Source organism: Aythya marila (genome assembly GCF_965140915.1).
Source record: "Aythya marila genome assembly, chromosome: 1".
Lineage (NCBI taxonomy): Eukaryota > Metazoa > Chordata > Aves > Anseriformes > Anatidae > Aythya > Aythya marila.
Window position 1 is genome coordinate 109,591,487 of NC_139042.1, and position 251,547 is coordinate 109,843,033.

Consider the following 251,547-nt stretch of genomic DNA (forward strand, 5'->3'; position numbering starts at 1 on the left):
CTAAAGATTTTGCCTTTAAGTTATGATTCCAGGCATGGCTAACCTGTTTTCATTTTACTTGAGTTACATACAGCCAGCACCATTTATCTGTTTGCCTAGCTATAGAAGAGAGATGGCTCAGCTTGCTAGGCAGAAAATAATGATCATTTCAGATGATTACTTGATGAATTTAATGAAGATCACAATTAACACAGCATAAAATGAACATGAAAACATGCAACTTCTTTGATATCAGCTTTTCCTAGAAGGCAGGAACCTAGCAGGTAGCTATTGTAACAGTTTCAAATCTTAATCTATGGACCATAATTATGTATCATGAAATAGAGTATTCACATATAGAGAAAAGATTTTTCTGGACTATATTACCCTTTGGAATTAGACTGAGCTCTAAATGGTGTGAATTTTGACAACTCAGTAGGAGGACAATCTCCTTTTTCTTTAAGAAGCACAAAAGCTGATATAAATTGAAGAGGACCTCCTCAGTAATTAGGTGTGAAAAGAAGAGGGGGAAAAAGGCTTAATCTTTGCAGAAAACAGGAGCTGATGAATCAGCAAGTGATAGCTTTCCTATGGAACCAGGTAAGGGCTGCTGTGGTGAGGAAAGGGTAAGGCAAAAAGACAACCACTGAGTACTAGGCAGAACAAGAGGCAACAGGGTTCAGAACATGTCTTCTTCCCTCATCCAAAGAAAAAAAGATGTACATGAGAAAAAAGGAAAAGGACAATTAATTATAAAGCTGATTTTAAAAGTAGGATCATTATTATTTGGAATTCATTCCTATAGTCAGTGCAACAAAAATAAATAATTTAATACTTATAATTGTCTTAATACAAATGCTCTCTGCAACCTTACAGAATGCTATTATGTCCTGCACTTGCCTCTGCAAAGGGCTTAATACCGAAAGATGATTCCCTGTGGCTTAAACTGCTCATATAATGCAACAGCTGTGAAGTGACAAGATAGCTCCATATAACAAAAGAGCTCAAGCCAACAATAAGGATCCCGTGGGCTATTAATGCATGACCACTCACTGACTGCAAACTACATCACACTAATTTCTTCTGAAGTCTGAAAGAAATTAAGGCAGAATTTGCAACATCAGCTTCAACACCTGAAAAAGAAACCTTCAGTGGAGAACTGAATGACCAAATGACAGCTTCTGGACTCACTTTGTGGCCACTCACTTTTGAAAGACCTTTTCACTTCTCAGGGTACCCATTTCAGTGATAGAGACACTGCTTGTTATACCCTAAGTCTTTATTACATACTTAGTGTTGTAAACATAGTGACTCTATGTCCCATCTAGATGACACTTTCAATCTGCACCTTACCTGTCAGGAAGGTACAGGAAAATATACTGGAAGCATTGAAATATCCATCTAGGCGATTTACTCAGTAAAATGATAAATCACTCCTGGTTAAAGTGGGTAATCTGTTTCCTTCGGCTCCCTTCAATAAAAGAAAAGTCTTGTTCTGTAGCAAAAGTTTTCCAAGAACATGTGATCCTAACCCACAAGCACTGTATGTATCAACAGCTGTTTGTATGTATTCACATACAAACTTCAGCATACAGCTGGATGTATTCACCAAGCTGGAAATATTGCAATCACCACTGAAGGGTTCTAGATTTTGTTTCTGGAAGCAAGCCCTGTTATAGCCTACAACAATAATCTCCCTATATCACCATTCAGACATTGCTACATGATAACAGCCAGCGTAACAGTAAAAATTGCACCACATGTGCTATGGTATCTGAAGAATCACCATTTTAGCAGTAAGAACATTTCATCTTAAAGAACAATCAGCATGTTCCTTGCTTCATGCTCACCCTCCCTTTTATGACCATCTCTTTTTATGTGACATCCATCTTATCATTACACTGGCAAACCACTATTTTGCTATTTTCTGTTGAAAAGTAGAACTAGCTTAGATGGACATCTACACCTAAAAGCTTCAATCACTGAACGATTTAGATACTTCTTATATGACTCAGTCCTAATGCTTCGAGCAGGATTTAATTTATGTTCAAAGATATTTTTAACTTGAAAGCTCATTTATCTGACCAGCATTTGTCTTTAAGGTGCAAAGAAATAAATAAAAAAAAAGAAAAAAAAGAAAAAAAAAAAAAAAAGGCTTCTTTCTTCCAGAGTTCCCTCTCACATGGACTAATTCATCTCTTTCTCTTCTTGTTTAATTTCAAATAATGAAGCTGCAAATGCTATATAGGAAAAGTGACTAATGTCATAGCAGTTAACAGGCAGTATTGCTCCCCCAGTCCCTTCTTTTTTTTTCCTTAAACATTAAAAAAAAAAAAAGCATACTTTTTAAAAAGTATTGAAAACTATTGGTTTCAGTGTTACAAAGATTAATAAAATAATAATACAGAACAATTTGCAAAAAAATCAAGTGTATTTAAGCTTTCTCTAGAGGCTAGTCCAGAAGTTCAGGCAAATAGATAGTAGGGACATACTCTGGGAAGGGCAATGAAGCAACTATGATATGTTGTTCCCACAACACTTGAAACTGAAGCAAATCAGTTATCAAATATCGATACCATGTCCAAGATTTCTAGCATAGCCTGCAGTCACTGGAAGACATTTCTCCTTTTTCCTGATCCTTTGTAGAAATTTTCCACCTCTTGCAACATGCAGGTAAGATGGGGCCCCATGTTATCACCCTTGGATTGCAGTGCAAAGAGTGATGGTGAGTTGAGGCACTTACAGTATCTTTGGGTTAGAGGTTAAAAAACACCATACTTTTAGCTAAGGAACATCTTGTTATTTTCCTGTTAATTTAATTCATACAACAATTTATAAATCAAAAAAAAGGCTCCAAGTTTATGAGACAGTTTTTCTTCCAGCCAAGATGTTTTCCTCCCAGCAGTAGTAGCCAGAAAACATACACAAAGCCTGAAGTCCTTTCTTAATGAAGTATATTAGTTATTGTAGCCAATCTTCCTTTCCAATCTCCCCCTCTCCCTTTTTCTTTTCATGGAGTTAAGGAGTGGGTAGTACAGAGAAAGCTATTTATCCCTTCCTTAAGAAGACAACCTGACCAACCTTCTGAGTAGAATAAAGGTAATTTGTAGATACAAAGATACTGAAAATGAACTTAATTCAATTATTTCATGGTAAAATGAGAATTCAGAAAGTGTTGCTAGGTTCAAGTACTTTTATAATAGTCCTTCTCTGCCTAGCAAGCCAAAAATTATCTAAATTTCACAGATGTATGTCTTTAAGAAATTCAGTAATTGCATTTCAATCTACTGGAATTTCTGCAAAAGCACAAATCAAAACACCAGCAATCCTGCAGGTTCTTATGTATCTATCAAATACAAATTGGAAGAAGGATGTCTTTAAATTAACTGCCTGACAAAACACTAAGAAATTCAGCAATAATGGAAAGATTGATATTTAGGTTGTTATGCTAATGAAATAAGTTAAATGAAGCTGTTGACCTTATGACAAATTCGGACTTTTAAAAAATATTTTACACCAATATTTTCAGGATGCCATTATTTTTAAGTTTAGCTATATTAATCCTTACAATCTTTTCAAATGCAGATTAAAAACACATCTTCCAAGCAGTTTGCACTATGTCTGATGACTGCAGATGTTCATAACAAGATTACTGCTGAAATATAATGGTATTGCCATCAGCTGAGTTTAAAAAAAAAAAAAGTCAAAGTCTTATTTGTAGTTTTCACTTTCTATAATGACAGCTATAGTTTTAAGATTTTACAAAGACCTAGCAATATAGCAGTAAACCAAGCAACTCAAAAACGATCACATAACAAGTGACAGCATGGTATCTGTGCATGACAACATAAACAAGCACAACAGCTACCAAAATTGATGAATACTAAAAACAGAAGATGAACTCATGGACCAGATTTTCCTTATGCAGATTGCCTAAATTGTGAAAATCATGTTTTGTTATTAAACAAAGAGCAAAACTTTCTACTTTCTTCAAAATGAAAATGGATGGAGCTCATAAAGCTATGATAAAAAAAAAAAAAAAAAAAAAATCAAGATCATTGTATTTTAGCAGTTGTCCCACCTTATCAAATCTTTCTGACAGTGGTAGCTCTTCAAGAGCTTTGTAATGTCATAAATTTAGGAGTTTTGTGGAGAGCAAAATAAAAGAAAGCTAAAAAAGATCTAAGGGGAGAAAAAAAAAAAAAAAAAAAAAAACAGCATACTAACAGAAAATTTACAGTTCAGGATAGAGCATGTTTCTAGTCCAGGCCAAAAGTATTTTGTTTCATACGGTTCACTGCCCATAGTACTCTCAGAACTGCTGAGGTTAGACTCTTTCATTTTCATCATCCTCCTTGCACGGGGTCATCTCTTTACCCTTCTTCCCTGCCACCTTGCAGCTTTGAGGTTACCAGAGCATCAGAATAGCTGCCACATTGTACATTACAGGAGATTCAATTATACTGCAGCCCAGTCATTAGGCTGCTGCGTTTTGGTCAAAATACTGCATTCTGTTTTTAAACAGAAGCATTTGGAACCTTTGTTTTTCAGTTAGGAGTTGACTACATCAAATAGTCAATAAAATATGACCTAGTACTTAGAAGAGCGACACATGAGCTCACTTTGTTATAGGCAAGATTTATACAGACAGTCTTGGGATGCAAATGCATTGCATGTTGATGTGGGGTGAGAACCACCAACAGCCGCATAGAGAATCAGAAAAACTCCTGCTCCTACTTATACAGTCACTCTGTGGAATACAGCACAGACTTCTGCTGGCAACTTCAGGCCTTTCTTCGTAAGACAGCATACTTATCAAGCTGTGCTCTGTCATTATGACCTGGATCAATAAACTCCACTTCTGCCCTTGTTCTCTGAATGTAGATTCTCCACCAGCCTTACTGAAATTTCTTCTTCCCTCAGTAAGTTATGTTCCAGAGCACATCGGCTTGCTGCAAAGTAGACCCTGCAGCAAAGAGTTGTTTCGGAATTTAGGGCAAGACAGAAAGCTTGTTTTACAGCTTAAATATATTAACCATAGATTTACTTACAGGATTAGTAAATCCCTGAAGGGGGGGGATGTTAAGATATGAAAACTAGTAACTAGTATCTCCTACATTCTCAACTAAAATATTGTTAACTCATTTTTCCCCCTATGTCTTTAACTACTACCAGGAGGCAAGATATACTTTCATAAAGTCTGCTAATTGATAATAAAAACACTCCAACATACTAGATACTTTACTCAGAAGAGACATTATTCTATGTGACAAAGCAGAAGAGAAGCCTGAGACACATTGCATAAGCCTCAGACTTAGGAGATGCAAACACAAATTTCCTTCAAGTCAACACAGATTTTGAAACCACTTGTAAACAAATTGCCTGCCAAGGCAAGGCAGAAGTCAGGCAGAGTCTCAAGGCAGTCTCTGAGCAAGGGCTGTAAGACAGGACTTTGCCAACATGTCCCCCGCTCTTTATTGAAGCAAGACAGGGCTTTCTCCCCCTGTCACATGCCATCTCACTTCTCACAGGACAAAATGAATAATCATTTAGAGGATGACTTCTCACCTTTTCATTGAGCAGCACTATGAAAAGTTCAGAATAACATAGAGTCAAACCAATATAACTAGAAAGCTGGGCAACATGTAGCATAGTAAACCCCAGAACAAACAACCAGCTAACCTGCCTTGGGTGCTGTGTGAGATGACAGGCTTGCTGACAGCAAGCAGTTCTCAGAGACAGCTTCTTCTCCCTCTGAGGGAGAGAGAAAAGGAGCAAGCATAGTCTCTCTGTACACCAGAATGTCTATGCTAAGAAGCAGGAGCCATTTTCCTTCAGCAAGAGCCTGCTCGGCAGCTTCTGTACGAAGCCACTGGGGACAGCCCTAACCTTGCTTACAGCCGCAGCGGTAGTGACAAAAGCACAGAAAGAAGCAGCAGTAAGAGCAGAAAGGAATGTTGATTGAGTACTCAATGAGCATCACTCTTCAGTGATGTTTCCCCAGATGGGTTTCAAACCAACCCTTTCATCAGCTGGAGAATGACCAGAGCATATACTGCTATTAAACTATGTTGCTTATGCTGGCAGAATTACCTAGGAGGAGCAGATCATGGTTTAACACGAACTATGACCAGAGACTTGTTTTCACACCTCAGCAGATTACACATCAGGGTGGAAGCTGCCCCCAAAACCAAGTTTTTCTCCACTGACCTGAATAAATGAAGGTCCTTGTTTCATCTGGGACACAGTTAATTTTTTTTCTTAGTAGCTGCTACGGCACAGTGTTTTGGATTTAGGATAAGATTGCTGATAAGCCACCCATGTTTCAGTTGGGGCAGAGCAGTGCTCACGCAGAGCCAAGTATGCTCCAGCTTCTGGTGCTGCCCTGACAGTGAGGAGGCTGGGGGTGCACCTTGACATGGGAGGAGACACAGCCAGGACAGCTGGCCCAGGCTGCCAAAGGGATGTCCCATGCCATATAGTGTTCTGCTCAACCCTAAAACTGCGGGATTTGGCCAAGAGGGGTTGCCACGTCTTGGGGACTGGCTGCACACCAGCTCAGTTGGCTGGTGTTGAACAATTGGTTTAGTTTCTTCTGTTGTTGTGTCAACACACACACCTTCCTTATTAAACTGTTACCTTAACCCATGAATTACTTAACCGTTCTTTCCAATTTTCTTCCCCACCCCACTTTGGGCATGCAGGGGGAAGGAATGAGTGAACAGCTGTGTAGCATTTAGCTGCCTGTCAGATTAAGCCACAGTAGACAGCCACCAAAAACATGACTTCAGCTACCAGAACCAGTTTACAGATAATGTTGCAAATAGACATGCCCCACACACATAAAGCATCTAGCGTTGCCCCATTAAAGAGATCAGATGTTGTCCCATAATGTATCTTTTGTGACTGATGTTAACCAGGTCAGGACAACTGCTGCAAAATTGCAGTAGCTTACCCCTCCACCACAAAAACTTTCACAACTTTGACTGTTGATGCAAGTGAGTCACCACACTTTTCCTGTATTGGGTGTCAGACTAGCACAGTAGATTTGCTTAGTGAAATCCTAGCTTTAGTCATGACATGGATCTGAAAGAGAAGTACAGACTCGCACGAAAAGAGCACCAGTAAATCTGATGCAATTCACAGGGTGCTCTATGAGAGCAATCACACATTGCAGCTCGTTTTCCTTGGTCTCTTAATGCAGAGATATCCCAGAGAGAAATACCAATTCTAGTGTTTTTTATTTTACTTTTTTTTGTTTGTTTGTTTGCCTGGGCATGCAGATGGAATCCACACACCAGCTCATCTGCTTTTTTCCCCAGAAGAGTCATCTGTATTTTGCATAGCAAACCAGCAGCAAAGTACCCCTCCAACTAAAAAAAGCTACTGTTAGAGGCCTGTTATACCACCACATTAATCAGCAAAGCCCAAATGACCAGATACGTTCAGTGGTATTAAAATATAAGATTTAAGAAATGTCTAAGAAGTTTTTTAGGACAAAGAGAACTCCCTTCAACTAAAAGCTAACAGCCTGCAATCGTTTCCAACTCCCCATTTCTGAGCTAAGATAATATGGGATGTGCCACTCCTATAGGCTCTACAATCTCTCTATATTGTCACATTATTTACTGATTGATTCCTTGATAGTCCTGTGACAGTTAGCAAGCTGCTTGAGGAGTCCCTCCCTCCAGGAACATGGATGGATACCTGGTCATGTTAACACCAGAGTGATCCTCACCTCTCTATTTTTCTGAAACAGTGTATAGGTTGGAGGCTCTGCAATTATTTGGCGTAGAACAGGGAGCAAAGGTGACAATGTCATCCAAATGTTGTCTCACTATGATCATAGTGAGAATGATCACAGTGAAGACAGCTTCTTTCAGAACTGTCCTAATTTATACTTGCATTACACATCTGGAATCCCCAGAGCTTTGACATCCCTTAGTTAGCAAGTGAAAGGCATAATAATTATCATGACTATCCATTCTAGTTGTCCATGCTTTTTAAGACTTTTTGGCTGATTATTTCAAAGTGATTTAAAATAAATTTTTAAAAAGTAATCCTCTTCTACAAAAGTTACTGTGGTTTGTTAAGCAAGAGGGAAGATGATATCATCTCCTCTAGCAACAGTTGTGTCAGAGCAACAGCTTGCAACAGCAAACAGCACATTTTTGTTATTACACAGAATTCCTGACCAGTACCATTCTTGTTGCTTTTGGTTTCCCCCTCCCCCACTGGAAACACAAGTACATGCAGAGAACGTATCATTGGTGGTAGGGGCAAGGAAAGTCTATTCAGTTCCACATCTCTTCTAGTGAACTGGTAGTCAACAAGTACCTAACAACTGTTCACATATACATGCTTGCTCATTTCGATACAAATAGACACTTGATTTGTGTTATTGCTGCGGATAAGTCACATCTACCTCTTCTCATTCTTTGACTAACACAGAAACTTCACATATTTGAAATATAGAAAAAGTTTTCTATGCTTAATAACTTTTGTTTGCATCCCAAAGCCTTTTGATGATGTACAGGGTAACATGCATGATTTGTCACACAGCACTATCAATTTTCTTAGAAGTCTATTTAGCAGTGCCAATTGGACTTTTCCCCTGAACTCATTTAATAACATCAATCCTCCTGAAAACCTTTCAGGAAAAATGTCTAAATTATTTATCCAACTAGAATCTAAGCATTACAGAGAATGCTACTTCAATTTAACTGTACAGATTACTTTATTTAAGAGAAAGAGACTTTAAACCTTCTACTTCAAATGGAGAGAAGGCTCTGCTTTTTCATCTCTTCACATTTCATATAAGTTTACCTCACTCATCAAGTGTCTCCTCTCCATGTTATCCAATAGTTCTTTCGGATCTTTCAATAACTTAATTACAGAACAGTGTAACCTACCAGTATAATATGATTTTTAAGGTTGAAGAACAGTTTATTCAACTTTCATAAACAACATTGCAAGAAGTAAAGAGAGCTATTTTTTCTGTGCTTGTAAGGGTTTACATTTTTATTACTCCTTACCAGTATTAATAATGTATTCAGAGGAACTAATCTTTTCAACCCTTTTGGAAAGGATTTTCTTGTCAACTCCAACTGAGCATTTCCCCCACACACTTTGAAACCCCGTAGACATCTGGGGGAGGAATGTTAGGGATCTCACAATTTCTCTACAGGCAGAAAAAGAACACTTGCATTGTTTTGAGAAAGCCCAGAAAAACATTTGAAGCAACACTGAAGATCTCCTGAGCTTGAGCCATACACTCATCTAACAATAAAACACTTCAAATCACAGAATCACAGATTCTGTGCACTGCATCCAAAACTTAGGGAATGCTCCACTCATGATTTAGAGGTGCCATGCATCTAAAAGAGATATCAGCCAAGACCTTACAGACCTGAAACCTAATGATTGAATACATCAAAACAAAACTAAACAAAACCAGAAAGTCTCATTTTGATTTCTATGTTGTGATACTTCAAGCCCATTTCAATAGTTAGGTACATTCATATTTTCCCCAATTAATCTTTTTCTCTTTTGTAATCCTACATGGACTTTTAGAAGTATCTGTGGCTGAGATTAATGTCACATGCATCAGACAAGCACCACAGTTCACAGCACAGGCTGTTCCCTGGGCAGTAAGCAAGGTGCTTCTTGTCACATGTAATTCACAAAGCAAATTAAATATGCCAGAGTCAGTGAACATGGTGAAAGCTCAAAGGAGAAAAGGACTCAGAGCACAATCAACAGATAGGAAACAACAAGGTAAATAATGGGTTCACCAATTACTTTCAGGCTGAGCTTTAAAGAATTTTGATGATCTCAAAGCTGTAGTTAATACACTAAGGAAAGTCTTAAAAATACTTGGAGACTACTGCAAGAACATGGGACTTTGGCAAGACATCTCATCTGCAGAAAAAAATCTCCCCATTCAAGAGAAGTCAGACAAGTTATAACTGGAGTACTTTAGTAATAAACTAGAATAGAACAATGTCCAATGTTTCTTATTGATGCAGAAGTGTTTTCTAACAGACACTATTGCAACATTGATGAGCATATTCTGTGCCAAACACGAACAAATTTAGAAGATGCTAATTCAATGTTTTAAAAATGCATTTTGAAGGTTTATGCTTATTCAAGATGAAAACTCTAACATAGCTTTCTCTTATTCTATAGTGTTGCTATTGATCCTTCACCATTACTTAAATTCATTTGTGCCAGTCCCAGAGATGGCTTAGAGAGAAAACAGACCACTTTGTTGCCAATGCCAAGTAGAAATGGGTAACCACTTATATCTCGCCATGATTATAAGGTGGATTTTGGTCTTTCTCATGAATGAGAAAAGGCTTATGCCAACAGATTTGCTGATTAGGCAAACAGATTTTTATTTTTTATTTTTTAATAAATCACAATTCCTGGTAAATTGAAAATCATTCATAATAAATCACATGGTCTTTTCATTACTGTAATTGCAATTCTTTCTCTCACCACTTACTAAAGGGCTGTGTGTTCTCATCTGAGCACTAGATAGTAAAAGGGAAGAAAGAATGAAACGGGAAACCAAAACGGGGGGGGAGGAGCTGTTATGAGAAGGCAAGCTAAACAAGACTATTCAGCCATTCAACCTTAGGATGAGAATTACCTTGTGCTCAAGATCAGAGCTTTTTGTTCATTATTTCAGGAAGACTTTTAAAAAGCAAGAATATTCCTTAAATGTAAAAAAAGTTAGAATTAAGACATTATTTCATCACATACCACTATCCAAGCAAACTCACGAAGGTTCATGATAAAATGTACAAAAAACACCTAAGATATACATACACATTAATCTTTTATTAAAACTTTGTTTAGGAGAAACTCTTAGTAAAATGCTTAATCTATGGTCTCAAACTTGATTCTAGAAAGTAAAATTTTTTTCTTCCATTCTCTTGCTAGTTTTCTGATCCATCAATAGGGTCTACTTGCACTGATCAAGACCTGTAAATAATTTTCATGGTTTAAGAAAAAAAAAAAAAAAAAAAAAAAACCAACAACTTTTAACTAGTTGTTGGTCACGAACAGTAGTTCAACACTGTATGCAATGCAACATATACCCATGTAAAATACTGCTCATCATAGTTCAAGGGACTCAAACAAGTTCTACCTTCATTAACTTTGTCTCAGGCCATCAACAGAACACTGCAAGTTCACTCCTGTTTTTTCTTCTAAGAACACGATGGAAGAATTCAACAACATTTGCTGACAATTAATTCATTGCATCAAGAACCATGTGAAAAGGTCCCCTAACACAACTAATAACAGTATGACTTTATAATGGCCTTAAGATCTAAATGGGAGACACCTCCATTGAAAAATAAATAAAATATATATATACTAATGTTAATGAGATCTTCCTCATCTTTGTAGCTCACAAGCAGATGAGGAGGAAAAAAAATATATATATATAGTTTATTTCAATTTCCATTAGGCTTCAGTGGCAGAATATGTTATTACCATTACTGGAAGAGAACATCAGTTACATCAGCAAGTACCAGAAAAGATGACTTTCTAAACAAGAAGGAAAAATACAATGTAAATAAATCTATGTGCTCATGTGTACATCCATACAATGCAAGAGCCTCAGCCACCCAGGGGATTTGAAAATCTAAGTTCTGTTACAGTAAAGAAAAAATAAGTATCCAGATCTCCACGGCAACTCTGAGTTTTTGCTCAGGGCCAATACTCCAGCTCATTGCACTTGCACACACAGCTGAAAACATTTTTATTCATGTAAATTAAGCTGCAGTCACCAAACGTCAGAAGACTAGCTCTAGTCATTATTATATGATGTTGGTAGATTCTCACCGTGAGAACTCATCAGTGTCATGGATCCTCCCTCATCCCTCCCAACTCCATACCTGGGGATACCGGGGAGAAAAATGCTTTAAGAGGCAATCAAAAACAGCCTTAACAGAGGCAGAAAATAACAAAAAATTTTTTAGAGTTTCAATTGTGGTATAGATTTAGCAGTTTCAGTAAAAGATCACCAAAGCTGACGAGGCATTACATTTCACATTTAGAATATTGCAGTATCAGGAAAAAATATATACTGTTGTAAAGGTCTGGCTTCATTTAGTCACATAAGTGATACTAGAGCACGTGATATTTCCTACAACAACATTAGTGTTCTACGGGCATCTTGTTTTTCTTTCCACCAAAATCACCTCAGCCTGAAATCCATTATAACTACCGCATTGCACAGAGAAATTGATGAACAGCAAAATTTAGAGCTAACCTAGAAGTCCATCCATAGGAAAACATGCTTGTTTTTATTCATCAGATGGTTGGTGGATTATAAAAGGTTATAAAGCAATGTACTTTCTCAGCTAACTATAAACACTTTAACCTAATTCAAATTACAACAAACATAAGTCTGACTACACTGAGATTTCACAGCAGTTTCTTGCTGTAAATGACACTCAAAATACTGATCTAAGATAACTAACTAACACTTGTAAAATTGCTGTTCAGTCTCTCTCACAAAAAGTGAGAAATAGTGTGATTTTATGTCAAAAACAGATATTAATGTGATCCCTGCTGTTCAGTGGCTTAAACCACAATGTGACCTTTAAGGTAAAAGAGTTCAAGATTTCAGGTCAGGAAGAAATAGTTCTTCAGTAGAAATAAGCCAAACTGAAAAAAAAAAAAAAAAAGGCAACTCAGAAGTAAGGCAACTCAGAAGTGGGTGTTAACCTTGAACTACATTGGCTTCCAAAACCTTGATTTAATTTTCAGTCAACAGCTCCAAGCACAGATAAGTTCCATCTTCATCCATTTTATACAGCTATTTATCTTCCTACCTGTACTTCCATGCTTACAAATTTGTATTTCACTGAAATAAAATATGAAGTTCAGAAGAACTTTTCACTAATTTTTTGCTCCTAAATACTCGCACCCAAAGGAAAAGCAGAATACAGCAGTTCAAACTGGTGGTACAAAATAGCAAGACATACCAGCAAGACAATCAGCTAATATTACTCAATCACTCAGCCTAAACACCAGTGTTTCATAACACAGTTTCATATGTATAGTTTTCCTCATCTCCAGTATGGGCACTACCTTCAAACAACGGAACTAGTTCTTTCTAAACTTAGAAGAAAAATTGGTAGTGGTTAACACTCATGAAGTTGTATGACCCTTTGACATTCTAAGGAGAAAAACCCAAAAGCTCTTGCAGACATTTTCATTTATTTCATTATATAATTAGTGATGCAAGCCCATTACACAGCCAATATGTGAAAAAGCAGCAGCTGTTATTTCATTCACTGTGGCTGCAACATGGTGACCTTGCCATTATTTGAAAAATGTATTGCAGTTTTCGCCGCTATTGTAGTGTGATTTTATGAAAGTAAAGTGATTTAATTCCTGTTTTAGAAGTGGATATCATGCTACATCTCTGCATGATAGATTTCAGACATGAACAACCAAGACATGGGCATATTAGTTTTTCCTCTTAGCTAAATGAACAGCTTATTAAATCTATAGATGCATATGCACACATTGCAAGGAATTTAGGAAGTTTACACAAAACATGCTCCTGTGTGCAGAGCCTACTCCAAGGGGAAACACAAGATGAAAGCCTCCTGTGGTATCTTGAAGGTACCACAGATACTTCATAAATAGGGTGGTACTCCAGATGTGCTTAGCAACATGCAAATAGAGAATACTCAGAACAATTAGCTAGTGACAACATCCACTGAGAAGGTTTAGCAAGAAAACTTACATGGTGAGTTCAGCCACTTCATGAAAAAAGTTTAGAAGACTTTTATGGTTGTCAAGAATATCCAAAAGTTGCAAAGAAGCATTCTCTATTCTGACGCATTTTGGGCTTGTTTGAGGAATTGGAAAATTTTTATCTCCTTTCTTTTTCATTGTGCATTATCTTGGCCATTGCACTCATTTTTCTATGAATGAATGGACCTTTCTCCATTCTGTTTCTTTACAGCACACCTGCAAAGGTGGCTGTTCTTCATTCATTTCCTCATTTTCTTGCAAATGGACAAAAGCATTGTAGCATAACCCATCACAGCATGTAGTGCAGCCTCTGCTACAGTGTTAAGAAAAGGCTGGTGTGTTCAAAAACAGCATGCTTTGAATTTTCAGTGACTGACTAGTAATTAGTGATCTCAAAATAGTAACTGCAGGCTTGTAGCTTCTTAACAGCGCAAGGCTGATCAAACTGCTCCATGCAGTCAATCTTCTGCATCATTCTGAAGTTGTAGCTTTCAATACATGAATACAAAATATTCAGGCATTGTTTACACACAAGTATATTTGTGTTATATACCTATAAGTATTAATGAACATTTTTTAATAAGCATATTTAATTTGGATCACGTATCTGAAAATAAATATTTGAAAGCCTGAAGCTTCCAAGACCACCTCCTCCTTGTCTCTCTCACCAGAGAATACCTCAACCGAATTTGGGTCTTTCAAAAGAACGTATAAATGCACTGTTAGGAGATTTTTACAAGGACTAATTCTTATAGAAACATCCATTAAAACACAGTGATCCAAAGCAACCGATATTCAAAGCTTTTCCATAGGTCACGAAGAAACCAGGTTCAACACCCCCCCCCCCCAACTCCCCATGTTCTTCTGATTGCACCAAATATTTCAATCTGACACTCCCAGGGGGAGTAGATGCAGGTCTGAGATGAAGGATGGAGAAAAGAGGGCACAGAGCAACTGCACAGCTGCTCCTGCATCTGAGCATACACAGTTTGCCAATACACACTAAGAGAATGTGAGACAGCTTTAACTGACCCCTAGCAAAACCCCACCACAACAGGGACGGGGTATTTATTATTGCAGGTGGTTCTCTCTTCCAAATTATGACTACAAACTTAATCTAGGACCAAAGAGATTTTTGTTAATTAACTTCTATCTGAACTGGCAAAGAGAGAGAGATTTCCATTACTAGTTTGCTGTCACCACGGTTTTGAAAAATCTTCACCTAACCAACAGATCCATCCAGGCCCCTAGAACAAGAAGAATGTGGAGCTGCTACAGCAGGTCCAAAGAAGGGCTACAAAGATGGTCAAGGGGCTGGAGCACCTCTCCTACAAGACAGGCTGAACAGCCCCAGCTCTTTAAGCCTACAGAAGAGAAGGCTCCAGGATGGCCTCATAGTAGCCTTTCAATATTCAGATAGGTCTTATAAAAAGGGTGGAGGACTCTTTACTTGGGTAGAAATGATAGGACAAGGGGAAATGGTCTTAAACTAAAAGAGGGGAGATTTAGATTAGAGGTTAGGAGGAAATTCTTCACTCAGAGGGTGCTAAGGCACTGGAACAAGTTGCCCAGAGAGGCTGTGGATGCCCCACCCTGGAGATGTTCAAGACCAGGTTGGATGGGGGCCTGGACAACCTGATCTAGTGGGTGGCATCGTTGCCTATAGCAGGGAACTTGGAACTAGGTGATCTTTAAGGTGTCTCCCTTCCAACACAATCCATTCTATGATTCCATGATTTTATGATCTCAGTAAAACAAAGGGGGACATTGTAATAATAATACTGCTTACTAAACTTTTGTAATGGGTGGAGTACCAAGCCATCATTTCCCTAAGTGATATTTTCCATACATTAAGAATTATATATGAAGCATCTTTTGTAACACAAAAAATCCTCTGTAAAATATTCCTTGGAATTTTAAAACACAGATCCACATCCATTAATTATTTTTTTTTCACTCCATTTTCTCTCCCCCCGGTGGTCAGTTAAGCCAGGTTTCACAGCATTGTTCCTTTTAAGTCTGTTTTATAAGTGACTAAATGAGAAAAAAATGCTGCCTGCAGTATTTATGCTTTATTTGCCACAGCTTGAAATAAGGCTGGGACACCGGAAGCATTACTGAGGTCGTGCAAATCCTTTGCTTTATTTGCAATCTGTTGATGCATATACAGGAGCACACAGTAAAATACCATTAAAGTGATAAATGTTTTTAACTACCATGAGCTTCCCTATCTCATGTTCTTTGATACCTCTTCAACTGTTGTTTTTCTTCTGCTAAGCAAAATTAAATACCTTTTAAAAAATACAAGCAGATTGAGAGCTCATGATTCCAATACCTGTGATAATTTTACCAATGGTGCAGTGACACTGGGTGGAGAGACTATTTCACTAAAAGAGGAACGATGCGGAATGAAGAGTGACAAATACTTGTTGTAAATGGGTACAGCAAACTGGAAACTAAAATGCATTTCATTGTGGCCAATTAAATTTGAATATACAAGTGGCAAATCTCTAAACTATAAACATTCATGGCAGAAAAGTCTGCTTCCTCAACACTGGCCTCTATAGCATTTGCACAGCAACACTGCTGTTATTTGAGTTTATAGTCTAAATTCTTCCCTTTTAAGGCTCCAAGTCTCCATTCTACAAACATTTATATTATTTTTCAGCTCTCTAAAGGTTTGTCTTTTACCTCATAAAACTTTTTAAATTAAAAGCAAGATAAGAATGCAGTTAAGTTCTCGCCATTGTTTCCTTTCCCTTATTGTAGGCAGCATTTTGTTTTTGCTAGAAACATGAATATTCTAAAATAGAGGAAAAAAAATCAAATTTCCCTGGAACAGTGTTTCTTTGCTTTATGACAAACATCTGTATACTAAATGGCATCTGTCTCACTGAAGAAAGGAATTTTCCCCTCATGCTGAGGCAGTCAGATATGTAATGTACAGTAAGCCATATACTGTGATTATTACTTAAAAAAAAAAAAAAAAATCAACACTGTATGTATTCCTTTTCCACAAGTGATAATCAAATTACAGGCAACTGCAACTCAGACACTGGTTACAAAGCAGAAGTGCTTATTCAGCAAGCAAGACAGTTCACAAGTAAAAGGGATGGTGTGCTTTTTTAAAGTGAGGATTTCAACTGCAGTAGAGGTTGTCTGCAGTTTTAGTGATGTGCTGATACCCCCCTTGATGTTACAGGATTTTACACAGCTCTAGAAGAAACACAGTGAAGGAGCAAACTTTCACTTTATTACTAAAAAACTGCAAGGACTGACATATACACACAAGAATATAATACGTCTCCAATTAAAGTTTAAAAAAAAAAAACAGCCAAAACCTTTTTTTTTTTTTTTTTTTTGCCAAACCCCAGCTTCCTACCTAGTGCCCTGAAATAGAACCCCTGTGCTTCACTTCTCTCTTCTCCTTCATACAGCCCCCACACCACACAAGAAATATTGCAATCTCATGATCTAAGCCAAGCTTCACAATCCAGTGGAAAGAAGAAGAAATGGGGGGTGGAAGAAGTGAAGAATTCTTCACCATCTCAGTGTTTGTTTACTTAAAAAAAAAAAAAAAAAAAAAAAAAAAAAAAAAAAAAAACAGCAACACCACAGTGTCACGTTGATAATCCATTTACCTCATTGCTGCCCAGACTCCTAGACAGATCTCAGCACTGCAGTCTCCAGAAAAATTGTTTTTCCAGTACAGTTTTCCCCCTCACTGAGCTAAGTATTTAGAGGCTAGAATTATCAGATCTCAAACAATTTGTTGCTCAGGATTTAACAAGGAATTTTACCAGGGATTTTTCTTCTGTAGGACATTTCCCTTACCTGTGATCTTCTGAAGATGATTTGTCTTATTTATACTCTTGTGGAAAGGATGTTTATGATCTGGGATGATAGTTAATTCTATTTTAGATTTTTTTTACGGTTGTTACATATTCAACCTACAAAATTACATTCCTTGTTTATTAATATCTAATTTTTACCAGAAGAAAAAAAAAAATGAACCAATAACTTCCACTTATACTACTGCCATTAGAAAATGAAAATTTTACATGCAGCAGCTATCAATGTGGTTTAATGGTTTTGTTGTTGTCACTTGAAAACTCTTTCAAGTACAAAATCAGAAGTTGAGAAATAGTTCCCAAAAGATTATCTAAGGATAAAAGAAACAAAACCTGGATCTTAATTATGGCTACTCACTATCAAGTTACAGCAAAGCCATAATTATGTATGTCTTACAGCATTACAACTTGGACCATTACAGGGCACATGTATGCTATCACAGAGGTCAGTAAGATGAAAGCAAAGGACAGTAGGCAGCACAAATGAGACGTGTTATATAAAGGGAAGAGATGTCTCCTGTCTGTGGAGAGAAGTCCAATTTTTTTTGAAAGTTATTTCATTTTGGTTACATTCTCCCATTAATATTTGGTAGTTTTTTTTGTTTGTTTTGTTTTTCAAAACAGATATTAGCTTTGGTTTATACAGCATTAACTGCTGAACGTTTCAAAGAGTTACTAAGATGACAACCATACATAAACATGTGTTTCTACTGTAAGTAAAAATCATTTTGCAATTTCAAAAACTTTCTGTAGTCCTTTAAAATTATGATAACATTTGCTCAATTTGCACTACGCTTAGTGCTTTAGCTATCTTTCCTTAAAGATGCCTGTAAATACCTTCAGATACAACAAGGATACTGAACTAGAATTATACATAACCTGGAGGAAAATAAATGCAGTATTTAACTGATGGTATTTTTCTGCACAAGAACAGGAGAACAGTGTTGTAAAGATCAGTTTTATAAACCATAACTGCCATCCCTGCTCAAAACGTCATCATCTCCAGAGCCATGAGGCTTTCTGGAGTAAAAATGCTTTCCGAATCAGACAAGTTCAACAGTTTATTTTACATTTACTCTAGGCTAAAGAATTACAATTACACTGTGAATTCCTCCAGCTGAACAGCTAGTTGGGGTTGTGGGGCACCTCCCCAGAAATCAAGTTCTTCCCAACTTTTCTGCAGGATAAAACAAAAATCAGGGTAGTTGTTTTTCTTCCAAGCATTTGTATTCAGTGAGTGGTCTTTGGCTACTATAGTATTCCTCCTGTAAGAGGGGAACAGCAGCTCTGAAAAACTGAACTGTTTTTCTGAAGTGTAAGCACTCATGCCACTAGGCACCAATCCTAATAAGATCCCCCTTAACTGTTCAGGATCAGGGCTTCTGGCTGTAGCGTGTTTTGTGGACAGAAGGAAAAAGTAGTTGAAATACTTATCACTCCTGTCAGAAGGCAGAGACTTACAGAAGAAATACTTCAAGATGTCACCATGTGGTGCCAAGGTCTCGAACACAGGCAATGATGTTGTACAGGACCAGGCATCCAGAGAGGCTCCCCAGGGAAGTCCCATGCACTGCAGTTATCAGTCCTGTCAGTTTGACCTCAGTGCCAGGGAAGCTCATGGAGCAGATCCTCCTGAGAGTCATCACGCAGCACTTGCAGGGCAAGCAGGCGATCAGGCCCAGTCAGCATGGGTTTATGAAAGGCAGGTCCTGCTTGACGAACCTGATCTCCTTCTCTGACAAAGTGACACGCTGGGTGGACGAGGGAAAGGCTGTGGATGTGGTCTACCTTGACTTCTGCAAGGCTTTTGACACCGTCTCCCACAGCATTCTCCTCAAGAAACTGGCAGCTCTTGGCTTGGACTGGCGCACGCTTCGTTGGGTTAGAAACTGGCTGGAGAGCCGGGCCCAAAGAGTCGTGGTGAATGGAGCCAAGTCCAGTTGGAGGCCAGTCACCAGTGGCGTCCCCCAGGGCTCGGTGCTGGGGCCGGTCCTCTTTAATATCTTCATCGATGATCTGGACGAGGGCATCGAGTGCACCCTCAGTAAGTTCGCAGATGACACCAAGTTAGGTGTGTGTGTCGATCTGCTTGAGGGTAGGAAGGCTCTGCAGGAGGATCTGGATAGGCTGCACCGATGGGCTGAAGTCAACTGCATGAAGTTCAATAAGGCCAAGTGCCGGGTCCTGCACCTGGGGCGCAATAACCCCAAGCAGAGCTACATGCTGGGAGAGGAATGGTTGGAGAGCTGCCAAGCAGAGAAGGACCTGGGAGTGATGGTGGATAGTCAGCTGAATATGAGCCAGCAGTGTGCTCAGGTGGCCAAGAAGGCCAACAGCATCCTGGCTTGTATCAGGAACAGTGTGACCAGCAGGGCTAGGGAGGTGATCGTCCCCCTGTACTCAGCTCTGGTGAGGCTGCACCTCGAGTACTGTGTTCAGTTTTGGGCCCCTCGCTACAAGAAGGACATGGAGGTGCTTGAGCGGGTGCAGAGAAGGGCGACGAAGCTGGTGAGGGGCCTGGAGAACAAGTCCTACGAGGAGCGGCTGAGGGAGCTGGGCTTGTTCAGCCTGGAGAAAAGGAGGCTCAGGGGCGACCTTATCGCTCTCTATAGGTACCTCAAGGGAGGCTGTAGCAAGGTGGGGGTTGGTCTGTTCTCCCATGTGCCTGGTGACAGGACGAGGGGGAATGGGCTTAAGTTGAGCCAGGGGAGTTTTAGGTTAGATGTTAGGAAGAACTTCTTCACTGAAAGGGTTGTTAGGCATTGGAACAGGCTGCCCAGGGAAGTGGTGGAGTCACCTTCCCTGGAAGTCTTCAAAAGACGTTTAGATGTAGAGCTTAGGGATATGGTTTAGTGGGGACTGTTAACGTTAGGTCAGAGGTTGGACTCTATGATCTTGAGGTCTCTTCCAACCTAGAAATTCTGTGATTCTGTGATTCTGTCCCCTCACCTTCCACCTCAGTTTCTGAGGCCACAGCAACTCCAACACGCTCCCTGCACTGCTTCCAGCTCCACTCCCAGCCTGAGCTTGGTAGAAAGATACAATAGAATTGTCATAGAATATACAAGCGAGAAGGGACCCAAAGGATCATCGAGTCCAACTATAATATTGCTGGATTTATAGCAAAAATACGTTGACTCTTACTTGTATCACAGAAAGAATTATTGACCATTTCATATACAGCAAGATGTCAGCACAAAGGCATACAATAACAGTACAGTGAATGTTGCACATGGGAAAAATGGATGAAGACATGATACACTGAGATTTGCAGATATTAGAAAAATAAACTGAGACCATCTCTAAACATTTAGAAAAGCTTTGCAAATATCTTAGTCTTCTAAGATCCCTTTGCAGTGCTGTAGCCTTGAACAAAAGACTAATAGCATTGTTTGATTTTTACTCTTGCAAATTCAAGATTTGTAGCAGATTCTGCTACATACCTTTAATATTAAAAGACATTTTAACATATTGACTACATCCTGTTTAAAAAAAAAAAAAAAAAAGACCCTGATATTCATGTGAGCTACTGTTCTGAAGAAGAAAAAAATCAGGTTACATAGAATTTGAAATTTAGAAGACAAACTGTTCTCCAAAGCCAAAGAATTACTTAGTAATACACAATAAAACAAATAACTTACATTCTCCAATTTCCCAGTTAATATTTATTAAGCCTTTGTTAGAAAAATGTTGTTAGCAGAGAACGGTCTTGGACAAGTGTTTAAAGCAAGCATTGCAATTTTTATCTAATAATTTGTTCAGTGAAAGGTATTTACAAAGAATTGTTTTTTCACTCTTTTGAACAGAAAATGTAGGAGTCATTCACAACAATGCAAGCAGGACAAATTTTGGAAAATAAGCATTGTATTTTATTGGGTTATAAAAATAAGCCATTTCCAAAGCAGTTTTACAGCAGTACAGTTTCTATGTTCAGCATTGCATTGTACTCATTGTACGGAAGAAATCACTCTTCTATTTTTAGTTTGTTGTGGGTTTTGGGTGCCTTTTTTTTTTTTTTGGGGGGGGGGGGGGGCACTCAACATTCTGTAGTGCATCAGAAATAGATATTGAATTATAACAAATTAATTTCTAGTAGAATTCCACTAATCTGCAGCTGTTTTGAAATTAAGATACTCTTAAATATTTAAACAGTAATATTTCAGCTAGAATTCTCTAGCATCCTCCAAAGCATAGTTTTTGTCCTGAATGAGTCAGGGGCAGGGGAAAATTACCAAGTAGCCATAATAGCTATAAACTCATTAAGTAGTTGACTCACTTAAATTTACTCTGGAAAAAGTACTCTATTCTCACCACTTTTCTACTCATCTTTCATGAGAATGGGTTTTGAAAACAATAACACAACAGTAATAAGCTTGTTAATAAGCATATTTACAGTCATCTATGGTCACTTCCTTCTGACCTTTCTATTAAAAAACAGCAGACTTATCCCTCCATTTTTTTTTTTCTAATTGTAGTTTAAGGCACAATATTTTGATCCATACTGCAATCATATTTAGATACAATTGTTAGGGTCTAAGAGACTAATTATAAAGTAGGTACTCAACATACTCAACATCCACTACAGAAACTTGCAAAGTCAAAGGCACAAATCCCAATGATATTTTGTATACCCCTACATATACTCTCAGCAAGTAGTAATTTTCAATATCCAGCATACACATGTATACACCTTTACAAAGAAAACAGGAGTCCAGCAGTTTTGCATTTAACGAACTTCAGATCAACTGAAAACATAGCATTTCTTGTTCTATTTCTTGTGTAACATGCAGCATTTCATCTTAATATTCAACATAAACAAAGGTTCTTCTTTATTGGAATACATGATGGATCACAGTCCTTAAACAGCCCATCTTAAAGATCAGCACATTCATATTTCTCAAGAAAGCCAAAAAGAAAATCAACTTGAAATAACGTGAGAGTAGAAAGAACTAGATGAGTACTAAAAAGATTATTTTATAGTGAAAAAGTATCTCAGGTACAATCTCTCAATAATATTTGAAGTGCTGTTTTGAGAAATTTTGGGGTGTTTTTTGAACCTTGTATTGGAAAAAGTTACTATAACAGAAGAGCTTTGCTTATGAAAAATAAGTGTGGAAATATGCTAATGCTGGAATTTTTGCCTCTTTATTAAAAGCTTACCAAGCCTTTCTGTAGGCTTTCATTAATCACAAGTAGCTACACAGAAAAGGAACAAAGAGCTCCTGTCCAATCTCTATCAAAGATCATGGTGAGACAAGATAAAGTATATTGCTAATTTAAAAAAAAAAAAAAACAACAACAACAACAACAAAAAACCACACATACACACAAGTAATTATCAAAAAAAAAAAAAAATCAACACCCACACCTTGATGATATTCTAACCTGTTCATATTTTTCCCCACCATGGGCTTTGATTGAGATTAACATGTATATACACACATATTCCTCTTTAAAAAATAGCAAAAAAGCATATATAATAAATGTTAATATAAGGATAAATCTTCCCAGAGCATCAAAGCACTTGCATACTTTAATTCTAATCATTTGTCTTAAGGTTAACAGTAAAATATAATTTCACATATTCAAAATCTCTCAGAGAAAGCTTCAACACGCAGAACAGTAGACTCATCTCTCCTACATTATCATCATGAATATTTTTATTAAAGACCGTGCTACCTACTAGTAACAACATCATAACGTCAGATGCTTCCCCACCACTAAATAAAGCATTCATAACATGCATCAAAACCATCATCACTTTATTGCTTAAAACAGCCTTGAGAGCCAGACAGTAGCAATATGACCCTGACAAAAAAAGCCAAGCCACCAGACCACCTTGAGTTCACAGAAAACATCCCTACGGTAGCCCTGCAAGACAGCACCTAGAGATATAGCAACCTCACCTACACATAACTTTAGTGAGATGGACAAGTATAAGTTTTAAATCATTTTACCTTGATTTAGCTGCAACAGATGAAAGGAGAAAGGTGCTGTGAAAGCAGATGTACTTCCTGTTTCACCAAATATCTGACAGATAAAAACTTTTGTCTACAGCCTGAATGCTACCATTTCAGGTACCAGTGGTAAACTCCCTGCTTCACATCTTCTCAATCTTCAATCTTCAGTTGCTGAGAACCAAAACAAATTAACAGCTTGCCCAGAAGAACTAGAGTTGCAGCTTACATTTTGTTTTTCATGAGAGGCCGTACTGCTAAAGCACGGAGACCAGCCACCCACCTGACCAAGGTAGGCTGCACACACTTCAACCCTCCACTTCCTTCCAGCTACCAAACCCACCTGACGTTTTTCTATCCCTTTATAAAAATCACCTGGCTATTTCCCAGTTGGATCTGATATCAGAGAAAACCAGCTGGCTCCCTAGCCTCAAGCTCCTTCTAGCCCAAAAAGCAGATCAAGCTTTAAATTTATAAATTCAAAAAATACATTCAAAAAACGTATTTATAGGTTTGAACGTGTTTTATTGTTAACTGCAAATATTTTCCCTCATTGAAAAAAAACATCTTCCAACACATTGGTGAAGGAAGATTTCACGTTCAGGAAACCAGCCTGCAAGTACTTTTGGTAGAGAGCAAAAATACCCTTAGGAAGAATCTTGGTTTTCACCTAAGACTTTCTTTTTTTTCTCTGCAAAGATTGTTTCATAAAAAATAAGAGCAAACAGACAATGGTTAGAGTTTGAAGAAAACTATAGCTGAACTTCACACAGATTATGCTAGGAATGAACTACTGAGCCTCAGATCACTCTTATATCAAATAAATCTGAAGACCATGGATGTGACAGAACACCTAATCATATTTTACAATTCCTACTAAATATTCTAAGACATAATGAGAGTAGAATGCAAGAGACACACTTAAGGCTATGAAAATAATTTTGAAAGATTGTCTCTACTAAACGTTAAGAGCAAAGGTTTTGTTAGAGGTAGGGTAGTAGAATGGAGACTGAGAAAGTAAAAAGCACTCACAGCATAGGAATTACAGAGAAGAACATGCTTTAAAAGGCACCTTTCTCTATGAGGGAGCAGGTGGATGTCTAATGGCTTTGGATGCATGTAGGAGTTTGCAAGTTAGAAAGTTAGAAAAGACAAAAAACTGCAAATGAAAATGGAGAGAAAAAAAATGCAGAAAAGTGGATGTTTCTGGGAAATGCATGGAAGAAAAACATTCAAAGTTCCACAGTGACAGAGGGAGCTCACTACCTATTACAAAAAAAGAAGTCACAAGGGTGAATAAAGCAAGACCAAAAAAAATTAAGAGATGGTTACCTATAGGGAAATGCATGAATGTACAGCAAAAGGTTTTAAGAGTACAAACAGAACTAACTGTAACTTCCCCAATCTAGATGACTTTGGAGAAAGGTAACTGCCACTAGCAGGTTTTCCCCCCTTGTGAATAACTGAAAGTCTGACTGTAGTGAACTACCATGAATTTTACCAGCCGTAGGTCTTGGAGATCTCATGTAAGAGTTGGTTGTTCAACAGATACCTATTTGATTTTTATTTTTTAAGAAAACACACTAACAGTACTTCTGCATTATAAGCAACACTGCTGCTTACAAAGTTATGTTGAAACACCTACTAAAAAAAAAAAAAAAAAAAGACAATCTAGTGATTTACATAGAAAATAACACAAAAGTGCCTTTTCTTATATCCTTTCAGAAGAGCATTTTACAGTCTCCAATTCATCTGAGTTTTGAAAGAGCAAGCATAGAGTAAAACATAAAGATAGATTGGTGGTGGTCCTAAAATATGATTTACATTTTTGCAAGTTCGAAAACTGAAGAAACTGGTAATGTTACACATCTCCAGAAATGTGGCTTGGTGACAAAGCTGCTTTTCAGAAAGCAGGGACATTTAAAATCTCAAATATATTCATTCCATAGTCTGTATTCAAAGCAAATCCAAGTTCTTGCACAAAAGGAGGTGAACAATCAGCCAGCTATACACTACTCATTAATGATGCAAGAAGCTATTTCAGCAACTAGGATCTTTAAAAGCAAATGCTGTCATGGAAAGATGCATTTATTTCGAAGTCATTAGAATATTTGTCTCAGGTATTCTTCCATATCCTCACCTGAGCTCACTCTATTTAAGAACAATGCAATCAGTCTAGTTGTTTAATAATGGAATATTTAAAACCTTTGCAATAAATATGTCCCTGGGCTTTTTTTTTTTTTTCTTTCCCCCAATGGAATTTTCTAAATTTGAATCAAAGCAGAAGAAAACAGGAAAAAAGGAAGACTCAGAGAAGTTTGAACAAACCCTGATATATATTTTAACTTAAATTAAATATCATCTGGTGCATTGTATTTATTTTTTAGTCAATCAGAACCACACACAAAGATCTCCCTAAGAGAACTGTGATTTAGTGCCAGGCTGTTTTGGAAATTCATCAGTATCTTTCTGGCCTAAGAAGGATAAGGAAAGGGGATGAAGATTTTTTTGGTATGTCCTGCAGTGTTAGTTGAAGTCGGCACTTGGTGGCACCACAATGGCAAAAACTGATCCATACATGAGCAAGGCATTCTTGGTCTTATTCCACTAAAATCAGAATAAATGTCCAAATGTGTGTAAAAACTGTGTCCCATGGACTTTAGCAGAACGTTTTCAACTGATCTGAATCAGAACAAAATCAGCCTGCTTATTGAGACAACTGCTGTGGGCAAAGATCAAAGTTGTTATCAAAATAATTCTGGTAGCCTATTAGCATGGAATGAAACTGTGGGCTTTTTGGATGAGATTCTGACTGAATAAAATGCTCTTAAGAAATCCAAAGTGAAAGACTGTTGTAGCATCAAAAGTTAATATGGTACATACTTTACCTCTTTCAGTTAATGTTGCTTACATATGCTCCTTCCCAAGGACTTTGAAATGTTTGCATGTGAATTTGATTGAGTAAGGGTAGTATCATAGCTACCTTTCATATCATACCTTTCATACCTATCATAGCTTTATAGCACTGATAATACAGATGTCCTTCCTCATTTTAGGTAGGTGGGAGTTTTCTCTATTATCCACAGCACTTATCCTCATCTGATACAGTACATCATACACTTTTGAACTCTATTATTATGCTTTGAACCTTCCTTTTATAAAAATTAACCATATTCTTTACATAAATATGAGTGAGCTTCAAGAGGTGAGAAAGGCTAAGAAGTTACCTCATGTTACAGTGTATTTGTTCTCTTTTATCCCACTTTGCTATTTTATCTAATACAATTGGAAGAGATTGTCACCTACCAATAACATCTGTAGTTCTTGCACAATGGACTCTTTGTCTTCAGTTGAGGCTTCCAAGGTAAACTTTAATAGAAGTAATTGTGGGAAAAAAAAAAAAATAAATAGGGAAAAATATAGGGAAAAATAAGAAAGAAGGATGCACTAAAAGGACAGAATCAAAGAAATGATACAACATAGCAGGAAATTAAAATACACCTTATAAACAGAAGATGAATAGATTAGAGAAAAGGCAATGTCTGCAGAAAGCACGGTAAAGTGGAACATAGCACTTTATGGACTAGCATAGACTAGTCTATATTCTTTTCTTCAACTAAAATTGCTTCAGATTCTGTTGAAGTAGAATGAAATATATTTTGTCTCAAATGAATGCTGCCTCTTCAGGCCTGAATTCTGTCACTGGCACTGTGGCACATGTTCAAATAGACACTATGCTTTTCTTTTGCCATTTTCAGAAGTTATTACACAGCCACTGTTTGTTTTTGTTTGTTTGTTTTTTAAACATCAATACATCTCTACAAGCACTACTGACATCAATGGTTCCCATGATCAGTATTTGTGCAAGGCATTTCTCTTTGGGGAAAAGGAAATACTCTTCTTTTTTTACTATTACTGCTGAGCTGAGGACTGAAGTTGTTATTTATATTAGTTTCATACCCTACAGCAGACCTTTTAGTTTGAGATATCAGATACATTTTAACAATGTTCTAAGTAATGACATTATTACCTATGTAGCAGTAAGCATGATGTGTAATATTTTGCCCTACAACTAACATTTTCTCCTTTTTCTTATGAATTGCATAGGTTTCCAGTTGCATACTGCTCAGATACAAGTGTGTATGCATATGCAAGCATGATCACAGCAGCTCACAGAACAGCAGTACCCAGCCAAGCAGAAAATACAACTTCCGGGAGATAAAAACATGCGTTTCTAGAGACAACAATCTGCCCAAAGAAGTAGTCTGATAAATGTAGTTACCTAGTAAATTAGCAGTGAAAATGATCAAGATTTCTCTAGTGGCTCTCATCTAAAGGGTTCCTCAGACCCTTATGTTTTTTGTTTCAATAAACAATAGATTTGGTATTTACGAAAGACTGACTTATCTGCCTAAACTCCTAGGCTGCTATCATTTTAGATAAAGAATTGTATTGCACAGTTTCTTTAGAAAAGAAACTTCAGAGAAGAGACTTTAGAAAAAAAAAAAAAAAAAAAAAAAGTGAAATGTGGAGGACATCCTCACTTTTGGAAGAAGGAGGAAAGCTGTCTTTTTTGCTGGCTTCTCTTTCTCTGTACATGAATATCCACACTGATATATGTTGGCTTGAAGAAATCCTCTAAAAACCCAGTGGACAACTGGAATGGAAGTTACTAAATCTAAGAAAGAAAGATTGAACTTCTCCCTGACATAATCTAGTTGTAAATCTGGGTATCAGCATCCAGAGAGCCTTGTCCTCCCTTTCATCTGTGTGTCATATTGAGTTTTCACACTCAGGAAACTCTGTAATGAACTTTTCTGTTAACAGTACATTTTATGTATTCTTTCTGCATGACTTGCCATTTCATTCCTCTTTTCATGTACCTCATGAGATAACAAACATGTTTTTTCAAGTCCCAGTCCCTTTCCTATTCCTCAGTTACACACTACTATATATCTTCTTTTTCCCTCTCTTTTCAAGGAAGTTGCAGAATCTCCCTTTTCCAAGATGAAGTCTTGGCCTCTCTGTTTTTCCCTGGATATCAGTAACCCACCAAGACTTGTCCTATATACCATGCTAAATTTGCTGTGGGGCATGCTTGAGCTTTATCCAATGGCTTCTATGATGAGAGCAGGTTTGAATACATTGATTGTAAGTATTATTTATAGAGGGTAAACATTTTCCCCTGTCTAGATACACAACAATGAGATACATGCATTTCATTAAGCAACAATAATCAGCTGTTTTCCTAAGTAGCAATCTTCATTCTCACTTAATAGTCAGACTTTAAGGGAGCTGAGCATGTTTTAATTAAAGGATGCAAACAAATGGCCTGATTTTGAGAGATGCTGAGTACCTGGTATTGCATACCACAGATGGTCTGTCAATGCCTGCGCTGACCTGCTCTACTGACCCTCATTAAGGGCACACCAAAGCACAGCACAGTGATGGCTATGCAAGGCAGAGTCAACGAGGCTAAGTTCCTTGCTCTTTAAACATGGTGATATAAATACTAACATCATAACCCCTGTCATTTAACTGAAGTTATTCAGGCATCCTCATGTCATATTTTATCCCAAACAAAATACCCAAAGGTATTTACAGCAAAGCAGAAAAGGCAAGGACTGTGAGGCATCAGTCCTGTGGTCATCCTGGGACTCAGCAACAGCTCCCAAAGATGACAGATGCCAAGCACTGGCAGCCGTACTGCAGGTTCATCAAGCAACTTCTCACCTCTCCTGTCCACCAAGCCAGTCATGGAGCCCCTGCGGACTGCTCTGAGGGGTTTTGTCCTTGAGCTGAGCCTGCTCTGCATCTCACTGTCACACTGACTCAAGTGTGACATACCATGTAAGATAGTTAGGATATGCACAACAGTTAGATATGCTGAGAAAGGGCAGAAAAAGATGGCAGGGATTTTTAAAGAGATAAGATAGTCAACTAGAACTCTCAAATGCCTGTGATGCTGGGCTGCTGCCCTGATAAATCCCTACCACAGAAGACTTTCCAAGGCTGTGTGGTCTTACATCCTGAGCATCAACCTTTCATAAGCTCTGTAAAAAGCTCACTAGCGCTCTTCTGTATTACCCTGGCTTAATACTGACAGGCCGTAGTGGGATGGCACAGCAGAGGTAAGGTAACAAGGAGGTACCAGGAGAAGCAGAAAATACCCAGTTATAGCACATAGCAGCTTGTTATGACAGACAGACAGTTTCCATAGTGGAGTTTGGCCTGGGATCTCCTCTGAACTCGTCTGACTGCTAGTTAGCACAGGCTGCCATCACACCCATGAGCATGATAAAACTTAAACTACAATGGTAATTTCATCTCCATGCTCAGGTCTTGCTTTGATTATTGGAAAAACAGCCCTGTAAATTTATACAGGCATACCCTGAACTGAGGGGGGAAAAGGGAGTACTAGCCATCCATTAACTTCCTAATCCATCTGCAGCACCAAACTGAGAGCTTTGCCAGCACGCTACATGCTCTTCCAGAGCAAAAGTCTGGTATTGCCTTTCTTTTTTCAAACCCATGCCTGGCAAGAAGGGTGTGTGAGGAAAAAAAAAAAAAAAAATGCCCACAGCATCTCTATATCATTAATCTCCAGGCCTGTGGATACAATCCAGGAAGAGAAAAAGGAAGGCAGGCAGCAAATCCCAGCCACCCGTTTGACACTAGTGAGTGAGAAACAATGAAACAGCAAGGAACAACTAAGGCAAGCAGCAAGGAGCAGCTGATGTCCCTAAGAAATAAACACCTCAGAAAAAAAAACTGATTTATTGCACAAGGGTGATTTAAACATGATGAAAAAGCCCCAGACTTTCAGATTTACCAAGTCTCTTGCTTTAAGAGGTAGGAGAGCTTACATAGGATGGTAGCTAACAACCTACCTTCAAACCCCCCCCTTTTTTTTTTCCCCCCTCCATATTGATGTGGGACACTGTTTACAGAGATAGAAAGAGAAAAACAACCTGGACTTCACGGCTGGGTACTGGAACTTCAAACACTGGGATAAATGGGGATTCCCTGTCCCAACCTCTCCAACACCAGATTCACAGTCCAGCTCATCACCCACCACATTGGTCCTGGGGAAGCAGAGCTCAGGTGCAGAAAAGTAGCTGGCATGCACAGGAAATAAGTAATTCCATAACTCACATCTCTTCCCCAGGCTCTGCATGAACTCAGGTGAGAAAGATGCAAGAGGGGAGAAAGGCTGTCTTCTGAAGTGGCAAGCAACCCTCACTCATGCCAATCTTCCACAGCCTTACCGATGTCTTTAGACCCATAATTTCCAATTTAATGTAGTCTGTGGACAGAATGGACAGAAATCCCCCTTGGACCATAGACACACTTGGAGAATTGTCTCAGAACAAGTTTCTGAGATGCTGGTGACTAACCCTGACTGTTCAAGGAAGAAGTTGGGACTTCCATCTTATTGCTGCAGATGAACACTCTTTGGAAACAAAACAGGGTACAATTTTGAATTTGAGGAATCTATTTTTTATATTATTTTTCATCTAATAAAGATGTTTTACTGCATAAAGTTGCCTAGAAAGGGACTGATATGCATGCAGTTATGTTACAGAACTCATCAGTGTTCTGCATTCACAGCCCAGCCACCATGCCAATGTTTTAATTGCTTATTACTAATCATTCAAACAATCCATTATTATGATTATCTGTGCTGTCACAGTGTATTGCAGCCCAAGCCCACGATCAAGAGTTTAATGAGACAGGCACTATGGAAATTCAGAACAAAAAGACTGGCTCAAAAAAACTGAGATCTAAGTATATAAGCGTGGGCCTTCTTCCCCTAGGAAATGCAAGGGCCCTATATGCAGTCATTACCAGTTCATTGGCCTACAATTATTTATTTATTTATTTTCAGATGGGATTAAATAGTTTTATCTAATCTAATGAAAATATCACTTAAACTAAGTAAAAAAAAAAAATTCCATGGCTGTTTGTCTTTGTGTGACACTCAGGAACAGAAACAAACAAACAAACAAACAAACAAACAAAAAAAAAAGCACATAATTTTAAAACAAACAAGAAGGGCTTTTTTTTTTTTTTTTTTTTTTTTTTATAAGTCCAGTAGCTAGATCTGCTGTGGTACAGCTTGCTGGAAGGACAATGTGGATACCAAAAGTATAAATGTGTTCAAAAAATGTCTAGTGTATAAGCTTCAGCAAGATGAGAGGGTGTACCAGGACAAGGCATTCTGTGTTTGCCCCAGTCTTATGCCCTTTTCCTGCATACTGACTGCCAGCTCTCCTCAGAGAGGAGATAATGGACTTTGAAGGACTTTGTGCCTGACCCAGTGTGACTTCTCCTATGTAAAAGAACACAACAAGAAATATACTCTCAAAAATAAGCTTTAGATTGCTACCTATTATAATCAAAACAGAACAGCCCCTTCTTGTTACCATCAAAGCTATTGCCTTGAGACACACAAGCTGGTCAAGGTGCTGCTGCACTGGATAGGGAGCATCTTTGCTCAAATGTGCAATCTCAGGCTGGGCCATGTTTTGAAGTCAAAAGAACACACAAAGCACAAAGGAGCAATGAGCAATTCCCACCTGTGTCACAAGCATCATACCACAGGAAGCAAGAGGTCCTAAGGAGGTATTTGAAGGAGGAACCGGAGACATTACTTGCTCACACTGTGACAACCAGTGCCCTTGCACGCTGTTTTGAGAATCACTACAGAATTTCTGCCACCGTCAATGTCACTTGAGCAGTTTTCCCTAGGAGAAAATCTTTGCAAAAGGTTTATAGGTGCTGCAGTAAATTATATACTAAATTGTTGGTTCTAGAGAGGCACTTTCACATCCCCCACTAGACTGACTGTAATGGCATTGATCTGAGGCCAGACGCAGACAATAGTGTGAACACAGGCTAATCATACACAGTCAGCTCTTACTCATCAGCAGCAATGGACAAAGGACCATTTTGCTTAACCTCTGCTATTTCTAAGTCACTTGTGGTATGATTAAAACTTTGTTCATTAAATCAAACAACAGCAGGAGATACACTCAACTGGTAGCTGGGGGAGCAGAAGACTTTATTCAGTAGTGTCATAATCTGCAAAAGAAAAGAAGGTGTTCAGTTCATATAAAACTGTAACTTTAAAAGCCTACAGAATACCAGCCCTAAGCAGCCTCCTCAGATCCTAGCAGACATCAAACGATCCAGGGAGACCACTTCTAAAGAGACCAATGGAGCTATGATATGGCTGTGTGATGCAGGTAGGTGTTAGAGCTGCTATCTACTTCGGTTTTCTTTTGCCTCTTTGAATAGCTAAAGGCGTAAAAGAACCTCTAGCACTTTCACCTTTTTACAGTAATTGTTGGATCAAAATTTGCAATGGTACGTAGGGGCTGGTTTACCGAAACACATTTCTGGTTTCCTTCCAAAACAAAGACTTGTATAAACAGAGGTCCAAGCAAACAACAAACCCTGTGAGATGAAAAAGGGGGCATATATGGTTTACTAACTAGAACATAGGATCACTCAGTACCAAGGTAAATATCCATGAGGAAAGAAAATTGCACACAGCATTTGAAAAAGAAGCAGAAAGCACTGCTTGCAATTAGGTCATCCGTGACCTCTCAGCTTTTTGGGATGATGGACTAGAAGCATCCACAGGGACGTGTCAAGCTGGGAGACCCAGTGCTGCATGCCAAGGAGAGAGAGCAAAGGCACGGAATAGGTGTGCAGCTGACAGCAGGTCGATTACGTCTCAAGCACATCTGAGCAGCAGCAAGGTGCTCACTTCAAAAATCTCCCCGTCCAGACACGCTGCTCTGACAGATGGTCTTTTGCCTTTGCAGAAGCGCTGAGCACATCCTTGTCCACCCCTGTGCCACATCACGCACAGCCTGGCAACTCTTCCTCGCAGCCTGGCCATAACATTTCGGAGGAGGAGAACAGCCTCACCCAAGAGCGTGCACTTTGGAGGAACCCAAATCCCACGAAAGATGGGCGGCTGATGCAGACTTTTCCCTCCCACCTCCCTCCCCGGCACAAGGCGCAGACCGAGAAGACGGCGACCCCGCAGCAGCCCGTCCATCCCACCTCGGACATCCCGGGGCCCACAGGGGCCGCCCGGCGGGTGCGGGAAGCCCAGGATCCGCGGGTGGAGCCGCGCCGAAGCCCACAGCCCACAGCCCGTTGCCCTCCCCTGGAGGCGGCGCCGGCTCCGCTCGGCTCCGCTCGGCTCCGCTCCTCCCCGCGGCTCTCCGCGGAGCCGCCTCCCGCAGCGCTCTGGGGCCGGGCAGCGGGAGAGGAGCTGTCGGGGCGGCGCCCAAGCACAGCCGGTAGAGTTTGCCCGACCGCCGGCTGCCTCCTCCCCTTCCCTCCCCTCCCCTCTTCGTGGTTTTGAATTTTTTTTTTTTTTTTTTTTTCTTCGCCTTTTTGGCGAGGGGGGAACTGACGCTGCTGCTTCGCGCTCCGCGGCGCCGGAGTGGATGCGCATGGACCGGTCCTCTGGAAACGGCTCCCAGCGTTTCCCTCCCCCAAAAAAATCCCAGCCACACCAACCCACCCAGTTGGATGTTTGAAACGGTAAATCTGGCTAACTTTTCATTATCTCGCTTGCTGTGTTCTTATACATGTAGATATTTATGGCTTATCTGGCTTCTTTTTGTTGTCCTTTGGTATTCAGTAATTAGCTTCTCTTGTACTGTTGGAGAACTTGAAACGTTGGGGTTTCTAACAGAGCAGGACTCAGTTTCTGCTTTATCATAAAGTTGGACTGAGGATGGAAACCTTCCCAGTTCATACCAGCCTTGCACATACATTTACTTGTTTTATTAACCTGAACGTAGATGAGATTTCATGTGACAGCATTCTTTTGACTTTGCTTTTCCTTAGCTTAATTTTTACTGATGCTAAGACAATATAGATATGTGTATGCTATACACATGCAGTCCTGTATGCAGATTGATTTTGTTTGCTGGCATTCACGTCCAAGTAGGCTATGAATCTTTTTAGTTTATAATGTCAACATGTGAACTCTCATCTGTTTTCATCTTAATTTAACTTGTAGATCCTGCCAAGACAAGGTCACCCAAAGCAAATCAAGTGGTACTTCTCCCTATAATTATTTAAGTGATCAAAACATGCTATGAGTTGTACAGTTAGTATGATTTGTATAGCTTCTTAATCCAGTAGGCTTTTGTTTGAGAGAGAATTAATTTTATATATGTTAATTACATACATTAATAAAGTTGGATGCTTTATGACACCGGGCAACCCCAGGTTTTCTGCACATTATAAAATACAACTTTCGGAGATTATATGTCGTTGCTTTGTGAGATATAATAATTTCATGTATATTTATGCTTTCTACTATTAGATATTCTTGTTCTTGGAGCAGTAATCCAGCAGACGTTTACATGAGGAAAATAGAAATGAGAGGTTATTAAAAAAAAATGTTACTATATACATGGAAAAGAGACTCTCTTATTCTCATAAAATAGGGAAAAATAAGAGTAACAGTTTCATAGCTGATAAATATGACTGACCTGAACTTATCTCTACAATATGAGCTAAACTTCCATGTTTAAACTCAGAAAAAAAGCTCAGTTTAGCATAGACTCTGTAGCTCTTCATCGATCTTGTTTCTTTGCTTCCTGAGAAGTCATTTATGTATTGATCTACGTACCTGTGTATACAGGTACATACGCTACTGTACAAGCACATGTACCAATCTGATAGCAGTCAAGCACAAGATTTTGTTATTCCAGTTTTTTGAGCCACAGAAGTCTACAACCAATGGTAAGGAAAGGCAGAAGGAGAGATTTACAACACTTAATCTTGGGCACTTATTTTAGGGACCTTAGCTTGAGGACAAGTCTCAGTAGTCAAAGAAGAGAAAGAGGATCCCACGCACCCTTCAACATGCATAGCATTTGTTTCTGCTCTAAACCGTTGCTTGCTGTCATTACAATTATATTTGAATTAATCTTCCAAAAACTTATGTCCATCTATCATTTATCTTGTTATTGCTGAAAACAGGATAGAATGTAAGTTAGTTGTTTATCTCCAGATTGCTAAATATTAAGAGCTGTTGACCCAAGAAACAAATCTTCTGCAAAGTTTGTATTTTTTCCCAAACCTGTGTGCTGCTACGTGCTGACACCAGACACTAACTTCCTGCCGTGTTGCATTAAGGAGGAATTGGAAAGCAGGGAACACAGTTTCTTATGCACATAGGAGATGAATGTTTAAGTGACTGGCCAACAATGCTGTTCAGAGCATTAGTAACTCCAGAGAATGTTACTGTCTGAATACTGCAAAGAGTACAGCATTGACCTTTACATCAGGTTGCTTTAAGGTACTGTAAGCACACTGTTCTTCGTACCCCAGCCTATGCCTCTTCACAATTATCAACCACTCATGGGCAAGACAGCACCTTCTATCTTTGGCATGTCATAAATATCTGAAAGTTTCCTCATTTTCATCATGGAGAGTGAAGCATTTGTAGAGTCAACGAAGGGAAAAAAAGTAATGAACCACAAACCATTGTGAAATTTTAATACAACAAAAATAGATTCTTAGGTAAGTCTGAAGTTCTGCTTTCTTGAGGAAAAAATATTTAAGTTTCTGTTGCTTTAATTTTTCCACACAGGTTTTTGCTTCTGTCTCTCACTGGCTTCAGTGAAACCTGCAAATATTCAAGTCCAGGCTTCCTCCTCCTTCCTTCCTTCCCTTCTGCAAGCTCCAAATTACCTGTGTTGTGTTGCACTTTTTTTCATCCAGACAGCAAATGAAAGGGCTAACCAAACACACACGGGCAGGAGGCACTCATTGCTTGCAGTTTGACTTCCCAATACTGAGATTCCTCTTGAGCTGGGGTTACAGACACACACAAGAAGGCTCATACTGCACATGACATCTCTCAGATGCTAAGTGCTTTTTGTGCCAGTTCCGTATCTGAGAATGACATACCACTATTTTAGTGTTTAAGAAATAAGTCATTAAAATTTAGATCCCTTTTGTAACCTACTGTGCTAGGTGCACAGCTGCTAGAAGTATAACTGAGGGTATTGGATCTGGAAGAGTAGATTTTTTTTTGCCCCAAGTTATTCATTGGAAAAACGGGTATGACCTGCCAGATTCAGTGGCTTGCCCCTATTACTAGCCCTTCTCACAGAAACAGTGGAAAAAAATTTTGTAGCTTCAGAATGAAAGAAACACTGACTTTAGTCAGCTTTAGTATTTTAAACAATTTTTTATGCCTTTGTATTTTATATGACCAAACTCTATGTGTGAGTGTCCATTTAACCTGTGAGATAACTACAGAAATTGTTGGAGACAACTTGTACTATAGCATCCTAAGTGATTAATGTTAGGTACACAATATAATATTTTCACTATTTGATGGGTTGTATCTGTCGGCTTTTAATGTTGGTGGTTTTGTGGTTTTATTTTTTGTTTTGTTTTGTTTTAATTAGTGTTGCATTTATTTTGCCTGCAGGATTTCTCTGTAGTTTCTGATCACAAACAAAGGTTACAGACTCTCTAATTCAAGCTTGAACTATTATAGCGTTTTTATACGAATGTTCATTTACTTTGTCATGGCGTTTAGCAAGAAGGATCTATCAATGTGATTCATTATTCTGCATCTATTGTGTGAAGTTATTCTATCAAAAACTTGTCCCTTGGTTATATTTTTTTGCAAACTAATTATACGTTAAACATAATATTGCCCTCTACTTCTACATTATGTTTCTGATTGCAATAAAGTTTCCAACTGTATGAGTTTCAATACAAGAACAAAACATTTTTTTCAGTTGACATTTGATGTCCACGGTGGGAAAGGTTGTACAAGGCAGCTGCTCCTGGCAGAAAAGCAAGTTCTTCAGTATGTATACTTTACATTTTAATTAAAACCAGGACATACTTCAGAAAATATTGGGAATGTGTCTCATACGTCTTTAATTTCAAGCATTACTTTCATGATGGTCCTTCTTACAAATTAGTGATGGAGTACAAGAATAGAATTGTTTGTCATTTCCTTCACACTTTCTTCATGTCATCAGTTTTCCTTCAGTTCATGGAGGAAGAAAATACAAAAGAGTACAGAAAACTACACAGACCAAGATGCTCTAAGAACTAATTACTTTTGAGTTCCCCTTGCCTATAGAAGAAGGGTATGATATCATAATCTGGAAGGCTTACCCAGAAGTGGAAGAGATATAAACCTAGGTTTGACTCTTACAGATGTGCATCTCTGTGTGCATTTGCAGTTTCTCTGCCAGGGAAGAGGCAGGGAGCCTGAGACTGGGTAGTTAGCTTTATATATCAAATATGGCTTGTTCACATGTACTGGCTTCATCAACAAATGAGAGGATTTCTATAAAGCACGAGCTGTGATTTTGTCTATTAGAAGAAAAAAAAATATCTACATCAGCATTCAAACAAGTAGCCTTCTTGAATATATTCTTGAATACATAAGTAGTGCTTTTTAATGACAAAATGCAAGCTGGACTTTGAAAGTTTGTTGTTTTTGTTGTTGTTGTTGTTTTTGTTGTTTGTTTTGTTGTTTGTTTGGTTTTTTTTTGAGGGTTCATCACAACAAAGAAGCAGCCATCCCAATTAAAGTTTTGGATTATCACTCCCTAGAAACAGTCTGCTGAGAGTAATTCACTGCATTTTGGTAAAACCATAACTTCATTATGTTTAGTAAGTGTGCAAGTGTTTCAGGCTTTGACTGAACTGGTTTTTAGTTGGTAATGGAAAATACAAAGGTTTGTTGACAAAACATACAAGCATGAATTAGCAAGTCAGCTGGCCCACTAGCAAACACAGCCATTATGCCTTTGGAGCTAAACAAGTGAAAAATCAGTCTCCACCACAAGGAATATTTCATTGCATACAGAGCTTAATCTCTCAGGACTGTTGCTATGAGGTACGAAGGTGATCCAGCTACCTGCTTGTGTATATGTATGTTATATATATGCATACTGATACAAACACACACACCAACTTCATAGAGGCCAAGTACAAAACCCATAAAAATGAGTAACATTTGTGATGAATTATGAAGGAACATTAGGAGCATGATCAGTTGGAAAGAGAGGAGAACAGAAAGGAGAACTAAGAGAACCACAGAAAGGTCAGTCGCATTATGTAAATTTTAGACAGATTAGGTGAGAAGGACTGAACTGGCTTACTTAACCTAGAAAAGTTATTTATTGTGCAACAATGAAGTGATTACAATTTGATGGATGTTTTATGATAAAGCAAAACCAGGAATTCCTCCAAAGGATACTTTGTGCCTATCGAAGTGTGGCTGCATTGCATTTGGCAGCTTCCCTTGGCTTGAGTAGAACATCCTATCTCTGCAGCTATAAATCACAATCAAAACTATAATAAATTTTAGAGACTTTTGACCTTCAAAATAGAATTTATGAGTCTTTAACTACTGTACGTGTAACTACATAGTCACATCTGCAATAACAATTCTGGACAAATAGACAACAGTCAAATACCCTTTCTCTCTGTTTTTTTTTTTTCCCCTCACAGTAATGGAATCAAAAGTTAATTTTAACCAGATTTCATTCCTTTTGCCCACAGTAACACTTGCTTCCTAGAGCTGTCTGTAGTTAGCTCCTATAGCAGCATAATGATGAGAGCAGAATGGTTGGCTTGGGCCTTTTCATGGACAGAAATTCTGAATGTTCTCTGATTATTACTTCCTTTCTCTGATGGAGAACAGAGGAGCTCAGTGAATCACTCTTAGGGTCAGCACAATAGTGTGATTTCAGCATCACATTGCATTTTCTCTCTTCCCTCCTCCTCCCAGCCTCACCATCTTTCTTACCTGACAGCAGCTAGATTTCAGGCAGACCATACTCTCCTTGTCCTCAGCTATCTGTTTCCTGGTCTTTTGAATTCCTGGACTGCTTCTGATTGCACTTGCATGAAATGCTCTGACACTGCCCTGACTGAAAAACGTTCACTGTGGGCAGCAGTAGTTATTGTGGCTGTTGTTTTTCCCCTAGTTGGGAAATCAGTGTGCATAATACTTGTAGTAGTATATGTAGTATGCTGTAATATATGAGAAACAAACATTTTCCAGATGAATAGAAGGTGCAGATGATTTCTTTATATCATAACCACATTCATTAGTCTCTAGATACAGAGTTGGGCCATAATTTGGTCTTTTGCTGAAGAATAGTTGATCTTCCATATGGAAGAAAAGGAAAGCATTACCTTTTTTTTTTTTTACCTGGCATAAACCCTCTTGATTAGGTAGTATTAAATCTATTCAGCTCATTCATACTAAGAATAACACTATCTATTAAGTTTAATGTGGGAAAAAAAGAAAAAAAACAAACAAAGTAACTACCAGTATTCAGCCTCTTATCCTTAGTGTTGTGCTAGATTATAAAAGATCAGCATGGCTTGGCCAAGCCAGTCTATTAGTGATGGAGCCCACAGAATTTCCTAGCTCACTACTGGTCACTGAGCAAGAAGAGAAGGGAGAGCTCTGAAACCAAAACAGAGAACTCAAATGGAGACATCTATTATTAACACATGATGTTTGGAAGATATTTCAGGCTGTGGTTTGTTGGCCTCTCAACAACCACCAGAGAACCTAGGCAAATTTGGACCACATCCAGTATTGTTTAGAGACACAGCCCAGCCAGTTATCATAATATATGCCTCCAGCTGTTGTTATATTAAATCCTAGTAATTATGGAACAAACTTCTAACTTGCCACAGACACAAAGCAATACATATGGCTTGGGTGAAAATATTAGAAGGGGTGTGTACCACTGGCTGGAAAACTTTACTTAGAAAATAGGTCTTAATAATTCATTATTACAACTACTGTCAAATTGCAAGGCATGTACCACTTGTGGTTGACCAGAAGACTCTCCTGGGTGCCATGTAATGTTTTAATTAAAAATTTAATAATACTTAGCATTTAATTATTCATTAACATTTTAGCAGAGGGAATAACTTGTACACTTGGTAAGTGTGCAGGTGATATCAGGTTGAGGAGGAATGCAAATAAGTTGAACAATGGAATTGGAATTTAAAGTTTTTATAAGAAATGTAGCTCAAAAGAATGCATATCAAAGATGTTCTTGGACATGAACAACCAAGAGGGTGAACGGAAGATCAGAAATAACTGACCAGTCAGAGACATTCGTGCCAACATACATCAACAACATCACAGGGCTGACTTATGTCCAGATGATATAATCAGCAGATAGTTTTTGAAAAATTGCTACACGGCCATCCACATCCAGAATTTAGGCATGTGAGGAACAGTGAGAGGAGGGCTTATCTGCAATGGGAGTGTGCAGGGAGCCAAGGTGACCCCTGCACAGGTGCTGCCTCAACCAAGGAGACACAGGCCCATGGGGTCTAGGCAGAGAGAACCAGGGAATGATAACAGGGTCCAGTGACAGTCCAGATGTCGTGAGGGGATGAACCAAGGCCAGGGACCATGCACCCAGGGAGGACAGCCAGGAGCAGACAATGATACTGACATTTTTCAGTGACATTGAAAAAATCCAAACACACCAGATAAAACATACAAATAATACAATTATCTGCTCAAGAAAATAGCGAAGTCAAACTTTAGGAGTCTAATATCATTTAGGTCTCTGTAAAAGCTGCATTTAAGGCAGCTGATATCTTTCTTAGGGAAATGACTTACATTCTGTCCTCTCTAACACTTGTATCTACATAAACAATCTTCTATATTGGGCTTGCCCAACATAATGGCATCATTACCATCTCCTCTGTACAAAGAATTTTTACATTAGGGTTATAAAATAAACTCATTCTCACTCTGCCTTTCACTGAAGGCTTTTGATTTTTTTTTTTTTCTTCCAGCTAACCCTCACTCTTCTCAAGGACTGTATTGCAGGACTTATTATGAAATTACCTGAAGACTGACAGTTGCCAGTGGCAAAAAAGGCCCCTGCTGTTTTGGGAAAGATGAAATGTATGCTTCCTTTCATCTAGACTAAAAGCCTAGGGTGGCTGTTTTTTGCTGGTTTTGTTTCTGTTGTTGCTGTTGCTGTGTGTTTTTTTATTTTTGTTTTTTAGTTAATATTTTAGGATGCTTATGTTTAGAATAAAGAACTTTCTATTACTAATGAGGACCTGTGGGTATGTCTACACTGTCACTTCGCTGATTTGTTCTTAAGTCCCTATTTTCTAATCATCCAAACTGCATCAATGTTAATTTCTTCCTGAAATGTTTTGGAGCAAACCACCAGTTCCATCTAAGACAAAAGGCAGGTAGGAATCTGGAACTTACTTGCTGAGGAGACCATTTCAAATAAGCACAACAGCTGAGACCATACCAGATTTGGATCTTTCTGTCCCACATAATTTTCTCCAGTGCATTTCCAGCAGACCTACCCTCAATGGCTCACAAACCCTGTTGCTGTATCTACAAACATGCAAACTATCTCCCCCTTAGTATTATGCTATTATTTAATCTCATTGAGTCACAGAGACCTTTGTTAGGTGCCTTGAAGTGTGAGCACAGCTGCTCCCACTGCACTAAATGGGGATTAACATGTATTGTGGGCACAAGGTACACTGTGACTCTTGGGCTAGGGAGCAGGGAACTCCCAGCAGTACAGACATTTGTTTCTGGTTTAGATATTCTTGGTAGAGGCTTTTTTTTTTTTTTTTTTTGCATTTCAATTTTCTACAATGGCCTAGTGACACCAAGTTTTCTCCTGGGGGAAAGTAGACAAAGCTCTCTTCACTAGGGCCAGCCAGTTACTGAGAGACTGATGACAAAATGAAGAAGTAAGATGAGCAGTCTAAGATGCCTCCATTAGATTTTGGCATAAAAGTCAATGGCAATTTGAACCATCTGTAAAGGTAGATTTGAACTAGAAAATAGACCTATTTTTGTATGTAGCTACTAAGGAAAGACAAGGAAAGAGAGACGGAGCACAGAATCTGCTACTGGCAGCAGGTATCATTATGTGGTAGACTTTCCAAATCCCATAGTAAGAGCAAAGAATGGGAGCTTTACGAAAGCTGACACTTTTCTAGAAAATGAGTTGCACTCTGGTGAAGCAATTGCACTGTCCTTAGTGAACAAGTCTGAGCTCTGTGTACATGATACTGTGACAGGAATTTATATATTTGTTGTTAAATTCTTAATCCACCGTAACCATCTAAAAAAAAAAAAAAAAAAGGTCATCTACTTATTTATGTGATATTTCATCAGTGGCTCTGTGTGTATATCTTGTTTAAGATGACCCGTTAAGCTGTCATCCATAGCTGTTGGATATGTAATAGATAACACCATCAGGAAAAGCAAGTGTTAAAATGGAAACTAGCTTTACTTGCTTTCATAAATATTTGTCTGCCTTTCCGGTACCTTGCAGGTTGGCCAACACAAACTCGCATAGAGTGAAGGTTTACCTTGATGGCATTCCTTAATTATCTCTCTTTAGTGCACTTGTGTGTCATTTCCCTACTCTCAGGTAACAAGTAAAGTTTGCTGTTCATTAGCCTCATCCTTGATCTTGCAGTGAAACCATTTACTGGCTCTCCTGGCAGTTTTTTAGGCTAGTGACACACATCTTTTGTTATATGTAGCTTCATCTAAGAAATAAGCAGACCACATTTAATCATTTTAGTCACTTCAAACTACTAAATCTCTCTAATAAAGGGGGGGGGGGAAGGAAGGAAGGATGCATAATAGCTGGACTGAATCTTCACCTGCTTTTAATATAAAAGTACCAGAAAAGTGTGTAAAATATGAATGAAGAAAACCAGATGTTAAACATAGTAAGATTTGCTGTGTATTTTATTATTTTTTTTTTTTTAAGATATCATCCTTCATAATCAGCTACTGTCTCAATGGTGCACATCACTGGTTACATTAAAGATTTCTGTCTAAAGCACGATGTTTAATCTCAGAAAAACAGTCATTAATTTCTAATTTTGAAAGTTAGGGGAAAAGTTAGAAAAAGCATATCAATCATTAATGACAACTAGCAAAATTCTGAATGTAACAACTGAGTCTTTAAAAAGAAAAGACAAAAACACAGCTTGCACATTTTCAGGGCTATATAATACAGCATCCTGCTGTGAGCTGTACTTCTGAATATTTAAACACAGTTTCTTCCTTGGGTACTGGTGGGAAAAGGGGAGAAAGCATAAGAAAAAGGCTAGGTTATAAAACCAAAGAGGGTGAGAAGAAAGAAGAGTGGGAGGAGCTGTCACTCATGAGAGCAGCCCTCAAACTCCATTGACTAGGTAAGAGTATTTTGTTGAGGTACAAAATGTGAAATGTGCATTGGCAAAAATAGAAAAATTAAAATGTTAACTGAGGGACACTAAACCAAAGACTTAAACTATGCAGTTTTGAAAACACCCTTCCCTTCCACATCTAATCATTTCTTGTCTGATTGTGATTTTTTCTGTTTGTTTCTTGCTTTATCACTGGTTGGTAGTGTGCTCCTGCACCCAGCCAGAGACAAAGACCACTTGTATGTCTGGCAGAGTGGAGGGGTGGAAATGGCTGCAGCAACCCATGTACCAACATTTCAAGGGGATTTGACTATCTCTACACATAAGATAAGGGCAAAATATCTGTAGGATCTCTCTATCTATCTAAGGAAGAGATGCCATTCAAAGAGTCCTGGACAGGCTGGAGAAGTGAGTACTGCGTCCAGGCCTGGGGCTCCAGTGGAAGAAAGAGTTAGAGCGAGTCCAGAGGAGGGCCACAGAGGTCTGGAGCACCTCTTCTATGAAGAAAGGCTGAGAGAGCTAGGGATGTGCAGCCTGGAGAAGTCTCCAGGAAGACCTCATTGCAACCTTTCAATACTTAAAGGGGTCTTATAAAAAAAGATGGATAAGGACTCCTTACTCAGGTAGATTATGATAGGACAAGGGGGAATGATCTTAAACTAAAAGAGCATAGATTTAAACTAGACATTAGGAGGAAAGTCTTCACTGTAAGGGTTGTAAGGCACTGGAAGAGGCTGCCAAGAGAAGCTGTGGATGCCCCATCCCTGGAGGTGTTCAAGGCCAGGCTGGATGGGGTCTTGGCCAGCTTGATCTAGTTGGTGGCATCCCTGCCCATGGCAGGGGGTTGGAGTTAAACGATCTTTAATGTCCTTTCCAACCCAAGCCATTCTATGATTCTACGAACTCCACTGTTAAACTAGAGCATGTCCCAGCCCATGGCAGTGAGGAACTGTAGGGCTAGATGGTGAAACAAGGACAACATTACTTATTTTTTCTTTAATGATATATAAATACTTTTTTTTTTTTTTTTAGTCTCTGCTTTGCCAAGAATTCAAAGACTAGCCTTGTGGTTAAAACTATTAGGTCTGTGTGTTTGTGAGGGAAACTTAAAGAGAGATCACATGAAACATAGAAGACTCAAAAGAGAAGTAAAACCACTGAAGCTGCCTGGATTTGCTCATAGGCTTTAACCACAGGCAGGAGAGAACGATGCTAGGGCAGCAGACTGCAATGGACAAGGATCTTCTTTGCTTACAATGATGTTCTGTTAAATCAGAGTTGCTGCAAGGAGCCAGAGCACACACAATCAAGGTAAGCAGCTGCTGGAAAGAGAAGACATCTCCAGGAACTGCAAATCCAACACATTAGGGCTCTGCCTGAATCATCCTCTTTGTCCGAGCCATTTCCACAGTGAGAGCAACCTAGACTGTCACCCCTGTGGCAGCAGAATTCATTTCTGCCTTCTTTGCTTAGAAGATTTGACCTGGCTGAGTGTATTCTTTTCAGTTTCTCCCACTTTTTCAGCACAAGTAATAAGGTGATTACATGTAGCATGGTAATAGCAAGTAACTATATGGCAGCACTACTCTGTGAATGCAGCTCCATGGTGTGTCAAGTCTTAAGCTTTACAAGGAAAAAATGTTTACTTTTACTTCTTCAGTAAAATAGCTGGGCCATTTTGTAGTGCACTGTACTAGGATTTTGACAGGGTAGAGAAAGAGCTTAGCTTTTGATTTAATCATCTTACCTCAAGCTTGGAGACTTTTTTTCAAAAAAGGCAGGCTTCCGTTTTTCAGAAATAAATCATGTAGCCTCAGCTGAGCCTCCCAAGGGAAGAACATGTCTCAGCCCAAGCAGCCTCTCTGGTTTCAGTGTCCATGCAGCAGTACCAGGAGCCCATTCTGTTATGGAGAAAATAACAGAATTTTGGGTGTGTACATATACTTCTTAGACATAAGGATATTTCTTTTTACAGAACCATATTATTTCTGATAAATAACACATTATACTGAATGTTTCAGTAAAGGTATTTGTAAGGGTCTTTTTTTTTTTTTTTTAAAGCTTTTAAAATGTTTTTGCTCAGCATTAATACATCTGCTCTTTTGCATTGCCTACTCTGTTGCTAGTGCATCCCACTGTCACCCTTCCCACGGGAGGTCTTTTCAGCTCTTGGACCATCATATCTGCTTACATTAAGGTTGATAATTGGAGCAAAAACTTGTGGAAGTCTGGGCATCATTATGAAAATTATGCCCTGTAATGCTGTGATTTCATATACTGAAGGGAGCTTAAGTTATTTAAGAATCTCCAGGCTTATTTACCGATATTTGTATTTTAAAGAAATATTTATGGTAGGTGAAAAGGTGAAGTTCTGCTAAATTAAGCAAAAAGTCAAAGCAAAACAAACAAAACAACCACAAACCATTTTTAAATGGCTATACATTAAACTACGGACTACAAATGTTGGTTGTTGTTGAGTGTTTTTTTTGTTTTGTTTTATTTGTTTGTTTTTTTGTTTTTCTGCTGATAGCATGAGCAAAAATAGACCAAATTCAGGTATTCTGAAAATCAAAGAAATAGCTCTATGGAAGACTTACCTCTTAAATGCTTTGTTATAGAATGCTAAAAAAAAAAATAGAGAAAATACATAAAATACAGTTAAACTAAGAATGGAAAGGAAATGATGCCAAGGGGGAAGGGAATTTGTCGCCTTTTTCTCTTTTTGGAGAATGGGTGCAAACTTGCAATGAAGTCAAGATTCATGCAGGAAACATGAGCCCTCTCACAACTCTACTGTATTTTCTTCATGGCAGTTCTGAATTTATCTCTGACATTTAAAGGTATATTGTACTGTTGTGGAGAGCTTTTCAGAGCTTTTTTTTTTTTTTTTTTTTTAAGAAGGAAAGTTGGTTTTGATTACCTTGTGTTTGTCATGGATGTATCACAAACTTTCCAGCATCTTTCTACTCTGACACTAAGATTTATATTCTCCATTGAACAGTTTAAATAATATATAAACTTGTAGCATAAAAAAAGTCCAGCATGATACATTAAGGGAGAGCACTCTTGTTCCCCGTACTGTTTTCAGTGACTTAATATCTGTATTGCTCTGTGAACACAGAAGATCCCCCCTCCCAAAAAAAAAAAAAAAAAAAAAAAGTTTACCCAGAGGTACCTGCATTCATGTTCTGAAGAACTAACATTGAAGAACAACTGTAACCGATGAAGCTGAGGAAATGATATTTGTGGTGAACCCTGTATTTGCTGAAACACTACAATTTAAATTGGTAAAATTGTTTCTGAATACATCCAAGTAGTTTTGCCAGGAGGAAAAAAAAAAAAAAAAAAAAAAAAAAAACACTTTGGGAAAAACAAACAAACATTTTTGAGCATGGAGACTTTTTTTTAAAAAAAAACTTTTTTTTTTTCTAACAGTTTTGATACAGCAAATAAGATAGTTACAAAAGGATGGCAGTGTTTCTGTTTTCCTAATAATTCAGCAATTGGAGAGCACATTTCAGGTGCAGCTTCTTGCTCTTTGGGGGATTATCTTCTCGCAGCCTCCAGTAGAAGGCTCTATCCTCACATACAGCAGAGGAGGACACTGCACCTTGGCTCTCCTGTTCTTGCTGTTCTCAGACAGACTGGGAGCCATGCAACAGCATCAGAAATGGCTCTCTAGGCATCTTTCTATGGCACTCTTTAAGGTTTCTGTGTTCTGGTTCAAAGGACATTTTTCCCCATGTAAGAAGGAGGACTGAAATGGGCTTTGGCTGTCAGTGGAAAGGTAGAAGAAACCAGCACTGTGTGTTAGGTGAGCAGACACCCAAGCTTGGAGCTGCTTTACCTTTCCCCAGCACAGGCAGAGCTGACCTCTGCTGGAGTAAAAGTGAATGATAAAAGAAAATCAAGACATGCAACATCCAACATTAATGGATTTATGTCCAAATGAAGATAAAAACATATTTTTGGCAATTTAGAAAAAAAAAAAAATCTAATACTCATTCTGCAGAAAATCCCATTCAATTAATCTTTCTCAGAGCCTATTTATGAAGACTATCTGATGCAACACATGAAAACCAGGGAAAAAACAATACACTGCAATCTCAGTTTCTGTGCTGCAACCTTGTAAATCACTTGCAAGAATGGCCTGTATCTGCTGTATTTGGACATATCCTGAGACATGGATGGAGAAAGAGGAGAATCAGTCCTGATTCTCTTTAGCAAGTGCTTTCTGTTATGAATTCACACTGAGGTGATGCTCTTCCATAAAGGACTGCTCTCACCCAGTTTTCACTGGTTGTATCACCACAGTTGTAAGATGGAAGAATGGCCGTTCATTTTTTATTTATTTATTTTTAATTCAGAGAGAGTGGTAGACTGCTGACTATGGTCAAAGCCAGGGATGATATGGTAGATCAGGGAGCTCATCTTTCTAAGTGATATGGCAATGACAGTGACTTCTCAGGAATGTGTCGAGTCTAAACTGGTGACCTCGACACTAACAGTTACCAAATGCACTGCAACATTAATGTCAGCTTGCAACAACCAAAGGGGACTTCATCTGGTGGTTTAGAAATTGTTCATCTCTGTCTCAGTCAGAAAATTCATAAAAACAAGCTTTATTTCTCCAATACTGGAGAAATATTGGAAGAAAAAAAAAAAAAAAAAAAGATTTAAATGGAATTAAAAAGCAGAAAGATGAGACAGTATATAACATTTTTCTGACCTGGATGCAGTTATCTGCCAAAATCTAACTTCCAGCGCCTGTAAAAGAGGTTTGTAAGCACAAAAGAGAATGAGGGAAAAAGTACATTTATATTTTCTTCTTTTTTTTTTCTTTTTCTTTTTCTTTAATAAAACTGTAAGGCACCATGCTCGAAGTGGCACAGGAATCTAGATAGTTCCATGCTGTTGCACTGAATTTCAAAGTTAAAGGCAGACTGGCAGAGAGATTTGTTGAAAGTACGTGTAGGCTGAAACACCATCTACGCAGGAAGGAACACTGTAAGCATCAGCAGCTGATTTATTTCATCAGAACTGAGTTCACTTATAAATGTGATTCTGACTTTTTCTGCCAATTCTTTTCATAAAAGCAATACGTATTCTAGGTGTCACAAACTCTTGTGTATCCTTTTCCAAGCGAATTACTTTTGCAATGTCATTGTTTTGTGATGTCTTTTCTGCTAATCTGATGTGTAGCACACCTGTGACTAACTGATTTTTACTTTCATTTTTTATTGAGACAATACTGTGCAGACTTTTTTTTGACAGTAACCTGACATAAAGCTTTGTCTGCTGAACCCAAGCAAATTTACCTGCTGGAAATTCATGCATTTAACCTAGAAAGTCATGGATCATTTGATGAATGATAAAATTACATGGTCAACCTGAAAAGTAAACCATTTATATTGAAAAATAAATAAATAAATAAATAAATAAAAGTTTGCTCTTGTACAGCTCTAACTATGACTCACTGACCCAAGAACTCAAAGCATTACAGGGATATTAAGAACATAAAAACAAATATTTTAATAAACTGAAGTAATTAAAGAAGACAGGAAATACAGACTTGTTTGTCCATCTGAAACAGAAAGCCTTTCTGTGCTAATGAGAACAGATCATACCCCTCTCATTCCATTACAAATTTCTTGGACCAACACCTGTCAAGAAAACGTTATCACTGCATGCATTTCCTTTTAAAGAGTTGCAGGAATCAATGAATGTAAGGATCAAGAAGTACTGCTCTTGCCTTCCGTAAGAAAAACATTTGGTGCCCTGTCTCCTTTCTTCAGACTCTCTTCTTTCTGCCTTCAACAGTCACCAACTCTGAAAGAGGGCACAGATACCTCCCTCCCAGGGCATAAAAAGTCCTCTGTATTGAGGGTGAAGAAGGGGGAGGAAAGGGGCAAAAATACACCATTCTTCATACCTTCGACTCCTTCCAAACCTACCCTGAAAGTGAGGATCAGTGTTCCTCTGTAGGGAAGGGAACCACATGCATCTGTCCTCACCACTCTCATTTGATGCCTCTAAGAGCAAGCAGTGTCACATCTAGCTTTCAGACCAGAGCATCTGCAGGAGAGCATCTCATTTGTTGCAGTAAACTGGCTTAGATTCAATCCAATTTAGATTGAAGTGATGATAATGTGCTGTAGGAAGGAACTAAGAAGGTAATTCAGAAGGTGTTTCTGCCTGTTGGAAGGTTATCCAGATAGTTACTCTTACTATTTTTTTGCAATTTAAATTCCCAGTTACTTCTAAGCAGTCAGTGAGCAGACCAGTTCGAATCTTTTTATGCATGTGTGCACATGTGCTTTTTTTTTTTTTTTTAAATGCCATTTTACATATATGACTGGAGGAATCAATGGAAAGTAGAAGTGTTCCTATCAGAACCAGGTAAACACACAAACGAATCAATTGAAAAGATAAAAATATTCCCAGTGCAGTCTCTGCTTTTCAAGTTCTTCAGCATGATAACAAGGAGGCTGTAGCACAGACTGTGGCACTGGGCTCTACGTGGGAAGTGATGGTAAAAGCAAAACCTTATCTGAACAGGCTGTCCAACTGTTAACTTCCCAACTCACAGGCACATGCACACAAGCCAGCACCACCATTTTATGCTCACTGCTGACTACAGTGCTACTTGTGAGGAAGTTCTAAGGCAGGAGTCTTGTCTAAGATAACACTTGCATCAGACTGCCTGAGAAGATGCCTCCTTCCTTGCACCATGCTGAGGAAGCCAAGCTAATAGAGGTACAAAAGCTGCTTCTGCATCCTGCAAGAGGACAGCACAAGGGCTGTGAGGGGTCTGCTGATTCTGAAGTTTCCTCCCGTGCCTGGTAATGCTAAATGTTGTACAGCCCCCTTGCCTTGGAGAACATGTTACATACCATCTGTGAGTGGGCTTTAGGCTAGTTCTTCCTCAGCAAGATGGCAGGAGCTGGGCTGTATTGTGGGGCAGTGCCTGGTGGCTGCTCATCTGGAGTGGGGAAACAGAAATAACATTTTTGAGACAGTGGAAATGTTAACAAATTGCAGAAGTTCAGCAAATCACAAAACACAGTGTCAGTTCAGCCTTTACAGAGCATTATCTGGGGACAAAGTACCTGGCTAAAAATCTCACAGAGACTATAACAGAAAAAATCAAGTGACATAAGTCATTAAGAAACAATATCTTCTGGGCAATCAGAACTGAAATCTAGGCTGTTAGCAACTAATTCAGAGCATTTCTGGACATGGTTTATGATTGCTGAAAGAGAGGGTAGCAAGCCACTTTTGTAGCCAAGTTTGTAATACAGTGTCTTGCACTGGGATATGCAGAAAATTATTTCAAGCACATTGGTGTAATGGTCAGTTCTGGAATATCTGATATGCTGAAGTGCAATCAAAAAGCATAAACAGGAATTACAACTTCTCTGAGGAGGGAGGAAGGACAGAGACCATATGAAAGAGCTTTATATCCTGTGGAGAGCCTGAGGCTCCCCCTTCCCACAGCACAGCACAGTCACCTCTGGTCTGTGGCACAGAGGGTTCCAATTTCTTTTAATCCTCTGTTGAAGCATGCATCTTTGGTCTCATTTATTCCCAGTGTCTCACTTCCCCCACCCATAAGGGGAAGTGAGGCACATTCCCAGGGCAGTGGGAAGAAAAATACATAGAACAGTAAAAGGTCCTTGCACTCTGCAATGGGGGGCTACGTGTATACCGCGTAGACTGACAGATCTTCCTGCAATAAACTTCTCTGTGGCTTCTAGCTCAAGGTTACTCAGTCTGCAATCTTGGTACAAGAACAAGCAAACTCACTCAAGTAAGCTGTAAACAAGACATGCAGTTTTGGAGACCTCCACATTAGAGATGTGTCCCTGACTTCACCTGTAGCCAGACATAAGTATAAAGGATAAGAACTGGGGAAAAACAATTCAGTTCTGCAGCTATTCCATCTTGGTAAGGGGACACAAGACATTCACAGTTGATTCTGAAGACCCTTCCAAGGTTTCTATCTTCCCGATATGCAGCAATGCCAACTGACTGCTGACTTTGAATACAGCTTTTCATCACAGAAATGTTGACAGTTTAATTATAGGAGGCCCTGCACAGGTTAGAAGAGCATACAGAGCTTAGTATCGCAACTCCCAACAAGTTCTTTGAGCAGCGAACCTTTTGAAGCTTGCTTTTCTGTTGCTTTTGTTCCTACAACAATTTGCAGTCTTTCTGTTTGCTCATACAGATTCTCTGATGTCTAATAATAGGTTGAATTCATGCTGTGGCCTTTCCATTAACAGGGGCTTGCCTTGTATCTATTTGGCAGCATGTTTTCATGAAGCATATAGGAACTCTTGATCTCTCTGCAAATGTAGTTAAAACCAGGCAATGACTTCTAAGGAACACATGGGGACTGGCAGACAGCATGATCTTGTAAGGACCATTTCCCTAGGAAACTGGATTAAAAGACTGGTGGCTGGTTATGCAGCAGGCTAATTCAACCCTTCTTTTTCTGTCACCAAAGAACAGTGAGATTATTTTTTCTTTAACCCAAGTTAATTAGCAGAATTTAAGTCAGGGAAAGATAACTCCCCAGATTTTTTTGCATTAATAGGGTCTAGAAGAATGACAGCTTTATGTTCTTGTATAACTAGAAAAAAAAAAATGGTTTTAAGTGTCCTTTCTTATTTATTACTGGTGATTTGCTTTATCAGGGATTTCCATGTCATGGTGTCTCCTTTGAAATAATTTCAAAATCATTATTTCTCTAAGGCTGTTTCAAGCAACATCACAGAAACCTCCCATAACCTGTTTTCCCACTGGAACTTTTATCTTTCTTGATTATCAGCTGTGTTCCCATGACAATTCTTGCACTCACACATCCCAGAATTAGCTCCTAACACGTTCCAGCCTGATGGTACATCAAGCCCACTCAGTGCTTTGGAAGCTACATGTACACAGTAGGCTCTGAATATATGGGGGAAAGAAAGGTCTCTAATGTGGGTATTAAGACTTACATTTATGATTGAAAGATGGCAGAAAGGGTGGACAGAAGGGAGTGGAAGTAGTAAAAGACACTCAGGTTTACCTCCAAAAAAAAGTTGGGGGATAGGAAAACATCTATGTAATAAGCATATAGCTTTGGTGAAATGGAACACATGCTTAAAAATGGCTTGTCAACTTCACTTCAGTCAGATGGTAAAGCAAAAAATGAATACATCTGTATTTTGAATTAATTTTCCTGCAGCTTTCCATCATTGAACTCTCAGTTTTCCTGTGAGCTTACTATTTCTGTCAGGTGGCCAGGTGTCATTTCCACTTTAAATGCTGCTGCATAGCTGGATGCATTCCAGTTGCAGATCTACATACCTTTTTCAAGACTGCAACAGTCATCTTAGCCAAAACCTCAGCAAACGCTAGAAGAGCGTACCTTAAAAAAAAAAAAAAAAATTGCTACTTGCCATACATAATGCTATATATATCATCCAGCAGTCCAGCAGGACCAGTAACCAAGAAGGCAGCATCTCGATGTTCTACTACTGCAAGCTAAGTCAAGGACCACTGACAGAAAAACTCAAGGCAGGCTCTGGTTTGGCTCCACCAGTGCTGTTGGTTTGCTGGGAAAGCCACCATTGCTCTCCCACATCTTGTGGCCAGCTCTAATGTTTCTCAGCCAAGGCATGATGAATTCCAGCCAGCATTCCTGGCAGATCTTTATGCCAGAAGTTCTGGCAAACCAAAACTGCCAGCAGAACTTGTTCAGCTTTAATATAGCTACTCAAAGAGCTGCTGACTAACTTTTTCTGCCAGTAGCTGGAGTTCACAGATGAAAGCTGCTCTGCAGCTTCCTAAGTGTGTTTGCTCCCAGCTTGCTCTCAAGAAGCTCTCCAGACTAGAGAAGTAAAGCTCTTCAACTTGTCTCCATCTGAGAACAGCCTACCATCTCACCATCTGTCACAACAGCATTTTCTAACATTTTCTTCTCCCTTTTGGTGCTTCTTACACCTTTCCAAAGTTTGCCCTCTGGCATTATCTGAATGGCACAGCAGTGTCAAGCCATAAGAAACACACCTGGGAACACTTGCATTTATGGAATATCAGAAAGTCTGTTTACTCCCAAGTAATCACCTTATCTCACTCAGTAAGGTGGTACCTCAATGGTTAAAAAAAAAAAAAAAAAAAAAAAAAAAAAAAAAAAGCTTGTAATGCAAGCATAGTTACTAAGATAGCAGGCAATTGCATTTTCTCCTATGAGATAGTACTCTGCTTCACTGTTTGACAATGCTCTGAGCTTTCAGCTGCCTTCAGCTTTTATAAGATATATTATCCAAAGAAAGTAATTTAAAGATGCACAGAAATTTTAAGGTATTCAGTTTGCTTTAATCACAGCCTCAGCACTATTAATGCTTTGATTTCAGAGAAGTTATTGCAGAAGTCTATTTTTGCTATGCAGTTTGTACAAACCTTCAATAATATAAAATTTAAAGTAGAAATAATGCATTCAAGGGCAAGAGTATCTTTCTGAGGGGTTACCTATATTAGTAATATTGTTCTCATTCTGACAGGATCTCTGCCACAATACTAATAAAAACATTACTGCCTATAGCACCAGCTCCCATCACCATTTTAATGAGAGCCTTTTTGTTCCTTGGTGGAAAACCTCACAACAACATCTATCCATCTCCATAGGGATATAGTTGCACAAAGAGGTTCCTAGTTGTTTCTCCACCTCTCTCCAATTTCCCAACAGCCCTTCCACCAATTCAGAGTTGCATGGGCACCCTCCAAGTCTCTGTGCTGGACAAAGGGGTGGCCAACAGCCATGCCCTGCATATCTACAGGCTGAGCCCAGGAGGAGACCATGGGAAGTGGAGAGAGAAAAACATTGCATTATTGTTGCCATAGAGACAGGAATTAGCACAATAACTATTGTGTTGTGTTTTAGAGCTCCCTGGTCTCCAGTTTTAACTCCTTCCCCCAGCTCCACCACCACTTCTGCTCTGTCCCAGCAATATCCCACAACACCTGACATATTTCTGGGTCAGAAACTGGAAATGGAGTGGCAGAATAAGAACACGAAGTCTGGTTAGGGACCAGGAAAAGAAAGTGTGGGAAGGCCTTGTAGAAAGAGGAGATCATAAAGTGTTATAAAACACAGGGACACACAGAACTGGGTTCTGGAGATGGTATGGAAACAGAAGATGGGAAATATTTTAGTATTACACTGTTACCCTCTACCCTTCTTTAGAGGAGCTCTGCCCCTCATGGCAAGCAAAGCAACAGCCTGTACACCACTCGGCGGTATGAACTGGGACTGTCGCTTTCCCTCCCGTATGAAATAGCCTCCCCTTTTTCTTCAGCACTGAGAGGAAAAAAAAAAAAAAATCTTCTAGTAAGCAAATCACATTTTCTTGTGGAAGGAATAAAAAACATCTGTATGAATTTGATAGTTTTAAAGTTTTTCACATCCACTATTTTACTTTCAATTAAATGGTTGGACCATTTCTGATGGGTCTGATGTTCCAGTGCCCTAAAACTTGTACTGTTTATTATGTTTGAGCTGTTGTTGACATAAATTCAACACCCTTCTGTAAAACCACCTATGCTCTAAATATGCAGAAACACTGGAAAAGCATTAAAAGAGAATAATAAAGATTCAGTTCTGAAAACTATGGGGACAAGGAATTTCTGATCCACTAGGCATCACAATTAACTACAGGTGCTGGAGGCAGCTTCACTGGCTGTGTAAAGCATCTCCAAAGATCTTTTGCCTGCCAGTAATGGTGTCTCTTGCTGCCACAGCCATCATGCAAAACCCAGCAAACAAGCCTTGCTCAGCTACCTCCGGCTCTGCATTATGCACCAGCCTTTCTTCTTTCAACCTTCCAAAACCACTCTCCTCTGCAACCACCGGAAGCACAGCTGAAATCTTACTTCACCTAGCAAGTGAAAGACATCATAAAGCAGCAATGCAGAGGATGAAATTTGCTTTCCAGGACAGCATTGGCATGCCTGGCCCTGCCTAGCCAGCCCTGCCAGGGAGCAGGGCTCCCGCCACAGGAAACATGGGCTGTGAAAAGGGCACAAAATTTGGCTAGGGGGTATTCACACTTAGCCTTGTTGTTTTATATCCTCATGCTGCTTCACACCCTTTCCTGAAAATTAATACTGCTTTTCTGAACCCAGGGAGCTGAGCTACTGGAAGTTCATTTGGTGCAGGTAGAATTCAACAAAATCATCTCCTTAGATTTCATCCTCCTTTGTGCAAACTGACAAAGCAACTGGGTCTTCACAAGCCACCTGGCTGTGCAATTGCAAATACAGACAGCAGCATCTCCACCATGAGGTCACGAAGGATCTCACAGAATCACTTTTCCTCCCTGCTGGCTGACAACAGCCTGAAAATGGGGAAAGTTTGCAAAATACAGGTGAATAATACAACTGACTTGTAGCTTCTACTACTGCCCAGTACCAGCATTCCTAGAGTTTACTCTACAGTTTCAAACCTTCAAGCCTTCCACCTCCTCACCATTACTATTCATCATAATACCCATACTAGCCCTCCTTCCAGCCCTCACTATTTGGGTACCTCTTCCCCTCCCATTTTCTCTAGTAGATTTAAACCTCGGGGTCCTCTTTATAGTGGCCATATCAAGCTTGGCCATCTACTCAATTCTATGATCAGGCTGAGTGGAAGGAAAAGACAAAGAAAACACCACCACAAATTGCTTTTTCACCTGTGACAGGAGATAATGCTATAACGCTAACCTCTGGTGTCATGCAGTGGTGTCAGACACACTGCTGCACAGATTTAAAAGAGTAGTGAGAAATGAACAAATTTGGTTGTTAGTTACTGTACAGAAGTTTTCAAACAAAACCATATTTTTAAATAACTTGTTCTCATAGGCAGGCCTTCAAAATGATGAAAATGAATGCTTTAAAAGTAAAGGAGAATCTTCACTCCTTTATTATCTATACAGTATATTTTGTAGGAGCAAGAGAAAGAAGTCCAAAAGCAGAGCAATGTTCAGTGGGGCTTTCAATTCCACCCTCACTATCTCATGCTTCCATCCCCTCCTCCCTTCTCCAGACTTGCAAAAGAAAATACCATCTGACCAAAAGTCCTATACCTGTTACTTCTGTAGACAACTCCCTTGTCTTGATGGTGAAGACCTATGCTTTTTAATACAGCATCAAATATGAAACACCTTTCCGAGAAAACTTCAAACCAGGCATAAAACAAACAAGAAAAATGTTCATTCAAGCTCAGGATGTTAAGGAAAAGTTCATGGCAAATCAACACTTCAGTTCCATCTTTCTTCTCCAGTCAGCAAAGCATCTGACTACTTTATTATATGTTTTTAATAAAAAGTTGTCTCAGTAGTAAATAAAGAATTTCAACCTGAAGCACAACTGCACTCTAGAATGACTAAAGTCTGAAAACATGGGAATCGTGGAGGTGGGTAAGGACCGTTGCTAACAACCCCATTCCCTGAAAATCTTTTTTCATGAAATGTAATAAATAAAATTATGACAAATAACTACAATCTTCTAACTCTCAAAATAGCAGGATGGGGAGAAGCAGTGGGGTGTAGATTTTGCTCACCTGCCAACAGTGCAGCATACAAAAATGCCATTGTGAAGTTCTAAAATCACAGTCAAGAGAATCACTCAACAGTCACCTAGCTGGGAAATAAATTTACCTGCTTAACTCTCTGGTGGTGCAGTAACTTTGAGCACAGTTTGAAATCATCTGTATTTCTACTGCATTTTCCTGTTATGCTTCTGAAAGATGGGCTAATGAACTCCTTTATTTTGTGAACCCTAAAGAAAAACAAGGGATTATAAATATTTTTTTTCCTATGGTTCCCTAACCTTTATTGATTTCTAAGAATTTTATGTCTTTATTGTGATTTACTTAGCGTTATCCCTATTTTATTTTTTTTTTATCATAAGCAGAATAAAGTTTCTGAATAACAGAGAACATTCTGTGCTTCCATTCAGGGGTCACTTCACAGATAAAACACTAATATGAATCCCTAGATTAAACACTTCATCTCACCAAAAGTTAATGGGACTTACATACCTAAACTAAAAAGATTAAAATAAATGTCACAGTAGGCTGGGACTATGCTGTGTTAATACAGATATTGTTTGTAACCAGGTGGTCTCACTGAGATATGTTTGGTTTCCCTCTAACATCACAGATGGTACTTATCACTCCATCTAATTTTGTTCAGTGATACCATCAGCTAGTACATCTTCTAGTGGTGGACTTGGCAAGTGCTAGGTTAAAAGTTGGAGTAGATGATGTTAATGGTCTTTTCCAACCTAAATGATTCCATGATTCTATGATCTTCATGGTGTGAATAAAATTAAGCCAGACATCTCAAGAACCTGGGCATCATCTGTATTAATAAAGCTGTATTTCACAAGGTTTCTTTATACCTATTATAAGCATGAGCAAAATATGGTCGAAGTAGGGGAAACTTCCACACCTTTAGCCAGGGCCAGTTTGGGCTATTTGCTGTGTTGTGAAATGGCTCAAATGGGTCACACAAATGGTCTGTTACATGCAAAGCAATGCCTGGCTCTGTGGCTCTGAGTGATGACTGAGTGCGAAAGTGCAGAGCTTCTCAGGGTACTCCATCTCATCCACATTAGCTTTGTCCTGTAGGAAATACACTACTCCTGGTCCTCAGCTGTTGCTAAGAATGCCACCTAATGGTTAATAAAACTGTCCGTGGTGATGTAAATAAATAAATAAATAAATAAATAAATAAATAAATAAATAATAGTGGTTTGGAAATCAAGGCTGAGTAATATTAGTTCAAATCTTGAACAGAGTCATGTGATACCATCTGGTGGAGACCTGCTAGATGGTAACAACTGTGTTGTATCTTCCAAAGAGCACAAGGTACTTAGCAAAACGGGTGAAGCCTTTTGTACATAATGGCACATAGGGCATAAAGCTTTGCTGGCATCTATTTGCTGTCATGTTGCAGCAAGTGCTGCACTTTGATTGCAGTGTTTTTCAAGCCCATTTTTATTTTCCTTTCCACTTACCTTTGAAGCTTTGATCACAATGCCGTGCAGCTAAAGACACCTGAGAAACAGATTGCTAAGCAACAGATGCTGCAAAGGACAGCTTCCTCTCCCTCAGTGCTGAGATGGCAAGAGACCTTGCGGTGCTCAAAGTTGCCTGTTGCAAAATATTCACAACAAAAATGGCTTAGTGTTATTCAGGCAATCAGGTGAAGCAAGAAATGACTTTTCAAGTAGGAGTTAAACAGGAATAAGGAAAAGAGACAGTTCAAGGAAATAAAAGAGAAACATGATGGAAGGCTACAAAAGGCTACATGAAATAAGGAGGTGTTTTGAGAAGAAAACAGATACAAAGGAGATTTCAAAACCTGTACGACAGCATAAAATATATATGAACTTAATTTACTGTCATTCTTATAAAAGTTTATTGTGGAAATTCTATTTAGCGTTCATTTTATACCACACTATCAAAAAATATGCCTACCAACTAACCTTACTGTTGTATTTTCTTTCAGAATTATCAAAGAAATAACTTTATATAATTTCTACACTTTCCATAAATGTTATCCATGGAGTAATAGAAAAGCTTATTTTGATCACCACTTGGGAGAGAATGTAGAAATATACATGACCAGAGACCCAAGTTACATAATCTTTATAGAAGACAAATGGGTATTTCACCCAAAATATAATTTGGAGGCCAATGTATACATTCAAGATGGGATACTTGACAATGCCAAGCAAGCAAAAGGTTGTGTCTGTCTTATAAGAACTGCTTTCAAGATAGGAAAAGCAAGGGGATAAAGTATCCTGATCTGGAAGTACAGTATAATACTGCATTTAGGAAGTGTGTTTTCCTTGTCTAAATACTAATTTGCTATTTTAAATGTGTAAATAGGCTTGCTTAGTAAGAGAAGCAGTGGCAACACAAACGTGTTGTTGTTGTTGTTGTTTTTTTATGCAAAACCAACAAGAAAGTACTGAGCAGCCACAACAGCTGAGTGTTAGAGATGAACAAATGCAGACATACAGTGAAAATTAGGCTTTGCAAGGGATATTAGAACAAACAGGGAGAAAACAGAGTTGCTATGCAGGAAAAAAATGGAACAGATTAAAGATAATCTAGGCACAACAAAAAACTAAATACTCTGCCTTGTTTCAAATCAAAGGAGATGTTGAGCATGGAACAAAAGGCATAAGGCTAACAGGAATCAGGTTGGGGGATTGTTAAGGAGCTTATTTGGTCTTCTGAGACCAAATAATTTTCACAGCAGAATTCTGAAAGAACAAGACTTAAATGAATATACAATTGCAAAGAGGTTGCTGAAAGACTGTTTCAGCTTGCCAAGATAATGGCTGAGAGAAAGAGAGGGATTCTATTCTGTCTGTAAGTGTATCACTGCAGTAAAAAACAGAAAAGGGAAGGAAAAAGAAAAAAAAAAATATATATATATATATATATATATATTAATTTATATATATATATATATATATATATATATATATATATATATATATAAAGAAAATGGCTAAAGGGCAAACATGAGAGCAAACATCCTGAAGTTAGAAAAATGTTTCTACCTTCAAGGCAACGAAGTTTGGGAACAATCTTCCAAAGAGAGTGACTGGCACAAAACTAGTTAGAAGTGGAGACTGATCACAGTCTGGAAAAAGGGTTTAGTGACAAATTTGCCTGAGGTAGGTAGAAGAAAGAGCATTTCAAGTACTTTTTTCTATCCATTTCTCTCTAATCAAGTCTCTGCGATTCTTCCATGATGTCCTAGATGTTTCACTATGCCTGTTAGATAATATTCCAGCATGGAGCAACAATCTTTTGTTGCATTAATATTATCAGTCAGTTTAACTACCTTCCGTTTTGCATATGTCTCACTCCAGCAAAATATATGCATACACACACTGACAAACTCCCCACACAAGGTACACATTCTCTCACAAGACAGAGAATTATTTTCAACAAACCAGCACAGCGTGCACTCTTCCAGTTCTGTCAGTTTTTCCTTGAGCTGAGAGAGAAAATGGAGAAGCCATGCCCTGCCTTCTCTAACAACAGCTGAATTTCCTCAGTGGCTCAGCACACATGTAATCAACTGCATCCATGCTGCCCAAAGCAGACACACATTTAAGGAAAAGCAACCAAGGATTTCCCCTCAATCCATTACCTTAAAACTTTAGCAGAGTTTATTCAAAGCCTGTCAAAGCCAAAACAAACTATTGATACTATTGCAACATAAGAACAGAAAAGAAGGCCCAAGACTTTTCAGATAATTACTTCTATGCTTTTCAGGTTTGGAGTGAGTGGGATATTCCTTCAACAGGCTTAAGTAAACCTAAGTACATGTTTTGTTTGTGAATTGTTCAGACCTTTAGATGGGTTTTGTTTTGGTTTTGCCACTGACACACCACCTTGGTAAATCCTTTTTTACGTTTGCACCAATATACTTGTTTAAACCACATATTTCAAAAACATACTCTTAAGGTTTCTTATTAAAAAGCCTTCCAACAGTCTTAGAGGAAAAGGATTCTGCAAATGAAGTAATGTTAAATATTCTATTTTTGGAAAACTGGAGTGCAGTGCCAATTAGCCTGCAGTAGTCTGAAGGCAAAATTCCCCAAACCCCTACCAGCCAAGGTCACCAAAGCTGTTGCACACATGATAACACAACCTTTTACTGCATATACACATTTAAAATAATTATTTTGTATGCCACACTGTATCATCTTCTTTTAAGTTCATTTCCAGTGAGTAATGGATGGCTCTAAATCCAATTTAATCCATTTTTGCCATGCAATTTTCTGCAATGTCTACTATTTTCAGAGTATATTACATCTTCACTACTTCTGAATGTATCTTATTAAGTAGCAATTGCAAATATATGTATCATAAATTCCAGTTCTGTAATTCCTCCTTTTAGTCAAATCTAACTTCCTTCACTCTTGAAAGCACAGAGGAAAAAAAAAAAAAACAACCTGCAGAACAAACATACATTTCAATTGGACTCCATATAACAGCCACTGAACAAAGACATTTAAGAAATAACCTGTATTTATTTGTTCCTAAAACCAATTCCCTTTTCTACTGACTCCTTTTAATGCATTCTGCCTTTACAAAAAATGATATATAGTTATGCAATTCAGTTTGATGACAACTTTTTTTTTTTTAAATAATAATAATTAAAAAAAAAATTGGAAATTAAATTTGCTAGCATTTTTTCTCATCCTCAGAAGATCAGTTTGAGGTATTTGAGTAGCATTTGAAAAACCTCTACAAACCTCAGTTAAAAAGAGAAACAAGAGAGCGGGGGATTCTGCAAAGCCCAGGAGCACCCGCTCCACTTCTTCCCTAGCTGAAATGTAGAAGGGCTCTGGAGGGATGCCAAGATGTTGTTATCCTTAGATCCCACACGCAGGAGGGGTTTGGGTGGTTTTGTTTGTTTGTTTTCACAGTCTCCATATGAAGTTCTTCCAGCTTATGTGAGACCAGTTATTCAAACGGGGAAAAGATTCAACTTTAAGAAAATTCTTACATTCATCTGATTAAAAAAATCTTAAATCTGGCTACTTCACAGACACTAAGCCACTTAAGTTAAAGCTGTTTTTTTTCTGCACTTCTGCTCCACAGAAGGGACAGGCTGTTTGTCAACAGGTTTTACTACATTGTTTTTGAAGGGGTTCTGGACCTGAGCATCCCATTCTAACCAGCTCAATCACAATGAAACCAGCAGGAGAGCATGGTAGTGTTTTTTCCTTCCATATAAATGATAGTTCAGCCTATAAAGTGGCCATAAAAGCAGCAGGCAGGAACTTTATAAATTCTTGTCTGTCAGTTATTCCCGTGTCAAGTATACATTATTTGCAAGTTAAACTTATTTTGTTTTCTGCAATCTGCCAGCTCTACAAACTCAAGCTGACAATCAAGCAAAGTTCTTCTCATGCATAATTACTGTTAATGAAGAATCCTCTGGCCAAATTGATTCACTGATGCTTAGGCATTTTGTTTCCTGTCAGCATTTTTTTTTTTTTTTTTTTTTTTAAGATAAACAAGAAAGTATTGGATCTGGTTCACTATCAGCACATCTCCTCTGTTGAGCTTGCACACCAAAGCAAGCAGTTAAAACACCAGCTTTAAAAGTTAGTTACTATAACTTTGAATACACATAAATAACACGACAAGTAGGCAGCAATTTTACATTGGAGTAGTAGATGTTAGAGGAAAGTCTCTTTTCAGCACAACTTTTGAAGTACCTAGGACTTAGTGGTGTTGTCTTTCACTTGTATTTCACTCTGCCCTTTGCTGTATACTTGTAGCACATTCACATTACTAAACTCCGTGAAAAAACATTTTCAGGGACAAAAGTTTTCAGGGCTTGGGAAGAGAAAATTAGACCATTGATTCAGTATTATTCTTTAATAAACAAAGTGTATTTTAGCGCCTACATTTCCAACTTTGGAACAATTATCTTATGGTAAAGAATGTTATGTCCAAACCAATGGGCCAAGTGCCAAAGTTGATTTTGATTTGAAACAGGTTGGGAATCTCTGCCTGTCTCATAGCAATATTCAAGTGTTTATCAACAAGAGCAGACTGATCCCTCCCCTTTCTTTTTTCATATGGAGTAACATATACTGGTATCTGTAATCATTACCTACTTTTATTGTACTGATATCAGCTTTTCATAATAATTATTATAATCATATTACACACCAGTTGTCTAGAAGAAAGGAAACACCTGTAAAGGTAAATTCTACTTTGATGAAAGACCGCTAGTTGATGTGTAATGTCTGCAAGACACTGATGTTCTACCCACTCACATCCAGAAGTCAGCCACTCTCTCGTGCCTAAGTGATTACTCCCAGTGGCAAGTGAAACTGCCTTGCCTACTTCTCCAGATGCCTGAATTTTTCAGCTTATTGCCTTTTTGCAGAAAGGAGGATCAAAGTAAAGATGGTGACAAATATCTCTAACTCTATCCAAATCAATATCTTCAAACATAAAGATGAAGTGCTTTAAATATGTTTGCACAAAGATTCTCAGTACTATATCAATCTGCAGGAAATGATACACGTACTACTGACAACACTGTGGAACTTTATGAATGTGCTTTCAGATGAAATTGTCAGTTAATAACAAATAATCCTAACATTTGCTAACATAGTTAACAAAAATGCTTTAAAGCCAACAGATTGTTATTTACAGCTGCGCCAGATGGGACAATTTGAAAAATGTTTAGCTGCTCTTTAGTTAACATTTAAAATACATCCCTCAACATCCTTGAATAATTTTAAATTGGGGAGATTTTATTTTTGAGTAATATTTATCTGCAAATATTTTTATGTTTCTGCTGTCATGTACAATTATACATGCCTGTAAATAAAAGACAAATTGCCTACAGAAAATTACCACTGGAGCTTACACAGCAGAAACATTAAATATTAATAAATGAATACATCATTTTTTAGTACAGAGAGACTAAACTTTGTGGGAAACTTGTATGTTATTTATTGTAATATATTATTTGAATGGAATGTTTATACTGCAGTATACATTCATGGGGGATTTGTGCCATCTGTGTGTCTAGTTCTCAGATAAATGGTCAATAACAAAGCCTTTAAGGAAGGGACCTTGAGGTGGTCATGGTCATGGTCATTCAATTATTTTCAAATGTCTTTAGACTCTCCAAATCCACTGCAGGTCTTTGCAGTTTTCTTCCACCCTTCCGCAACATTCTCTAAGTATAAAATTACTTTAACAACTAAAATGCTGAGGGGTGGCACAAGGACACAGGAGCTGCTGAGGTGGTGCTAGGATTGCCCCAAGCACAGGGGCATACCCAGAGCAAGCTGCATGCCTCATGTCTAACCGCATGAAAATACTGAACTCTTCTGTCCCCTGTGGCAGCGTTTTCACTGATCCTTATAGCCAGTTCATTCCAGAAAGGGGGTGAAAGAAGTAGTTTGCAGAAGAGGCACACCAAGGAGAAGCAGCAGGGAGTCATCCAAACAGAAAGCATCAATGCACCACTCACCTAGAGTTTACTTCTTCTACCCTACCTCCAGTCCTGTCATGACATCCCCTTGTTTGGCTGCCACTTACTTCACTGTGAAAAATCGTGTTTTTAAATCCACTGCTATATAGTTCTCAGTGCTGTCTGAGCCTCACATATTCAAAGAAAAAGATAAAGCACTTTTTTGTTGTTGGATCCACATAACACATTAATAGTGTATCTAAATGAGTAAATAAAGACTTAAACTTTTCACTTTGATGTGCACCAGTACCTTACATTTCTCTCATGGCATTGCATTAAATCATGAACTTCAACACACTTATAGTACAGGATCTTCAAATTTCCCTTGGAGTTTTAAATACACCACCACTCCTACACAAATTTCACAACAACAGGCCTTTTAGATACAAGTCTGAGAAAACCAAGCAAGAACTTGGTGTAACTTTTTATCTGTATCAGGCAGTTTGGACATACTCACTATTTTACATGTATTAGTTGTTAAATAATTTAGCCTGTGCACTACTACTACTGTTATGAGCTGGAAACACTAATTACAAGATTCTTGCAAGGGGAAAGCAATATCTTTATGTTTTTTCACCTCTGGTTTATCAGAGGTGGAGTGTGGCACTCTTTCAACTATGTCTCCTCTAACTGTAATTTAGAGTATGTTTGTCCTAGTCTTCAATACAAAGAGAAACAAAAGCGGGGCTAACAGTTCAAACTTGCAACCAAAAGTGGTCATGGGATTTTAGGTTTTGCGTTAACATTGTGCTTAGAGAAGTAGTCTCTACCACCCTGGAAGGACATGGAGTCAGAAACTGCAGTACACCAGCAGGAAGAATTTAAGATGAACAATTCTTTTGCTTTATTTTCCAAGTACACCAGCTCTAATTTTAAGACCTTGGCACATCAAACCAGACTACATAGTCTTTTGCAATAATAATTGTTTCAACTGCTAAATGGTAGTAATGCTAACATGCTGGATTAATATCCTAATAATTTCTACTATTTCGGTCCCTTTTTCACTCTTCAATAGATGAACAGGGAAAAGGGGGAATAGGGAACAGAAAGATGAAAAGCCCTCAGAGAACTGGGTTTAAGTACTCTTGTTCTCATTTGAAAATTAAATTTCCAAGATGATAAAATAGTAGTCAACCCATAGCAGTTTCATATTTGGCACAGAGCTGTGAGTACTGTGTATAGCTCAGGAACGGACTACATCCTCTTCATAAAGTTCCCACTTGAGACATAGCCTAACTAAATAATCTAGATTTTGTATTTTAGTTTAACATATATCTTCAAGAAAGACGTGTCATCAATGGACATGTCTTCCAGGACTCTGGTAACTACAGTGATACTCAGCAACTGAAGACTCGTGGAACAAATAAAGAGCCCATAAAAGACTTCAATTCTAATGGCTCTTGATTATCATAAAGAGTTGCTGTTGTGCACAGGTCTGTTCTCTTTGGTCTGACCTGTGAAGGTCTACCCAACCCCAAAAGAGAATCTCAGATATTCAACTCCTGCAGTAGGCTTCAGTCAATGTCCATGCCGATAACAAGTCACCTAGCAACATCACTGCTCAGTGGGTTCTGGATTTAAGTCCATTATAAAGGAATTGTCCCATTCCCACATTCTTACTGAGGATGCGCACACACAGAACTAGTTTTAGTAGGTTAGATTTTCCAAGTGATACTGCTGATCCACTTTAGAGCCCACCAAATATTTGTTTTTATGAAGTTGTATCAATTAGTGCCATTGTTTTCAGCAAGATTTTCATAGGTAACTTAGATATTTACGTCTGAGTAGGACATCCTACATTCTCATTATAGCCAATTAAAAGAAAAATACAGTGTAATTCCTCTGATCTCTTAAATGTTTAACTTTCAGATACAAAACACTGTGCCCTAGAAGGGCTACTGAATATAAATGGAAGATAAAAATATATATATTTAATATAGATTAGCATTGCATACATCTACATTTAACCAAATTCATCTCTTCCCTGGAATTTCTCACATCATATTGGTGAATTTAATATCATTAGAAGTAGAAACTACTACTTTTAAATGGGTGGATTAAAATAGTTTTTAAATCATGGTCCTACTATATTTCCATCCAACTTGAAAGGCTGCAATAAGTTAACAAAGTAAAAGGACCCTCTACAGTAAAGAATATTCTTGGTTGCAGATTGAGTTTGCCGTGGACACTGAATACAGTATAGAGATCATTGCAGGTGATTCGCAAAAGAGTTATCATAAAAAAAAAAAAAAAAATTAAAAAACTTTGAAAAACAAATTAAGTTTTAATTCTGATTTATTCATTTAGTGGAAGGATAATATGAGAACGGAACACTACACTAAGCATAACGGATGCCTGGCTGTGCATGGATCTGAACAAACTTTTAATTGTACAATGCATTCTCTTCCAGGTGTAAAGATTGCTCATCCAGGCTGCTTTGTATTTTTGTTTCTTTGTTTTTTAAGCTTCTAGCCCATGAGGTTAATTAGCTGTTCATCAACCAAGATACACATATGACATACTGGAAGAAGATAATATTGCTGTTTTGATGACTTTTATATAAGAGGTTTCTGACATTTGATACTTTCTGGATCCCATCTCTTCATTGCTTAGCTTCCATGCTAATGAGCAAATAGTCTTTATTTACATTACTCCTTCAAAAAATCCTGCAATAAATTCCTGCACAGCCTCTTTTCAGTGCAAACATTTCATTCCAGTACTTCAAATATCTATTTTGTATGCAACAAGTTATTCTCTAGCTTTCTGTGAATTTAAATCCATAATTCTTAGGTAAAATTATTTGATTTTCAGATGAACTTTTCCTTACAAGGCTCTGTTTGCCTAGTACCATTCCCTGTGCACCATCAATGCATCTACATGTACGTCCCACGGGCAGCGATGATGTTGTTTAGTTAGTGCTAGTTTTAATCAAAAGCCTTTGCAACCATTGTCTTCAGAAATCACATGGGTGAGAGTTCAGAATACCATTAGGGTCTTTCACTGCAGAAATACTGAGGAAAGTAGATAGCATAAAGGTTCTGAAGGAGCAAACAATTACGATTAGAGCTCACATCTCTGCATGTTTCAATTCTGTTTGAACCTCTTCTTTCTTTGGGAAGGCTCTTCTACAGAGACTTACATCAGATATAACAATCCTCTTCTGAAGTAGTTTTAAATTATATAGCTTCTGGTGCAGAATTGGGCTGCTTTCATTTTGTGCATCTCATGAAGGAGAGACCATCACCTTCCCTGCTCCCCCCACACCCCTTCAGCATCCCTTGTAGTTTGATATTCCTTGGGTAAACTTTTGTGTTTAGTCTCTGCAAGCTTATCAGATGTAGACTTGAGGAAGGTATGGATTGTAAACTTTTATAATTTGTCAGTCTCACAGGAACAGAATAGTTGCTTTTGTTTGATTATGAATCTATTTTAAGCACTATTTGGGAACAATTTCAAGTTTCTGCAGTTAAATGACAGCTGTGTCTTGACAGTGTCATTTGTAAATCTAGCTCCTTCTTCCTCCCAAATAAAGGATTATCTAAAAAATTAATATGCTAGTTATAGACAGGACATCAGAAATATCTTACCTATGAATCTGCAGTAAAATTGAGAGATCATACACTAGTAATGGCAACTTGGAGTGATTTTTTTAACAAGTGTCTTGGTTTTTCATGAGTGCCTACTTAAAATGAACACTATTGATCAATTAGCACAATAAGAATCCATTCATCTTATTCTGTATTATTTTTATATATTCAAATTTGTACTTGTTTTGTCTTTTGTACGTTTTACAGTATTGTATGAATCAATCAATATTGGAAGTTGGAAGAAAAAAACCTTAACTTTATGCTTGTCTACACAAAAATCTGGATCAGCCTTCCAGACAAGACATCTGGGACAAGGAACTCACACTGTTTTAAAACAGAGTTCATTCACATTATATAGGGATTTATACACCTAAGAATTTCTGCAGACAGTAAATTATGCTACAGATCCTTGAATGGTGCAATAGTACAGCCAACAAAATTCACATGCATGACACTAATACTGTATTAAGCCTCAGCACTGGTATTTCTTTGGTTACCTGCCAAGAGTAAGAGAGGAGTTCTTTTTACCTATGACACATCTTTTCTGAGTTTTCCCTTCTCCTTCCTCTGAATCCTGAGATTAAGTCTGCAGTGCCTTTCAGAATTCAGCTTTTTTGCCCCAAAGTTGATCCGATCAACTGGCTGCAGCTAGAGACAGACTGCAAGTAGCATGAGCCAACTTACCTACCAACACAGCTCCCAGGGCTAGGGCAGGAATCTACGCATCCTTCAAGCTAAGAAAAAACACTTCAGCCCAAATAAAAAAGCAAAAGGTGACCCAACATAAAAACAGTCTCTTACCTTTAGCATGAGGCATAATTTTAGGACTTCTGTGCATTTTGCTCATCAAGTTACCTACTATTGCAATCACTTAGCACACACAATACTCTTATTTGTTCTTGGCTTCTGTTACTTATCACATATGGCCTAGGTTTGTAACAGCATTATCAAACAATTTATTCCTGGACTGCTTGCAAACATGCAAAGTAGATGTTTTGCAGACCTTCTGAATCAGACACTTGTGGTCAAATAGCCTGTGCATGCAGGAGGCTAGTATAAGCCTTCCAAACCATTAATAGCACTTAAAATAAATTTCATTCTGTAAAACACGTAATTGTAGATGTGGAACGTATGTTTATGCAAGTGCTCTGAAGCAACAGTTTAAGTTCTTCTCAGGTTGATTGTATTTACCCTAGGCAGAAGCATTTTTCAAGCTGTTTGAAATAATTGGCAGCAAACCCCATAAGAGTTACTCTAAGAATTAAATTGCTAAAACACAGTAAAATACCCAAACTGGCTTCCTAATAGTCTTTCAGCCAGCAGTCTAATTTTAACACCTTCCCTTGACCAGCAGCAATGACTGACAATGTGTAACTCTAGAGATTTGCCTCTTTCCACTCATAAAGACATATATAATTGTACATCGGTATCCTGGAGCATTTCTTCCTCCCCACCAAAAAGCAGCATACTGGCCTTAGCTTTTCCAGCTGGTTCATTCAAAGAACTTCCCCTTCCCCATCTAGCCCCCCAAAACCACCTGGTCCTAGCCAATTTCCCATCCTCCCCTCCCAGCCAATTCCATCACCTGTCTCTGTACTTGCCCTCCACAAAACAGGGACCAAACTGCTCCAGCTGAGCTTGGTCTACTCCATCATACTCCTTACCTAAACCAATCACCCAGAGCAGGAAGAAAGGCATTCAGCATACATTATTATGACATCATTAATCATTACAATTGTTTTCAGTGAACAAAACATGCTGCAGAAACAGTATGCAGTAATGCTATTATCATTTGTTTCATCTGCAGTGACAAGGCAGTATGACCTAACTGCAGCTTTCCTGTAGTTCATTTATTGTAGATATCACAGCTGCGATTTTGAAGAGCCTTGGTAGTTTGAACATGCTACTGACAAAAATAATATGTGAATTGTGACTTTAGTGTCCTAGCCAGCTTTTAAGATGAATTTATCCTCTGGTTATGTTTACTGAGATCTAAAACGTCTGCTTTTAATTTTGTGTACTTGCAATCCACACTGAAAGAGAAAGGGAAACTTTGGGGAATGTATGCAGGTGGATTCCTTCTCCAAATAGGACCAGACCACAAGTGAAATAGCCCTTCTGTATAAATATGCAGTGAATTCTGCATAAGAGAATATTTAGTATACTGACTGAAAGGAAACTGTAGAGAAAAAAAAAATAGACAAAAAAAAAACCTTCTATAACACTCGTCTAATAATGGCTTTTCATTAAAAGTGTGATCTTCTAGCCATTCATTACTTCCAAAATGATTTAAAACATATGGTGTAACTTGCAGGTGTGGGAGTTACAATTCAAGTTATCAAGGAAAACAATATACAGACAGATACAAACAAATCACAACAGAAGAAAATGGCTTATTTCATCATTTACATAGGGCTGCTTTACATTGTTTTGTCATAAACACTAGCTCCTGTAACAACAGAAATTATTTTCCCTCAGAACAGCATTTTTAGAGGCAACCGTATAATAAAAAAAAAAAAAAAAAACAGAAAGCAACTCTCTAGAGTGAGAAATGGTATAACATCAGTTCTACAAAGCATCTACTTAATGGGTTGAACCACTGTCATGTCTGAACTCCTCAAAACCATCCTGCCAGATAAGAAGGTATCAGGATCCACACATAGTCTCTTGTAAACTGGCAAATTGGACAGAAGTAACAAAAGGGCCCATTCAATGCACCACACTTATTTGTGTTCTTTTTCAATGGAGCTGGACATTGAACCATCTAATACTTTACACACAAAAGCAGCCATGTCCCAAGGACAGCAGAAGTTGTTAAATACTGAGCAGTACATGTTTTCATGCTGTCTGAGAGCAGGATGAGGTCTGTGAGGAAGAAATTTTAAAATACTGCTTTTTAATATTTTGTTGGTGGTGACACAGCTTCACTGCCCACTTTCATGTCTCCGGACTGTGCTGCTATAAAGCCCAATGCTTACATGGACTCATACACTCAACCTAAAGACTAAAGACTTTAACAATGAAGTCCAAAACACTAATTTTAAGTGAAGTGCTCCAAATATTTGGATCATGTTACCTAAGAGATCATCTTTTGTCATATGTTGCTGATCACTTTGGACTTCAGACCACAAAATGTCTTCAAGCTAAAGACTAAGAGGGAAGTTGTGAGCTAAGCATATCCAGTGATGGACCCTTCAGATCTGAGTTTTGAGTTGTGTTTTCCCCTTTAAACAGACACATCCTGGAGATCTGCTTGGAACCTGCACAATCAAGTGTGTCCTTGGTGCATTATCACCAGAAAAAAAAAAAAAAAAAAGAAAAAAAAGGATTCCCATTAGGGAAACTCAAGTCACCAGCAGCCTTGGAGCTAACATCCAGCAAGTAATACCCAATTAAAAATATACCATAAGCTGATAACAAATGTCATAGCTCTTGGCCCAGGCAGCAAAACTGCTTAAAAAGAGAGGTCGCAGAATGTGCTGATGCACTCAGTGACCTGACAGCAAATCTAACCCTGCCCTGGATAGAAATGCTGGTCAGGGAGAGCAAGGTGCAGGAGATAATCAGTTCTTGTATACACGTATATTGGAATGGAGTGAGAAGATGAATCTGTTTATTCAGAGAACAGTGAGATTATCAAGGAGAGTTGAACAGCATGTGCAGCGAAAAAAAAAAAAGAAAAAAAAAAAAAAAGAAAAAAATAAAGAAAAAATCTAATTGTGAAAAAAATAAAAACAAGGAAAGGGAATTAAAAACATTCTAGCATCAAAAACACTAATTTGTTGGAAGAGGAACATCAGTCTGCAGGTTGGACTGCACACTGGGTGAGAAAGCAATGAGGAAGAGAAGTGGAAGGAATAATAAGAACAAGAAGCAGCAGCTAATGGGAAAAGTTTCTGTGAGAACAGGTCTAAAGAGTTAGAGATACATATGCAAAAGTCCCTGCCAGGCAGAGGTCTAATGGGGTGCGCTTAAGGGAGTGGGAGGTTCATACAGGCAAAATCTGACATTAAGTATGTACTCCATTGTCCAATGCTTTTACAGATATAACAGTATATAATTTCTTCTCATCAGACCCTGAACTCTTCACGGAAATTCAAGAAGGAACTTCTTAAAGTCATGATAGAAGTAAACGTTCATATCAATAAAAGGCACCTCTTTAAAACAGATGTCACTATAGAGTTGGGGGGACGGGAGGAGGAAGGAGGTTGTTTTTGTTTTTGTGCGTGCCTTTTTTTTTTGTTATTGTTGTTGTTTTTTGACTTCCTGAACCCAAGCAACAGTGTGAAGTTGGCATAAAAGGCTAGAGAGAAAGAACTCTGCTAAAAGGTAGCTTAAACCAGAAGCTTCTTCCAAGATGTAAAGCCACTTCAGTATTATGCACTCCGAGTCACTCAGCAGGCTGTCAGCAGTGAGAAATATTTTACTAAGAGATATCCCTGACAACTACACCAGTACCTGAAACACCACAAAACACTTATTTATGTTTTTATATTTTACGATGATCACAGAGAAAAGCTTTCCCTGGTTTCTAGGTCTTAGGCAAAAAGTTTCATCCAGTTTTGCAAGGAGATCTAAAAATCTCTCCTGCGGATGCTCCAGTGAACCTGCAGAGCAAAGTAACAAATGCTGGGCCTTATTCACAGCCATGTAATCCTACTTACTCCTGAAGAGAAAGTGACACATGCAATGGAGATCAAAAGTACTTAGAGATACAGGCCCAGCTCCCTAGAGACAAATGAACAGCAGAAGAAATGCTCTGAGGCATGAAACAGCCAAAAGAACAACTACAGAAACTACATAAAGCCAGAGTCTGACAGAGTTTGGGTTTTAGCATTAACAAAGAGGTTAAACAGTTGAAAAAAAAAATCTTGTTAAACACCTGTTCCTTCTGTTTCCTGCTGTTGCATCCAAATGTTATTTAAATTCTGTTCTTTCCTGAATTAGTTTTCAAGTTGCAGTATCATGTCAGCTTCACAGTCAGTACCTTGCTGCTGCTTTTATTCATTCCAGAAGCAACCGTGTTTTTATTAACAGCTGGCTACACTTGGTGTTTTGTTCCTTCAGCTATATAGCTATATTCAAATATATACATAGATACACATATATATTTAATAGCCCTTTACACATTTTCTTTATCAACTATACTGTCTGGATAATTTTTTTAACACTTTGGTACTTCTTTAACACACTATTCTTGTTCTGGTAAATGAAGAGAACTGATATTCACAACGCAATAGTATTTACTTAAACTGCTCAGAACAAAACCACCCTTTAAAAAAAAAAAAAAAAAAAAGTGGGTCTTCTGTGTTTTGTCTTCTGCTAAAAAGCACTAGAGAAAAAGAGGGTGCACTGTTCTCAGGATGCTGAAAATGACCAGGTCCTCTAAACAGCCATCAAAGCATTTACTGTAAACAACACAGAAAGATGTAGTTTGCACTGTGCTTGGTTTTTGAGAGGACAGGCTATGAATCAGGGTGCACCCTAACGACAGGAAGGAGGACAGAGATGAAAATAGAAGTCTTAGGAAATTGCATCTTGCTTTTGTCTGTTCCCTCCCATTTTTCACCCTCAATGCTCCTTCTTCCACTCATTTTTTCTCTCCCACTTCTGTCAGCCTCCCTTGAAAGCTCTACTTTTACCAGCAGCATCCAGCGCATGCCCCTGCTCGTACCAATCCTCCTCCCAGTCCTTCCTGTGTAGCTGGAGCCAGCTGCTCTATTTTATCATCAACCTTTTCCTTAACCTGCCACACAAACATCTTCGGAGGAAACAATAAGCATAATTAGTCAAACCCTGTTGCCAATCTCCTCAACCGTAATCCTTGCCTCAAGTGCTACCTCAACCAGAGTGCAGTGGCATCTTCCTCCTGCAAAAGCACTCATATGCCAGTGGGTTTTGTCAGCAGAAATTCTAAGGGTTCTGTTGCACCCATCAATAAATCTTAGCTCTCAGAGCAGCATCAGTTACAGGCATACATCAAGCCAGCACTGCAGCTTAGATGCTCATCTTCCAAGTCTGCCAGTGCTGGAGCCCCAGAAGTTTCAAATGGGCAGAGGGTCCCTGTCCTCTCTCCTACTTTCCATGCAACAGCCAGAGTAGCAAATGCAACTCTCACCACATTTTCCTCCATGCCCTACCACCGTCCTCCTCTGCCTCCTTCTGCTGTGTCTCAGACAGACTTGTCCCAATTCCCTTGGGATTGGGAATCTCTGCCACTAACACGCCTTGAGCATACTCTGCCTCAAATGTTACTGTTTTCAGTACTAGCCAAGGCACTAACCAACTGAAATGGCCTTTCCCACAGCATTAACCCTGTCTGGGACTGCCTTCATCTAGCCATGTGGGTCTTGTGGTATTTAGGAATAAATTTCCCCAGGCTTTTCAGCCATAATCCAGAAACCCAACACTGGCATTAACCATATCCTCAGCGATACATACAGTTCTCCATGGCTAGTTATATACCATTTGTCTCATCTTCACCATTTCTCATCCAAATTCTTCTTGCCCTGCATAATCAAGAAGTGAACTCCTCTCTTCCACTTTGGCTTTTCTCATCTGCTAAACATGAACATAATCCTAAACTAAACATAACTGTATAGATACCACAGCAGTCCATGCTCATCCCAGTGCTTACAAGAATGAACTGCTTCATCTAGCAACAACTTATGTTATAACAGGCCTTGCTGGGTCTAACAGCAACAAAGTCTTCTCTGATCTCCAGTCCAGTGCCTTAATCTTAGTCCTAGTGCCAACCTTGGTATTAACAACACTGTAGCAACCATTCATTGACCTAGAATTAATGATGAGACATAAGAACAAACATCTTTTATTGAGTTAAGGGCCTTGAAAGACTCAACGATAAAACTTTTATCTTCCTATCACCTCAGACAGCCATTGCAGAGACAGCCCTAATCCTATCTTTGTCTGGGGACCTCCTAGAAACAATTAGTCATTTCTAAATTAATTGAGGGGTGGAGGAGGATCATCTATGTGAATAACAATATAAGTCACATCCACACAGATTTAGTAGGGTGCTGCAAAAACCTACCTGTTCAGATCCTAAGCCTTCCAAACTCCCTGTGCAGGAATCAGTTTTCTCCAAATTAATCACTCACCATTACCAGAGCACCTGTATAATCTGCCCCTTCAGGCTTCTAGAAAATTCAGCAAAAAAAAAGTAATGCTCTATACTATGACTTCACAGAAAATACACCTAACTCTTTGCCACTTACCATATTCAGAATGATTTCTCCTCCATTTGCCCCCTCACACCACTGCCCTTCTGGTAACCAGCAAGCGATTTTGCTCTGCAGCTCTCCAAAAAATTTACCTTAAACTCAACCCCAACTGATGGAGGATGGCATCAATGTCCTGTACAAGCAGCAGCCAGTGGCTTCAGCTAAACTCAGGTCTGGTTACACTTCAGCTAAGGGCTACCAGGACCCCTCTCTTTTTGTTGCAACTCTTGCCCTGGTGAGGTAGCTTGTTCTCAAAAGAACAAGCCCAGGAGGTCAGGGGAAGATCTTGGCTCATCTCACTCCTTCCTAGGCAAATAAGCTGCCAAGGGCACACTTTGGCTGGTCTGGTCCATGTTACAGTCCCCACGAGTGGATCAGATGCTGACAGAGATGGAGATGACAGCACTGCTAAGAGCAGTCCCAGAGCAGTCCCAGAGCAGTCCCAGTCTTCAAACAAAACACCCTGGGGCTAATGCCAGATCTTCTCTGTGTCACAGGAGGTGACAGCAACTATCATACCACACATTTCTGAAAACACACAACCAGGTGTCCAGGTCTTGACAGGTGCTACATTGGCTAAAAGAGGTTCCAAACAACAGGGCCTGTCTTCAAACAATAGTTTCATTCCTGTTTAAAGTTTCTTGCTTAGGGATTTTGCTATTCTAAGACTGATAGCCTGAAATGTGACACACACACACAAAAAAAGAGCTCGATTAGTATTTTTCTACTGCTTACTCAGGCTTGTAGTCCATCCTCAACTCTCCAGTCAGGATAAGATGACCTTTGCTTAGACCCTACTTCTTCTAGTCTAAATAATTATCATGCTCCAACTCCAAAAACTATTTTAAAAGGTGGGAAAAAGGTTTTCCAGGATGGGAAGCATTTCTCATGATTGACAAGTAAACAGTCGTGTCTTCAGAAGCCAAGGAGGAGGGCATGAGCCTCAGATTTAGGAGAGGAAAATAATGAGAAAACACTTCTCTGCTTTTTCATTATGCATCCAGTTTTCTTAAAGATGTTTTTCTCTGTGGGAATATGAAACTGTGAGATGGTCTGCATATTGTCCTCTTTCCTCACAGCTTTTATCTGAAATTTTGCAGCACCCAGTCTTGGCTTCAAATTCTTGAATTGTCTATAAACAACAGTGGAAAATTTATGATGGAGTAAGTGCAATAGATTTCTCATAAAAATATAGAAGAAAATATACTCTTACCCCAAACAATATGCTCTATAGGCACTTACATATTTTCAGTATAAAGTTGATTTAGCTAATCCTCCTCTGTATGTACACTGTATACTTAGAATCAATTATTTTTTCTGCTTTCAAATGTTCAGAATTTGAAGACTGATTTTCCAATTACCTGTACATTCCCACCATTTGTAGTGTAAATGGATGTTGATGACAATGAAAGATTTGTTTTCCATATGCTGTAAAGGAGCAAGAAATCCTGTATCAATTGTAGTTGATGACAGTAGATTTGCCTGTCTTTATCCCATCTACTGAATATGGACACTTCATTCAATCCTCTTGTCCTTTTTTGACCTCTCTTGCTTACCTGTTTAATTCATTATTAATTGCAGAAAATGCAATTTTAACATTTTATTTGTATACTTTGAAGAACATTTATCACTTTGTTACAGATTTTGTGTTCTGCCATTAACAGATTTACTTAATCCCTTTAAAATGTTTAACCTACTGTTACTATTTATAATGTATAGCTTCTTCAAGATATATTTAAAAATTGATGAGTTTTATGTCCTAAAAGTTTCTAATAAGGTGATATCACTTTTATAAGTCTTGTAGGCTGATCAGCAATGCTCTGTCTTTCTTCCCTTTCCTTATCGTTAGATGCTTAGTTTCTCCCATGTGTTATATATAGTAAATTGGTAAGATATATCTTGAAATTCCCAACTTTTCTGTAATATACATCTACTCCAGAGAAGTGGTAAGTCTATCCTAAAATGTTGAGCTGCATCAGCCTGAACCTAGGAATTACAAACTGGAGACAGCAACTCATTATTTCACAACAGGCTAGCTTTGTGGAGTCATTTTTTTTCTACATTAAACAGCTCTGAGAGAAAGAGTTGAGACACTAGGGGTTTGTTTTATTCTTCTCTGAAGGAGGACACAGGCCCCAGTCCAGCAACTATGATCACATCAACAAGCCTAGATGCTATAGTAGGAGAATCACCAGCTTCCACGAGAATTTGTTACTAGTGCAAAGACCTGCTGATGTGCATCCAGCTGCTATGCAATAACTTTAATCTAGAAGTTTGGAGCTGAGTAGCATTCAGATACATAAGACTCAGGGAACTTTGCGTATCTTGAGAGTCTGGATTTTTTTTCCTGTATATTCACAACAGTGTCAATCATAAGGTAAAAACCTGCAGGTGTTTTTCTCTAAGCCTGAGACTTAAGGCACAGAGACATTTTAACAAAGTTGGCTTAGCTTGGGCGAAAATTTTCAGTTATGATAGACATATCCCTTGCTTATGTGTTGACTCCCATTCCATATTAGTCTATAATTTTTAATAAAATGAAGTAAATCCAGCTTTCTTTACAGTGGGGGAAATCTTCAGAAAAAGAAGGTGTTGCTCTATCATTCACCTTTTTCTTGGAATTTGCCAAGATATGCTCAAGTGTGCATAGGTACCCCCACCTACTCTAACAAGGAAAAAAAGAAAATGTTTCTTTAGGCACACTAATCTCTGGCTGATCTGAGGAACACATGCCTGTGAATTTATTTAAGCAAAGAGAAACCAGATGAGGTGCATCCTTAACATTTAAAAAAAAAAAAAAAAAAAAAAAAGTATTCAGTTTTCATAGTAAAAGAGAGCATAGGAAAACTTCAATTCTTTCCACAGAGAATAGATAGCAGATATGCAGTTGTCTCAGCTGTCACAGGTGAGGTAGCCCATAGAAAAAAGGAGAAATAAGGCAGTTTTTACTCATAGTAAATGGTTAACCATCAAAAACTTGTAGCCTGTAGTTGGAAGTTGAAAGGACAATTGTTTGTGTCTGAGAAGAAATAATAGCAGCAATGGTCTGTGACTTAAACTGGAATAACCATGCCAGTTCAGATTTGTGCTTCATCTTTACTCAAAAACAGGCAGAATGCTAAGCTGGCCTCCCTAAACTGGAGAAGGATAAGGAAGAGAAGGGCATTTTATGTACTTGGCACTAGAAAATGAATCACTTGTTTTTTGAGCTCTAAGACTTAATTTTTTAAACTAAACAATTAAGTTTAGTTTAAAACATGAAGCATAGGTACTTTTACTGAATAGAAGAATGTGGTTTAGTACATGATTAGGTGAAAGACCTTGGAAAGCTTGTCCCTGAAAATATTTTAATTCAGATAAAATCCAGACATCTTTACCTAAATCTGTAATCTACTTGATACATTTTGCCTCCTCAACATAAAAGAAAGCTAGATATTTCTCACTTCACTCTCTTTTTGAGAGAAACAAGCACAATTTGTGCAGCGTTAAGGTGCAGAGCAAAAATAACTAATGCACACTTTTCAAAATTCCCCAAGTTAAATAGCACTAAAAATAATTTCTTCATAAAAGAAGCTCTACTTTATCCTTATATAATTACAAACACCTCTATAATGTTCTCAATTGCATCAACAAACACCCTTTGTGTAGAAAGTTAACAAGTGATTTATCACTGCATACAAAAAGGTTAGGCTTGAGATTTAAGCTCAGACAGGCTGCTGGCTAATTTTTCTAAACTGCTGCAGCTTTTGGGTATGACTTCAAATTGCCACAATAAAATATAATTTAGCAGAATGGAGAGGAATTCTTTGGCTGCACACCACCATTAAATAGATCTAGTTTTGAAAGGAGAGATGGTACCTCTGTAAATGGCATACTTTGAGCTGTATTCATCGGGACCCTACAAATACCAGTCAATTTTGAAAATAGAGTAGAGACTGACATAATTGAATTACCCAAATCATATCTTATCTTTCTTTCACAGCAATAATTGCACTTACAAATAGGCATTTGGTGTTAATCCATATGAGTTGTCATCATGTATCCTTCTGGTACATTCTCACAACTTTGAGGAAACTGGTGAGAAATTGTTTTGGCTAGGGAAAAGTTTCCACACTGGTCGCATTCTGCTCAAGTACTCCTCCCTGGCAGCAGCTCTCTACATTTGCTCTAATGCCAACCCAACAGTGCAGAAAAACAGATCAAAGAAAGATGGAAATATTCCATGCTTAGGCTGGCCAAAGCAATTTGTCTTCAAAAAATACTCATAAACAAAGTCAGTGAAAGATAATAGAAATGCTTCCCAAGACCTTTTATGCTAGGTCAACAGCATATGTACTTGCCTTCTACAGAAGAAAAATACTACCTTCAGTAGGCTCCACTGTCATTTCTATGCCCCCACACATGAAATTTTCCACAAACACTATTTGCAGAGCAGAAACTGTACTGGAAAGAAAGCAGGTAAAGAATCCAAGTAGGCTTTGGAAAGCCACTGTGTTGTTCAATACCTCTAACTTTGTTAGCACAGATTAACCCTGAGCAGAGTCATTGTCAGTGGCTTGGCAACTAACTGGGAGAAAAAGTTAGCAAAAAGACTATTTTTTCCAAGAACTTTCTCTAAGCCCTGCATCACCAACAGCTATACAGTAAAATAGAGGCACCATTCCAGGAAAGGTTGAGCTATATGACCACTGGTAAAAGATTAGTACATAGGACTCAAATGCTGCCTGCTAAAAAGGCATGCACTTCTGTTATGTAAGACATTGCTCTGTCAGCACACAGAGAGACAGCACACTTATCATACCTCTTATACCAGTCAAGAAATGGCATATAAATTTTAAAATACTAGGCACTGTCCTCGTGAACTGTTTCTTGTCCACTATTCAGTGTTATTCTCACTGAAAGTACTCTGAGTAAGTGACCAAGAGAATCTAAGTCATTTTAGTAACATTGCTTTCACAGAGAGATACTAGTGTTCATCATGAGTTCAGATGATCAAGAACCAAACTGTTACATCAACAACTCCACTTAATACAACTGAAACTTTATTTTCCTTTCATTTTTAGAACAAAGTATTTAATTCTTAATTAAAATCATGGGTTGCTTTCCAAAAAAATAAAAATAAAAATTATTTTCTTCACTCAAAAAGGTCAAAATATGGTATGGGAGGAACAGAGAGAAGTAAAACTTTGGCTATAATTTTGTTGATAGGTTAGACAAAGAGGTTGTTTTACTCTTTTTTTCCTCATCTTTAGTAATTAAGGTAGAAATTGAAACAAAACGACAACATCCTTTCTCCTTTAAAGTGAACTTCAAGCTCTTCCTCAGCCTTAATCAAGAAATAGTCTTTGCCAGTTTCCTGATCTGCCAAGGTTTGACAGACAAGTCCTGAAAAATTGTGGCAAAAATCTGTGTTTTTCATTAAATGTCTGAAGATAATTAAATTACCCCGGCTCAGTCCTGCTATATTTTGAAACTGCTGAGTCACTTTTTTGTCTCATTGCAAGGTCTGAAGAAAGCAGGCTTTGAACAAAAAAAAAAATAATAATCCTTTTTAAAGTAAATTAAAGGGAATTAACTTCTTTCCTCTGTGTATGCAGTTTACTGAAGAATGATCCATTCAGAGAACAGCAAAGCAACTCTGACTACTTGGTCTTGCTTATTTTGCCTTAACTCATTAGACTTCAACCCATCAAGGAACATTAAGGTTAATAAAAAGATATAAAGTGTCCTTCCAAGTAGTCCATGGCTTCACATGTGAGTTCTTAGGTTCTTTATTATATAACATTTATCTTTATGAGAGAAAGTTCTCTCAGTCATGGTTAATTAATGTTTGGGACCCAAAATTGTTTTAAATGTGTATCTATTACTTTGATTTGTGTTTCATAATTGATTTGTCTTGAAGCAAAACAAAGGGAAATGCAAGCTGACATAATTTTGTTCTATTGCTATTTATGTAATTCTTTAAATATATTAATTAAATTACTACCCGTTGTTGACATTAAATAACAGTAATATTTGCAGATGATTGTGTCTTGTATTTATTACCATTCCTACTTCCATACTCATAGGATGTACTCCTATGAAATATGTAAAGATCAACAACAGCACTGCAAAGTGACATAAACAAACAAAAAAAAATGTGGTGGAGCAGGAAAATATAATTCCACAATTACAACCTAGCTTTTTTTTACATCAGAAATTATTATTATTTATTTATATCTTCACCTTTTCTTGTGGTTTCATGAACCAACTAACTCTGTGTAGGCCTCATGGCAGAAATTTTTCTTTGGGAATGATTCAATAGAAAAGTTAGCTTTTCAGTATGTTCAACAAAGATCTGTTTTCTTTTGCCATAAGATAATGACAGATGTGGAAGCCAGGCTAACCTTCTGGAGCAGCAGAGGTAGAAGGAAAACATTCATGCCATACAAATGAAGACAGGTGGGGCAACCTTATCTTTCTGCTTCTCCTGCCCATCCCTGCTTTAAATCCTCATCTGCAATTAGTGACGACATGTTCTAATCCTCTTTATACAAGCCATTTGAGGATTGTAGATACACATGGGAAATATCTGGGGAAGAAAAACTCCAGACAAAAATCCTTCTTTCTAACATAAGCATTTGATAGCATAAGATGAAGAACAGGGGAAAAAAAAAAAAAAAAAAAAAAAAAAAAGTAATAAAAGTTTTGAAGGAAGGTTTGTTTAGAACTAAATATTGAGACTCGAATATCTCAATAAATATTGAGATTAGATTGAGATCTGCTTTGAAGATGCAATTTATGCCTGCAAATCTCATTTCAAATAGAAATAGTCATCCCTGAGAGTTGCTATCATTCTTTTTCAGTAATAAAAGAAATAGTTAATAATCGGCTTTGCTGTACAATTGAATTGTACCGCCTAAAAACTGTCAACAAAAATTGCTCACAAAGATGACCATCTACCCACTTAACCCTTCACTCACTGGGCATTTTCATTTTTGCTGCAATCTTTCTCATCATCAGATGTCAAAGGTTTCCTTTATTTTTATGGCAATTAACATTTGAAAAGGATTTATTTATACACAGATAATGTCATGTAGCATCAGATCCTCAGCTTCAAGCTCAGAAATACTTACTGTGGTCAGATAAATTATCGTTTTATTATTATTATGCCTATACAAAGTAAACACATTTTGAGAACATTTATTTTTCTTTCAATTGAGGCAGGGAGTTTATGACATTTGAGCATAGGTTCTTCTTTCGTATTTTATGCATTTGCCCTCTGGTCACTGTCAACCCCTGCAGTTAGAATAAAAAAATCCTCTTTATTGTACTGTCAGTGTGCTGTCATTACTGTGGACTTTTTCTTCTCCTGGAAGGCTGCTTTGTAAGTTGTTTTTGAAAAGCTATACTTGTGTGTTTGGGATTTATACAACTGTACTGATCCATCATTTTCTGGCATATCCAATACAGTCACTGTAAATTTGGAGTAAAAGAGTTCCCACCCAGCTATGGACATCAAGCCATTTTGGGACATATTATCTACTTCTAAGTCCTTGCCCCTTTTATACAGGGAAAACAAACAGCTCAAGATCACAGATTGATTTCTGTTTCTCTTTGCACTAAGACTGTCATTTTTGTTATGCTACCTCCAGTGTCTGCTAACTTTTGAGAATACAAAACCTCATGTGTGATTTTGAACCTAGGTGTTCTGTACTATAACAAATGGTGCTGCCAGATGAGCTTTAAAAACAGCTGTCAAATTCATGTAAAGCTGATTTTTTCCAATAATTGTCTTAGCACATCTTGTCTTTATATTAAAAGTCGGATTTAGCATCCTCCACAGAATAAGAAAGGCACTTTTAGTTTTGTCATGGAATTATTGCAGATGTTATTTTTAACCATACACACACACAAATAAATAAATAAATAAATAAATAATCCATGCATTTCAGAGGACTTTTTCTATTGTTTTTCACAAGATCAAAGCCCTCATGATATCAATGCCATTACTAGGACAAAAAAGATGGAATTGATAACTCTGCTTTTTGGTTACAGGTAGACTTCAACAAGAGGTAATAACCATTCAGACCTGAAGCAAAAGAATTGTGAAGTTTGAAAACCAATAGAAGTAATGAATATGCTTCAGAGATGAAGCCAGGTCCAGAACTACTTCTGTTGCAGGATCTACCTCCTTAAAAGCAGTTGCTGCTATGCATAAATTGAAATTGCATTTTGAGCAGATGTGAAATGTTTTTATATTGGGTAAAACATAGGTCTATGTTTATAAATATTAAGTCCTGGTATGTACAAGACAACCCCACTCATCAGTTAAAAGCTTGGCATCTGTTTATTAAATGAAACAGTTAATTCATACAATTTGGGGCAATTTCCTGTTTTTTTGTTTTTGTGGTTTTTTTTCCCCTGTGCATGGGGATGTTCTGCTACCAAAAAAAAAAAAAAAAAAAAAATTTACTCTGGTTGTAAACTACTTATCAATGGCCCCAGAAGTCCTGATTTATGCAGTAAAGTCTTCCTCTCCATTATCAGTTTATAGGAATCACTATTCCAACGATAGCCTCAGCTACTATTTGAACATAACTTATTTCTTCAGCTGTTTCTTCTTCTAGAAAGCCAGAAGAAATAATCCCATGTAGACTATACTTGCTGGCTAGGTAGGATTCTGCTAGGAGAGATTTGTTCAGTATACGTGCTGAAACCTTAGGTCCTTATCCCACGGTACTTAACATTTTAATTAAGCCAGAATGGTGGAAGATAAAACAGCTACATTCATATTACTCTATCACTAACAAGGATTCCCACATCCACCTTCTCCTCTCTCCTACAGAAAAAATCTTAGCAAGACCTGGTAGACAGCTTGTAGCTCTGCCTTCCCAGGAATGTCTAGATAAAAAGTGCAAATATTGATTTGAAGGGGACACATGGCTTCAAGTCTCGCTTCAGAGGACATGCATTCCTCATTTGGGCCAGAATTATGTCCAGTGGGTGGTGGGCCAGCTGTGAAATTCTCAACTGCTAAGTGCACATATTTTTTAAAATATTGCTTTTTGCATTACAGGTTCAGGAGAGAAAAGGGGAACAATTTTGGTAAGGGTTTGAGTGCAAAGAGCCAGCTAGCTGAAAAAATGGAGGCTGGCACAAGAACCACTAGAGTTTGGCAAAGAACAGAGCCTTCTATTTCTCTAGGAAAACAAACAAACAATCTCCAAGGTATCTAAGTGCAATCTCTACTTTCTGTTAACTATAATTTCTTAACTTGGAATGAAACCCTGCATGTAAGGTCTCAAACAGGAACTAGAAGTCATCTTCCACTCCTACTTCTTAGGACAGTATCTGAAAGACAGAAACCCTTTTGAGTATTATAAGATACCACTAAAATTATCCCAGCTCTAGTAGACTTTTACATTCTTATACAGAATGTAGTTTTGCCACATCCAATGCAATGCAATGAAGGAAAAAGGATTCAGATAATGCTTACACTAACAATTTTCAAGCAAAAACAGGCAGGAGGACTACTTTGCTTCTGTCTTGATCAGTCGTTGCTGATCATCTGTCAGATGTTTAATGAGAAACAGTCAAGTACATCATCACTCTCTTTAGAACTGCACTTGAGCACTCTTCTTCCCATAGTAGCTCATACTGGCCACTCCACCTTCTCAGCTTCCTGGCCTTGCTTAGAGATAGAGAAATCTGTATGCCAAGAATGAGGGAAAAGGCGAAAAGCACAGGCACTCATTTTAGTAATTAAACTCTATTATTACAGCCAAAAAGTTACATTTTGAAGGTTAATGCATCTACCAGTAGCATAGATTAAAACTAACAAAAAAAAATCTTTTACTTTTCCATGATATTTCAACACATTATGTTATATTTCACGATTTGTTGGGAACCTTCCCTTATGTCATGAGGCCACTGCCTTTTCTTTAGCAATAATGAAACCCATATTTCCCAAAGTTGCACTGACAACCTCAAGAAACAATGCTATTGCCTAGACTGGCCTAAGCTATAACATCATGAAGATGGTACAACAAACAGGACTGTAACCATCCTCATAACCTGCCCCAGAGACCTTTGTGCTGTGGGAATTCATCTAGTACCAAGTCATGGTCAAGCATTAGTAGAATTATATTATGGATAAATTACCATCTTATTTGATAATGTCTGAAAAAAAAATATTAGTTTCCTTTTTTTTTTTTTTCCTTTTATTTTGCTCTTTTGCCTCGTTGACGGGCCTTCTAATTTGAAATAAAAACTACCTTTGACATCCGCTCCATTTTAAGCACATTAGCATTTTAAGTATCTTATATTCACAATTAAACTAACCTCTTAACTAAAACTAAGTCATTTTTCTTCAATTTCTTGAGCTCCTCAAGTGGAGCTGATTTCTGGAATAACAAGGTTTTTACTAGTCATTAGCTCGTTAAAAAGAACTTCAGATATTACCAGCTATGTTGCTATATGAACTCTGTGGGGTTTTCCTGACACTAACCTCTAAGCTTTTAAAAAATCATCACCAGTTAGTTGAATAAATCCTGTAAATTACAGTTTAACACTTCTGAAAGATGATTTTCTTCCTCTGAAGTAGAGATCTCTCTCACTGTCACTTATGAAGTCTATATTTATGCCATTTTGCTTTCTCACAGGTATTTGGCAGTATCCAGTATTGCTAAGGGTAATGCAATTCCTTCTTCCACGCCCCTCCCCGAGCCTCCTGGCATAGAGGCTGTCTTACCAAGGTTAATGCAAACACTGGAAATGGTGAGTCACTTTCCACCTTCATATGTAGAGGTTCTATGGGGGCTCTCTTGTGAGGGCTATACTTAATTTAAAGGTGATCAAACTTGTTTAATTGGATCTTCCATCGAGGCACTGTAAAGCATGTTCAATAGAGAGTTTTTCTGAGCTCTAAAATTGATCTTTCTGTAGGATAATGCAGGAGAGAAAGGGGTCAGAAGAGGTAAATGTTGCCAGGTAAGGGTTGACATACAGCCTTATGGCAGCCTTAACTGGTCAATGTCAGCACACTCAGTGCAACAGAAAGCTGTAGACCTGATAGGGCGAAGCTAAAAAAGACAATGAGTTTGAGAAAAGGAAGGTGGTGACCAATGGATGGAGGACTATAAATAAGTGAAGAACATCTAGTGCAGTCTGAGTTCAGGCACTGCGGGAGAAGCTTGCAGTCTGTAGTCCTAGATCTAACCAACCTTCTCTGCAACCTTGGGCATTTAAATATTCAACAAAGGGAAAGAAAAAAAAAAAGAAAAAAAAGTGGTAGTAGTATAACGCCTCACTTCACAGATGTATTTTGAAGGCTTAACTTTTGTAGGACATTTTGAATATGAAAAGCACAGCAGCACTCATTATTTTGCTTAACTGAAGATATCTTTGCCCAGATGAACCCTAAAATCTTTCGATGGTAGCTCATCATGAAGATGTGTTGTGAGATTTTTCTCACTTTTGTGTTGTCCAGTGGTCATTTCATGCCACTGCATGCTTCTTTTTGTTATGTACAGTTTTTCAAAGTGACCTTTCCCATAATACATAAATGTAGCTTCCCTACAACAACAACAATGAAATCCCCAAATCCTTGTTTTCCCTAACAGTTAAAATGCAATAGCTTAACGATACCAATTCACAAAACACTTTAAATTGGCTTACATACAACAGCATTTAAAAACAGAAGGGTAAAACTTCCTGCAACTGTGCCAGGAGACAATACTGTCACTTAATATTGATACGTCTGGATAAAAAAGGAACAAGAGACAAATTAAAATCTTCAGCAATCAATTGTGAACAAATGCATATTAAGTATGATCACTCATAAGTGTACCTGAAAATTGCATATGCTCAGAGGGAAAAAAGAAACGCACCACTATTCGACATTCTAAGAAATCCTTCTCAGGATACTTTCTCTCATTACTTTTTTGATAGAAGAAGAAACAGACGCTACAGACAAGCCTGACATTTTCAGATGTTCGGCACTCCTTACCCTCACTTTTATCTACAGAAGTTTAGAGTCCTGACATCTCAGGGCTCTGTCTATGGCCTGGGTGTATGAAAGATTAGTCAAGGTGTTCTTTAAATTTATTATTCACAGCAAAAGAGGCAAAGAAAGTTGTTGTGCTTGTAATAATAGAACAATTAAAAAAGTGTCACTGTGGATAACTGTAAAATTAACAAAAAAAATAAGAAAGGCTTCTAACTGATACATGCTAATCTTAATTAAACATACAGATTTTAGTGAAAGTTTTGTCACAATACAGACCATTTTCAGCCTTTTCAAGCCCTTCCTGCCACCATGAAGAATGCACAGAGTAGGAAAAAGTTCCCAAACTTGTATGATTTTATACTTCTAAGCAGGACTTTCCCTTGGGCAGCAGTTGCTCCAACTGCCAAATTCAAAGATGGATGAACCAATAAGAGATGTGTAGCTGTGATGCTTAGGAACATGGTTTAGTGGTAGACTTGGCCATGCTGGGTTGATGGTTGGGATTGATGATCTTAGAAGTCTTTTCCAGCCTAGATGATTCTATGCTACTTTCTGATGCTTTTCTGATTTGTGACCTCATTAATTTATCTTTTAAAACAAGGACTAAAGAGCACACAAATCATAAATCAAGAGAGAAACATTACAGGTAGAAGACAGAATTATCATCAAAGTGTCAGGAAAACAGCAAGGTAGTTGATGCTCTTTGTCTCTAACAGAGTTTTAGCCTATGAGTTGCCTACCAGACTGTGCGAAACACTGGTCTCTTAAGCTATGAAAGTTAGCAGCATCCAAACCAACTGTACGTATTAAAACCTTTTGGGACAGCTTTGACCATAACATGGGAAAGGAGGTGTTTCATACTGTATCCAGAAAGTTCAGCAGACCCAAGTGTGATGAATGTTTGCTCTGAAAGCTTCTCTTTCCTTTTCTCCTACCTTTTTTTTTAGAATGTACTTTCTTCCTTACTACTCGCCTCTGTTTATATCTAGTACAAGAGAAATTCTGTCTATTCAGTGTTTCTACTATAATATCTGAGGTGATATTATAGAGAGAAACTATCTGATGGGAGATAATGGAAGGGAAGAATAAACAAATAAATAGGACGCTTCCCCGCCCCCCCCCCCCCTTTTTTTTTTTATGATGGAAGTGAGCTAGCTGGTTGTATGCTAGTTTGCAGAAGACCGTGACAGAGTAGCAGCTTAAAGAAGACAAGTCTCAGCAATGCATTTTACTGCACCGAATGTTTTGGAACAGTTTGTGTCACATAAAGCACTTTCATACCATCTGTACTCCAACAGCAAAAGGGCTCTGTCCCAGGCAGAGAGCCTTTTGTGTTTCCATAGTCAACAGAATTCAATGGAGATAGATATCAGAATTATAAAACTTGTCTCTGGTTAGATGTGTGCAGTGTATCAGCTTCCCCTGCAATCCCTCTGTATTCTTAACATCCCACAGTCTGTCAAGAAAATCAGCACAGTGCTGCAGACATGCAGAAAAGTATCATATCGATACTAGTATCTAACCTAGTATCATATAGATACTAAACAATAGTATCATGTAGATCACATTGGTGCCACTTTTTAATACTGGGCTGCTTTGCTGAAGAAAAGAAATAATATAAACAATGCAAGAAAAGGAAATGCAATTGAAAGGCAAGCATTTGTCTCAATAGCGTTTGCTATGCAAATTCATTATATTCTGGAGAAGGTAAAAATACTTTAATGAGAAAAACAAAGACTGCACCTCATTGAACATTTCTTTTAAAAACAGGTTTTATAAGGACAACTTATTTCTAAGATGAATACAGATAACACATACACAATCTGAAAATTAAATAGAGGCCATTGAAACCTGAATATCTTGATTACAACAAATTGCCTTCTTTAGGTTTTGGCATTATTCGTTACTAAATAATTATTTGTTTCTTAGCACTGGAATAAAGGTAATAATTAATACTAATCTTTACATAAACAAAATAAAGTATTATTCCTTATACGTCCACCAGACCATGCTTTTGCCCTACTAAAATCCTGTATGTCTATTGGATTGAAAAAGTAACTCAGTTACCTTAATTTTCTTTTATTCTTTAGATCTAAAAAAGGGGGTGCAGAGAGGGGATAATGGGGAAGGGAAAGAGAAAGATCTGAAAAAGAATAAAAGAGACTCCCAATGCAGCAAGCCATAAAAGCAATCTCTGTTTTCCATATTGTCCACTCTGAGACTCCAATGTTTCTCGTTATCATCATTGTTTCATGGATTTTTCTTATTTTAATGAATTTCAGTGCTAAGACACACACCTATTTTCTTGGCTTTTCTGCTTCATTATTGTGGTGAAAGCAGTCTTTTATTTTTAAACATTATTATTAAAAGTAACACATGAGAATCTTATCTGAAAGATGCACTGTTTTGGCAGTAGATACAAATCAAAGTGCAACCACCAATGTACTCAATTGTACATTTTGATAAAAGATTTTGAGTAAGTTTTAGGCAAGAAGGAGAAAGGCACTTACCAGCATTTATCATTGTAATTGCTAGCATATTTGTAGACTAGCATATCTGTATACATTTCTTAAACCTCAATAAGGTCAAAACTGAAGCTAGCTCTATACATAGCAGTTAGCTGGTAAAGTCTTTGTCTCTTGAATACATTACATAAGAAGTATTCCAAAAAGACTCACTACTCCTGAATCTGTTCTTCAATGCATTAAGCACTAACATCTTTCAATATAAGGTAGGCTTATGTTATGCCAGTTCCTCTTTTGTTAACCGTGTAAATATTCACAATCTATTTGTCTTTGAATAAATTCAATTTTTGTTATTATTATTATTATTGTTGTTTGGGATCTTATGAGGTGTTCATTATTACCTAGGCTGAATGGTCCATAACAACACATGATAAATAAGCTCTTCGCTAGGACATACACATCCGACAATAAGCTGTCATAATTATATTTTTTTATCTTCAGTTTTGAATCTTACAGGTGTGTGCTTTGTAGGGTTTTGTTGTTGTTGTTTGTGTTTTCTGTTGTTGTTGTCATTGTTTGTTTTTTCTCTCAGCTGAAAACAACGTAACTAATTTACTGAAAACCCTGAACTTTATGGAATAGTGGTTAGAGCATCCTTCAGGCTGGACAATATACAGACATGATACAAGTTCATCTGTACCTCAGCTGAGGATATCTCATGGAGTTTAACATCTGCGGTACTCCATGATGCTTAACCCTTAGGTATTCAGAGCTGGCATGTTCTTTACTACACAGGCTCCCAGCAGACACCTCAATCCAGTGACCTTTGCAATGCCACAGAGGTTACAGAGATTGCTCTAAGGCTGGGATCCATAGTAGTGCACCCTGAATACTTATGAAGTTAGAAAGCCTTTTGGGCTCACAAAATCTTCTAAAATATGCAAGACGTCTCTCTGGTCCCATATCCTTTCCAAATGGCAATATAATGCAGATTTTAAGTGTCAGTCTATCACGCTCACATATTGCTACCCACATAAAGGAAGCAAGTATGCTCTGCTACCTCAAGGTCATGAAATACTTCACTTCCCTGTTAGCAAATACAAGCACCTCCAGTAAAACAGAGGCATAAGCTTATCATCTCACTATATAACTTATTCATATCTGATACACAGCTTGTGCCATTTTTGTCTCTGCACACTTCCTTGCTGGACATCTTTCTGTTTTATAGCAGTCTGTCAAACTGAAAGGTAACTAAATTGATGCTCATACAGTAAGTCATCATGTAAATGTTATCATTTCTCTAATTGTAGATAGCTCAACTAAAACAATTTTTGGAGTCTGTAGACAGCAACAATGCTGGTATGCATATATTTTTCCTCAGCATTAAACTAGAATTCATTTCAACTTTCTTGCCAACTATCTTCTTCTCTGACCTCTGCATCTGCATTTTATATATATATACATATACACTGATCTAGTTTTTGACAGCTTTACAAGGAGTTATCATGTGATTTAACAAAGTGATGTGAGTTTAACAGAGTCATCCTAAAAAAAAAGTTAGGATTTAGAAATGGAAAACTGAAATACAGATAGGAGTTATGTATAGAAAGGCCTCATTTTGACATATCCTTTGCCCTCACTAATGTAAAATAATAGCCTGGACACATTAGCGTGTTTTTTTGTTTGTTTGTTTGTTTGTTTGAGGGGAGGTGGGGAGGGTGGTGTTCAAATATTATTCAGGAGAACTGATCATTTAAAATGTGTTTTGCTATCATACTATAGAGTTCATTCAAAAAGTTTAGCAAAAATCCTACATGTTAAATTTGACTTTGAGGTTATTTTAATTATACTGGAACCTTATAACTTGAAGTTAACAAAGTCACATAGATGTGCACTTCAATTAGAAAATCCCCAAATTTGGTACAGACACTGAGGCAGAAGAAGACCTATCAGAAGATTAAACCTAATTACATTTTTACAAGATATCTGAAAAGCTGACCTTTGCCAATTGCTTCTATTATCATGTATTGTAAGAATTATGTTACTTCTTTAGGTTATAGCTGAGGTAGATTACATCAGCTGAACCTTCATGAATTGTAATTCTGTTTCAGTCAGTGGACTCCAGGGAGGACAATTTTAGCTACAAATGAATAGGGTCAATTACACTTGGAGCTAATGGAAGAAAAGTTATCGATATTTTGATAAAATAAATACTTTCATAAATAAATGGGGGAAATTGTCCACAGTTTTAAAATGTGTTTCTGAAAGTAATTTTAATCACCATATTTTTGATAAATCTGTGTCCTGTTTTGAACACAGTAGTGTCATCACCTAAATATGTCTAGTTGAATTAAAATAAAGTCTGTTATTGTAGAAACGGTTAGTACAGCAAAGCTCAGCAAATTTTCTTTTGAAAGGCTCAGCAGATAAGCATTCAAAATTGGAATTTTATTCAGTGTAACTCAGTGATTCTAACCAGTGGCTTAATGAATTGCTGTACTGCATAAGTCATGACTATATCTGAGGTACAAGAGCATGAATACAAATGTCTATCTACTACACTGTATAGAATTATCCTGGAGTGGTTATTTGTCCTTAATTGTGTTATTGTAATCGTGCCTAGATACCCATCTTGTACTGAACAAACATACGGTAGTAAATGGTCCCTTTGCTAAAGAGATTTCAGTATAAATAGGAAAAATGAATGCTTTGGAAAACATATTTTTGAAAATAATTGTGGTACTGCTTAGCTTGACAAAATTTTAACAGTTTAAAGCCCTTCAGAAACTTGTTTGGTTATATCAGGCAATTAAAATCCACTTCTGTAGTGATTTCATAGTTTACATCTGCTTTCCATCTTAATGCACCTTAAGTTGTAAACTTTCAACCCTAAAAAATATTTCAGCAAACATCAATTTTATCTTATACATACTTCCTGTACCCAGGAGTCCTTTTGTCATACGTAGTAAGGACATGAAGCTGGTTATGTAGTATGGCTTCAAGGCCTTTGAAAAGAGAATGGCCATCACCTTTACTAAGAAAAACCTCACTTCAGTCTGAAAAGCAGATGGGCCAGCACAGTGCACTGCTAACAGTCTTGGCCTGAATGTACATTAAACCACACTAATAGAAAACTTCAGTGGTAGCTACTATCATAACTGTGACTAAAACTGCACATGAAAAATCCCTATCTCTATCCAAGTGACTTCTCTTTTTTTGCCTCACTTCAAACCACCAGGGTGATACTCATTTTACAGTCTTTCCAGCTTTCCCTTCCTTGTCTTTCCATCCCAGTAGTTCCAAAGGATTTTTCCAGTTGCAATATTTTGGTAGATTTACCAAAGATCTGGGGGACACATAGGGAACAACTTTGCATGCATTTGAAAACACCATGCTCTCTACATTTTGTTTGCAACCTCCAGAATAGGAGGGCTTGTAAGAGCTTTGTTTGGGGTTTTGGTGCCTTACTGCTGCTGCAGGTTCTGGTATCTGGATTGCAGTCACTTGCATTGTAAGCACAAATGTGCACAGCCTATTAGAAGCATAAAATATAGCCATAACTACTTCAAGGAAGTTAGCCTTCTGATCTGCAAAACACTGGAAACATATTCCTTAATATCTTAGATATTTCACCTGTGGAAAAAATGCCATAGTTTGTGACTTTCCCTTTTGTAAGATAAACTGATAATTCTGCAGAATATTAGGAAGTATCCATGTTCCTGAGCTTATGTTAAGACCTAAATGAAAACTCAAAACATTTTAGATTTTAGATTTTTAGATTTTTTAGAATTTAGATTTTTTTAGTGTTTTTTTTGTGTGTGTGTGTGTGTTGTTGTTTTTTAGACTTTTTGTACCTTGAACTCAACTTAAGTGCTAAGCTAAGTTGCTGACTGTCATCTCTCATTCAGTTATTCACTCACGAGATGCACACACACAGTGACTTTGGTTAAGTGACAGCTTTTATACCTCAGTGTGGTGTGAGCTCTGGTGCAACAGTGTTAACATTTTATGATGACTCTCCCTCTCACCTATTCTCAACTGAAGAAAGGCAAAGCCTAAAGCAGAGACAAGTAAAACAAATGATGATGCTGAAGGATGGAAATGCCTGAGGCCACTGGCTATCCATGCTACAAAACCATCACTAAATAGGAAATTGCTACTTTTTTCACAGCTGTGTGACTACAACTTGCAGGTGATATTTCTGAGTTCTCAGCTGCAACTATGCTTTTCATCTCCATAATTAAGACAATGACACTGAATTCAGTCTGTCATCATCCCAAACTACACCATTTGTTTGCTGCAGAACAAATCAACTAGGGAGAGGAAAACTTTTAAGCCTGGTTTTCCAAGGCTAAAAGCATACTTTCAGGCTATTAACCATCTGGCAAAAGCTTTCCAGCTTGAATACAGGGATCCTACAACACTAAACAGAACATTAAGTCTGTTAAGTCTTTTATATTCTACTACTATGAATGAACTTGAAAAAAAAAATCAAAAAAAAAAAAATCAATCAATCTTCCATGTCAATATATGGGCTCCTTTCATTGACACCCAACAAGTATGCTGGTACTGGGTCAGACCTTAGTGACAGCTTCTAATACAGCCACATTGGGACAGTCCTGTTGAAAATGGCTTTAAAGTTCCTGAGATGGAGGTTACATATAGAGTCATCATGTTCAATACCAGTGTTCTTTTTTTTTTTCCATGAATCTGTCACCATCCTTTTCCAATCTATTTATATTGTTGACTGCTTCAGTATCCTGTGGCAATGAATACTGCAGTTTTAATAACTTCATAGCCTCATGAATTCTGCAACAGGACATGTCCTGGGTTATTAAAAATGTGCTTGCAGATACTTTCACTGCTTCCAGTAGAATTTCTCTAATTTATCTTGCATAGCTAAAGCAAGAATTTGTTACTTTGGGCCTTGTAAGCTGAATATGCATTATGTTGAGTGCGAAAAGCAGAGTAGAGGATTTTGTTTGCACATTTCATCTCTAAACAGATCTAAATGAAGTGACTTATCTTCAAATAATCAAATCAGGAGTGGAAATTAAAATTCATGAACTTTATGAAACTTAGGATTTGCCTTCCCTATAATAAATATCTGGGACCAGCCAATACAGTTACAGCCCTGAAAATTATATATATTTAATATTTCAAGCACAAGTCTGTCACAACTTCACAGAGGCAATTTAACACTGACACAAAAAAATAATTAAAAAAAAAATTGTTATGGTTTAAATAATAATAATAGCTTTATTTAAAAAGCTTTTAGAAATTACCACAGAAAATTACCATTTACATGGACTCATTATACACTTCAAAATATTTTTTTTTCTGAAGTAATGGAACAGAAACAAATTAAATGTCCCTTTAGACTTCACTCAGAGAAGATTTTCTTTTGTATATCTTTGACTCTAACCTTTTGACAGCTAAAATGAGTCTTGCATTACTAAAATAGATAATGCACCCTCCTTATTATCTTCAGATATAGTACAGTAAATACTGATTAGATTTAACATGTTAGGTTTACAGCAGAAACAATACTGAATCTGTATGAGTGCGTTAATGAATGATGTCAAGCTATACTTTAGGCTTCACTATTTCCAATTTCAATTTAAACTTGACTTTTATGTCAGCTTTAGTAGGTTTTTTAATATTAATAACACATATGTACATGCATACTTATACAAATATTATTTAAATTGCTATAATTTAAGAATAAGCATTCCCCTGCTGCCTTTCAGACAGCTCCTTTGTACAGGAAAAACAAACCCTGTATCAGACAAAGCCTGTTATATATTTTCAGGAGATATAATAATCATAACTTAATTTGCTGTTGCAGCCCCTCTTTCCCTACACTTGTAATAGGATTGTGGCATCAGAAGTATACAATTTTCACAGTAGCAGAACAGTGTACAGGGAAATTATGATTTTATAGTTCCATAAGCTCTGTGTCCTTTTCCCAGCATTTTCAGGACTGCTATATGCAGGTTGATACAATCAACAACCAACTGTGTAATGTGGTTGATGTGAACAATGTGTAAGAATGAGAACAATATGAAAATATCATGTGTTGTATTTATGGTGAATATTTTGAGGTTGGTAGTTTATTTTTTGAGCAGTCCTGTCCCTGATCACTGCTGGGAGGACAATTCTATGTCAGTGATGCAATTCTTAAGCCCCTGTCATATCAGACTGCCCACTTTTTCCAACACCCACAGAATATCCTGTTTATTCCCAAGGCTCATATTCATTTCTTAATTAAATCTTGACAGTTAAATTGTCATTTATGGAAACAATCTATGGTCCTTTGTGAGATGGTGTCTGGACACATTAAAACCATCTGGTCAAGTTCTTTTGTTTTGTTTTTGTGGGTTTTGTTTTTTGTTTGTTTGTTTGTTTTAAAACAATTCAACCAGGTATGCCTTGAAAGCATTATTAAGGATAAGTGGTAGATATTTGAATATGTCTCCGGGATGAAACATGAGGTTTTGCAGGGAGTCAGTCCACAGTGCTGTAAAGCTCAGTCATAATGTTTGTTATTTTGTTCTGCTACAAGAATCTGCAGTCTACTTGGACACCAATTTATTTTCCTAATCCTCTTCTCCTGACATCAGAAATTTCTTACCCAGCCCATGTAGCCACGTGTTATTATTACCATTTTCTTTAACTCACCTCTGACCTACATTCACTCATCTACTTGTTAGTCTTTCACATATAAATAGACTTTAAATGTTGCAGTGTGATTTCAAACTTATGTTAATAGATAACACCACCCACTCATACTAAAGAGAAATACTGCTTTCATCAGCCATAGTTAAGATAAACTTGAGGTGCTGTTTAAACATCTCACTCCAAAACACACACACATTTAAAAAGTGCTCTTATTAATATCTTCATGATTATTATTTTCTTACTCTTTATTATTATAGAGGTGATTCTTATCACTGAAGAACAGTTAATGTTACTTTACAAAGGAAAGTGCAGCAAAGTTGATCTCCCCATTGATTTGAAATTCTGCTTTCATTCAGAACAGTTGATCTTGCCCACTCTGTGGTTACTCCTTTACAAAACCAACCCCATTAGCAAGTGTTTGAGCAGGGGTGGGAAGCCAGAGTTCAGTAGTGTGTGAGAAGGCAAAGGGAAACATATTGAACTTCTACAGGGACAGGAAACTTGGTACTGCAGCCAAAAATTGCCAGCAATGTGCAAATCAGTGCAAATTAACAGGGAGACCACTTAAGGGAAAGCAGGAATTCCCATTCCAGTTTAAGATATTCCTGCAGTGCAATACTTCATTTCCCACAGTGAATAAGCAGACATCTTGTCTTTAATATTCGTCTTTAAAATGAAAATGTTACAATGGTAGAATAGGCGCTTGAACCTACCTTGAAACTGTGTGGAGCATACCAGCAAAAGAACGATGTCCCCCAAACTAGCAGGTGTAGATGGTCTTGTATGTGCACTGCTCAGGCACATCCTCTGGAGCAAAGGGACCACGTGACAATACCTAACTAAAATCATGGAAAGAAATACATTGAAGATTGCTGCATAGTCAGACACCATACCCACTCCAGAGATTCCTGAAAAGTCAGTAGAAGATGTTGTAGACCAGGAGGGTAACAGAGTGCTACCTGCACTTCCTTCATTGCTACACTTTTCCATAAGCATACACTTGGGACACTTTTCTGTCCCTTAGTTCTCATCGTCCTCTTATTTGGCAGAGCTAAGAATTAACACAAACCAAGATTTAGTGATAATGGCTTGCAGCCCAGTAGCCAGAATAAGGTGGTGGTCTTGGAAGGCACAGTGCATCAAGGCAACCCATTTTACTCATAGATAGTACAAGAACTGAAGTCAATAAGCCTTGCATGTTTAAACCATGGACCAATCTCCTCTGATATGCTTTCCATGGGAAGCCCCTGCATGAAGATTGCTCCTTCCTACTTGAATGCAGACATCAGCGAAAATAGTGCCAGATTTACCACCTATAGGATCTGTTTGCCCTTTTTTTTTTTTTTTTTTTTTTTGTAGTGGGCTATCCTGGAGCCGTGATTCAGGGACAAAGCAATCTTTGATTTGAGCTTATATTCCCTCTCTGACATTTTTACTCAGGCTGTTCACCCTTGTGCCATCAGGAAAAGTTATTATCTATTATTCTTACCATGTGCTTTTTTCAGGTAAACATTAAGACCATTAAGTGTCCTAGACTGCCAGAGTAGTGTTTTTAGACCACAGCTACAATGTTTGTATTATATGACTGCGTTATAGCTTAGGGCATAAGAATTTGAACATACAAAGGCTGTTTTTGGAGGGGCATAAATGTGGTGCTGCCTCGTGTCATTACTATTGTTTTGGAGCAGGTTTGGGCATAAAACTCTCCAGGCTTTCATATTTGGTTTTCCCCTATTAGAAATTGTTACACTGTATGGGAGATAATTTAAATACATGTACCGTACTGGTAATAAGAGGATCAGAGATCTGAAGTAAAATAGGAGGCAAAAAGATAATGTAGTCACAGTGCAAAGGCAGAACATCCTCAGGACAAAAGGGGAAAGGGCGAAGAGAAAGAGCAAAACCATGACAAGATAGGCTGTATGATGCATACTAGTTCACAACCTCCTGAAGGTTTTTCCAAGGTCTCCTACCAAAGGGAGAATAATTGAAGCTACTTTTATATATTGCTTATTAGGGACAGAATCTGGGAAAGGCACTAGAGATACAACATGAGTGTCAGAGGGAAGGTTCTCCCCTGCATCTAATAGGTAACAGCAATAAAGTCAAAGAGCAGTCCACCAGGTCCGTGAGTAAGAAGATTAAATAGAACACTTATGCATCTCAGGAAATTTTTTATATTGTTTATAAACAGTAGACCACCTAGTTAAATAAGAAACTATGGATACTCTTTCTGAATCAAATTTTCCCCCAATATCTTTAATAATACAATATTAATATCATAAAATAGGATATTAATATTATATATTTAAATTATAGGAAAAGACTTAGACATCTGCTTCTATGCACATTAACATTGTAATCTGAACCATAAATTTCCTTTAATGACTGTAACTCCAAAGAATAGTATCCAAGGAGTTTAGGCAAACTAGCAGGATGATACTTCTAGTTGCAAAGCCATTAAAAATATCTTCAGAGTGGTCTCTGGATTAGAAGTGACACACTGAAGGATGACTTAATTTGTTCTCTGACATTGAGCAAAGTAGGTTTCTGTTGTCTAGAAATGTAAAATATAATATTCTAAACACACAAATTGCAGATTTCAAAGGAAATTTATTGAAACTGAAAATATTCCTTGCAAATCACATCTTCCTAATCTTAGCACAGTAGGTTTTTGCATAATTCATTTTGCTGCTCTACCTGAAAAAATCATCACATTGCAAAAATGCACTGGATAAACAAGCAACATTTTCAGCCTTATTTGGGAAGGTAAGTAGACTCTTAGTTTGTATGCATATGTGTACATGAAGAGCATACAAAAGACACCCTGGAGGCCAAAAATACCCTATAAAATCTACATCGACAAAGAATATATTGTTCACAGACAAATCAGATGTTAGAAAAAGACAAGATTAAAACTGTCATGCAATTCAAATTCATCTCCCTTGCTTTGTTGTATGGTCTTTCATTGTACCATACTTTGTTATTTTTCCCATGGGACCCTGTTAAATTTATCGGTCAGTGACCATGAGCACTGGACAGATATTAGTGTTTTTTTCCCCAAGATATTACTCTTTTTCTTGTGTGCATCATTTACTATCCACCAGAATTGCTCACTTCCTCACAGTCCTTATGAGTGGTATTCATCGCTGTAGATCTCTTCTGAACCACAGTGAAGGCCTCTTCCCCAAAACCAGAGAGCTTGTAGCACTGTTCTCATTTTGAGGACAGAAGGACAACAGTGCCACCAGTACCTACTAACTTGCATGGCCCTACCTTGGGGGTAGCCTCAGTTGCCAGGGATTTAAGCAATGCACAGGCCTTTCTTTTTACTTGGAGAACACAACTCCTCATTATCAGCTTTTCAAAGCATCTTGCCACTTCTGCAAATCAGACAGCCTCTCTTAAGTCACTGAAGACGACACAGACAGAGAAGAGCTTCACTTAACTGATTTCAGAGTGTTTTTAAGTGACAGAAAGAGTGTTAAAACTCCTTTGGGACCAGAAGCAAATGTCTAACCCTGAAATCTTTATTTTCTTTTCTTTTACATTACTTACACTTTGATTCTGTAACAAAGCAGGCAGAAGTCTGACTCTCTGTAAAATTCTTAGACCATGAACACCATCTTTGCATAAGCAAGCTCATATCCAGTGTTTTCTCTTGATAAAGTTATTTTGCAGAATCTTTTCCCTTTTTAAAACAGCACAAAGGAGAGCTCCTGGAGCATCCATCATGTACCATTACCTTGATACTTGGGCTTAATACCCTTGAATCGCTAACACCAGTGTCTTTGAGCTAACCAAACAGAGGAAAGTTGTTAATGTTTCTGGGCCTACTACTAGCAGTATACAAATACATATTTTGTCGGTGGATGTCACAACTTTTGGCTGATAAGAGAAAAAACCTAGAGATGGTGGGCACAGGGATAGTTTTCCATCTTTACTGACTGGACACTAACACCTATCTACTTCCAACCTGTCTTTCTTTTCACCACTTTCTCTCTTCGCACTAGTGTGCTTGCAGCACTTTCCGAGTAAGAAACATCCTTTATTCTGTGACGATGGTGAGTCATTCCCCTCACTGTCATTTCCCATCTTTCTTCTTTCAAAGTTTTGAAGACTTTCTCAATAAACACTGCTGTAAGAATTTTAAGAGTAGCAAAATCATAGTTTTCCTTAACCTCCTTCTCTGCATAGCCCAGCTATGCAGAGTATGTAGTTCATCCCACTACAATTCATCCTGAGGCACAGATTCAGCATGACAATTTTGTTCACAAAGCTACAGAATGTTGCTAATCATTGTACGATGGAACATACGGGAATAATTTTAGGTATTGTCACCTGAATGAATTTCAGACTGATTGCATTCATCTCCAAGGTACTAGGTAGCAATTCTATTTTTTATTTTCATTCTTTACTCACAATCCTGGAGATCCAGTAATGTCTTACAACATAGTGTGTTACGACAGCAGAGTGCTGATATGTCCTATACAAGCATTTGTTATGTTAGGTGTGGGATGTTATTTCACTATATTCAACAACACTTTAAAATATTTTCCTAAATTAGACTTTTTACTTTCTGTTAGACAAATCCAGATTCTTTTCATCCACAGAGGGGCGTTCAAGTTAAATGTAGACATTATCAACACCAACAGAAATATTTTGCAAGAAAAGCAAAGCCCAATGAAAACCAACAGAATGCAAAACAAAGATACTGAATTATATTGAGTGTATAGTAATAACAATGCCAGTTTGTCCATTTCATTGTTAATTAGCTAGGGAATAGCCAGACTATTGGAATAAATAGAGTAACACTCCCTGCTCTACTCAGAACTCCACACACTCAAATTAAAACACTTATTCTGCCTGCATGAGAGGCCATCCAGTCCTCTCAAACACAACTATTATCTAGCATTACAGGTACTAGAACAGAAGGAATATAAAAATCAAACATTTATAGTTTAACTTCAGAGTTATTCTTAGACTTGTACTGATGTCTACAATCCAGTTAATGTTTTTATTTTCAAGTATTGCTCCCAGCACTTTTAATGAATAACATTCAGGGTCTGAACACAGTTTGAAGAAGCAATAATCTAGAATACTGTGCAAGTATCACTCTTTCTTGACCAAAAGAGCTGGCGTAATTCCAGCATTTTTATATGTTTAGAGGTTACTTCTTAAGAACAATTTCCTAATTTAGACACAACATCCAGGACTAAAATACTGGCAGACAGTAGCAGTGCTACAAAAGTCATTTTGGATCATAAAATAATGGAGGAAGTAGTGTGTAGTTTTTAACATTGCTTTTGCCTCATTATGTTAATTAGCTAAGCTGCAATTTATTAGAATCATCTACTAAACAAAGCTTCATTATTTTGTTTCCTTAATTTTGTGCAGTTTGCTTTTTTCTTTCTCCCTCAAGCTATTATTCTTAATTCTTGATGTGGAAACAGGCTATTTTGTTTGCACTCAACTTATTTGAAGCTTCCTATGACATGTAGAACTGAAGAAAAATACTATAACAGACATCAGGCAATGAACTTTGCTTTTAAAGCTATGAACTTCCCATTTTCCTTATAATAGTCCTTAAAACATTCATCTTAAAAAAAAAAAAAAAACCACCTTCCTTGAAGGTCCAATATGTTAATAACTCCTAAGTGAGCCTTAAATCCTCTTCTGGAACTATGGTCCAAGCACAGAGAAGTATTTTTCTTCTGGTAAATGGGTTCTGGGTTGCAGCCCACTCCTGGTAATGAGATCCTAAGTCAAGAGCATTTGTGCCAAACTGGAGAAATAACCAATTTAGCAAGAGATAGCCATTGTCCTTAGTGAATTTCAAAGCACTACATTTAGGCAGGAATAATTACCTGCATCCAGTAGGGTGGCAAATGGCAGGGTGGTAAAAGGAACTCCGCAAAAAAGGACTCGAGTGATCAAAAGCTGGACATGAGTTAGCAGTGCCATAGTATTGAAGAAAAAAAGAAAAAGAGAACATTGACTGTAAATACATAAAACATGGTATAACAAAGCATTTCCCTCCTCCACACCCCCCCCCCCCCCCCCAAAAAAAAGAAAAAAAAATCAAAAAAAAACCTCCATTTTTGAGCAATATATTTGAGAAAGACAGGAATTAATGGAAAAGTACCCAGAAAAGAACAAGGGAAAAAAAAAAAAAAAGGCTAGAAGAAATATCAAAGAAATTAAGTTCTTTAGTCTAAACAGAGGAAGCAGAGAGGAAAGCCTAAGGGCTGGTGCAGTGAGGGAGTGAATAAAGCAGTCTCCATGCCCACTCAGAATGCAGTATGAAGGTATACATGGCAAGAAGGAAGCTTTAGCTCAAAATTTTGCGACTGCGTTGGTAGATCATGCCTAGGAGTTGCTTAATTTCTATTGCTGGAGTGCTTTAAATGAGAAAAAGATAATTATTTGTGAGATGTGGCAGTAACATTGGGGTAGCGGAATAGTCAAATTACTGCTCAAAGCAGGTTTTCAAGAAAATCACATTATTGTCTTGCACACACAACGTTACCATAACCAATTCTGCCTTCACAGAAGCTTAAGAGTGGCACTGACATAACCGAGTGCATGGTTAGTCTAAACAAGAGGATTTAAGGGTTAGTGAGTCTTTTATTTCTGTCACCAGCTGAGAAACTCTGTCTCTTTGGGTAGTTTTCTTCCAACATCTTTTATCTAGAATCAACGTTTTTTAACGGAACTTAAAAACAGTAAAACCCAAATGTCCGATCCTCAGAAGCCTATCATTGCTCATTTTTTGGCAAGCTCAACAGATACTCAGATCTTATATATTTAACAAAAAACAATTATTAAACATATTTATACTTTTATATAACCAACCTCATGCCTTTCTTTTGATCCCCTCTCTAAGAACCTTCACATTTCAGTAAATTTTCAGGAGGAGAAAACATCCTTGGCACTTTACCAAGTGTAATGAACTACCTACCTATCCATCAGAAAATGCTAATGAAGGAAGCAGGGGACGCCTCAGACTAAGGGCTTGTTATTGGTTTTTAGAGAATATAATTGCGCACTTGGGAGGCAGTAACTTCTTAATTACAGTCCTCAGGGGAGTGGGAGGAATCAAAGCACTGTCATGTCTGGAAGGGACTTGACACAAGTAGCCAGAGTGGCCTAATCCTATCAGAGGAGAAAACACTTGATCCATACTCTAGGAAGCTCCCAGTCTTCTTCAGGCACTCTGTAATTAAGTATTTAAAAACTGCTCCCCTCAGTGCACTTCTCTGCTTCTGCTTGTCTATCAGCTTCCTCACTTAAATCACCAGCATGTTTAACCACCGTTAGGCACCTCAGCCAAATGCACATTTTTCCTAATATCCAACCTGAACCTCCCCTGGTGTAACTTGAGGCCTTTATCTCTTGTACTGCCACTTGTTGCTTGGGAGAATAGACCAAACCCCACCCCACTACAGACTCTTTTGAGGTAGTTGTGGAGCGTGATAAGTTCTCCTGAACCTCCTTTTCTCTAGGCTGAATAAATCCAGTGCCCTCATCTGCTCCTCATAATACTTGTTTCCTAGACCCTTCACCAGCTTCATAGCCCTTCTCTGGACATGCTCCAGCATCTCAATGTCCTTCTTGTAGTGAGGGGCCCAAAACTGAACACAGTACTCAAAGTGCAACCTCACCAGAGCTGAGTACAGGGGGACGATCACCTCCCTGCTCCTGCTGGCTATGCTATTCCTGATACAAGCCAGGATGCTGTTGGTCTTCCTGGCTACCTGAGCACACTCCTGGCTCATGTTCAGACAGCTATCAACCAGTATTCCCAGGACCCTTTCCTCCAGGCAGCTTTACAGTCACTCTTCACCCAGCCTGTAGAATTGCATGGGGCTGTTTTGCCTCAAGTACAGGACCCAGCACTTAGCCATGTTGAATGTCACACAGCTGGCCTCAGCTCAGTGGTCTGGCCTATCCAGACCCCTTTGCAGAACTCTCTTACACTCGAGCAGATAAACACTCACACCTAATTTGGTGTCACCTGCAAACTTACTGAGGGTGCACTTTATCCCTTCATTCAGATCATTGATAAAGGTATTGAAGAGAACTGCCCCCGGTATTGAGCCCTAGGGGACACCACTTATGACCAGCCTCCAACTGGACTTCACTCCATTCAGTACAACTAATTTTTTTACCCAGCAAAGCATATACCCATCCGAGCCATAAGCAGCTGTTTTCTCCTGAAGAATGTTGTGTGAAACAGTGTAAAAAGCTTTACTAAACTCTAGGTAGACAACATCCACAGCCTTTCTCTCATCCACTAAGCACAGATGTTTAGATGTAGAGCTTAGGGATATGGTTTAGTGGGGACTGCTAGCATTAGGTCAGAGGTTGGACTCGATGATCTTGAGGTCTCTTCCAACCTAGAAATTCTGTGATTCTGTGATCACCTTGTCATAGAAAGAGATCAGGTTCATCAAGCAGGGGCGTGTGGGGGTGTGGCTGATCCTGGTCCCACCAAAGCCTCGACAGCCACTTTCACAATAGCTGCTGGCTTCTGGTGGCTCCCTCAAGTTTCCTCAATGCAGGAAAGCCCCCTGCACATCGCTGTCCACTGCAGAATGCATCTGCCCTGGAGCTGATGGCCTCAGCAATATCCACACAACATCTAAAGTGTGTCATTTAAAAAGGAATTCAACTGTTCATCCTTTGACCATCAAAAAATATGCAGCCTACAACAGTTAGAAGCAAGCACATTCTGTAGGCAAGTTTTTCACAATTTCTTAATGCTTTCATCTCTTGCACTTCCCTCCTTCTTGTTTAACCCTGGTGCCAATCATAATCAGGATTCTAGATTTGAAAGAGAAAACACTGGTAAAACTTCTAAAAGCAGTATGAAGAAGCTACTTATTTTAATTGAGTGCTGCCCAGCCATCCAACCACCAACAAACCAGAGACCACATTGTGAAGCACTGTTCTTTCATACAAACAACCCATATTTCACAGGGGTAAATAACCCAAGAAACTTTAAGGTTATTAGCTGGAAGTTCACTTTCTGTGGATACAGCAAATCACCATGTTCAGGAATGCTCATTGCCACTAAAAACACCAGAGACGCCCTATGAGTTCCAGCTTGGTTGAACTCACCCATGGCTGAAACAGAGTAGTAGACCATCATATTGCAAGTCGAGGCATCTCACCGTTGTATTAAAAAAATAAAACATAATAATTAAAAAAAAAAAATGTATAAATAAAGGAAAGAAACAGGGATGATGCACTATATAATAAATTAAGCAATCTTTTAAAATTGTAACCCATAACTTTGTAAAGCTAAGCACTTGCAGGTAGTCTTGCCAAACTTCAGTTGAACTTTGGCACTAGAAAGGTACTGTACAAGGCTGGTGTCTCATTAATGCAGCCACATCACAGCAATTCATGAAGGAAGATACGGGGGAGGAGGATGAGCTAATTTAGCTCTGAATCCCACTGAAGAGAATGTCATGCTCACTCCCCCTCAGCAGTGGGCTTTTCATATGGCTGCCTCCAGGGTGGTTAGTGGCTAAAAAGAGAAATTGCTGCCACTGAGACAGAGCAAACCACTCACTCTTCAGCCTTTTTGCTGCTGTCCCTCTCAGTAGTAATACACTTCTTCCCTGATAAAATATCTTCCTTTTAACCTCATCCTACTCTGGTCTGAGATAGAATGTATTTGCTTTGTAGGGAAAAAGATAAAATGAGGCATATTGTTTTCATGTTCTAAATTGTGGTTGAAGAGCTATACCAAAGTGAAATATTTTCCTAGTTTAAAAAAAAAAAAAAAAAAAAAAAAAAAAAAAAAAAGCACCAGGTTTTGATTAACAGATATTTATCTCTCAGTGAATAAAGCAAGATAAATACATGTTTTGTTGTTAATCCTGTAGGCAACACTAGTCAGAATATATTGCATACATGTATCATCACTTAACACATACTGCTGCAACAGCCTAACGACACTTCATCTCCACTCTCCTGTCATGTGAAACAACTGTATTCATCTTGTGGTCTGTAAACCTTTATATGAACTATTCCTATGAGATCCACACAAAACAATTAGGGAGGTGAAAACCAAAACCAACACTCTACTGGAGCAGGACATTGGAGTTGTCATACAGGGACTTACATTTCTACTGGAAGATTCTTAGTAGTCTACAAAATGGCTGGGGAAAAAAATAAGTTGAGAACCACTACAGAAGCTAAATACACCCACATGATACCTTCATGGTCAATAGCAAAAGACATATCCTTTGAGAGAAGCCACTGAAACAAAGGAAGGAGTAGCAATATTCACAGAAATACAACCACTAGGGTTTTATTATATAAAATATTAAAACGGAAGGGCTGATGAAAGTCTGAGAAAGATTAGGAGTATCTGTAGTTAATATGATGTAGAGGGAAGGTTAATAAGAAAAATACAGTATAGGTTAACTAGCCAGAAGGTACTCTATTTACAAAAAATGAAAGCTTAATAGAGAAAAAAAAAAGTCATGAAGACAAGCCAACATTTTATGCTGAAAGATTATTAATGCACCAACAGTCTGAACATTAAGTTAAGGTTCTATAATGAGGCTAACAGTCTGTGGAGCTGGTTCAGTCATAAGATTGTTCTCTCCTTAATGTATGCCATAACCATTACAAATGAAACACAATATTTGGAAGGCAGAAATAGACGCAAAACAGAAGAACATCATAGCAAACGAAAAGCTCTTGTTCTATTCAGACTTCGGCACTGCATAGCAGAGTAAAAAGAAAAGATGATTGCAGGCTCTCTCTCTATCCCACTCTCCTAACTTCTGAGAGGTAAAGCAGATATATGTTCTTTGTGGGAAGATGCCCAAAAGCCAGCTGTAGCTTAGGGAATAAATCTTTCATGGCTCCCTCTACAGTTAATGGATGGAGGAATGTTCCTCATGAAAACAAAGCTGACAAAAACTTGCCTGTAAATTTTCTGAATTACCCTGTAGGGTGCTAGATTAGAAGTGGCTGTTATGACAGAAGGCAGAACTTCAATCCAAAGGAACTTAGCCATAAATTTGAGGACCTGGCAAACAAACATCATACAGTTCAATACAGAAAAGTGAAAAGCTCTGGATATGGGGAAAAATAACCCCATGCATCTGTAAAGGCTGGAAACAAAACGGGCCAATTATCGTGAAAAGATCCTGAAGTTACATGGGATGCCAGATTAATATAAATCAACACCACTCTCTTGTCAGAAAGAAGGCAAATGACCATATTAATGCATGTCTAGCAGATTGAGATAAGTTATTATCCCCCTCTAATCAGCATTGATAAGGCTGCACTTGGAGTACTTCATTCACATTTGGGATGAGTGATGTGTTCAAGAGCAACGAAGAGACCCTGGATATAGTCCAGTTCCTTTCAAGAAGAGGATGAAAGTGGGCTTCATTTAGTCTTCTGAAGGGATGATCTGCTAGTGTCTACAACTGCTTGGAGGAAGGTAAAAAAAAAACAACAGAGCCAAATGGTCTTTTAGAGTGGCAGGCAGCATAACAAAGGCCAACATTCACAAGCAGTGTCCTGAGAGGTTCATAATGGAGACTGGAAAAAAAAGAAAAAACCTTTCCACTAAAAGAATAGTGCAGTACTATTGCCTGGAGTCTGTAAACTGTCTCATTTATGGGTGATTTTCATAACTCACCTGGACAAAGCCTTTGCTTACATGGTCTCTGATATCAGAAGTCTTCCATGTACAAAGAACAGTCTGGACAAGGTGACGACAGCTGTTCCTTGCAACCACAGCCTCTGTGATTCTTTGACACCCCACAGGAGCCTCACTATTAATTGGTTTAGGGAAACAAGTGTCCCCTGTAGAATAAAGCTGTGCAAATTAATCTCTCTTTCTGAACCTGCAGGAGAATACAAAGCCGCAAATCTCTACGGTCTTTCACAGGGTTGTAAAAGTTAGGAAAGTATGGTGAGCTTTTCTTTCTATTTCCACATACCCATTAAAATTACAAGCAATGCTTCAAAATATGCACCCATACAATCAGCCCTTAGACCTTGAATCAGGAACAAGAAGGCTTTGAAAATAATGTGGCATGGAATACAGATCATCAGCTACATTAACAATCTCTAGCCAGTAAGCAAGTTAATGGTGAAAGTAAAATAAAGCAGTAAATTTCAAGGTGGTTACTGCAGGCTGGGAAACAAACTAAGCATGGAGGACTTAACAAAATAGATCTAAACAGTATGTGATTGCTAACCATAGGTCTCAAATAAGTGTTTGGCATGTGTTTTGCTATTTTTTTTTAAATCATTTTCAATAGTGGAGTAACTTACTTAAATGAGATAGGATTCTGACTGAAGCTGCATGGCCGCTATGGGAGGGGAAAAACGCATACTTATTCATATTGCTTTATTACTGTGTACCCATTTTTTGTTATTATTTTAAACACAGGTGCAAGGGATTATTTAACACAGTCCTTTCCCACATTTATAATTTTGCATATCAGGGTTTAATTAATAACGTCAGAAGTAGGAATGTTGAAAAAAAAAAATAAGAAAAGGTATTTCAAGGTTTGCTTTAGCTAAGCCCAAAGCAGGAGTTACAATACTTGGCATTCCACAGAGATCTTGTTATTTTGGAAAGTTTCACAAGTTCAGGAAACTTACCTACTATTCAGTGGTAAACATCTAAAATTGACATGGCTTATCTGAACAGAAATGCTTTGTGAATAACACAACACTAACCATCTACGTTATATCTAAGGACTTGCTCAAGCATGGTGCAAGCCACAGATGAAATAATACATATCCCTTTCCTTTCTTCCATGTCTCTTGGGAGCACTCTGCTATGAAGATTTTGTCAGAAAGACTGCAATAGCTTCAGAGGCAAAGAAAGGAACAAGTTATAGGGGCCATTCCTTACAAATATTGTTAAAAACTCTGTTTTAGCATCCTCAGAAAGATCAACAATCATTTCTATGGTTCAGAACATCTCTCTCTCCCCCCTGCTGAGCGGGTTTTTGGTAGCACAGCAAGTGCTACCTGTTCACAAGTACTTCAGGGTGGATAACATTTTGGAATAACTTCTCAGGAGACCAGAGCAGAATAATTCTTGCCCTGTAAATCCAACCTGTATGGTTGCAAAGAAAAATAAGAAGTGACATTACTTGTTTGCTTGATATCCCAGTACGTACAGTAAGATGTGGATAAAATTAGTCTTACTGACCAAATTAGAAATGGGTAGCCATACGTGCTTGCATTTACATCAGTAGAGACATTAAGTTAGGGCAGAAACTGAGCAGTGAGTTAAGAGATTGTCATCATCACCCAAGAGCTTGGTTTATAATTGAGCAGCAGCAGCTCAAAGGGCAAGATATAGAAACACTAATTCCCAGGCAAGAGATAGAAACACTAATTCCCAGTAACAAGACTTAAGAGCAACATTTTTTTTGTGAAAGAAAGTACAAATTACAAGTGACTATGTGCCTCTACAACACTATCTAGAAGTGCATGGACTTGTACACTTGAGAGAGCAGAAGGCTCTGAGCTGAGAAAGCTCACACATTTTTACTGGGGCAACATGGAGGAGTGAAGCAAGGGGCTATATGGCCAGAAGCATGGCACTGCATGCGAAGAAGCATCATACAGCCAAACATTATAAACAGCAAATTAATGCCCACAGAATACATAAACTAGAGTCCTGATTTATGCTTCCTAACGTGTAAAACAACATTTACCTTTCTAAATATTTTTGCCATCAGTAAATAAGTCAATACTTTAAATAATCAATCCATAAGACAAATCTTAGCTAAAGAGGTTACCATGAACAACCAGTGGTGAAAATTAGGAGAAATCTATTTTTCTTCCTTGAGAGCCTCCTCTATAAATGTTAGGTGGTAGGCATTAATGTGGTACATGCAGATAATTTGTATGACTTTTGAAATATGTGTCTTGATATAGATAGTAAAATTCTAGCTATGACAAACGTAGTTCAGAGGGAAAGTCTCTCACAACAGGATGCCTTCAGCCATGAATTCTTGTACCTTATGATGAACAATGGCACATTACCAAGAGAAATCAGGCCTAAATCCTGCCCTCAATCTATAAGCACAACTACTGACATTATTTCTGAAAGGCTTAAGGGGCTTTATGAAAATATATGGTTATATTTCTCCTTATCAGTGATGAACTATCAAGAGCATCACAAAGACATAAGACTTAACAGAAGTGCTGTAAGCTAGTGACTGATTTACTGACAGCAGAGAGACTGATAGTAACAGTATCTCCAAGAAGCAGGTAGGTGTTGTATGGTGGCAATTTTGCAGAAATATGGGCCTTCATGCAAGAACAGAAGCCTAGGAATAGGTTAGTAAAGTACATGCAGCACTGATAAGCCACTGAGTTAATAGGCGCACCATCTCACTTGAACCAAAACTAACAACATTAAAGTTATCAGTTTCTTCCTTGCCATAATCTAAAGCAGAACTCAGCCTCCACACCTTCCCCTGCTTATGACAAAACTCGGTCAGCTCTCCCTGGCAGCACCTTCAGGTCAGCACCTTCACTAGCAGTGAAATGAGGATTAACCATAGATAATCTGTCCCATGCTTTGCAGCAGATAGATGAAGCTGTACCTGGTTCTAGGAACATTTTTCAAGCTGGAAACACCATATCTGCCAGTCTCTCATGATTCCTTTTCTGCAAGAATGATAACAAAGACTTGTTTGGACACCAAAGCAGAAGGGAGAAAATTTTACTGTTTTATTCCTGTTCATTGATTTAATTTTGTTACATTTCAGGCTTTGACACATCTTTGCTCTTACTCTATGAAATTTTGCAAGAATTGCCATTCAAAGTCAAAGCCCTTGTTTTAATAGAATCTTTAATGAATATGAAGGCTGAAGCAATATTCTGAATCTAAACACTGCACACCATACATCTGTAGATGCCTGTAATCACTACTGCATCAACATAAGGAGATGGTTAACTCATTAGCTAACAACAACTACAACAACTGCAGCAGTCACAAGGTTAATTATTTGGGTAGCTATACTTGAAAGCAAAAGGTACAGATGTGTTGCATGTCTACCTGTCCTTTCCCTTGTTTTCAAATGCATTGAGATGCAGACCGTTTGGGGCCTGCCCTTTGTAGCAATGCCTTTAATTATAAAGTAATCATTCATTGTCACAAGTATCATGACTCTCACAAATATAATCCAAAAAAAAAAAAAAATCTTACCCATGGCTTAACGGGTTAATAAATAGATTAGTTTAAAGCAACTACTTATTTTGTTACCTTTGATATTTAGACATAATGAATCCCTACTTCACTCCTGTTAGAGTTTCCCACTCGGTGTTTCCTTAAGAGGGGATAAATCTTCATACGATTCTTAGTCAAGGCAAAAGTATTCTTCTAAGAGAGCAGATAATTCAGAAAAGAGATGGTGGTTAGTAGAACCACAAAGAGAAATGTTAAGTAATTCTGTGAAAGTAGTTTATTTCATTTGTATTGAACACTAAATTAAATGCTCCAAGCAGCACTGAAAATAGTAATTGACTTTCATCTTCACGTTATATCAATGATATTTTTCAACACAGCATGCACAGTGCTTAAAATGCTGTTGCTTATGGTACTGAACTTATTTACAACCAGACAATCACAATTCAGGGAAAGAGATAAATACCAAAAAATAACTGCATCTCTACTAAACAGTTTTGACTATCTTGCCGCTTCATATGTGGGGGCTGCTTTTATTATTATTATTATTTTAGTTTATTTGTTTCAGTAGCATTTGTGTTCCCTTGTCAGCAGCGAGTTTTCAATGAAAAGGTAGGAAAGCTTGAGACCAAGTCTCTATGTCTCCATTCCCCTCACTCTGACCAAGGAGAGAAAGGGGTGGACTGGCAGAAAGGAAGACCATGCACAGGTGAGGTTTGTTAAGACCACATATTAACAAAAAAACACTACAACTAAGCATTCATGGAAATCATAGCCTCCAGTACAGAAAAAGTAAATGCAATAGCTGTTGTTGCCTCTCTGCTTCATTCCTAGCAGCCCAGCACTGACAGGAGTAGGGAACACAGCCTACTTGACTTGGTGGCCTACAGAATCAGCATTGGCTTTCTGGGTGGTGGTGTGTGCATCTGCAGCATCTCATGGGAAAACATTTGAGTATTTTGAGATCTTGATGAGCCTAATAGTAGCTGTTTTTAACAGTATTTACTTTAAAATAAAAACAAAAACCAGGTGAACAACAATGTATAGGAGAAGCCACTCCTGGGATATATTAAGAAGTTTCTATAAATTAAGTAGTTGTTACTACTTTTTTTTTTTTTTCCAGATTCTTGATATATTAGCTTAAGCCCAAACATTAGATCCTAGCCCTGACTTCAATTATTTATTCTCCTGTCTCCCACACATCCAATCTATAGGCCACTGCTACATACGCATGTTTTATATGTAAAATCTATACAGTTAGAATGACCTATACTCATGTCATAGAATTATGTATATCCACAGAATGTGTATTTATTTCCCCCCCACACACACACACAGAAGAATATAAGTTTATATGAAAAGATATTTCATTAATTCTTTTGTCTTTAAAACCTTGAATATACTAGCCTGTAAACACACACACCATTTGAATAATGTGATCATAATCCTTGAAAGAATGATAAATATTACCAATAACTCTAAAAACAATACTTCTAGGGAAGATTTCCAACTTTTACAAGATTTCCCAAGATTTACAGGCAGAAGTCCAGATGTGAAACATAGCTAATAATGTTCTGCTAGAGCTCTTCTCAGACAATTTATTCCTTTGAGTCCCTGTGGGACAGCATCCAGATCTTTCACAGGACACTCAAGCTTCTCAAGGTCTCCAGATTGCTGCAAAATCAGTAGCTGGCAAAGTTTACACCTTTATGCAACTTCTGTCCTTTTTCTTCACTAGGTGCTTTCAGACCAAAAACTTGGCAAAATTCCTAAGACAGTCTTTTTTTAAACACCCCCAGGGGATTGATGAGTTTTTCTCCAGCTAATAATTTCTTTCCTGGCTCTCTGCTTGTTGTAAACTACTTATTTTCTTCCTTTGAGGTCCTATTGTTCAACTGTAAAAGGAACAAACGACTCCTGTGGGTGCCTCACCAGGCAGTCATTGACAGAAATTGCTATCACTGACCTCAACATCATGCACATCTGGGAACAGGGTGATTCATGCCCACGCAGCCTATGAACACCCACATAGCTCAACAAGTTTAGAAGCTCACAGCATTCCACAAACAGAAACTGGGTATCTTCTACCTTGTTCTGTGGCTGATTTATGCCACTTAAACATCCCACCGCAAGCACACTGGTCACTATCATTTGAGTACAGGTTTACAGAGGTTTCATTGTAGGGGGCTCTGTTCCAAACTGACTGCAAAGCAGAATGTCAGCACCTGGCAGCAAGGCATTATGTTTTGTTTACCCATCTTTTAATGTTCATGCCAGGACAGCAGATATATTTAAGACTGCTAACCTTTTTAACCATCTAGAAAACAGATACCAACTACATAGTCAAATAAAGAGATCCAGGGAAAAGGCTGTTTGATTTCTAAAATGAAACACTTCTCTATGGACGGGAATTGTTTTTTGTTTGTTTGTTTGTTTTTCTTAGAGGAAACACTAATCCTACAAACGCCAGCAGGCAGTGAAGAGAGGGAGGCTGAAATACGACATCATAGAATCACAGAATCACAGAATTTCTAGGTTGGAAGAGACCTCAAGATCATCGAGTCCAACCTCTGACCTAATGCTAGCAGTCCCCACTAAACCATATCCCTAAGCTCTACATCTAAACGTCTTTTGAAGACTTCCAGGGAAGGTGACTCCACCACTTCCCTGGGCAGCCTGTTCCAATGCCTCACAACCCCTTCAGTAAAGAAGTTCTTCCTAACATCTAACCTAAAACTCCCCTGGCTCAACTTCAGCCCATTCCCCCTCGTCCTGTCACCAGGCACGTGGGAGAACAGGCCAACCCCCACCTCGCTACAGCCTCCCTTGAGGTACCAATAGAGAGCGATAAGGTCGCCCCTGAGCCTCCTCTTCTCCAGGCTGAACAAGCCCAGCTCCCTCAGCCGCTCCTCGTAGGACTTGTTCTCCAGGCCCCTCACCAGCTTCGTCGCCCTTCTCTGCACCCGCTCAAGCACCTCCATGTCCTTCTTGTAGCGAGGGGCCCAAAACTGAACACAGTACTCGAGGTGCGGCCTCACCAGAGCCGAGTACAGGGGGACGATCACCTCCCTAGCCCTGCTGGTCACACTGTTCCTGATACAAGCCAGGATGCCGTTGGCCTTCTTGGCCACCTGAGCACACTGCTGGCTCATATTCAGCCGACTATCCACCAATACTCCCAGGTCCTTCTCTGCCTGGCAGCTTTCCAACCATTCCTCTCCCAGTCTGTAGCTCTGCTTGGGGTTATTGCGCCCCAGGTGCAGGACCCGGCACTTGGCCTTGTTGAATTTCATGCAGTTGACCTCAGCCCATCGGTGCAGCCTATCCAGATCCTCCTGCAGAGCTTTCCTACCCTCAAGCAGATCGACACACGCACCTAACTTGGTGTCATCTGCGAACTTACTGAGGGTGCACTCGATGCCCTCGTCCAGATCATCGATGAAGATATTAAAGAGGACCGGCCCCAGCACCGAGCACTGGGGGACGCCACTAGTGACTGGCCTCCAACTGGACTTGGCTCCATTCACCACGACTCTTTGGGCCCGCCTATCCAGCCAGTTTCTAACCCAACGAAGCATGCGCCAGTCCAAGCCAAGAGCAGCCAGTTTCTTGAGGAGAATGCTGTGGGAGACGGTGTCAAAAGCCTTGCTCAAGTCAAGGTAGACCACATCCACAGCCTTTCCCTCATCCACCCAGCGTGTCACTTGGTCAGAGAAGGAGATCAGGTTCGTCAAGCAGGACCTGCCTTTCATAAAGCCATGCTGACTGGGCCTGATCGCCTGCTTGCCCTGCAAGTGCTGCGTGATGACTCTCAGGAGGATCTGCTCCATGAGCTTCCCTGGCACTGAGGTCAAACTGACAGGCCTGTAGTTTCCCGGGTCTGCCCTCCGGCCCTTCTTGTAAATGGGCGTCACATTTGCTAGCCGCCAGTCAACTGGGACCTCCCCCGATCGCCAGGACTGCTGATAAATGATGGACAGTGGCTTGGCCAGCTCCTCTGCCAGTTCTCTCAGTACCCTTGGGTACAGGTACAGGTCTGCCAAGCAATCCCTACAGCCCATTGGTGTGGAGTACTGTACTCCAAGCATCATTTGGTAAAGCCAGCCCAGTTTGTTTGCAAGGCCTAGTCCTGTAAATTTCATTCTTTGCAGAAGCAACCAGTGTGAGGAGGAGTGATAGACCCTGAGGCTGAAGCACACATGGTTTTTAGGATGGAGAGCAGCACACTTGTTGGGCTGTGACAACACAGGGGGGTAGAGGCATTAGATAGCTGAAGCCTTTAAAAAACCCAGAAGCATCAAGAAATGGTGCTTCTTCCTACTCCATGTTATTTGCTAGAACATATTTACTGTCCTGTCTCAAAATCTCTGAAAAGTTATTCGCTTTTTTCTCCATCAGATGGATTGTTGATATACATGTATAAAGCTCTCAAGCCAGGCTCTGAGAACAGAATCAGGTTTTGCCTGCCTCCTGAATCTAAAGCAGGAAAAAAAAAAAAAAAATGATTTCAAGATACAGGAAAATAAAAAGCAGCCAGGGGATATAGCAGGAAGGTAAAACATTAAACGCAGTCACAAAGTAAGTGTTCTGGAGCTGGATTAATCCAGATTAAACTAATGTCTTTAGTTCTGATTCTGCTTCAAGCATCTTAACTCAGAATGGTGATGCTCTTGCTGTAACCAGGCTAGTAACAGAGCCTTGCAAAACTGTCACCACAACATCAAAGTGATGCTCCATCTGCCTCTCAAATGAGTTTTTTAAGAGACACCACCCACTCCAAGAAGGGGTACATGTCTTTGTAAATTGAGAGCTAGACACATCCACTTCAGGGACTGTGCCCTGTGCACTGCAGTCTGTGTATTCCTGGCAGGATATTTTCTTATTGCAGGTGTAGGTGGCCAGAGACCAAAACATTCTTTAATGGGCTCGGAATAACAAATCTTGCAACACATTGCTTAATGTTTTTTCAATATCCACAACTCAGAAGCAGATATATTAAGGTAACTGCTTAATTTCTTAAAAATTTGCCAGACTTTACAGCAGTTAGAATACACACAGAGTGGGAAGTTTTGCACTGCTCTTTATCCTGCATTACTGAAAGTTTGAAAAGCCAAAGGACTTCCTCTTCTTTGAGAGAAGACAGTTGTGTGCTTTACAGAACTGAATTTATTGCCTTGCTATTTGTTGTAGGAGATCACAGTGGTTCGAGCGTATCAAGCTGTTCTCAATCAGAAGTTAAATACAAACATTTCCAGGAATCATTACATCTAGAATTACCATAACAAAAGAAGCTTCAAGCGCATAAGGGGGCAAGTCCTGCTAAGCATCAAGCCCACTCCAGCTCCAAAATTTAAAATAGTGTGGAAGGGGATGGATCCCTATGGAGCTGCATCTCATAGCACAGGCTGTGGTCTCCAGAAAGATAAAAGTTGCTTGCAACACCTCTCCTGTTTAGCAAAATCCATATTCTTCATACTGATTCCTGCAGGGAAGGACACAAATGGAGCAGCCTTACACTGAGATAGCATGTTTTCCAGGAAGGTTTCCTTGTACCTCTCCCTGCACTACAGGGACACACATACAAAGCCACTGGAAATCTTGCCTTCTAACCAGGAGTGAGAATAGCTGGTATTGTTAACCAAAGGGAAAGGCTAACTCAGGGAAAGAAGACAAAAAGAAAAGACTGTTCCCCTGATTCAAGCCACTAAGCATGTCAGCATACCACTAGAAAGCACTCCTCTGCTCTCATCTCTTTTTGAAGGTGGATTCTATGTTTGGCACTCCTGATGATGTAAACCCCTCTGCCTGAAAACACTCTCCATAGTCAGGTTACGGAGTACTGTCAAGAGCAATGGGAGCATCACAAGCAGAGTGCAGGCTGAGGTGAAGAAGATCTAGAGGTCTGTTCTGTGCTCTTTCCTGTCCATTTCCTGTGGGAGGTAGGACAAGGCATTTAGCCTTCCTATACTTTTTTTTTCATTATTGTTTTTGAAAGAACAGAGTATAATATTAAGCTGTCATTAAGAATTAATATGTAAAGGGTTTTAAGGTTAGGTTATATAAAACCACAGAAGTACAAAGTGTGTTATCCATCACTTATTAATATGCATTTACTTTGTGCAGGAATAGGCAGCAATGCCACCAGATCCACGTACCAACTGGCAACAATTTTACCCATTTCAGTAAGATAGAGCAGAATATACATTTTGCTCTATCTTACTGAAATGGGTAAAATTCTCTAGAGCAGAATATACATTCTGCTCTAGAGAAGAGGGATGTCTGTCACACAGAGCATGGATAACATTTGCCCTGTCTCTGGTTGCAAAAACAGAGAAGTGAAGACATGGTGCAAGATCATTGACAATAGATTGCCATTCTTCAAGGAATGTTGTTTACAAATTGAAATGACTATTTTTTAAGATGCTAGCAGCGTTGTGTAAATTACCTTGGAGAACTATGAGCCCTCAAATTTGAAAGCCTGACAGTAGGCCATCCCAGGATAGACAATCTTGTTATTTCAGGAGATCGAGTTCTGTTGTAATTAATGATATTTAGTAAGTCAGAGGTAAAAAAAGGTGAAAACAGGATCATTATTGATATTGAGAAAATATGCTTGCAATTTCTTATTTAATGATGAATAAAAGCACTACTCTTAGGAATAAATGTTTGTAGTTGTAATATTGAACTAGTAGTTATGCTCTCACCACACAGCACATATTTGTTTACAGTAACTGCAAGAAACAGAGTACTAAGCTTCACTGTGGCTTTAGGCTTCTGGAAATCAATAGTGCAAAATTAAGTTTACCCTGTAACAAACTAGATGTCAGTTGGCAAGTTCTCTGACACAGAGTGCCAAGCAATGGCATCCCTCCAGAGGGCATGTCCACAGCCCTAGACCACAGATTTGCACCTTGAATCCCACACAGTGGGTGACTGATGGCATTTCCTTTAGGCTCCATGTCCTCAGGGTGCCTGTACAGCATCTGCATCACTGGGTGATGTTAAGTTCTGCTCAATTGATTCCACCACAGGGGAGCCATTAACTCCTCTCCTCACCACCATGGGAGCTGAGCATACTTTTCTTGCACTTTTTCCACAACATAAAAATTAATAACAAGCGCAGCAGAACAGGACTAAATCAAAACACTTCCACGCAGGACACCTGGGAGGAACCAAGACTGAAAACAAGGCGTTGAAGTTTGCCTGCTTTATTCAGAGAAGCCCTAGAGCAAGTCAAGCACTGGACTGCTGTGCCCTGAGGATGGTTTGGGTGCTGCCTTGCTGTAAAGTTCATTCTTCCCCACCAGGGTAGCAGTGGACATCTTGGTAATTTATAGTGGCTAGCAGACTCCATGGAAAGGAGTAGGGAACACTAAATCTCTGACCTAGACTCTCACATAAACTTAGCCTTCCCATTAATTAAGGTACTAGGCTGCAGCTGACATACTCTCATTTTTTTTTTTTTTTTTTTTTAAGGCATGAGGGACCAGAAAGGTCCTTTTAGAGTAGAAGGGCAGCACAGCAGTAGCAAATTAACACTTCACTGCAGCTTTTGAGTAAACACTTCATCTGTATGTTACACAGCACATCCACCTGGCCAGATAAATTTTATAATGAATTACTACTGACTTGTCTTTATGTACTTCCAAATCTAACTATAAGAAGGGAAAGCAGCAAAAGTCTCTTCACTTTTTTTTCCCTCCTCAAATCTGTCTCTGTTCTTGAAGAACAAAGGACTGTTTAAGGATATTGTGCTGGTCCAGAAAGCTATTTGAGAACATCAACTGGCCTTATCTTCATTAGCCGTAGGGTCTAGTCTCCTATAAACAGATTTGCTCCCATTTGAAGGGAAGAAAAATAAATCTATTTTATCTCTGAATAAAAGAAAAAAAAATCTATGAACTTACTGGTTGGCTGCCAAAAATCTGTAAATAGCATGAGCCACTAAACGTAGCCATGGACTGAATTTTTCATCCGCAAAGTACTTTCAAAGCCTCTACTTTCTTAAATGTCATTTCAATAGGCTGTTTGGTACAGGTCATTCTTCCTTCCCTGTGGTAGATTGGCTTTCGCTGTTCTAATGAATAGCTTCTGCCCGAAGGAGTTTGCTTTCTGCTGTCCTCTGTGGAACAAGGTGCCAACCAGGAAAGCATACCCAAAGCTCATATTGTTCAAAACACTCAGTGCTCTCTCTCCACTCAGTGCTGCTACTACCTCCAGCCATGCCAGAGCACATGACTGCAATAAATAGATATTAATAAATATTAAAAGAATTGAGAAGCATCTTTCCTGCTATCTGCCCCTTTATAAATACACTTACTAGCCATATTTATGAAGGTTTGATTATCTCAGGCTATTATCAGCTGAAAACTGTTTCTTTACAGAGTGCTTTTTTCCCCTTACAGAATACATCACTTTAAACAGCCAAAATTGTTTTCTGTGCCCAAATAATGTCTGCAAATTTATAGCCTGTTAATGTAAATCACGCATATTTGCTAGTTCAGTTCTATCAAAACTGTCCTAAAAGACAAAACTGTCCTGAAAAACATATGTTGTCCTTTGCTACTACTAAAACAAAACTGAATTTACATTCACTTTGAAGACCATATATAAAAGCTGATGCCCAACTCTGTCTAGTAAAAGCAGATCTTACAGAATCTGATCTTCTGTAAGAAAACATAGGGGCACATTTCCCCTTACATTATTCTGAGATATTTAAATTTATGAAAAGCTATTTATGACAACAACCAATGGCTTCATAGAACCAGTACACATCGCATCAAGCAAAGAATAGCATTTCTATGGCAACTGTCTCCTCACATCTCAAAAACGGGTGAACAAGAAGCACTCATACTCTTCTATGTTTTTCATTTCCTTAGTAGTATCTTGTCTTTCCATTCACCTAGCTCTTTATAACCAAGGTAGGAAAAGAACACTTTTTGGTTAAGCTCTGTAGAAGCTGGTGGCTGCTTGTCCATTTGGTTGTTAAAGCTTTGTACCAACAGAGCCAGAAGATCTGTATTACTATTCTTGCTTCTGCTACTGACCCATAGCAAGGCACAGCCAGCTATAAATTAAAGCACTGTCATTTGCCTAGGACATCAGTCTGCCAAGGATGACAAACTGGGCACAGACGACTTTATCGGTGCTGGAAACCAACCAAATAAAATCAGGTGCCACCACCACCCTGGGCTTGCTGCTCCACCAACCAAGGGAGAAAGGAGTCTGGTGCACATGGCTCATACCAGCACAACAGCTGCCATCATCCCTGCCCTGGTGGAAGCAGCCTGGTAGTCCTCTGGCTTTACAGCCCAGCTCAGTTCCTCCCCCCTACACCACCCCTTCACCCTCGAGGCAGCATTAGTCACATTTCTTCCCACACTTCAGAGAAGATCTGAGCCAGCTCTGCCATGCCATAAGCAGCTTGCCCACTTCTGAATCCTGAATCATACCTTTACCCCAAAGGACTACTGAAAGGCATTGCTCATGTTTGTTCCGCTCTTCTAATTGCTTCACTTTAGCGTCCCTCATATAACATGGAAGAAAACATTGTGTGAGAACTGGAGTCAGACAACCATGAAAGACTGAGGAACTTATGTTTTGGGAAGAAGTACACAACAGCAGCAATGACCATGAAAGTGGCCTTCATGCTGCAGGCTTGCATATTTGTACCGATGTTTGCTGAAACTGCAGTGATCTGAATGCAGTCACGCTGCTCAAATTTTAGAGTTTAAGGAAGAAGCAAAAAGTTTATTTTTAGCAAGCAAAGCAGTCTCTGTAGTCAGGAGAGACCTGGAAATCTCTCTCCCTTTGTTTCTTCTCTCCACTTTAATATCCTCAGATAGAGAAAAATATTTAAAGCATTATTTGAAAACACTTTGCTTCTCCTTGAAAAAGACCACAAGTAGCTCTCTATCTTATTCTGCATGTCAGACTGGATATCATGGAAAAGACAGGCAAAGAACACTATTCAACCATTTTGATTTTCAAGGTCTTTTGTGTTAAATGTTCAAACTTTTACTGTTTCTAAGACTGAAACTTGTCATTCACAACCCCCACGTTTCTTTATGCCTTGTTCTGAACACAAAGTATGTAATTTCATGTGTTAAGGAACCTTTGCAACTCTTTCACAGAATGAGCAAGTTCTGACTTATTTCACTTTTCCTTTGTTCAAGTTATGAATAGAGTTAGCGTCTTCAGACTTAGAAATACTGCACAAGCCTGCTCTAAACCTTAGTGTGCACTGAGATGGAGTTTGCTTTCCAGAACTTGCTTCCCTGGCCAGACCACCATATAATGTCAGTCAGAGGTATCCAAAACAAAATTGTGCTTAAGAGAAACTGATAGTGTTTCCTAGGTAAGACTTCCTCCTAGCCCCAATCAGGTTGATTTTTCAAGACACAGTGCTATCACTTCTACACTTGCAGTGGGACCATATACACCTTGTCCCACTACTACATCTCTGTGGAGTCAGGAGGTGAATTCTCAATTTTCAGCAACTGTACTCTTGAATGAGACATGCCTCACAGTCAATTTGCTGTGTATTACATAAGCCCTATTGTCATCTTTAGACAGTATTTTTGTATTCGGTTTACTTGGCTTATTACTGGAAATGTCATTTTAAAATAGTTATTTTAAATATTTCCACTAGACATCTAATGGATCAGCTAACAGGTAGTCCATCAAATAGAAAAAAAAATAAATAAATAAATCAAGACAGTAAAACATGCTTGCTTAACAAATTTCTCTGCTGATTTGTCCTTAAGGACAAATATATAGTTTGCTTCATATATGTACACAAAGTCTTTCTAATAATTTCACTTTCCCCATCATTTAACATTAGCAGTAAGCTCATACTCATTACATCTATGAAATCATCCATACTTTAGTACTTTCCAACAAAAATTCATGTGACAAATCATATCATTGCTGCTCTAAAAACAGCTATATTTGTTACAAAACAGCATAAAACAAATATTTGTTGCTGCACTACTACAGTTTCGTGTGGTACCATTACACTAATCAGCAGCTTTCTTGTATAAATTAGTTTTATAGGATTCAAAACAGAATAAAATAATTTACAAATTGATATTCTATTAACAAATTAACATTATTTTTGCATAACTGACGTATTCTGTTGCAGAAAACCTTGTTCATCCACCCTGCACTGTAGCATCCCAGACAGGATTTAGGGGCCTAGACTCTCCTCCAGGGAAAAGAAGGTCAAAAGATGACCATCATCATTCTCAGCTCTTAAATTCAAAAGGGATTCATAGAAAATGAATACAACAAAGTTGATCCCTGCTCCAATGTGGTTATACGTCACTCAATTGTTGGCACTCAAGGACAGACAGCATTGGAAGTGTATGTGAAGAAACTAGGCAGTTCAGGAAGACTTGAGCAAGGGATCATACTCAAGCGCAGTGGGGTGGACAAAGATACTCTAAAGCATGAAACTGCCTATGTTTCTGCATGTACAAGTCTTAGAAAACCCTTACAAATCTTTTTTAAGCACATAATAACTGCAGAGTAACTACCAGAGTTCCCCTCCCCGTATATAATGCCATCACAGAATCACAGAATCACAGAATTTCCTAGGTTGGAAGAGACCTCAAGGTCATCGAGTCCAACCTCTGACCTAACGCTAACAGCCCTCCACTAAACCATATCCCTAAGCTCTACATCTAAACGTCTTTTGAAGACTTCCAGGGATGGTGACTCCACCACTTCCCTGGGCAGCCTGTTCCAATGCCTCACAACCCTTTCAGTGAAGAAGTTCTTCCTAACATCTAACCTAAAACTCCCCTGGCTCAACTTAAACCCATTCCCCCTCGTCCTGTCACCAGGCACGTGGGAGAACAGGCCAACCCCCACCTCGCTACAGCCTCCCTTGAGGTACCTATAGAGAGCGATAAGGTCGCCCCTGAGCCTCCTCTTCTCCAGGCTGAACAAGCCCAGCTCCCTCAGCCGCTCCTCGTAGGACTTGTTCTCCAGGCCCCTCACCAGCTTCGTCGCCCTTCTCTGGACCCGCTCAAGCACCTCCATGTCCTTCTTGTAGCGAGGGGCCCAAAACTGAACACAGTACTCGAGGTGCGGCCTCACCAGAGCTGAGTACAGGGGGACGATCACCTCCCTAGCCCTGCTGGTCACACTGTTCCTAATACAAGCCAGGATGCCGTTGGCCTTCTTGGCCACCTGAGCACACTGCTGGCTCATATTCAGCCGACTATCAACCATCACTCCCAGGTCCTTCTCTGCCTGGCAGCTTTCCAACCATTCCTCTCCCAGTCTGTAGCTCTGCTTGGGGTTATTGCGCCCCAGGTGCAGGACCCGGCACTTGGCCTTGTTGAACTTCATGCAGTTGACCTCAGCCCATCGGTGCAGCCTATCCAGATCCTCCTGCAGAGCTTTCCTACCCTCAAGCAGATCGACACACGCACCTAACTTGGTGTCATCTGCGAACTTACTGAGGGTGCACTCGATGCCCTCGTCCAGATCATCGATGAAGATATTAAAGAGGACCGGCCCCAGCACCGAGCCCTGGGGGACGCCACTAGTGACTGGCCTCCAACTGGACTTGGCTCCATTCACCACGACTCTTTGGGCCCGGCTATCCAGCCAGTTTCTAACCCAACGAAGCGTGCGCCAGTCCAAGCCAAGAGCAGCCAGTTTCTTGAGGAGAATGCTGTGGGAAACAGTGTCAAAAGCCTTGCTGAAGTCAAGGTAGACCACATCCACAGCCTTTCCCTCATCCACCCAGCGCGTCACTCTGTCATAGAAGGAGATCAGGTTCGTCAGGCATGACCTGCCTTTCATAAAGCCATGCTGACTGGGCCTGATCGCCTGCTTCCCCTTCAAGTGCTGCATGATGACTCTCAGGAGGATCTGCTCCATGAGCTTTCCTGGCACTGAGGTCAAACTGACAGGCCTGTAGTTTCCCGGGTCTGCCCTCCGGCCCTTCTTGTAGATGGGCGTCACGTTTGCTAGCCGCCAGTCGATTGGGACCTCCCCCGATAGCCAGGACTGTTGATAAATGATGGACAGTGGCTTGGCCAGCTCCTCTGCTAGTTCCCTCAGTACCCTTGGGTGGATCCCATCCGGCCCAATCGACTTGAGCACATCTAAGTGCCGTAGCAGGTCACCAACCAGTTCTTCATGGATAATGAGGGCCACATCCTGTTCCCCATCCCCTTCCACCAGCTCAGGGTACTGGGTATCCAGAGAACATCCGGTATTGCCGCTAAAGACTGAGGCAAAGAAGGCATTGAGCACCTCCGCCTTTTCCTCATCTCTTGTAACTAAGTTTCCCCCCGCATCCAGTAAAGCATGGAGATTCTCCTTAGTCCTCCTTTTTGTGTTGATGTATTTATAGAAACATTTTTTGTTATCTTTAACGGCAGTAGCCAGATTGAGCTCCAGATGAGCTTTGGCCTTTCTAATTTTGTCCCTGCACAGCCTCGCAACATCCTTATAGTCCTCCCTAGTGGCCTGTCCACTTTTCCAAAGATTATAAACCCTCTTTTTCCTCCTAAGATCAAGCCACAATTCTCTGTTGAGCCAGGCCGGTCTTCTTCCCCGCCAGCTCGTCTTTGGGCACGTGGGTACAGACCGTTCCTGCGCCATGAAGACTTCCCTCTTGAAGATCGCCCAGCCTTCCTGGACCCCTCTGCCCTTCAGAACCGCCTCCCAAGGGACTCCACCAACCAGTGTCCTGAGCAGTTCAAAGTCAGCCTTCCGAAAGTCCAATACAGCGGTTTTACTGGTCCCCTTCCTGGCCTCGCCAAGAATAGTGAACTCCACCATTGCGTGGTCACTCTGCCCGAGACAGCTCCCGACGATCACGTCCTCCACCAGTCCTTCTCTGTTTGTGAAGAGAAGGTCTAGCGGGGCACCTCTCCTGGTAGGCTCACTAACCAGCTGTGTCAGGAAGCTATCTTCCACGCTCTCCAGAAACCTCCTAGACTGCTTTCTCAGGGCTGTGTTGTGTTTCCAGGATATGTCAGGGAAGTTGAAGTCCCCCACGAGTACAAGAGCTGATGATTTTGCAACCTCTGTCAGCTGCCTGTAGAATTCCTCATCCGTCTCCTCATCCTGGTTCGGCGGTCTATAGCAGACCCCGACCAGGACACTAGCCTTGTTGTCCCTGCCGATCCTAACCCAAAGGGACTCGACCTTGTCATTCCCAGCCTCGAGTTCTACAACCTCGAAAGACTCTCTAATATAGAGAGCCACACCACCACCCCTTCTATGCTGCCTGTCCCTTCTATAGAGCTTATAGCCAGGTATTGCAGCACTCCAGTCATGAGACTGGTCCCACCACGTCTCCGTGATGGCAACCAAGTCGTAGCCTGCCTGCTGCACGATGGCTTCCAGCTCCTCCTGTTTGTTACCCATGCTGCGTGCATTGGTGTAGATGCACTTCAGCTGGGCCATTGCCTTATCCTCCGGCCTTGCCATTGTTCCCCCTGGCACAGCCCCAACAATCCTAGCCTCAGCCCCATCCCCCTTCCTACCTAGTTTAAAGCCCTCTCAATGAGCCCTGCCAGTTCCTGGCCCAGGATCCTTTTTCCCCTAAAAGATAGGGACCCGTCTGTGGCCATCAGGCCAGGTGCTGAGTAAAGCGCCCCATGATCAAAAAACCCAAGATTTCTGCGTTGGCACCAGTCCCGGAGCCACGTGTTTAACAGGTGGGCTTTCCGTGTCCTCTCTGAACCCCTCCCTGCCACCATAGGGATGGACGAAAACACCACCTGCACTCCCGCTCCATCCACTAACCGACCCATTCCCCTAAAGTCCCTTTTGATAGCCTTGAGGCTTCTCTCTTCGATGTTATCACTGCCCGCCTGGACTATCAAAAGGGGGTAGTAGTCAGAGGGGCGTACCAGGTTAGGAAGCTTCCTGGCAACGTCCCTGACCCTGGCCCCAGGGAGACAGCAGACTTCCCTACGGGTAGGGTCAGGCCGACAAATAGGGCCCTCTGTTCCCCTAAGAATCGAGTCACCAACAACAATAACCCTCCTGTCTTTCTTGGTGGAGGCAGTCCTGAGGCGCGGAGTCGACCTCCTCGCCCCAGGCATCCTCCTGGGAACATTTGCTACCTCTTCCTCACACACCGACCTCTCAATCTCTAGGGCCTCAAACCTGTTGTGTAAGGGCACCTGGGAAGGTGGGGCCGGAAGGGGAGAGCATCGCCTGCGATGTCGAGCAGGGACCTGTTTCCATTCCTCCTCAGCTCCCAGATCCCCTCCCTCTGCCCGACGGGGACAGGGCAGGGGGTCCGCCCCCATTTGGGGAGTCTCACCTCGGCACCTCCCCTTGAGGCCCTGCAGGGAGTTACTCCAGAAGTCTATCTCCCGCTCACACTCCCTGATGGCCCTCAACCTCTCCACCTCCTCCTTGAGCTCCGCCACCATGCGGACCAGATCATCCACCTGCTCGCACCTCACGCACGCAGTTTCTCTGCCTCCCGCCGATGGCAGCAACAGGCTCAGACACTCCATGCATCCGGTGACCTGAACTGCGGCATTTTTTAAGGGGTAGTCGGTCTGCGTGTGTACCGAATTTCTGGAGAGCGCGCCGTGCCTGGTGGAGACCATTATCGCCTAGTTACGGCTGTTGTTAACGAGGTGTTGTTTGTGTGTAGGGGGAGCGCTCTGCCCTTCCTGCGCGAACTGCCGCGCTAACTGCCGCGCCACTCCCTTCTGACGCGCCACGCCCTGTTTGCCCGCCCTGGTCGCCGCGCTCCTGGTCACTCGCGCTCCCTAAGGGCTGCTTTTGAATGGCTGGGGAGGGGGCGCTGCTGGCTCCGCCTTCGCCTCGTCAGCCTCCCTCACGAGGGCTGCCGGGTCCTGGCGGCTCCCTCAAGTAGGCTCGATGCCCGAAAAAATTAGCCCTGCCTGGCCCGATCCCCCGCTCCGCTGCAGAACGCGTCATCATTGCAGTGTAGGAGCTTGAAGACTTATGGTAAATCATTTTAGGGACTGGTTAATGGGATAGAAGCATTCATAGTTTTACTTGAAAATGAAGAAAAGTCTTTTACTTGCCAGCATTATCAAAATTGTTAACATGCAGGAAATGTTATGGGCTTATATTAAAACAATGCTTCCAAATAGCCTAAGAGTTGTAACCTTTACATCCTAATCTAAGTCTACAGAAGGGGCATAAAGTCACAATAAATCATCAGACAGCATTTTGAGATTGTGCAACTGGCTGCAATTGGCAACTAGTACACAAGGCTGCACTAATCTGATGATGAAGGGAGTGAAAGTTTGATAAGTATTTCATAAGCAATCCCCTCTTCCAAGTGGTAAAACATTCACTATAATCATGAATCTGCCAAGAAACTTTAAACCAGTCAAGTGGATGCTTCCCTGCAGATAGTTATAAAATATTTCTACCAGAATTGAGGCATAAAATTATTGAAATCATTGCTTGATTCAATACATTTTACACAGATTTAAGGAAATGAGCCTATCTGATCTGAAACCGGGAAGCCAGTCTAGCAGCATAAATAAAAATAACAGCCCAAAGGAGCTTCTCCAAATTATCCATGTATTACTTTGGAGGAACAATGTGAAAAAGTTACTTTGAATAACTCCTAATAGATTCAGTGTTGGAAGAGCATTGTAACCAAAACTTATATTGTGAGGATGACCTTGAACTGACCACATCAGAACTCACCCAGGTCCAGCAGACTTTGATGCCATCCTGGAGACAACACAGGCAGAGTGGGTGGGTACCAGTGGTTGCCGATGGCATGGAATATTGCACCAGATGTGTAATAAACTCTCAGAATTCCTACCAGCAATGTGGGAGGGAACACACGGTGACTTTTGTGCAGGGTGCCCAACCCAGGCAGTGGGGGTCCCATCTTTGGCTCCAGGTGTCCCTTTCAGGCTGTGTCGTTTCCTCACTACCCCCTGAAACCTCTCCTGCTACTGCCTGGGGCCTTGCATTGCTACTAGAATAGACGCCTATCCCTTTCTTCAAGTTTTCATTTTTTATACACGTGCATACACATGTGCACACATTATTTTTGTATACACACATAGTGTTTGCGTCTATGCTTACTTCAAAGTTACAGACAAAGAGCAAACACCTCACAGTTTAAGTTCTCTGACTCCAAATGCCCAGGTCTCTCTTGTGATCCCCTATACTCACATATCTGCTGCAATTTCCTTTGAGATAAACTTCTTTCATCTCAGAGGAAATTAATTAAAATGCTGAGACTTTTCATTTAGGGCACTTTCTAATTAAGCTACCAATCTTTAAAGCTTCTGACTTCTGAGACTCATTGTTCTCTGCACAAGATGAGGAGGCAGTCACAATTCATTGTCTTTATAGAGACATATTAGTTAAAAAAAAAAAAAAAAAAAAAAAAAAAGCTTGCAATTTCATCTCCTTGAAATTAGAAATGCTTGTGCAGTTTAATATAGGGAAATGGCCAGACTCTGCTATGTAAGACACCTGCCTTTGGCACATCCTGCTGTCCATAGCATGTTTTAAAAAGGTGTGCTCAAGCATACAAATCTTTTGAGATTTTAATTAGTGTTGTAGACTCTCTAAAATTTCTTTAGTTCCATACATTGGGCCATTACCTCGCAGCTCAGATTTTCATATTCTCACTTATGAGGAACTGGTTAATACGAATAAGATAAAAGCCAAGTAGCACCATATACTGTTTTCCAATTAGAAGACAGAATGAGAGTTTTAATGTCAAAAGGATTACAGGAAAGCACCTACTTCATAAGCAAGGAGTTCAGAGATTGAATGAAATGAAGCCTCACATCCGTATTGCCTGTCCACTGAGTTCCCTTTTACAAGGATGTAAAGGTAAATGGTAAAGCCCTATGGGATAAATTCCCCACAAGAAATATTCCCAATATTAACATCACAATTTTATCTGTAGCATGTCACAATTTAGAAACAACCCAAAGGACAAGCTTATCCTAAAAAACACTTCTTGCATGCCTTTGGTCTGCTAGTTACTTTCAATGATGTATCCTTGCAAACCTGACATCCCCATAGCTTTTAAACACTTCTACAACCTTCTTGGACCACCAAGTAGCACTACTATAGATGTGATAAATGTTCTGTTTGAAAATTTCTCTGTCAACTTTTTATTATTGCTACAGTTTAGTCAGGATCCATTTCCTCTAGTTCTAGAGATCCACACTGCAGATTTCTATATCTGAATTAGTCTTCCTAGGCTCTTTTTATAATCAGCTGGGAGAAATAAGCACCTTCAGGCACATCTGACCCAAATGAAAGATCTACTTCAGGATGAGAACAATTGCCCCCTAGAGGTGAGATGACTGTTTCTGGGTAGGGCGACAATTCAGGGTTAGATGGCTGCAATTAGTCAAATCAATCCCACCATTTGTGTTTTAAAGCATTTTTCCCCCAAGATTCCTTCCCCATTTTGACAACAGTGTACTGAAATTTTATACAATAATAAGGGGAAGTTTTAAATGATAGCATGATATAGAGGTCACCCTCTAAAGAGCTGTTCTCATTTTAAGAGCAGTTCCCAACAGAAGGAAATCATCAGTTTGCTCTAATTAATGTGGCTGAACATGTGTACTAAAACCATCTTCCTCCATTCTCTACCCTCACGTTCAATAACTTGACAGGATACTTCATGCTCTTAGGTGCCTATTTCAATTTGAAACACTCTCTGAATAGCACTTGTAGCTAATTGATTTGTTTTAATTTACTTTCACCCTACTATCTAATATTCCAGCTTGGTATTTTTTAAATTCTGAATGCAGCAGAAGGCCTGCCTGTAAGAAAAGCTTTTCCAAACTTCTCCAAGGGGCTTTCAAGCCACAGACCATGGACAAAGAGGCAATGGGAGTACATACATCTCCAGCCATGCCCAAGGTGCACAAGGCAGATAATATTCCCACCCATTTCCTGAGTGATAAGATTTAATCCTTTTTATCAGTGCAGACAAGGAGACAGAGTGCTAGTCAATGCTTGCTCCTTTGGGATTTACAATATAGGTGGCTTCTAGGGGCATTTCTCTCAAGCTTTTGGGGCATTTCCAGAAAGAAACATGGAGTGGTCTCTTTGGGAGCTGACTGACTTTCCAAGTCCCACATCCATTACGTTTAGTGTCATTAGTACAGAAGCAGACTCAGCTATGTTATTTCATCCATCCACTCAAGCAAGGTATACCACCGTGTTAAAATAAATATTAACTAGACGTATCTCCAGTATCAGGAGCTTAAGTCTAGGGATAGCTTTCCTCAGACAAAGTGAAAAAGCCAGGTTCCTGCTATTTTTATCTTTCATCCAGCCTCTGTCAAGACAGACAGGCTTACTCACTGTAAAACATGGAGATAAACCTCCTCCCAAGAGAGGAAGATGCCAGTGTTAACTGTGCTTTTAGACAGTCTACCAACTACTTTTGTTTCCTGAGCTTCATGTGCATAATTTGATTGCTGAGGCACCACATGCACTAAGAACAATGCCAGATTCCTTTGTGGCTCATCTACAAACACCTGGCATAGATAACCCACGCAGAACAGGATTAGTGGTGCCTCATTTGGTACTGGGTCATCTGCCAACCTTGGCAGAAAATCTCTTTCTCTGGTCCCTCTTCTTTCAAACAATACCTCTTACCAACAGCACAGAAATCAGATACTTCTGACATATATAATTTTATATATATACAGATTTTTGAGTAGTCTTGTGTGTAGCCAGGAGTTAGACTTGACGATCCTTGAGAGCCCCTTCCAGCTCAGGATATTCTATTATTCTGTGTCATGGTTTGGCTTCAGCCATCTCATATGGAGGTAGAACTGACTTTCTAGTGAAGTGCCAGGTTAACTTGACAAGAAGGAGAACCTGACCCTTTGAGGCACAGTTATTTTCAGCCACACACCAGTTCCTCAAAAGTTAGTTTCTTACTATAGATAGTAAGACTTCGGAAGAAGTCTTATAGAAAGTATCCTTCATGAATACATCCTAAGGTTACATCATTTTATGTAAAAGACTTTCAACCTGTACCTCTGCTTCAGATAAGGGAAGACTCAAGGACCTTCCTCTGTCTTTTTATTATTAAACAAATAGTATTTACACAAATAATTTTTCCACTGGCTTTACTTGGAAAGAAGTTTACAGCTGTTAACCACCTAAACGGTCTTTAATTAAGACAGTCTGTTCTCCTGTTCCACTAGGAACTAATTACCACAGCCTTATTCAAGGCATGACAAATATTTTTATTTGCCATGTCTGAATCTGTACTCTTTGAAGTTTACGGCACATAAACTTAGTTGGCCCTTCCTCACAGAAGAAATCTTTTGTCAGGGTGACTGGAATGGACCAATTAGCAAGTTCAGTGTTTGATTTCAATGCATCCTGCACCTCCAAAGTTTCTATGCACTGATGCTTTAGGAGAGCAGGCATTTTCTAACTGCCTGAACAAATGGCTGGGAGTCAAAGTGCTTAGGCTCCAGCTCTAGCTTGCACCTTCAAAACATCATTTATATCAATCCATCTACAGTTCCACACCTAAGTGAAATAATAAGGTTTAAGAATGGTTCCAGGATGGCAAACATTACAAATGCAAAGCACCATTAAGAATAGTAAGCTATTCTTAACAGTAAGTTCATTGTCTTGAAGGGCTTTTCAGCAACCTTGATGCCCATTATATTTCCACCCAGATCTCCAGGCTTAATAAATATGCCAGAGTTTCCAGTATTCTCCATGACATTCATAAGGCCAACACTGTGCTTTCTCTGACAAAATAAGTCCTCACAAAATCAAGCAAAATCTAACAGGAACATCAGTAACTTTTTAGTACACTTAGGCTGGACTTTGACTTTGTGGTTCAGAAGCACGGGATGTGAAAAAAATCAAGCCTCCTACCTGGGAGGCACATCAGAAATGGTTTGATGCTGAGTTCTCTACTGCAGAGTTAATGGACAATGCTCACTACTCAAACTCCTTGGAGACTGCACGGAGATGGCCATAGGAAATGTAACCGACTCACTGCTGCCAATTGGTATGGAAGGGGAAAGAGAGCCTGATGGGAGCATTTGGTCAAATTGCATGGAAAGACATCCTAAAAGCTGTATGAAACAGAGGTATGAACTCTAGACTTGTCCTCAAGGACAGAAAGGAACTTGGAACTACAAATGAGCAAAAGTACTTAGTTTACTTCTCCTGCAGCAATCAGTTATCCATTTGCACACTGCTTTTCAATTAAAGCTAAACCCAAAAACTCAGTTTTAGCTTCACTGTCTTCATAGTACTGAAGGAAAGAAAGGGGAGGGAACATTCAGCTTCTGCGTTGCTAATATTATCAAACAACATAAAGGTTACTTAAAAAAAATAAAAACATCATGTACAAAATGGCAATCCAGATGATCAAACACACAAAATCTGAATTATTAAAGGTGCATATACAAGGCTTTTCTATTGCCACTCATTATTATTACTACTGTAATTCTACGTACAGAAAGAAGGGCTATATCTCCTTTGTAGAAAAGGTTTATTTGATTAACTCCATATCTAAGGTGGGAAAATGACAGTAGTACTGCCTAGAGGAACAGAGGCACCATTAAGACTATGTATCTGTTTCATTGTATATTCACAATTCCTGACACAGTGTTTGAAATATAGCAGATGAGGGAAATGCTATTAAATGACAATTCTGTTAAATCTCCACAACTTGAGGTACTTAAGTATAACTTATTTCTCAAGAGCAAGGTTGATACTCAATTGTTTTAAATAATTAATGCTAAATATCCTTTAAAGATATACAAGAAGTTAACAAGATGTTGCAAGTCTTTCTCAAGAAATTGGTTCTTTATCCTGTTTCATGGGGTCTAGAACACTTATACAAGCTTTTCTCTGGTCATAAACAGAACTTTAGGAAAAATAAGTAGTTGATTCTACACCTTTTGGCTAGAGTTAATAACTACAGGCAGTCTTGGTTATCTTTTCAAACAATTATCCTGCATATGACTACAGCAATAGCATTAGAAGCTTCTTTATAGCTGGTAAAATGAAATTTTAAACCACACAAAACTAAGTCCAGGAGGAGGCATTTGGATTCCTCACCCCTTTAGAAGTGAATCATTAAATCTCTAGCAACTGGAGCGTACATATAGGAATAATAATATCCTGACTGAAGAGGACACAGGATTTGAACGTGCCTTTAATGTTCTGATCAAATGGTCTTAAAAGGCAGTAGATTCTTAAATGAAAAGTGAAACCTTGAAACAGCAAAAATCACAGACTGACATTTTTACTAGTCAGAAGAAAGTTCCTGTGCTCAGTCTCTTTTTTGATAGATAAATGATCCAAATATTGCTTCTCCCAGGAGTCCCAAGAAACATTTGGAACGATCTTAAAGGCAATTACTTTTTAGTCTGCCTGCTCTGAGACTACACATATAAATATTTAATAGCACAGCTTAAGGAAACTTTTCAAAGGCAATTGCCTTTCCTGTGACACACCTTTTGCTGTTTTTACATAACTGCTTTTAAAGCACAAGTGCAGCAATCATCATCTGTAGTAAACTGAGAATATTAAGAAGACCTATTCCCATATGCAAGTCATTGCAATTTATAGCATAATTTTTAATATGAGCCTGCAATGCAGCCAATACATGCAGCTGAAGAATCCTGAAAAATTAACTGCTGTCATTATTCTTATACAATGACACTGGAACATATAGCTGCACACAAAAAAAATAATACTTAAGCTTCAGTTTCAGACTGGAAAATAACTCCCATGCCATGGAGTCAAGCAAATAAAAAGGCCCCTGCTACTGATTTCCTAAACGGATGTCTCTTCTCAACAATTATACTGCAGACTTTTGTTAACACAATGCCTCCAATGACGCAGCTGAGCTTCCTTCTAAGGCATACTTCTTACCCACACAAAAATTCAAGAAAGCACACTCTCAGTAGCTGAATAAAAGGTCACAAGTGCCTCTTCTCTGCTCTTACACATTAGCAAAAGAACAGCCTCCAAGACAACGATCCCCTCATACATTTAGTCTGGACAATACCCTCCTCATGGATATTCTGTATTAACTGTCATGGTAGCAAAATATTTTTAATGGCATTATGCCAGAAGAAAAAAAAAAAATATATATATATATATATATATATATATATATGTCAAGAAACACTCAGTGTTTTCCTTAACAGCTTTTAAAGCTATCAGTCCTTAACCCTTGGTTGGGTGACTGTTCAGGAGCCTCAGGTGGAATGCATCTATTTCACTAGGTGGAAGGAAATTTCTAGGGAAGGCAGGCTGAGGAATAGTCACCTTGTGCTCAAAACACCAGATACGTTTGAGGGAATGAAAAAGCCCTTCTCATCACTTACAGCAGATTTAGCTATCCCACCAGGAGAGGATGAGAGGAGGAGAAAGAAGGATTTGTTGAATAGTGCTGCTAATAGCAGTCCCCCGAGGCTCCAGCTGTTCCCCTCAGGTTTGGCGCAGAGAATCAAACTTGTAATAATTACTTGTCCTTACAAGGTTACCTTGAGCATTGTGTAAGCATTTGTCCATTCTAACTATAAACACTGAGCATTGTGACTCTGCAGCACCACGTTCTTGGGACCATTAGCAACATTCCTCACCGCAGCAGCTGAGCAACCTCTGATGAAACTGAGTGGCTCTGATTAAACTGGTCCACAGTCAGACCAGAAGAACAACTGAGAGCTGTAGCAGATTATTTGAACTAGATAATTTCTAGCCTCAGCACATTTTATTCCATACTTCAATACTTTAATTCCAGGACCATCAGCACAGCAGACAGTTTTCAATATCTCAGTGAAGCACAAGAATGTTGTGTCCATTTTATATATAGAGAACAATCTCCAACGTTTAACCCAACTGATCTATTTCTTAATCCTAAAGAAGTACGTATTGCCATAGTGATCTAAAGTGGGTGGAGGCAAGCCAGCAAAAGGGGCAGCCAAGTTCACTGCTTCATGCAGAGGCAATTCCTTTTGCCATGCATTACATGCATGAACTCAAGTTTTATGGAGAAAGAGCAGTCTTTTGGTAGAAGTCATGCTGCTTCAATTGAAATGGATAACAGTTCATACTTAAAAATATACATATAATGGTAGAGGTAAGTAATTATATTTATAAATATTCTGTTTATTTTTACATTTCTCTCCCTGAAGTAGAAGACAGACATACAGCTTAAGAAAGGTGCTGGGGAAATAGCTGACTATGTCATCCCTACAAGACTGTTACAATAAACCCATAGTGCATATCTACTGTAACATGAATACATTCGGTTACACAGATCCATCTACTAGGAAAGCCTGCATCTGGGAGAGGGCAGATTGTGTGTCCAAGGGAAGACATAGTTAGCCAAGAAGGGAGTTGTTCCTGAGATGATTTATATTCTGCCCAGAGAACTGCATCTCCATCCCACCTACTGCTGCGCATTATGCCATGACAATAAATTCATCCTCTGTGTTTATGAAGCCTCTGCTACTAAACAATGAAACCTCTGCTAAGAAGAAGCAACAAAGTGCTGCTGGAAAGGGGCTGTTCAAGGGCATGGTGTTGGCTCTTTTTTTTTCTAGTTAATTTTCTGTGCTGCCAATGGAAAGCTATCACCAGCTCCATTGTACTTGCTGGATGTTGCTGCAGAAGCAAAGCATCATCTGCATAAAGAGCATGCTTGATTCTTGCCATTCAACTTCAACACTGCTCTCTACAGGAAAAACAATTCTTTGTCAATAACCACTGAAGTCAGAAGCCAACATAAAAGCAGCAGATACTAAAAAACAAAACAAAACACAAACAAACAAAACAAAAACAAAAAAAAAAACACGCCATGTCAGGCCCAATTATCTAAATTAAAATCTTTATCCATTTCAATGTAATAAGAACATAAACCTACTGATCCCATTAAATACAGCTGAAACACATCTTACAGCAATGCTTTTCATCATAACACAAGGTTAATCTAATGATCCTGTACTATATTTGATGTGGTTTTTTTGTTGTTGTTGTTGAGTTGTTGGGTGGGGTTTTTTTTGGTCAGGTTTGGTTTTGTTTTTCTTCTTATTTCAATGTTCTGCATTTACTTTCCATGTTATATCTCTTCTCCAACTGAGATATATGAGAAACATTCATTGCACTTAAAGGTCTACATCATTGCAACTGCTGGCTGAAAATAGTAGGGAAACAAGTATTTTCAGAGATTTTTTTTCCTCCTAAGCTGCTGTCTCAACTGATATGTTTTCTGAAAACTCTTATGCTGTTTTTTATAGTTCTTAATTAAATTTTTTTTTAGATTACTTGATTCATAAATGGTTATACCTATGATGTTTTCTCCCATGCAGTGCTGCTTTCTAGTGAATTGAGAGCATTGACTGTCAACATCGTGGCCAAACCAAGTCATATTGGAGTAATCAAAAGATGAATAAATATAGGTGCAATATCAATAAAATGTTAATCCTGATCCAGCAGATTCAAAGATTTTAGGACATTACTAGCTGTATGGCCTAAATTAGCTACACTAATATGCCTTCTAATGGAGGTGGGGGGTGGGGGTGGGGGAATAAAAAAAATATCAGAAACAGAGAGAACAAAGTGACTGGAATAAATTACTTGCAGAAGGAAGTACTGTGATTACATGCCTGGTCTAATGCAATCTATTTGAGTTACCAGAAAGAATAATAGATGTTGCAGTAGAGGTGAATTAACAACAAACCCAGCATCTGCAGCTAATGGTTCTGGAACTTTTCATCCCCAAAACCTGGAGGCAAACACCTACAGAACAGACAGGGCTTCAAAGTAAAGACAATATATTTATTTCTTCAGATGCTGGGAACTACATTAATTTTCTATTCCAACTGCTTTTCCTAACACAGCAAGCTAGGCAAGCAAAAAGCTGATTCATGTGCCCTGTTAGATTGACCAAGTACATTTTTATGCTGGCTTCATACCCTGGTTGTATAAATAAGTGGACATAAAAAGTTACAGTAGCTCTCAGTCAAATCAGCCAGAAAGAAGCTCCACTGGCTCTGTTATCCAAGATTTCACTTTCTGTTCAAACTCCCTCTCTTGGATTTTCAAGAATAATTTCAAGAGGGGAAAGAAAGAATAATAATTAATAATAATAATAATAATAATAATAATAATAATAATAATAATAATAATAATAATAAAGCATGCTTCAAAAGAAGTATGGCACTAGTTCAGCCCTGTGGCATTTTTTAGGGATGGCTGCACTGCATATATCACAAACATATAAAACAAACATATCACAAAGGTGCTGTGATAGGTCTATTTAAAATTAGGCTGTCGTCAGCCAGTAATTTGGCTATTTCTCTTCAGCCTTGCTAGTTTTACTTGAAGCTATAGATATTTTGGTCAACTGATTAGAGAAGACACTTTCTTTCTAGATGCATATATCTAGTACCATATCTTTTTAAGAAAGCCTCTAAATACTGGGACTATGCAGGGAAACATTTCATATATGTGACCTGGCTACATCCTAAAAATTGAGAATCAAGAAATAAAGAGGTAAAAGAACCCCATAATGTAATGACAGCATTGAGAGTCCAGAAGTGGGGAAAAAAAAAAAAATATAGAAAAAGGGACTACACAAATGTGAAGACTTCACTGAATCTGTTCACTGCTTCTTTCCAGAGGAGTTAACATTAAAAAATTCTTCAGCTTCAAAGAGTAAAAACTCATTTTGAACATGAAGAAAACAGTTTTCAACAAGTTCTTAAAACATAAAACATTGAAATGATGAACAAAAATAGGACATTATATATATATGCTTACGTGCATAAGTGCATGCAATGTAAAAATATAATATATTTTTAATTACTTGTCCACAGTATGTTACTGATAAAAGCCCCTCTCCAGAAATTTTGGAAGCTTCAAAGAGTAAAACTGATGAGGAATTTTAGCAGAGAGAATCGAAGTTATCATTTGATCTTTTTCAATCTCCTGGTAGAAAAAGAGTTCATCATGCTATAGTTCTGAGTTAAATCCAACAACTTACTGATGCTTGCTGATGTGACAGGTCAACTGTAAGCACCATGGGGAAAAGAATTCAGGATTTCCAGAAGTGCCTAGGCACAAGGGTGACAAGGGTGCTATGCTACATATCAAACAAGACAGATAATACAGAAGCAATGGATTGCCTTTGATTTTTTCCAGGCTTCCTCTAGTCTCTGAAGATTAGTACACTTTCCCTCTATCCTTTACTAATACTTTTTAACCATGTTATTTTGTGAAAGCACTTATTTTCTTTCTATCTCTCAGAAACTACAGGAACCACAGCATGCCATCCCTGAGAATGCATTGGAAGTTTTTGGACTCTCCTAAAGCAGCTCAGAGTAATGATATGCTTTCTATAGACTTGGGCAACTAGCGAAAAACAGTTTGATGCTTCTATTCACCACCAGAACAATATTACACGTTATCATCTTTATTAAAAAATATATATTATTTGATCAGAAGTGTTGTAAAACACCTTTTAGTAAACAGTCCTTGTGAAATGTTTTTAAGTATATTGCTAGTGTACACCAACATTAAGAATAAATATTCTTACCATATGAAAAGACAAATTTCCTTAACATACAACCTAAGGATAAAAGAGCTGATTAAATTATCACTTCTTTAAATTGGTATTATAATCTAAAAGACAGCTTTGCTCAGCAATCTTTTGAAGTTGCATACGTCTTGCATACATCTTAGGAAACAAACAGCTGAAGTGTTGTCTACCAGCATCCCTAGCATAAAGTATTATCTTAACTTCACTGCAGTACTAAAGGTTTTCATAATTGCAAAGTTATGTTTTAAAAGTTCTTAGAAAACCAACGTCAATAGAAAATCACAGAATCACAGAATTTCTAGGTTGGAAGAGACCTCAAGATCATCGAGTCCAACCTCTGACCTAACACTAACATCCCCACTAAACCATATCCCTAAGCTCTACATCTAAACGTCTTTTGAAGACTTCCAGGGATGGTGACTCCACCACTTCCCTGGGCAGCCTGTTCCAATGTCTAACAACCCTTTCGGTAAAGAAGTTCTTCCTAAGATCCAACCTAAAACTCCCCTGGCACAACTTAAGCCCATTCCCCCTCGTCCTGTCACCAGGCATGTGGGAGAACAGGCCAACCCCCACCTCGCTACAGCCTCCCTTGAGGTACCTAAAAAGAGCGATAAGGTCACCCCTGAGCCTCCTCTTCTCCAGGCTGAACAAGCCCAGCTCTCTCAGCCGCTCCTTGTAGGACTTGTTCTCCAGGCCCCTCACCAGCTTCGTTGCCCTAAAATAATACAAGAAAAAAAAAAAAAAAAAAGCTTTGAAATTGTGTTTGGAAATGAGTTTCTTAGGATTATCTTTTAAGAGTTTTACAAGTTTTATCAATTAGAGGTCTGGGGGGCCATCTGAAGCTGGATAATCTTGTTAGACAACGGCTGTCTGTACTGAATTCCTGGGACAACAATAAGGCTGTTTTTCATAATTAATTCTGATTCATCTGCTTTAATTTGAAGAAGCCATTCACAGTCATCTGTGCTGTATGTCAAGTGTCACAACTACATCAGAATTATGCAAAGAAAAAAGCTGTGTGTGACAGTCTGTTATTTTCCTATCAGAAATGAAAGCGAGTTCACAAAGTGTTAGAGAGCTTAAGACCCTATTTAGTAATCAAAGTGTCTGCAACAGGAGACCTGACGGATCCAGAAAGCTTCCTGGGAAAGGTATATCTTTCTGGATTTGGAGTCAACACATTTTAAAACTGTCCTGCTGCTATTAGCATTCTTGAAAGCATTGCACCCCTGAAGATAGGCCCAAGGCCAAAGACTTCCAGGAATTATTCATCAAGCCATGATGCCAGCTGACCACTCCCTGCCAAAACATGATGCAGAAAGCCCTTTCCTGAGTGCCGTGGGCCAGCTCCAGACTTGTTCTGGCCTGGGCGTGGCACCAGGCTGCTCCAGCTGCATCCCCCCTCTTCTCACCCCAGCAGCCCCGTGCTCTAAGTCAGCACAACAGCTCGCCCAGAGACAGCACAGAAACCCCAAAAGCAGGCTTCCACTGCATCACATGGACGGGTTATTTGGCTCCCCAGCTCTTGAGATGTTACTGCATTTGCATACACTTGATATGATTGAATGGCAGCATGGGATATATACACACACAAGTACTGTGCAGGAGGTGCTCCCACACCCCTCTTCTTTCTCAGGCTCTCCCTCCAGCTCCCCAGCTTGACTCACTCTCACTGGCCTCCCCCATTCCCATAGCTCTCCTATCCACACTTCTGATCTTATACAAGGTGTACCAGAACTTGTGTTTCAAACGCTGGTAATTCTAACAAACAGCATGCTATAATGCAATAACAAACTGAAGCAGGGAGAAAGGCACCCTCAAGAGTCCCAGAGTGTTTGGAAACTGCGGAAAGAAGGAAAGCTAAGGCCCACTCTTCACTAGGCAAGTTTTGCCGGAATGGCTGCATCCCATGTCCTCAGGCATAACTGCTTTACACCAGCCTGAAACAAATGCTTTTTACCATTAGAGCTTCTGCCAATGCACCGAGTGAACTAAACTCTTCTGGCTAAAACATTCAATTGTATCAACTGAATTGCCTCCACACAGGAACAAGAACCAGCACTGTGGCACCCCATGCAGAGCACAGCAAAAGTCATAGCTCTGTACTGAAAAGGACAAGTCTTAAGACACAGAATACGGATTTTGGAAAGTTGGCCCCCAACCTTAATGCTCACAGTAGGTGACCAAATCAATCTTAGTAGAAATATCTAGAGGGAAATAAATGCAATGCTAGTTAGAAAGCATCAGTCTTAGCTATCTAATAAAACTTTTGCTACTTCACCAGGTAAAGAGTCTCTATTTTCCTATGAAAGAATCTAACAGCTTGGATCTCCATAGGTTGACACAGTGCCATGGCATGTGGTTTTGAGTCCACTGCAAGTCAGTGCGAGCACAGTAACCCAAGCCAGCCAGCCTTGTGGGCAGTTAGTTACTTCTGAAATGAAAACCCCTGGGGACACTCCCAGATTGAGATCTTGCCCTACAGCTACAGCTCCACTTCCTAACCAAGTTACTTCAAGACTTCCAAAGTCTTCCACCTGCCCATTCCAAGCTCCACCTATGCTCTCAGTGTTCCTTTTTTCACACTAAGCTTTTGTGATCTTCAACCTACGAGATGATCAGATGACAACCAGAATAATGACAGATGACATCAGATGACGTGACAAAAACTACAAGGCAAGACACCAGGAAGTATGCAGTAAGACTGTCGTTGTATTAAAATAAATAAATAAATAAGGCACAGTCTTCACAAGAATAAAAAATAGGCAAAGTGCAGAGACGAGATGGCAGATTGTGTGAATTTTGGCACCTCTCCAAATTGCAAGCAATTAACCACAGATTTTACTGTTCTTGTGTCATGCAGAAACCCTGCTGCAGAGGAGCACACCGACATGTCACATTCACTCCACTTTCACCTAACACCTCTGAGGCCAGTTTTTCCTCCAAGTTATCCTGGTAAGCACACAGCAGAAAAAGAAATATCCTAATGCTGACCCAGGTGATAGTATGATAGTAAATTATTTTGCCAATCTTTTCCAGACACATTTGAAGATAGATTGTTTTCTTACTGTCCAGGAGAAAACAAGGCAGTTTCTTACAGCTCAGTAAAGGCTTTCAAAGTTTATACAGAAAAATACATTAGATAAAACCCACCTCTCTACTACTACTACAAAAGGCTAAAGCAATGCTTCAGAGAATCAGAAATTCCCATGAGCTCCTACTATCAAATGTGACTAGCTAGATTAAGACAAAATCCCAATGAACTAAAGCAAAAGGAAAACATATTAGAGAGGTCAGGTAACAGGAGCCGTTCCATCAAAATGTTTATTAACTGAAATGCGTTCCGTTTTTTTTGTTTGTTTGTTTGTTTGTTTGTTTTACATAAAAATATATATTTTCCCCCCAGATTTTTCAGGTTGGCAGGCCTTTAGTAGACTTTTTTTATCCCTCAAAGATGAACCCCTTTTTGTAATAGGTTTTCAGAGGTAGGCAAATTGATGAAAAAGGTTTTTGACTTCTAACTGCATGCATGTGTTCTCTGAGGGCTGGCAAGGAACACTTGGCCCTGAAGCATAAGGATGAGTGGGAAATGGGAGAAACAAGGCTGCATTTTATTACCATTCAAAGAACGTAAAGCTACCTCTTAACTTCCTTGCTCCACCACTGCTTTATCATTCCTGCAGGTTTCAAGCCCTTATCTGAAGGACAGTGTTATGAAATATAAGCACAGCTATTCTCCATTTTCACCTTGCAGCACAAATTTAGTTGACGATCGTTAAAGAAAGCCACTCCTGCACAGCATAAAATTCTGCGGTCCTTTGAATCATTGCCAAACCAAATAAAAACTCAACACAAAATAAACAAACAAAAAAAATCTTTTTTTCAATTCTGTGGAAGGAAAAGCAAAGTTTAAACATCCTTTCCTAATATAGAAAACTTTTGGTTGAACAGAACCTTTCAGACTGTTAAATGCAAAATAAATTAAAGATGCTAGCTTGGACCCTGACCACTCAGACAAGGAGACACACACCTCTAAGGACAGGATGTTGACCATACAGGAATTTGTCTGTCTGTAGAGTAGTTGTGGGTTTTGCTCAGTGGAGAGTTCACACAGGACAATGGGATGCCCAGCAGTACTCTATTTCTCTCAGATGTTTATTTACATGGCTCCCACAGGGACTGCTGTCCAGGCCCTAGATCTCCCACACCTGGGGCTCCTCCAGACCATACAGGATATGAGAGACAGCTATACCCAGACCACTGCCATAAGAGGTCTGAACTGTGGAGTCAGATCAGCCTCAAAGAGGAGAGGGAACTGAGCCCTGCAGTTTAATGAACTACAAAAAATGAATCACTGCCATCTCCTCTGGCAGCATTATGAATATAGGTCTGTTTTTTTTCCGCTTTCTTCAGCCAAAATGATCAAATTCAGAACAGGTTCACAGTCCAGCTACCCAACAACTGAAGCTACATTTGGGAGGCATGTTTACTGTTTTATATAAGCAAGCCTGTCATGCTGTGGACCATGTCATTCTTGCTGTTCCTCCTTCCTCACTCCCAGAGTGCTCGCTGGGAAGCTGGCTTGCCTTTCCCCTCCCCATCCCCCTCAGCTAGATTAAAACAGATGGCAGAGGGACATGAAATAAAGAGCAAACACAGATGAGTGACTAATTTTCCAAAAGGAGACAAAAAAAAAAAAAAAAAAAAACACTCAACTTCAACACTCGAAGCAGCAAGGAATGCATAATTACTTTGTGAACATCATTCTTCCATATAAGCAAATGCAGCAGTTGCCACGATATGATGACAATAAGCAGGGGAGGTATCCTCCAGGCAGGCTTCACAAGCAGCAACAGACTATGCTGCAATCCAACGGATGCAAGTAGGGAACATGGCAAACGCCTGGAGGAGAGCATTACCTACTAACTCCACCTAGGTAGCAACCCTGCTTCCCAGGGAGGTTTTGCTGAGCACTCTGCTCAGTTACCTGGCTGAGTTGAAAGCTAGCTCTAGGGATACCTCCCCAGGAACTGCCTTTGAAATGGGACACCTGTGAATCCCTTTTTGTGTGGTTGTCACTTTTGGGCTTGAAGAGTCTGGTATTTTGCAGGCTGGAAAATATGGAGCAACTGGTAATGCTGGTGGAGTAGCAAAGCGAGGACCACAGCCTTCTGGAAGGAGACGTGGCAAAGGGATCACAGCCAGCATGCTGCAGTTCTTGTGGCCTCAATAGGAAACATGAAGGTGAGTTGATGATAACAAGGAGGTGAGAACAGGAGCTATCGCAGCACTTCACTTTGTCCCTTTAACAGAGGTTACTGCTTTCACTCTGGCTTTCAGTGACTTGGTGCTCGCACCTCTCTTAGCAGCACCCAGAGGCACAGGGTAAGTTCTGCTTCCCTGGCAGCTTGAGCAGACCCTCAGATTTTATGTTTCAGCTGCTTCAGTGGAAACACTACCTCCATCCTGTTGATTTTGGTCCAGGAGCAATAAGATGACAGAGGAGACATCTGGGCTGGTAACTTTCAGGGCTAAGTCTGTCAGAGTTTGTCATTTGGGATTATTTTTGTTGGCTGAAAGAATTTAAAGAGCTGTCCAGAAAACTAAAGCAAGCATCATCTTTGTTGTGCCTGACACAAAACATACTGCAGTGTATCATTTTACCAACACAGGGACTTTTAGACTGGTAACATGGCTAAGAAAAGTGTCAGATGCAGGTTTACTGTGCAAGTTTTGTGCATTGCATTCAAGGACTTTTCTTTGTCATTCTCTAACAAATCAGACCTCCTGTACTCAGACAATAAATGGCTTTGTGCATCTCTAAGCTGGAGGTACGTATCCTCCAGGATTCTGAGATTTGTTTCCTTCACGTGTTATATTGCTATTCAGGGCATGCTGCAAAGCCTATTTATTTACCCATGCTTCTCCCAAGAGGGTGCTTGGTAGGCAGAATTGTGTATGATCTTTAGTTGATATTAGTTCAATTGATTTATCTGCAGTTTTGTAGCTATTTGTGGTCTATGTTTCTAGAAATAGGTCTGTTGTGACCTTCTACAAGTGGAAATGATAAATAACTACAGTTAACAGAGACTCAAGCAGCAAAATCTAAACATCTTTTAAGTTATTCCTCCACTTCACCAATACATTTCAGGTCCAGAATGTGCTCAGTCCAATGAACTGAGGCAGCGTGACCCAAAACAGAGACTCTAAAGCATTACTTCAGCATGCACATGTGATTGTTTGCTGACAGATGAAGGACTGGAAATAACTCTACCTTGTAATTATGGACACATATACAGCTCAAAAAAAAAAAAAAAAAAAAAAAAAAAAAAGAGGGGAAAAGAAGGGGGGAGGGAGGGTAAGTTTACAGCCATTTTAGAATATCTGGCAGCACACCAAGATTTAAATATTTTAAAGCTGTGGCTTAGCAGGAGGAACTACATCTACAGCAAGCATATAGCAACGCAGTTCAGGTATGGCAGCCTTGAGATTTCTGCTTTTCCTTTCAAACTGCTGATGGACGTTTACTTTGCATTCCAGGGATGGCAGTGTTTACTGCAGGTTTGCAGCAGCTGCCTTCAGCCAGTAAGCAACTCCTCTTGCACACCAGCCAGTCACCCCTACTTCATTTCAGGGGATGCACTGTAGCTCTAGGAACCTTAGGAAGAGTTAAGGGGAGAACAGATTTTAAGGACAGGCACTAAAAATCAAATGAGAGCATTCCTCTCTTTCTCAGCTGGTGAGACTTCAGAGTTTGGGCTCAACAAAGCACATATCCATCACCAGATCTGGTAGGAGTTCATTCTCTTTAAACAGATTTGTTTAATTCAAAAGAGCGTTATTTCCTTCTGCTCAAATTTAATGTGATGGATCACTACTAAGCTAATTATCATTAGCATACAACATGGTTGGTATCTAAAGACAGTGACAGCCATATCAGGAAGAATTTTTACAAGCTCATACATACTGCTTTGGGAAGAAATTTTAGCTCTCAAGCAATTCTGGTTCTTAAAACTGCCTTATTCTATGGTTATTTTAGTCTTACCTCCAGTGTCTGGCTAGCCTATGCAGAAACAGGTGGTAAAAACATGATGGCTGAATTCAAACACAGAATCTTCCCCTTCATCAGGAAAAATTTGTAGGGTCGGTTTCCATTAAAGCAAGAAAGCTGTGCCTTTTTTAACTGGCTTACTGATCAGTTTGGTCAATAAAGCAAGGAATCCCGCTAGCAGGTGAAATGCTTCATCATTTCAAAGCCAGTTGGAGCCTGTTAAGTGAGAGGAGATAGCCAGGATCTCTCTATGTCACTGGCACAACTTTGTATTAACTCAATGGAGTCGAGGACAACCATGGAGTGCCAGGACAACCTGGCAGTGCAAACACTGCTACTTTTCTGGAGTATTTTAAGTATCCTCAGTTCAGTTGCTTCCTGAGCTCTACTGCTACTTTTGATGATGACATTTTAAACTAAACACACTTTGGTAAGGACCCCACATGTACAGAAAACAAGCAAACAGCCACGGAATATACTCAGAAAACTTGTATGCAAAAAGCAGTAATTAACAGTAATTAAACTCTAATCAGGTTTTCTCTCTGACAGTGCTTACAGCAGTTTAAAACAAGCCAGACACAAATAAAATAAAATAAAATAAAATAAAATAAAATAAAATAAAATAAAATAAAATAAAATAAAATAAAATAAAATAAAATAAAATAAAATAAAATAAAATAAAAATACTCCAGCAGCTGTAAGCTAATAGTTCAAGTTAAATTCAGGATCTGAAACAGTAGGCTCATGTCACCTTTCCCAAAGGCATTCCCAGCCATGTTTCTCCAGCAACTGGAGAAAATTCATACTATTTCCCAAGTTTAGGCAAAGGCAGAGGTGTGCTGTTTTCTAAACCTATAAGGACAGACTGATGCTACTGAACAAGAGCAATTTAATTATTCTTCTGTAAATCTCAGACATAAATGGGCATTTATGGGTTTAATGCACGCACACATGCTCCTACAAAACTGAGGAGAGCAAATGAAGTTCTTTATTCTGTGAATTGCCAACGGAAAAATTACACATTTATATTTGTGATAAAGCTATACAGACATTTTCCCTCATGCCTCCTAAACAAGATCAGTTGGATGATACAGTTGCTTTTATAATCAAGGAGATACATTCAGGGTCACCTTATCATGCTGCATTTGGGCAGGAAGGAAAAAAAAAAAAAAAAAAAAGCCATAGAAGTGGCTAATTCCTAAAAAAAAAAAAATAATGTCAACATATCCAAGATAAAAGACATACTATCTTTGGTAAACAGCAACTTCCACTGTTTACAGATCTCTTGTTCAGCATAATATTTCAGTTGGTCAACTGAAACTTCATACTTGTGTTTTAATAGCAGTTAGAGAATAAATTACTCTGTTAAGATCTATAATGAAGATAAAGCAACCTTTAGCAACATCCTTTTCCCTAATCTTAAATTCAGGAGAATATTAATGCAATGCACAGAATCGAAGCTTCAAGGCTTTCTAAAGTTTCCCAACAGCAGCTGCATATTGTAAAGATGACCAAAAAATAATAATAATAATAATCCATGGAATCAGACATATTCCATGTATTCCAATAGATTAAGCTTCATCCTTCAACAGGGGCGCTGAGTAGCCAGTTATACAAAAGTAGCCTTAGAAATATCTGGACTGTAAGAATTTCTTGGAAAATACATACTTTTCACCGCTGAACCCATCTTATATTGGAATACAGATCTTCAGTTCAGCGTGACTGCAAGATGGTTTTCATTCATCAAAGTAAATTCACTACCTGGAGAACGAGGCCCAAAGTCTTCCGTGCTTCCTTTTGAAGTCTTTTTTAGCTGTAAGTCTTGCTCTGTATACTCACGTGGGGCTAACAGCAAAGTCTGAACTGGAAGTACAGTGTACTTTGTGACCAGCAGCCCCAAACAGCACAGACAGCAGATGGGCTCTGGAGCCTCAGAGGGAGCCACCACTTTGGAGGACAGATCTTGCTGCCCACCCTGGATGGTGCCACATCCCTTGGTCTGCACAGCAGCTCATGGGGACCACCCTGAATGCCAGCTGCTGGGGTTCTGAAGGCATTAGCAGAAGGACTTAATACTCCACACAGGAATAGAAGGGTGGGATTCCAGATGGGTACCGTTAAAGCACAGGTTATATCCCATGAACGGGAGACCCCAGCAGAGGTATCTAACAGCAGCACGCTGAAAACTTGGGTGGCGGTCTTCAATACTGCTGTGAGCCCATGCTCTCAGCCTGAATGAAATCAGAGCATGCTGGCTGACAATCTTAAAACCACAGAAGGAGACACATGGCAAGTAAGTGCATTGCTGTCACTGTGCTTCTTACAAAGAGCCTCATGATCATGATCAGTCCTAAGGAAACCTATTTATTCCTACACGCCAGTTCTGTGAACCCACCCATACCATTTTCCTTACTCCACAGCCTCAAACTGAATAATCTTTCAAAAGCTATTAATCAACTTTCATTATATCTAAATTGCTTTTTGCTTGCTTGCAATTAAAGACTAATATCTAAAGAGTCAGAAATTTATAAGGTAATTAAGCATAATGAGTAACTGTTTTAAAATATGATCAACTGCTGGATATCAACAGACTTAGTATTTCCCAATAAGTATTTTTTTCCCACTTATTTACTCAAGCTCAGAAATGAAGATTTATTTAGCAAAGGTTGAACATTCACCAGATAATACTATACTTGCCTTTTCCTTCTCTGGAAGGCAGCTAGCTATAGACAAAAATATCTGCAACCTAGCAATTACTGTGGATTCAGGGGGTTTAAGGTGACACTGACATGACAGAAGATCTATTTTATGCATGTGAAGTGTATTTCAAGTTCAGAGAGAGGGACGCAGAGAGAAAAAGAGCATGTGCGTGCTGTAATCAGCTCATGTGCAGGACAAGATTCTGTGTAGTGTTTGTAAATAACAGTAAATAAGATGTTTCCTCTCCTTGTCCTTCCATACAATTAAATGGTGGGGTCAAGCAATGTTAAAAACCTTTTTGAGTAACCCAATAGCATATTAAGCATTGCCTGGGTTAGAATATCAAACTAAATTGGTCCAAAGGATCAAGGTTATATATTGTACATGATAATTTTTAAGCCACTTCAGCACAATACCAGAAAGCTTTAGTTATGTTAATGAGACCCTTTCTTTCATAAGAAAACACAATTCATTTATTTCATATATTTCCCTATTTCTGGCATCCAGTGCAAAGCAAGTGCAACCCACTTACATAGTCCAGGACTGATGAAAGGAAACCCCACTTAGGGGTTCATCTGGTAGGTCTTCCATGCACAGGAAATCGCATGTCAAAACTCACAATAGGATGATCTGATCATCTTACTGTGAGTTACGAGGTCTAGACTAAAAAGCTGGAAACTCCTACTTCAGCTCCAGCCTGCAATGTGCTCAGAAACCCTCCTTGATAAGACTGCAGGGTGGAACAGCACTTCCCCAGAACACAACTGAGAACGCATCTCAATATTTCCTTGCTTTTTACTTCCTGTGGAGCCGTAAGAGGAGTTGTACTGTTTCCGCAGAGATAGTCACTAGTGGAACAATCAGCATTCAAGTTCTGTGCAGTTTTCTATGGCGGCAACCAGAGAACAGCAAAACTTGAGGAAAGTAATGATGTTTTCAAGAGTCTAATCTATGCATAATATTTCAGTTAGACAATAAGCCAGACATCTGAAGATTTAAAATATATCCAGCCGTTTAATTTTAGAGTTGCATAGGAGGAATTAAATTTTCAACATGTAAATGTTTCTTCTCATACTCATAGAGCAATTGTTCACTTTACTGGTTTCTCTAGAAAACTATGTCCAAGTTTAGAAAGCACATGTTTTGCTATATACAAGGAAGAACTCATACTGATGGGAAAGAATGGATTCATATAGAGAAAAGAAGCATTATACTAACTTCCTGTGGATTAGTTTTCAGTAGTGTTTACATTGCTCAGCAGAGTAGTCAGTATTAGCCTAGAGGCAGTGTCAGTATTTATCTTAGGATGAGATTGCCCATGTATAACCAGTTTTGAGAACCCACTACAATCCAAGCATTTAGCAAAAGGCTGGCTCTGCACCGTGGGGGCCACATGGATGCCACTGCCTGCTGAAGGGATAGGGCTGGCTGTTCCCTGCCGTGGTTTGCAGCACCCTGCGGGGCAGTGCCATCTCAGGCACCACTGCATGCTCCTCTCCCCTGCTGTGCAAACATGCACAACCAAGGAGAAAGAGAAAGCAGAGCATCCCACATCATGTTAGCCAGGAAAATCTCTGTCTAGAGCCAGAATCATTTCTAATGATAAGTCTGATGTTCCTGTAATTTTGGAGCCTGTAGTCTTTTAAGATAATAAAAATGAAGGCTCTCTATAGACCAGAGATTCACTTTCTGAACTGTTTTTATTTTTCTAACAGGTAGCTTCTACTGGTAAAGATCACCTTTAAAAGGGAACATGGATTTAATAAACTCAACAGAACAAAACAGTACGTCAGCAGAACTATTCAAATGGGTGACATCCAAGATTCTCATTTCCATTACCTTGTCTGTACTTGCACTAATGACAACAGCCATCAATTCTCTTGTGATGACTGCAATAATTGTGACAAGAAAGCTCCACCACCCCGCCAACTATTTAATCTGCTCTCTTGCAGTGACTGATTTCCTTGTGGCAGTCCTAGTGATGCCCTTCAGCATTGTCTACATTGTAAAGGAGACATGGATCATGGGGCAAGTGGTGTGTGACATTTGGCTGAGCGTGGACATTACATGTTGCACATGTTCCATCTTGCATCTGTCTGCAATTGCTTTGGATCGGTACAGAGCAATCACAGATGCTGTAGAATATGCACGGAAAAGGACACCAAAGCATGCAGGTATCATGATTGCAGTGGTATGGATAATATCCATTTTTATCTCCATGCCGCCTTTGTTTTGGCGGCACCAAACAACCAGCAAGGATGATGAATGCATCATCAAACATGACCACATTGTTTTCACCATTTACTCTACGTTTGGCGCCTTCTATATCCCATTGGCCTTGATTCTGATCCTTTATTACAAGATATACAAGGCAGCAAAGACATTTCACAGAAGAAGCGTCAGCAGGATCGTCAGGGAGGAGGTAAATGGACAAGTCCTTTTGGACGCAGGTGAAAGAAGCACCAAATTGGCTTCAATGCCCAGCACAACAGAAAAGACGTCAGATCCACTGGTGGACTGTGATAAAATCAATATCACTGTACGAAGCCCCAGGTCTGAATCTAAGCATGAGAAGTCCTGGAAAAAACAGAGAATCTCTAGCACAAGAGAGCGAAAGGCAGCAACTACTCTGGGTCTGATCCTGGGGGCGTTTGTGATCTGCTGGCTTCCTTTTTTTGTAAAAGAAGTAGTTGTTAATACCTGTGAAAGATGTCACATCTCAGAAGACATGTCTAATTTCCTAGCATGGCTGGGATATATCAATTCCCTTATTAATCCTCTAATCTACACAATCTTTAATGAAGATTTCAAGAAAGCATTCCAGAAGCTTGTGCAGTGTAGGCAATATTTCTAAGAGCTTTTGTTCATATAAGGAGAACATATTCATTATTTTTTTTTAACATGTATAAATTTATATAACTGAGTTCACATTTGTTGTATTTAAGGAAAAACACCAAGACTCTGCATTTACATAATGACTCTTTTGTATTAGTAGTACTGGGAGCATAAATTTCCCAAGTTTCAATGAGATGGATCTTCTGGGATCAGTTTTGCTCTGGAAAAGGAGGTAGTATTTACTCATTGTGACCCTGACCCACCTGGGATTTGCAGAGCCACCTAGTTTGAAGCATTCAGGTATTACCTTAAATATAAAGGAAATACGTGCTTGAAGTAGACAAAACAAAGAAACAAAATTAGAAAGAAAAAAAAAAAAAAAAAGCAACAACTAACCAATGAAGTTTTAAGCGAAACACCACACGGGTTTTGGTCTCCATTGTCAAAATACAGCTTAGAATTAAAGACTTAACTTTATTAATTTGTCACAGGCCTGCAGCATAGAGCCAAGCCATTCCCAGCAAAGGGTGGTAGCTTTAAACATACCTAGCATCATCCTCTGTTAACTAGTTGAGTGCAGCTGCAGCTCTGCCCTTCCCAAGATGAAGGACTTTTCTGGGTTATTTCCCAGCGGTAGTCAAGGCACTTTCATGGGTTACCAGTTCATAGTGAGCCAGTGTTGCATGTCCTCTGCCGCTGCACACACAAGACAGATGTGGGCACAGCCTCAGGGGAATGGCTAGTAGTCAGGGCACCTCACATGATTTGCACGCATACAGTGCCTGGTGCTCAGAGACACCATTTGAATAAGGATTATGGAGAGTTTACCTCATAAAGTGCAGCTGGTCCTCCTTATGGGGATGTTGGAAAGAAGAGAAACATGAAATACTCTCTGTTCCCTCAGCCCTACCTCATATGCCTGGCTGGCACAGCCCCCACAGCTTTCTGAACACCAAGCCCAGCCAGATAGCTCGTGCCAGGGTCACTTGAGCATTGTTGAAGGTGGGTGGCTCAGCAGGCTTGGGCTGAAGGCCACCTACTGAAGCTCCAGCTCAGCATATGCTGGGAGCCAGTTAGGCCCGAAGCCTAACATCCCCTGAGTTTTTCTCAACTGCCTCAAGCACTAGAGCTGTGAGCCCTCTTCCTAGCCATGTGAGAAAGAAGAGACCAACTGCACTGCAAGCACCATGGGTCCCAAGAAAAGGTCCTTCAGCAGCTTCTTCAAAAAGGGCAGGGGGAGTGATCTCAGCCAGCAGCATACACCTGGGGAGGGGAAGCTGCAGAATGCTCAGGGGCTGGCGCCTCCAAACCCCCAGCTTCCCCAGAGTATCTAGTCCCAGTCCCAGCAAAGCCAAAGGGACCTGTATGCACTCCAGCCATCCCCAGCCAACTGCTTCGGCCAAAGATAGCCACAATGAACAAGGCCTTTAGTGGGCTGCCTGCAAAGGCCTCAAAGACGCACCTTGGCCGACCTTGATTTACACACCAAGACACAGCACTAAAAAGTGCAACAGCCCTTGCCACAAAACTATCAGTGCAAGTTTGTCAGCAGCAAAGGGTACTAACAAGACAGTGGGCATTTACCCCCACAGTGCAGATGAGTAGCTAAGAGCCACCACAGAGCCCAGGGATGGGTTTTGCACTTTTCAGGTCAGACAGATTTAGACTGCATCACCAAGACTCTGGCTTTGCATTTGCTGCCAGCCATTCAATACTGTCCAGCAGGAACAGGGACTGGAGGCTCCTTACAGGAACTACAAATCCTGCTGTCAGCTGCAGCAGTCCTTCAGAGATGCTCTGACTTGGCACATGGGCTGGCAGCTTTGGGATATCACAAAGAAGCTGAGACATGAGACCACTACACAGAGCCTTAGTTTGGGAAAGGTGTCACCAGTCTTTGCAGCTTTTCTTCCAAGAGACTTTTAGCATTTTGTATTAGACAAGAAATTCCAGAAAAATGCTGTCACTGTTGTTTCTCTCTCTTGCTCCCCCCCCCCTTATATTCCAAACTGTGGACTGTGGAGCTTAATGATTTTTGTATTTTGCCCACTAGCTACAAGCTCCCACAATAGCTGTCAGAGGTGTTTCATGCAAGATGACAAGGTTTGAGACCTAGGATATTGAACTAATTTGTTTCTGTCACTTGAAACTTACTATATTCTGCTTTCACATCAAGATCCAAATGAGATACTACTCAGAAGTAATAGAAACAATGCATTTCTTTTACCGCTGATTTTAACCCCTGCAGGAGCCTAGTGGAAAGCTTACTTGTCACACCACATAGCTCTAGTGCAGCAGTAGCACAGCTAAATTTTGAAGGCACTAGGATGCAGCAGCATGTAATTTGGCTTGCGCTCAGCATAAGCAAACACACTTGATACCACTGCAGTCAGACTACAGCTGCGGCAGCCCCCGTGACCTCAGCACTGGCTATATTATGCTAAAAGAAAATAACCATTTTGAAGATCAGCTGTGCTCTGCTGTCTCCAGAAAGATCCACAGAATTGTTTCCTCAAAGGATTACCAGATTAGCAGAAGGCTGCAAGGAAACCACACTGAAACATTTAAGGTTTAAGACCTCTGTTTCCCTTGTTTCCTGAGTACTGTGTCATAACATGGGACGTCTAGAGCCACGGCTTCCACTCCACCTGCTTTTCCCTTTATATCTGCTGGAGGGCAGCGTATATCGCTTTTCCTCTTACATGTAAAAAGTTTGACAATACCTTGTGAAAGCGAAGTGGAAGAAAAACTAGGGTTTGCTTCAGAGGAGAAAAGATGCTTAAGATACTCATATTTAAATAATAATAGTAAGGCTCAAAGAATGGAGTAGCATGTAGATAAACAGAAAATAGCTGTCATTTATGCACTGTCAACAGTATTATACTCTGAATCTACTTAAGCTGCTAAACATTTCTCGAAATGCAAAGGTGGTTTCTTTTGTATCCTTTTCACTGAGCTGTATCTGCTCACCCTTCAACACCCAGTGGTGGAAGATGCAACTACAAGAAATCTAAGCAAACAAGCGGATAGTTATCTTATTAAAAGCACTTACGGATTGTGGACCATCATTTCTCAGTGTCTGAAATTTCCATAGTGCCAAACACTTTATCATACATCCCCACTCAGAATCATTTCACCTCTAGCATTTATCTATGCATGTGATGTGCTAAGAAAAATATCTGACTCTTTCAAGATGCATAATAGCTTTTTGCTGGATGCTGCTTTCCCCTCCCCACAAGGTACACAGGCACCCACTGGAGCTTAGTACTGAATCCAAGGAGCAAGAGAGAAACTACACGATTTTATTCCCTGGAACTAAGTATTTTTACAAGTAGCTCTTTACCTTCTAAGAGTTCAGTCTCAGAAAAGAGGAAAAAAAAAAAAGTCTGTTTCCTTAACTCTATTTATCAGAAGAGCACATATGTATTGAAGGAAAGGGTTTTACATATCCTCTGCTTTGATGTGAAGCTCTCTGGAGTCCTGTCTCTACTGTAACTGCCCTCCCAGTTGCTGCTTGCTGCCTACCCACCCACCCATCAATTTAGATTTCTTCTAACACCTAGGGAACTGAATTTGGAGCAGCTGACCTGCTCCCACTTTGTCTTTCACACTGGATGATTCCTGAAGCAGCTGTGAACACTATATGCAGTTCAGGTAGATGTTTTTTTGCTAACAGCAAGCAGTTAAATAAATCTCATTATTCTGTGCTCAGTCCTTCACATTTCCTCCCTGCCAAATGCTTTATTGGTGTCCTTTCCTCTTGAGGAGAGCACATCCCTGAAGAGGGGTTGAGCTACGAATACACTTTTGTTTTAGTGATGCAGTCACACTTGTTAATGCATGACTGTACCACCCAGAAACACCCACCTCAGCCAAATGTGCTTTTGGCAGTCACTGCCTTCAGCTGGTGCCTAATTGTTCTTGGTGTTAGGGAGGTACACAGAAATAACTATGTACCAAATCATTTTCTCCAGTAGTTACAAACTTAGCACATTATTTCTAGGCAAGTACACGTTATTATTTATTTGGCCTTTGCATTTCAGATTCCTTTGCATAAGGGAAACAGAAAGTCACTGTGGTAGCTGTTGAAGGGAAAGACTTTTTTGAACTCTGCGCACCAAAGAAAAAAGGCTGCAAGAAAAGCATGAGGAAGACCTTGTAGCAGCCCTGTAAAGACTGAGTATAAACCTAACACTTGTAAGCACCCCAGCACTCAAGTAGTAAATGTTACCTGCTGTTTGCTCTCATGTTCCTCTTCCGAAAAGTGCTACTGCACTACAGGGACAGTACTAACAATATCAGAACTACTGAAAATACCAGCAATGTTTTGATATCCCCTCCACTGCACAATCCTGAGATGAATTAAACAATTTTTTATTATTTTTAAGGATTTTCCATTTGTTTTCTGGGGACACTAATTTCTAATTTTTTTTTTCCTTTCTCTTTAACCAGGAAGGGTAAGTCTTTAAAAGAAATGTAAACATTTCTACGACCTAAAGTTTCTAGACATCATTTAAACTCAAGCAATCAAAGCTTTGGTGATACAGAGCTTGGCTAAGAAGATTACAGAGAACAGAACAGGCAAAAGTCAGCAGCATTGGCATGAACAGACAAGGTTACAAATTCAATCCAAAACTGCCTTTCTGGTGTCAAATCCCTCTCATAACAAACAGCAATGGCTGAAAAAATCTTATATCCTCAGGAAAATACTGAAGTCTGAATTGTCTACAATCCAGTTGTTTACTTCGTGTTCAGATGAGTTTAAGTAAGAACTTTGCAACTCAAAATAATTGCAAAGAAATATTCTTAGGTAAGGAAAACGTACTGTGCTTTGTTAGTCAGTCTGTACAATTATGTATTAAAAATCTCAGTTAAGGCAGAGTAAAAAGTGAAAGAAGGTGTTTGCTGAACATTTATTTTTTATCTACTAGTAGTTCAAATCAATTGTATCCACACTTTAAGGCACATATTTAGTTAAACTACAGTTTTGAAGGTATGAATTACTACATAACAGATGAGTGGCACTAATAAAATATTTCCTTAAAATGAGATAGGTCCTATACATACACAATACTTTTACTAAATTAAATCTTTTCCGGTTCCCTCCATACACTCATTGATTTCAAACTCAGAGCAGTGTATTATAGTTTGGATTTAAAGATAAAAACTGTGTTTGATGCCACAAAAAAAAAAAAAAAAAAAAAAGTGCTAAGTTAAAACTAGAGGAGCAATTAATCTTCTTGCTTCAGTTTAGATCATGACTGGTAGTAGATGTTTAATGCAATAACTAGCTCTCTGCTGGCAGTACTCCAAGATGCAAAAGCTGTGGCTAATTTGTATGACAGCAAGCATCTGCTAAGCAACTCACTTTTGGCTAAGCCCAGTTTCCTGTATTTCACAGTACAAAGCTGCATAATGTAGTCCACAGCCATGAAATAAGAAATCACCCCATTTGCACTTCAACCCTTTCTAAAGTGGTAGTCACTATAAGATACCTGCTCCAAAAACACACACCATTAACCAGCAAGAGCAAAGTTGTGTCTTTATCCACAGCAAAAACAGACAAAATCTTTCATATCTCTTACTTTTTTGGAGGTAGCCAGGAGGCAACCTGACCAGACTGGGGTCGGGTGGGCTCAACACAGGCCAGCACTGCTGCCCAACCAGGTGCAAAAAGAGATCTCTTCAAGCAGAACACCACCAGCAGCAAGCTCAGTCAGCACTAGCTAGCAACAAAATAAAAAGCAGTCCAGCATCTGTCACATCTTCTGTGGCAAAGGAAGTCCAAAAAGATATTGATGCTCCCTTCAGTCACCTGGTCATTTCCTGCACCTTATTTTCTATCCTAACTTAGCTGGGCTCTGTCAGCTCTTCTGGCTTGTTTAGCAAGACAGTTTTGTATCAGCTTTGTGGTGGTCAGTACAGGGCTTGCATACCCTGTTACCATAAAGCTCAGCTCTGAAGCTTGAGGTCAGTCTTCAGCTTGGGTAAATGCAAAGAGATAGTAATTTAAGATAATAAAAATTTAAGGTAAGAACTTGATCCACTTTTTCTTCCACAACTACTTTGACAGCAAGAAAACCAAGGTCCTTTTGAACCCAAACTAGTTTTCCAAGCAAGATATTTATATTACAGCCAAGCATGACCTTAATTTTCACAGACAAATATAAGCTATATTACCATTACACTGTTTCTAATCTCATTTATTGGCAGTCTTTTGCATTTTGTCAAATTCTCCCATCTTGTTTTCAAAGTATAGAAGAAATATTAATTAACTAATTATCTGAGGTAGGTAGGTCTTATCACCATTTTACACGTAGGAAACCAGAAGCCCAGGGAAGTGAACACCTCAGTCTGGATAAGGTCCTGGAGTGCTGTTTCACATACTAAACAAGAGAAGGGAACATTTCCAAACCCAGTGCTAGAATCACAGCATGGTCAAGACTGGAATGGACATCTGGAGGTCATCTAGGAGGGCCACCTATAGCAGGCTGCCCAGGACCACATCCAGATGGCTTTTGAGTATCTCTAAGGATGAAGACTCCACAACTTCTCTGTGATACCAGTGGCAGTGCTCAGTCACCCTCACATTAAAAAAAAAAAAAAAAAAATGTTTCCTGATGTTCACATGGAACCCATTTTGTTTTAGTTTGTGCCTGCTGCCTCTTGTCCCATCTTTGTCTTCTTTACACCCACTCTTCAGGTGTTCATACACACTGATAAAATCCCACCGGAGTCTTCTCCGTTAGACTGCAGAGTCCCAGCTCTCCCAGCCTTTCCTCTTATGAGAGATGCTGCAGTCCTTTAATCACCTTAGTGATCCTTTGCTGAACTCTCTCCAGGATGTCCCTGCATATCTTACACTGCGAAGCCCAGAACTGGGCACAGTACTCCAGGAGTGACCACACCAGTGAATAGAGAGGAAGGATCACCACATACATTTCTCCAACTGTTGGTAACATTCCTGCTAGTACAGTCCAAGAGGCTGTTGACCTTCTTTGCAGCAAGAGCACCTTGCTGACTCATGTTCAGCCTTGTGCCCACCGGCACCCCCAAGGCAGTTTCTGCAAAGCTGCATTCCAGCTGGTCATCCCCCAGCAAGTAATGGCACCTGGGGTTGTTCCTCCCCAGGTGAAGGGCTTTGGGCTTCCCTTTGTTGAACTGCACAAGAAATCACACGGTAGTGTGAGAGAAGAAAATGAGCTATGGATTGAAGCAAATCAGAAAAGGGGAAGGAGAAAAACAGGAGGAGACAGATTGAGTAGTTTTTTTTTTCTTTCTAGTGCCAGGAAGCCATGAAACAAACTTGCTTGAACTCAAGTGCAAGTTTATTTTGAAGCTGCCTGGAACCTGCTGGGGGCTGAGCACAGAGAAGGAGAACATACACGTGAGCACATACAGGGCCAGTACAGCACACAGGATCCTTCTCAACGATCAGTGTGATAATAGTAGTCAGCACCAGGCACACAAAGCCAGTGAGAGTGGGAAACTGTTAAGTACTGGGATTTTAAAAGCAACAAACAGCAAAAAAATAAATAAAAAATAAAAATATATATATAAAAAAAGTACTAAAGTACTATTAAAGCACATCTTCTCAAATCATACCTACATTTCAACGTTATTGTCTACCCCTCTCTAAAGCCACCTTGAACACAGAAAGCATTAAATGGAGACTTGCCCCTAGCTTTAGAACTAGCTGGGGATATTCACTCAGCCTTATGTTCCCCAAACACAAGTTACATAAAGTCAAACCACTACCACAATTTCTGCCTCTCCTCATTCAGTATTCTGGTGTATGCCAGCCCTACCCTCCCTGCTCCCCTGCCAGCCTGGCCTTCACCCATCTCCAGCTCGCTGAACAGGGAGTTAAAGCACTTCATAATCCATTTACTCCACAACTCCTCTTTTTTGTTTGACTAGAGAATAACAACAGAAAGCAGCACACCAAAAAAAAAAAAAAAAAAAAAAAAAAAAAAAAAAAAACACCTCCAGACTCTAAACCTGCAAACAAGACAGAAAATGAAATAAAATGAAGCAATCTAGATTCAAGAGAAAATAAATCAAGGAACACTTCTCTGAATCATCCCTTCTACCCACTCCACTCCGTGGTCTGACTGTTCTTATCCACAGCACACTGCACACCTTGAATGAAGGATGAGTTAATTTCAGTGGAAATTTTGGCTTATATTGTGTTACTGGACAAAAGATCACATTTAAAGATCCTTCAGGGGAACGAAGAAGGCTATGGAATGACATCTCTTCTGCCTTCTCGTTTCCCCTACTGTACTAGGAAAACTGAAGAGGAGAGATGCAGTGATGATGAGCGTGCAGGCAAGGAAACAGCACGAAAAAAATAGGGTAAGGGAGAAGGAGAAAAGACAGAACAGTAGAGCAGGCTTTTCCTGAGGGATGGGTTTGGCCTCTCTTCCTCCTGTGGAGTGTGTTCTTACCAAAGTAATCCCAAATCTGAAGCCATACCACTACTGTGAACACAAGGCCACTTGTGCCAGGCCACCACCTAGCATTAAAAGAGCAGCCAACTGGCATTACTAAGGGATTTGCCACAGTCAAGAGGGGGGAGCCAGCCCAGGCTACCCGGTGAAACATACCAGGAAGCCCTGCCACTCTGCTGGAGCTGGAAAGCTCTCTAAGGGCCGAGAATCTTTCCCTCAGCCACCACACGCTCCATGACGTGCACAACCACGGCCTGAACCCACTCCTTTGCAGCTTGCTGCTGCAGCTCCCACATGCAGCCAACACCAAACTGCATCCTCATCGCAACCACGCTCCTGCAGGCCCAGGGAGGAGCGGGGGGGGGGGGGGGGGGGAGGAAGGGAGGGGGGAAACTGCAGCCAAAAAACGCCAAGCAGGCTTGCAGCTTGCCCAGCTGCTCAAGGATGTAGAGCCGTTGTGGAGCCCCGGGCTCGGTTACATTTATTGGACAGGCTTTGAAAATAAAGGCCAATGAAGCCAGAGGAGAGAAATCACACGTTGTATGAACAGAGGAGGAGGAGGGGGAGCGCACAGGAGAAACAGGAGACTTTTTTTTTTTTTTTTTTTTTTTAATTTTTCTAACCATCCTGGGACACTCGTGCCTAAGGCGACCTGCTGCGATGTCAGGATTTCGGTCACTGCCCCTATCTCGTGTGCCCCCGGAGGGACCACAGCCCCCATATCCCCAAACCCCGCTGGGCCCGGCCGTTCAGCAGGGGTCGGGCCGGGCCGACCGGAGCGGAGCGGGCGCCATTTCCCGGGCGGGCGGTTCCCCCTAGCGGCCCCGGGCCGCGCCGCGCCAGTGCTGAGGGGGCCGAGCCCTAAGGCCGTCACCTCCCTCCCGGCAGCGGCTTGCGGAGGCTCGGGGCTAGTGCCGACCCCGGCGCCTTCCCCCCCGGGCTGCTGGGGGCCGTGCCATCGCGAAAAGGGCGCTGCCTTCCCGGCCTCCTTCCTCCCACACCCAAAGGGTTGACTCCAGCAGCACCATCACCCCCACTTTCTGTTGGCCCCCGTGTCACCAGTGGCATTGCCCCATGCCCACAACAAGCAATCACGAGTAGCGAGTACATGGCCGTGGGGGTGCACCCCTGGGTGGGGGTTAGCACCTGCCAGCAGGAAGGGCCCGAGGAGCTGGGAAGCCTTCCCTATATGACCCCTCCCCAGCAAGACAGAGCTGTGCTCAGACCCCATGTATCCACCTGCATTCCCCTTCGTTTAGGTCTTGGTCATTAACAACTGGTGTCAAGGCTTATTGTAATTAGTTGCACACAGACACACCTGTGTGCACAAAGAGTTTCAGACTAAGGCTGATTAACATGCCTGGCAACAAAAGGGATGATTACTAGGACAGTAGCCCAAGAGTAACCACCAAGCACACAGCTGGTTAAAGACTGCATAGCTGAGAGAAGGGAAAAGAGATTAATATAACTTTCCTCTGGGTTAATGCTCACTTCTGTAGCACGAGACTTCTGGGAAACCAACTGCCAGAGGCACTGGAGTTTTCCTAGGTAGGAGAAGGGGACGTGACATTTGCTCCCTCTCATTGACACTTCAGGATTGAAGTAATTTATGTCTCTATAACATTTTGTTAGCTGAGGGAGACTCCAGGGCATTTAAATTAAAGCTGACAAGTCTGGGGAGTTCAACAACTTCTGTGAGACCTCTCAAGCAAAGGTCAGGAAGGGCTGTCATTTGAAATGATGTGCTGAAACATCTACACAGTTTGAAAATGTACATTAAAAAAAATACAGATCACCAGAGATCAGCTCCCCTGATAAATTCCAATAGCATAGGTATCAGCTGCAGGTTAAAAGTTTCTAGGACAGTTTCTAGAGAAGCTCTTTCATTGTATGTTATTACATTTTTATTTCAGTATTAAATTTTAAGGAGTCACGAGCAATACCAGGCACTAGCAAAATAGCGACTCAACCCTCCATTTAAGAAAATAATGACATTAGGTATAGTGACTGCTATTGATTCAGCCTCAGCTGTGGTTTCCAGGCCATAGACATCATTCACAGTTGCTCTTCAACACCTTTTACAATTGTGGTGGTTTTACTTGGGTGGACAGCCAAGTTCCACCACAGCCACTCTCTCACTCCACCTCCTCAAAAGGAAAGGGGAAGAAAATACAATGCAAAGGGCTCAAGGGTTGATCACTCAATGATTATCATGACAGGCAAAACAGACGCAGAGTAGGGAGACAGTAAGATTTATTGCCTATTACTAACAAGCTAGAGAAGTGAGAAACAAAGGAAAGAAACCAAGAACGCCTTCTCCCCCATCCACCCTCTTCCATCTCCTCCCCCCAAGCAGCACAGGGGAACAGCGGTTATGGTCAGTCTATAGTGCTTCATCTCAGCCGCTCCTTCTTGGTCACTCTTGTCCCTTGTGCCGTGCACAAGGACTCCTCCCACACCATGCAGTCCTTTCTGAACTGATCCAGCATGGGCTTTCCACAGGCAGCAGCTCTTCCAGAACTGCTCCAGATATGGGTCCATACCACGGGATCCATCCCTCAGGAGAAAACTGCTCCAACCTGGGTCCCCCACGGGCAGCAGCTCCTGCCAGGTCACCTGCTCCTGCGTGGTCTCCTCTCCACAGGCTGCAGCTCTGGCCTGGAATCTTCTCCAGCACCGGTCTTCCACAGGCAGCAGCCTCTGTCGGTGCAGGGCCACCTGCTCCACCGTGGTCTCCTCCACGGGCTGCAGCGTGGAACCCTGCTCCACCGTGGTGCTCCATGGGCTGCAGGGGGACATCCTGCTTCACCATGGTCCTCACCACAGGCCACAGGGGACTTCTGCTCCGGTGCCTGGAGCACCTCTCCCCCTCCTTCTTCACTGACCTTGGTGCCTGCAAGGCAGTTTCTCAGTCCTCTCACTCTCCCAGCTGCCATGTAGAAACATTTTGTTTGTTTGTTTGTTTTGTTTCCCCTTTCTCAAATATGCTCTCACAGAGGCGCAAACATCGTTTATTGGCTTGGCTCTGGTCAGCAGTGGGGCCCTTACCTAACATGGGGCAGCTTCTAGATTCTTCTCACAGAAGCCACCCCTATGGCCCCCATCTACCAAAACCTTGCCACGTAAACTCACTACAACAATACTGAGTAAAGCAGCCAACATATCTTAATTTCCAAAAGCTGTAACTCCTATCATACTGTAATGGTGTAAAGGACAGAGCAAGGCATGAGGCAATGAAGAACTGTGCTTTGAAATTATAGACTGGTCTGTAACTGAAATCTCATGCTAGGAAAGAAAAAAAAAAAGTGCTTCACCATATCTTAAATCTCACTGTCATTATATATTTTCAGTTAAATTCTACTGTCCCTGGATTTGGTGGTGTAGTGGGCAGCAGGTTACAAATCATGCCAATCTGCAGAGCAGTGAGCACGTGAGACAGACACATTCTGAAGAGCAGCAACCAGGGACTTTGAAGGCTTGTGTTTCCTCGGTGATAGCTTGCTGGGCTGAAGCTGGAATATGTGGGTCTGAGCAGGTTGCAGAGTGCATGGATGTGCAATTACAACCCAGAGGAGGTGTGCTCTATCAGTATTGTCTATCTGGGTTAACGGCGTGAAACTCAGTAACACAATCATGGCAGCATTCAAGTTTTTATAACTGGTCTTGTCCATCTGCCTCCATCTCTCTTGAGAAGATGGAAAGAAAGAGAAGAGAGTCATTACAATAGAGTAACAACATGGAGGCAGGAAGGAGGAAGTGTTACAATTAATAATCTCTTGCTGTGCTGCTGTCATGCAAGCACACTGGGGAAGGGGAGGGGAAAAGAAATTGAATAGCTTCCCATGTGGTAGAGCCAAGCACTCAAAGTGCTTTGGAGGATTATTATAGTCCCAAAAAAAAATAATAATAATAAAAAAAAAAATCTCAGGGTTTTCTAAAATGTAATATCAACGCAACCTTGAATTGCCTTGTCACTCACTTATACCTACATATTTCTGTTGGTCCCTGTTAGCTGTCCAGTTCCATTCCTGTTCTTGGGATAGTGCACCTAGAAGAGTTTATGCCTTTCACTTGAAGCTTGAATTTTATTTATTTTTTAAATTTAAGCAGTGCAGGAGCCACTTGAGCTGCTTTGCAAAGTGGAAATGAAAAATGACAGATTTCTGACTCCCGTGCTTCTGTCAACATCTCTTCTCCTTTTTTTCTGTCCCATATGTTCTCTTTCACTGTCACACAGACAAAAAGACCTGGAAATTTCTTTCCTCTTCCAAGTTTCGTTGAATTCTGAGGGAGAAAAATAATCAAATCAAAGAGTACTCTAAACCTTTCAAAAGAAGTGTGAGGCTGGTTAGAGTTACCTATGCTGCATTACCAAAGAAATACACAGTGGCAGTATGATTCCATCTTGTTCCCTTCTGCTGTAGGATATATATTGCTGTGAAGGAAGCAGGACTCAGGTAATTACAAATGTTTACATGCCCTGAGGACAAGCTAGTTCTAAATAGTTGAGAGCTCACATTTTCAGGTGGTTTAGGGAGCTATGCAAATTTTCCTATTGCATTTGGCAGGGCTATAAAGTGTTGCAAATCCCCATCCAACTCAATAGCCATAGAAAGCATAGGTAAGATTTTTTTGCCAAATTGTACTTTTCACAATATTTAACATTAGTCTGATGCAGAAACGTCAAAGGGACTCTTTCTACTTGCAACATTTCACTATATAATCAGCAAATATAAAGTAAACTCTTTCCTTTGTTCCCTTGTCCCTGCATAATTCTTTGTCTCGACATGACATATGCAGACAAACATCCTTTCATGGGAGTTCTCCTTGCTCAAACATATTTCCTGGAGTTTTGTTGCTGGAATAGACAGAAGATCAAATGATATCATCAGTATTGCAGGAGATCCACAGATGTGAAATAAGCTATCTTCTCTATGCTAAGAAGGTATCTGTCAAAGGCCCTGAGGTAAAACAAAGTGAGTTAGTGATCTGACAGGTAAGGACAAGAGCATCCCCAGGCCCCAGAAAAGGAAATGAAGACTGATGCTGAGCCAGACAGCTGCTGTGCCCTGAAACACACCCAAAAGGAGTGAAATTCACTATCCAGCACCCAGAAAGGTGCCCACCCTGCCAACAGGTCCCTCTCTATTCAAATGAACTCCTGTTCCCTCTACCTGCAGCTGCCGAAGGATAAGTCAGGGATATGCCAGCTTGTGGCAACATGCTGGCCCTCAAATCCACATGGCTGAGGTCACCGTGGGCAGCAAAAGGCCAGTCTGTACACACAGCCAAGGAAGCTGCTAGATTTTGTATCCCAATAGCACTTCAATTTACATGCAAGTACTGCCTCCTACATAGGCTGCTGTCATTAAGTTGCGTTAAGGCATGGCTATTTCTGAGCCCCATGAGGGCTTTTTTGTGCAAAGAAAATCTCCCACTGACCACTTAGTACAACTTTCCATTTGCTTAGCATCATGCTGCTGGAACAATACAGAGCAGCCCAGCATGAATGTACTCCAGTCAGCTCTGGTCTTTGTTGCCAGGAAGAGAGAAGTTGCAAAAGCAGTCACTGCCTTCTCTGTGGTGTTCACAGACCTGGGATGTTCAGAGAATTAGTTCACCATTTTGGTGATTTTGTTTGCTATCTGATCCTATGCTCTCTAGTACTGAGCTAGATCATCATCACTGCACTACCTTACAGAAACCAGCTCTCTACCTGCATTAAAAGGAAGCCTTGGCACTGTCTGCACAAGTTGCTCCAATGTTTCTTTGCTGGCCTCCACCAGCCACATGAGTCAAAATTACAGAGTACAACTTTCTTGCAGTTAGTGTTGTGAGCACAGCCAGAGAAAAAAAATAGCATTGTCCAAATGCCATTCTGGTCTAGTTCTGGACTTTCCAGAAATTGCATAGATCTGACCAGTATGACTTACAAATCTTTCCTCCAAAACAGCATGCAAGTACTTTGACCAAAAGTTTGCTGTCAGGCAGCATTAACCCAGCTGTCTTTGCCATATATCACATCTTCACACTGGAGTTGAACAGAGGGACATGGAAATCCCTCTGTAAAGTGTATGAGGATATTCCCAAAGGTTGACGTTAGCCTAGTGAGGTAGATTTCCTCTAGGGAATGCTTCAGGTGGTGGAGAGAAAGAGGTTGTTCAAGAATAGCTAAAAATAGATTGTAGAGAATAGCCACAGAACCTGAATGCTATTTTCCTTCCCACTTTGTCAAGTAGACAGAGCATGAGGCTTCATATAGTCCTTACATCACACCTGGCAGGAATTGGAAAAATATTGCCGCTTGTGCCCTGTATCCTCTATTCATTCTGTTAATGCAGAGCCTTTAAAAACCACAACAACCTGTCAAAACCAAGTCCAGGAAGAAAAATACCAGCAACTGAAGTCAAAAGATGTTTACATTCGCCTTTGACTTGTTCCATGTGGCCTGTCTGTGAAACAGCTAGTCCCTGGGGAGTACTCCAGATATAGCCTGATTCTACTAGTGTCTGCAGACAGACCATCAAAATGTGAAAATTTGTTGCCATAAGTTATAAGAGCTTTGTTTAAGCAGATAAAGTGCCTTCCCACCATGGTACAGCAATCTAACTATGTATTTAACTCAGCTCTGCTTTTACAGTATATGGCTTTAAATCTAGCATAGCCTCAGATGTACCACAAAGAACCTAATGTAATGTAAAGCTAAACTGTGAGAACTCCCGGTGCCCCCAGAAATAGTAATGTTCCTACCAAGTACAGAAGGGTTAGAATGTCGTCCAACATTTAGGCATGATATAAAAATGCAATTTGCTCTGATTTTTTTCTTATAGTACCCCTTCTTTTCTAGGCTGCCTAATTATCTCTCTGTTTACCACTCTAAGCTGTAAAGGGAGAAAGCTTGATTTGACTTTAAGGCTCTTTTTTCTATTCACCAGTTAAGAAAGACCTTATATTGGTTAATGTAGCCGTATTACAAACAGAGGAAACATCTGCCAGCCAGCATCTCACCCGCTGAACAGTGATGGTCTGGGAAGGGAAGCATCTACCCATCTGTCCCACTGACTGACAAAGCACCTTTACAGTATGTAATTTGAAATCTGCAAGGAGGAAAAGCAGGAAGGAGCAATATAGCAATGAGGCCTGAAGGTAGAAAGGCAGAGACTTCAATGCCTAACACCTGAAATGGAAAGAAGGATGGTGCTAAGGCAGAGCTACAATGTCTGCTCCAGCTCCCCAGGAGAATAAGTGTAACAGCAGAATGAAGAAGACCGCCTGAAATCACTTGGGAGCATGGGAGTGCCTTGCTTTTACATCTTAAATCCCCTCCAAGATTCAACAGAATAATAGCAATTTGCCTCATTCTCTGTGGCTTTCCTTGATGTCTTTACCTTGACATCTCTGTGGAACTGCCACGAAGACATGAATTTTACCTTTATTAACCATTGGCATCTTGTTCCAGTAGCCTACATTTAACACAACCTGGAAAACAAAAAGCCCCAGGGCAATTGCCAAATGGAACCCAGCTGTCAAGTGAACCCAAGGTAACCCAGATAACTAGATAACTTTGCTAGACTCAGCCTGAGAAAAGAAAACGTTACTGTTCTCAGCCATAAGTTCTAATGTGGACAACAACAGACAAAGCTTCTATGTTTGATCCCCATTAAAAAAATAATAATAATAAAATAATAATAATCCTTTATTTCAGAAACTCCAGCCAGCCAGAGGTATGGGATCCTGGCAAACTGCTCCTAGCGGATACAGCTTGGCTGCTTCTGATGATGCATAAACCATCCTGGTGCTTGCACAAGTTGTGGCTTTGTTAACATTTTCAGGCTTTTATAGGTGTGTTTCTACTTCCTCCTTACAAAGTACGTCCCCATTCATTTGTGGTGGTTTCTTTGTGATATCATCGTGATATTTTTCTCCCCTTACACTTATTACAACTCATTTCTTCACAGGTGGTCCACTGCTTTCTCAGAGAGGCTTTATAAACCACGAGACACATATAGTCTGATACCTAGCTCCTACTTGCAGAATTACTGCCCACAAATAACATTTTTCATTTGTGCTTTTGCAAGGATGCCAAGAGAGCAAAGCTAATAACCTGGATTTTTTTTTAAGCATAAACCAGTGAAATACAGAAATAAAGGTATTAGCCTGTCCCCGAAAGATTAAAGACAGCTCCCCAATAAAATTAGGAGTAAAGAAGAATCTGGGGATAAACCAGATGTTTATCTGAATGACAATACTATCAGACAGCACTTTTCTCTGTCAGGTTATGTCCAGTGGTAGCTGGGGAATACCTTCCTTCCAGGCTGCTTCTGACTGAAGTTCATGGAAACCTGATGCAATTAGGCAGTGCCTGTTGTGTATATCCCTTATAGCTGTGGGGCATCAATGCACTGCACAATTTCCTTGCTGATCTTCTCATCTTGTTTTCTAAGTTAGTTAAATGTATTATAAGGCCCAGGCTATAGTAATCTAGCCACAAAACTCAAGCAGTACAGGAGCAATTCACTCAGTACCTTACTTCTTATTTAAACAGACAAAAGCAAGCTCATCCCACTCTTCATTTCACAGGTGTGTAGGTTTTCTAAAGCTTTCCCAATATCAGAGATTAAAAGGGTGAATAGATCTTTATATTAGTAAGAACAAGGCTTGAGGCAGCAGCAGGGTTCAGATCTTTAGCCCACTGAGATGCTAATGTTACTGGTATCCTCACCTCACAGAGGGCACAGCAACCTGGTGGAATTATTTAAACAATCCAGCCTCAAACATCAGGAGCCTCACAGCTTTTTTTTTTTCTTCTATTTCTGTTGAGCTATTGTACTTACCACAATGCCCCTTGCCTACTGCCTGAGTTCTTCATTGTCTCTTACAGTGATTAAAATAATGCATTTCCAGGAGAAACAAGGAAGTGCTATTGTCCTCGCAGACAGAGAATCAAAGCAGAGAGAAAGAGGGACAAAGTGTTTGCCTGAGATCACAAAACAGCAACAAAGAATTAAACTCAAGTCTCCTCACTCACTATGACATTATCTTACTCCTCCCTTGGGTTTCATTATAGCATTAAAAAAAGAAAAAGTAAAATATTGAAGTCAGAAAACAAGCCTTTGACATTGAAGTGGGGTCTAGAGTAGAGATTTTATGAAATAACATATAGGTATTCATCATTTTAAGCTAGGATCATTATTTTTAACCCCTACTGTTCAAAATCATGGCTAAAGCTTCAGAAAATAGTTTCTTTGGGATTCTTTTAATTAGTCATTGACAGCTGTAGTGTCCAGGTCCACTGAGTTGTCAAACATTTCTGGAAGACCCAGGAACATCGCATTTCTTCTACAGTCACAAAGTAAACCAAACATAGATATGGGGACTCTAACATCAGATTTTAAGACAAAACAAAAATCAAGACAAAAGCATCAGAAATTTTAGGAGTAATCAGTGAAAACTAGCAATGCTGTAGCCAGGTTGAGTTGTCAGAGATAGTGGGAAATGAAAAATGACTTGCAGGAGGGAATTTGGTATGAAGGCAATAGGAGAAATGTTGAGCATACCTCTGTGGAAGTCCAGAACCAAGTTTCCACTTTGTCTGTTTAATGTTAGACTAAGATAACTCCCCAAATTACCAATTAGTATCCTAAGGAAAGGAGTTGATCTTCCAGATATGGGTCAACCAAGGCCACCTGCATAGTGGCTGACTGCTATTACACCTTCAGAGGCAGATGTTTGATTCAGATACAGTAGACGCAGGATTTGAGGAGGCGTCTATCCTTCTGAGACAGATGGGGTGTTTTGTTATGTGTGTTTATCCCCATTCCTCAGGAACAGACAAAAAAAAAGAGCGAGTTTTGTTTGTTCCCTTTGCCTCAAGCCAAAGTCATTAATTTTCATCGCTGTCTGAGCACCTGCTGAATACTCTGATGTGAAGTCATTACACACCAAGCTAGTAGTGAGCTAATAATTAAAGTTTCCTCACACTTTGCATTGCAGGACTTTGTTGGTATCACTTTTCTAATCTTCTCATTACTCTGGCTGACCCTCTACACCCTGGACAGTTGTCTCAGGCCAAAGTGGGGCTTGGTCTGAAGGGTGGTCCCAGCCAGGCCAACCTCACCAGCTGCTCAAAGCAAACTTGGACTAAAATTTTCCTATTGTTAAAGAAAAGAAGAGAAATAAATTAAAATCTCTATAGTGATTCATCCACACACACTTTTACTATTACTTACATGCCAGTGATTGTGTGTGACCCAGAATACAAGCACCACAGGGTCTCCTGGGTCTCCCAAACTATAGTGACATGACTAGAGCTTCACACACCCCAAGAGAGCCTTCTGCTCATCATTTGAAGGTGTTTTGCAAGAGCAGCCTGCTGGCAATTCCTGTTTTATCCTTGAGCTTCTTGATGTTTACGACTGGTCTCTCTGCCAGGTAAATATTTTCCTTCATCCTTAGAGGTATTCTTTGCATTTCTACCATCTGTTTCAAGAGAATTTGCCTTTATTTCCAAAGCTGTCTGGGGATATTTTTTCCTTTGCTTCAGATGCCTTCAACAGATTTACACCTTTAACACAAAGAAATCTCAGGCTTCAGTTAAAATTACGTCCTGAGCTTCATAGTCCTACTGACCTCACCATTTAGTTCTCTCCTGTCATGTATGAGTTTCACTATTTAAACCAGGAACACAAGTCACAGACCTGTATTCCAATGCACATCAAATAAATCAACCTCACTTTCACTTAAGTTATTTTCTACAACCACATCATCGATATTGTTGATGTTAGTCGCAGAAACAAAATGTTAAGCAGTATCACCCTCAACTGCTTCACTGACTGCTCAGTTAAACATATATTTTGATTTTCGCACCCATGGCCTATCATTGTTAATGGTTTTCAGTCTATGTGACTGAGAAATTAAAATTTCCTGTGATACAAATCTCAGGAGTATTTCTCTCTCTAATAGCATTAAAGAATTCTTTGTTCATATCCAAATTCAACTCCCCAGTCTATCCCAGAAGGGCCTCTTTTAACATCCTTTCCTAAAATGATTTTGGTCACGACTAATCTACTTTATTCACATTATCACTCTTTTTTAAAATATAATTTCTTAATATGATTTCACTCCTCCACTGCCTTTAAACTGTTACTTCTGTAATTTCTGCACAGCACATTCCTAACATGATTGCTCCTTACCATGTAATAATTACTGACTGCAGCACGGTGGAACAGCAGCAATGTCATATTCCATTTCATGCACTGCACATCACCTGCAATCCATTTGCCAGGTATGAATCCACAAGAATGTCTATTGTCTCCTGTTAACCACACACTTCCTACCCATGTAAAAGTCAGGCATTTGATTCTTGATATCACCAGCTTGACTACAATCAGCAAGTGTTACTCCTTTTTTTCCCCTTGTCATTTTATTTTCAAGAGAGATATAAGGATTTCACTACTATCCCAAAACATTTCCCTCATTTCTCAGTTTAAAGCTCCTCTTAGAAGTCTTGCTAAGTGATATCTCAGGAAGCTATTTCTTCATAATTACCTATTCTCATAGAAGTCCCCTGGCATGGATTTTTCTCCTAACCGCAGTTCCTACATTGACTGTACTAATCTGCATTCTGGCTTTCACACTTCATTCCAATGACTGAAAATATTTTTAACAAAGCTCACCTAGACACACTCTTGAGTATCTATCATTCTGTCACAATAATTTTTGATCCAGATATTGGAGTCATCATATTGGAGTGCAGGTTTATCGATGACTATTAAGAGATGATTCAAATGCAACCTCCATCTCACAAAGTCTTACACCAAAGTCTGCAGAAAGCTGGGCAAGATGTTGAAAGGGTAGGGCAGCTCTGTGTGTGTGTTTTTTTTTCTCTGCTGGTCACTGTTCAAGGCAGGATGCAACACCGGATAGACCAGCACTGAAATTAGCCCTGCCCCTGTCAGAGAGGAAAGCGAAGCTGAAATAACGCCTCAGGACAGCAACCTTCTATCATTGTTATCAAGACATGAGAACAGGGGTTGTTTGCTCATATGTTTCAGATGGTAGACAACATACACATACGAGAACAAAATAAAGCAGAACACTCTCTGCCACTCCATTTACTGTCTGTTACATTGCAACAAACAAATAACATTTTTTATCAAAATAAAAACGTGGGGCTTGTGAAAAAGAGTTGGATTAAGAACACTATGGAGAAAAACCGCGCATATGAATTGTAGAGATTACAATGACAGGCAAGTTCCCTCAGTCTGACACTAGCTACAGGGCAGGAAAATGCAGTGATTCCTCCATGCCTGTTCACTATCTGTCTGTGCAAAGACTCATCACAGCAACATCAATGTAGAAGTTGCTTTCAAAGGCATGAACACCGATCCACTGGGAATGTGCAGCACATTTAACACAGGCCAGCCATGCTGACAGAGAAACAGCCTCTTAAACAAATTAAATTTGTGAAGAAACACCTAGTACTTGTCTGTGAAATATAAATGTCCTCATGTAGTACGGAAATTCTGAATCAAATTCATACAAAGTTAGAACAGTCCAGAGCCAGCTCCAGGATGTCTTCTATATTCCTGGGCTAGCTTCTTTCACAGCCAACTACTTACGCAAATTATAAGGCAGTGTAGAAGCATTCAAGTAATGGTTCCAAGCAAATTCAGTCACATACCACTAGATCTGAGTCCTGCATCAGCATCACTAAAACCGGAAGGGCAAAAAAAATGCCTGCCCATTAGATAATGCCACTATATAAAATGTTTGCTGAGTGCGAGCTCCATAGCTGGGACTGGTGTCTTGTCATTGTCACTAGTCAGTGCAGCCTAAGCATTTGGCTTTTTTTTTTTTTTTTTTTAAAGATATGCTAATTCTCAATTTGCACTTATGCACAATGGCTTTTTAGCTGCAAGCTGTTGTGCGATAACAGTAGAAATTCTGTGCCAGTTTACTAATTTTTTTTAACCACTGAATAAATCAAATGAGACTCATGCATTTGCAAATAATTGTGCTGATTGTATTACATCATTCTCTGTGTTATTCCAACATTTATGAAGAAAACATGTGGCTTAACTGGCACTAGTGCCTGCATGCAGCCTTTGTTTTCTTGCTGAGCAATCCAGGGGTACCAGATCACCCGAAGATTCAGTCTGTAATGCTTTTTCCTGGACAGAAACGGGCCTACCAGGAGCATACTCAGTAAGACCCTGTTCTTTTCCATATGCATCCTTTGTGTAATCACAGAGAGAGAGATTAAATACAGGAGCACTGCACATCAGCAGTTTTCAGTGCCTTCTTGGGGCTGATGCTCAAGTTATTTCTTGCATACAAAGCAGATTAAAAAAAAAAAAAAACTACAGGAAGAGGTAGTTTAACAAAAGCTATGTTTATCTCATCGGCTGCATAGGCTTGGCAGGAGTGGTTTGACAGAGCACAACATGGGTTGGGAGGATTTTCTTTTGGTCTAACTCTAGTCTGATCCTGTGAACTGAGCACCCACTAGCAGCTGGAGAGCATTAGGTGTACCCCCGGGGTGCATCTTCTGCTTTAGCTCTGTCAGAAAATAAACAAGTTGGCTGCATGCCCCAAGGCTGTTTGACAATGTGAACCCAGCACAGTAAGCACGGACCATTAGGAGTTTCTCTTCAAAAGCACAGTCCTAACCCAAACTAACACTAATGTTAATACATCTGCCAACAGATGACTACAGAAAATAACAACCACAGAAGAATATCAGGAATGGAACATGGACACCAGCTTTAGTGTGATCAAGCCTCTCAGTACCAGAGCAGTTGGTACATACAAAGCTCAAGTTGCTTTTTGCTTATTTGACAAGCCATATTTGAAATATGTGGTTTTCTGAGAATGTGCGAGAGGATGATGACAGCTGCAGCTGAGAAGTAAAGAATGTTATGTATTTAGAAAATCATTTTCTCTGTGCCTTAACATCATTTTTAGTCTTTCTTCTTCCCTCCTCTATACTCTACCCCGGGCTGTTTCCTCCAGTGAAAGCAACATCTTCAAACTGCTGAAGCTGGGCATAGATGGGCAGTAATGACGACCACAAATGAAATTTTGCTGCCTTGCATCAGACTGATACCAAGACAAGAAAGAGGCTTAAAATACTCACAGGAAAAAAAAAAAAAAAAAAAAAAAAAAAAAAAAAAAAAAACATTAGTCTGAGATGCACTATACAGTCACAGTCAGATGGGATTTCCATTTGTGTATCAGCAAGTCAGATTCTTTTTCCTAAAGAAAGAAATTATATGCAAACAACATTTTAATAGAAGATGAAGACTGGGATTTTGAGTTCACCGAAAAAAAAAAAAAAAAAAAAAAAAGATTTATTTCAGGTTACTGTTTCCACAGCAACTTTTAATTTTATCCCTCATGTGTCTATCTGGCTAATAAGGTCTTTCACAACATTTATGTATAATGAGATGTTCTGTTGATGGGAAATTAAGAAACTAATTTCTCAAGGAAAAAAAATATAATTTTTCCTGTATATATTCACAGCTTCACATGCACATAGAAAAACATACATCCATACCTACACAAAGATGTTTGCTTATATGTCTACAATTTTATTTTTGCTGTATGTATCACCATGAAATAGGAGACCATTGTTGATCATACAAGCATGACAGTAATAAAGAATGTGATAGCAAGTGTAGCTGGTAGAGATTCAGACCTGGAGGCCGGCAGTGCCAATGAAGGTATCACAGCTCTGCAGACGCTAACCTGTCAGATGAGGGAGGCAGCTCTAACAGTGCACTAATTTCTGTTGTTTGATTTTAATCTGCCTGATTTGAATATTTCAAGCAAGTTGAGGACAAAGGCAAGCATCCAGACTTGAGTTTCTCAGTAACTGGCTCGCTCATCTTTTTTCCACACAACACTTCTCTTGCACAAGAGATGAAGTGAGTACAAGCAATGTTTCTGTACTAAGGAAATTGTTCTGCATGGGGTCACTTGTTTTGCACAGAAGACGGGGTTGTATGCTTCCCATGTGATAAATATAGAAAGGATTTTTTTTTCCTACACAGTTTCTCTTTCATCCTTACACATGTAAATCAAAAATGCAAATACAGCCAGATACAAACACTACACTATGGCATATAAACACTGTTGGGACTGTGGCAGCAGTCAGACAAAAATCAATTCAAAAAGCACTTACCTTTGTTTGCTTAGTAGTATGTACTGCCAGCAGAGAGAATAGAGCAAGTGGAAATTAAATTTTCAGAGCACAGTACAGAGTGATAAGATTAAAGTGAGGAGATCTAAAGATGTATCATCAGCATAAAAATACCTCAATATGTGGAGTCTATGTTTACAGCATCCTCTTTCCTACTACAACTCTGTTATTGAATTAGCCATTTAAGCTTTATTTCTCTCTAAATGTTTCAGTAATGGGTAAATATTGTAAATATTTTTGAAGCCCAAGTATCCTCTTATTCTGACCTCTTCTCAAAAACAACATGGAAGTCCTGTTCAACTGAGGCATCACTGCAACTCAGCAAAAGCAAGGAGTTTATGTGCAGCAACTTACCATGCTGGTAAAAAACACTCAGTTACAAGAAAAAACCTGACTCTAGCTGGAAGCATACTGCACAACTCTAAACATGAAGGCATTGATAGCTCATCCTATCCTGCAGTACATTTGTGTGTTTCCCACTGAGAAATACATGAGAGGAATATACGTCCATGTGCAATATTTATCAAGCAGAGACGAAGTACTTTTTGAACAACAAAGTCCTTGGCATTTCCCTTGTTGAACTTTGTGTAGAACCCATTTTCCTAGTGTCTTGAGGTTCCCTGAATAACTGCACAACCCTCTGGTTTATCAACCACTTCTGCCAGTGTTGTATGAACTAGAAACTTGCTGAGGATGCACCAGCATCCAGGTCATTAATGGAGATGTTAAACAGCATCAGACCCAGTATCGACCCGTGGTACAGCACTAGGGACTGGCCTCCAGCCAGACATCACACTGCTGATCACAGCCTGTCTCATTTGTCAGTTTCCAGTCCACCTCCCTGTTTACTTTTCTGGTAAGTTTGTCTATGAGGATGGTATGAAGGACAGCTCAAAAGCCTTGCTAGAGTCAGGATAAACAGCATCCAGTGTTCTCCCCTTACACGCCAAGCCATTCATCCCATCATAGAAAAATAACCTGCCTCCAGTCTGAAGCAGGAACTCCAAGAAGTTTCTCTGGGTACTGTGTTATATTCTGTGCGAGCGGATTTGATATCATCATCGAAACAACCAGAAAATACACAGGAAACCAAGCAGCAGACAGTGATAGCTTGATAATGACAAGAAAGGGAATCTGGAGGAAGTGGAGCAAAAATCTTCCTTATGCTGTTTGTCTCTACTGTTGTTGGGGAAAAGCTTCATGTTTGTAAATGCACAAGAAGTCTGTGGTTTGTAACACCATTTGCCTCTTTTGCTGAAAATATTGGTTATTAATCAAGTAAATAGCATCTGTTTTCTGTAATGGAGCTAGGACCACAATTTCTTGGTTTCAACAAGTGTTTTCAACAATGTAAGCATCAGATACAGTTATAGTCCCATTCAAAAAAAAAAAAAAAGTATGACATTGTATCAGAGGTGTTTTTTTCTGTGTCTGAACTAAGTAAAATCACTGATAACTGAGTTTGTCTCAAAAGCCTCAATGATAAATTCTTGTTTAGTTTCTCTGAGCTTTCATGGATCCCTGTTGCTGTGATCAAGTGGTACAAAGCAGTATGGAAACTATGGAGTCAAAAAAAAAAAAAATGTCTATGATGTTTTTGCAGAATAATCCAAGACAGACATCACCCAAGGTTATATAAAATGATGTATATTACACATTTGGATTTCATATGTAAGCTTGGATTTGTAGGCACTGAAGCACAACAGTGATTTACAATAAAGAGAGAGATTAATTTCTTATTATGTATTGGCCAATAAAGTCGAGTAGACCTGAATTAAGTATGCCTACCAGTTCAGTGAAATGCACTAGTGAATTGCAAAGCAAATCAGTTTGAAACGTATTGTTTTAACCAAATATATATATAAATATATGCTTATTTATTTATTTATTTTTAATTTGCTGAGATGAACTAGTACCTACTAAAGCAACTGAATAGAGAATGAAATTGCCTTTGATGCTGAAAAGGAGGAAAGAGAACTGGATGGTAAAATCATTGGAGAAGATTAAAATCAACAAACTGAGAAAACTAGTGCATCAGAGCACTGGTGAGACACCTCTCAGGAAATAAAGAGAAAAGTGCGTAATTGCTTTAAGAAACAACATTAAGAGCACAAACACAAACTACTCCAGGACTATTCCAGGACAGAGAGTTGGTAGGAAATGTAATAGATGTTCCACATGGATAAATCACGTTCTCTCCACTGACCTCCAGCACATGAAAGATGCATACAGATTGTGGACACCAAGTCAAGTAGCTGAAGAGAAGTTCACAAATTAACATTAAAAAAAAAAAAAAAAACAAAAAAAAAAACAAAAAAAACAGCAAGACAGTATTCCACAGGAATTACAGTAATTAGTATATACAAGCAAAGTAATATTTTCTCATCAGAGAAGAAAAGCTATGACAAAAAAAAAAAAAAAAAAAAAAAAAAAAAAAAAGCCTAGACCGAAAAATACAACTGGAAGAAAAACCAACACAGACACAGCTTTTCACTGAACTGACAAATACCTGTAGGATATTTACCTCATTTCCAAAATCTGAAGAAAAATATTATTTATCTTCTTCATTTCAGTCCTGATGTTGAAAATTGGGGTTTAAAACAAAGCTTAATCATAATCTGAGATTGCATCCCAATTTTTGAGGTTCTAAACTCAACATTTTCTCAGCTATTATTTCTTCCAAATTCAATGAACAGAATGAGAATAAAGAACTGCACTACAGTTTTGCAACATCTGCTGTTAAGGTTTATGTTAAGATAAATTGCTCATAGATGAATCAGAAAGTAGACATCACAACTATTACCAAGAGTGCCCTATAAGCATTATGAGTGAGAGTCCACACAACAAACAGAAGACTTTTCAGCCACAATCACCTAGTGCTAAAAAGCACAAGTGACATTCTGTCAACTCTATATTTAACTAAACAGTCAGCCTGAAACAGCAGTGACAAGGCAGAGCTGTTGCAACGGCTCTGGAGCAGGAGATCTCCAGGCTCAGTATTTCTGGAGACTGATGAAGAGAATAAAGTCATCCATCACCCATTGTATTCAGCATTATTCAACACATCAGCGTGTGCTTACTGAGCAACTGGAACAGGACAGAGGAAGCAACAGGACTGCTCTTGGGGAGTAACTATCGTAACTAGCTCATTCCAATACCCATTTCCTTTTAGAAGCTCTCTCATAATAATTATTCAAAAAAAGTCAGCATTTCTCTAGCCATTTTCACAATTAGAATACATGGAAATTTGCAATCTAAAACATTCATCTTGCTTAAAGCTTTTTGTGCAGATAAAATCTATTTAAAAATACCAAGTATTCATATAAGAAAGAAAAAAAAATGGTTATAATCATAAAAGCATCCTTAAGTTGATTATTTTCCAGACCAAATTCCTTCAAGAGTCAAAATACACAATTTGGACTCTATGGTTGACATCAATATGACTTCCCCATTACAAAACCTGAGAGAGGAGCTTCCCATGTGACAAAACCTACCAAGATCAGTCATGATCAGAAGTTAAGGTACCCAATGACAGCCAGAGTGAATAGACAAAGCAACTAGTCACAGTATAAAGTATCAAGCTGCAACAACCCAACAGCATGCTTGTTCTCCTTTAAACCCCAGCTGTCTTGATCCCCTCTGTCAACCCTTTCTCCAGCCTCCTGTTTTCCTCTTGCTGTTTCCATGCAAATTTGCTCACCTCACAGACCTGTATCTCTTCTCCCAAGCACCAAGGGCTTCTTTCCTGAGCATACTCACAGGCACATTGCTTGGCTCATCCCATCTTCCTCCTTTCAAAGATGATGCTCTTAGAAGCGCTGACAGGTCCACTAAAACAGTTATCACCCATTGACAACTTGTACAGTTGTACATAGGATGTAGTAGTATGCATTCCTGTGAATTTCATATAGCTACAAAGAAATTAATTCTGTATCCATAATTGCCTACCGCTTGTACCACAACTTCAATGCATACAAAAGACGAGCAGAAAATTAAGTGAGATTGGTCAATTATTATGCTCTGACTAGAAGACCCATTCATGTCCGTCTTTCTTACAATCACCCCCACTGGCCACATTATTCTCTTTGCCCTAATAAGTTTTATTAATCTTACACAGCAAGCTTGAAAAGCATGAGGGCCAATTTTATTGCAGAAGGAAGATACAACAATTAGGCAGCTGAGACCTTTTAATGCCTGCCACATGTGGCTTTGGATGAGCTGTGGGCTGGTAACAAGCTTTTTGTTGGCAGGGAACAGGTGACAATTGCAGCCTGACCAGGCCACCATGCTGTAAGTTAATTTTCTGAGAGGCTGCAGCTGAAGTGGTTATTGGGCCATCCCAGAAATAAGAAGTCAAACCATCATCAGTGTTGCTGTTTAGAGCTGTGGAACTGCCAAGAGAACCCATTTCTCTGCATCCCTGTGGCACGATGGAACCTATCTCGTTGCCAGAGCACTGTGTGTTAACATATCCAGAACAAAGTCTCCTCAGAATTTCTCATCAGTGGAAATGTTGACATGTTGCAGGTGACTGGACCAATTCCACTAAATATAATTTAAAAGGGAAAATAAAATCAGAAACATGGAAACCATGCTTCTCTGCCATGGGTAACTATTACAATGGAGATTCTCCAGAGGTCTTCCCCAACACAATCACCTCCCCTAAGTTTTATTTCCTATGTCTACTTTATCTCTCACTGTTCAACATTTCACGTGGTGCAAAAAAAAATAATGAGAAGTTCTTGCTTTGCACCCTTAAAATCACAACACCTGTGCACCATGATTATCAAAACCAGATTGCTCCATAGCTTAACTCTCCTCAGTTTGACAACTATATCATCCTGATTTCTGGCTGCAATGGTCCAGCTTCTGAATAAGACAGACTCAAATTGCAGCAGCTGTAGAAACCCTGGTTTAGACCCAGCTAGGCTGTTCCCTAAGAAACATGAGATCTTTTCCCTATTTCAGAGGCTTTCAGACACAACTAACTCCTCGACAGCACCCTAGCTGTGATAGGTCCAGGCTGACAGGAAGAACAAAAAAGGATGCAGGATTGTGCTCATTGTGCACTGCCAACTACAGACCAGCAGAACTGGAAAACCACTCCCTTACACTCAGCCATGAATTTCACTCAAGCTACTGAACGCTTTTCCTAAGTAGAATAATTGAAAACCTGTTTTCACTAATTTCAAGCTAGCTGTCACATATTTCTCCCAGAGGCTGTATACATGGAAAGGTACTTCTCCTTCCCAGCAGATGATATGAAGAAGCTATACACAGCTCTGAAACAGTAACCCACCACTGACATTTAGCACTGCAAGAATGGCTACGCTGAGTTACACAACACGGGTGAACAGACTACCTTCTGTAGGCACTTGTCATAAGCCAGGGAGTTGCTCATCATGCTCTTCTGATGCAACTGAAAGGAAACCTGGAGCAGCGTCAATAGGTGCTCATCCTTGTCTATTTAGAGCTGATAAAGTGAAATGCAATTGAAAGGCACTGAGGGATCTTCATGCCTACTTCATACTTAGTGCTATATTAGTGCCTGGAAAAGGTTTCACAAGCCTGGCTTATGAAAACTGAAATTATCAAGTAATCTGTGGTTTTCTTCAGCTTGGGGACAGGGAAATAAGCGGTTTGATTAGATGTTGGTGTTTTTTTAAACATGAACACCATCTGCATTTTTCACAACTTAACACTGCTCTTCTCTTTAAAACCAGGGTGTGATCTGCTCAGTAAAGAGTTACCCAAATAGCCCCACAAATCATTTGAGATAAATATTTGCATATTTATATTTTTACTTTTAAATTAATCTTAGAAAATTGCTCATTGCTATTTCTCATTTTCATATCAAGTACAAATTCAGATTTGTTTTTTTTTTTCTGCCATTATCAATGCAAATAGAAAGTTTAATTGAAAAAGAAATACATTAAAGGAAAAAAAAAAAGAAATAATAGATACTTATCTGTAACATGTAACTATCTATCTAGAAAAAAAGTTTTATTTCTGCTGGATAGGTCTTCTTGGTCTTTTCAGAGTCCCTTGTGTCGCTTTCTGTTTTCCAGCATTGAATTGCAATGAGAATCCAGTCACTAAAATGGACTGGACACAGAAGTGCTACATTTTCACCAGCAGTCTTTTACTTGGTCACAAAATTACGTCAATTGTTGATTTGAGGGAAAATAGCACATGCTTCAGAGTCCATTTTCCAAAAAAAAAAAAAATCAAATCTGTTTTTCCAACTCAGTCTTTAGAAGTTGCAAATATTTCGAGAGTTGTTCTGATATTTACAGTAAGAGAGGAATCATCAGCATATTGCTCCCTTGACTGTCTTCAGATCAGGAAAGACAAAGGATTTTCTTGGACAGCGTTGAGTATGTGAGTACTCTGCTAGCCTGCTGTGCATGAGATCTGAGATTTGTTAGTTCAAGGACAAGTTCAAGTAACTGTACCGTTAGTAGCTGAGCTGGTATTAGACCACTTAATGCTTACATCGTTAATAGTCCATAAATTTATTTTCTGCTCCATAATTCTGATAGATAGTCTCTTCTAAGACATGAGGGTTGACTTCAGGTGTGTTTTTATGTGATGGTGTGGACCTGAAGTTCTCAGTCTGCAATATAAAGGAAAACATGTACCATTATATAATGTACATGTATATACATGCAGAATTTTGTAGAGCCATCATATCTACAGAGGCCAAACAAACAAGCAAGCCCAGAAGAAAACTAGCAGGCAGCAGTAGTTTTGCAAAGGAACCTTGAAGCAAAGGAGTAGGGTGCATAGGGTGAAACCTGAACCATCAGAGAGAAACAAGTACATTCACAAAGTCTAAACGAGACAACCTTCTGAACCTCTTTTTCTTAATGAGATTGGAAACAATTTTTGAAAAGTCAGTATTTTCAGCAAAATAGAATACAACAAACAATGCTAACTTCTCTGAGAAAACAAAACAAAACAAACAACAACAACAAAAAATAAAAAGGTCAGGCCACAGGCATTCCAATGTAGGCACCTAAAATTACTGGAAGCTTTTGACTTTGATCTAAGCAGCTCCCACTCCCGTCAGTCAAATTCTGCTGAATGCCATTGAAGAGCATATCAGGAAATTAATCATTCTGGCTTCAGAGCACTGTTTGACTAGTTTGCAACAAATAAGGCACACGGCCATTAATTCCACCATGAGCAGAAAACAAAATATGAAATAATTGCTCTTTCAGTGCATTAAATGAGGCAGAAGCCCTGAGGAAAGAGAAGCATATTATCATGCTGTTAAATATGTATCAGGACACCCTGGAATTAGAGAGGAAATAAAAGTTGCAGTGGCAAATTTAAGTGTTGTTTCCTAGCTCCTGAGTGTCTGAATTGCAACTTAAAATATAAAAGTTTCATAGCTGTTTGTGTTGCTAAAATAGCTAATACAGCATAAGGAACTGCACCCTTTTCCCTCCATGTAAATGCCTGCCTGTTTTCATCACATCTTTAATCATGCAAATTTCTGTCATCAAGGGCAATACACATTCTTAAGGAAAAGATCAGAGTTAAGATTACTCTGTGAAGCCAGCTGTGAACACAGTAACATTGGGAAGATCTAAAATTCAGTTTAAACCTTGGTATTGCAAATTTAATTTATGGTATTCTTAGGCAGGAAATGCACTACTCCATTCTCCATGTAGTGCTTATGCAATTACTCAGATATTCTGAGTAATGAAGTTAGGGCCATCCAAATAATAAATACCCTTCCAGACACACAGTTCCTCATTCCCCTTCTCCAAGCACAAACAGAGATAAACAGAAGTTTTTTCAGAGCAGACACGTTACAATGAAATTAAATGTTTTAGTGAATAAAACAACAAACAAAAACAAATAAAGAAACACGAAAGTGCACACACACAAAAATGAAAGCCCACTTACTGCAACCGGTACTGGTGGCTCACATGCCAATTTACGTAAGCAGAAAGCTGGAAGTAGGAAATCAAAATGGTTTGATGGGACACGGTGAAAAGTTGTTATGTGCTGCCCTCAATGCCTGAAGGACTATCTTTGAAATAGTTGCTCTCATTGGTTAAGTTCTCACCTTTTATTCCCTGCTCCTGAATACATTATTGTTTTATTTTCCCCTTCACTGAAAGTTTTGGTCTCCCTGGGAGACATGATTGAACTGACTCAGGTGTACTTTTCTGAGGGGACATGATAGGCTAAGGACCTCTCTTCCTTCCATTTTAAGCCTTCACTCAGGCTTCTACTCCATCCATACCCCATCACAGCCATTTTACTTAACTCCAAGAGTGGGAGGGCATTGAGTCAAGTGAGCTGACTCAATGCCCAGTATGAGCTGACTCAATGCCCATGAAATCTACACGGCCTGAAAAAGTATGATTGTACCAGAGGGAAGCATGTACATTTGACCTATTCTTACATTTGCTTAAGGGAAAACTTGTGACTGCAGATACAAACAGGATATAGAATGATTGTTTGCAACTAGTTGTTAGACTGGCGTCTAGACAAGTTTGTGAACACTTCTTTTTATATACTGAATTTTTATGTTGGTAAATGCAGACTGATCATTCTAAATTCTAAAAACTCAAGACCCACCCTCCTCTCTGCAATTATCCCTTTCTTCCTGGATAACTCTGCTGTAAATATAATACATTACTAGCATAACAACAATGGCTCTTCTGAAAATCCAAGTTTGTTTTAAAGTTCTGTCTCCTCTTTTGTTAGGACTTTTCCAAAGGGTCAATGCATCCCATGTGGACATTTTCCTCATCCTTTCCTCCCAACCCACTCTCAACAATAATGCACATGTCCTAGTACCTGCAAGTAGTCAGACACGGAATTGTAAAACATTTCAGACTCATCAAATGACTTACCTCTGCACGTGAAAATTAAGCATAAAAGCACACCAACACCACTGATAGCAGCAACACTTGCAGGCAGTGCCACCAGGGGATAGTGAAGCCTGGAGGAAGAGTCTGAGAAAAGAAAGTTAGTTACAGAGCTAGATGTCAGTATCCACTGACTATATGATGTTGGTACATACCTTAACCAGAAAGGAGACCTAATGCTCTACCCCCACAGCACCAATAAGCTGTGAGAGATAGATGAGATGTCTAGACACCAACCAGGAATAGGAACTACTTCACACATCCAGTTGTGTGTAGACAAACATACTTCCATTTTCAACCCATGTGTCTGCATGGCCCCCCTTTGTTGAAACGGTATTAGTACTGCATCAATAGAACTAACTAGACGGCCCTGCAGAATGCTGTATTTAATGGCTGGTCTATCTTGATTTCTGTCCTTCATGCATCTGCTGAGATATTTTGGTGATATGAACACTTATTTTATTAATTAACATTTAATTAACGTTAATTATTTATTAAGAACAATTAATTTGTTCTTACAAATTTTACAGTCAGAAACTTATATCAGATTTAACACAGACAGCTGAGAAGCTAAATTTTACCCTTTACTACCTTTGGGCCTGGGAAAGATTGATTAAGAGTCACACACAGACAGTCTCCAAGGAAGTTTTCCAGTGGGGATCTGGACAAAATTCAGCTCTGGGGGTTAAAAGTTTCACATAAAAAATTAGTGAACTGCATCACAGTTCCTGTGGAGAGCAAATTTTCTATCATTACTGATTAAAAAGGGTCACTGAAACAGAAAGAGGAACTTTTGTAAAATAAATAGTGATACAAGTAAACTCACAATGGAAGCTTCCCCATATCATGCCATCAACTGGTTTCAGTTGATTAAATTATTAATTTCTCTATCAATATGTAAGAGAACTTTGGCTTTTCACCCCACTAACCAATCTGCCAAACCCTGGGATTCAGCTAGAACAGCTTCATAGAAAAACACAAAGAATCACACGAGCATGATGACAAGCAATTACAGAATGATGTTTTTTACCTGACAGATCTAGGGAGAGATTCTGGTTCATAGCTGGATGGGTAACCAGGCAGGTGACAGTGGTGTGCATGCTGTTGACCCAGCCAATGTAGCTGACTCTGGTCACTGTTCCATTGCCATGTTTGAATTCTTCCTCAGAGCTGTTATTACTTGCAGGAATCCAGGAGATTTTGGCAGCTGGCTTTCCAGCAGCAGCTTGGCAGACAGCCACTCTGCTCTTGTCAGAGGTCAGAGTCACTGTAGGAGGGACTACAGAAGAAAAAAGACCACAGTTGTTAATTCTAGTTCAGGGTAAAGTTTCCAACTGAGAAACAGAATAGGTGGTATTTTTTTAGTTTACATGGCCAATCCAAGACATTTTAAAATAATTTGGAATATTAGCACCAATCATCTTCAGGGGAAAAAAAATACATCAAAGTCCAAGGTAAATAAATATCTCTAAAATATGCTAGCTGCATTAAAAAGTATTGTTCCCTCATATTTTCCAGAAGATGACTATAGATGTTACAGGAGAAGATGGGATGATGGACAGAGCTGGATTAAATGTAGATTTATAAGTATAGCAGTGTACATACTGGGGAAAGAAAAGAGAAAAAAAAAAAGCTTACTGAAGCTATACCTAAAACATTACATACAAGCTAAAAGATTACATAGAACTACATAGAACTATAGAACAGCTTGGAAGGGACCTTAAAGACCACCTAGCTCCAGTCCTCTGCCATGGGACACCTAGTCTAGTGGGACACCTCCCACTAGATCAGGTTGCCCAAAGCCCAATCCAACCTGACCTTGAACACCTTCCAGAGCTTCTCTGGGCAGCCTGTGCCAGTGCCTCACCACCCTCAGAGTAAAGAATTTCTGCCTTATATCTAATCAAAGGTAGAATCTAGAATTAGATATATAGGCTAGAATATAGGTAGAATCAAGAATTTGACAGTCTGGAAAGAAAGGAGGAATTGGACAAGAACTATTCTGCCTAAAGCCCAACAATTCATATTCTACATTTGACAAAACAAGCAAAGGCTTGGACAATGTCTAAGGCATTATTAAAAAGGCAAGACGCTGCAAGGAAGAAAAAACTTCAAGAGACAAAAACTATCAGTAGCAATTATTGATTTACGAATAAATTTTCCATAAACGTTCTGAGCATAACTAAAAATTGACTAATATAATCAGAATACAAAATTGTCTCACAGTAAAATGTTTCTTGAAATTTAAGGAAACCTAGAGAAAATGTACCAATCTGAGAAAGATTATCTGATATATTAGTTATGTTTCCTAACACACTTTTGTCCCCGCCTAGGTTGAAAATAGCCTAGTTTCATTTTTATTTTAGTGATGCAGCCTTACAGACAATTTTCAGTGTTTCTGTAAGAGTGAAATATTTCCAGATAATGTCTTGAAACTCTCTCTTCTTTCCTACTTGGCTCTTACCCACACAAAATACACATCATGTGCATTGTGAATTTTGGTTCAGCACCCTTCTGCTCAGCTTAAAGCAGGAATATTTATTTAATATCTTGTACTTACATTAACTTAAGCAAGAATGTATACTCCTGGTTATGGGAACATTCATACAACATTCAAATCCTGTGTTATGCCCAAAGAACTACCTCAGAAACTACCCAGAGCATTGCATTTGGTACATCTTTGCCTGTTCATGAGTCAGAAGGGGAAAAAAAAAAATAATTAAAAAAAATAAAAAAATATATATATATCCCTAAAACAGCCCAGTCCTATTCTGTAACTCTGCATGCCTCCTTCCCCTCTCCAAACAGCCAGTCCAACTGAATTAAGTTTCTACTTTGTTTTCAATCTCAGCATACATCCAAAATGAATTTGGTCTTTTAACACCAAGTCAAGCCATTTTTATCTCCATCCAACAGCTACAAAAAAAACACTAGGTGTGTCTTACCTATCACAGACAGGAAAGAGGAAAAATGAAAATTCCCCATATCAGTGGCAATTTCACAGGTGTAATTTCCCTCATCACTGAGGTTCACGGGGTAAATACGAAGAGCAGGGTCCCTGTCAGGTGAATATTTCCACATCATCCTCTCACTGCAGTTTAACTTTGTCTCATTGCGATCATTTCTATAGGCCAAAGAGCAGGAAGTGTTGGATTTTATCTCCCATGTCACCATTACCAAACACAGTTTGGAGGTGGAAGCACAAGTCAACACAGCCTCATGGCCAGCCTCCACATTCACAATGTTATAAGCTACATAAGAAAACAAAAACAATGAGACAGAGAGAGAGAAAAAAATGGAAAAAAGTCAAAAGTTAAAAATGATGTTACAGCCTTCATTAAAGCATAGGCACGGCTCTTGGCTTCACCACACTTTAAAATTTCTATTTTCTTACTGTAGTGGCAGCCTTGGGTACATATTGCTCTGTGCAGGCACATATAAGTCATATGCAGTTTCCTGGTCCTCCTTCCCACTGTCACTGACTTTGAAGTCTGGAAATGCAGTGGAAAAGGTGTCTTTCCTCTGTGGATACTGTGCAGTTACATGATATTGTGCTGGGTCTGTCTGGGGTGGAGTCACCTTTCCCTGCAGCAGCCCACACAGTGCTGAGCTCTGCACTCATAGCTGGAACAGCACTGATATCACTCCAGTGTTGTGTCTATTGCTGCATAGTGCTGGTACAGCATAAGGACTCCCTCCAAGCCCCCAGGAGCCAGCAGGCTGGGGGTGGGCAAGTGATGGGGAGGGGACATTGCCAGGTCAGCTGACCTAACCCAACCAAAGGGATATTCCATAATACCTGATATCACACTCAGCAATAAAAAATTGGGCTCCTGTGGGGGTGGGAGCTGCCCTCCCAAAAATCGCTATGGTGGTTTTTTTTTGTTACTATTATTATCTTTTTTCTCCCCTCCACCCTTTTCCCTTTAATTAAATCAATCTCATCTCAAACCTTCTCCCCCTTCCTCTTTGAGGAGGGGGAAGTGAGAAAGCGGTTGTGGTGGAGCTCGGCCGCCCACCAAGTAAAACCACCACAGATATATGCTGATGAGCTACAAGTCCTTCATCTTTTTTTGGTCAGCAGTTTCCTATTGCTTTAATATGGGCTTTGAAAACCCATTGGGGAGGCCAAGATTCACCCTTAAGGGAAAGAAAAGTTTAGTTGTTTTTTGTGGTTTTTGTTTGTTTGTTTTGTCTTAGAAAAGTATACTGTTATTGAGTTAGCTGCCTTAGTTAAAATCCAAGTAAAACCTGGGAGATGACTACACCTGTAACAATGGTAAAACACTTGGCGCAGTAGTTCTTGGCTCATATGTAACATGGAGCATATATAAACACTTTTTCTGCCAGAAACCATAGATCTCCTGATGATCCCAGCTGAACAGAAGATGCATCTTCAGATGGTTTGTGTTTTGGATCCTTATTAGGTATATTATCCTGTGCCACTCTGGGAAGCACAGGATTATTTTTCCAGCTGAGATGACATCACTCCTCATGCTCACATTAAAAAATAAGCAAATTCCTCTGGGGAACTGTGAAGTGTCAGCATATGTGCACGTTGGTAATACAGAGTACCACACAGTGGCTGTTGCTTGGACCTTTCTCACTTACCTGACCCTTCAACCAGGCTGAAAATCAAGAAAAGGAGTGCAGCCAGAACTGACCACGTCTGAGACATCTTTAGCAAAATGAATCAACACTGCAGAAACTGAAGGCAAAGGAAATGATATGTAGTCACAAATTGTCACGCAAATACCTTCAAAGAGAACAAAAAGTAAAACCTTTTTTTCCTTTGAAAACAGATGTTCTAAAAAAGACCCCATGTCAAGTATTATTCTAATGCTGGAGGGAGAAAGTAAAAAGGGCTTCAAAAACAAACAAACAAGACTACTATTTACAAGCAAATTAAATAAAGAGGGGGATAAAAAATAATAAAATAATAAAATAAAAATAAAAAACAGCATCTCTGACACCCTTTTCCAGTCATCTCTAGCTGCTCACTATTCATGGCAAGTCCAACTAGCTAGCACAAGGATAACTACAAATCTCCTACTGCTGCTTTGTAGACTTGCCTGCAGAAGATGAAAAAAAAAAAAAAAAAACAAAACCTTTTGCCATAGAAAACATGCATGTATTACAACTCCTTTTGAAAAATCAAGGTAACAGCATGTATAGGAAAGTTCAGGATCTAGACACAACTATTTGAAGGAAATAACCTAAAGAAATGTTTCATAACCCTTGCCCTGCTTTTAATTTCTCAAAGGGTCACTCCATTTCTTCAGTAAAACTAAAAAGGCAACTGTCTTCTACTGTCTTCTTGCAAGAGAACAAAAATATGAGTTTGTTTCCTGCTTTAGAATTTAGAAGAATTTAGTAACTTACATTGTTCCCTACAGCTGTTGCTTGAACATGAATTTGGCAAGGAACATTACTGATACTTTACGACAGTTGGGTAACATACATAAATGAATCAATTTTTTTTTATGGCAAACTTGTATAGCACTGTAATGAAAAATATACATATGTATTCCCACAGTCAAACTCCCACCTTCTTCTGCTCAGGTCCCAAGACCTGCATCTGACTGTGGATGAGCACCCAGCTGCAGCTCCCACCGGCTATGTTACAGCAAAGGGCTTTACAACCAATGCACTGCTGTGCCCTCCACCGCTGTGCAATAAAGCAGAGGTCCCAGCGTGTGTCTGTTTTCACGACACTACAGAAGCATACCTTGCATGGTGTTTTCTGATGTTACTGTCCAACCTGCCAACGAAGTTCTCATTTTCTAACACTCACCTCTGGATTCCCTCAAATGCTCTTTTTGGTCATCCTTTTGTTATTCTCTCCCTTCTGCCGTCATTTGTCTCTCTTCAATGCTCCGCTTTCTGACTTAGTCACCCACACCTACAGATGATTGGAAAATGATGTTGCCATTCTATGGCAGCTATGGCAAGTACTAATATGTTGTTTACATTCCCAAGTCAAAAGCCAATACATGCCAAACTAGCAAGTATCTTTCTGTCATACTTGATCCCAAAATGTCGTGTGTTGCTACAGGACACATGCAGCCTATTATAATCATGCACTCTTCACACCCATATGCAAATGCATTTAGTGGTACTTGCTGAGAGGAGGAGGAGGAAAGGCAGACAGGGTTCTGTGCAAAAAGAAACCTCAGCTGGTATCGATTTCTGTAAAATAACAGGATGCAATGATGCTACATTAGAAGATACATCCTTAATGTAAAATATAACAAGTGAGGACACTTGGTGCACAGAAAAACAAAACAAAACAACAACAACAAAAGGAACAAGCCAAAACAAAAAGAACAATGCCAGACTTGTGGCATGGAAAAACAAATGTAGCAACATTTGTGATCTGAGTGCAAGAGGCAACAGTACTTATACACAATGCAATATGTATACACAACAGCTTGATAGGTTTTCTGCACAGTTCTAACAAAACAGTTATGTATCTAGATGGAAAGTTTTCATTGCAACCCAAAAATAGTGCTCATACAACCGCATTGGTCAATATTCTACTACTAACATGCAACTGACAATGCAACTCTTATGCCACCAAAATCCCAAATTACATTGTCTATTCAATTAATATCCTTGCCATAAGTTACATTTTTTGTTTTGTGTAATTCACTACTATTGTAAGAGTTGTTTGGTTGGTTGTTGCTGGTTTTTGCAATTTAAATAAATGATGCATGCAAAAGCTGCTGTCGATGAAAAAGCTTAATTTTTTTCTTAACAGAAAAATAAACATTATTTTTGGCCAAAAATATGCACAGAAAATTGACCCAAATTGCAAATAGTTTTCCAGTCTTTTTTAAAAAGAAAATAAATAATAATAATAAAAAAAGCCCTCCACAACGCTTATCAGTAAATTCAATATTCACCAATTTTGATGGACCTATAAATATTCATACACAGCATATTGTGATATTGGAATTTGTCCCAGGAAACTATCTTTTTTTAAATGCATACAAATCATATATATATATATATGGGGTGTATTTGCACAAAACTACAGATATTAATGATTAAGAAGGGGGCCTTACAGAAAGAACAGACAATATTATTCTGTTTAAATATTCATGTATGAAAAACAGAATTTAGATTGCAATTTTTAAGGTTCACAATCCTTGAATACTTACGCCTCTAAGCAAGAAGTAAATCTCAGAGTAAAACCCAAAAAAGAAGAAACCAAGCACAGCTGAATCAAATTCATTTAGAAGTAGCAAATGAATATATGCAGATTGTCTTGTGTTATTTCCTTTGATGGAATTAAAATGCCTCAATAACTACATTAAAATAAATTAAAATTTTAACTCAGCCTCGATTGCAGTGGCTGGCATGAGCCCATGCAATGCGTGCGTCACTCTTTCACTATCCTCTGTGCTCCAGCTGGGGAACGGCACTGCTCATGCTTGGTTTCCTCCCTGTGAATGCTGAGGCTGGGAGAAGTTACCCAGTCATCAGCCTGGAGAAGAGTCCTTCAGCTACAGCAGCATGGGAGGTGAACAGCAGCCGTGACAGTGTGTTCTGGTCTTCTGATACTCTTAGTCCTGGGGAAGAGAAGGGAGATGTTAGCACACACATTTGGTCCAACTGGGATGCTACTCCCAGTGTCCAGTTCCTGCAGACCAAGGAACTGCACTGATGTACCTGGAGTTCCCCTCCCACTCCGCCCTCACGAGGGGCTCAGAAGCAAAGACATGAGAAGGATCTCAGCTCAGGAATTGTCTACACCAGATAGTCCCTCTTTTCAGCTGTACAGTTCACTAATTTCTTTTTGTTGACGTTCCTGAGACTTCAACATGCAGCTGATTTGTCTCACAGACAGACATAGCTTCTTGCCCCACTGAAACAGCTCAGTGAAAATAAACCATCTGATTGTACATCCCCCCTGAGGAGGATGTGACACAGTTAAAACTAGGAAAATAAACTGCTTTCAGACACAAAGAACAAACCACAGCCTTAAGTTACCTAATATTACACATCAAAAGCAAACTACAAGCCCTGAGCTATGTGAAACAACTTACAATGAATAAATAAAAGCCAAGTCCAACATAATGAAAATGTATTTAACACAAACTGAAGACAAAAAAAAAAAAAAAAAGTACAGATCATAAAGAACCAGTTATCCGTGCATCAGTCATCATCACTAACATTTTTAAATGTCACGTAGCCACTGCCATCATTAACAGCAACATATAACTCTGCTTTGCAGTGGAAACACATTGTGCAGTACAGCAAAGACTCTCAAAAGCCCATTCTGTACAACAGCTGCTGTCTCTGGTTAGAGGAGGACAGGAAGGGACAGGAAGAAGAGGAACCAGTGCACACTGCTCTGCCAGCTCTCCCACCTCTTACACAAGTATAAGCTATCAGTAAAGAATATCCAAAGCAAGGATACATATTTAAAGTCCAAAACCACACTTCTGATGCATCCAGAGCCTTCATGCAGCCTTCAGCCATTATGATGCATGCAGATTTACACCTCACCAGCAAGTCCCCTCTTCTCAGAGCCATGCTCCTCTATAACCAGGCAGGTGTGATTTCTGCAGGTGTGAGCTCCTACATCTTACGTGGGGCTGGCTGTCATCTTGGGAGGCCAGGAGACCTTATACTGAGCACTTGCCAGCCACACCACAATGACTCAGAAGGCTGCAGTCAGCGAACAGAGTCTGGAGTGAGAGGTGGTGGGACATCCGTAGGCCACCTTCTACCTCTACCTGCCCTTTTGGGCCTGAGCAACTCTCTAACTCAGGATACCTGCAGGTAAAATAAATGCAATAAATATCAGAGCAGTTCAAATAGCAGCCTCAGGTGCTCTCCCATTCCTCCTCAAAGTTTTTACACCATCCACAAGACATCATTTTTAACAGTTACCTGAGGAAACAACACAGTGCTAATGTCTGCGTCTCTGCATTTCCTGTGCATCTTAGCTCTGGGCTATTTTTGAGCAGCCTATTCACTGCTTATGACAAATTTTGCAGCAGGTCTGAGAGTGGTCTGCAGTCCCCACTCAGGGGATAGATTCTGCTTAACTGGTGTCCTCAGTTGCTCCCAAGCAATGATCCACCCTTTAATCCCTCAGCTGGAAATAAAGTTACATGCATGAAGTTTACAGGCAAACTTTGAATGTCCTGGAAGGAAGACAAATTATGCCAAAAGAAGCAGCAAGTAGATATTCCCAGAGATGTTTATTCTTAGAAACTGAGATGCATTTTGGGGATGGGGAAGGTTGCATGCTTGCTCTGTCCTGAGTTATCCTCCTTAACCATTTGCTGCTGGACACTGCAAGTGGGACTTTGGTGAGGGGACTTTGGTTTGACTTTACAGCCTTCTGGTATTTTTATTCTCCAAAAGATAGTCCGGCCCTGGAAATGCATCCATGAAGGCCTCTACTAGCATGGCAGAAGATTAACACCATTAGAGACTGTAGAAGCTGCAGTTTCTTCTCAGGCTCCGTGTTCAGCTCATACTTTCTGGCATAAGTGCAAGCCACAGATGGTTCATAGCTACGAAATTCAACCCATCCAGTTCATAAGCCAGTTTCATTCAGTTCCAACTAGGAAAAATAAAAAGAAAAAAGAAAAAAAAAAAAAAAACAACTTTCTCTATGAACTGGGAAACAGAGGGTAAGAGGGTAGATGGATTCCTGAAAGGTTGAGAACTAGCCTAATAGAAGGAGCTGTCAAAACAGTTATGAAGTATTTGTACTGAACTGCAAAATTAGAATTTTCTGATTTTTTTTACCTGGAGGTAAATATGTTTGAAAAATCCTTCACAGTGGGGTACACATCTGTGGTGTCTATATGCTGTTTGTCAAGATATTAATGTTTGGAATAATACTAATATTAATATTACAATAAAGTGTGTGGGGTTTTTCCCTAGCAGGGAGGAAAACAAGCAAAACAGCAGATGTGTATATTGGCTCTTTGTTTGTATTCTTTTTTATCTTTAGTAGCCGTAATTCAACAAAGCACGTAGGAATCATGTCTCCTTTCAAAAATATTTACCTTCTTAACACCAGCTCACCTAGAAAATAGCTAAGTCCCATGAAGTTACTATACAAGCTAAATTGTGCACGGCATATCCATAGCTGCCTTGCAGCCAACCTATTCAAAAAGCACTGTAACCCAATGTTGGTAATAGAGAGTAGGACCACAGGATATATAGGAGTTGGAATAGCCTCTGGTAGGCCCCTTCTGTTCCTTTCAGGAAGGGAGAGTTGTTTGCTCTGGAAAACAAACAAACAAACACAATGCAAACAAACAAAAGCCACAAAACAAAACAAACAAACAAACAAACAAACAAAAACTGTTCCAAGTACATAACAGCTTGATTTTCCCAGGTACAAACCATCTGTGGTTCTCACCAATGTCAGCAAACATGGGGGGGAGGGAGGGAACACTGCTGATAATGACGCCTTTAAAACCTGACACTTCCAAGGTAAAATGTCCGGAAGCAAATCTATTGCTTTTTACAGAAACCAAGAAAAAGGTATTTTATTATTACTTTTTTTTTTTTTTTTTTTTTTTTTTTTTTAACTGCAGCTAATCTCTGCCTAATTGTACAGCCACTAGACCAGCATGGCCATGCTCAGCAGCTTCTGCTGCTGGCCCTACAAAATCTACTTCCCAGCTGTGGATCATTAACCCGTTCATCATGGACTTCTCTCTTGATCCCAATACTCCAGCAACAAAATATATTTACAGCAGAGATGCCCATGACTTTAGCTACTTCATTTAATGCTTCTTATGGACTTACTTCACCTTGTTACCTGTTTCCCATGAACAATCTGAGAACCAACAACCCACAAGTACAATGACTATCTTCAGAACTGTGGATAATCTAAGAAATAGGCTCCAAAATATTCAACAATGAACAGAGACCATTTATTGGTAGACACTTAGCTCCCAAAACTCTTCACTTAAGAGTTGTCCAGGGAGTCTGAGATATGTACCAAAAGTTTCCCTCCCATGTTACAGCCTGATGTATTGGCCTTCCACTCCACAGCCAAATGTGACCCTATGCATCACACATCCTGAAATGCTTGTAAAGATGCTGCAAACCTCAAATAATACCCACTTTAGAAAGAACGGAAATAGTGGCAGATCTGATATGTAGCAGAAATGAAACCTAGGTGGTCCTTCCGCACCCATTAGTCAGTCTTAGGTGTAGTCTAATTGACTGTGGTTTAGGCAGTGCCAAGCAGGGGCAGAGCCACAAAGGACTACTCTCTACCTCAGCTAGTCATTGTTCCTTCACCCCAGGGAAGCCAATATTGTCCCAAAGCTTCAGCTTCCTCCTTCCATGGATAGCTGTAAATATCCTGTAAGTAGTCCCTGAAACCACCCCAAAACCCAGTTGGGAATCAGCTACTCCAGCCACGAGGAGCTGTGTACTTGGCCCTCCTTAGACTTGTCATATATAAATCGATTTTTGCACGCTTTAATTTTCAGGAAATGAGAACTTGCTGCCCCTTCTGCTTATATAGAGCATCTGAATCAGTTCTGACATACATGAAATCATGTAGCAAAGGAGAAGGTTCAGTAGGCTTCTTTCAGGGGATTCCATTTCTGTGGTTTTTAAATGGAATGGAACAAATAAGTGGTAAAATAAAGCATACTAGCATCAAGGTGACATTTATCACTGACTATAATCTCCTGGTGCCATTGAATAAACCATAGTGGGTGTTTCTGCTTTTACCTATTTCTTCCCTTACTATACTATACAAGCTTCTCCACTGTCATAAACTCCCCTTCTTACAGAGTAGCTAATACCTATAGCTCTGCGCCTCTTCATGGTTCAGAAGAATCCTCCCCAGTGTTTTCCAGTCAGACTTCACAGACCAGCTCTTTTCCATGCATCTGGTTAGCAGCACTTCTGGCAAAGCTATGCTCAGTGCGAGGGAGTGCAGTGCATCCTACAGGGTGTCCTCATTCAGGTTTGTGCTGCCTGAACTGCCTCCTCCTTTCACAACACAGTGGTCTGCAGGGTGGAAAAAGTGACAAGAAGTCAGGTCATTTCTCACAAACGTTGATGCTATCGTTGACTGTGGTAAAAGTTCTTTGTTTTCTCATTTCCCCATGGTGGCTTATCACACAGCGCAGAGGAGAAGCTCCTCTCAATGGAGCAATGCATGCTCCATGCTGCGAGAACATGCACATCAGGTCTTTAGGATCCTTGTTCAACATCCTAAGGTGCTGTGTGGAAAGATGAGACAAGGCACTATGAAACAAGGGGGGGGGGGGGGGGGAGGGGAGAGGGAAGTAAGAGGTACAAGAAAAAAAAAATACAGTGGCCAGGAAGCATCAGAAGCAGCCTCAGGAAGTGTCACACTGGTCTACCACAAGGCTTTGGCTGTGTACATTTATGCTGCAGCCCACAGTCTTCTTCCCACCCCCTGCCCACAGGCCTACATCGTCAAGGCCCTGAGTCAAGCTCTCCATCCCCATTCCACTTGCTGCAAAGGTAAATAGCCCTGTAGCTTTTAAACCACTGTGGTGAAGTGGGGTTACAGCACAGTCGCAGGATAACCACAAGGTGAGTAACAGGCACATCCACACTGCTGGGACTTGTTAAGAGGGTGCAGTGTAAGTAACAAGAAGAGTCACATCTCACAGACGTGCCGGGAGGCCAGGGTTGGTACCAAAATATGAGCAAAATGGTGCTGGCAGTGCTGCCTCACCAGTTTTCCTTGCCTCTTTTCCTCCTAAACTCCCTGCTTGGAAAGCCAAGAGACACATACCTCACAGCCCTCCTACTCAGCAGGAGAAGGTCCCTGCACTATTTGCTTAGTCTCCATCACTAAAAATCTGGGTTGCACATTGTTTCTACGTGGTTTGTTGTCAGAGCTAGTTTACGACTCCTGTAATGATAAATAGCCTCTAGCTAAAGGAATTAAAAAATGCATCCAAAGGGATTTACTGGGTGCACCTTTGAACTACACAGGCTTCCAGCAAGTCATTTTGAACAGAATGATTTTCCTGAATGAGAAAATAAGTCATGTAAAAAGAAGGTAACTTGTAGACACCCAGTACAGTTTACATGGAAGTTCTTGCAACTCAACAATGAAGGAAACAAAATCTCAAAGTCCAGGTGTGATACCCTGGAATTCAGCACTTCTGCTCAGCCAGACCTACATACTTATTTTGTAAAACAAGTATGGCTGCGGCATGTGTGGACTTCTCCAAACTAGCATTAATGAGGGCACAAGGAACAGTGATCTCAGTACGCCCATAAGGGATGCTGGCTGACTGCATACTTGGACCATTAGCTTGAAAATCAGCTTTTCATTGGAAGAAAAAAAAAAAAAAAAAAAAAGACATTTACAATGGGAAGCTTTAGACTACCAGTCTGTATTTCTTTGTAGGTTCTAGAAACATTTTCTTCAGAATCTATCCAAACTTGCCTTTTCCTCTTCACACAGGGCAGTTCTGAGAAAGGAAAAGAAACACTCACTATAGGTTTCTGATCAGATCCTTAAAGAAAGACCAGCTACATATGGCTACACTGTTGTCAAGAAAAGATCATTGTGACTTGTGAAAATTAGCATTTTCTTATTACTGAAGGGCACTTACCTGGCAGAACGCTTACAGTCTTGACAAAAGTGTCCTCCATATCAGTATGTACCTCTATAACAATTAAAACAGTCAGAATGCATAGATATTTTAGAGACTGTGAAGTCATATTGACTGAAGTTTATCATTAAGTGTGTTCCTGTCCCTTCAGAGTTACTGTGGAATTACACTTATGCTCTCTCCCTCAATACAAAATGCATCTTTTGTCTTATTGCCTACATTCCTGCTGCAAGCACCTTGTATTTATGACTCTCTTCAACTCACAGTAGCGAGTTGCTCTCAATTTCACAGTAGTTACAAAGAGAACTATTTAGAAGCGATTTCTATGCTTCCACATTGCATAGAAAACTAAAGAATTAAAACCTCTTTGAGCTCAAGAGATGTGCTTCTTTAAAATTCCTTCTTCACCTTCTAGTGCCTTACAAAAAAATCAAAACATAGTTCTCATTAGTCTCTTTTCAGCTGTTCCTTATATTTGCCAGGAGGTGGAAACATAGCTACACCAACCTACAGGAGAAGCATCATGTTGATATGTAATTGCATGCTGCCTGCTGAAGAATAGTGCTAAAAATATCTGCAGTCTGAATTGGCTCAGCCGAGCCTAAAACACAGGATCATACAATGTTCTTCCTGGCACCTCCTGCTTCTCCCTTTCTGCCAGCTAGTGAGACAACTATACTGCTTGTTACTGCTTCTCAACATCAAGGATGCCCTTTAAGCAGCTGGTTCTGTCAGATGTAATGTATACATTTATTTCAACAAGAATCCAAAATCAGGCCGCCTTTGATGGAAAGGCTCACAAAGGAACAGCAACTGCAGCCCTTCATGGCTGATAAACAATCAGATACCTGGCAAAGTGACAAGGAGATAAACGATCACTTGACATATTTATTTAGAAGAAACTTGTCTGCTTTTACATTCAAAAATATTACACGCATGCTCAGATATGAAAAACATAATAGAGGTCAGAAGTGCTCATCAGATAATCTTCAGGAGTTGTAGAAATAATTCCCAAACATACTAACAGATACTGATATAACCATATTCCAAATGATGTTTGGTAGGAAAATTTAAGTCCTAACAGAGAACCCCTTATATAAAAGGCAAAATTGCATAAATACTCAAAAAGGGGGAGAGGGACATAACACTTAAAAGATTGTAGGCAAAATAAAACAGCATTTCAAAACATCCCTGAGTTAGAGGAAAATGATATGCCTGGGTTTGGTTTCTGTTTACAGAACACTTAGTTAGAAATCAGCTTCATTTCTGCTTCCTGTGCAATCCCCATTCTAGCTTGCATGGTGTGAAGAGGTCTCCCAAAGAGAAAAAGAGGTGTGGTCCCTGCTCCAAAGAGCTCACCACCTACAAATGGACAATATTTCAGTCTGGTTTGGACAGTGAATTTAACAGAGGCTTTAAAAAGGAAACACTTGTTCCTCCATCTCTGTGTATACACAGACACACAGTCCTGGGCTTAGGCTAAGATTTTATTTACTTTTTAATGCCTGGGAAAGCTGTTAGAGGAGATTATGTTCTGTATTTCTCAAATGACTTGCAATAAAATAGCAACTGGAATCCATCTGAGGAAATCCTTCCTTGCATGGGGAGTTGTAGCAGAAAGGGAAAACCTTCCTCCCTGCATGGAGGCAAGTCCCAGAATGTACAGTTGGAAAGAAACCATCTCTTCATTTCAAAGAGCATGACATTGAGAAATCTATCACCTGAATAAAGGCAAAACCTGGAAGAACTGACATCAGATGCAAGAGAATTTCACTTTCACGACTAGAAAAGGAATGACAAATTAATATTCCTCTATCCATAGGATGTGGATGGGATTAAGAGCTAAAGTGAATAATTTCAGTAAACCAATACCAGGAAGTGCAGAAATCAGACCCCAGAACCTTGAAGTGTGCCATGAAACACAATGTGAATCCCAGATATTCATCATGTGCAGTAAGATGTTGTTGTCTTTACAGCATCTCAGGAATGTTATCATGTTTTCAAGCGAAGCAGCTCAGACTTCACAAACTGTGTTTTCATGTTACAAGTCCTTGTGTGGAAAGAAAAACACATAAGAAAACAACAAAATCTACTGGTGTTTCACAGAATCACAGAATTTCTGGGTTGGAAGAGACCTCAAGATCATCGAGTCCAACCTCTGACCTAACTGACCTAACACTAATAGTCCCCACTAAACCATATCCCTAAGCTCTACATCTAAACGTCTTTTAAAGACTTCCAGGGATGGTGACTCCACCACTTCCCTGGGCAGCCTGTTCCAATGCCTCACAACCCTTTCAGTGAAGAAGTTCTTCCTAACATCTAACCTAAAACTCCCCTGGCGCAACTTAAGCCCATTCCCCCTCGTCCTGTCACCAGGCATGTGGGAGAACAGACCAACCCCCACCTTGCTACAGCCTCCCTTGAGGTACCTATAGAGAGCAATAAGGTCGCCCCTGAGCCTCCTTTTCTCCAGGCTGAACAAGCCCAGCTCCCTCAGCCGCTCCTCGTAGGACTTGTTCTCCAGGCCCCTCACCAGGGGGTGACTTCGTCGCCCTTCTCTGGACCCGCTCAAGCACCTCCATGTCCTTCTTGTAGCGAGGGGCCCAAAACTGAACACAGTACTCGAGGTGCGGCCTCACCAGAGCCAAGTACAGGGGGACGATCACCTCCCTAGCCCTGCTGGTCACACTGTTTCTTATGCAAGCCAGGATGCTGTTGGCCTTCTTGGCCACCTGAGCACACTGCTGGCTCATATTCAGCCGACTATCCAACATCACTCCCAGGTCCTTCTCTGCCTGGCAGCTCTCCAACCACTCATCTCCCAGCCTGTAGCTCTGCTTGCGGTTATTGCGCCCCAGGTGCAGGACCCGGCACTTGGCCTTGTTGAACTTCATGCAGTTGACCTCAGCCCATCGGTGCAGCCTATCCAGATCCTCCTGCAGAGCCTTCCTACCCTCAAGCAGATCGACACACACACCTAGCTTGGTGTCATCTGCAAACTTACTGAGGGTGCACTCAATGCCCTCGTCCAGATCATCGATGAAGATATTAAAGAGGACCGGCCTCAGCACTGAGCCCTGGGGAACGCCACTGGTGACTGGCCTCCAGCTGGACTTGGCTCCATTCACCACGACTCTTTGGGCCCGGCTCTCCAGCCAGTTTCTGACCCAACGAAGCGTGCGCCAGTCCAAGCCAAGAGCAGCCAGTTTCTTGAGGAGAATGCTGTGGGAGACGGTGTCAAAAGCCTTGCTGAAGTCAAGGTAGACCACATCCACAGCCTTTCCCTCATCCACCCAGTGCGTCACTTTGTCATAGAAGGAGATCAGGTTCGTCAAGCAGGATCTGCCTTTCATAAACCCATGCTGACTGGGCCTGATCGCCTGCTTGCCCTGCAAGTGCTGCGTGATGACTCTCAGGAGGATCTGCTCCATGAGCTTCCCTGGCACTGAGGTCAAACTGACAGGCCTGTAGTTTCCCGGGTCTGCCCTCCGGCCCTTCTTGTAGATGGGCGTCACGTTTGCTAGCTGCCAGTCAACTGGGACCTCCCCTGATAGACAGGACTGCTGATAAATGATGGATAGTGGCTTGGCCAGCTCCTCTGCCAGTTCTCTCAGTACCCTTGGGTGGATCCCATCTGGCCCCGTCGACTTGTGCACATCCAAGTGCCGTACCAGGTCACCAAACAGTTCTTCATGGATAGTGAGGGCCACATCCTGCTCCCCATCCCCTTCCACCAGCTCAGGGTACTGGGTATCCAGAGAACAACAGGTATTGCCGCTAAAGACTGAGGCAAAGAAGGCATTAAGCACCTCCGCCTTTTCCTCATCTCTTGTAACTAGGTTTCCCCCCGCATCCAGTAAAGGATGGAGATTCTCCTTAGTCCTCCTTTTTGTGTTGATGTATTTATAAAAATGTTTTTTGTTATCTTTAACGGCAGTAGCCAGATTGAGCTCCAGATGAGCTTTGGCCTTTCTAATTTTGTCCCTGCACAGCCTTGCAACATCCTTATAGTCCTCCCTAGTGGCCTGTCCACTTTTCCAAAGATTATAAACCCTCTTTTTTCTCCTAAGCTCAAGCCACAATTCTCTGTTCAGCCAGGCCGGTCTTCTTCCCCGCCAGCTCGTCTTTGGGCACGTGGGGACAGACCGTTCCTGCACCATTAAGGTTTCCCTCTTGAAGAGCGCCCAGCCTTCCTGGACTCCTCTGCCCTTCAGAACCGCCTCCCAAGGGACTCTACCAACCCTGGCCCCAGGGAGGCAGCAGACTTCCCTACGGGTAGGGTCAGGCTGACAAATAGGGCCCTCTGTTCCCCTAAGAAGAGAGTCTCCCACAACAATAACCCTTCTGTTTTTCTTGGTGGAGGCAGTCCTGAGGCGTGGAGTTGACCTCCTCGCCCTAGGCATCCTCCTGGGAACACTTGCTACCTCTTCCTCACCCACCGGTCTCTCAAGCTCCAGGGCCTCAAACCTGTTGTGTAAGGGACTCTACCAACCAGTGTCCTCAGCAGCACAAAGTCAGCCCTCCGAAAGTCCAATACAGTGGTTTTGCTGGTCCCCTTCCTGGCCTCGCCAAGAATAGAAAACTCCACCATTTCGTGGTCACTCTGCCCAAGACAGCTCCCGACAATCACATCCTCCACCAGTCCTTCTCTGTTTGTGAAGAGAAGGTCTAGCGGGGCACCACCCCTGGTAGGCTCACTAACCAGCTGCGTCAGGAAGCTATCTTCCACGCTCTCCAGAAAGCTCCTAGACTGCTTCTCTGGGCTGTGTTGTGCTTCCAGGATATGTCAGGGAAGTTGAAGTGCCCCACGAGAACAAGCGCTGAAGATTTCGCAACTTCTGTCAGCTGCCTGTAGAACTCCTCATCCGTCTCCTCATCCTGGTTTGGCGGTCTATAACAGACCCCGACCAGGACGCTAGCTTTGTTGTCCCTGCCGATCCTAACCCAAAGGGACTCAACCTTGTCATTCCCAACCTCGAGTTCTACAACATCGAAAGACTCTCTAATATAGAGAGCCACACCACCACCCCTTCTATGCTGCCTGTCCCTTCTGAAGAGCTTATAGCCAGGTATTGCAGCACTCCAGTCATGAGACTGGTCCCACCACATCTCCGTGATGGCAATCAAGTCGTAGCCTGCCTGCTGCACGATGGCTTCCAGCTCCTCCTGTTTGTTACCCATGCTGCGTGCATTGGTGTAGATGCACTTCAGCTGGGCCATTACCTTATCCTCCGGCCTTGCCATTGTTCCCTCTGGCACAGCTCCAACAATCCTTGCTTCAGCCCCATCCCCCTTCTTACCTAGTTCAAAGCCCTCTCAATGAGCCCTGCCAGCTCCTGGCCCAGGATCCTATTTCCCCTAAAAGATAGGGACCCGTCTGTGGCCATCAGGCCAGGTGCCGAGTAAAGTGCCCCATGGTTGAAAAACCCAAGATTTCTGCGTTGGCACCAGCCCCTGAGCCATGTGTTTAACAGGTGGGCTTTCCGTGTCCTCTCTGTACCCCTCCTCTGCCACTGTAGGGATGGACAAAAACACCACCTGCACTCCTGCTCCACCCACTAACCGACCCAGCCCCCTAAAGTCTTGTTTGATAGCCTTCAGGCTTCTCTCCAATGTCGTCACTACCTGCCTGGACTATCAAAAGAGGATAATAGTCAGAGGGGCGTACTAGGTTGGGAAGCTTCCTGGCAATGTCCCTGACCCTGGCCCCAGGGAGGCAGCAGACTTCCCTATGGGTAAAGCTGACAAATAGGGCCCTCTGTTCCCCTAAGAAGAGAGTCTCCCACAACAATAACCCTTCTGTTTTTCTTGGTGGAGGCAGTCCTGAGGCGTGGAGTCGACCTCCTCGCCCTAGGCATCCTCCTGGGAACACTTGCTACCTCTTCCTCACCCACCGGTCTCTCAAGCTCCAGGGCCTCAAACCTGTTGCCTGGGAATGCAGGGCCGGAAGGGGAGGGCGTCACCTGCGATGTTGAGCAGGAACCTGTTTCCATTCCTCCTCAACTCCCAAATCCCCTCCCTCTGCCCAATGGCGACAGGGCAGGGGATCCACCCCCATTTGGGGTGTCTCACCTCGATACCTCTCCTTGAGGCCCTGCAGGGAGTTACTCCACAAGTCTATCTCCCGCTCACACTCCCTGATATCCCTCAACCTCTCCACCTCCTCCTTGAGCTCCGCCACCATGCGGACCAGGTCATCCACCTGCTCGCACCTCATGCATGCAGTTTCTCTGCCTCCCGCTGATGGCAGGAACAGGCTCAGACACTCTTTGCATCCTGTGACCAGAACTGCTACATTTTTTAACGGGTAGTCGGTCTGCGTGTGTACCGACTTCCTGGAGAGCGCACCTTGCCTGGTGGAGACCATTATCACCTAGCTAACGGCTGTTGTTAAGGACGTGTTCGTATGGGTGGAGGGAGTGCTCTGCCCTGCCTGCGCGAACTGCCGCGCTAACTTTCGCAGCACTCCCTTCTGACGCGCCACGCCCTGTTTGCCCGCCCTGTTCGCCGCGCTCCCTAGGGGCAGCATTTGAACGGCTGGGGAGGGGGCGCTGCTGGCTCCGCCTACGCCTCGTCAGCCTCCCTCACGAGGGCTGCCGGGTCCTGGCGGCTCCCTCAAGTAGGCTCGATGCCGGAAAAATTAGCCCTGCCTGGCCCTATCCCTCGCTCTGCTGCAGAAAAAATTGGCAGCAAAATATACCAATGCAAATTAATAAAATGCAGACTTATCCAGACTGTGCAACATCACTTCTCAGAGGTTGTATTTGTTAGAAATGGCTCAGGATTCGAATTAGGATTAAATAAAAAATAGGATTTATTTAAAAGAATATAAAAGAATAGAGGTAAGCAAACAGCACTGGGTGCACCGGGAGTCTCCGCTCCACCAAGACGCACACCAGTTACATCAAGCAGCTGATTTTTATGCTCCTAGGCTAATACATATTCAGTACTACTTCTAAAAAAAACAGGTTATTATAATTAGCTTCCGGGGTCCAGTCCCTCCTACTGGAGCATGCGCATCAGTCTCCTCTGGGGGTCTCTAGGGGTCTTTCATGCTGAAGGCTCGTAGTCTTCCTCTCCAAGTCCTTCCCCTTTGTACTCCTTTGGCACCGTACCAAGTTTATAGAACATTTTCTGCAGGTCTTGTCTCCCAGCCGTCCTTCAGCTTCTTTTTTCTTCTTCTTAATCTCTTGGCCACCTGGCCAGATACCAGAGGTTTGCATAGTATCCCATAACAGTCACTAGTTGTTACCAGTTGTTCTGAAACCCCCAGACATCAAACACAAATAGCTTTCTTATTGACACTTCACGAGTAATTAAAACATTCTTCACCAGCCATTCACAGGGACAGTCACACCTATAGCAGTGTTAAGTTAATCTCGAAGAAGACAGAAAAAAAGGCTGTAACTGTTAGAAATAGAAGTCCAGAATAACAAAAGCAAACAGGTTCATAAATTTGAGGAGTATTTTCTGAAGACTTGATAAATTGACTAGAATGAGGGGGAGACTGGGACACACTGCATCTGTGGTTTAAGAATTAAATTGCCAGTGCAGGGCCCAGAGGCAGACAGGACTGTTCTTTATGGACACGAATTGTTAAAACGTTCCTAACATATTGAAGGATCATCTGTCTAAGAAGAGAGACTTTGACACATCCAAATCAAGTGCTTGAGCTCAGGTTCAGTATTGAAGTTTCAGGACACCTTACATCACATTAGCACCCAATGACACATTCCCAAAGGCCACACAGGCAACATCTGAAGCCCGTAATACAATTGTCCTGTGCCAATTCAGTGCACTGTGCTCTGACATGGCCAGGAATCAGATACTGAGAAAGGTGGGTTCTTGTTGGTGTTGGCCTGAACCCAGCTCAGTTGCACTTTGCACAAAATCTCTCAAAAACCAAAACCCATGCAAGTTAGCTTGGATCATTTCACTTTCCTTCCTGGCGAGCTTTAGCCTGCTAGTTTCTGTGGAATTATTACAATGGGAAAGACGGAGTCATTAAATATCAGGCCCATGCCAGAAATCTACGTGTGTGAGAGGTGATACTAAAAAAAAAAAAAAAATCACCTCAATAAGAACAAAGTAATCCACAGTGGTGACTGCCATATCTGAAGTCCCACTACTTCTAAGCACCAGTCCTCCCTGGAGCCTACATATGCTACACGGCATTCGAGGAGCAATAAGACTAGGTTTGCATACACAGACATCCACATTTAAGAAAATGCACAGATCTCTGTTTTAAAGAAAGTAACTATACCACCTGTGAATTTTGCTATGGCTATAAACCCAGAACAGATGCTAAGTGAACTGGGGCAGACCTGTGTCTTGCCCAAGACTAACACATTTTCCCACAGAGCTTTTTCCACCCAATTTCTTTCAGCTCTGGCAAGGGTGCTAGGAGCAGAAATCATGTGGGAAACTATTCACATTAACTCAGAGACATCCACAGCCAACCTAAAACAACCCCCCAACATTTTTCACATGTCAGTCTCACATTTAGCATGCATAGATGAAGAGATAGTGGAGCATGAAACTTATTCCACATGTCACGGTGTGGCAGCAATCGATTTTAGTTTTGCACCCTAGGAGGAGAGGATATCCTCACCAACACAATTTTTATCAAGCAGAAATTTCACTCCAGAGACAACCACATAATCTCCCAATTCTCTCTGCAAGAAAGCCCATAGACATGCAAAACTTATCAGTTATGTTCACTCTAACGAGGTGGCCCACAGCTGTAAGGTCAGTATTGTTTATTTTGGCCCTGCACTGATAGTGGCCGCTGTCTGGTTGACTTCAGCAGCAGAAAGGACATGACTTTTGCCTTGGGGGCTGCTCTTCGGGAGAGGTGCAAGTGCTTCATCTCCTCTCCAAACCCAGTCTCATTGTTTTGCTTCTTTGCTTTTTTGTACCAGTGGACCTGTGTCTGTGAGGTCTGTTTCTGTCAACGCCTGATGGCGCAACTCAAAGTTGGGGTCTCTCCTTCTCCCAGGTATTTCATGCCAGATGCATAAGTGATTTCCAGCATATGGTGTTCTGTGGTGGAAAAGAGCAGACATTAACTGAACTGACCTTTGTGCCAGACCAACTCCCCCTCCATCACCTTACTTTTCCATGTGTATTGTGAAAGCAGGGACTACCTTATGTTCCAGATATCCAGACAGTGTGCAGAGTAACAAAAAAAATCAACACTTTTTTTCCCCTCATGTGAGAAGAATGAAGTCTCCCTATCCTATCCTAGATCTTGCTGAAAATATATTAAGCAAACAATATTCTTGATAAGCTTTGCTATTTTCATAAAAATGGAAGATAAGAGGAGCATACTTTCTTCGAAGAAGAAAGTGAAAGTGTCAAAAGAGTGGAGTATTTGGGGGTTGTGTGTTTCTCTTCAATTTGCAGGTTTTTCCTTTTGCCAAAAGTTGAACTGTTCCATGAAATATATATATATATGATATAGAAATGCCTATTGGCTCTAAATACTGTTTTTTGGGGGATTCACCATATAGCTCCCAGGGCAAAATTCACCATGAAGAAAATAAAAGAATGAAAAACATGCAGCATACATCCCACAGGAAGCTTATTGCAATAGATACCCTTCCTCACCCATAACCCAGACAACACATCTCAGCCTCAACAACTAACTTCTAAACAACACTATGCTAACATGCTTTTCTGCATTGCAGCTCCTCTTTACCTGATACCAGCATTGCCAGCAGCCATTTGGACCACGAGAATGGGGCTGCTACCTACAGTCATCTTTTGTGCTAAACAAAAAAAAAAAAAATAGGGAAAGGAAAAATCATAGGCAGTTACTGGTATGTTCTTCTTGTGGCGCAAAGGAGAGCTGGAGAGCTAGCATCACTTTACTCGGCACTGCAAGCCTGCCCTAGCACTTAAGTGAGCAGTCAGAAGTGCAGAGACCTTTCCTTGAAGTGATAAGTCTGTAAATGATATAAAGGAACCCTCGACCTTTAAATCAGAGAAAGAGACATGAAAGTGAGCATATTCTTTAAAAAAAAAAAAAAAAAAGACAACAGAGGCCAAAAATCAGAACACCCACCCACATGTAATAGCTCTAAACACAAGTAGCAGGCAACAGGTTTTTGAGGCTATGAGGACACTAGCTGAAACAAATGAAAGTTACAACTTAGAGCACAATCATGTAATTACTGCTGCAGCTTACAGTGAATTGAACAAATCAACAATTCTTAAAAGCTAGCAAAGGCCCTTTGCAATTGTGTCCATTCCTGAAAAGAGCACCTGCACCATTTTTTTTTTTTGGCTGGAGTAAAGCAAGAGCCAGTCTCCCAACAAACTGACTCAGGACATTAAAATGAACACACAGAACAAAGGGCTACTGGCACATTTTTTTCAAGGGGGGGGGGGAATTAGTTCTTCTTACTAACATGTTACTGTACTTGTACTCTAAGTAAGAGAATGATAATATGTGCATTAGGAAAAAAATGAGAAATTCTGAAGAAAAAGAAAACAAAAATGCTTACCAGGACATCCACCTGTCTTGGTGAATGGCAGAAGTGTTTCTTCACCCTAGAATATAAATTTTGCTTCTCACTAGAAGGAAAAAGAATGTATAGCATAGCCATCATTTTAGAAATTTCTTTGTGTGTCAGACCAGTAGGTAGAGCTTGGCACACTGCTTAGGAAGGAGAAAAGTTTTTTTGGCCTCCATTTTCCAAGTGGGTAGGTGCCTTGAACACTCTGAGTTTAGAAAAGTAACCAAAGTAACCAAAGTAACCAAAATTGAGAACTTCATGTTGTGTTTTTTTGTTTGTTTGTTTGTTCATTTGTTTTTAATTGGTGTTTGCTCCTCTACACTCCACTCTCTCTCTCCTGTCACCTTAGAACAAGACATGGAAGGAAACCACAACAGGACTTCTGCTTGTTCCTTATTGTCCTGTACTTGTAATCTGTGTACTTGTGTGATTTAAATGAGTACTTTTTGGTATGCTCTGATCTTTCTATATGCAGTGGAGAGCAGAAAAATCATGAGAGTGAAAATGACAACCAACAAGCTTTTATCTGCATTTTTCTACACTGCAGAGAAATTCCCTTGTAGGTTATAACTGCAAAAGGTTTAATATCTCATTGGTATCTGTGTTTTCTACAATATCTATTTTTCACTGATTCTTATCTTTCAGCTTTTTACTGACTTAATTTTGGATCCTTTCAGAAAGGGTCCCCATAAAATTTTTGGTTTCAAGCCTTCAGTTATGAGTGGGCTATCCAGGACCATGAATTTGTATTGGCTTTTATCAAACAAAATCCAGATCTGGTAGCATTTCCTGTCTTAGATGACCCAGTAATTTTGGGACACTTAAAACATTTAGCAGCTTCAGAGGAAAGGGAAAAAGTGCGAGTCCAGTTGTTCCTTTAACAGCTTTAGAGACATGTGGAGTCTCGTGGCTAATGTGAAGGGAATAATCAGAACTGACAATTCACAGCCTCTGCAACTCATTAAAGCAATCAAAACTCCTGGTATTAGCAGAAAGTAGTTCAGTGTCCCAGATACAGTTACTGAAAATGTAAAGCCTACATCCAACAAAGCCAATAGTTTTCAGATTTGCTTCCAAACTTCCTCAACTTAACAGGACACCGTGCTTGTAAAAGCTGTTGACTTCAGAGTTCAGACAGAAACATCAGCCATTCAAAAAGCACACACAAATTAGAGAACAGAGCATGATTTTTTTCTCTTATCCTTCCACTTTCATATGTCAGGCCAATCACAAAGTAACCTCTCCTCCTGTGGGGCAAGCAATGTCTTCTTTAATGTCCATTCAGTATCAGGTCTGTCCATGGAGAGTAATCTCTGTTACTCAGCCTTCACAGTGGAGCCTGGGTATACGTACTCACCAGCAAACAAGACTGAAAGATCTCAGAATTATCTCCTCAGAAAGAGGACAATGAGAAGCGTTTCTATTTGAGAAAGGCCTAGAGAGGTTTTAAGCCAGCTCCTTGAGGTACAACTATTTTTTCATCTGAGCTGAGTAACACAGGAAAATACTGAGAGTGCAGTGGAATACCCTCCCGTACTCCCATTATGTCATTTCAAGAAGGAGGAAAAAATTCCTCATTTTAACCCTATGAAAATCAATATATATATATATATATATATATATATATATAAATAAAAGATCTACTTGCTGAGAAATTCTGAATATATTATTTGTTTTGACATAAGAGAAACATCTTCAGATGTCTCAGGGTTAGTAAATCCATCAGGTTTACTAAAACAGCTAATAAATGTTCATGATAACGTTGCATGGCAAGAATATATCAGAGCTGGGAAAAACAAACACAGGATTAGATAATTTATTCTCCAGTGTTCATCCTATGGACATATGCATGAAATGCATATATCCTACATATTTCCTGCTTTCAAACCTCCTCAGGGGAAAAAAAAAAAAAAAAAAAAACTTTCAACCCTTGTACATACTTATATTAAACCAAGGGATATATTTTAGCTATTGAAATAATATCTTTGTTCAAAAAGTAAAAATAAAAAGACAACATCAGAGAAATATATACACTTAAAAAAAAAAAAAAAAAAGTGTCCTGAGGCTGCTTTAGACAGAAGATTTAAGGATTTGTCTTAGTGGTGTGCAAATAACGTAGAAGTAGCAAAAGAGGAAGTAGTGTTGACTTAAATCATCTGATACAAATAGAGAACAGCATAGTCCTGAGGAAAAACATATATGGAAGATAAGCAACTCAGATTAAGCAGATCACAGCAACTGATCCATAACTGGATAACACAGGTTCCAAGAAGTATTTAGTAATACTTTATTTTTTTCCTTTTCCTAGACACAAACCCAAATAGTTTTAGCTTTCAGCTCTGTAAATGACATGGTGGGAAAGCCTGGTCCTCATTAAATCTGCTTTTTTATCGCTTTGGGTCAGAAGTGCATCAGGAACAGGCACGGCAAAGCAGTGCACAAGACTCTGGATTTCTAATAGCCCTGCTTGTAATCTGTACTAGATACTTGGCCTCACCCTGATCATATGGCAGTACTACTTTTGAACCTGTAGGTCTACAACCCGATCAGGACCAAAAAGCACCCTTTTACCCTCTTTCTTTTCTTCAGTTTAAGCCCTCATTTGATGGGTTGTTTTTGTAGAGTACCACTTCATCATTACACATTGGCTTGTATAAATGACAAATAGGCTGTCATTATTGCTTTCTTATATCCTGAGTAAATATATACACACACTGAATTAAAGCATTAAGGTTTTTCCATAGTGATTATTTTTATTAATCAGGCTGTGAAGCAGTATAGGACTAGTTTTGAAGAGAACACGAAGAGCTTACAAATTTTATACCTCAAGATGCATGCATTCTGTAACTCTAAAGAGAATAGGTCCATGTGCCAGTTACTGAAAAGATGCCACCTTCTTTTTTTTAAATCAAAATAACAACATAAATAATGTAATTCAAATATCATAAAAGCAGGCAAACCTTGAGAAATCAACACTCCACAGTTGCTAAAGCTGATAAAATACAGAGCTTCACAGTATGACAGTGAATCAACAGACTAACATAGCCAAGTGATCAGAACCCTAGGCTAATAGAACGGGTTATCACCATTCACAAAGTTAACAAAAGGAGGTATTCCTGTAACTATTGCCCTAAGAGAATTTAAGACAATGACAACATCCTCCAAGCTTCAACTCCCTACCCGGTGATCCAGCTACAAAAGCACATAGCTAATGAATAGCACAACTTACTTAAGAATATAAATGCCTACCTGATTTAAGTGTCCATTAGCTACTTTTTCTTTACACCTCACTGTCACTAAACACAATTATGGAAAGATCTCATTCCATCATCTCCTTCAAAAGGATGCAGTGGGCTTAAAAGAAGGTATGACAGTTAAATCACATCACATCAGCTTTAAATATCACCATTAACACTACAGAATCTGACTCAATGAGTGACAGGTTGTGGTTTAGCTTAGGAAATCATTAAAGGAGTTGGTTAGGAATCTCTTGCGCACACACAAGTGAAAATCAAGAGATAATAGTACAACACACACACCAAATAAAAGGCAAAACAAAAAGCACAAGAGAAGAATTTAGGCTACTTCTACTTAATTTCTTGGGATCTTGGCATTGATTATATGGACACAAGTAATATGGAGCTTATGGCCACAAAGAAGTTTCATTCAGACGTATTCTGGCTTCCCCAGTGACATAAATCTTTAAATTCTTCCTTCTGTGGATACTCTGACCAAAGAAACAGATTAATGTTATTTCAGCTATGTCTGAGGATAAGAGCTTTGTTCTTTTTCAGTCCTTAGTTCCTGAGAAGGCATGCCCCGCTTGCTCCAGCTCACAACCCAGTCCAACATTTCACACTCAGATGGTCACACAGGCCCAAATATTGTCATGCCACTCAGGAAAGGCAATTAGCTAAGATGCAGGTGAGCATTTACTAGAAAGTTTGTGTGTATTCTAGTGGCTGAAAGTGACACAAGTTCTGCTGTTGCCAAAACCAGTGAGTGCCCACTCACAACAAAGCCAACTTTTTTCTCTGTATGAATTTTAAAGAGATTTATTCTGTCTTTAGGCATGAATTTCTGGTAGGATCCATCACTTGTTTGGAGAGGATTTTAAGCAAATAATCATAAGCTCATAACCAACTCTACTAGATTTTATGACACATTAAGATATTTTTTATACTAAAATATTTTTTCCTCATATGAAGGTAATGTTGTTTTCAGATAGCATCTAGATTTATATTCCACACAAAGCTTAGAGTAAATGTTTTCAATGGTTACCAAGGGAAAGGGATGCATTCTGCATCTCTGCAGTGCCTAGCATGGCGGTTGCCATTTCCTTTTTGCAATAACAGATAAGAAGCCTTTCAAAACCAAAAAGTGACAATAACTAATAAAGAGCAGGCCTTACCCACACCCATGTTTCTCTTAACGCTTCTATAAGTGTCATATAAGCCACATCAGAGTAAAAGACAATAACTGCCCCAACACAAAAGCAGACATAAAATGACCAAGAAGATGGAAATTTCTACAGCAAGTTTGTATTTTTCTTTGTTGTTGAGGCTATATTAAGACATTCTCTTATGATCACAGAAAGCAGCAAGAGGGGTCAAGGAACAATGTACAAGTTTAATTCCTTCTTGTAGAAAGATTGGATGCACCTAGCAGAAAATATGAAGTAAAAGTTAAATCCTTGGCATGCAGAAAAGAGTCAAAATTATTCTCCTGACTTCATTTATATTTGCTGAGAATAATGCACATTACCCCTCCAGACATCAGTGCAGTCATAGCTTAGTGCACTGAAATGTCATATTATCTTTACTGACAAGGTGAAATAAGATCATAGAATCATAGAATTTATAAGGTTGGACTAGATTTCCAAGATCATCTGGTACAACCATCACCCTGTCAACAATGTCACCCACCAAACCATGTCCCTAAGCGCCATGTCCAACCTTTCCTTGAAACCCCCAGGGACAGGGACCACCTCCCTGGGCAACCCGTCCCAATGCCTGACTGCTCTTTCTGAGAACAAATGTCTTCTCATTTCCAACCTGAACCTCCCCTGGCAGAACTTGAGGCCATTTCCTCTAGTCCTATCACTAGTTACCTGTGAGAAGGTAGCTGTAGAGAGCAATAAGATCTCCCCGAGTCTCCCCTTCTCCAGACCATAAAAACCCCAGTTCCCTCAGCCGCTCCTCAGAGAACTTGTGTTCCAGGCCCTTCACCAGTTTCGTAGCCCTTCTCTGGACACACTCCAGGGCTTTGATGTCCTTGCTGTAGTGAGGGGCCCAAAGCTGAACACAGTACTCGAGGTACAGCCTCATCAGAGATAAGTACAAGGGGACAATCACTTCTCTGGCCCTGCTGGTTACAGTGTTCCTGATATAAGCCAGGCTGCTGTTGGCCTTCTTGGCCACCTGGGCACAATGCTGGCTCGTGTTCAGACAAGTGTCTACCAACACCCTAGATTCTTTTCCTCCATACAGCTTTCCAGCCACTCTGCCCAAAGTCTGTAGTGCTGCATGGGGTTGTTGTGGCCACAGTACAGGACCTGGCACTTAGCCATACTGAACCTCATCCCACTGGCTTCTGCCCATCAATACAACCTGTCCAGGTCCCTATGCGGGGCCTTCCTACCCTCTGACAGATTGACACTTCCCACCAACTTGGTGCCTGCAAACTTACTGAGTGTACACTCCATTCCCTCATCCAAATCATCAATAAAGATATTAAAGAGGATGGGCCCAACACTGACCCATGGGGAACACTACTGGTGACCTGTCACCAGCTGGATTTCACTCCATTCACCACCACTGTCTGGGCCTGGCTGTCCAGCCAGTTTTTAATTGAGCAAAGAGTGTACCTGTCAAAGCCATGGGCTACTAGCTTCTCCAGGAGAATACTACAGGAGACCATAAAGGCTTTGCTGAAGTCTAGGATACTCAATAATATAGATGTATTACAGAAAGGAGGGGGATTTTCTGGATGGATTACAAACTTTGGGGACTGGGGAGGGTAGGGAGACAGCAGGAAAGGGAATAGAAGATAGGAAGAGAGAGATTCGCACTTGTTGCTGTCAAAGCTTGGATATCTTCTGTCCCTCAGAGCTGTATTTTTGGAGGAAGAATATATCTTTTTGGTTGTGATTGTATAAGTATCTCTTCCTCCTGTTTCTTGAAGAAAATAGTGAAGTACATTTAATAAATGAAATTGAACACAAGCTACTGTCAAATTCAAAAAATCTGTCTCCAGATGTTTAGAAATGCTCATACAACAGATCTAAAATCAAAACAAAACCCACAGTTTTATAAGGGTTCCTGTCCTAGGAAACAGAAAAATATGTGCTGAATGGAAAAAGATGACTGGTAGAATTACATTATTTTTTATGTCTTTTTCATATCTTGCATGTCCAAAGAACATTGAATCGATTAAAAAGCATGAACCGAGGACATGTCAAAAAATGCCCAACATAAAAAGCTGGAAAGAAAAGTCTTCCTGCATATTACAAGTGCTAGACGGACAAAAAGACTGCCAAAGGTATTGCCATTTGAACAGCGTTAATAGAACTTCAGCTTCAGTCACTGTTATCTAAACAGTCCTGCAGACAGCCTGGTTTCTGTGCCTGCATGTAAATACACACACGCACACATCTATTTGTTATGGATGGATACCTCCACCTAAAAGCTGACTCAACTCACTTCATTTTGAAAACCTTTAAATTTTTGTTTTAACAGAAACTTCCATGTTTTAGCATTGATTTCTGTCTGACACAGCAGCAAAAGAAACTACACAGACACTTCATTTTTAATTGTAAAAAAAAAAATCAGCATCTAATATCACAAATTTTTTATCAATAGAGAATATTTATGTAATAACTAAAGAGGAAATAATTGTTTATAGTTCATGTTCTCAAGTAGAAAGAACACTATGGAAAGCATTTCCATATGTAAAAGACACACAGCAAAGCCTGAGGGAAGAGAACTGCCACTGTAATTCCTCACTGACGTGTCTAGAGGATAACAGAACACCTTTCTTCGCTGTAAATACAGGGACAGCAATTTATTTATTTATTTAGGAAGACAGAAACCCAAAAAACTAGGAAGGATATTCTCCCCTTCCTCACCCAAGACCAGCAGGATGGTAACATCATTCCTGTTTGCTTCTCCTTTATTTCCCTGACTCGTTTCACCATATCAGAAGCATGTGGTCACCAGAAAAGAAAGATTTAATTACCATTCAGCTACGTGCAGGATGACTGATGAATATTCATTTGGTGGATCAAATGGACTTTGCCTCATGATTAAGGAGGACTTCAGTGAGCTAAATATTTCTATTATCACATCACATGGTGTTTTATATAATACTTGTCTGGTCATAGTGGGAAAACATCACTGGTAAAATAAAGGGCAAAAGGAAAGGGCTATACTGATTTTTGAACAGCTTAAATATGAGAACAAATATAAAACATCTCATATTACTCTACTGAAGGAGACCTTAAAACAGTCCAAGGCTCTGATTCACAATCCCTGTCAGACTTAACCGTAGAAAGAAAGAAGGAGCTGAAGAGGCTGCTGCCTCTTTGCATAGGAAAAGGAACATCAGACACCATACCTCTATGTGATAGAAGTTATGGAGCACAGCCTTCAGCCATCACAGCCCTGTGTATTAATATAAACTGAAAGGGATATTGTGTCTTCTTAATACACTGGGTTGTGGTGGCTTAAACCAGGCGTACCATTTTCCTGGACCTCAGTTACAGGGGAAAAATATTCTGCATGGAATAGGGGACAACTTCACAAAAAGAGGACATGAGTAAGAGCTTTTTTTCTCCCAGTGTGCTGCATTTGAAAATCAATTTTCATTAACTAGTTTATGTTTTAAGAACCCAAGGATGGCACTGCAAGGAAATGAGTGAGCTTGTGCTTAGCAAGTACATGGTAAGCAATATAAGTAAACAACCATTATTTAGTAATGCTTCATTACATGGATTTTTAAGTGTACATGCTCCCAGGCAAGAAAGTTCAGCTCTGATCAGTATAGTAAGCATCGTTAAGTATTAGAGAGAGGGAATGTTTTTAATGCAAAATATCCACATAAACCTTTTGTCAAGAGAAAAACACTGGTGGTGATGTGTATCATTTGATGTCAACCTTATTTTCAGAACTAAACATATGAAATATATTCTTAATAAAAAAAAAAATACCTTTTAGTCAAAGCTTTGTAACTTTATATATTGGTATTATAAACTTCAAAAATTTACTTCACCAATCTGTCATTCATTACTAGCCCTGTTTTCTATTCCTCTCATCCAGTGGAATGGCCATGAAAGATGTTCCTTCACCATCTTCCAACAGAATCTTAGTGTCAGCCATGATTTAAAATAACATAATAAATAATAAAAGGCTTAAAAAGAAATTGGAAGTGGTTCAGAATCTAAAAAAAAATTTTTTTTATTTTTTGTTTTAGACTCAAACATGAGCCTGTATGAACTTGTTAGACATGAATAACAGTTAGACGGAGCCCATCATCTTGGCACCAATGTGCTGTAGAGGTCCATACACACAGCTCACATCTGTGTCCAAAACATGGCCAAAAAGTGACCTGGATCATGTTTCCTGACAAAGGAGATTTTGGCAAATAGCACTTACTGAAACTGCCCTCTGGCACAATATGAACTGTACTAGGTTTGGCTTTCTTTGCTCCACACACTCTGAGAGCACTGTAAAACCCTGAAACAAGCCACAATGCACCCCTACATTTCAGGCTAGAACACGTGCAGCACAGCTCTCAACCTATTTCAGATGCTAAGTAGTAAAAATACTATTACGCTTATTGTCACCATTGCTCAGTTGCCAGCAGAAGACACACTCACCCTTCCTTGAAGTTAGACAGCTCTTCAGGTCTTTACAGAGAATGTGTGAACAGGATACAGTGGCACTTTCTGCTAATATGCTCAAGTCAACTCCTTTGAAAGCCTTCAGACAATGAAAATAAGGTGCCTCAGACCTACAATCCCAAAACATCTATAGGTATAATGCTACTATACTAGCTGGCCTGCTGGTAGCAAAAGAAAGTGCTAAGTTTTTGCTTTGGGGAGGGTTCTTTGTGGGAAGGAGACTAAGAGTTTTCAAAACCTATGAATTTAGGTAAAGTCAGAGATTCTAGTAAGCACCAGTGTTAAAAACACAGGTGCTTTTCTCCATTTACCAATGGCTGGGAAAACAACGTGACTACTCACAACTGATAGAAAATGTTTATTTCCAACATAAATCTAAAATTTAGCAGATTAAAAAATATCTTCTTTGGTAACACAGGATTTCTTCTGAGTGAATATCAGAAAGGTCTTGCAAAAAGAACAATTGCAAGTATTTTGTCAATGTTACCCCTAGCAAGGAAAGGAACAAAGGTCCTTATATTACCACAACTACGTTATAGATGAAGAGGAACATACCTTGGAGTAAGCATGCCCTCAAACTCTAGTCCCTGTGCTAACAGAACCACATCACTTAAGTCACTGTGACTAACTCCTGCAACATAACAGTCCTGCAAATTTGGAGTTTTGTCCGGAGATCCATATGCTTCAAAATTTTAAAAGATCTTTTCTCTTTTTTTCTTTTTTTTAACTTAGGTTTCTCATTTTTGTAGCTGTATGAATATGCTTGAGAACACTCTTCCAAAAGCCTGAAGAACCAGAACAGGAGATATTGTAAGCCACCTTTATTCTGTTCCTGTCTTAAATATTTTTTATTTTGCTAGTGGAAAGGTAGGAGGTTTTGAATTTCTGGTATCAAGAGCTTGTCAGCATTGGATGCACTAGAACACCTTCCACACAATTTACACCTCAGTCCCACAGATGTGAAGATCAGCTCTAATGCATGCAGGGTCCTGTTCTTGAGTGCACATGGAGATAATATCCTCTTTGTGACTTGTCATCAGCATCCCATCCAACTTCTTGTCCAGGGCTAACCACCAGACCAAGACTCAACTCAAAGAACCTCTCCCTCCCCATTCTCATTTACCTTGGTAATTTACCTCACCAGCATTTATCTCATTTACCAGTTCACCATGCCAGAAGCTCCTAAGTGTTCTGCTGACTGCTAGATATTCCTCCTTCAATTTTCTTTCACCTTATTCTTGAAAAAAATCTTGTCTGGACCCCAGACAACCTCAGATAACTACCACAGTGGCACTACAACCACAAAATACCTTCTGACATCATTTCACATGCTGTGCTGTTTCCTTATGTGCTGACCTGAAATCCTTGTATGTGCTCACATCCTCCCTGTGCTTAGCTACAAAACTGTGAGCTGCTGTGAATCTCCTTCTCTATCTTCCTCCTTATGCAATCTTTGTCTCACTTGTCTGAAAGACTGCAAAACCACCTTATGCAGGGTCTGACTACATTTGTCTAGTGTTTACAACATTGGGACTCACTTGCATAGGTTTCTAGACTACAAGGTATACGAAGAGGAACAACTCATAATCACAACAGACTTACAAATCCACTTAGAGTAAGTGGATTACATTAAGGCTTTTATAGCATTGATGCCTTTCCTGTTGCTACACACATAGGTTATGCTTATTTCTATTACCTTTCCTCTGAATTGAACAGACAGCCATGGAAAACACAGGTGTTATTTCTAATAATCCATTTCCACAGCAAACTAATCAGGGAAATCAGTCATTTTAAAGCTTTCTAAAACTGAATGAGCCTTTGTAACACAAACTTCACACTATCAATCGCTAAATACCTTAGCATAGCAAGATCTCCAATTAGGCTTCCCCCACTTCAGAAACACCATCAGTTCAGTCCATGTCTATCAGCAGATCCCGCAGATGTTTTGGTCCGGTGAATAAGATATATTCAGTGGGTTTACACAGGCCAACAGACAAATACACAACCTGCCTCTCCACCATGGGATAGGGAGAAAACAAAAGGAAGGCAAGATTCAGATATTGAGATAACAACAGTTTTATGTGCAGCAAAAGTTGTGCATGCAAACAAATCAAAAAGAAGAATTCACTCACTACTTCCTATGGGCGGGCAGATCTTTAGCCACTCGCTGAGAAGCAGAATGTCAACAAACATAAAAGTTGTTTGGGAATACAAATACCATAACCAAAAATAGCCTTCCTCCCTCCTCCTTTCCCCAAGCTTTTAATGCTAAGTGTGACCTCAGATGGCATGGAACATCCCTTCAGTCACTCTGTGTCAGCTCTCTCAGCTCTGCCCTCTCCCAACAATTTGTTCAACCCAGCCTACTCATTTTTGGGGTTGAGGGGTGGAGCAAGTCTTGACGATCTGCACACAGTTCAACAACAGCCAAATCACTGGTGTGTTCTCAACACTGTTTCAACTGCAAATGCAAAACACAGCACCATACAGGCTGCCAAGGAAGAAAGTTAGCTCTGTCCCAGCCAGATTCCATACAATCTCAACCCCTAATCCCATGCCATTTGCATCATGCTCAGGTCCCACATAATCTGATACAGCTACATGTCCTCTGGACTTTCATGCCATCTGTCAAGGACATCACTCAGGATAGAAGAAGTATCATATTGGTTCATTGGGCACCAGGACTGGCTTGGTCTGGGTCACCACTGTACTCACACAGTTTCCTGAGAGGCTCATTCCTTTTTGGTTCAGATAGTTCCTGCTGTATTGCTTACTATACCATGCAAGTCAAATCACACATTGTTTTCCAGCAAGGATAAATATCCTTGAGGTACACACCAAATTTCCCCATCATTCCACATTAACTACCAAGCACACCTTGATCCATGAGCAAAGACAATACCACAAATGGCTCTTCCTTTCCCCAGGGGAGAGCAACCCATGCCGTCTTTCCTGTGTCCCTGCATGCACTACAGGGACCTGATCTCCTCCCACTGGATGAAGGGATTTTATTTTGGCAGGACCAGGACTGTTAGCAGATCCACCAGTTAACACTAGCTAAGTGGCTTCTGCTAAATTTACATCCATCTGCTGCCATTCCCAGAGCTCAATGCTCACACCACAGTCTTCAACAGACCATTGTATCCAATCCTTCCAGAGGTTTGTGTGTGATAAAAGATGTGGTTCACCAAATTAATTCCTTGAAAAGTAAAAAAAAAAAAGTTTGCTTGTTCGTTTGTTTGGTTTGGGTTTGGTTTGGTTTTGGTTTTAGAACTGAGTAGCACTGACTCAGTTCTTTCTGGGGTACTGTGCCACAGAATCTGACTTATAAGACTCAGGATGATGTTTTAGGCAGTGGTATGATTTACAGCGTGTGCTTCTGGCCACCTAGCAGCAGCATGCACCATGCACATGTATCATGTGCCTTGGCAGACTTATGGAAGTGGCCCTATTCAGCCAATCTGCTAAACCTCACCATATCAATATCCCAGCCACCGCCCTCTATTCCAAGGACGCTTTACTCACATGGGTTGCTTGATTGCAGTGCATGTCTTGCATCCACAGGTAGCTTGTGGGATGTCCTCAATGGTGAATCACCACTTCTCTGTACATTGCATCTCTCACAATTACTCTCAGTGTTTCAGATTCCTCACACTTATTCATCCTATTTTCTTCCCCTGTCCCACTGAAGAGGGAAGTGAGAGAGCAGCTAGATGAGCATCTGACTGCTGGCCAAGGTTAACCCACCACAGCCCTTTATCTGGCACCCAACATGGGTGATTTGAACTGGGAACATCTTGATCTGCAGTCAAATACTAACTAGTGGACAACACACCACAATGCAAAACTGCTCTTTTTAAGACTTTTCTTATAGCTGGAGAAGGTTCTTGCCCAGAGCAAAGATCAGGCTTGCCTCAGATCACCTCCTTGACTGAGTTTCCAAATATAATTATGAGTAGAAGAGAATCCAAAGCTTCTGCAAAATGCATGTGATTTGCAATTCTGCAGGCAAGGACAAGGCAGCTTATCAAGGCATTAAACATATTCAGTGAAACTTGGTTAAATAAATCACCTTTTAAATCAACCTTTGCCCAATCAAAGTCCATACTTACCTATAGGTACAGCCACAGGAGGGAGAGGAGCAAAAGAGAATTCCTATGAAGGCTTCTCCACACAGACATCACTGACATACAGGTAAGACATTCCTTTTTTTTTTTTTTGCTAATCTCTCTTCCCCTATAAAACTCCATTTAATGAACCTGATAATCTTGCGTGTAAAGCTTGCATGAGGTGAAAATAGTAGTAGTCAGCCCAATGTAACCTTCCTTCCATTTCTACATATGAAGAAATACTCTTTCCTCTAAAAGCTTACTCTTCCTTCACCTTTGTGTACCACTGGTTTAACACAAGGTCCCAGTGTTTGTCAAGAAAAACTGCTTTGAGCTGTAGTTGAGGTCAATATGATTTGATGCATACCAATGTCCAAAGAATAGGGTGGGCCATCCCTGTATGGAGTTAGTCCCAATGCAACTATGCATGGACTCAAAACAGCATTAAACACCTCACCATGGGGAACAAGTCATGATCTGCAGCCTTCCTAACCATGTATGATGAAATTCCCTATATTCTCCAGCTTCAGTGACATCTGTGTCAACTCTCTCACCTTCACACTTTTCTATGTGCTGCCCAACTAACCCTACCAATGCACTTTTGGCTTCAAAAACAATCTGTGGCACTGGTAACCAGAGAGGTGCTTCAGCAGTAGGCTGCTGTCTAGATCATGGAGAGACTTGACTGATTTTTCTAAAAAATAAATAAATATAAGTTTCCACATATATTATTCATATGAGTGATATAAATTAAAAAAATAATAATAATAAAATAAAATAGAATTGCAAGGAAATCTGTGCATGCAGACATGAATTTTCTTAGTATTCATTAGGTTGTGATTAATGTCTAATCTCTGCAACAGAACTTTGGCCTTCTCACAAACTTCTATCTGGAGAGAGAAAAAAAAATCCACCCAGTAAAACACAGATCATCAGGTTTGCTAATTACCTGGACTTTCCAACCACAGCAAGTAGTCATCATTCATCTTGTTCCTATGCAATCACAGATCTTTGGCAGGATTTCCTAAGACAGTGAACTTTGGAGTTGTTACTTGGCCACAACTCTCTCTTACTTTCCAAATCTAATACCCACCCTAATGATGCACATCACCTAAAATGGAGTTTCACTATATAATAAAAGCATAGAATAGGTTAGGTTGGAAGGGACTTCTGGAGGTTGTCTAGTCCAAACCCCCATGCAAAACCAGTCCAGCTTAGATGAGGTTGCTCAGGGTCTCATCCAGGTATCTCCAAGGATGGAGATTCCACAGCCTCTCTGGGCACTTGTTCTAGTATGTGACAGCGCCCAAGATTACAAAGCTGCCCTTAAGACCATCTAATGGGAATTATTACAGACAATCTTCATCTGTTTCCTCTCATTCTGTCAGTATTAACCTCCAAGAAGAATCTGTATCTGCGCTGTCAACACAATCCAGTTAGGTAGTTGAAGACTACGTAAAGATCATCTCTTTGCTTTCTTTTCCCAAGACTGAATGAACCCAGCTCTCTCTGCCTCTCTTGAAATATCTTGTGCTCCAAAATCTGAACCACTTCAGTGGACGAGCTCCAATATCTTAATGACTCAGAGAGTTCAAAACCAGGGACAGTACTCACAGGGGGTCTCACAAGTGCCAAAAATAGAGAAGCAATGCCTCCACTGACCTGTTGGCTACAGGTCAGATGCTCCCCCCTATACAGTTGACCTTCTTCACTGCAAAGCTACACAACTGACATTCAGCTTGTGTGTTTGTGTGTTGTCCTGCAAAACTGTCTTCTGGACAGCCAGAAGCCAGCCTGAATTGTTATGCATGGTCTAGATACAGTTTCTTTCCTGTTTTTCTTTGTTGAACTTCAAGAGTTTTCTGTCATGCCATTTCTCTAGACTGTAGAGGTCTCTCTAAATTGGTCCTTCCCTATCCTCTGTTCTATTGACCTCTGTCCCTCTGTTTGGTATTATCCATCAGTTTGTTGAGAATCTATTCTGTTTCTCTGTCCATGTCGCAAAGATATTAAACAGCATCAGCCACAGTAATCAGCCCTAAACAATGCCACTAATAGCCAGCCAAGAGCTGGATTAAGTATTATTGATCAAAACCTCCTGAACCTAACGGCCCAGCCAATTTTCTGCCCGTCTAATTAGATCCAGTCCATATGTCACCAAATCAGCTACATTGACTGCACAAGAGACTGTCTCAAAGGTATTGCAAAAGTTAAGGAGATCAGCATCCACTGTTCTCTGCCTGTCACAGAGCCAGTCCACTCATCATGAAGTTATCAGGTTCATCAGGCATTGTGAAAAACAGTAAAACTGCATTGCACATCCTCAAACAACTTCCTGGCCTTGACACATGCCTTGACACAGCCTCTAGGAAGATTTGTTCCTGAACATTCAGAGGACAAAGGTTGCTGCCTAATAGCAGTTCAGTAGCAATCCCCAGCATCAAGTCCTTAACCAGCTGGCCTCGACTTCTCTGGGAAAGTAACACAGCACCCTGGAGACACCAACTGGAAATTCTGCTCCAATCGTCACAAATTCATTGGGAAATCATTTGAATCAAACTACTGCCAACATTTCTGCAGCCTGCCACATCCAAAACCAAATCTAATTTCTTCCCTTCCTTTCCCACACAGTGTTACATGTTTATATTGATTGATGTCTCATTGCATTGTTAAGGTCATTATGGTTGGAGACAAAGTTTTGCAGACGGGCAGCAAACTGAGGCTTTATGGTCATTTCAGGATTCATTTGAAAATAGTAAGATAAGTATAGCAGCCCAAGTCCTCTGTTTCATTTCACACAGACAGACAGTATTAAATTACCTCTCCTCCAAGTGATTACCAGATGGCACATTCACACTGTCAGCAGGTGTATGCCTGGATATTCCACGCTTTTGTTAGACCTCATAATACAAACCTATATTACTATCTTACCAAAGTCTCACATATCACAATATACTTCGGTAAAATGTCTCTGTTAGCTCCTCTTCACAACAGAATCAGAGTCTTTTTATTAAGATTCTGAGGCAGAGGAAAACATGGGCAACTCCAAGAACTTTGACTCTACCAGTAACTTCTAAAGAAAACAGAAATAAAAAATTAAATACACCATTTTGTTTGGAAACTGAGATGTAGAGCTAACAAACAGCTGGAAAAGCTTTGTAGCTCTTGGAGACAAAGGTCTAGCTAGTTCCTTTAAAGTCTTTCCCTTCAACCTTCCAATGCAAGTCTGTCACCAAGGGTGACCTCGTCAACAACGCTCCAGTTACAATTTCTTTTCCTGAAGTTTAATTTTGTTTAGCTAAAATAACTAAGAGCAGTAATGCCTCATTAGTATGAGGTCCTTCCTTGATTCCACCTGCTCTTCCATCTGCACAGGTTGCCCAAAGAGGTTGTGGAGTATCCCTCCTTTGATATATTCAAATGTCACCTGGACGTGGTCTCAGTCAACCTGCTTTAGGTAGCCCAGTTTGAGCAGGAGTTGGACCAGATGACCTCCAGACACACCTTCCAACCTCTACCATCCTGTGAAAACTGTCTGTCACTTAACTTCTCTATAGTGTTCCAATATTTTGGTGCAGCCATTAATTTTCCTCTGTAAGACATAATTCTGTTGTTAAATTCTCACCTCAGTTTTCACCATCTTACCACAGGCAGACAACTGCTTTCTTCCAGCTCTTCATCTTGTTTAATTTGCTTTTAGATAGAGCCAAAATAAGCGAGGAGGGGGAAGGAAAAAGGATTAATTCCTTCTCCCTTTGTACAGCTGGATTTCCAGAGCAACAAAACTCCAAGAATTCTGAAGCAAATTGTCTCAGAATATATTTAGAGGGAACACATCTAGGTCAGCTTGCTATTTTTGCTCTCACTTACCTTTTCCATCCTGTTTGGTAGAGATGACTTCTGTTCTCCACCCCCGAGAATGTAAAGTGACCAGAAAAAAACAAAAGAGCTACGGATTCTCCCTGCATATTGAGAAGGACACAGCAGGACATCTCATCCGGAATGTGGAAAAGAACAGTCCAGCTGAAAAGGCTGGTTTGAAGGATGGAGACAGAGTCCTCAGGGTTAATGGCTTGTTTGTAGACAAGGAGGAACATACACAGGTACATCTCTGTTTAATCTGGGATCCACACCACTCCTCCATGACCCAGACCCACTGCCATTATGGAAAGCTTTCTCTTCCATTTTTATGGCATTTGCAGCTAGGAAGCCCAAGAGCTGAGTCAATTGCTCTGGATATCTCCCTGCATCATTTATCACCCACTATGGGCATGAAATGCCTTTGAGGTGCCTCCATATTGCATAAGCAGAGGAATGTGACAACAAAACCAGTAAAACAGTGTAATCCTTTCTGGAGAAATCTTATAGGTCAATCACTCTAGCACCTGCTTGCCATTTCACTTTCTTCACTACAGGTGGTGGAGATTGTGAAGAACAGTGGGAAATCTGTTGTACTTCTTGTTCTGGATGAAGCATCCTATAAAAAGGCAGAAAAGGAGGGAGTGAACTTGGAAGACCTGGGTCAAAAGGTGTCAAAAGGACAGCAGCAGAAGCAGCAGGCCACACCACCCATGGCCAATGGAGCAATCACTCCAGCTCCACAACCCCGGCTCTGCTACTTAGTGAAGGAGGAGAAGAGCTATGGCTTCTCCCTGAAAACCATAGAAGGTGAGAGCTCTGGGAGGGGAGATGGCGTATATGTGACAGCAGAGACAGAGGAAAACACTGTTGTAGGAGCACACAAACTGTTATTGCTAGCAGAGGGGAAGTAAGCAGTGAGGTGGTTTCAGATCCATCTCCAGCCCATTTCTGTACAGCATATGTTGTTTTTTTTGAGGAGCACATTTTTATGGGGTGCAGAGATCAACTTCTGCAGCACAGGCTTGAATATCAGACATAGATTAAAACTGCTGCTTTAAGTCCTGTTCTATTTCTCCAAATCACCTCAAAAACTACCACACAAGGTTCTGGACAGCTGTAATAGAAGGAAGACCAAATGCTTTTCCTGACTTATTTCATTTAAAAAGTGAGGAGTTTTCAATCTCTTTCACGCATGCCTATTTTTCCCCAAGGCCAGTCAACAGAATAGGTAAGCCTTCTAGAAAGCATCAACTCTATAAAGATGGTATTTATTTCAGAGCACAGTATAATTGAAAGGCCAAACATGGAAGCCTTCCAAACACAGGAAGTTCTGAAGTGTATAAAACAACATTAAACGCAGCTCCTCACTTCAAACTGCCAGAAACAAATAAATAAAAACTCTCAGCTATCTTCATCAGCCCTTTTGACAGAGAAATGCATGTGAAATATATGCAAAACCCTTTTGGTAGAGGAATAAGATTATTTGAGCTGCAGGCAATGAAAAAAAGAAAATGCTTTCCTCCCCCACAGAAGTGATTTTTCCAGGGTAGAATAAGAGACAGAGGTGTGACTACATTAAAGGTTTATAGTGCCACTACAATTTGCACATAAGCAGAGATCAAAAGTGTCTAAGGACACCAGGGCTGGACTTCCTTAACCATCAAATGCAGCCATGTTTCAGTGAATTACCCTGTGTACTGAGTTTTCATCTATTTCAGGTAAGAAGGGGTTGTTCCTAGTAGATCTGTCATCACAAGGAGCAGCTGCAAAGGCTGGTGTCCAGAATAACGATCGCCTGATTGAAATCAATGGAAAAAATGTGGAAAATGACACACATGAGGAAGTGGTGGAAAAGGTATTTGTTTGCATACTGATTCATCTCCTGTTCTGGCCCGCTTTCACAGCAACTTGTCAGGGTTACTGAGGAGACAGATCTGGCTAGTTTAAATGTTTCACTCTAAATCTTGGAAGCTACTGTTTGTGTATGATCAGCACGGCAGAGTACCCCTCTGCTCTGGTTGCGATGTCATGCAGCCTCTTGAATTGACTCTGAATGAATACTGCCATCAAAACAGGAAAAAAAAAAAAAAAAAAAAAAAAAAAAAAAAAGCTAAATAGGAGAACTATACTGTTGCCAAGAATCCTGTTAAATAAAACATGCTCTGTTTCTAGATGTCCTGGAAATACTCCCAATAGTAAGAGGACAGGACATCAGATGTGGCTTTCAGGGCAGGAAGAGGGGGAACTCTCTGATGATACAGTTAGCATGGAACAGGGTAAATTCATGTTTTTAGACAGCAGTTCCTTTCTCCTACGAAGAAGTCCACAATTAACGAAAATTAAACTGCAAGTAATTTCACTGCCTGGCCTCAGCTGCAAACAACATTGCTAATGAGGCTTCCAGCTTCCCACTGTTGGCATTGCTAAAGCACAGCTGGAGCTGAAGAGATTTCAGAGGGCCGTGAGGCAGGCAGCATGCTCTGGCGTGCCAGAAACACTATTGAGTGCACACTACTATGGAACCGTGCAACACTTCTGTTTCATGGGCTACTACAGCATCAGCTGCAGACTGATGTCAGTTAAGATCAGTGAAGAGGGCACCCATTAATCTAGAAAGGAACTGGAGAAAGACAGAATTAGAGAAAGAGGTTGAACAGACCCAAAAGACTTTAGAAACAGTAATAGAGGGATATGAAAGAGGACCAAGGGTACTCACACCATTAGCCTATCAGTATACCAGTTACTGAAGTAGCTACAATTCCTACATGTTGTTGAAGGGGTCTCATCTGACTGAGACTGTTCGTGTACTTATGCAGGTAAAGAATTCTGGAAATCACGTAATGTTTCTACTTTCAAACGAAGAAACAGACCGCTATTACACAAGCCAGAAAATGACACTGAACAAAGAGAGAGCCAACCTAGAACTGCTTCCCCTCAAACCACGACTTATTGAGCTCCAGAAAGGAGAAAATGGTTATGGCTTTTATCTACGTATGGAACAAAACACCGGTGGTAAGAACCAGATTAACACACAGGCCATGACTTTTGCTATACAGCTTATTCCTGTACAGGGTTTGCAAACCTCATTCTCCTTGTCTGGCTTCTTAGTACTCACCTCAAAGAAATCCTCAACAGACCTGTTGCAAACAAGACTACACTGGGGAAACTGCTTCAACCCTCAGTGAACAATTAGTCTTTACTATACAAAATAATGTTACACTTACCAAGCGTACTCCTTCACATTCATCTTTTTTCTTTTCTGATCTTAGATCATGTAATCAAGGATGTTGATTCCAAGAGCCCAGCAGCCAAGGCAGGTCTCAAAGATAACGATATCTTAGTAGCTGTCAATGGTGAGCGAGTGGATGCTTTGGATCATGAGAGCGTAGTGGGAAAGATTAAACAATCTGAGACCAAACCCACACTACTGGTAGTGGATAAGGAGACTGACGCCATGTACAAACTGGTAAGAAAATGCAAGTTACTGCTAAAGATTCATAATTCATCATTAAAAAGAGACAGAAGCAGCAACAAAACAACCAGTCTGCTCTGGCAGAGACTTCTTCATCTTGAAGCAAATGTCTAAGACGTACCCATACTTCAGCAAAATCAGAGCTACGTTGCTGTGTACCCTTTTGAAGAAAACACTGAACAAAGCTTATCACATGGATCAACATTCTAGTTTTCTACTTGAACAGAAAGTAACAGCAAAAAGTAGTTCATTGCAGTTTAAATCTGAATCATTAAAAAAGGTTTCAAATAAAGCATAGTTAGCATAAAAGCTACAAATTTTGTAGTAGAAGTTTCTATATTAAACTTTCCTTTGTCACTGTTTTTTCAGGCTCAGATTTCTCCTTATTCATACTACAACAGAGGAAAAGATCCAGCTCCAACTAAAACAGAGGAAAAAGTGGAGTTGCACAGTGAGCAGAAAGTGAACCACAAACCAAGAATCTGCAAGATGGTGAAAGGGCCTAATGGATTTGGCTTCAGTTTAAACATGGCCAAGAACAAACCTGGACTCTTTATTAATGAGGTACTAATGCAGGACAATGTACAACAAAAAGCCTGGGTAGTCTGTTGGGCAGTGTCCTCCCTTCCATGGTGTAAATGCATTCAAGAAATGCCACAAAAAAGACAAGTCTCTTCCTCCAGCTCACTTGGATATGAGCTGTAATTGTTAAAGTCAAACCGATATTGGAGGACCAAGATTAAATGTTAACACCAAAAAAAAAAAAACTCATTCCATTAGATACCTAAAAGGAAGCAGAATCCAGGTTTTGCCTCATTTTTATTTTTATTCATGAACTTGGCATGCTAAAATTAGTATTTTAAATAGGTATTTTTGAGCTATAGGTTTCCCTAAAGACATTAAGACGTCACCTGTGGAATTCAGTATGTCTAAGAGTCAAATTTCTGTTATCTCAAATTTTATCTATGTCCTTAGTTTTATTGAGGGGTTCCACTCATTAATAAAGAATCTGTCAAATGTAGTAAAGTTAAATTTAAGTTACTGCCAATAATACAAAAATTGTTTTTTCACCTTGTCTGTATGATTCTACCATGCCACCTATAAGGAAAGTTTATAAAAAAATCCAGATGCATCTTAAACCTCAAACAGATGGGTTCTATGTGGATAATGAGTAGGCCTATTACTTCTTCCAATCTATTTGTTTCCTGCCCCACACATCCCTCCTACCATGCTTATTTTGCTGTTACATAAACTAATAACAAAAAATGAGCAGTAACACAACAGTCTAGCTAGCCATAAGTTGCTAATGCATCTCCTCAAGTTTTATGCTAATATCAATTTGAACTTGCCTTTGCAGGTACAAAGCCACGGGCCAGCTGACACAGCAGGTGTAGAAAATAATGACTTTTTGGTGGAAGTGAATGGGGAGAATGTGATGAATGAGTCCTATGACAAAGTGGTGGCAAGAATCCAAAGTAGTGGTGACAAGCTAACAGTACTGGTGTGCAGCAAAGATGCATACAAATACTTCCAGGACCAGAACATTCCCATCACAGCCTCTATGGCAGATCCAATCCATGACACTTCTGAACCTGCTGCTTATGCAGAAACCATACCAGCAGAGTCCGAACGAACCTCCCCTGAACCAAGAGAAAGGGTGAGTAACATTGTATTTCACAGATGTTGAGGTACCATTTAGCAGACAGGAAAAGAACTTTTTTTACCTACTATGTATACCTGAGCTAGGATCTTTAACTTGTGTTGTTCTTTTCAAGTCAGTCTGTTATTAATAGGGAAGCTGTGATTTGATTATTGTAAACAACTCATCCTTTCCCGCACATACTGCAAGTGAGTATCTTTAATGCAAGATAAAATTGCAGAAAGAAACATACAGAGGATATTGTGAAATAAAATAATCCATACATTGTGAGCCTTAATGAGGCAATACAAATCATTAAAGTGCAGAAGAAAAAAAAAAAAAAAGGTGCTTAAATACACCAAAAAGCATAACCTGCTTCAGGGGAAACAAGGTGGAATATTTCAAAACAAATCATTTTGTAAAGAGCAATTGACAGGTTATGATGACAATTTCTAAGAAGTGTGCAGATTTTAAATTATCTTGCTCACATTATGATAGTAAAAGGAATCTGAAGCATGACACAAGTCAGAAAAACAGCAAGGTATTTCTTCTTGAAACAGTCATTTTGAACCCTCTGAGTGGTCAATCTTCAATACTTTTTTTTTTTTTTTTTAAATCATGCAAGAGAGACAGTCAGGGAAGAATAAGACCAATACTGCCTCCTATCTATTTTTCATTACCTTTGTCTGCAAGTGTCCAGCTGCAAGATTTTTTCAAAAGTTCCTTAGTCACCAAGCAGCATTTTGCAGATCTGAAGTCAGCAGCATTTTTGTGTGCAAATTCAGCAAATACAGGATTCAAACAATAGGAAATCCTTGTTAAACAATTTTCTCTGTTAAACATAAGTAACCAAAGAGCACTTCAATGACAAAAATCCCATTTGCTGGCTCATTTTGTCATCCAAACAAATGTATGATTAGTACAGATTAAAGCAAGAGGCCTTCATGACACTGCAGACTACCCAGCATGTTTATGAACTAAAAATAATTCAGAACTTATTTATTACTCCTCTGCAGGCAAGTTCATCCTCTTCTTCACATTCAGTCGCCTCAGCAGGAACAGACAACAGTGACGACACAAAATTCTGAGGAGTCAAATTATGATAAGATCAAATAAAAAGTCTTCCAAATACTCCTTCTTCAATCATTCTTTGTTACTACACCTCCAAGACTTGGCTACCCCTAGGAGACCTCCATACCTGTAAGGGACCACAATAACTTGCTGAAATGCAGCTGCCTGAAATAAGCACTTCAGTGTAACATGCAGTCATTTAACATGCTGCAATTGGCTTTCTGCTTTGTGAAGTGGGGAGTCAGTCATTTACATCCATAAAGGCTTTAATAAGTAGAGGTATACAGTTAAGCATGCTGTAGCAAAGGGAGAGAACATTTCATAAATTCATAAGTATCTGAGCCTTTTAAGGATAAGCTCTTAATAAAGAGTAACTGTTTCCTCGCCATCTCCCAGGAGAGGCAGTTCTCTTTGTAATCCAAGCCCATTAACTTGATCTCGGTGGCAACAATCTGTGCTATATTTATGGCAGTACAACCACTGTGATATGTCATGAGCTGATGTACGCTGTCTATTACACTCCTTTCTCCTACTAACACTGCAGAAATTTCTTTCAAACATTAAGCTAAATTCATAATTTGTAATGCAAAATCGTTAAGCACTACTCTCTCTGCCTACAGTTGTGGATCTTGGTAGTTAGAAGTGTAATTCAGTCACGCAAGTTTGTCTCATTCCAAGTTAATATCACATTGTCTTGGATGTGACATAAATGGCTCTGTAATACTGCTATTGTACTCTTTGCCTCCTTCCTGTACACCAAAGACAATACAGAAATAAATTGTTTATAAAGTGGTTATTTTTTTCCCCCAGGTCTTACCCTTATCACCTATGAGCTGTGTTCCAGAAGAATTTTATAACAATGTCTGTGAGAGTGTCTATGGGAAGCTGCAAGTTCAAGTCACATGAATAAAATTTACTTTTATGCCTTGAATAACATCAAGAAGGGGAAACAGGCTACTGTATAAGAATAGGCAGGTAGTAGGGAATACCAAACTTACAACATATAAGGTAAACACATTTATAACAGAGAAGGTAAACAAGGCATAGCTGTGATCTTTGACTTCAAGCTGAACTCAAGCAGGAGTCAACAGGAATCCAAAGCCTCTGTTCCATTTATACAGGCAGGGGAAACTAAGTTGAGATTCAGCAACAGACAGCTAAGCTCCAGCTGATAACAGCAAGTACTAACGATATACAGATGTTCCTTCAACTTCTCTCCATTTCACTTCTGCTAGGCAGTAAACCCCAGCCACTTTCTAGCTCACTTCCAAATAAATATTTCATGCTGACAAAAAACAACTCTGATGCTTGCATGAGATATTAAAAAAGCTTATTTAATTCCACAGACACCCACAACCAGTTCAGGAATTATCATCCTCTGAATCCCAATTATGAGTTGCTTTTCAAAAAGAAAAATCACATTTCCTTGATGCCTTCTATGAAGATGTTCTAAAACCAAGAGGTCTTATATCAGACAGCCTATTATGTAATTTCTGATCCCCCTAGATACTGGTGTACTATGGATTCCCTTTATTCCTCGGCAATGAATTATCTCACATTCAGTTGTGCGTTCCCTTTCCTTCAGGCTGTGGCACCTAAACAAAATGAGCCACAGGGCTTGATTGAAGACCTGTGGAAGTTCAAAGAGCCAGTTACACTGCTGGAATGTACAGAACAGTCATGGCTCTCTTCAAGTTTTGCAGTCCACAGGAGTTGCAGCAGTCCAGCAGAAAGGACAAAAGAGCAGTGAGTGACTGCAGTCCTTACTCAGAGGGCCATATGCTTTTCTGGAGCTTGTTTGTGTGCTAAGTAGAGAAAGAGGATACTGGATAGTGCACTAACTAGGAATATCACATCAAACCAACGATGATAGAAGTTGAACTGGAGCTCTCCCAGGACTTCTGTTATAATAGTGCGATACTCCAGAGGCATACTCATCCGAATCAGGAGCACTGATGATACAAAATACATACCCTGTAAATTAAAAAAAGATAAACTAGCAATTGTTTCACAACTGGCTATGTGGTTAAGATGGGTCAGCACATAAAGACTATTATCTCCATATATATGCACACAAATGTGTACATACACATAAAAGTATACAGGTGTTATATGTATGGTTCTGCATACTCACCATGATCTGTGCTAAAAGCAGTACAATAACATTGGAGGACTTGCTGCTGGAAATGGCATAGAAGAACTAGAAAAAAAAAGAAAGTACTGGAAATAAGTAATTCAACAATGATTCCTTACGATATCATGAAAGCAGCATGCCATTCAGTAGATTTAAAAAAACAAAACAAAACAAAAACAACAACAACAAAAAAAAAAAAACATAGGCATGTTTTTTGGAGAAGTGCCTGTACCTACTTTCAGAAACCTGCATTCTTAAACATGAATCTCCTAAGCCAGTGGCAGGCACCACATAATAGAAGTCATAAAAAGATACATTCATATTTAAGCTTAGGCATCAAAAGTCAGGTCATCATGATAAGTCACATGTCTCAAGTTAATGCCTTCCCAGTTTGATAAAAAGAACTAGCAATTCAAATTAGGCCATCTAAATCCTTTTAATCACAATCTCAGCAACTTTACTAATAAACCTTGGCTATAGCATCATTTTGAACCCATGCTTACATTTAACATCACATTGAACATCTACATTTCTTCCTGAGAATAACAATAAAAACTGACTGGGGAAATACAGTGCAAAAGATGTTTTGCCTCCCTCTGCATGGATTTACATTCAGATATTAAAAACATAAGTGTGTACTGAACGTTTACACAGTATATGCTCTGTCTAAAGTTAAAGACCTGATAACAGTTTTCCTCACCAAAAAACACATAAGATGGTCCTGGCCAAACCTACCTTTGTAAGTGTAATTAACAAGCCTCTGATAGAGGTGACAATGATTATTCCAACGAGAATAAAGGAAATGTGTTGAGACCAGAATTTCACCTGTATCAACAAGAGAAATACAGTTAAGTCTCTAACACTAACCCCATTTACACCACATTGTATAGCTGCCAATTCTTCAGGATCTCTTTGTTTTCTAATTGCACTGATATCCATTGCAGACAAGTTTACATAACAGACATTTTCAAAATTATAATAGCAATCGATTACTTTTAACACACAAGAAATATAGATATAACTTACACAAATCACAAAGAACCCTGTACTTATAGGGATAGATTTTAAAAGTGCAGATTACGGAACGTCTACATGTACAGGCAAATGTAATTACTCTGCAGATAAATATATTCATCTAAGCAGGGCAACTAGCATGTTTCTATTTGCCCAAAACAAGCACGCACATCACTGCCTCTCTGGCAAGACCACATCACCCTCCCAGCATAATATCAGTTTAAAAACAAAGTTCATGGTGCATTTTCCTTTCCTTTTCCATAAGTTGGAAGCCAAAGATGCATTCTCAGGGCTCTATCACTCCTACGTTATTGGCAGTATGATTTTATTTACTTAAGGTAGGAATTACTGAAAGGAGCGTAAGGATTAATAAATTCTCACATCAAACTGGATTCCCAAATAATTTACAGTGATCTCAATTCCTCTTGTGACTGGATCTGTCTTCCCCACACGGTCAAAGACGATATTGATAGTTGCCTGCAAGACAGAGATGGATTTACATTCAAACACGTACATAAAAAGTGCACCTCGCTGCTACCTGTGAGACTCTTGCTTTGCATGACTGAGGGGAGGAGCAGCTGGGTACTCTAAAAAGGTGCAAAACTACACACACCTAAGAAATACTTGCCTAAGGTTCTCCAAAAAGACAGATGCAGAGCTTTATTTAAAAAAATGTGTTATTTTCATTCAGAATTTCCAGAAGCAAGGTTTTAAGTAGACTAGAACCTTACTTAATGCAGTGCACATATAGCGTAATCTATGCAGGGTATGACACTTGCATACATCCATATAAATCACGGTAAATAATTTACATACCATGAAGATTTTCCAGACACAGTAGATGGAGAAAAAGTAACCCAGAAAATTAAAATATTTTCCCTGGAAAGTTTTGGAGTACTCTATTCTCTCCTGGAGATACAAAAGGGAGGAGGGGGAAACAGAGCACAAAGAAAAATATCATTACCATGATCACCCACAACACAACACCATACATTTTAATGGTGCACCAACAGTGGCAACTACACCTTTATCCTTCTACACCTCTAAATTCAGAGGTTTCTGAATGACTTTAGGAACAAGGGGCATGCTCTAACGTATATCTAAACTGGAAATAAACTGTCATCAAGACCCGAAACTAAACAAACAGATTCTCACTCCACCGTATCACAGTATTTCAACATTCACCTACTAAACAGCTTACGATTTCCTGTAACATACATTCTCTTTCAAGCCACTCTGGCCCCCAGCGCCCATCTGGGCAGTTACTTTGGTTTGTACCTTTGTTGCATGCAGGTCAGCAGTTTCCAGAAAAAGCTGCCGACTCAGCTCTTCTAGGGCATCCACTTCTTGCTGGATAAGGGACAGATCTGGCAAACCAGCATAGTCAAGGCTAGCATACATCAGAAATTCTTAATTAAAAAGAAAACATTCCCTGCCTTCACCCCATAAGCCACGTCTAATAGTCTGACTACTTTTATGATCCAGATCAGTTTTCTGATTCAGTCTTAGTGCTCCTTGCACCAAGGGTCCTAATGCACCCAAAGAAATCTCAAGGATACCTATCTTGCACAGTACTCTATTTTAAGAAGGCAAGTAACAGACAGCATTTAGGCAGTTAAACAACAAGCTCTTTATTCCTCTGCCTAGGGAACATGGTGCAGAACCAGAGCTCTCTAAGACCACTGCTCCAAAGTGATCAGTATCCCTTGTCATCAGAGTACATTATATGTCACTCTCCCATCATCTTCAAAACCAAAACCACTGCCACTGCCTAACTGCCCCAGGAAATTAGTGACTATCATGAAAAGTCTAGTAAAATAGCAAAATTTTGATTTTAACAGCCAGTGGAAAAGGAAAGGAAGAGGACTCCTTGGCCTTAAATATACAAACTGTGCACTTGAAATGGTCTGGAAAAAATTCTTGGTAGGCAATAGCAAGTTAGAGAAATACAGAGCCTTGTAATTGCTCTTGAATTCCTTCTACCCCTTTCACATGGGCAGAACAATGTCTGTTCACCTGCTCTTATCCACCTTTTTGTGAAACTGCTCATGGCTTGCCAACACAGCCAAAAAGCCAACTATGGGCTGGGTAAATTATTTCTGCACCTCAGACGGTGCTGTTGTTTTGCCCATCTATGCCACTAATTCTCCACCCTGGAAGACTGTATTTCAAGTTATGAAAAAAATATGCAAGCAGGTAAGTTGCGTGAGCCAAGGATACATCAGAACAGAAAACTTCCTCCCACTCCAGTGTTGTGACAGGGTAGACATCTGCAATGTGACACAGCAAGTGTGTACATATGTCCTGCAACCTGCTGTACGCCTCGACTCTGGTAATGTAACAGCACATTTATATGGTCGGGCAGCAGCATAGAACTCCCAAGTGTCTCTGTAAAACTGTGTGTTCAATCCCTGGGCAAAAGGTGAGACGATACAGTGCTAGAGAGCAAACTTCCCAGAAGCCATGAAGACTTTCACTCTGACCTTAGAATGTGTGGAAACACAAGTGCTTCATAACCCGCCTATCTACGGCTCTTCCTTTCAAAAGAAATGAAGACTTGGAGCCGCCTCCCAGGGCAGGTGCCAGCATGCAGATGAAGGATACTTTCACTGCCTGCAACAGATGTTGTAACACTTTTTATCATTCCCCAGAAGCCAGTGGGTTTGTTGTGCACTTCTCCTCTCTGGAACATTGTCCTGTGAGCCACTGCTATCCTGCAAGAACAGAAAACACAAGACTTTATTCCTAAAGTCTTTTTATAGAAAAGAAAAAAACAACAACAAAAACATCAACAACCAAAAAAAAAAAACAGTTCCTCAGAAGACACTGTTAAACTAAATTCACTGCAAACAGATGCCGCCTTTTTATTTCCCTAAGCACCAATCTTGCTTCATAACATTATCTTGATTAGCTCTGGAATAGAGCCCAGATCTAATCAAGCAAGATTCAATGAGACACTTCCTAAGACTTCTATTCAGAATTCTGCTTCAACGCTTGAAGGGATTTACATCCAATTAAAAGTAAATATTCAAATGGCTTTCTCAGTCACGTGATTAGTCACTTTCTTCAAACACATGACTGTGCTAACTCAAATTTAGGAACTGAAAAAATTCTCATGCCCCTCTCTCCCCTTGGACACCTCTATCATGTTCTTCCTCCTCCAGAGAAGCGTGAGCACTGGGTGGTTTGCAGCAGCACTCTCTGATATGCTGTCACTCACTACTAGGCTGCATGACAAGCTCTTATGAAGCAGAAACACATAAATCCATTATTGGACTGAACCACTGGACGCTCACAGTGAACTGAACATGACTTCTAAAACTCATCCAATACTACAGCAGCAGCTGCATATTGTCCCTCACACTCTCATGTGTACTGCAGCATAATTCCTAAAAGCACTGTTGGCTTCTGGCCTTGTTCACTTACATTTCTCTCTACTGAGATTTGTAAGCCAGCTATCCATCTACTCCTCAACTGAAAACTGTTCATAGGATTGTCAAGGCAATCCAGTTTGACAGTGTTCAGTCCCTTCTTTGTAGCTGCAGCCAGCATCACTAAATTTGGCACTGAGCCCTCTACAAGGTTGTTGATAAGCAGTGTAATAAAAAAATAATAATAAATCACTTCTTCACACACAGAAGAAACACCCATGGGGCACTCCTCACAGCACATATGCCCATAGACTGCAAATAACAGAGATCTAAAACAATCTAATTCCTCACAGTAGCTGCAAAATATAAGCAATAATTGCATTTTTAATCCTTGTTATCTGTCCAGTACGTGGTTCCCCCTTTCCATCCCAAATGAAAAACAGCATTGCAGCAGAACTGCATCTATGTCAAGGTGAAGTATGATACATGCGATATATCCATTTCAGGTGCTCTGATTTGACTTTGATATGAGGTAACATAAAGCAACGGTGTCACATAACTTAGGCATTCTGAACTTGAGACTTAGTTATGCAAAGTCTGCAAGGATGAGCATAAAGAACCTCCAAGGTTAAAGGCAAGTTTCTATAATGCTTCAACTGAGTACACTCAGGAAGGACAGAACAATAATTCCTGCGCAAAACGAATTAGTGAAAACAACTTTCAACAACTATCTCCAGAAAATGCTAGTCCCAGAAATCCTTACTTTTAACCCAACGTGACCCTCCCCCAGATCAGAGGTCCAAAAAATGCTGTACAAAAGAGCAGTTGGAAGCAGCACTACCCAGAAATCTTTCAGCTCCAGTGCCAGTATGTTGTTATGCTCCCAGTCAATTATATCAATCAATTAAACCTCTCCATTTAAATAAATTCTCTCTCTACTTACTGTCTCACACATCACCACACATACTGAGTTAACATTTGTTCACCACTTAACATTTCCAAAAGGGAAGAAAGAAGATATGCTTTGACTACACTTTCATATGCTAATACTGATCAGCACATATGCATGCTGGTGACTAATTCAGCAAGGTTATGCTACCTTGTAATACATTAAAAGGTTCCATTAAAACATGAGTGCACCAAAAGTAAAGATTTGGGGGTTGTCATGAGAATTCAATGTCAGACACACAGACCTTCGAAGAGACATGGATAATTTTATTTATTCTGTACAACTGGTAAGGCATGAAATATGCCATTTGTAACAGCACACAAAAATTCTTTTAGTGTAAATGCAAGTACATTGTTTTCTGAAAGTAGTTTTTTCACTTGGGGTGCAGGGAATAAGCTAGATCAACAACAGCAGAGTTCTGGCAGGATGCCTGTACACTACACTACATTCACATTAGCAACGTTTTGCGAATCCACTGAACTTAACTAATATTTTTTCAAATGGCAAGGTTTATATAGCTGTGTCCACGCCAGCTCACTAGTGTGCTTCAGCTTTGACCCAGAAACTTCAATATGTGTGAACTAATTGCTGTACCAAAACTGCCAGTAAGAGAGACCGACTGTGGTGGATTAAGGGTTATTTATTCATCAGGAGAGAAAAGTACATGTCTTAGACTAGTCAAGTTGCCATCAGAGAGAACTTGTCTGGGAAGCCTAATCTGTGCCACTGTGGTAAGAAAGGGTGATATTAGAGCACAGGACTAGGAAGAAACCAAAGTTGCTTATGCAAAAATAAACCGTACAGCTCCCACCTCACTCAGCCACCTGATTTACTGGAACATCTAGCCCTGAGAAGACTAAAAGTTTCGGTAATTTGAAGACTATCTTACACCATGCTGACTGCAAACTCTTGAAATAAATCGTCTCATGCTACTGCTGACTTCTCACCTTTTTTTCTTGCTAACAATCATATCCATAGTCTGAAGGAGTCGTCGCTCCAAAGCGAGAATATCTGCATCTGTCACATTCCTGCAAAATGGAGACACCCAGTTAGGCCTGCTATCCCATTCCAGGGGAAACACAAATATGCTTATGGAACAAGGAAGAGAGAAACTTGTATGAATAGAACACACTCCATTGATGGAAAATGGCAATAGCTAGAGTCAGCATACTTAGAGCATAGAAAACAAAAAGTTGTCACAAAAGCCTAAAGGATGGGAAAATGGCAACAAAACAAAACACTTCAGTCAATCCACCAGGAAAAGCAGAATAATCTCAAAAGGTGGACAAAGTATTTCACAAGGCTGCAATTACCTGAGAAAGTAGGACATGTAAGTGTATGGACAGTTGACAGCACCAAATCCTGACAGCAAAGCCATGAGTGTCACCCCAATCACACCCACGCGGCTGATGAGCTGTTCTATAGACAGAATTCCTGCGAGATGAGAAACACAGCATCAATAACCAGTTGCTCTCTTCATTCTGCTCCGCAGTTACACAATGTTAGGGATTGGAAGGGACCTTGAAAGATCATCTAATCCCCAAGTTGGTGCCTTCATGAAACAATACACATACAGAGCTGTCTAATGAAACCAGCTACCTTCACGCTGCAATGACCAGAGGTAATATGAAGCATAGACACAGAGTACGAAAACAAAGAGGTGACATTTTCTGATGGAGACTTTCTACCATGCTTAAAAACAGGGATGGGAAACTCAGGCTATGAGGAAGCTTCAGAGTGATCTGAGGGGGACTACTGGTCGATGCTGTGGTCCTAAATTATTAAAACACTAGTGATTGGACTTTGCTGAGGTGGGAAGACAGATTATCTGCCAGACACTATGAAGCAGGCATCTTCGGCAAAGCCACTTCTGCAAAAAACAGGATTAGAATTACTAAACGAGTTGCTCCTGGCAAATTGGCCCAAAAAAACCTCTCTGGACCATAGCGAGGAAGCCTTATCCTACCAACCATCAGACATCCTCCCCGTATCTGCTGCAACTCGTGCTTTTAAGTCAGTAGAGGTGACCACAAAGCAGGCATTCTATCTGAGCACAAGATGAACTTTTAAACATATATTCACTAAACAGCATGAAGGCCAACCCTGTGCTGCAACCAGCAGCAAGCACTGAGATCACTTTTATTCTTCCCAGCCTACACAGAGCTCCACTCATCTTCTCAGGACACAGTGCCATGTGCTATTAAGCATCACTCACTATTTAGAGAGTTCCTTATAGAGTAGCTGCTACACACAGCACATTTGGAGCTTACATGGTTGCAAAGCTGAGATGGCCAAGCGCCAAGCCGCACTTCATGCTTCAGAGAAGAGGAATAAATGATGAAAACACAGCAAAAGGACTTGACAAAGGGAGACTGAGACACCCAGTCATGTGCAGCTGCACAGAGATTTACACCAGCTACAGAATGTGCTACAACATACTGGCCTTTTGCCCCACACACTGTCAGATAGCAGCAGTTAAAACAGAGGTGCCTTCAAAATGATACGACATTCCACCAGCTAAAGCAATGCTCCCCCATAACACTCACAGCATCCCTGCCCTTGTGATCAGGTCACATAAAACACATGCTTTATAACCTCAGATGAAGATAAGGGTCTCACACCAGTACGTAATCCAAGTAAGGAATAACCTTCTCTCTACACTGAGCTCCCAAACTCAAGTCTACAAAGTCCTACTACACAAACTGCATATAGTCATACTACATCATCGAGGGCTCCTGACACAGAGCCCTGGTGCCCAGTGCATTTACCAGCTGCAGCACAGTGCCAACACCATCCCCAGGTAAAGCAACTCCAACTAAGGAAGCCAGTGCATGTACTTTAAAGGGCTTCCACAACAGGATCCTACACATCTGAATCAGGACAAAGCCCTGCCATTGCCTTGTCAGTACATCAGCACCCCAGCAGTATTGCAGGACAAAAAGTTCAGTATCCTTTCCTCCTAACTTCTGTCTACACCTGGCAGGATAAGGCACTGTGTAGCTGTTAAGTGGAGGTACTATCTTGTAAAGCAGAAGATAAAAAACAGAAACAAGAGAAACACTACCAGTTATGGAAATCTGCAGTCGTTACTCAATTCCACAGAACCTTTTCAGCAGTCTGAATTGGGATTACCTAAACCCTATAGCTAAACTCCCATTGGGTTATTATGTTCTGCCAAGTCAAGCTCCTTCTGCAGTTGAAGTGGATACACTTTTTTCTTGGCAACGGAACACTGTGCAGAGTGATCTGTGCTATTTACAAGCTACTGTACTTCACTGGCAAATGACACAATTATAAAACACAGATACACACTTTCTCTTAGGTAACTTTCAGGATCACAGAGGAAAGGGTGAGCAGACTCTATAGCAATTGGTATCCTTCGATTTTTAACCTTATAAATGAGCACGAAATAAAGTAGCCTCACAAAGAATAGAGAGATTAAGCTGATGGATATCTATGCTGACAGACACGTTAACCAATTTAAGTGAAACTGCCTGAATCTTTCCTGTTGAGAAAAACACAGAAACAATTCTCTGGCACTGGGGATAATGGCAGGATAAGTTACACAGGAAATCCAGGTAACAACTAGTCCTTTCTAGGTCTAAAGCACACCCAGGTGTCCCTTACAAGACTGTAGAAAGCCTCAGTTATGCACATGCTGAAAAGATCTGTCGGGACCCCAACTATTCCAGGTCCACGCAGTATCTTCACACTATAAATATTCTTGGTTCCATGAGTGCAATGCAGAGATACCTAAGCTAATTCTGCATATAAATAGCTCCGGTATCCAGCAGGACTTATCAACTCACATTCTAGTACCATGCAACTGTGCTGTCTGTGGACTCAGGTGGTGTACGAAGCTGTACCAAAGCTAATATGCCCTGCCAGACACGTTGCTAGCTACAGTCTAAATAGCTCTGCTGTTTGGAACTCTGCCATGTTTCATCAACTGGCCTGTCAGCCACCTATGTTAAATTGATCTGATTTCAGTCACAAAGAAAAAAAGATAATCAGACTGACAACACTCAGATGAAGGATTGCTTGTCAATTCTATTTTTAGAGTACATTAGTCTCCACAAGAAAAATAACAAGTGAAGAAAAACTGCGATCAACTTGTAACCACAAAACGTCATACGTTTTGTGGAGATGAAGGAAACTCCTCAAGAAGTACAGTGTTCCTGCAGACCTTAGGCTGTTAGGACTCATTCACTTCCCTAAAGTTTTTCTGTGGTACTGGGAGAAAACTTATGCAAATAATTCAGGTATATCCAACTACTTCTGTCTGACAACATTCAGATTCCATGTTTCAAATCAGACCGAGTTGCAAGAACTACTTTCTACAGTCCCAAATGTAGAGCTAAATTAAAGCTCTAAGACTGATTAAAGCTCCAAGATAAAGGTCAGATTAGCAAAGACTATTTTCAGGAGGAAAGGGATGAACAAGGATATGCAACTCACCGTGTTTTGGGCTGAGGATGGGAAATGGATCCCCCAGCTTCCAGAAGAAATACATGAATGTCAACCATAGAACACATGCAAAAAGTAGTTTCTGTCTGTGCACTAATGGAAAGGAAAAAACAAAAACAGCGCTTTAAAGAAGTTCATCCTTTAAGGCTTTTTCAAGCTTGCAAAATCACTAAACATTGGTCCAAAGCCTGCTTTGAACACAGGTAGCCAAAACAGGTGCCACCAGACAAACCCAGAGCTAGCAGTATGCACCCCTTCACTTCCTGCCAAACTCCTGCTCGAGACACCACCACCTTTTGTAAGAGCTAACACAGTGACACACCACTTTGGCTTTTCCCTAAGGATGCACAAAGATGCCTGTGCTGTGAACAGGGAACCACTTGGCTGCATCTTTCTTGTGAGACGCTGAACGTGAAACTTGGAAACTTCATTATAATGCCAAAACTACATATTTAATACTCCCAACCTATATACCTGAGTGTGATGAGTATCAATAGCTTAAGGTTAAATGTGCATTAGCACATGGAAGAGGCCTCAACCAGACAGTAGTACACATGCAAAAAAAAAAAAAAAAAAAAAAAAAAAAAAAAAAAAAAAAAAGGGCATGTATTGAGCTTTCCTGCCTTATTTCTTTCACCCCTTAACAGAACACAGGCTTGCCAACGTCTCCCAGGCTTGGCTGCAAGCTTAAAATTGTAAAGGAACAAATTCCAGTAACATTACTCCCAAGCACCAATCTTTGTCAAAACCCAGAAAGAAAAGCTACATGTGTTGGGGTCAGGTAAAGTATCCCCTAACTATTCAATAAATAGTTAATGCTCAGGCACTAAGTTCCACGCAGAAGTTAACTAGCTAGGAAAAAGTTAGGGGAAGAATAGAAATACAGGAATAGTGACACCTCTCTCAAAAAAAAAAAAATCTCACTTGTATGCATAGTCTCAAATTAGCAGCCCCATTGTGTAAACCAAGTACTCACATAATCTGATATTGCTCACAACAAAGTAACCGATGTAGAAGGGTACCATGAAGACTAGGATGAGCAAAATGACACACAGGTTCAGCTTCCAGTGAAAATATCGAGAGCTAAAACAAAGCCAAAATACAGATCAGCACGCTATAACACAGAAAATTTCTCAAAGAATCACATCTCAATGAAATTCTTGCAACTAAATCGTACGTTGGATAATATTGGCCTAGCATGTAGCATATTCTGTTGGTTTTGTTTTTTTTCCACCATACACAGCTCAAGAATGCATATTTCAAAACTAACAACTACCCCGAAAAATCTGCTATTTTCAAAAATACTCTATTTTCTGAAGTGATTAATGCTGGTTGCATCATGATTCATCTGGTGTACTACTTGCCTAGTTGAACATTAGGTCAAAATGATGTATAAGAAATAATTAATTTTGAAATGAATGGCCGAGTCAAAAATGGCTAATTCAAATAGAAAAGATTAAAAATACTTACTGTTCACAACTTGATATGTTTCAAAGTGCATTTTTTCACATACAAGACATTGCCAAGAGTTTAAAACACACACACACACACAATCAATACTCCTCTGACCAAAAGATATTAGCCAAATCAAGAAGATATTCATCTTGTTTGAATTGACTTTCCACTTAGTTTTCACAGAAAAATACATGTCCAGTTCCCAATACACACCCATACCCTGTTCATTCCTCAGGGAAGAAGAACATCAGAGGATCCATGTCACCTCTCCCCTAGCTAATTCAGAGGCAGACATTTTCATCTACACTGATTTCCAACCCTTTATTGAAGCTCATGAAAGCATTCTCCACAGTGATCTCTCTGACTGCAAGCTCTACAGATTAATAACGTGCAGTCAAAACTACCATTACCTTTTTATCAGTTTTGAACTTTGTGCCTTTCAACTCCTTTGATTGCTCTCTTAGCCTTGTATGATGAGAGACAATGAACAGGAATCCCAGATAACCTCTACGTGTTACTGTTCTACCTTCTCTCTCCTGGTGATTTCTGAAGTACTCAGTTTTTACCAGCCCCTCTGTCAAGGGAGGATGTGCCTTTGATTCACAAAGACTGTAGTACTACATAAGCACAGTTTTCACTCCACAATTAACTTCACATCTTATTGTTTTGACCAGTGCAAAAAAAAAGTGCTTACAGTTTTTACAGTCCTTAACATCTAAAATGTGCTCTTCAGCATGATCTGAAGTTTCACAACACTCCCATGAAAGAAACTGTTCTTTCATTTCACAAATGGAAAAAGCCAAAGATTAAAGCCTTGCTATTAGTCCACACCAATAAGTGGCTGCATGGAAAATCAGGAATTTAGGGCTTCTAGTCTCATGTTCTGACAAACAAATCCAGTTCAAATATCTTTGTTGAGTTGTTGACAATTTTCTCACAGAATTTCTGCAACCAAAATCTCATCTACCCATGAAGCTGCTGCTGAACACTAGGCAGGCTAGTCCTTCAGTCAGCTCCCAAACTCACCTGCTGTTCAGCACCCCCAAAATCTCAAAGATGATGAGCTCAAACATAGTACAAGAGAAGGCAAAAGTCACAGAGAAGATCACCTGCACAACATATTGTCGCACCTGCAATGAAGAAAATAAGCCAGAGATTTCAGGCATTTCCCTTCATAGAATGGCATCCTGATATCCCTGAGGTAAAAAAAATTAGTCACGAGGTAAAATTGCACACAACTCTTGCTTCAAGGCACCTCGCATTTTATCGAAATGGAAGAACAACAGCCTGTTAGAAACCAGAGGGCAAACCCAGAAGATGCTCAGTATTATACTGATTGAAGCTATCATCATATTTAACAGAGATGCCTTACACAGAAGGGACTTCAAGAGTGTAATGCCCTAGGGCAACTTGACTAACAATAGGCCCTTGCTATTGAGCTTCATGCTCTTTACCTTAGATTTAAAAATAAGATATGTATCAGAAAAACTTCGGGGGGTTGAAAGTGGCTTGTACTTATGCCACCTCTTGTCTAGACTATATTTTCTTACAGCTCCCTAGGGATAAGACAGTTTTGTCCCAACCAATCCTCAACAATTCAGCCATAACAAACACATCCCACCAAGGTGAAAGTTTAATTTGATTTTGACTCAGAAATTCTACAATTATGTAAGGCAAGCTTACTCAAGCAAAAGGGAAAACCTTCTATTACCCCAGGTCTTCCTCCACTTGTTTTTTTTAATTTAACAGTTTCCAATATAGAAACTCTCAGTGGCCCCAGAAAAAAATACATTTCCCTAGATACCAGGAGCCTTTTAAATACAAGCACAGAGGAAATGAAAAAGAAAGTAACTGTAAAGACAACTAGGAATAAGATAAGAGAGCTTAAAGAGAGGAAAAAGGCCAGAAGCAGTTTTAAGGATATTGCAATAACAGGGCGTAATTTTAAGATACAGAATTGTAATGAAAGGCCCCTTCTTACCTCATAATCTTTGAAGAGCTTGCGCATGAAGAATAGCCATCCAAATCCAAAGAACAGCACCTGCAAAAGAGGTGAAGCACTTGACATTTATATCCGGCAACTTGCAGAATATGAAGCTGCTCAACTCCTGACTGTAGATTAAAGAAATGGAAGGAACAGAGCTGAACCAACACACCCAAGCTCTACAGAAGATTAACCCTTCCATGGTACCACGTAGAGAAGAATATTTTAAATATTCAACAGTAGCAGGTATAAAAGCCTATCATCTTAAAGAAGATTGAGCCAAGACAGCTTTTCTCTGTATTCCTAACTTCTCAGTACCTCAGTTCCTGGCCTGCCAGAACCTTTGCACTGCTGTTTCTTGTTTCACACTCCTAATCTACAGAAGCAAAGTTTATAGTTTTTACAGGAAACACAGTAGTGGAGGCAAAGCAAACACCTGAATGACCACATTATGTATCTTGCAGTGATATGCAAATCTTATAAAAAAAGTCTACTTCCTTAGCATGGCACATGCATTTGATTTTTCTGGAGGGGTCTTAACACTAAATCAGACTATACTCTGACAGAATGTGGGAAAAGGGTGTTAAAAGCATCTCTATGGTAGGAAAAAGACAGTGCTGAATGGCTCAAACTTTAATCTGGAGTTGTAGAAAGCCACATAGAAAAGCTAGCTGAAGCAGGACAAGCTAATAATGCTTTGCATTTCAAAGGATCTCAGAGCACTCTCCAGGACTTAGTTAAGTTTCAGAACACACCCGAGATGGACTTAACATCCCAGCCATTTTGCAGAGTTTTGCAAACTTAAAATAAATACAAATTATGCAATGCAGCCCAAACTAATTACCCTTCTTAACCCAGAAAAAGGAGCCTATGTTGTCAGGCCTTGGGTAACCACATCTATTCCTCAGAAGACTGAAAACAAGTGTAACGATTTAGAAGAACGCAATCCAAAAGAGAATTCACGATGTATTTAAGTTATCTTTGAATAAACCAAAGAGAAGAATCATTGTATGTCAGTAAGACAGCATTTGGACAGAGCACGTGGAAAGGCCAGAGCTGTCTCCCCGTGAAGGCAGGGCACTTTCAAAGACAAAAATTTAGGGATGCATGTAGGTGATTTCCTCGTGCATGAGAGGCAACTGGATGCCAGCAGTGGCACAGCAGAACACAGTGTAGATGTAGATTTCAGATGTATAGCTTAGTGATACAGTTTAGTGAAGGACTTGTTAACGTTAGGTCAGAGGTTGGACTAGGTGATCTCGGAGGTCTCTTCCAACCTAGCTGATTCTGTGATCTGCAAGCAAGGAACTCCTGGAGGGCTGGGCGAGCACCACCAGGCTCACTGCCCTGAGAGCAAAACTGGGCTAGGACTGAGGCCTGGAGACTGACAGCAGGTAGCACAGCTGGTTGGAGAGGGCTGCAGGCGCTGACAGGAAAATGACGAGAAAAGGCAATTTATTGCACGAGCCCCCTGTAAGCCAAAGCATGGTAACACGGTCATATTCACATACAGACGATCCACATTTAACAGCTGGGGAGGAGAAAGGAGAGGAAAACTTATAAATAAATAAACGAAACAGAGCAAAGAGATGAGCAACAACGCTAACGTATGACATTATACACCAGTATCAGGCTGACGAAGAGACGGCGGCCACCACTGCGCACGCGCGCCCTCGCGCCCCGCCCACTCCCCCCCAGAGTCCCAACGGCCGCTTCCGCAGCCGGCCCGGCCCGTCGCGGCCCGGCCGGCTCAGCGCCCCCCCTCCGCCCGCCCCGCTACCTGGGAGGTGACCATGATGGCGGAGTCGATGAGGAAGCTCATGGCGGACCCCGCGCCGCCGCCGGCCGCCGCCCCGCTCCCGGCACCGCGCTCCTGCCGCTGGCTGCAGCGCGCAGGCCCGGGGAAGGGTGAAGGGGCGGGGCGAGGGCGAGAAGCCGCCCCCCGCCCGGGGAGAGGGTGTGGGGAGTGCCTCGGGACACGGGCAGGCACCCCGCGCTGAAAGCCTCCTCGAAACTGATGATGGGGATGTTAAAAAGAAAGATAATAAAAACAAGCGGAATAAAGTTGGTTATAATAAAGAAAAATAAAAATAGTAAAACTTTAAAAATGCGTGTCCCTCACATTTCTCCTCGGGGGAAGCAGTCCCGCCAAAGATGGCGCCCCTGGTCAGAGCCCATGCAGCCCCGTCCCCAGCTGGGGAGCAGGGGGTGAGTGTGAGCTGGGCGCTTGCTGCAGGCAGCATTGGAGCCCACAGCCAGGCACTGAGTTACTTCCCTGCCTGCATCCTGCCCGCTGGCGGAGGTGCGTGTCTGCCCCCAAGAAGTGCACGAAGGAGCCGAGGGAAAGGGACTCCGTGCAAGGGCGATGGTGGCCAGTGTCAGGGGCGAGGCCTGTGCAGCTGCATGGCGCCATGTCCCGCGTCCAGCCCTTCCCGCTGCAACCCCAGCCAGGGGTGGCGGTCAGGCCTCGCAGCATTGCTGTCAAGGAACGGGGCCAGAAGGGAAGCAGAAGTTCAAACAGGGAATTTCCTGATGCCTATCGGTGTGAGATCCAATCCTTCATGTCACGGTCCTGCCCTTGTTTGAACCTAGTGGTGTTTGTGAATTTTTTTCCCTCTTAAAAATATGCCTGACTTTTGCCACTCAAAACTGACTATGGTTGGGGTAATAAATCACAGGGGAAGAGAGGGAATAAAGCAGGGCAAGTCGGGAGTTCAACAAAGCACGGAACACTTGCTGACTGAAAATCAGGAACTTTTATTCATTACAACTCATTTCACTAGGAAAATGGTTCTGCATTTGGTTGTGTTGAGTCACCGGATTAGTCCCACAGTCTCCGATAGTTTGGCTTTCTGTCTTGCTGTCAGTCATCTTGTTTTGAAATCTGTCTCGTCTACAGCAGTGCAAAGAGAAAAAAACATTCACCTTTCATAGGGAAATGAACTGAGGGAGCACATTACTCTGTCTGATCTGAGGCCCTTTTTTACAGCTTCTGGTATTGCTGCCAATTAATGTCAAGCTGAGATCAGAACTTCCCCATTCATTCTTCTGTGCCTATTGCTTAGAAATTGATCTTTCCTAAAGTGATGAGCCTGTTGAGCTTGGAGGGACCTGTGGTGGCTCTGTTCTGCACTGGTGGGTTGTGGGGCAAGGTTGCTTGCTTGATTGGTTGGTTTCTAAAGACAGAAATTAAATGGAAATCTTGTAAAAAAAATAAACTGTTCAAAGCCAAATTCTGTTCTTGTTTAACCTTGGCAATTCTGCTCATTTCAAAACAAGGGGAAAAAACAAGGTAGAGTTTGGCCATAGCTCATTAAACTTTCTTCATTGTGTGTATTTATAAATAGGCTTGAAACATGTCTGTGCTAAGCCGTAAATTACTGATCCCTGAGCCTTGGGAGAAACACACAGGGAAGAAGATGATTCCTGTTGGAAACCCTCACATCCACCCCTCCACCCCTGCCCCAGGACCTCTCCTGTAGGAAGACAAAAAGTTTAAAAGGCAAATAGGAAATTTATTCCATGTCGCTCCTCCTTCGACAGCCATGGGCATGCGTGTGTGGGGAGAAGAGTCCATGGCACGTCACGGACACAAAGGCAGCTTCCCAGCTGTGACAGGCCAGTAGTTTCACCAGGCACAATATTGATGAAGGTGCCTGGAGTGGCAAGGCAGCAGCCGAGGAAGGAAGGCTGTTCAGTGCATGTCAGGCTTGTGCTTAGCTCCATCTTTTATTCTTCCACATATTGAAGTGTGAATGTGGGAATTTTATGTTCAGTTCATAGCAGGAACTAGATTGAAGTCTTTCAAGTAAAACGGAAAGGTGGAGCATATTGAATTAAAACAGTTTGTTGGGCTGGAGTATATTTAGAGATAGCATAGGTTTCCAGAAGGTGCTACAGGGCATATTCGTGACAAATAGGCTTAGCTGGCAGCTGGCCATCCATTTTGTTTTATTTTCTCTCCAGAGCTTTTCATAAACAGGAGCTCTGAAGCTGCAAGTAATCTGACATCATTCTGATTTCTGAATTTCTTTTGAATTTATTTGTGGTGAGTTCTGGGTCTTGATTCTCACCAGCAATAGATGAATTCCTTTGTGGGGTTGTCTATGGCTTTTCTTTGAAATAATATATGTATGAAGAAATGCCTGAGAGTTTTTGTCCCAGCAATTCTTCATACTCCCTGGTTGAAGGATTTGGAAAAAAAAAAAAAAAAAAATTACCTACACTAGCTCTT

The 251,547-nt window shown here is 40.0% G+C and overlaps 4 protein-coding genes across 7 annotated transcripts; 2 read left to right on the top strand and 2 right to left on the bottom strand.

Annotated features, from left to right (window-relative positions):
• Positions 1-34,027: 34,027 nt before the first annotated feature.
• On the top strand, positions 34,028-152,609 carry HTR1F (5-hydroxytryptamine receptor 1F). Of its 2 annotated transcripts, XM_082764502.1 has the most exons (5): positions 34,028-34,138; positions 86,374-86,488; positions 142,496-142,587; positions 144,743-144,876; positions 151,099-152,609. In XM_082764502.1, exon 5 carries the CDS (start codon positions 151,137-151,139, stop codon positions 152,235-152,237), a length of 1,101 nt encoding a protein of 366 aa, XP_082620628.1. In that variant the 5' UTR covers positions 34,028-34,138; positions 86,374-86,488; positions 142,496-142,587; positions 144,743-144,876; positions 151,099-151,136; the 3' UTR covers positions 152,238-152,609. The 2 variants fall into 2 exon arrangements, with proteins under 2 accessions (XP_082620628.1, XP_082620629.1); XM_082764503.1 differs by lacking the exons at positions 34,028-34,138; positions 86,374-86,488 and adding an exon at positions 141,697-141,807.
• Positions 152,610-181,852: 29,243 nt separating this feature from the next.
• Positions 181,853-190,652, bottom strand: LOC309876926 (cell surface glycoprotein CD200 receptor 2-like). Of its 2 annotated transcripts, XM_082757815.1 has the most exons (7): positions 190,559-190,652; positions 189,376-189,472; positions 187,710-188,015; positions 185,795-186,043; positions 184,750-184,851; positions 183,791-183,837; positions 181,853-182,489 (listed from the first exon to the last, which is right to left on the bottom strand). In XM_082757815.1, the coding sequence occupies exons 2-7, from the start codon at positions 189,440-189,442 to the stop codon at positions 182,373-182,375; spliced, it is 888 nt and encodes a 295-aa protein (XP_082613941.1). In that variant the 5' UTR covers positions 189,443-189,472; positions 190,559-190,652; the 3' UTR covers positions 181,853-182,372. The 2 variants fall into 2 exon arrangements, with proteins under 2 accessions (XP_082613941.1, XP_082613940.1); XM_082757814.1 differs by lacking the exon at positions 190,559-190,652 and having other exon boundaries at positions 189,376-189,865.
• Positions 190,653-221,861: 31,209 nt separating this feature from the next.
• Positions 221,862-232,731, top strand: PDZK1 (PDZ domain containing 1). The gene is made up of 9 exons (XM_082784419.1): positions 221,862-221,981; positions 225,788-225,999; positions 226,312-226,564; positions 227,476-227,612; positions 228,574-228,769; positions 229,027-229,223; positions 229,599-229,793; positions 230,587-230,886; positions 231,885-232,731. The coding sequence occupies exons 2-9, from the start codon at positions 225,790-225,792 to the stop codon at positions 231,954-231,956; spliced, it is 1,560 nt and encodes a 519-aa protein (XP_082640545.1). The 5' UTR covers positions 221,862-221,981; positions 225,788-225,789; the 3' UTR covers positions 231,957-232,731.
• Positions 232,732-232,881: 150 nt separating this feature from the next.
• On the bottom strand, positions 232,882-249,257 carry LOC309890536 (Golgi pH regulator). Of its 2 annotated transcripts, none has more exons than XM_082784420.1 (14): positions 249,094-249,257; positions 247,311-247,370; positions 246,356-246,459; positions 244,851-244,957; positions 243,866-243,967; positions 240,721-240,841; positions 240,355-240,435; positions 237,692-237,801; positions 236,366-236,454; positions 235,904-235,996; positions 235,469-235,564; positions 234,809-234,898; positions 234,074-234,139; positions 232,882-233,913 (listed from the first exon to the last, which is right to left on the bottom strand). In XM_082784420.1, exons 1-14 carry the CDS (start codon positions 249,133-249,135, stop codon positions 233,707-233,709), a joined length of 1,368 nt encoding a protein of 455 aa, XP_082640546.1. In that variant the 5' UTR covers positions 249,136-249,257; the 3' UTR covers positions 232,882-233,706. The 2 variants fall into 2 exon arrangements, with proteins under 2 accessions (XP_082640546.1, XP_082640547.1); XM_082784421.1 differs by lacking the exon at positions 249,094-249,257 and adding an exon at positions 248,825-248,845.
• Positions 249,258-251,547: the final 2,290 nt, after the last annotated feature.

What these genes read in the sequence shown, in the direction of transcription:
- LOC309890536 (XM_082784420.1), bottom strand. Translation starts at nt 249,135, where the DNA reads ATGAGCTTCCTCATCGACTCCGCCATCATGGTCACCTCCCAG. An exon ending in AGCTCTTCAAAGATTATGAG is followed by an intron (nt 246,460 to 247,310) that starts GTAAGAAGGGGC and finishes TCTTCATTGCAG; the next exon opens with GTGCGACAATATGTTGTGCA. An exon ending in TTGGGGGTGCTGAACAGCAG is followed by an intron (nt 244,958 to 246,355) that starts GTGAGTTTGGGA and finishes GCTTTGTTTTAG; the next exon opens with CTCTCGATATTTTCACTGGA.
- HTR1F (XM_082764502.1), top strand. Translation starts at nt 151,137, where the DNA reads ATGGATTTAATAAACTCAACAGAACAAAACAGTACGTCAGCAGAACTA.
- LOC309876926 (XM_082757815.1), bottom strand. Translation starts at nt 189,442, where the DNA reads ATGTCTCAGACGTGGTCAGTTCTGGCTGCACTCCTTTTCTTGATTTTC. An exon ending in CTCTTTCCTGTCTGTGATAG is followed by an intron (nt 186,044 to 187,709) that starts GTAAGACACACC and finishes TTTCTTCTGTAG; the next exon opens with TCCCTCCTACAGTGACTCTG. An exon ending in TCTCTCCCTAGATCTGTCAG is followed by an intron (nt 184,852 to 185,794) that starts GTAAAAAACATC and finishes TTCTTTTCTCAG; the next exon opens with ACTCTTCCTCCAGGCTTCAC.
- PDZK1 (XM_082784419.1), top strand. Translation starts at nt 225,790, where the DNA reads ATGACTTCTGTTCTCCACCCCCGAGAATGTAAAGTGACCAGAAAAAAA. An exon ending in ACAAGGAGGAACATACACAG is followed by an intron (nt 226,000 to 226,311) that starts GTACATCTCTGT and finishes TCTTCACTACAG; the next exon opens with GTGGTGGAGATTGTGAAGAA. An exon ending in TATGGAACAAAACACCGGTG is followed by an intron (nt 228,770 to 229,026) that starts GTAAGAACCAGA and finishes TTCTGATCTTAG; the next exon opens with ATCATGTAATCAAGGATGTT.